The following is a 288,358-nucleotide window of genomic DNA, read 5'->3' as shown; positions in this document are numbered from 1 at the left end:
CATCGCTGGAACTCAGTTTTCTCCTTTGTTCCAACAGAGTACGGATATGTTTGGCTCTGAGCGTGCTGGAAGGCCTGTCTGTTGTCTGTCATTTTGTGATGGGTAGACTGCTTGGGATGCAAATGGGTTGGGAAAGGGAGGCCAGGCTTGGCAATCTGGAATTTTGTACAGTCTACTGATTCAATAGAAGCTGCATGGATATTTTTCAATAACACGCAGACTTGGGAAAGGCTCTTCCAATCCATCAAAATAATTAAATTTAATATTAAATATTCACTGCGCACCTATAACTGCCATGGAATGCAAGAAAGCTGAGTTTCAGGAGTCCACCAGGGCTTGTGGTCATGTTCCAGAATGTATATGCTATCAATCTATATAGCTATTTTACAATAGAAATAGGAGTTTCTTAAAATATGCCAAGTATTATACCATATAACTTTGCATTGATTAATAGCAGATTGCATGAAGTGACCAAGTCAGCCTACAGATAAATTGATATACTGTGTGCCAGAAACTTCTACTAGCACAAAAAGACAAAAACGTGGATTTATATAAATTTCAAGCTAATAGTTCAAAAAGCCTAGCTGTGTATTAATCTCATATAGGCTGCGTCTAGACTGGCATGATTTTGCGCAAAGCAGCCACTTTTGCACAAAATCTTGCTGCCTGTCTACACTGGCCGTGAGTATTTGTGCAAGAACACTGACTTTGTAATGTACAAAATCAGTGGTTCTTGCGCAAATACTCCAACGCTCCTGCTCAGTATTCTTGCACAAGAGGGCCAGTGTAGACAGCCACGTTAATTTTTTGCGCAAGACAGCCTGATGGCTAAAATGGCCATCGGAGCTTTCTTGTGCAAGAGAGCATCTACACTGGCATGGATGCTTTTGTGCAAAAGCAAATCTTTTGTGCAAAGGCACATGCCAGTATAGACGCTCTCTTGCACAAATACTTTTAACGGAAAAACTTTGCGCAAAATCATGCCAGTCTAGACTCAGCCATAGAGTATGGAGGTTATTCATATGCAGTTCAGTCCATCTGTGTCCTTCATTTAAGTGGACACCAATGGCATTGTGGGGTACTAAAAGTATGATATTTCTTAATCATGTTGATTTGAATTGAAACCCAGGAGGAATTTTTCCCCAGGGTACAAAGGCAAAGAATTTATAGGGGTTTGAATTCTTCTGGTCATTCCTATGTTAGATCAACAGCAGGGGTGAGGCCTCAGTTCTTCCTGATTTTTTTGGTTGGTTGGTTTGGGATTTTTTGTTTCTAGAAAAATGGAATATTGAGAAGATTAAACAAGCTATAGGACAACAGAAATAAACTTTTCTTCTGATTCAGTCTGATCCTGAATTTTCTCTGGATTGAAATAGATCATCCAATGAAGGGAGAGTTCAGAGTTCTTGGGATGACTTCTTCACAGATATAAACCCAATCATAAAATACAGCCAATGCATGGTAATATGGCTTAGGAATCCTTTTGTAATCCTGTCTGCTAACTGACCTTAAAGGACTAGTCTCTAGTAAATATTTTAGCAGTTATTCAAACAAGAGCATGTTGCTTGATTTCTTTCTTTTTCTTAAGCCCCAAGTTTCTTCAGGAGCTAGCAAGGTTGTTCAAGCTTGACACTGGTGTCACGAAGAGTGACTTATTTTTCCCTAAGGGATCTACAGGAACAAAAGAGAACTTGAGAGTATGACTGCATGAAGACCTTGTTCCAATGGGTGCCTGTTTTATAGGCCACATGCAAATATAAACAGAGCAGTTTAATATGTCATTGTGACACTTTCTTTCCATGTACAAGCAAAGCCTAGCTTGAACCTGAATAACCCAAGTAAGGGTAGTTGCTACAAATATGTATCTTAGACATCTTTACACAATTCATGGCAAGAATATCAGGATTTTTGCTTTAGTCCACCCACCTTCATCTTTTTTTAGAGGTTCATTGTACTGAGGTTTGCCAGTTGCCTTCAGTCTTTAGCTCTATTATTTTCTGGTATCGGGGGTGGGGGAAGGAGGGGACGCATATGTTTCCCAGTATGCATTGAAACTAATAACTTGTCCTGCTGTTATTCATATTGCCATTTAGCACTGGAATTTGACTGCTCTTCCAGCCAATACCCTATGATCATAGGTGCCAACTTTGTCCTTTCCCGGGGTGTGCTCGACCCCTCCCCCCAAGTTCCTGTTCCCATTTCACCCCTTTCTCCTAGCCTCCACCCCAACACCACCTTATCTCACCCAGTTCTGCCACTTCACCTGCCATCCTCCTCCTCCGGCACACCACAGATCAGATGTTTAGCAGTGTGTAGGAGGTGCTGGTAGGGCAGTGGGAGGAACTCATCAGGAGGTGACTGGTGAGTTCTAAGCACTCATTATTTTTCCCTATGGGTGCTCCAGGATTGGAGCACCTGTGGAGTCTGCACCTGTGAGTATACTAACCTAGCAAAGAGCATGGTATTTTCTAGAACAGGAAATCTCAAACCTCATTGCACTGCAACCCCTACAGACAATAAAAAGTACTACTTGGCCCCAGGACAAGGGACTGAAGCCTGAGCCTGCCTGAGTCCCACTGCCTGGGTGATGAGGGCTTCAGCCCCAACCAGAGGGCCAGTCATGTGAGCCGCACTGCCCTGGCACAGTAGAACCTGGGCTTAGTCTAAGCCAGCTCTTTAAAATAGGGTCATGATGTTGTGCTTAAAAGAAGCACCCGGGATCTTTTTCAGGGGGATAAGGCAACACGCCACATTTGGCAACAGATCAACATCCATAGATCAATCAATACTTATCATATGCATATGATACATTACACTCGTGAACTCTCTCACACACACAAGTACACTCCGTCTTGTTGTTACCAAAAGTTGCTCCCCCTAACTGCACTGGCCAGGTGAGTTAGATGTGGAGGGGTGAAGCTAGGCATCTGCCAATCCGGATGAATGCTCCCATGTTGACAAGACAAAAACCCGGGATCCCTCTGCAAGATGCTCCATATTTATCCCTCAGATGCAGCCAATTAGTCATCACCTCGCCTTTCTTAATGCTGCTTCAAAGAGAGTTCTTCCAAGGGCAGGCACTTGCTGCTTGACTCACATGGCCTCTGTATATCCAGTCTTCTTAATGAGCTCACTTTGCAGGTATTGTCTTGGCTCTGGCTCCCAGACCTTCTCCACCTTTGCAACTGCTGCTGGAGGTGCTCAACTTTCATTCTCCATTCACACCTCATTCATTTCAACAGGACAGTCAAGGAAAGGGGAGAGCTCAAAAGACATTTTTTCTTACAAGATCTATATATATATATATATATAAAGGAAAGTTTCTCTTAATACAAAGTTATAGGAGAAATGTTATAGAGATTCTATAAGAACCTTAACAAAGATATATCTAAAAGGACAAGATCTTAATACAAAGTTATATGAGAATAATAATATTACAGGGATTTAACCACAACGACCATCATCTGTGGGTGATCTGGTGCTAGAGCCCCCGTGGGGAAAAATAGTGAGTGCTGAGCACCCACCAGCAGCTCCCCCACACCACCTCCAGCACCTCCCTCCAGACCAACACCTGCCCCTCCCTCCCACTGCCTCCTGTCCATCGTAATCAGATGTTTTGTAGCACACAGGCAGGCAACTGGGAAGGCGCAGGAGGAGCCAGGACATAGCGTGCTTGGGTGATGGAGCAGAACTAGGCAGAAAAAGGTGGGGCAGGAGTGGAGTGGGAAGAGGCAGGTTGTGGGAGGGCCTAGAGTGGGAGCAGGGTCTGGGGCTGAGCACTTTGGAAAGTCAGCACTTACAACTGCGATCCTCTTTGGGGTCCTGAACCATTGCTCCAGAAAAGACACCCCACATTCATGGACTTTTATGCTTAGCTGCAGTTAGTGCCTTTGAAATTGTAACTGCCCCCAGGGGGGATTTGACCCTGGGACCTCTGGCACTTAGTGTAGGAGCCTCTACTGCTTGAGTGAAAAGCCAGCTGGAGCTCAGCTTAGGCTGTAGAGCTCCTTTGTTCGTATCTCTCACTGTAAGTGGTCTAAGTGCCACTACATGGGACAGTGAACCACGCTAGCGGTACGTCTAGACTACAGGGTTTTGTTGACAAAGCTTCTGTCGACAAAGAGCATCTAGACTACATCCAGTTCTGTCGACAAAGCAAGCCGCTTTGTCGACATGAGAGTGTAGACGCAAAGGACAGTGTAGATGCAATAACGCATTCTGTCGACAGAACTCTGTCAACAAAAAGGCGTTATTCCTCGTAGAATGAGGTTTACCACCGTCAACAAAACTGCTGAGTTCTGTCAACGTTATGTTGACAGAACTTGGCAGTAGTTTAGATGCAGGTATAGTTTTGTTGAAAAAAGTCCACTTTTGTCGACAAAACCCTGTAGTCTACACACATCCTAGGTGTGTGGGTTACAAAATCTCCTGCTACATATGCCATTGCCCAACATTGTAGAGTGACACCAGCATAGAAGGTAGCCAATTCTTCGCTGACTTTTGCAGAGCTGGAAAGATTGCAAACCAAAAAGGTTTCCTCACTGTAAAAATTTCCTGAATGCCCTGTCACAGCACCCGATCTGTCACATGGTTACCTGTGGAGCAGACATCAATGCCATTCCATTGGTTGACTGTCTGTGGCTAGAAGGACAAAATACTTAGCAGCTCCAATTAGGAAGCAATTCACATCACCTCTGAGTCATTTTGCCTCTGGCAATCTGAGACATTAAATCTCCTAGGGTATGTCTACACTACCCCGCTAGTTCGAATTAGGAGGGTAATGTAGGCCTACCGCACTTGCAAATGAAGCCCGGGATTTGAATTTCCCAGGCTTCATTTGCATAAACTGGGCGCCGCCATTTTTAAATCCCTGCTCGTTCAAACCCCGTGCCGCGCGGCTACACCCGGCACGGGGTTCGAACGAGCAGGGATTTAAAAATGGCGGCGCCCAGTTTATGCAAATGAAGCCCGGGAAATTCAAATCCCGGGCTTCATTTGCAAGTGTGGTATGCCTACATTACCCTCCTAGTTCGAACTAGCGGGGTAGTGTAGACATACCCCTATTTACTCCCAAACCAAGGTCAAAAAAGCTAACAAATAGTGGCATGATATCCAAAGCAACTGGTGGAAAGTGAAGAGGTTTACTCGCAGTCGCATCGGGATTTCTTTGCTAGTACAATTGAGTAACTACTGAGTTTTTGAATTATACCTAACTTGATGGTTTGGGGAAGATGTACCATTGCCCTAAATCACTATTTAGACCAGTGAGACTGAGGCTGGTGAGCCACAAGCTATATATGCCCCATAGCTCTTTGAAACACATGATTTTAAAAACTGTGGGATTCAATGATTAACCAATCGGGATGCCTTTACTGTGCTATTTACCAGCTGTAGCTGATAAAATAATACTTTGGCAGTCATTTTGCTGTAAGCAGGGTCTGAACCACTGCTTCCAATGCATCCAGCCGAAGGGAAAAGGAGTCCTGGGTGTGGTTATGATCACTCTGTTGTTTAGCCGTACAAGGTATTCAAGTGTTCATATGTAAATACAGCTCATGCTGGAATGGGAAAGAAATTAGCCAGCTGAAAGGGAAAAGGAGTCCTGGGTATGGTTATGTAAATCCAGTTCAGTCAGTGCTATAGGCCTGATGCATGGTCAACTGTTAGAATAGAATTTTGTGTATTGTAACTAATTTGGCTGTTGTGGGATCACAAACCATGTTAACCCTAAATGTAGGAACTGTAAAATATGACACCAGTGCTTGCAGGAGAGATACTGTCATTGTAAAGAATCTCCGCTGGACAAGCCTTCCCCTTCCAGACTCAAGTGGTTTGGATTGGGGACAGAGCAGATCTCAGCTCAGCAGGCCCCTCAGGCATGAACTGTAAGACTGGTTCAACCTTTTTTTTCTTCCCTCACCCCTGTTCTAATGATAGAACTAAAAACAGACTCCATAAGGGTTCTCTTTATTTTATGCTGGCCTGCACTGTGGGTCAAGAGCTGAAATCACTGAGAAGCTGAAACCACAGAGCGCTGAAATCACTAGGTTTGGCCCAGATCCAATCCCAATGGCCGCAGGTGGCCAGCAGGGCAGCTGGCAGGAGCAGCAGCAGAGTGGCTGTCAGAAGCAAGTGGCTGGCAGGTGGCCAGAGGGAGCGGCAGCAGACGTCCATCAGGGCGGCAGGCAGGAGCATGTGGCTGGCAGGAGCATCAGCAAGTGGCCAATGGAGTGGGTGAGATGCCTCCTATCCCCACCCCCCAAGGGTGGGAAGTGAGCTCTGAAAATCACCTCTGAGCTCTGGTCTGCCCTGACCATGGGCAGCAACTGTGATTGAGGTACGGAGAAAAGTTGGGCATGTGAATAGGACATTTACATTGTTGGACTTGTGAGCCTGAGAGGCAAAGGACATTGCTCAATCCACTTGAGCTGGGACATTTACTCATGGTTTGGTTATTAACTCTCTAGTGTTTTCCCAAATTAATTACTTCTCTTCCCTTTTATTAAGTTTCTTTTCGACACTCAGACTTTGTGCTTGCGAGTGGGGAAGCATTGCAACTCAGAGGTGCCCAAGGGTGTGTATGAATTTCCCAAGCTACTGGGTGGGGGCTCGAACCAGTTCTGTGTGGGATGGATGAAAAGGAACCCCTAGACATTGAACCCGGCCCTTGCTGCTGACAGCGCTACCTTGCAGAAGGGTTACATATAAATAGTCTTATGTTATAAACTAAATATTTTCTCTGACATATTGTTTAAATATGCACATTTACTACGATTGTAAATTAAATAATGAATTCACACTAATGTGGTGCTTTTGGGTAATGTTGATCACTAATTTGGCTCCTGAACCACTGAGGTCTGAACATCACAGCTTCAGACTGAGAATGCCCACATGATAGGCTGATCCCTGCTCCTGATGATGTCCATTTGGCAAAACTCTAATGGATTTCAATGGGAGCATAAGTCTGGGTACAGATTCTGTGTAGGAATAAAAGTTCTATCTTAAAATCTTTAAGTCCTGTCAGCTGTGGCTGATCTCTCTCTTTTTCCTGGCTGGCTCAGGGAGATCACACAAGGGTCATCAATTCTGGGGAATACAAATGAGTTTCAAATATTTTTGCTCACTTTCCTTTCCACATAAACTGACAGTAACCAAAGAACTATCATCATCTCACTTTTTACCAGCCCATCTTACGATTTGTCAAAAAAATTGGCACACAACATTGCTGCAATTTCTGAAGAGCAAAAACAATAAATCTATTAAATTTCCTGATTTTTCCAAAAACACTGGGAACTTGAAAACATGAAGTTTCAATGAACAACTAATTTTTCTATAACTATTTCAGCCACACCTAAAAATATTGGGGCCCACTCTCACACTCCCATGAAAAGCACTGTAGAAGGAATGTGACGAAGGACAATTTCTTTGAGATTTCTTTCACAAACCTTTTCCCAAGCATTTCCATTGGAAGGAGACAAGTCTTTCCCCCAGTAAAATTAGCCAAGTATTTGGTGGCTGGTAGGCCCCATGAAATCTCCTAAACACTGTGATTCTTCTCATGGAGATCCTGGGCTTCATGTTTGCTTGTAGGGCTCCCTGGCCTTCCTTTCTCTTCCTCGTAGGACAGATCCAATGGACTCATCAAAAGATTCAAAAAAGAGCAAGACGAGATGTAAGGGGTCTCTGTTTTTTATGTATGAATTGCTCAATGCATTCTTGTAAGGCAAATAAGTAAAGAATTTTAACTTGCCTGGACTTCTGCAATAGTACAAAATGATGCTGCTGCTGCTCCTTAGCATGTGGTTTATGTTTTAAAGCAGCGCAATTTTTAATTGTAGACTGTTCAAAATGGCTACCATTCACTGGGGGAAACTTGGTTCAGACATTACTGGAAAGATTCTGTGGTGTAACAGCCATCCAGCACTGGCTGTTAATATTTTGTTTACCTGGTCTTAATGGATGGTAATGCCTCTTCTATACCGTATTCAGAGATACATTTACAACACTAATGGGTCCACATACCATAACAATAGACTAATGCTCCAAGAAGTTTGCCTTTTTTTAATAAGAAAAATCACTTGTGAATTGAGATTAAGTTGAAAGGTAAATTGCTGGATGCCACTGTCTTTGATCCAGTGATGAACTGTAAACTGACTTTAGCAAAAATAATAACAATAATAAATCAAACTGTCACTTAATGAAAGTGTGATGGCATGAGAGAGAGAGAAAGGAAATTAGGTATGGCAAGAAATCTACCTTGTTTGAATATACACACACAAGCTGTGACACTTACACAAAGACTCTGTTCCTTGAAGATCCCATACATCTTTGCTGGTCAGCTGAGCAACAAAAGAGTTTTAAAATCTTTCCCAAAAAGATGAAATCCTTACACACACACAGAGCACACAAATTGTTTGACTAATATCTCATTTATTTAGATAAGTCCTCCATAATTCTCTAGATAGCTTTACAATACATTAGCATTCATAATAACCATGATCAATGCCCAAACAGATGGTCTTCCCCTACTAAAAATTATCTAGCAGCAATCAGTCATAATCACAAAACCTCTCAACTGCTCCCCTAACCCTCCATCTTCTTCTGTTTCAACTGCTCCTACCACTGAACATTGCAATATGCAAGCAGTCAGGAGCGAAGGGAGAAACAATTCCAGAGCAGAGACATTGTAGCTGGCTCCTCCCTCGTCAGACCCCAAATCTAGACACCTCTCCATGCTTCACATGTCCATGTTGCATAAAACCTACCGATTCTTGTCCCTGAGACTCAGTACAATTACTTGCATTTATTTCTAGCTTCTATCATTTTTATTAGTGTTACGGTGCTGAAGAATAGTAAGTACACTCTAGAAAAGTTGCACAAGGCCATAACAAAGCAAACTAGAGGAGCGGGGACATGATTTTAAAGGAGACTACTTGGAGGTGCTGGCTGATTAATGTGCAAATATCAGCGGTAGCCATGGTGTCATTCTTAGGAGAGAAAGAGTTGCATAGCCAATCAGGAAGCTTTGGGACTCCAAATGATTGTAGCTCAGAGCTTTGCATGACTTTGATCACTGATTTTGAGATACTACATTGGGGCTCAGAATTCGGGGTGCAGTGCATCTGAAGTTCCCGTTGAAGTGAACACAGCTGTGAGTATTCAGTACCTCTGATAACCACACCGTACATAAACAGAGAGGTGAGCACAAAAAACTGAAGGGCCTATGGGTGTACTCTTTGTGATGGTCCAGCTCAGAAAGTAGTTGTGCTGGCCAATCTTGAATCCAGAAACCAGAAAAGGAGTGGTGCAGATCTAAACATCTCCTGTGACTAACAGAAGGAACCAGCAGAGGTCAATTGGTAAGGGTGATGTTCTGCTTGGTGAGTTGTTACATGGTGATTGTACTCCTTTGGTTTTTAACAGAAGGTTCACATAACATGATGAAATATTCAATGTCACAAATAGACTACCTTGGAAAACAAGTTTAGATGCAAACATTTTAAGACCTCTTGGTAATGGTATAAAGGGGATATGATTGGGAGAGAGAGTGTGAAGTGTTTTAACATTTTTGTTTTTGAATGCATTTCTTTTTATTAATTATTAATTATTATTATTATCTGCAAATCCTATTTATCATTGCAAATTGTCTAACTTTCCTACCAATGAACTGGCTGCTGCACTCTGTGTATAGTATGTACATATATAGTTCTTTGGCCATATTCTTTTTATTTTCATTAAATGGTACAGAACTCCCTAGAGACTTTCAGCAATGGACTCAGATTTGGAGGCAGTAATATGGATGTTATCCTTGAGATTAATGTCTTCTTTCTCTAGCATCTGTAAACTCAAGGCACCCAGGAGCTGGCATAAATAGAGCCATTGTCTGCAAGTTTGAGAGAAATGTAATATACAGTTTCCATCACTGTTCAGTATGACTTTTCCCTTCCCCTTTGGAGACACATTACTTTCTGAAAGATCAGCCAGCACATCCTTGAAAGCTACTATTTGAAATCTTCTTTATAGATAGACTTCCTGTATAACAAGTGGCAAGTAGTTGGCATCTGCATGTCAGAATTCTTGCACACTGCTATTCTTGTTGTTTGTGTTCTATTAACACCTGAACCAATATTAGTGGCTCATTATGTAGATCAATGTTTCTCAAACTGTGCTCTGCGGACCCCCAGGGCTCTGCGAGACATCTCCAGGGGCTCCGCGACATTGATAAACTGGAAACATTGATAGGTACAACACATACAATCAGTGGACTGCTGGGGCTCTGCATAAATTTTTACGCATGTAAAGGATTCTGGAGCCCAAAAACTTTGAAAACCGCTGGTGTAGATGATTTGCATATACATAGAAGGAGACAGTCATTGTCCCAGTTTATAATCTAATTAGACAAGAGACTTGAAAAGTGGGGGACAGGAAGCCTTATCAACCCATTTTACATATGAGGAACTGAGATGCAAACAGATTAAGTGACTTGACTAAGGTCACCCTATTAATATGTGGCAGAAACAGGAACTGAACTCATAACTCCTCAGTCCCAGATCTGCATATTAACAGTAAGATCATCTTACTTACCTCTTAGATTTAAGCTGCCCTTTTATTTCTTGTGTACCTAGCTGTAGCTGCGTGTGTGCACTCTTGACTATTAGGTTAAGTTAGGTCCATTAGATGACAATCATTATTGAGCCACAGAATTGGACTGAGATGGCAAGGATCTCCAGGAGAAAAAAATGAAGGACAGCCTCTGCTGGACCATTTGGGCTGGACAGAGAGGGAGAGTTATGGAACCAGAGATAATTTCACATTTTGAGCCAACTGTAGAAAAATGAAGCATATTGAAATAGAGTTATGAAGGGTCTTTCAAACTGCAAGCCACATTAACAACTATTGTTGGATCTTATAACGCAGCAGTAGCCTTCTGCATCACCGTTACTGTTAGATCTCAATTTTACTGTCGTATCCTTCCACCAGTGTGCACAATGACTATTATTGAGCACGAAAGACATTCTGAACAATCTACAAATAACAATGAACTTCTGAAGTAGCAAGATCGGACATTTTATGGGGCATTATCATGGTGCTGGGGGAACAAAACTCTCTCCCAAATAAAACTAGTTCCCAGGTCTTCACTCAGGCTGTGTCTACACTGGCGCGATCTTACGCCAAAGCGGCTGCTTTTGCGCCAAAACTTGCTGCCTGTCTACACTGGCCGTGTGTTCTTGCGCAAGTAAGCTGACGTTCTACTGCATAAAATCAGGGCTTCTTGTGTAAGAACTATGATGCTCCCGCTCAGGAATAAGCCCTCTTGCACAACTGTTCTTGTGCAAGAGGCCAGTGTAGACAGGCAACATGAATTTCTTGAGCAAGAAAGCCCTATGGTTAAAATGGCCATCAGAGCTTTCTTGAGCAAGAGAGCGTCTACACTGGCATGGATGCTCTTGCGCAAAAGCACATCTCTTGCGCAAAAGCACATGCCAGTTTAGACGCTCTCTTCTGGAAGAGTTTTTGCACAAGAACTCATCCGCAAAAGAGTTCTTGCGCAAGAAGCTGCCAGTGTAGACGTAGCCTGAGTGTTTGAAGTTTTTAAAAGCCCACCCTGCTGCATCTTCTCTGTTGATTTTCCTTAGCTTGTTAATCTGTATTAAAGAAAGTGGATCTAACAAGAATCTTTTGCTGAGCAAAAAACATTTCCTATTTTCAACTGAAGTACAGCATCACTGCACAACATATGTCACATGGAATTCCGCCAGCTCATCCGAATGTAGGGCATGACTCACGCCCTGCCATGGGACTGAAATAACATAGGGTATCAATTGTCTAGAAGCAAAAGTCAACAAAATCATTAGCTTTGTCACAGTCTCATCCTTTGCTGCACTAAAAGATGACTGTGTCATAACTTAATTTTAACAAGCCTTTCTTGACCCTTAAAACATGCTATAATTCTGCCAAAAGGCTACTTACTTGAAAGAAAGGATGTTGAAAAAAATAGATTTAAAACTTGTCTAGCACATGGGAAAAGAAAATCCTGAGTGGAACATGCTTACAATGAGAGAAAGGAAATAAATGGTGGTGATAGGCAATTTCTTTCTCATAGGGCCTGATCCACTCATTGACCTCAGTAAGTGCCAAATCAGGCCTACATTAAGATAATTAAAGATGCATGTGCCAAATTGTACTTTTAATTAAGTCCATCATTTTAAGCATATGATCAAAATTCACCTGTGGAATACATTCTACATGCAGTCAGTGGGGCGCATGAATATATATCAGGGCTGAGTTTGGTCACTTCTGCATTGACATAAGTACATACTCACGATAGCTTCGCTGTATGTATGTGTTACACACAGAATAATGCACAGTGAAGTCATTTGAACAATGTACCAACATCTGATTTTTCCCCCCATGTAGATATTTCCCCATGTAGATTATTAGTATAACTATAACTTCATTATACAGGAGCACTACCCAAATAGTAGTTTCAGAATGGTCGTGTTCTTTCCCTACAGCCAGCTCACAAATTAGATCCTTGAGGAAGGAGCTAGTAACCCTAATGAGTTCACTGAGTAAAACCTGTGCAAGCCATCAGCCTAGTTAATTTATTATATTATTATTAATATTACAGTAGCCCCAAGAGGCTCTAGCAAAGATTGAGGCCCCACTGTGCTAGCTCCCATATAACACATACTCACAGACAGACACTGTGTACCATTGTACCTTGGTGTGACAAGGCGCTTGCCCTCCACTGGCTCTTTAAGGGCAAAAACCCAACCCTGAGTGAGGGCTGAGAGCGAAGCCCCAGCTGAGGCAGTTCTGGCTAAAGAGGGCCCGGCTGTGGGCTATATAAAGAAGGGGTCCTGAAGGGAGAAGAGAACTTACTGCTGCTCTGCCTAGAGAGCTGGAGGGACCTGGTTGCCAGGGAAGCAGAGCAGTGCTGGGAAAGGCAGGCAGGGCTGGGGAAGCTCTGGCCAAGCAAGCTCCCAGGTTGCAGGGCCTGAAGCAAGGCCTGAGGCTACTAGGGCTGCAGAGAGGCAGCTGCAAATGTAGCAGGTCCACACCCCTTTGCCCGTGATGAGTGGCCATTCCAGACTGCAGTTTGCCCCTGAAGCAGGGGCTAGATGAAGGCTGGCAGTGGGTCACTGAGGCAAGGTGGGTACAGGCCAATGGGTTCTTCCCTGGGAGGAGAACTTGGTGCCCTAGGGGAAGGGAAGACCCTGGAGTGCAAAGCTGGATAAACGCCTACCCCCGGAAGGGGGCTCAGAGGCACTGGAGTGGGCCCTGCTGGAGGGCAATGTCCTGAAGAGGATGCCATGGCCAAGAATGACATGGATCTGGACTAGAGAGGGAAGCAAGAAGGGGGGGGACACCAGCTAGAGGGAGGCGTCTAGTGAGTTGGTGAGCTAATTCCCAGGGCCACCGACTGAAGGTGCCATGACAGTGAGTCTGTCCCATGACACATGGAAACAGACAACTAAAAACATTATTACACTACCATGGAAACCTCATCTTTTTACAGTTGGGGAGTGAAGGCCCCGATACAGTAAGGCTATGTCTACACTCGCGGCTTCTTGTGTGAGAAATATGCAAATGAGGCTAAGCATGGACTATCGCCGAGTCTCATTTGCATACCTAATAAGCCACCATTTTTGCAGAATAGGCTCTTGCGCCAGAAGGAGCTGAAAATAATCGGTGTAATGGCACTGCGTAAGAGGGGTTTTCTTGAACAAGAAGGGGCAGTGTAGACAGCTCCTTCTGGCTCAAGAGCCTCTTCTGCAAAAATGGTGGCTCATTAGGTATGCAAATGAAGCGTGGCGATATTCCACGGTTAGCCTCATTTGCATACTTCTCACACAAGAAGCCGTGAGTGTAGACATAGCCTAAGTGTCCTGGCCAAAGATCATCTGTGACATCCTATGGCAGGCCCAGGAATTTAACCCTCAACTCCCAAGTTATTGTCCATCGGCTTAACCAAAAGACCCATTCTGAGGAGAAACAATTATTAATGATGTGTTGCAAACATTGTTCTTGTGCCCATAGTATGTCACATGCAGCATGCTGGCTAGAGAAACTAGCCTTGATGCTCTGTTTTCTGATATTGGGCAGTCTTTTGCCAATAGTGCATGGTGGAGATAAAACCCTACCAATCTGACGGTTACAATACAATTGTGCTGCCATCATGGTTACACAGGGTGCATGGCAAGAGCGAATCAGAATCTATTGTTGAATATGGTCACAGCTGCCAAAGGTCATTGCCACTGTCATGGGATGAAAGTCAGTCTCTAGTCATGGCAGTTGCTAATGTTCCAGAACTTACTATGGTCAGTAAACACACAGACATTTTTTGCAAGTTTTTTTCTTTTAAATAAGTAGATTACTCTTGGGAATCAATTAATTAAATTGAACATCCAGACTTGGAATCCAAAAATGCCACAATGAGATGTTTTGAGGATGGGGAATTCACAGAAAAAAAAGAAATCTTGTCTTGCTCCCATTTATAAAAAAAATAATAATTCAATTTTATTTTGTGAATATCTAGGATGGAAGTTTTGTGGACATGATTATTTTCCTGGGGAAAACAGAGATAAGAGCATATCTGTCAAACATGAATAACTAATTCTGATGGCAAGTAAAGTCTCTGAATTGATTAAGGCATGGGCATGAGATAGGAGTTATCAATAAATTGCAGGGAATTCTGTTTTGGTCAAGAGATAGAAACAATTAGCTTTAAATTGCCATTGGCAGCTAGAACAAACTGATGCTTTAAAAAAACAAAAATAACCTCTTCCATTGAGATGTCTTAGTAACATTCCTCAGCTATCTTGCTTTTGAAAAAAAGTCGTCTTTGTTCAGTGTGGGCTTGCAGTTAGTGTCAGGCACTTTCACATGACAGCACTTTTAATGTTGTTTGTCTATGGTCTGCTGCTTCTAGAGCTGATATGCACCAATATTTAGTTTCAGAATTTATGTGCAACAGCCTAGAGCGAGTTCTCAGATTCAGACAGCCATTCTCTCTGCAATCTTTCCATCAAAAACCTGCTTTTCAAAGAAACAAAGAGGCACACTTTTAAGTGGGGTTCTTCGCAGTACACACTGCCCTTTGCTAAAACTGCTTGTACAGAAATAAACAAGTAAGATGTTTAGGAAAATAAATAAATCAAAATGTAGTGTTATACTTTAACTGATCATTAGATTAAAAAGGAATAGGGAAAGGAAAGATAAATGTCTATATTCTTTGTATTAATGTAACTTACACCATAATATTTTTCAAGCGACTAAGACAAAGTTCATAGCTTGAAAACCCTAAGCCCCCTCGGAAAAGCCTCCAGTTTTGCTATTTCTGATGAATTTACAGCAAATGTAATGTATATGGGGATGGGAAATTTCTGTGAACTATGGATTAAATTCTTCTCTTAGAAGTATATGAATGCATCTGAAGACAGAACTGAGTCCTAAAGCTACTGTGAGATGTGTCCAGCATTTGATTTCTAAGGGCTTATACTAAAAATAGTAATACAATAATTTTGCGTTTCAAGAGCACCTTACATTCAAGGCTCTCAAAGCACCTGTCTCTTTTTAAACCAAGTAAGAACTGACCTGATCCTTCATGAAAAACTTGAACCCAAACTTTTGAAAGATGTAGCTCACAATTTTATATATATATATATCACCTGTTTTTCTGCACTGCTTGGTTTAGACCAAGAAATGGTTCTACCATGATAGTGCAGAAAATTGAGAGAGGATTTTCTTGTGAGATTTCTAGCCCTTTCTCCATACCAAACTGCTTCCAAACCTTCCAGTCCTTTGAAGCTGTTTCATCACTTTTCACCCATTAGCTCCTCATCCATCACATCCTGCCTCTCTCCACTGAAAGTATCTGATTGCTTTAGCTTGAGGTGAACAGAGACAGTTTGACATCATCAGCAAATGCCCACCCAGGTGGAGAGCTCTAATCTGATCCAGCTTTGACATATTCAATTAAATTTGTAAAGAAGATTTGACAATCCTCACAAAAAGAGACTTGGTCTTTCCCTCTGAAATAATTTCTTGCAGTCTACGTGGGAGGACAAAGGAGAGAAGTTTATTTTATGTGTAAAAATATTGAGGAATATCTTTGCCAGTGATGTAGGGATACAAATCTGCAGCTAGAAGGGGAAGCCCAAACCAAGACAGATATTTCAACTGTAAACATCTGTGGATTATGAGTCCTAGCTGAAAAAGAGATGGGCTGTAGTACTTGCAGTTGGGATGAAAGGAAGAAACTGTTCTTTACTTTGAAAAGCCTTGTATTAAATCATGCTCCCCAAAACAAGAACTGAGGTGAGGCTCTTCTGTTTTAAATAGATGCATTTGCAGTAGGGGGTAGGAAAAGCAAAACAGCAGTGGCTGGAATCATCCATTCTGAGGGCTTGTTTTGAATAGGAAAAGTGGTGAGTTGACATACCGTCTTTTAGCTCCTCATTACCTTTCTTCTCTAATATAGGCAGACTGATACCTTTCACTTCTATGTCACTGATTGAGAGCCATCCTGGAGGGAGCATGAGGTGGCCATTGACTAGCTAAATTAAGATAATATGTGATAATCTAGTGATAGAAATGTAGCCGTGTTAGTCTGGTGTAGCTGAAACAAAATACAGGTCTAGGTAGCACTTTAAAGACTAACAAGATGGTTTATTAGATGATGAGCTTTCGTGGGCCAGACCCACTTCCTCAGATCCATTATTTGATCTGAGGAAGTGGGTCTGGCCCACGAAAGCTCATCATCTAATAAACCATCTTGTTAGTCTTTAAAGTGCTACATAGACCTGTATGTGATAATCTGTCTCTCTGCTAAGGAACCAGTCAGGGGTATCTAACAGGTATTAGCTCTCCCAGGTCCTTTTACTCATCTCAATAAACTCTCAGGCTTCGTCTACACTCTCAGGCTTCTTGTGCAAGAACTGTCTTGCACAAAAGTTCTTGTGCAAAAAGTCTTGCGCATGAGCGCATCCGCACTGCCATGTGCTTTTGCACAAGAGTGTCCATGGCAGTGTGGACACTCTCCTGCACAAAAAAAGTTCTGATGGCCATTTTAGCCATAGGGGTTTCTTGCACAAGAAACCCCTGTTGCCCGTCCACACTGACTTCTTGCACAAGAGGGCTTATTCCTCGTGGGGAGAGGAATAACTCTTGCTCAAGAAGCCCTCTCTTCTGATGCTTTGCTGTAAATTTACTTGCGCAAGAACACACGTGCAGTGTAGACACTCCGCAAGTTTTTGCGTGACAACAGTTGTTCTTGCGCAAAAACTCTGCAGTGTAGACATAGCCTCATAGTAAAAGACACACAAAGAGGCTGAGGATGAGGAAATCTCTGCATGGATTTCCCTGTGAAGTTTCTCCCTCATTGTTCCATCAGGGAGTGCTGCCTCCGCATTGGAACGGGCCATTGGATTTGTTGGTTTTCCAGGGATCTGTAGGAAGCCATGTCCACTGTGCACCCATGATTCTGCTTTAGCTCTGGCCCCCATGGCCCCAAATCTATGGCTGTCGGGTTTGGTTGGGGACATGGTACCAGGATGCTCCTGGCTGCTCCTAGGACTTCTAGAGCAGAGTTCTATAGAAAAGAGAGAGGTGGCTGCAGGCAGCACAGAAGGACCTAGAAACTATCTGGATCTGGCCAGCTGAGAATTTCTCCAGCCCAGAGGGCAGGCTGGGGTGGAGATTTAGCGCTGCATGTAGACTATCACCCTCTGAGGCATCACTGAGATGAGGTCCAGGGCCTGTCAGATGAAAATTCCAGAATTTCTGAATTCTTAAAGAATCCAATTCTCCTATATCAAGCCCCAGATGCAGGCACAATTCAAGGACTCCCAAAAGTTAATAACGATGGGCCAGAATTCATTTATGTGAGGAAAATTTCAGCAGTTGCGGATTCACTCAAGCCTAGCTTCCTGGACTTCACACACAGGGGCTTCTGTGGAATAGTGATAGAGATGTAGCCGTGTTAGTCTGGTGTAGATTTTGAAGGGGCTTCTGTGATATTGGAGGGAAATTTGACACTTTCCCTTTGACAGATCTGGGCCAAAAAGTAGTTTGGTGCCTTTAATTCCCTTCCACAGATAAAAATGATGGGAGGGGGCACTATATTGGCTTTGTCGCACAAAACAATACTTCATAACAAAGCCTACCAAGCTTCCTGTCACCCCTCCCACCAAAAAAATTAAAGGCATTCTGAGATCACAAATCCCAATTCACTAAAACAACAATAATGAATTTAAAATAGCCCTAGCATGCAAATGAAAAGCCACAGCCTGCATTTATACTCATGAAAATCAGACAGAAATGGGAGGTATATTAAATGGCAATCTCAAACCACTTGATTTTTTCTGAATTGCCCTTGAAATAATTATTAGCCAGTTATTTTCAGGTCAAGATACCTTTTCCAAAGGGAAGTGGAAGTGGAGTGTGCCCATGGTTATGAAGCAGGAATGAGGAAGGACTGAGGATTCATGAGCGCTATTTAGAAACACTCTGAAAGAGCCTACAGCTGCACAGGGCATCTGTAACTTCAACATGCATGTCAAGTACTCGTGCAGCTGACAATCTAAACTGACATGGGCTCTGAAAGCATTGCAGAGAAAATTTTCAGAGACAGATAGTTTTCTTCATAGTATTTCTAAGATACCAAGCAAACACATACCCCCTTCAGCATCATGCATGCATATCTATAGTTCTCTTCGATAGACTGTTATACACAGAACACCTCTCTTTACAACATGTTTGTTTCCTTTTCTCCACCTTATCATATGTCAGACCTCACCCCAAATGCCAATCCAGGGATGTGAGATTTGGTTTTCTAATTGCTTGTAGCCAGCAAGCCTGCTCTGCTGTACAAATGATTTGCAGGATTATTTTTTTTAAACGACAGGCACAAGTAAATCCTGAAAATGATGCCTGCTTAAGGTGGTATGGAGGGGGGGGGCTGTTTTTACTAATTTAAGGTTTACAGGAAGCTAAAGGTGCCTCCTGCTAGGAATAGAATGTTAGTCTCATGTAATTGGAAGAAGAAAACCAGTATTTCTAGTACTGGAGCTGAAAGAATAAGAGAAAAAATATTAATTCCACAATTCATTTTTCCCTTTGCTCTGAGTGCATGAATTGCTGTCCGTGTACATTCCAAAATCTGTGATTTCTCCCTCTGGGTGCACAAAGTGCGATCTCTAGCTTCTGTTGCTTTTTGCAGATGTGTGTTTTGGAAGCTGTGTACCTTTTGGAATAGGTAATTCTGCTAATCTAGTAAGGGATTGATCATAGGCCCTGATCCTCCAATGGAAACCATGTAGATGTACCCACATTGGAGTCCCACAGGGGCTTTGCACAGGTTCCTTTATGGCAGGGGTGAGGAACCTTTTTCCGGTCAGGGGCTGCTAACCTGCAGAGATATCGGTCAGAGACCGCACAAAAGAGAGAAGCAAAAAAACACAGCGCACACTCATGCACACGCACACAACTTTATTGTTGGGGTATGATGGGTTTTTTTTTATTTTTTTAATTTTTATTTAGAATTTTAATGTGATGGTTGGATTTGCTCTTTGCAGGGAAAGGGATTGGGTGGGGCTTCCCTGCCCTCCCACTCCTGCAAGGGATTCCCCCTCCCTCGGGTCCGGCATGCCTCCTTCACTGTTAAGGAGGCATTGCTGGCAGTGTATGGTTCCAATCTGCCAGATGCTGTTTCTTGCTGCAGCCCGCCTATTCAGGGAAGAGGGGAGACGCTGGCCTACTGTGGCCTCCCCTTCCTCCTGAAAGGTACCTCATGCATGGAAGAGGCTTGGGGGCTTCCCTTCCCTTCCACTCTGGGAATGGATTCCGTTCCTCCCTCTCTCCTCTCCTCTGGCCCCGCACGCCTACTTACCAGAAAAAGGAGTTTTTCTGGCAGCCTCTGCAGCTACCAGAGGCTGGAAAGTAGCTGCTGCCGCCTCCTGAAACACCTCAGGGCTCCACCATGCGGAACTTCTCCCTCCTGCCCGATCTCCTGTGCACACCTCTCCCATGTGCAGGAGAAGAAATGGAAGTATCCAGCTGCACTGCAGCGGAGGCTGGGGGAAGTTTTTAAAGTGGCCCCCGGGACCCTCCTGAGGTGTTTTGCAACCACTGGACCCTCTCCCCAGAAAGAGCCAGATAAAATGGTTTGGAGGGCCAGATGCGGCCCGTGGGCAGGAGGTTTCCCACCTTGATCAATGGGGTTCTCACTGCAAGAGCTGCAATTGTTAAATCCTGGTGCGATTCCTTTGGGATTATTTTGTAAATCCCCATAAGTAGGAAGGAGTCAGTGGTGGCTAATTGTCATATGTTAAGTACCCAAGAAATAGTCAGATTTCATCAGAACCTGCACCACGCAGCACCTTCACTGAAGCCCACAACCCAGCCAGGCAAGGTGCCCACAATACCATGGGTGTTTTAAATGTGGCTGAGATAGGAAGCAAGGTGGACTGAAGATGGACAGGTCTAGCTTTTGGAACCCATATTTCTTGCAGCTCTGTGTGTGGGATTGTGGGGGATTTGCAGACCAATTAAATTTAACAGGAGGCCTTTGTGGCTAACCCGGTCTGGGTATAGTGACTGTTCTCAGGCACAGCTAGCAGAGCAAAGAGGAGTGTGGCAATCTTCTAGCTCATTCTGGGGAAACACTCAGCCCACCGGGCTTTCTCCCTCCTCCTCTTTCTGTTTGCACGAGGGCAAGCGTGAAGGGAAAGTGTGTTGCCTACCCACTCCAAGTGGAGCAGGAATTAGGGAGGGGGAACAGACAAGGTGAGGTGGGATGGAAGAATAAGGCCACAGGGGCAGGGCTCCTAAAACCTGGAAAAAGCATTGATCTAGGGTACGTCTAGACTACCTGGTTTTGTCGACGGAAGTTTTGTCGACAGATACTGTCGACAAAACTTCCGTCGACAAAGAGCGTCCAGACACATTGAGTTCTGTCGACAAAGCAAGCTGCTTTGTCGACAGAACTCTGTAGTCTGGACGCAACGTTACAGGCAATAACACCTTCTGTCGACAGAGTTCTGTCGACAGAAGGTGTTACGCCTCGTAAAATGAGGTATACCAGCGTCGACAAAACTGCTGAGTTCTGTCGACGTTATGTCGACAGAACTCAGCGGTAGTGTAGACGCTGGTATAGTTTTGTCGACAAAAGTCCACTTTTTTCGACAAAACTAGGTAGTCCAGACACACCCCTAGACTCTGAGGAGGAGTGTTCTGTGCTGGACTAAAGAGAGAAGAGTTAGGGGAAGAACCTGGAAAGGAGGCTGTGTTGGGAGAGGCAGAAATTTTGAAGGCTTTTTTCTGTCCATTAGGCTGAGTCTTAGTGTGCTCAGTGTGCATCCTCTAAACATTCAGGTAATTGCACCCTCTCTTTCTATTACTGCTTCCTTTCTTCAAACCACATTTACCATTGCACACTTGAAATATTTCCTTTTTTAAACGATCCATCTTCCTGCTCTCTACTGCATCTCTTCTGTGTCACCTCAATAGCCTTTAGAATACCGCTGCCACTCATTTCTGCTTTAAGGGTCTTATAGCAAAAACATGCTATGTGACATTCCTGCTCTGCCAAGAGACACACAACAAATCTTACAGTATTTAGATAGAGAATTGGGTCTAGTTTCCTTGCTTTCATAAGCTGTATGAAAAGAGTGGGTCTTCCAAGATGTTTCAAAATAACGGTACCCTTATTCTTGAGTCTTCAGTGGAAGGTATAAATAAAAGAATTAATTTTATCTAACTTTACCTTCAAAGTGCTTTGTGCCATCAGTAAGCAGCATTTTTCAAGCATGCAATCTGAACAGATGGGGTCTAGGATTCTGTTGAATGAGAAGTGAAGTCATCTCATCCAGGTTTTCTGGGTAGTTCAGCTTCAAAAACAAACAGCTTAATTTGAGAACAAAATATGCACTGTACCAGCATTGTCTCTTACAGATCAGTGATGGAGTAGAAAATGCAGCTGTGGGGTCAGCATTTAGGCTTTTATTCTTCTTATAGCACATTGATAATGGAGGGCATTCTAAAGTTCGTGTTAAAAGCTGACATAATGAGGAAAGAAGTTATGCGGTCACTTAGGGTACATCTGCACTGCACCCATAGCTCGAAATAAGCTACGCAAACTGTGTAGCTTATTTTGAGTTAATTTCAAAATAGCTTATTTTGAAATTTGGTGCTGTCTACAGTGCCAAATTTTGAAATAGAGCTCTATTCTGAAATGTCCCTTACTCCTCGTAGAATATGGTTTACAGGGACATCGAAATAGCAAACCCATTATATTTTGAAGTGACAGGCTTGCTCAAAAGACGCAAAATAGCTATTTTGGGATACTTCTGGTATCCCGAAATAGCACCGCAGTGTAGACATAGCCTTATTTATTTGGTTCTTAAAAGTGAGAGGTGTCTGCACCGTGGCTTGCCATTTTCCTTGGGCAAGTGGTAGGGGAAATGAAAGCTTGCTATGTTCTTAAATAGTTCTTCATCTTATGTGAAATTTATTGCAGGCTCCCATTATTAACATCTACATTTCAGTTGGCAAGTATGTGTGTCCTGAGAGGTCTGTCTTATCATCTTTTCCTTGCCCCCAGCCACTCCCAACTCTAATTACATCTCAGAAACATGTTGCATATTATGATTATAATACAACTTAGAATCTCCAGGGTGCTTATTTGCTATGGAACTATTTCACACTATAAAACATCTCATTGTTGTCTAAGGAATATCGGGCCAGTTTCTCCGCTGGTGTAAATTTGCATAGCTCCACTGAAGCCAATACTTTCAGTGACTTCACTGAGCTTTGGATCAGGCTATATGTTTACAAAAACTCAGCTTTATAATACACAATAACTTCCATAACTTCCTGAGTAATAAACATATTTCTCTTATCAGTAAATTCACTGTTGTTTTTACAGCTAGTAGCAAAATGGAACGGTCTTTGAAGAATATTTGTTAATTAAACAACATCCCCTCTGTAGAAGCAGAATAAAGTAATTTATCTGTGTCCACCGAGAGTCCACTATGAACTATGGCTTTTACTGTGTGGAGTGAATAAAGACATTAAAAACAAATGCTTTCATGTCCCACAAGCTTAGTTCTTGTGTACTTCTCGTGACTGAAAAGAAACCTTTGAATGAAGTATAAAATATTTGTCAGAGCATGTAGAATGACTATATTTGCTATCTTGCTGGTTCATTTTGTTAGCTTTTGATGTAATCCTATGTAACTTTGCCAGCCTTTTTTGATGTGAACTAACATGTGACTTCATGTGATCCAGCGAACATAGAATTAACAATACATGGATTGTTCTGATGGAATTTATCAACTCCAAAGAAGCTGTCTAAATCTGAAAGTTCCTAGCTGACAATTTCATGACAATTATTGAACTGTTTAGCTTGTTGTTTTCCAGTTGGCATATCTAGAAATGACAGTGGAGAATTAAGTGACAGAATTACTAGCTCTTAAAAATAACTGACTTGTGTGTAAAATCCTTTTCAGTTACACTCTGTTCTGCAAGCAGTGTGCCTAGAATTCCTTCAGAATACTACAAAACTCTGAGTATTCCCTTACTTTTATGTGGGCCTTTATAAACTTCAGTCTTAAATGATGCGTTGGATAGTGTGTAACCATTATAGGACAATGGTATTAGAGTACAGCTATCCATAACATTGGGAGACGCTTCCTGTTTTTATATGAGTGCCCAAAAATGCACCAAGCACTTCATACGCACATGCATAAAGTAAAGACACAGTCACTGTTTTGGTGTTTTCACCATCCAAATTTAAACTTGGTGTAAGCAGTGAAGGTGATAGTTAAGGTCATGGAAAATGACAGGGGTGCTCAGGGAGGTTGTGATGCTGCGGACATGAGCAGTGAATTGATATTTTTTTTTTCTGCTTTGGTGGCCAAAAAATTAATTTTTTTTCCCATGTTAATTTTGTTTCCAATTGGCATTGTCTTTTTGTTTGTTTGGTGTTTTAATCAATCTAACTACATGTCCAAAGGAAACGTCAGTTAAAAATGAAAAGTCCAAATGAAATGTTTGAACTTCCTGAGGGAAAAAAAATATTTTATTTTCAATCAAAACTAGTCCCCAATATCCACCCACATTTCTCAAGCTAAAGTGGCATTTTCCAGAAAATAAACTGTCCAAATAATGTTGCCTAGATCGGTGTGTGAGCTAGATAGTGAAAGGGTGAGTGACTTCCTTCTGAGTAGTCCCATTGACTCTCTCACTCAGCACCAGCCCGTGTTTCTGACCTCATCTCCATGCACCTTCAAACCCAATCCCTTTTCACTCTGCCAGTGATGTTGGCACTGGTGCGCCTTTTGCTTCCTTCCTCATTCCTGTCTCCATGATCCTTCCATGCTGCCCTCCCCACCACCACCACAAACAATGCATGGAACACCCTCCTTAAGCCTAATCACATTTCTCTCTTCATTCCAACCCCTTCTTCAAAATGTACTATTTTGTTACCTACAAGAATTCTTGGTCAGTTGAACATTTTTCAGAAAGAACTCTCCTCACAAGCTCTGAGCAGATTTATGGGGGCCAGAAGGGGCCAATTAACCTTAGAAGCTTCGCTTTGGAGGGAAGCCAAGAATTGATAAGGCCTGATTGTACACAAAGCCTGGCTTGGAGAGGAGCTGGTTTATGATCACACAACAAAGTGAAAGCAGGAAGAGGATGCTGGGAGGAGGTCTGCAGCCATCCTCTAGTCTAGAGAGAAAGAAAGTTGGCCAAGGGCAAGGAGACAACCCAGGAAGTTAATTAGCTCTGGACTGAGGAGTCTTACAAGAAGCCCAGAAGCGAGAAGTAGAATCACAGAATCATAGAACTGGAAGAGACCTCAGAAGGTCATTAAGTCCAGCCCCCGTGCTCTAGGCAGAACCAATTCCAACTAAATCAAGTAGCCATAGTAGCAGAGGAATCTCTATGGGCAAACCCAGAAGTGGGCAAGGAGATAGGTGGGACAAGAAGTAAATCCAGGAAATAGCAAAATGGTCTGAGCTGAGCAGACCTAGGGTGTTAATTAGCGAAGCTCTGGGCTGGCAGTTTGTCCATGGGACTTTATTACTCTAGTAGGGGTGGGATTATAGTGATCTGGCTGGAGGACGGAGTCACCCCTGAGTCATGGGTGTAGGGTGCATAGTGCAAGCAACCAATAGCCAGGGGAGCTAGATGGGATGAGAGCTAATGCCCAGATCAAGCCACAAGGAGGTGCACCTGTGTGTTGCGTGGAACTCTTTACATTCTTCAGAATTGGAAGACAGAGGCAAGTTTTTCAGAATCAGCTTAACTGACCGCTCTGATTGAGAACGATATCAATCTTTATTGATGTTCTGCAAACAAGGATTTCAACTCTTTCATGACTCTAGCTAACCCATGTCTTTGTTTTTCCTCCTCCTCATAGCTATTCAGATTGTTTCTTTAAATCTGAAGCAGGAAGAAGCCAAGAAAGAGGAGGATTAGAGAAAGATTTTGTTGATGTTCTTGCTTGGGATTTATTTGTTTGATGAGGCAGAATCTCTGAAGTGAATGATGCTAACAGATTCCATACATAAAAAGTCATTGGACACCCTACTATGATTTGGCTTAAACACTGTGCATGACAAATTCCAGGCCTATCACCTAAGTTCTGCCTTTGTCATTCAGTCTTCTCCTTGGTGCCATTGTTTGGTCTGAGCCTGGTGCAGTGTTGCCAGATCTTACAATTTTATCGTGAGACTTACATGTGTTGCTCTTTTAAAGCTACAAATGCTAGAATCCCAGGGTTACATGACAGTCTCAGCTTTAATGAAAAAAAATGTATATTGCCATGGTCTCTCATGATGTGGAGAGATGCTTGAGAATATGACCAGAGTGTTCTCTAGCAACTAAAAAAAAAAATCAGGAGACAAATAAAAAATTTGCAGGGAGGGGGAATTACTCATGATTTTTGAATGCTTGTCATTGGTGATACTGAATTTTGTGACTGCTTTCTATAGCTATGACAGGCTAAACAAAACCTAAATCTACTGGATTCGGTTTTGCAATATAGAGCCTTCTCTGTTCTTACACATACACAAGAGAGGGTATCACACTGAAATAGCCTTTGACAGTAAAAGTCTAGGCAAGGCTTAAAATAGTATTTCCCCCCAAATACCTAAAGTTAACAGAGTTGCAATGAAAACAGGAGAAATACTTGAAGTTTCTCAGTAATATTTATTATCACGAACTTTTATTAAATTTGTTTGCATCTTGAGCCATCATGTAGTCTGGGGTGCTGCATTTTTCTGTCTAGAAGAAGCTCTAGGAAAGATGTGATGTCTTGGCATATGTGAGGGGGCTCCAGTCTGCACTACTGTGGAAGGTTTTCCAGTGCTGATCTCCATAGATCTCTGTGTCTTTCCAGGTGTGTCTAGTGCAGTGAAGCACATGACAACAGTGAATGTGGCGATATTATAAGAAAGGCAGGACTGATCTATATCTGGAATAAACAACTAATTGAAAAGAAAAGGGGTGGGAGATCAGGTTTCTCTTGATATCCGCATTGTCATGGCTAGATGAATAGAAGGAGCATGCACTCTCATTTGTCTGTGTCCCAAACAAAGCATGTCCTTTAACTTTACACACAGAACAGTAATGTGCTAGCAGGGTAATAGCACAGACAGTAATAATACTAATACAATCATTCCATTGTTCAGGTAGAAAAAAATCTGGTTGCCCAGCACAATGATATATTTGTTACCATGAAAGCAGCTGAAATTACATGCGTAATGTTGCACGTATTTGGAGACTGTAAGACAAAATAAAAAGATAATCTAATGGTTTTATTTTTATAGCATGCAAGTTTTTTCTATCAATGAAGAAGTATATGTTGTCCTTAAATAGCATTACCGTATATTTATTCCGGAGAGAGAGAGTGCACATTTAGAAATTAGCATTCTAATAAATATAAAACTCATAATGATATGGGTTACATGGCTTTGGTTTGAATCCGGGCACCAGGCAACAGCTTCCTTGGGCCCCGGACGAGACATGGGGTGGGGTGGAGTGGGTCTGTGCCCCCAGAAGGGGCGGGGCCTCTGGCAGAAAGGGTAGGGCCAAGGCAGCTAGCTCTCCACACTTCCCAGAGCACAGCACTGGGCCCTCACCACCAGCTCTCAAAGCTGTGCAGAAACAGCACTCCGGCAGTGATTTAAAGGACCTGGGGCTCCAGGCGCCACCACAGTAGCAGCGGTGGTAGCTGGGAGCCCCAGACCCCTTTAAATTGCCAGTCCAGAACAACTGCCCCCTTTGCCCACCCCCTGTTGGTAGGCTTTCCTGGAGCTATTTTCCATCTACCATTAAGCAGGGTGTGGGTGGGGAAAGAAAATCTATGGGCAAAACTCAGCTTCTTGCAGGGCACTAAGCAAGGTACAGGAGAAATGAATAATCCAGCCACTAGTGTAGCAGTGACAGCCATTCTGTACTGCAAGGTGTTCTTAGTCCACGTCATTGCTTCCAAGTCTTCCCAAAACACTGACCCATTCAGAGCCAGCACAGACCCTCCTCCCACAGCTTGTAAGGACCATATATCTTCCATGTGCTAGGTCAGGAAAGTCTGAATAATTGGTCCACTTTTATGTCCACACCTGTGTAGCCCCACCATGGGACTTAAGTGATGCAGAAGAGCTTCCCCCTCCCCAATCTACAGGTGGAGTTCACCTTACACATAAGGCTCAGACTAGAGGCATTTCATCTAATGGTACGGAAGGCCTTCATTGTGTTCTTATAGAAGTTCTTATTCTTCTCTGCTCCCTGTAGTGTGAGCACCTTCCAGTACTGCATTGAGCAATGTGATTAATGAACTATGTTCAAACAGTTAAAGAAAACCCTTTTCCTGAGAGTCAGGGACCATGTCTTTGGATGTGCCTCTCAAATACCAAGCTTTCATACTGATATTGCCTGCTTGTGAAGCCTTGAGACAATCTGGAATTTCATGGTAAATCGAACAAGTCAGTGGTCTGTCCAACACTCATGGGATCACCAATGAGAATAATACCTCACCCAGTTGGGCCCTGATCCAGTAGAGGTTTCTAGGCCCTTCTGCAATATTGATATTATAGAAGGAGAATAATGGTAAAAATTAAATAATTCTTAGACTGTTGGTTCATATTTTATCAGAGCAAATATAAGGTAGGTGCCCAAGTGTGGTAACAGTTTAAAGGAGGCTTTAAACCCAATCACCAGTCCCATCTCTGTCTGACTGGCTTCAAAGGGTGTCTTCCCTGACCTTTCTCTAGTCTCCTCCCCTCAAAAGGACACCTGCTAAGGTGGGATAGTGGAGCCTCAGGTGTGTCGGATGTGGAGAATACAATCAAAATATACTGAAGGGTAAAAACAAGTTTGAAAGGAGAGCTCTTTCTGAAACCAAAGGCATCTAGCACACATCAGTTCATCAGTCCACCACACATAGACTTCTTGGTCATCATGGAGGAAAGACTAAATGACTAGTTAGAATGCCTTCCTCATCACTGCTGTGTGGCATGGTAGGTGTACAGCAAGAAAACACCCAGAATCCTCCACATTGATATCTTCTGCCTGCCAGGGTGGCAGTGTATGCAGCAGCATCTTGCAGGGTGCCTCCATTAAAGGAAGATGGAGGAGGGGAAGAAATGGCAGAGGACAGGGGAGGGCCCTGCACCAAAGAGGAGTCTGTCTCAGAGTGGGTGGCTGTGATCGATGGTTCCCCCAAGATTTTCAAGTCCTGGAAGTCAAAGGCCTTCCCCTGCTGTGAGGGACTACAAACTCACCTCTTGATATAAGGTCTAATTCGCAGTCCATGTTTTGAACAGGGCCATAATATCCTGAAGAAAATTCTACAAGCAAAACCTCACAGAACATTCCTTCCCCACCTGGCTCTCCTCCTCACACAGAGTTTTTTGTGTGGTTGGTTTATCTTCCCGTGGAAGAAGCTGATCTGCCCCCGGGAAGTTTGTGACAGATATATATGTGCTGTTCCTGTCATATTATCTTAATTGCTGGTCCCAGTTCTTAACACAGTGGGACTGTGAAACAGTACATGTGTTGACTTCACTGTACTGCAGCTTAATGCAATTAACAGTTTAAAATGTTTCCTTTCCCCATGGAATAATGAAGATTTGGATAGCTTGCGTGATTATGTTTTTGCAAGGCTTTTGGGGGGTTTGGTTTCATTCTTTCACATTTTCTGATCCCATAGTAGTGATCATAATAATAATTATACTGTTGAATAGCCCACAGTAAGTTATAAAAATCAAGGTGTAGTCTGCAGTACACAGATTCTTACAGACGACAAAGACAGAAGGCTAGAGGAAAGGGATAGTGTGCTGCCAAGCTCAGTGATCACAGCGAAGACAGACATACCCCTTAATTACATGTTTCTTGTTTAGTTAAGTTAAACATATTAATTTGCCCGCTCCCACCATAACTACGCTAACCATCAGATAAATCTAATTGCTATTTGTCTGTTCAACTCATGCAGCTCATTTAGTGGTCTGAAAATAGTATTGACTGAAATGTCTGTTGTCCTTCTGTAGCAGGAAATATCCAATGGTGACATCCTGGCACCCATGAAATCAATGAGGTTTTACCATTGACTTCAGTAGGCCCAGGATTTCACTCCATGTTTTCGGCAAATATCTGACCCATTAAAAATCCATCTGTTTTGCAGTAATTCAATAGAGATGAAAGTTGTCTGTATTTTTCCCTGAAAATGTTGCTATTGATAGTCTTTGATATTTATTGTTATAGATGTATTTCTAAAGGCTTGACACAATACTGATAAATGCTGCAGTGGATTCTGCTCTCACTTATGTACAAGGATAAAATAAAAAGTAACTCCATTGTCATCAATGGAGTTATATTGGTATTAAATCAATGTGAATGAAAGGAGAAGAATCAACTTGCCTTGAATACTAAGGATAGCCACTAATGGGTTTTCATTCTAGGGACAATCTGTGTAGCTGGGCTTGAGTCATAAGCATTCCTTAAAATAAAAACTCAGTGTATGTGAAGGAGCAGATTAGAAACTTTCTTTGTATAGCAAAAATAGGTGGGGTTTTTGTTTTTGTTTTTTGTTGTGTGTGTGTGTTTTACAAAAGAGAACCACATTATCATTAACCCTAGTGTAGATTCCTGTTTCCACTAAAAAAATACAGAATTGAATTTACACTGTCAGCCTATTGTTCTTCCTGTCTCTGCCCCAAGAAAATTCAGTACAAAGATTATACATAATCTGGGCTATTCCTAAACAGGTCCAAGGCCAGAACACACAGACAGTAGACTGGCTTTGTTTCAACTATCTATGGGTATGTCTACACTACAAAGTTAATTCGAACTAACAGACGTTAGTTCGAATTAACTTTGCTAGGTGCTACAAAGGCAAACCGCTAGTTAGAACTTAATTCGAACTAGCGGAGCGCTTAATTCGAACTAGGTAAACCACATTGTACGAGGACTAAGCCTAGTTCGAACTTACTAGTTTGAATTAAGGAGTGTGTAGCCCCTTAATTTGAACTAGTGGGAGGCTAGCCCTCCCCAGCTTTCCCTGGTGGCCACTCTGGCCAACACCAACGAAACTCTATTGCCCCCCTCCCGGCCCCGGACCCCTTAAAGGGGCACGGGCTGGCTACGGTGCCCGTGCCAGGTGCAAGCCTGCCAGCAACCAGCTAGCAGACCCTGCACCTGGCATGGCTCGAGCCAGCCACCCGATGCCCCCCAGCCCTCCCCCTCTTCCCGGGACCAGGCTGGCGGCTCCCGGGAGTTTGCCTGGGACCGCAAGAGGCGGGCACCCGCCTGGTCTAGTGCCGATATCGTGGACCTCGTCCATGACCTCCGCACTAGGCACAGGAAAGTGGCTTTCTAGGGCAGGAGAGCTGCCAGCCTGGCCACCCAGGAGCAGGTGTGCATGAAAATCAAGGTGGTCCACTGAGACCCCCGACCCTGAGCCCTGACCTTACAATGGCCGTCCTGGGTCAGACCAAAGGTCCATCTAGCCCAGTAGCCTGTCTGCCGACAGCGGCCAACCCTAGGGACCCTGGAGGGGATGGACCGATGACAGTGACCAAGCCATTTGTCTCATGCCATCCATCTCCAGCCTTCCACAAACTTTGGGCGGGGACACCATTTCTACCCCCTGGCTAATACCACTCCACGGACCCAACCTCCATCACTTTATCTCACTTCTCTTTAAACTCTGTTCTAGTTCTAGCCTTCACAGCCTCCTGCAGCAAGGAGTTCCACAGGTTGACTCTTTGCTTTGTGAAGAACAACTTTCTGTTACTAGTTTGAAGCCTGCTACCCATTCCTTTCCTTTGGTGTCCTCTAGTCCTTCTATTATGGGAACTAATGAAGAACTTTTTTGGATGCACCCTCTCCACCCCACTCATGCTTTTATAGACCTCTACCCTATCCCCCCTCAGTCTCCTCTTTTCTAAACTGAAAAGTCCCAGTCTCTTTAGCCTCTCTTCATATGGGACCTGTTCCAAACCTCCGATCATTTTAGTTGCCCTCCCCTCTCCCACCCTCTCTCTTCCCCTCTCCCACCTCCTTTTCCCAGTCTCCCCAAGTTTTGTTCAATAAAGAGAGATTCTATTTTTGACCACACGTTTTCTTTGTTTTGTACATCAGGAAGGGGGGCTAGGGAAGGGTAAGTGGAAGGAGGTGAGGGAGGAATGGGGTACGAGCCCCTGATGGGGAGGACTGGGCTGGCTCTGCGGGCTTCTGGGGGTGGAAGCTCTCCTGCAGCCCCCCCAATTGCCCCCTCTTCCCAGCTGGCAGCCTGCGGCAAGTGCAGCTGGTCTGATGGCTGAGTGTTGTGATGTGCCCAGTGTGGGCACTCAGGGCACTCCAAGCCAGGACTGCTTTGCAAGCGGGGCACCCCGAGAACTGTCTGTCCGGGGTGAGGGTCGGGTCCCTTTAAGCACAGCTCTCGGCTAGCCTGAGACAGCAGTTCCACGCTCTAAGTCCTCATCTGATGCCCTGCCGGCACTGCTTCCGGCCATCCTTAAGCCCGGTTCAGGGTCCACTTAATGTGGACATGCTAGTTCGAATTAGCAAAACGCTAATTCGAATTAGTTTTTAGTTCTCGATGTATTAGTTCGAATTAGCTTAGTTCGAATTAACTAATTCGAACTAAGTTAGTTCGAATTAGCACTGTAGTGTAGACATACCCACAGATACTAACAAATATAATGTATACTGATATTTGTAAAATATTGTAGACACACATAAAGCAACATTTTAAGAGTGAGTGAGCATGGTTTAATTCTAAAAAAAGTGTCATCACAACATCATGTTTTGGGCCAGATGCTGATATTCATACTCACGCTGAGTATCTTACTCCATAAGTAGCCCACTGACTTCACTGGAACTATTGTGGCGTAAACTGCTATTCCACAGAAATGCAAACTTTGCCTGTCCTAATCGCATGTGCTCTTCTTACAAAAGTTGCAAGCTTCACAAGATCTAGAAGCCAATCTGAGTTCTTCCAGGCTGGTGTATCATATCTAAGTATAAGGATTCTGGAAAACCTAGTGAATAGCTCTGCTGATGATGCCCACATTCATATGTCGTCTTGCTCAATCTCCATAACAGCCTTATAACTCTAACGTAAAAAAGAGTGGAAGCTTACATTTTCATTAAGTCTATACATGCGTAGTTCAAAATAAGATATGCAATTTGAGCTATGCGTATTGTGTATCTTATTTAGATCTTATTTCAAAATAGCTTATTTCATAATTTGGCACTGTTTACACAGCTCTTATTTCGAAATAAATTGCTATTCCAAAACATCCCTTCCTCCTCGTGTAATGAGGGATGTCGGAATAGCGCTACAGTGTAGACATAGCCTAAGTGACTTACAGCTCTTAATACACTCACAACTTGAGAGAGTCCATGCAAAGCCCCTACTGCATAGACTTTCTGAGTATAGACCATGGAACAGATCTTGTTGCCATATATTATGGGGCCTGATCCAAAGTGCACTGAGGTCAGTGGAAAGACTCCTGGTGATATTAGTGGGCTTTTGACCAGCTCTAGAAGCTTTTGAACAAAATCTCACATCAGGTTTCTGAATCACACCCTCCAAAGTTAGGAAATTAATATCCTCCAAATGGCACATTCCACCTGCTTGAAAAGGGCCTTCTAGAAATTTCTTATGGGAAACCTATAACTGCACAGCAGCCCTCCTGCAAACGTGCTTGTACAATGAAGCCAAATTGAGCCTCTAGTGAGCACTCTTTGGCCAATGGGGAGGGATGTAACTAGCAGGTACTCTCCAGCTAACTCACATAAAACAGCTACCGCCAATGGCAGCTGCCAGGCACTCAGCACAACCACAGCCAGGTACTTTGAAGTGTGTTCTTATGGGAAAGCCTTAATTTTGCTTGAACTGTAATAGGCAGCCATAGGTTTGTCTGCTAGAGTTTAGAGCTGACCACACAAAAAAAGTATCATTAGTACAGCATATGCAGAGGAGAGAATTTAATCTGAGAAACTGTGCCATTAGATGGGGTTAAGCAAAATGCCACCTCTTTACTTTTTGATGTACGTCACTAGTTCTAACTGTAGTACATCAATACATTCAGCTTTTTAACTGCTCACTAGACCACATCAAAATGTACAGTTCACAAGTGCAAATTAAACCATACACACTCTGAGTGGCTAACTGGTAGTTTAGTAGCACACCTGGAGAATGTGGACCTATGTGATTTTGCCACATGACACAAAAAATCCTTTGATGGATCGTGAGCCAGTGTCTCCATTACAGCAGATGTATTTGATGCTGATGTAAATGGTCTGTGGTATAATACACTGGTAACTGTGACCAGATGTCTTATTTTGGCCAGTACTGTCCCTATTTTAAGCCCTGTCCTGGTTGTCCCAACTTTTTTTTTTTTTTTTTTTTTGGTGCAAAACTCGGCATTTCTCCCATTTGCTTTTGCCATCTGATCATCCAATGCAGTTCTGCCAAGAAAGTGGGGGTGTGAACATTAGCAGGATATAGAGGAATGTGGGGGAAGGGAAATGAGTGACAATGCCAGCCCTGTGTGAGATGAAAGGCCCAGGAGGGTAGGTAGGGCCTAGCCAGTACCATTCAGGCATCTGGCAGGGGAGGAGCTTATGTCAGCCCCATTTGGGGGGGAAGGAGCCTCAGTTCTCCCTCTGGCAGGAGGCCACTCGCATTTGGGAAAATATGGTCACCCTACACAGTGAAGAATCTACCTTTCTGTTCATAAGGTTGTCCCCCCCACCTCCAACTATTCTATTCTTGTAAGGACTGCTGGATTGGCAGCTCATTTTTCCCCTACTCAGTAGTACAGCTACTCAGCTATGAATAATCATGAGTAATCATCTGATTACAATCTACATTTAAGCAGTAGAGGAGGAATTAATTGGGCAATATCCTAGCACCATCGTCATGGTTGATGATCCTCTGCACAACAGTACGTTTGTCCGAGGTTTGAGTTGAAAGGGATCTCTGGAGAGATGCCACACATGTCCTCAAGATAAAATGATACAGTCATCCATTTAATAATCAATATGAAATACAGAAAGGCAGAAGATAGAAATTAAGTGGAATTCTTCTTGCTAAGTGATTGGCATTGAAGACTGCTGCTTCTTTAGAAGGGAGAAGATATTTGAGACAGTGAGGGGGTTAAAGGTGATAAAAGGATGATCCCTCCTGTAGGCAGAATGTACAGGCAGTCCCCGGGTTACGTACAAGATAGGGACAGTAGGTTTGTGCTTAAGTTGAATTTGTATGTAAGTCGGAACTGGTACATATTGTAGGGGAAACTCTAGCCAAACATTTCTCCAGAGCTCAGTTTTATTCTCCCACACCTCACTTCCCTCAGTCCTTTATTCTCAAGCTGAGGTGTCTGCTGAGAAAAGCTGCTCCGCATCTCCCCGGTCTGCTGGCGGGGGCGCTAGCTTCGCGTCTCCCTGGTCTGCTGGGGGGAAGCAGCTAGTGCGGGGTTGCCTCACCCCATTTGTAAGTAGGGATCCGATGTAAGTCGGATCCATGTAACCCGGGGACTGCCTGTATGTGCTAATTAATAAATTTAAATTTTATTTTCTTTTTAGAAATTCAGGAGTCAAAATACTTATGTCAGCGGCAGCACTCAACACAGAATCTCATATTTGTGTTTGTGGATCTGTGTTTGCTTGAAAGATGAGGAAAACCCTACTCATCCTACTCACAACAGCAGCACTTCTGTGCTGCATTCGTATCCCACCATAGGAAAAAAAAGAGAGAGAGAGTCATGTTTGAGTTTCTGTGGCTGGGAGAGGGCTTTACTGCTGCGGGGGAGGGGAAACATGAAACGTGCCTCCTCCTCCAGTCACGCATTCCCAGAACTGGTGGTCTCTAGCCTCCTGCCTGTGGTTTTTAATTTGTGATTGCCTGTGCACAGAGTTTTTTCCTCTGCGTGACATTTTGTTTGGTGATTTGTGTGAAGTGACGAAATTCTGCATTTTTTTTCTCTTTAGTCAGTCAGACCCAAGACAAATACGCATGGTGTAACATCCTGCTTCAACAGCACGTAGATTATAATTATAGGGCAAGAGAAGAATTGCTGCATTAAGTATAGAGGTGGCTTTTGGAAATATATTGATCTCTTGAGTTACTGTCTCTTTAAATTTTTCTCATTTTTCGGAATATGCTTTGAGGTTAGGAGCTGTTCATCTAGTAGGTCCCATAGTGAGAGCACAGTTACAATTAGCTGGAAGGAAGCAGTTGAGGAGAGAAGCTTTGTGGTCTAAACAGGCCTCTGAAATAAGATATGAGAAATAAAACTGTTTCTAAATCTGGAAACTAGAGTCTATAACAGTTGGAAAAAAGAGAGACAAACTGATCACCCAGAAGAGGAAAAATTCAGCCAGTGTCCCCCTAGCCTAAAATTCATCTAGTGTCCCTTGATATATGCACATATATAACATATAGAGAGAGTGTGTATCTCCATCTGGGCTATGTCTAGACTACATCCCTTTTTCGTAAAAGGGATGTAAATTAGACGTATCGCAATTGCTAATGAAGCGGGGATTTAAATCTCCCCCGCTTCATTAACATAAAAATGGCTGCCGCTTTTTTCCCGCACGGAGCTTTGTTGGAAAAAAGAGCCAGTCTAGATGCTGATCTTGCGGAAAATAAAGCCTTTTCCAAAAGATCCCTTATCCCTTATTTCATTGAGGGATAAGGGATCTTTCAGAAAAGGCTTTATTTTCACCAAGATCAGCATCTAGACCGGCGCTTTTTTCCGACAAAGCTCCGTGCGGGAAAAAAGCGTCAGCCATTTTTATGCTAATGAAGTGGGGGAGATTTAAATCTAATTTACATCTCTTTTACAAAAAAGGGATGTAGTCTAGACATAGCCCTGGAGTAAAGCTGGCATAAAGCCACTATAGAATACTAGAACTGGAAGGGACCTCAAGAGGTTATCAAGTCCAGTCCCCTGCCCCCGCAGCAGGACCAAGCACCATCTAGATCATCCCTAACAAATGTTTATCTAACCTCCACTTAAATATCTCCAATGATAAAGATTCTACAAGCTCCTTAGGCAATTTATTCCAGGGCTTAACCACCCTGACAGGAAGTTTTTCTTAATGTCCAACCTAACTCCCTGCCCCATGCTGCAATTTAAGCCCATTGCTTCTTGTCCTGTCATCAGAGGTTAAGGAGAATATTTTTTCCATCCTCCCTGTAACACTCTTTTAGGTACAAGTTGAACTTTTCTAGTTTGACACCCTTGGGACCTGACCAAACCTTTGCTGAACCACAGAATTTGCCGGACCATGGGATGTCAATATTGTCAAGCTACATTACCGACACTACCTCTGTTTGTTTACGGGGCTTTTAAAAAGACATTTAGGGGTCAATTGGAGCTAAATAGCAGCACAGAACACTGACAGCCAAGACTGGTGGCTGTAAACAAACTTTAGGAAACACTTGGCCTCACCCGTAATAAGTGGACATCCAATTAACTAAAATCATGCCAGACCACAGATGTTGCCAGACCAGAGAGTGCCAGACTAGAAAGAGTCAACCTGTTCTTGAAGGTGTTATCATACCCCCTCTCTGTCTTCTCTTCTCCAAACTAAACAAACTCAATTTTTTCAGTCTTCCCTCATAGGTCATGTTTTCTAGACCTTTAATCATTTTAGTTGCTCTTCTCTGGACCTTCTCCAATTTCTGCATATCTTTCCTGAAATATGGACTGGACACAATGCTCCAATTGAGGCCTAATTTAGTGAAGAGTCGAGCGGAAGAATTAATGATGATGTCTTGCTTATACAACATTCCTCTTAATGCATCCCAGAATGACGTTTGCTTTTTTTGCAATAGCGTCACACTGTTGACTCATATTTAGTTTGTGGTCCACTATTACCCCTCAATACCTTTCTGCTGCATTCCTTCCTAAACAGTTGCTTCCCATTTTATATGTGTGAAACTGATTGTTCCTTGCTAAGTAGAGTACTTTGCATTTGTCCTTATTTAATTTCATCCTATTTACCTTGGACCATTTCTCCAGTTTGTCCAGATCATTTTGAATTATGACTCTATGAGAAGGGCGATTCTGAAATAAACCCCTTACTTCAAATTACCATTTAACTGGGGTTTATTTCGGAGTCACCCTTCTCTGCCGCGTGTAGACGCGGGCAGTTCTTCCAGGCTAGTCAATTTCCAAAATGGCGACTGCCCAAGAACATGCTAGTGAAGTGCAGGATATTTAAATCCCGTGCTTCATTTGCAATTTTGGTCGCCCTCATTAGCCTCCCTAGTTCAAACTAGGGGGCTAGTGTAGATGTACCCTAATAGAATGCTGGTCCTGGGGCAGTTCCTTGCCCACAACTGATACTCACTTAAGTATTTCCATTGATACCAATCAGAGTGTCCCACCTGTAGCCAATGGTATGATTCAAGTAAGGATATGTTGCATGATCAGGTAGATATTGTGAGCCAAAGAACTTTTTTGGTGAGCTACGAAGACATTTTCTAGCATGTTAAAGCTATTCCAGAGCCATTCGCCAAAACAAAATGAAATACCACAACAGTGGGCACAAATTTATCTTAAATGGCATGTAGAGACCTAGGAATCTAGTATTGCCTTTCTTTTTTAAGCCCATTTTTAATAGGTGCCACCATCAAAGCACTGCTGAATTACTTAACAAAGCACCTGAAGGAATAACAAGGGGTCTGTTAATTTTAAAGGACTTTCATGTTATGATGGCAAAGTGACTCCAGACATACCTGCCATGAGGCAGAAAGATATCTAGGGGCCATACTGGATCTTAAGCTAAATATGAGTCAGCAGTGACACTATTGCAAAAAAAAGCAAACATCATTCTGGGATACATTAACAGGAGTGTTGTGAGAAAGACATGAGAAGTCATTCTTCTGATTTACTCTGAACTGATTAGGTTTCAGTTGGAGTATTGTGTCCAGTTCTGGGCACGTTTCAGAAAAAAATGTGGAGAAATTAGAGAGGGTCCAGAGAAGAGCAACAAAAATGGTCAGAGGTCTAGAAAACATGGCCCGTGAAGGAAGACTAAAAGAATTGAGTTTGTTTAGTTTGGAAAAGAGAAGACTAAGAGGGGACATGATGGCAGCTTTCAAGTACCTAAAAGGGTGTTACAAGAAGGAAGGGGGAAAATTATTATCCTTGCCCTCTGATGATAGGAGAAGAAGTAACAGGCTTAAATTGCAGCAAGAGAGGTTTGGGTTGGACATTAGGAAAAACTTCTTAATTGTCAGAGCAGTTAAGCACTGGACTAAAATTGCGTAGGGAGATTGTGAAATGTCCATGATTTCAGATTTTTAAGAGCAGGTTAGACAAACACCTTTGAGGGATGATCTAGATCAGCATTTCTTAAACTTTTTAAGACCGAGGAACACCAAACAATATTTTTTTTTATGAGGAACACAAAGGATTTAAAAAAAAAGGTTCAGAGGGAAAAAGGGTCGGGGGAAGTTATTGAGGGGGGAAAAAAAGGGGTTGCTTGTCCCTTTAAGGGTGGCCATTTTAAATTCTGTTCTCTGCGGCACACCTCTGACTGCCTCAGTTTAAGAAACACTGAGCTAGATGGTGCCATGAGGCCAGAGGACTTTACTTGATGACCTCTCGAGGTCTCTTCCAGTTCTAGTATTTATAAATTCTATGAAGCTTCTATATGGTATATCATTATAACTGTACAGAAAAAAATAGATACAATTTCTAACCGTCATAGTTATGCACACAATCCGTATGCAGCCATTAGAGAAAGTGAGTGTTAAAAAACACTTTCACTTTTTTTGGAGAAAAAAGTTGATACTTTTTTCTATGAACACTTTGTAAGTGACAACTAATTGGGGAAGGAGGGGAGGAGACTTTCTTGCCCTTAATTTTGTTTTGTACTATAAAAGCATGAAGAATGTTTTAAATAGCATTAACAATGAGAAGTAGACTAACAGATTTATCGGAGCATAAGCTTTCTTGGGCAAAGACCCACTTTGTCCGATGCAGATTCAGACTAACACAGCTACCCCTCTGTTAAATAGTATTGTTTCTGTAATTTTTTAAACTTGTTTAGAACTTGTTTAGAATGAACTTGTCCATTGGAAAAAAGGGCCAAGGTAAAGTCAGAGAAACAAAGAAAAATCAAAGCCCTGACCATTCAAAATAAAGGAAGGAGGCATTTCAAAACACGGGACAATGAAATTGTTAGTTTTGTCTTCAACTTCCTGGGAGTAGGAGAGGAATCCCCAACATTTCAACCAGCTACGCTATTCATGTGCTGAGAGGAATCAGTCTGACTTCTGTTGGGGGGCTGGCATAGAGCAGGAGTGGAGTGAGGGGAACCTTTTTTGGGTCGGAGGACAGAAAGATCAGTCAGGGGACACACACAAGTGAGAAGCCCCCTCCCCAAAAAAAAACCCTCTCACTGACATGGCTCCCAACTGAGTAGGAGAAAGACACTCTCTGCATTCCCCTCACACGCTAGAACCTAGGGGGACAGGCTAGTAGATTTTGTGCGCTCCTGCCCTGCAGGGGGCGGTGGGGAGTGGAACACCAATGCAGGCTCCCTAATGCTGGAGGGGGGAACCCTGAGCCCCCGGGGAGCCAGATCCAGGCAAACTAGGGCTGCATCTGGCCCCCAGGCCTTAGGTTCCCCACGCCTGGCATAGAGGATTGTCCAGTGGCAGTTAATGTTGGTCTTAGTCAAATCCTGCATGCCATATTCAACTGATATCAATGGAATTACTCCCATGAATAAGATGAGAAAACTTCAGCATATTTGGCAAAAGCCAGAATCTGGACTGTTTTGTTAAGCTCCATTGTGACACAAACCAATCCAAAAATATGAACTAAAATAGATTAGGGAAATATCCATTTCTTTATGTAATGGTCATTCATTCTCTCGCCCATAAAAAATTACCCGATGTCAAATGTTCTAGCAAATAGATGTCATGGCAGTGCATCTGTGTGATTGAAGGACAGTATTATTGTTACCCAATATATTACTATCTTCCATAGATCACAAAGCCTTGAACTTCTGCTTGCTGTACTTCATTTGCTAAAACCACTGTGCTAACCTTTACTATAAGGACATATGATGTTAAAGAACTTTATATGCAGTGTTAATATTCAATCCAGACTGGTTTAGCTTTCTGGTTTTGAAAAGCTTAAAAGGTGCTAATCACCTTTCTATCTTCCAAATAACGTTTCGTGCCAGCACACAGCATTAACAGACCCCTTATGTTTGATTGTGCACAGTTTGAAAGCTTTATGCCTCAGTATCAAAGAACATTTAAGGCAGTAAGCTATTAAGGCAGCTAGCATTTAAATTAAAAAGAAATGCTTTGGGTTAAGTGTGGCTAATGGATGCTGTTCTCAAAAGAAGGGCTGGAATTTCCTGGTTTATGAAGCTGCAGCACCAATCCACAACTGAAGTGCAGTGCAAACATTAAAAGTGTTAATAAATTTGACTCTCAACAAATTTCTACAGTGTGTAATTAGCTTACTAAATGTTCTTGGGTCAGACCAGCACTCAAAACTCAATATACATCAACACCTTTCGGGTCCTTAAAACTTCATCTACATACCTTGTGAAAATAGTCTTCTTTGTAAGATTACTGGTACTGCTTTTAGAGTAGTCATGGTCAAATACATTACTTTGGTATTGCAAACTAGAGAAACAATGAGATTGTATGCAAGCATAGAGACAATGAGATTGTATGTACTCCTCTAATCACGCTGTAGCAACACTAAGATTATGAGCCTTTCTCTTTTCTGCCATTACAATAGGAGGAGCAACTATACAATTCTACTTCTATAGCTGCCTTTAATAATCAAATTTGAGAGAAAAGGGTCTCCTCAGTCTAATGATGAGTGTGTGAGAGTTTAGCAATTACATTTTCTCACTACTTTGCTCTCAGAAAGTGTCAGAGTGCCTATAGGGAAAGGGACTATGAAAATAACAATTACATTTTCTCTCAAGTCTAACGAGTACAGAAACTTACACGGGAAAATTATCTAGTCCTCAATCACTTCAGCATTCCTATTATGAAAATAAGAGCCAGAAGGAGATATAATAAATATAGACTGGGTTGCTGATTGGGAAAATATGGCACAGTTCAGAGGCCCAGGCCTCAGGGCGTGCTTTGAGTTTTTGATGGCACTTTGATGCCTTTCCAGAGGCAAATTTAATGCAATATCAAATACATTTTCAAGCAAAATTTCCAGTGAATACTCTGTAGTCAGCTGTGAGTAAAAATAAATGCAGTAATGATCCTCTCCCATACCTTAGCAGTGATGAAATAGGTGGAAGAATTTGATTGCTTTTACTATTGTTATCATTCCTCAGTTCACAGAATCTGGGGTTGGAAAATAAATCACTGCTCAAATCGACACTAAGATTTTTGATATGGCAGTAAGGACTTTTTATTATTTACGTACTAGTTTGTTTATTGCTAAAATACGACAAAAATGCAATGCACCATGTCTATTTCTCTAATATGCCACTGAAAACATTTCAACCCACAGTAGATTTGCTCAGTGCAAACCTAGGAGCATGTCCTCATATGCTTGAGAAAGTCAGCTCTGAACAGAGACAGCTATAATGTTAGTTTTTTAAGAAAATGTAAATTATTCACTACTAAACCCTGTTGGAACTAGTTATATCTCTTCTCACACAGAAACAGAAGCTTCTGAAGTTTTCACCAAGCTATTTCCATCCTGCTAAGAGTCCGTCTCCCTTAGAGAATTGTAGGGGAATTTCCAACATGCTTCACTGGACGTATTTGTATTTTCTCCTTGACTTATCAGGGATGTCCTAGTTGGGAACTTTGGAGTTTCAAAGAGAGTCTGAATTCACAACGTCCATTCTCTGCTCATTTCCCCCCTACACATAGATTGTCAAGCAAATAGCTGCTTTACCTTTTCAAAAATATTTAGAGAAGAATTCTCCACCCTGCGGAAGGAAGCTCCCTAGTGGAGAGGGAGGATTTGAGAGCTCTCTGCAAAGAGTTGCACACAATAAACCATTTGCAGTACACAAAAAGACGTTGTATTTGTCCTGTAAAACCCAGCAACTATGCTACATATTCTTGAGCACCATCTACTGGCACTTTATTGTTTAACTCCCCACCTATATACAGATAGTTAAGTATCTCTCAGAGGCTGCAAGGAGTCAACTGAAGATCCTGCACCATCTTGCCCTGGCATAAATCAGAGCTGCTGAAGATCAGATTTAATTTAGGCCATCTGCATAAGGTCCCACAGTGGTCTTATACCAGTAGAGGACAAAGCATAGAGGAATTACATTCTGTCGTGCCCTGCCTGTCTATGCTCTTATGCTGGGGGTGGTGGTGGCTATTTCAGGAGGTTGGATGGAAAATTAGATCACTTATGAAGTGTCCAAATTAAGTCCACTTTGCACCACTTCAGCAATGCAAAATAGACTTAATAGATGAAGTATCAAACACATAGTTTATACTGGATATTTGCTCCAATTATATTTATCAGGGACCAGCTATTAGGGTAGCTGTACTGATCAACCCTCTAGTGTACACAGGTAAAGCTGCTATTTGCCGTAGTGTAGCTTACACTTACTGGAAACAACAATTAAATCATAATTTATAGCAGTTTACTCTGGGTACACGCAGGGCTTAGCAGATAAAGCTATGCCAATGACTTGACAAAACAGGATAAATCTTCAGTATAGACAGAGCCTTCATTTGTGCGCATGGAAGTCATCTGCCTCAGAAATGGATATTGTTTTGATCCCTTCCCTGCTCCCACAGTGTAATAGATTGTGTGACAAAAAGACCAGACATGCATATGATAAAGGTATAGTTAGGGCAGCGATGGCTGTTTTCAGAAAAGTATAGGCTGAGGTCATATCCTGTCTCATTCTGTCCCATCCAGCTGAGTTAGTGCAGTTCCACTGGTGAACAAGGGGACAGGATCTGGGTATTCTAAACAAATGTGCATTCCCTGCATGGAAATTCTGTGTGTCCAAGGGTACCTTTACACGACATGGCTCAGTCGACAGAGCCATGTAAAATAGTTTACTCGGCATAGTCAATGAAGCGGGGATTTAAATAATCCCCGCTTCATTAAAATAAAAATGGCCACCGTGCTGTGCCGACAATCAGCTGATCCGGCACAGCGCAGCAGTCTAGACGCGGTGCAGTCGACAAAGGCTTCCTTTGTCGACCGCTCTTGTATGCCTCATGAAATGAGGTTTACCGGAGCGGTCAACAAAGGCTTCCCTTGTCAACCGTGCCACGTCTAGACTGCTGCACTGTGCCGGATCAGCTGATCATCGGCACAGTGCGGCGGCCACTTTTATTTTAATGAAGCGGGGATTATTTAAATCCCCGCTTCATTGACCATGCCGAGTAAACTATTTTACATGGCTCCGTCGACGGAGCCATGTAGTCTAGACGTATTCCTAGTGCAGGGATTAAATGTTGAGACAGACAATGACCAGATAGCAGAAACGGGGAGCCATATGAGAATCTAGGTAGACAGCTAGGTGGGGAAGGAGAGGAACTAGTGGATCAGCAAAGCAGTTCTGCTGGTCAGTCTCTCTCAAACGAGGGAAACACATGAGTTGCGTGTTGGTTGAGAGGGGGAGGATTCCTTCCTTGTTAGCTTCCACAGGAATTCCCCAGCACTTGGCCTTTCCACTCACAGTCTTCTAGGCTTTGGCCCTATGGATGTAGGTAGGGGTGAAAAAGTCACTTTAGTTTTGGATGTGCAATCGATGCCCAAGATAACCATACATATTTGCATGCACTAAGGAGTACGAACTTTATGCACTTAAGTATAAATTATTGCCCTCCTCCCTTTCATTTCATTTTATTTTATTATTAGTGGTTCAAGCTCTGTGCTCATTTGAATATAGTTACTCTTCAAGTTAAATAATTTTTCCAAAGTTATCATTTGATTCTCATCTTTAGGGTGGTGAAGTTTTTTCTTTTGCATTTTTTAAATGCTGTTTTCAGTTTGCATGCCTTCAAATCACTCCTAAATAATACTTACTATTGCCTGACTGATCATAAAAAAATATTCTTTCCTATCACATACAAATGATGACATTTTTTAATCAGAAATTAATTACATGCTAAGGAGTGAAATGTTTTTCTGTTCTTACCAATTTTCTAAAGGTTTCTTTTCTTTTCATTTTGAGCAAAAGCTAAATATGTACATAATGTATGAATAAAATCAGTAGCTCCCAGAACAGATAGAAAATTAGTAGGCTTAATAAACTGCATTACAGGTTGCTATAGGTGCTGTACGTTAAAAGAAAAACATGCATTTTGTCAGTTTCCCTTTGAACATCAGCTATGTTTCTGTGATTTGTAATAAGCCTGTTGCTTACAATGTTCAGGGAGGTAGCCATGTTAGTCTGGATCTGCAAAAGCAACAAGCAGTCCTGTGGCACCTTAGGGTATGTCTACACTACCACCCTAGTTCGAACTAGGGTGGTTAATGTAGACAACCGAAGTTGTAAATGAAGCCCGGGATTTGAATTTCCCGGGCTTCATTTGCATCTTGCCGGGCGCTGCCATTTTTAAATCCCCGCTAGTTCGGACTCCATGCCCGCGGCTACACGCAGCACGGAGTAGGCAGTTCGGATTAGGCTTCCTATTCCGAACTACACCTCATTCCACAAGGAGTAACGGGAGAATGAAGCTCGGGAAATTCAAATCCCGGGCTTCATTTGCAACTTCGGTTGCCTACATTAACTACCCTAGTTCAAACTACGGTGGTAGTGTAGACATACCCTTATAGACTAACAGATGTATTGGAGCATAAGCTTTCGTGGGCAAAGACCCACTTCGTCAGATGTTGGTATTGATAAAACATTATTTTCCTGTTCTAATTAAAAAATTAGAATAATTAGTGTGCCAGAGGTATAACTCTAAGCCTCTTTCTTTTGTGATGTCCAACTTTGTTTAACCATGGCTGAACTTTATATTTCTGTGTGTGTTGCATGGTGGTTGTGTGTATATATATATAAATATTCTAAGGATATTGCCTTCTGTTCCCTACAGGAAACCTTCTCATACAAACTATCAAGAGTCTTAGCACCTCTACAAGCAAAGACCAGATATTTCTCTTGATTTAATGAATACTTAGGTGATAAAATACCAATAACAATCACAATTGACTTAGTTGGCACTTTCCTGTTTATAAATGGTTCCAGGCATGAGGAAGGTTGGCCCACAGTTTTCAGTGGCATGTTGCAAATATTTTCTGACTATGCATTTTGACGTGAATAGATTTAAGCGGAACTGAAAAGTGCATTTGTGAATGCCTTGCCTTTGCTCCAGTGCAAAAAGCTGACACAATGCCCTCTGTTCCAGGTAAGCTCACATATGCCAGATGCCAAAGTCTATGTGGCAATGGTGCCTGCATGCACCCCGACTGCTGCAGGAAAGATCTCCAGGGGAGATATTGAGGATGGATCAGAGTTAAGGCACTAGGTCAAGAGAGAGAGTCTGCATTTGGTTTTACCCAGAGTCAGTAGCCCCATTATTCTGTGCACTTGACGTGGGTGGGATCAGGGTCTGCATAGGCAGTGATAGTTTTCCTTTATTCACTTTCAGTAAATGTATTTACTTTCATCCATTCCATCCTTCCATCTGTCCTTTGCCATAGATTCTGCATTAAACAAATGAACTACTTTATCTACCCGGTTCAAAGGCCAGGTGAAACAAAGGTGCCCTACACGTTGGCAAATTCAGTTTATCTCAGGCCTGAGGCAGGAGGAAGGCAATCCAGAGCTGAAGAGCCCTTATGAGAACACCATATTGACCCCCTCCTGTTAGCGGGATGAGCTGATACTAGGCTCTTCTCAACCCAGCTGACGGAAGTAGTGGCAGTGTCTCAAAGGAAGAGAAATATATTCTTAGGTAGGCTGGCTTCATGCTGTTATAGGTAGAGCTTTATAGATTAAAAGCAACACCTTTAAAATCTACCTGGAAGCTAATAGATGTTAGCTAGGTGTTAGGCATAGTATACAATGTTCCCTTTGTGGCAATTATCCAAGATAGGCAGGGATGGTGTGGCTAGCCTTTCTTTGCCAGAAGCTGGGAATGGATGACATGGGATGGATCATTTCATGGTTACCTGTTCTCTTCATTCCTTCTGAAGCACCTGGCATTGGCCACTGTTGCAAGACAGGATACCGGGCTAGATGGACCTTTGGTCTGACCCGGTGTGCTTATTCTTATGTTCTTAACAGGTTCATCTGCGTATAATGTACAGTGTGGGGAACATAGGCTAATTTAATATATTATGCGCTTCCCACAATTCTTTTCACCCATGTATCTCACGACATTTGCAAAGCCATAGTCATTGTTGGTATAGTAAATAGGAAACTTGTCAAAGACAAAAATATATTAATGTTCTGGCCCTCCTCCCCCCAGAAGCTGAGGAGGTAGCTTCACTGAGCAGTCTCTGGAATGGTAGCATACAAATCAAAGATAACGAAGATACAGATCAACAAATTAAGCAAGTGGGAGAAATAGGTAGGGTAAGTTCTTTCGTGTGTGGAAAGTTTTGTAACTTGTAAAACCATACTATAAATACTGCTGGCTAAAGTGCTTATCTTTGAAGTACACATGCTCCGTAAAGTGAAAATATACTGTGTGAATTTGATTCCTGGAAGGAAAGTCTTATTTCTCCTGTTTTTATTGTACTGCTTTGTCTTTAGAGAATAGATTTGGTTAGGTTTGCTTCTTTGGTCTGAATTGCTGTCAGTGACACTGTTGGAAACTGGTGCAGAACCTGATGCATGGATGATCTTCCTGAATCTTTGAACTCTCCCTCAGTTCTGCCTTGCAGTATGCCCTGGAGATTTATAAACCAGACTATTTCAGAGCAAGGATGGAGGATGAGTTCCAAAGCTCTGGTGCTCTCTGTTGTGGACCAGGATATAGGCAGTCTGGCCTAATATTCAGAGCAAGAGTTAAGTCTAGTGGGCAGAGCAGGCATCCAAGTTGGGGCCTAAGGTCATCACTAGAGTCAGCTGTTAATTACTAGAGCCAGGGGTCAAGCCAGAGTCAGGAATCAAAGCTGAGGATCAGAGCTGAGGTCAGACAACAAATGCTGGAGCCAGAACTGGTAACTGATGATTGGAGGTGAGGTGTTAAGGCCAGAACTGACGGTGAGGCAAGGATCAAGAAAGGAGCAGGAGTACAGTGGGAACAGGAGGAAAGGTAGGAATGAGATAGGACAAATCAGGAATTAGGAACAGGTTTGGGTGCAGATGGAAGGCACAAGCTGTGCAGCCACAATAGGAAATCACCTTCTTCCTTGGACAAACTTCTGGTGCCTCCTCCTGGCTTAACCAGCATGCCATGGTTGGACCAATGGTGGACCTGGGCAATTCACCAATCCCAGTTCCTGTAGTTGGTCCTTTGACTGAGACTATTGTCCTACTAGCTTCTTAGCCCTCCAGGTTTCAGCAGACATTGTATTGAAGGGTAGATATGGCAGCTGTCTTGAGGACTCCCAGACCAAGATTCAAGACCTGGGACCACTAATATGGAAAATGCCTTGTCAGATAATATCATTTTGTCATATGACTAGAGCGTTGGCTTGGGCACCTCTGCTGACCACAGCTCTGACAGTCTGTCATAGTGGGAGGAGGGTGGCCTTTCAGACCAGTGAGTCCCCGGGCCTTTAAGTTTTCATAAGTCAAAATCTTAGATTCTTTCTAGTACTAGATAGGAGTATTACCAGAGGAGAGGGGGGCTGCACAGAAGCCCAGGTTGTGTATGTGTTGGGGAGGGTGAATTTCACCTCCCTATTCTCCACCTACATAGAACCCAAAGCCAATGGGCTTTTTCGCTGAAAACAAATTCCCCTAACACCACCACCAGTGAAAATGCCTTTGACTTTGTCTGCTATCTTGAGGAAATGCTTTGATGGCATGATAGAGAACAGTTCTAAAACTCCCAATGAAATAATACCAATCAAAAGTAAGTACCAAATAAAGCCATATCCATTATACTGCCTAATAATATTCTTACATCTCTTCTTGTAGCACAAGAGAATGCCAAGAAAAGGAGCCAGGGCAGAACTGAGGGGAGGCAACAGAAAATAAGGGAAAGACGACACACAGAACATAATCTATCAGACAGAAGCAACACCAGGCAGAGCCTGACTATAGACATCATATAGCAGTGACGTCATTCTATAACTACGTCCAGAGCTGTCCCACCTTCAGCAATATAGTGCCACATACACATCACCATTCTATAGTTAGCTGTCAGTCAAACAACTCTAACAATAAAAGCCAAATGTCACCAATTGGAAAGTTTTCCCTTTTATATATAACTCTTTCAATAGTTGCCATGTAATTTAATCCATTGAACTGTTTTCTGCCCGGGGAGAAGCAAGTGGTTTTCAGTGTTTATTGTATCAGAGATTTTGCTACTAATGAGGCTTGTAGGAACTACAATCAGAAAGTAAGAGCTTTTGAGTGGCTGACCTTCGTAGGTAGAACTGTGAACTTCTACCTGTCTTCAAGAGGTTTCCCTGCTCTTCAGGAATGAACGGCATTGAATAACATTGAATCCCTATGAAAAAAGCCCTGTCAAAAAGTGGCATTTTACAACTCCAGAGTTGCACTACATAAAGTATCAGAATCCATACATTTTAGTGCACTTAAATATAACCAAAAAGTAAAATCTGAGTATTCACAGAAGTTGAGCCAAGAAAAGTTATCACCCCGTCTCCCTTGTCTCTCTAATATCCTGGGCCCAACATGGGTACAGCGCCTCTGCTCACAATGACATTCATCCTCTTTTTTCTTGCCCTGTTTGTGATTGTTCCTATTATCAGTTTCATATAGCCCAATCTGTGCTGTATACTGTACCAGTATCTACTATAATATTTTACACTTCAGTTTCCCCTATTTCTTAATATGTGGCATAAAACTCGGTGAAATGAAAAGTAAATCACAAGACTGCTTTTTGCCACCAAAGCTGTGGAATGTTTCAGTCAAAAATCAAAGGCTGACACAATCTGCTGAGAGGCATGTCACATGCCAGGAAATGCTGAGCCCTCTCATGTTTATACAAAAAGGCTTTTTTTTCATTCTTTTGTATTCTTTCCCAGTTTGTGCTGTGAAAGTTAATTATATTGAAAAAATATTTGTAATTTATTTGAGTAGCTGGCAATGAAATGTGCTTGGATTACTCAGTAGTTCAAATGAAGATTAAAATCCATGTTGTTTTGGTCATGAATGAGAAGAGAAAACATGCAGATGAATGTAATCTATTCATTGGCTTAAAGACCCAAAGGAACCCCTGAGAGCATCAAAAATCCATGTGATGTCCAAGTGTGTTGTATTTTGCATTCAGATCTGTGAATTAGCTGAAAGCAGTATAAAATCTGTGCAATCAGATATGGACAAACAGTACCCTTTTGATATGCATCAGAGCAGGACCATATGTATTGCTTATTCCTGCAAGCATATGACACATATTGTGTTCATAAAATGTGCTCTAACACGCTTAAGATGGTAGCGTAGGCCTTACAAAAGTGCAGGGCTAAAACTTCTGACTCTTTTGGTAAATCTGGGTAGTCAGCTGAAATTTGGGAAAACTGGATGTGATTTGTGGTAGATGACAAATATCAAAAGTTCAAGCTATTACTATCACTCCAAATTGATAGATTATATTTGCAAGGTTTTGGCCTGTCCTTAAAAATCAAGCTTTCCGTTTTTGTTGTGTGTAAATTACTATTTTATATCAAATTAAAAAGAGAAGCTAGGGAGAGGATATGAACTCATAGCTGTAGTTGCTCTCACACCCTCACAGAGCAGGGTTTTTTATTCCATCACAGCTGTGCTCAATGCAGGATTGGGGTAAAGAGAGGAGGGTAAAAAATTGGCTTTAGATGATCAGTATGTTCCCTTCATCCTGAGATTAGTCAGTGTCCATTCTATTCTATTTTATTCTATCTAGGCTCTTACACTTCACTCATCCCTGTAGTAGTTGAAATAATGATACCACCTATCTCATATTTGTGTGCCTTCCACTAAAGTATTGAACATTGAGACTAACATCTGTACATGTTTGTACACAGGGGGAAGTATGCACAGTGGAATGTCTTGTTGTGCCTTGCACTTGGGGCAGAAGATGGTGAGCTTAATGATGGTCCCTAGATCCCTGAGCATTCAGACCACAGGCTTGGGCTAGTCCACAAGAATTCTCTGTCTCTAGGGAGCAGATAACAGGTTTGATGTGCCTGTGGTCACCTATGTTGCTGAGGGGCTATGCTGTAGCATACCGTTGGAGTTTCCTAAATGCTGAAGGTTTCTTGTCCCAGTACACTGCATTGCTGTAGCCCAGCCAAGAGATGACAAAAGCATGAAAAACTGAAGTCAAGTAGTTATTCATGGAGAGGGAATGTAGTCTTTGGGAGATGGCAGAAAGAGAGGCTGTTAGGTAAGAGATTAACAGTAGTAAGGAACCTAGGAGCACTCCTAAATTACTAGCTGAGCTGAGCTGACCAGTGGTGGATGTGACTCTTCAAGCAAAGAAGACTGCTACACAGCTGCAAACTCTTCATCATCTCTGTCTAGCTTCAGACAGCTCTTCTACATCCATGAGTTGGACAGCTCAGTCCAAGCACTGAGCCATCTTGCTGATGATGTTATAATCATACATGGTCATATAAACAAAGCTATATGTCATCTTCATATTGCTAGCCCTTTACAGATTCCAGGACCCGAAAGGACCATTATGAGCTCTGTTCTGGCCATTTGTTTAACATAGACCATAGAACTTCCACAAAATTATTTCTAGAGCATATTTTTTAGAAAAACATCCAATCCTGGGTCATCTGACCAGTTCACCCCATGGCTTCATGCAGATGTTGTATAGGACCACAGAGAAGTGAATAGTTAAACTGGTTAATAGTAGCAACCATAATGTATTTAAACATTACATCCTGGTATGGGGGAGGGAGAAACCCACCACAGCAGGGCTGATGAAAAAAGTGGCAAAAGGGTTAGCTGCCCCAGATCACAACAATTTAAGATAGACTATGGCTCCTGTTAGGGATTGTCCAGATGGTGCTTGGTCCTGACAGGAGTGGGTCCGGACTTGATGATCTTTTGAGATCCCTTCTAGTCCTATGATTCGATGATAAGAGGGAAGATCCTCTCATGGATTAATAACTGGTTAAAAGACAAGAGACAAAGGATAGGAATAGATGGTCAGTTTTCACAATGGAAAGAGGTAAATAGTGGGGCACTGTGCTGGGACCATACCATTCAACATATTCCTAAGCGATGATACAAAATTACTCAAGATCGGATAAGTCCAAAGCAGACTTTGAGGACTTACAGAGGGATCTCACAAAACTGGCTGACTAGGCAACAAAATAACAGATGAAATTCAATGTTGATAAGTACATAGAAATGCATACTGGAAGACATCATCTGAATTATACAGAGAAAATGATGGGAACTAAATTAACTGTTACCCTCAAGAAAGAGATCTTGAAGTCATCATAGATAGTTTGTCTGACTGTCACTGCTTAATGTGCAGCAGCAGTCCAAAAAAAAAATGAACAGAATGCTAGGAACCATAAGGCCAGGGATAGGTAAAGACTGAAAATATAATGCTGCTATATAAATCCATGGTACACCCACATCTTGAATATCGCATGCAGTTTTGGTCACCTTAAAAAAGACACATTAGAATTAGAAAAGGTACAGAGAAGGCAATAACAATGGGTATGGGTTTGGAATAGGTTCCTTGCAAGGAGAGATTTTAAAAGACTTAGGACTGTTCAGCTTAGAAAAGAGATGATTATAAGGGAATACGATAGAGGTCTATAAAATCATGAAGAGAAAGAAAGCACATAGGAAAGTGCTATTTACCTTAAGCCAAGCCACCGCAGTGTCCACAATGTGGGACACCGAAGGGGACACACATTCTCACCAGTTTCCCTTACTCCTTGCAGAACAAGGAGTACCAAGCACTGGGGGTGGGAGGAAGGGGTAACTGTCCTCAACATTTGATTTAGGGGTCTATATTAGATTCACTAAACTGAATGCTAGAAGATTGACCTCCAGAGGGGTTGATCTTTGTAGTGTAGACATGCCCTGAGAGTGCAACGGCAGGTGGGTTGGGAACTGGAGAAGCAGAGGGCCAGCACAGGAAGGAGGAGGGGGGGATTTCCCCTTGGATACACAGAGTTGAGAAGCTGCCACCCTTAAATCCTTCCCCCTATGCAGAAGACTACAGGTAGGAGGAAATCCCATGTATTCAGCCTCTTGGACCTTTCTGGCCTCATCCTGCAGGTGTTCCCCTGTGAGGATATTCTGTGGTGATGTATCATCTAAATAAAATATTTTAATTAATTCAAACAGGGCCCTGGCTTCCTCAAATATGCAGGCCAGGAGGTTTTCACAAAATGGGTGCCTAAACTCCTTACTTGAGTGCCAAAATATTTGTCCAGATTGTCAGAAGCATGGGGCAGCAGTAGGTCTGTGGGTAGTGGGGACTTTTGAAAATCACACCACCATTTAATCTGTTCTAAGCACCCACTTTTAAAAGTCTGAGCCATGAGCTTTGGTGCCTGGTTAAATTCAGGTTCAGGCCAACTGATGCAGCTCTGATCCCTGCTTGGGGGATGTGGGTTTGTTTATTCTGCAGAAGAGAAGAGTGGGGGGGGGGGGAGTTGATAGCAGCCTTCAACTTTCTGAAGGGAGGTTCCAAAGAGGATGGAGAAGGAGCAATGGTCTCAAGTTACAGTGGGAGAGGTCTAGGTTGGATATTAGGAAAAAACTATTTCACTAGGAGGGTGGTGAAGTACTGGAATGGGTTACCGAGGGAGGTGGTGGAATCTCCATCCGTAGAGGTTTTTAAGTCTAGGCTTGACAAAGCCTTGGCTGGGTTGATTTAGTTGGGATCGGTCCTGCCTTGGGCAGGGGGCTGGACTTGATGACCTCCTGAGGTCTCTTCCAGCTCTATGATTCTATGATTCCTCCTCTCCCCACTTCAGGCCAGGTGCCGCTAGCTAAGGAGGAAAACCCCCTGTGCGTGAGATGTATTTTATTTATTGCTTCAACCCCGCAGTATTCAGCGACTGATGTTCTCCTGCCACACGGTGGTGCTTGCCAGTTTCAGGTCCCTCCCCGCGAGTGCTACAACCCGTACGTGCTTAAACGAAGCCACATAAAATCCCCAGTACGTAAGGTGACATTTCTTGCTGTGCTTAATAATTTAGGAGTGTGGGAGCGAGGTGGGGGGGGGGGGGGGGGATGATGGATGCAATTGTAGCTGCTGATTCTCTAAGACCATTAACTCCGCTGGAGTTTCACTGTACGGGAAGGGGACGCTAAAGAAGGAATTTATGAGCAGTGAGCATTTACTTAGCCTTCCACTCCGTTTTAAACCGTTCAAAGGTTGCAGGGCTCAGTGAGGATCTTTTATTTTGGGAGCCCGGCCAGATCCCGTTCCTTCATGTTGCATAAACACTTAGTAATGGCTTTCCTTTTAGTTAGGGTAATGCAACGGTTTATTCTCAGAAGCCCGATGAGTTGCCGGAGCGGCTCCGCTGCGGAGAGCAAAGATGCTTGGCTGCAGCCGAGTTACTCAATCGTCCCCCGCGATCTCAACGCCCCTGATGTGTTTTGCCTCGTGGGCTGGGACTGTTGCCGCAGCCAGCCGGTGCAGCAGCCCTGGGACTGCGGGCGCCCTGCGTTGCGGGGTGTCCCTTCTCGCTAATGTCTCGGCCTTTTCCTTCACGGATCCGGCGGCTGCGTGTGGAAAAAAAACCCCACCCCAATTCTTTGATGCCGTCCGGGCCAGCCGATCCGCGTTTGGATGGAGCCTCCCTGAGCGAGAAGCTGGGGCCCAGCTGCGCTTTTCACTGCTGGGGCGGGGTGGCTGTGCGCCTGGGCGCTCCACCTGGGAGGCTGAGGGGGAGATGGGGGTCGTCACGCCTGGCCACCAGAGACCGCCTGCGGAGGGACCCTGCTCCTGTGCGCGCCTCGGAGCTGGAGGGAGACTGGCTGGGCGGGGTGCGGAGGTTGCACGGGGCGCATCCCTGTCTGCTGCTGTCTGCAGCGCAAGGGGGCCTGGCGTCCCCACCGCGGAGCTAGGGGCAGGCGCTGGGTGCGCGGGGCGCTCCCCGACCCCTGTTCTGTGCGCGGCAGAAAACTACGCGGCGGGAACCCTGCAGAGCGCCACTGGGGTGCGGGCCTCTCTCGTGGGACGCGGCGACAGGGGAGGCGAGAGGAAGGGAGGCAGCAGGAATCGCCCCATGGGCGCTCAGCGAGGGGGTGTAGCTGCGAAAGGAGCAGCGGACGCCAGGCGGCTCCTGCAGCCGGCCTGGGCAGACAGAGGCTCCCGCGGAGTGTCACGGTCTCCCCCGTCCAGCACTTAAATGCGTGAGGCTAAGAGAGCCCCTGCATGCCACCGTGACCGCGCGTTTTTCTTCCCTCTGCTTCGCCGCGCCGCTGCTCAAGCCGAGATCTGGTGCGGGCTGCTGCCTTCTGGGCAGGACCAGTGTCGCCTCCTCTTCACCCTTTTCCCTGCGGTGGCTGCTTGTCCGCTTTCAAGCCGACCCGTCACCCCCGTTCCCCCGCCCCCAGCCCCGTCCCAACACGTCCACGAGCGGACAGATCCGCTTTGGGGGCAGTTGCTAGAAACTTCATCGGAGCCCGGGCTCCTCGCAGGCGCGCCGCTGCGAGTCACGCGTGGACCGGCGCGGGAGCAGCGAGCCCAAGCCGCTGCGCCCGCCCGCAGGCGGGACTGCCTCCGTGTGCACGCGTGGGACGCGGGCCTGTGCAGTCTCGGGAGGGTGCGCCCTGCCTGGAGCCTCCCGGCTCCCTCCGCTGCCGCGGGTCCCGGTGCGGCGGGGAGTCCGGAGAAGCGCCGCTCCAGCCCGGGCGGTGCATCCCTAGCGGCCGGCGGGGCTGCCAGCAGAGCCCAGTTCTCCGCGGTGCAGCGCGGAGCCTTCACTGTCCGGCCCGGAGCGGGGCCCGCGCCGCCGCCGCCGCAGCCTCAGCATCCCTCCGCCCGCCGCCGCCGGCCCCGCCCTGCCGGGGGACCTGCATCCCGCTCCGCCAATCAGCGGCCGGGCTGCCTCGGCCACGTGACCCCGGCGGGCTGAGGGACCTGCTGCTTCCCCCGCGCCAGAGGGATGCGGGCGGCAGAGCGCCAGAGCAGGCGGCGGCCGCTGGGCTGCGGAGCGCGCTGACTCCCTCCCGCCCGCCTGCCAGCCCGCCCGGAGCCCTATGGCCGCTGCCGCCGCCCTGCTGCTGCTGCTGCTGCCCGGCCGCCGCCTGGGGCTGAGCCCGGCCGCGGGACCTGGCCGGCGGGCGCCGCTGCTGTGAAACTCTCGGGAGCGACATGCCGGGACCGGGCTGCCCCTTGCGGAGCTGCTGCTGCTGCTGGCCGGGGCCCCCGGGACGCTAGCCTGCCCCTCCTGCCCCGAGACCGCGCCTGCCGCCGAGTTCCGAAGTCATGGTGTTTGCGGACACCTCCCCCCCTCGGCAGTGCAGCGGCGGCGGCAGCTGGACCCTTGGCGATTGCTGTTGCTGGCTGCTGCTGCCGGTGATGTTACTCCTCATCGCCCGGCCGGTGAAACTTGCCGCTTTCCCTACCTCCTTAAGTGACTGCCAAACGCCGACCGGCTGGAACTGCTCTGGTAAGCTGCGAGCCAGACCCCCTGCACCTGCCTCCCGCTAGCCTCATCCAGGGCAGGGCTCGTCCCCAAAACCCGCCGCTCCTGGCGCGGACTGCAAATGACAGGGCGAGCCCCGCCTGGCCAGGGTGCATTTGCACAGGAGTGACTGGACAGCGGGGCAGAAAGTGCCTGGAGGGTTCAGTATCTCCCCTACACTCTGCTTGAGGTTGGCTGTTCAGCAACGCAGCCCCTAGTTTGTTCTAGGCTGGACACAGTGTCGTTATGTGATCCCGCAAAACGGATCAGTGCCATGGTGTGGGGGGCGGAAGGTTGTTTGCTGGTTGTTTCTTTAAACGTTGGAGAAGTGAGAACAGTGTTTGGGAGAGACAATGCAATACATCACGTTGTGGCTGTCAGAGAAATGCTGATTCTTTGCAGAAAGTGCAAGAGTCAGTGCTAGCAACTCTTGGTAATAAGGCTAATCCTGTTAGGCAAAGACCCCGTTTGTCGCTGCTTCCAGACATTTCGATTTTATTGTAGGCATGGGGTTTGGTTTGCTTTTCTCTCTTCATTTATATTGGATTCAATTTGTAAACCTTCTAGTTTCTGAAGACAAGTTAGCACAGGAACCATTTACAGCTGTCACACAGGCTACTCACAGGACCAAAGGGCAGGGTAGCTAGCCGCAAGTGATCAAGAAGTAACGCCTCTTTCCTCAATTTCTTCTGTGGGCTGCTATCAAACAGGCATTTCCTCTTTATCTGGTCAGTTTCAGCCCTCCTGGAAAGTGCCGGCCAGACAGAATGCGGGTGAAATGTACTAATTGAATAAGGAAGAGGCTAGGGACCCGATCGGAGTTCTTGCCCTTTTAGATCAACTGGGAGCTGGATTTGTGTCTGATCAGCATAGCCCTTAATACAGTATCAGTGCATTGCATGGAGTTTATTTACCATTTATGCAGTATTTTCAATACAACCACTGTTTGTCAGTGCCTGTGGATGTGTTTCTAGCTGAGCACCCCTCTTTCTGAGGCACTTTTTTATATGCAGAAAGAGGGAGAGAGGTCTCCAAACCCATTAGCAGGCTTCTGGTGAAGCAAAATCACTCAGTCTCTTTCAGTGACAAAGTGATGTAAATTTAAGTGTGTGAGTGTGTAAGAGAGAGAGAGAGAGTTGGAGGTTGGGAGACAAGAAATGCTTGTCTATCCACTGATTGAAAAAAACCCACCCTGGTCTCTCAAAATATGTTGATCCCAATTATTAATCATCCTTCAAGTCACAGACTTTACAGGGAGTATAATATTTGGGTCAGCAGGCGATGCCATTAATATTCCAGGTATTTCTGCAATTAGACCTTTTGGTAGGATTCTGATAAAAGAGCAGCCCTCAAGGTAATAATATATGTGTCTTATATAATAGGATGACATAAAGCAATTTTCACTCTTTTCATGTGTAATATCCAGTGATGTGATTAGAAGCACTAGGACCTTTAAAAATCAATGGCATTAAATCTAAATGGATTTGGGGTATAGTATAGCTGTTTTGTTTAATGCCTCACTACATGCTGTTGGAGCGGGAAGGCAACTAGTAAAATCTGAAATTCACGCTGGCATTCATGAACTAAATCTTCAGCCAGATTTGTTTGTCTGCAAAACTGAAGGGAAAGAGTGAGGTTCACTCAGCAGCTTGTGAAGAGCCTGGCACCTCTCCTGTTAACTTAGAGGTGATCAATCTTCATTGGAATCCGACAGACCATCACAGAAAACACACAGCCTGTTTATCTTTATTATTGGGGCTTTGTTACAGTATAGTCTGGAGAAATTCCAATTTGGACTTTAGACCCAAAGATCTACTATTGCATGGGAAAATGTTGAACCAACCAAAGAAAAAAAATGCACCAGTTACTGGATCATTTCTGAGGAACTGGAGTTTGCTTAACAAAATAAAGAGGGTGGAAGTGTGGGGAATAAGAACATGAAGTGTGGATAATTGAAAACAGGGAAGGACAGAACATCCACATTGTATTCTTTCATCAACAAGATTATGGTGCTGTGTAAATTTGAAAAGCAGTCACCCTGTATTGTATATCCTTCCACACTGAAGCTGACAGTATTTTTCTGTTTACATTTGAGGTTATGATGACAGAGAAAATGATCTCTTTCTCTGTGACACCAATACCTGTAAATTTGATGGGGAGTGTTTAAGAATTGGAGACAGCGTGACTTGCGTCTGTCAGTTCAAGGTAAGAAGATTGCTGTTTCATTCTTTAATTCTCTAATGAGAATACAAATCAGAGGTCTCCCTTTACAACCTATCACTTGGCAATTTATTTCTCTACATGCAGTGAAGTTAGAGGGAAAACCTGGCAGCAAGTGTAAAGAGCTGGCAGGAGAGCCAACTGATGTCAAAAAGACATAAGTTTCTCTGGGAAAATGCAGATGCTGCAGTTATAAATGTCCCTTTGGGGTCTTCATCTTCAGGTTGTGTATGTGTGATTTTGTTGATGTGCCCATTTAACAAGTATTTAAAGTTCTTTCCAAATTTACAAAGATACTGATCATGCTTTACACACTCCAGTGTTCTGTTCTAGTTACAGAAATGGCTTTGAAACATGCTTATATGTTTTTTGCAGTAAAGTTGCATAGTGGCAATGCTTTTGATTGTATGCCAGATTAAAAAAAATAGCCCTCCCCACTGTTCCAAAATCACAAACTTCCGTTAGGTGGTAGATAGTTTTTGTGGGCTATTGTTGATTCCCTCGTCCTCTCCCTTCCCCCCACACACAAACACCTTCTTTCTCTCTTTCCTCTCCATTCAGCTAAGTCTAAAGGTCATACTGTTTAATCAGAAAGTATTTCTTCTAGTGTGTTTTGCCTAACTCTGAAAAGAGATGTGCTTTGCGTAATTATCCAGATAAAAATTGTACAAGTTATTGAGTTTTGAGAATGTACCAGGATATGCTAAATATATATACACACACACACACCTTAATGTGCTTTGGTGGCTTTTTGCATTTTAATGCAACTTTATTAAGATGTAAAACTTTTATAACCATTAAAATAGTTACAGTACAACAGACTGAATGGTTCAGTATTGTACTCATCTGTAATGACTGATTTTAATTCATTACTGAGCATTTTGATAGACTACTTACTCTGAAGCATGCCAAGTATTATTTTTATTACCAGAGGCAAAAATATCATATCTGAGGAGGAAAAAATTAAAAAGTCGCAATATCAAAAATGAAATAATATCTCACCAACAATTGCTTTACTAAAGTTATGGTATTTAACATTAAATGATTGCATTTTCTCATTGACAGAAATAATACGTATATATCCTGTACCTTTTATTAAATTTCCAGTTTACATATGGTCACACATTTCATATTTAAAATAAATGTTAATGTAGAGAGTTGTGTGGTGCAACATCAGCATTTGTAACATGTTTAGTTATTTAGACATTTTCTTTCCTCAGGAAACCCTATAATGCAATCAACATTTGTGACTTGTGCTGTTGCCTGGTGCTAATACCTGTGCTGTGCCACTGACATTTAAGTTATACAGTGTCCATCGAGAACACTATGCTATTGTGTTTCGTCACAATTTAGCATTGGCACTTGGTTTAAAAGCAATGTACCACTTGGGAGAAGCAAACCAAGACTTCGCTAATGGAAGGGAATACAGTGGAGGCTATGTTTTCCCAAGGAATCATGCCAGTCTTTGGTGACTTAGAATAAAGAAACCTTAGTAAAATTCAGTAGGATGCATTCTCTTGGATTTAGTAGATCAGTAATATCTATACTGATGCTTGAAAAACATATGAAAGAGGACAGTTGAAATATATTGGAGAAATGAGATACAGATTTGCCAGGTTTTATCATCTGGTAATGTTTATAATCTTACATGGCATGAGAGTAAAGTGACCAAGTGATTGTGGGCCTCATTGAAAGTTTTCTGAAGTCAGTGGGAAACTCTCTGTTAGCTTCAGTAGATTTTGGATCAGATCCCTTATGAATTGAGAGCTCTGACTTTTTGTTTTGGCCATTCATGGAGTCACATCTTTGAATGTGAGCTTGTAATGCAAGCTATCTATGCGTGCTGCTATTCAGACAATGCCAACACTTGTGTAGCTGATGCTCTCGGTTTGGTAGAGTCAAAGTAATTCTTGTGCTTCTGAAAATCCCGTGTGTTACTAGAGTTAAAGTAGGGAGTAACTTGGCTCATCATGCAGCTCAGGGCAGTTTGGTAGGCATGAAAAATATGCCACTGTAGGAGAGAATGAATTCTAATGCAGTATCAGGGACTGACTGAGTACTGCATTAAGTGTCTTTTGGGGTGTATGGAATACAGACACAAAACCATAGGGCTCAAGTGAGGGAGTTTGCTCAGTCAGAATTCAGACGCACTTTCCATGCACACTTGTTTACAGTGACAATAGACAAATCAACAAAAGAGTGCTCATCAGTTTAATCATGTTTTATGTTTTCTCTGGTACTTGCTAGGGGCTTTTACTGCAGTTGGAAAGCAAAGATGTGGGTTGTTATTATGCTACTGAAAATTTCTGGTTGGCCACTCTTGTATCTGTTTTTTATAACACTGGTTCAAACAGTGTCCAATAAATTGATTTAACATAATAAACATTTGTTGCTTGAAAGGCAAATTAAAACCAGACTGTTTTGGATTACTTGGGTGTGGTTCTGTCCCCAAGCAGAAGATAAATGGCCAGGGTTTTCCCCCTAATTGAGTCATTTTTGCTTTTTTAACACTACAGAAATATAGATCACCCATTGATTTCACCTGGTGGGGGACTTGTATTCATGTGAGTATCCTCCCCACATCTGTTTCAATAGGAGCAGAAATTCATTTATTCTTGTGTTAGAGCACACCCTATGTGTTCATTGGGTATTAATGTATCAGACCATTAATCATTCCCTCTCATAGGACCACATTGTTAGCTATAGGAAATAAGATGAAGCATTCAGAATTAACAAATATTTTATGATGTCATAATTTGAACTAGACTGCCTTAGCCCCTATTCTTTTCCCTCTGTGATAACACAAAAATGTCTTAATAGGTAGTTAGGTATTTCAGTTGGTGCTGGGTTTGTTTCTCGACAGTTAGATCCTGATCTTGAAAACATTTACACACACAAATAACTTTTCTTATGAGAGTAGCTGAATTTTCTTCAGTGGGGCTCCTCACATATGCTTGTGTGTTTTCAGGATCGGGACCTTAGTTACAGAGTTGTGAGTTGTGTATTATTGAAATGCATTTTCATATTACTTTGCTTGCTAAAAATGTGTGAAGAGTGGTGACAGTATTAATCAAATCATGCTTTTGAGAGTAAGAAGTAATCAGTTTTGTAGTGCTAACATGAGCAGGATTTACACAAGTATGTCAGCTTCTCTGGAAAATAAACTTGTGCTAAAGAAACTTCATAAACTCTGTGAAGCCAAAATGTTCCTGTGCCTATGATCATAAGTATACAAATTTCCAAATGCTATGAAAGGTAGTCAGTAACCAGTGCATGGCTAAATTAGGGCATGCTTATTGTTCTTCCTTGCTTGGGTTAAGCAAATATATGTTAAAAGTACAGAAGTGAGTGGGAGCATTCCACAATATGGAAGTTTGCCATTTTCGCTAATGGGAGTTTTGACATGATCTGGCCCTTGCTGAAACTCCTCCGAAGGTCTAAGACTTGGTGTACTTAGTCCTGAGCCAATGCCCAGAATGTACTGATGGATTGAAGGAATGGTGATAGTCAAAATCCAGTATCCCAGCAACCTCTAGGATCAGAAAGAAACACTTCATGTACCAATAGAAAGCTGTGAATGCCAGTTTTCCATTGTTATAAAGTATCAGAATCCAGCTCTGGTAGATTATGATATTCTGACAATCATGTTGGGTTTTTTTCCCCCACTTTATTTGCGATTATTTTTATCCTGCTCTTCAATGTCACTGGAGCTCAGGACCCTAGTTAGCACCCTCTGAAAGCTTCACGTGCCCACGTTATCTGTTGCTGAGCAGCAGCTTTATTTTTTTTATCTTTGTCGGTGTATCAAAATGTATAGATAATGGGATAAAGAATGGATAATAGAGGCATAGAAGCATCCGCCATAGAACACAATAGTCTCTCAAATACCTTGTGAAGTTCTACTAAATGCACAGAATTTGGGGTGAAATCCTGTCCCCAACATTTTAGTCAATCAGAGTTTTGCCATTGACTTCAGTGCTCCAGGATTTCAACCTTGACACCTTTTCACTTGTTACACCAAACCTTGCTCATTTTATGCACATGAATAGCCACATCTCAGGTAATGAGGTTACTCACATAGGTAAGGAAAATAGGACTTGTTTTGAAGCTAGTTGGCATAAACATTATGGCTGTGTCTACACTGGGCCACTTATTCTGGAAAATCACCCGCTTTTCCGGAATAAGCTGCGAGCTGACTACACTGGCCCCTTGAATTTCCGGAAAAGCACTGACGATCTACTGTAAGAAATCAGCTGCTTTTCCGGAAAAACTATGCTGCTCCCACTCGGGCAAAAGTCCTTTTTCCAGAAAACTGTTCCGGAAAAGGGCCAGTGTAGACAGCACAGTAGTCTTTTCCGCAAATAGCCCCGATCGCGAAAATGGCGATCGGGGCTTTTTTCTGGAAAAGCACGTCTACATTGGCCACGGACGCTTTTCCGGAAAAAGGGCTTTTCCGGAAAAGCATCCTGCCAATGTAGACGCTCTTTTTCCAGAAATACTTATAATGGAAAACTGTTCCGTTTTAAGCATTTCCGGAAAATCATGCCAGTGTAGACGTAGCCTATGGGTAAACCCTGCTCTGACTGAAACTAATGGGAAATTTGCAACTGCTTTCCATGAAGCAGGATCAAAGTTTGTGTTTGTATTTATAGTGGTGAATGTTAGATTATTCTGGACCAACTACTGAACATCCTGTTCACATAACCATAAATAGTCCCTGTGGTGTCACTGGAACTGTATGTGTAAAATAATTAAGACTTAGTCCTTCATGCTTTAAAAAAAATTCATTTGTTTATGTTAATTGTCTTGGTAAACTATTCCAAATCACCCTTCAGCTCTGTCTAAATCACTCTTTAGCTTCTGCATGAATTCTGACACTTCTGTATTTGACACAGGTCAGATTTAGAATGCATTCCTCAAAATGGCAAACCAGAACATTGTAATCAATAGTTTTAAATCTGTGAATTGATGAGCTGAAACCTAAAAGAAGAAAGCATTGGCTGGTATGTTTAGGAAATATAGCAGGACTGGGAGTTTTAAGAAAATATAATACAGAGGGAAATGTCACTTCTCTTGAATCAGCCCAAATGTCTCTCTGACCAAGTATGAATAATTTCCTGGCTAGATCCCTGTGTGGAGGCCTACAATTAATTCAACTCACACAACTGTATGCGTTAATCATTTCTGTAGCCATTTGTATCTAGGCAGATTTCAAATTCATATTGACATCAGTTTCATACTGGATATCAAGTGTATTAGCACAACATAAAACACTTCATGGCATAAGATAGCTAAATTGATAGTGTGACTTTTTAATTTTTATGTGGTTTTTAAACAGAGGTGATCATTTGTAAATAATAATCTTGATCATTACTTTTGTTATAATTAAACAATGAGGCATATCAGGAGTATAGTAATCATGAGATAATCATATCCCCGGCATAATTATCAGGTACAGGGCACATCCAAGTATCTTTAATACCTCAGAGTGTGATTATCTTATGATAACTACACCCTGTAGGTTGCCTAATTTCCATTATAAAATGGAATTATTTTTATTAAAATGAAAAAGCAGGGGTAAAAAAAACGTGTTCTTTTGGTAATGGAGAAAAATAAAACTGATAGTTGACAATACTGAGCAGAATTTTCAGATGAGCTGATAACATGTATATTATTCAGTCTCTCTGATCTTTAGCATTTTTTATGACATGCTTTGCAGTTCTGGTCCTGATGCCTTCAACATGCAAAGGAGAACTCTGAACTCAAGGAAATGCTGTAACGAAAGCTTTTTGAAAATTTTCAAATGTCAACATTTTTAATGAAAAATAGGACGTGTCTTTGGTGATTATTTTCATTAAAAAATCCATGATGATTGTTTCCCAATCAATTTTAATTATGAGACAACTCGTGCCTATTATCTTCCAATGGAGCGGGAGTGCATGCATTGCCATACCGCAGCAGGCCAGTAGTACATCTTGTCTAGCATTTTGTCTTTGAATAGCCAGCACCAATTACTTTAAAGATATATGAAAGTCCATAGTGGACAGTTATAAAATAACTAGACCATATGGGAAGTTTCTTCCTCACACCTGTCAATTAGAAGTCAAGTTGTGCTCTGAAGCATGACTGTTTATATCCCTTCAGGTTTTCTCCTGTAGTCCTACTAATAATGATAGATTTATAAAGAGTAAGCAAGGATCAGGCAGTTTCTAATCTCCTGTTGTTTTCATGGTGTTTTATTTTTTTGAGGGGGGTGGGGAATGGATTGGCATGGCACCATTTGGTGGTTGTTACTAATTACATTCTTTCCTTTTCTGCATTCATTAGTGTAACAGCGACTATGTGCCAGTGTGTGGCTCCAATGGCGATACCTATCAAAACGAATGCTACTTGAGACAGGCTGCCTGCAAGCAGCAGAGTGAAATACTTGTGATGTCTGAAGGATCATGTGCAACGGGTATGTATAATGCTCTGTTTGTAGAGAACTTTGCTGGAAACCAGATAAAATAGCTTGCATATCATGATAAGGATTCCAGGCATATTAACTCCAGATGAATAATTTACCATACAGACCTAAGCAGCTACTGCATCCATCCATCCATTCTTTTTTTTTTTTTTTTTTTTTTAAGATTCTGTATGTTGCTTTAAGGAACAGGGCATAGAATACTATTTCTGTTTTAATATCAGTGGAGTAGCCAGCATGGAATATTTGTGTGGCTCTACCTTCTAGTTGGCAGGCAATTACGGGGGAGAGAGGGAGTTGAGAGGACAGGAGGGATGGGAAGCCAGCCTCTTCCCACCCCCTGCAGCTCACCTGGCTGGGGGTGATGGATGGACCGTCTGATCATGGGCTCTCTGGGGCCCTGGGCATGCACTTAGCTCTAGGAGGAGATACTGCTCTCCGGCACACGTGGCTCCTCGCTCCCTTCCAGGTCCCATTGCCCCGCACCAGGCCTAGCTCCCCCGTGCTGAGTACCTACCTTTTCTGAAGATATCCTCTACCGCTTCCAGCCACCTACTCACTCACTCTCCTCTCAGTGGCAGATTAGCCACTGGGCCAACCTGGGACCCTGGAAAAATGGGTGCACCTGCTCTGCCCTTCTGGCACTCCCGTGACGGGGATGGAAGGCTTGCTCCACTGCACATGCCCCACAAGTGCTTCAGGGAGGTGAGGGGCTGAAATGTGGGGACTTGCCCCCTCCACCTGCCCAGCCCTGGCAGGAGTGCCAAGCAGGCAGGCAGAGCAGAGCAAGTCTCTGTATCCTGTCCCTGCTCCCTGGATGGGAAGCCCCTGACCCCTTTCCCTACCAGAAGCACAGGCAGGTGGAGCAAGGCAAGTAGTGGGGCCAGAGCAGAGCTGGGGCTAGTGAGCGGGCCTGGATGTGAAGTGTATGGGTATGCCCCTGTTGCATTCTGCCATGTACAGTGCATTTCATAGAGTTGTATAATGTGTCTACAAGTAACTGGAAATAGAGATTAATCCGGCAGATCAGAGACCTAAATGCTTTGTTTGTGTCCATGGCACTCTGTAATCTGGAGGAGCTAGCATATCAGTGTTACTGCATATGGTAACTCTTCTGTATTTTGTCATAAATGTAGGACTAGATCCGCAGATGGTATAAACCAGCAGAGCTTCTGTGCAGGGCCGGATTAAGGCATGGTGCCCCTTACTGCTGCCATCAGGTGCCGCGCACCCGGTTCCTGGATCACGGGCTGCAGCAGCTCCCAGCGGCCACCCTGTAGCGGCCGCCCGAAGCGGGGGCTACGTTAATCCCAGCAGAACTAGCCAGCAGCGTCCTTTCCCCCGTGGCCGCGGGGCCTTGCACGGCCAACCTTGGCCCGCCCCGGGCGGTCCCGGACTGCGCGCCAGCAGCAGTAGCCATACTGGGCCGGGCCAGGCATGTGTGTCCTGCCTCCACCAGCTCCGCTCGCCCTCTCCCACGTGCCGGCACGGGGGCGGGGCCGCGCATGCGCCCTTCCCCAACCCAGGACGCAATTAAACTGTCTGCCCGGGGCGCCGGAATGGCTCGGTCTGGCCCTGCTTCTGTGACTGCCATGGAACTATACTGATCTATACTGGATAAGGTTCTGGCCCTTAACTTTAAGTTAAGTTAGTGAAATTGTGGAATGGTCTCTGTACTACTTGGAGGAATTTGTTGAAGAACATGCGGTGAATGAGTATTATTTCTTTAGGCCCCTTTCCTTAATCTGGGAGCTGTGAAATACTCATAGCCCTCCTATATGAATTATACAGAAAGATGAATGAGCATAATCTGACAGGAAAACTGACTTGCTCTTTCCCGGAGTTCCCAATGTTTTCCTTTTGTGTTCTGTACTCATTAGAGGTGGGCAATGAAATGAACTTGAAAAGAAGCAAGCTTTTGTCCTCGAGGGAACTCTTTAAATATAAAGCAGAACTTTTCAGATTGGGATAGAAGAGTCAGTAAAAAGTGCATTAGAAAAAATATTATGCACAGCAGCAATCTGTATGTCTTGCACTTAAGAGAAATGTTTCTTTCTGTAAATTATGGTTTATCTGAAACTGTTACCTAAGGCTGTGTCCAGACTCAGGGGTTTTTTCAAAAAAAGTAGCCTTTTTTCGAAAAAACTTCACCTGCGTCCAGACTCAAGCCGCGTTCTTTCGAAATTAAATCGAAAGAACACGGCTTTTCTTTCGATGGCGGTAAACCTAATTCTACGAGGAAGAATGCCTTCTTTCGAAAGTTCCTCTTTCGAAAGAAGGCGTTCTTGAATGTAAATAGGGCTTCCTCGAAAGAGAGCATCCAGACTCGCTGGTTGCTTTCTTTCGAAAAAGCAAGCCGCTTTTTCGAAAGTTCCGCGTGTAGTCTAGACGCGCTCTTTCGAAAGAGGCTTGCAGTCTAGACATAGCCTAAGAGTTTTCAAAGGGAAAAAGATATTCTGTGATGTTCTTTGTCTAGAAATTGGTGTTATCTTGAGTTCTGTCAGGAAGAGTCAATTTTGGCAGAAGAGTTTCTTTTAGGACAGATATTGGGGGGGTTTTTTTCATTAAAAAGTTTAATAGTCTAATTCCGCTTTCTTGCTGCATCATTTCTTAAGATTTCCCATTATTTCTTGTACTTATTTTGGCGAAACCTTCTCCAGTGTTAAAGATACTCAGGGAGGAAAGAAAACTAGGAATCCTGATGTCTTGAATATTTGATTGCTTTTTCTCTCCTCCCGAAGGCAGAGTTTATGAACCTGATCTATTGCCCACTGATGTCAATGAGAATCTTTCTATTCACTTTGTGGGGCTTTAGATCAGATTTTATCTGAGAGTGCGCTTTGCTTTTGGTGGGGCTGCTGGAGAATTAATGGATCTCTCTGTAGATGGCAGTCGAGAGAGCAGAATGTTGACAACAAGAATACCCCTGTTCCATCATGCTGAGAGGAGAGTGCTAAATCAACTGATCTGCAGGTTTGGAATCTGCTGGATTCCCCTCAGAGGATGGCATGAGAGGGAGTAATACAATCCCATCTTACATGGGAGGGTATATCACTGAAAACACCTGGTGAATAAAGAAAGGATGGTGAGAAAAAAAATCCTCAAGAATGGCTAGATGGAGTCTGGATATGAGTGTGTGGAAGGAGAAGGAGAAAATATGAAGCTTCTTTCCTCCAAACAGCTGGGAATTGTACAGCGTACCTAAAGGAAAGAAAGGCTTGTGTTTGTTTCTTCCCAGCTGCGGGACATGAGAGGTGGTGGGCAGTCCCTGCTTTCCAGGCATCACTATGGCTGTGTCCAGACTCAGGGTTTTTTTCGGGAAAAGTAGCCTTTTTCCGAAAAAACTTCCCCTGCGTCCAGACTCAAGCCGCGTTCTTTCGAAATTAAATCGAAAGAACGCGGCTTTTCTTTCGATGGCGGTAAACCTCATTTCACGAGGAAGAACGCCTTCTTTCGAAAGTTCCTCTTTTGAAAGAAGGCATTCTTCAATGTAAATAGGGCTTCTTCGAAAGAGAGCATCCAGACTCACTGGATGCTTTCTTTCGAAAAAGCAAGCCGCTTTTTCGAAAGTTCAACGTGCAGTCTAGACGCTCTCTTTCGAAAGAGGCTTGCAGTCTAGACATAGCCTATTTGTGTTAGACTACAGAGACCTTCCTCTCACCAAGCAGCTGGCCTGGAGATGGTGTGTGGTGGGGAGTAGTTTGGAGAACCAGATTAGGAATATGGGTGTTTCACAGAGGAGAGCACTATCAGATTTTATTCCATTTTCTAAGCATTCCTTGCCCCCGCTGTTCATGATCATATGGTGAAAAAAGCCCACCGTTTCAAGATTTAGCCAGCTAGAAAACCAGCACAACTGAGTAATGTGGCTCATCTGTTTATTTAGCTAGCTGCAAGGTTTAATTGGTAACCCACTGCTGTGGCCAAAAAAAAAAGTCTTGCTAATCTGAAGATTTTTTTTTTTATCTGAGTAATGACTGAATGTACAAACCAACTTAGATTAACAAGATCTGACCATAAATAAATTGGGCTTCAACTCTTGATATACAAACAGAATCACAATCTTGTCTTTGCAAGCTCTCCATTTGCTCTCTCTTTCTAACTGCCTTTGACACTGAGCAGTGTTTGCTAGTTGAGCTTGCCAGTAAAAAGAAACTCTTGACAATGCAACTTTCTTTTTTGCTTTCATCAGTGCCTTTATTATATTAAACTGCTGAAAATGGAGACAGAATTTAGATTTTCTTTCAGCCAGAAGCCTCTCCATTTGTGTGCATTTTTGCACATTGATTTGTTAAGAATGCTTCTTAATGAAGTTCTTTGCTTGACAATTTCATGTGGCTGCTCTTCCTAAAACTGGAAACATGAACAGTATAGCTAAATTTCTTCAGGCTACGATGAAGGATTTAAAGACAAAGCACTTCATATAGCAAGCAAGTAACCATTATGAGATTCTATAATTCTGACCTTTCCTTTAAAAAAATTAAACTAATTATTTCCACTTACAATGTTAATCTGAAAATGTGGGGGAGCGAGAAAAGGAAGATTAGCCATTTTATAAAAAAGGGTTTGCTTGCTAGGTATTCACTATAAATATTTCCTTTCTTTATTGCATAGGCATTCTATTTATGGTAGGAATATTGAGTCAGTGTTTGTCATCAAACATTTTGGATATTCTTACATATATGAAGCTCTTAAATATTAATGACTATATGTGACATTCATTTCTATACGTTCCAAAACCTAATGAAAAATATTTTTCTTAAATATGATATGTGTAAGGGGGGAAATGGAAGTGCACATAAAGTAACTTTGAAAAACTATTAATCACAAAGCTCTTGAAGATAGTTTATCATTCTCAGCAAATGAAACAGACGCTTAGGAGAACATTACAGCACTCCTGTGCTTTGGCTTTTTCTGTCTTTTATGAAGGCTTTTTAAAAGAAAATTCAGGCATCAGAAAGCTGGCTTGAGAGAATCATGTAAAGATTAGATCTCTGTAATTTACTCAGAGACAACATTAAACATAAAATACACCATGATACATTTAACCGAGCAGTGTTGCCTTATATATTCATAGTTTAGATTGCCGCATCTAACTATAAATTTCATTGTGTTCTCTCTTCAGATGCAGGCTCAGGATCTGGGGATGGAGGTAAGAAACTTCTTATAATATTATTCTGCCACAAGGTCTTTCTCCTTTCCATAGTGTAAGTGATGTGCTTTTGCAGTTTTGCTGTAACACTATGTATTGCCTTTCATTTAGGTTTTTCTGAAGTGACATTTTGCATTTTAGTCAAGCTGAATTCTGATGAAGACATGCCGTTTTCTAGGGAAATTCAGCAACCATATTACTTCTGAGAGGATTTTGTATTATTTATGAGTTGTACTGGCACTCTATCTCCATCTGCTGTTTCTAGCACACTCATTTGTTCTAAGTTTAAAATAATATTTCTCCTGTTTTTAAAACACAAACCAAACCCCTTGTGTTGTCAGTCTTCCCACTGAAGGATTCAAACCAAATAATGTGCCGTACCAGAGAGCATTCTTGTAGTAGTTTATTAAGAGAAAATGTCATTTGTAGGAAAATGAAGATGTGGCTTTAATAGAAAACAAAACAAAACAAAACAATGAACTCTAGTTACTTAAGACAGACAGTGTCTTTAATTCAGATTTTTTTTTAAATAAATTGTGTATGGTGATTTGTTAGTTAAACATTTTGAGTTAGATCACAGGTCTTGAACACAGTCATTGTAAGCAAGAGGCAGCGCATAGCTGCAAAGGAGGCTCTGGGACGCATTTTGCCCAAGGGGATTTTTTGCGTCACAATCAAAGGTGTGACTGCAACACATGTTGACATATCCACACTAGCTTTGATCTCTCAGGTTCAACGGTAGTGGGGCTAGTGCAACCAATGAAGTAGTAAGACTCTGCAAGCCTGACCTAGATTCTGGGTAGATACTCCAATGACTGGACCAGACTGTCATAGCTTTGCTGCTATTATTCTTTGAGCTAGCTAGATCAAAGCTAGTCCAGGTGTGCCTTTGGATGCTGTACTCCTACCTTGGATTACAGTGTAAACATGCCTACAGAGAAAAGGACAATGCCTCCCAAGCTCCCTGGCTGTGGTAGGGCAGGGAGGTAAGTTTTCTGAGTACAGGATCATGACTTGACCGGATTGTGACTACTCAGACCTCAGCCTCATTGGCTGGTCCATAGAAAAGTGGGGCCATGGATTTGTCTCTAAGGGAGCATAAGGTACAAAATCCTTGTATTCCCACCCAACTGCCAGCCACTTCAGGATCTAGAGCAAATATCTGAATAGGCTTTGTGTAAGCATGCAAGGAGAGAAAACAATTGCTCCCCTTCATTTCATTTCCCTGCATAGTCACCCTGGGGCTAGCCAGAAATTCTCCCTAAAACAGTCCCCTGTAGTGTTGGAAATCTTACCCTGTACTTGTGCTAGTACAGGGGCTGTAACAGAGTGGCTTGCCCCTTACGTCTGGTGGCCTGGGTTCAACCAACTTTGTTTCCTAAAAGAACTCCCTGTGCTGTATTAACAGCCTTGATGGGGCCTAGTGGTCAGCTGATTCCCTACAGAGGGTAGCAAGAAGCTGTTAAAAGCCCAGGAAGCTGTGGCAGAGAATAAGGAAAAGCTCTTGTAGGAAATATCCTGGAACCAGGGGAGTTGCTTCAGTGAGGAGTTGAGGTTGCCTGTAAGGCAGGAGTATCACACTGGCACCAGGGTATTAACTTGAGTTCCAGCCTGGTAAAACGTGGGAGTGACGGTTGTACTGGGACCCTGCTCCAAGAAGGAGGACTGGGGACTTCTTATCTAAGAAAAGAGAGATACTAAGTGTGGGGTGGGGGCCTGAAGGGCCAGACTGTGTCAAGACTAGGGTTGCTGATTAATCGCAGTTAACTCAAAAAAATTGATGTCAATTAAAAACATGATTAATCACAGTTTTAATCTTACCATTAAATAATAGAATACCAATTGAAATTGACTAAAGGGTTTGGGGTGTTTTTTGACATGTTGGTTTAAATTACAACACAGAATACAAGGTGTACAGTGCTCATTTTATATTATTATTTTATTACAAATATTTGCCCTCTAAAATGATAAAATAAATAGTATCTTTCAATATACCTCAAGTCTATAGTGCAATCCCTTTATGTGAAAGTAAAACTCACAAATATAGATTTTTTTGTTATGTAGCTGCACTCAAAAACAAAACAATGTCTACAAGTCCACTCAGTCCTTTTTCTTGTTCAGCCAATTGCTAAGACAAACAAGCTTGTTTACATTTAGGTTATGTGTACACTACCAATAAGTTATTTTGAAATAATAACTCCTGAAATAACTATTTTGAAACAAGCCTATTCATCTTCACAAGCAGGAGTTATTATTTTGAAATAACTCCCCAGTGTAGACATGCTCTTACAGTACTACTACCTACTTCTTGCTTACAGTGTAACCTGAAAGTCTGAACAGGCATTTTCATGTCACTCTTGTAGCGGGCATTGCAAGGAATTTACATACCACATATGCTAAACGTTCATATGCCTCTTCATGCTTCAGACACTGTTCCAGAGACCGTGTGTCCATGCTGATGATGCTCATTTAAAAAAAAGAATGCATTAATTATACTTGCAACTAAACTCCCTGTGGGAGAATTGTATATCTCCTGCTCTGTTTTAACCACATTTTGCCATATATTTCATGTTATAACAATCTCACATGATGACCCAGAACATGTTCATTTTAAGAACACTTTTAATGAAGATTTGACAAAACACAAAAAGGTGCCAATGTGAGAATCTAATGATAGCTACAGCACTCAACCCATCTTACTCAGATTATGAAAATGAACATTCATCAGTCCACATTGCTTTGGATCATTATTAAATAGAATCTTAGAATACTAGAACTGGAAGGGACCTTGAGCGGTCATGGAGCCAGTCCCCTGCCCTCACGGTAGGACCAAGCACCATCTAGATCATCCCTGATAGATGTTTATCTATCCTGCTCTCAAATATCTCCAGTGATGAAGACTCTACAAACTCCCTAGACAACTTATTTCACTGTTTAACCATCCTGGCAGTGGATGCATGTCCTCTGGAATGTTGGTTGAAGCACAAAGGGACATATGAAACTTTAGCATATCTGGCACATAAATACTTTGCAACACTGGCTTCAGCAATGCCATGTAAACACTTGTTCTCACCCTTTCAGGTGACATTGTAAACAAGAAACAGGTAGTATTAGCTCCTGCAAATGTAAACCAACTTGATTGTCTGAGCAATTGGCAGAACAAGAAGTAGGACTGAGTGGGAGTATAGGCTCTGAAGTTTTACATTGTTATATTTTTTGAATGCAGTTATTTTTGTTCGTAATTCTACATTTGTTAAGCTCAACTTTCATGATAAAGAGATTGCACTATAATACCTGTATTAGGTGAATTGAAAAATATTATTTCTTTGGTTTTTTACAGCACATATATTTGCCATCAAAAATAAATTTGAAGCAAACACTATACACTTTGCATTGTGTGTTGTAATCAAAATCAATATATTTAAAAATGAAGAAAACATCCAAAATATGTAAATAAATGCTATTCTGGAATTGTTTAACAATGTGATTAGTCACATGATTAATTGAACTGCTTCACAGCCCTAGTTGGGATTAAATCCAATGAACTCTAGAGGGAAATGTTTTGTACCTTTGGATGTGTGACGTGCAGCTTTTAAGGGGCTCCAAAGAGTGACCTCTGCTCTTGAAGGAGCTGCCCCATTACAGGAATCTAAATTTTACAGGAAATGGATCACGACTTAATAATGAGATGGTCTCATGGACCAACCAGGCTTCATTCATGACTGTAGAGATGTTACTTGATGGGATTTAGCTGCCTCTTATGTAATTTATCAAATGGCTTATGAGGAGGTGAGCTAACATTCATCTCTTTGTGATTTACCAATCTAATTATGTTATCTATTCCATGTGAAATACGAAGTGGGACATCTCAGGCAAAAATAAGCTAGAGGCCCCCCATTGATTTCAGTAGGGCTAGGATTTCACCCTAAATAATTTTAATAATAATGCTCTGAACTTTCAGGTTTTGATTCTTTTTCACCACCAGTTTTATACTGTAACTTCGTTGACTTCAGTGAACTTACATTGATGCAAATCAGGGATAAGTAAGATAGAAACAGACCCTTACACTTCTTTTCATTCAGAGATGCTTATGTAAACAGTAGATAAGACTTATAGACTCATAGACTTTAAGGTCAGAAGGGACCATCATGATTATCTAGTCTGACGCCCTGCACACTGCAGGCCACAGAATCTCACCCACCCCCTCCTAGAATAATCCTCTCACCTATATCTCAGATATTGAAGCCTTCAAATACTTTGAAGACCCCAAGAAGCAGAGAACCCTCCAGCTGTGATCTGTACCCCATGCTAGAGAGGAAGGCGAGACACCTCCAGGGCCTCTGCCAATCTACCCTGGAGGAAAATTCCTTCCCGACCCCAAATATGGCGATCAGCTAAACCCTGAGCCCGTGGGCAAGACTCACCAGCCAGACACCCAGAAACTTCTCTATAGTAATTCCTATCATCCCTCCATTGACCTATTTACCTCTGATAATGAATGGTCAATTAGTTATCAAGATCATGTAATCTCATCAAACCATCCCCTTCATAAACCCATGCCATTGGCATGTTATTGCTCCTACAGTGTGAAATGTATTCTATAACTACAGAAAGCCAAATGAGCCATGGAGGCAAATAGTGTAGCTGAAGTCGACATATTCACCATGGCATCTTGCATGCAGTAAGGTCTTTGGGGTCTGCTCTCTTGTACAAACCACCTACACTTCTCATCTTGATAGAGTATCAGGATCAACAGGAGTACTCTTGACTATCTGGTTATTATGCATACAGTTGGTGCAATATAGCGACTGCTAGTGGATCGATGGCTGCAGCGTCAATCTACCGCATAGCGGAGACAAGGCCTTAGAGTGAATTCATTAATTTTTTCTTAACCATTGATTGACAAATCACAAGTAAATGGGCACTTTTTTTACTGTTGTCTTAAGTTCTCTTCTTCCATTATCCACCTGCTGGGGGGAAAGGGGGGAAGGAGGGATCTGAATTTTTAAGTGTAGTTTAATTTTGTTTTCAGACAGCTAACATTTTATTTAAAGGTATATTAATTATATTTATCTACTGATGTTCATGGTTTTAGAAAGTGCCTACCTATTTTGGGGTGCCTCTGTTTTTTACATAGCCAGCTTGAGGCACCTTATAAAGTGAGGTGGCTTTCAGAGAGTAGACACTCAGCATTTTCTAGAAGTCAGGCCCTTTTCAAGGGATTTCAGAGTGGGCACCCAAAAATACCCTCAAAATCTCTAAGCACTTCTGAAAAGTTTGCCTATATACTTCTCTCTTGGGATTATCTTTTTACAGCTGGCTACAAAATGTGGATGAAGTCTTCAGAAGTGCAGAGAAAAGAAGGATTTCTGATTAATACAGTATATTCAGTACAGGTTCAACGTCCCTGATCCAGCACCCTTGGGACCTGACCAGTCCCAGATTAGGGATTTTGCTGGACCAGGGGAGGAAAAGCATCCTGCCAATGTAGACGTGCTTTTCCGGAAATATTTATAACGGAAAAACTGTTCCGTTTTAAGCATTTCTGGAAAAGGTTGCCAGTGTAGACTTAGCCACAATGTATACTTAAGTTAGGTCTTTCAGGCAGATCATCTGTAAGAGATTTTTCAGATAAAGGGTCAAATAAAATTAATGCCATCTATAGAAAACAGATAGGATTTGAAGATTGTTTATAAAAAAAAAAATACAGAGGGAACAAACTTCACTGTTCTCCTGAGGCAGAGAATCAGACTCAAAGAGCAGAACAAACAAAAGCATAAATTCAAAACAATTTGAGTTTAAAAGCATCTTAACAGGATCTCAGGGCATTGGCAAGGCAGGTAGTAGAGCAGTAGATCTGAGAAGTAGACAGGATCAAGTTGGAGCATCCATTTTAAAATCTACAAAGCTCACTTCTATAACATAAGGCAGCTAATGCAGTTCTCAGAGTACAGAAGTATGTGGATTAGGTTTGGCTTCTCAAAGCAAAGTAAAGTAAAATTCTCACTACATCATTCTTTACTCAACAGTATCCTGTTGTGAATGCTGCAACATCTTCTAGATTTCATTAGAGTAGGGCTTGAAAAATCCACTCAGTGGTGATGAGCAGAAAGTTTTCCTTGGGGAAGTGTGAGAGTCTAGTCATCAATTTCTGCATAATTTGAGCTTTCTTGATTTCATTTATACTCTTTTATCTTATAATTTTAAAAATAAAATATAACCTTCCAAATGGAAACTGAGGTAGTATTGTCTTCCCAAATCTGCATGCTAACAGCACCAGTGGTTCTCCAGCTACCCAGAAACTTGCCAATCAGCAGCAAAATGCAATTAACAAAGCTAGTCAGTTTCACTACTGCTACTTTTAAGGATCTAAATGTCAGAAAATCTGTCAGAATTTAAGTTAGTGTTGGGTCTGCTGCCTGTGACTTGGGGAAGTACGTGAGCAGCTAGCGGGGATGGTTGTGAAAATACTTATGGAAAGGTTGAATTTTTACAAATAAGTTGGAAGGTGAGCAGAGTAGTGGAAATCTCTCCCTCATCCAATAACTAGGAGGCTCTAGCATGAGCTCAATAGATAAGTGCCTGTTCCTGTATAGCAAATTGGGAATGTGGAGCTTTAAACTTATGACATCTTCTACTCAAAGGCTAATACTAAAGGTGGAGCCACCAAGATGGGTTCTGGGAAAACAACTTAGCAGAAATCTCAGCAACCAAACCCTCTCTTTTCAGCAGCTGCAGTTGACAAGGACTTTGCTGCTTGTGTTCACCTATACCTTTATATCCACCTCTGGCTGATAGGTTCAGTCCAGCTCTTAGGGTGTATGGTAAATTTTCCAACCCCTGCACTAGTGTGTAATGTAGATACAAGACTTGACACAATCACTGCCTCCTCTAAGATGTTACTGCCTGGTAAACAGAAAACTGTACTCTCCCTTCACTGTCTGAATCAGTGAGCTCTCCACTGCATAGTCTTTTAATGACCTTTGTGGATTTCCCATTTGGAAGTTAGTGCTTCTTCATGCACCATTAACATTCCCTTAGTCCACTACTGATTCCCTGCTATGTTAATATGTCAACATCTGCAATATTCCAAGACTAGTGGGGACAGGAAGCGAGGCATAGAAATAGGGCATCTGCCAGTGTCTTGATAGCCAGGGGATTCTTAGGCTATTTGAAGTGTAGGGGACCAAGTCCCCTCAGCATTCATGGGTTGGAGAACCCAGTGGAATGAGGAACACGCCATATGATAAAACTCCATTTCCTGCCCTTATGAGAAAAACTCCCTAAAAGGAGAAACATAAAGATGTAGAATCAAATGCCACTTCTAAATTTTGATCATGAACCATGGAATAGAGGATGGAATTATTTTAAATACTCCAGAAGATGCAGTACCAATCAAATGCAGGGGCCTAATCAATACAAAAATCTTGCTTTGATGTGTAAAACTTCATATGCAGAATTTCGAAAAATGTAAAGAGATCCCTCTCACTCTCAACCTAGAATCATAGAATCATAGAATACTAGGACTGGAAGGGACCTCGAAAGGTCATCGAGTCCTGTCCCCTGCCCTCATGACAGGACCAAATATTGTCTAGACCAGTCCCTGATAGACCAATTCATTCTTCTGTCTTGTAAGGAAGGTTGCGAGGTGGGGCTATGCAAAATATAATGAATATTGTTGTGTAAACCCTTTCCTTGAAATATCATTTGAGTCACATACTCTATAAAAGCTTGAGTGTACATTGAATGGAATGTCTACATGTAATACTAACACATACACACAGTCTGTATGTGAAAGCAATGTGAGTGGGCTCATTTAAACCACAGAAGCAAGGGCATTCAGATTTAAGACTGAAATATCCATCCTTCTGTTACTCAGTTGCAGATAATATTGCACTCTGTCACACAGCCTGAGAATGTTTGCTGATCTTGTTTTATATAGAAATCTGTAGTGTATCAAACTAGGGATGTAATAGTATAGTCGGTTAAACGATTAACTGATAAGCAAAAGCTTATAGGTTAATGCTATAGACTATATGTATTTCCCCCTTCCCTCTGCCAGTTAATTTTTCAGGAGGGTGGACAGCAGCCTGGCTCAGTCCTGGCTTGCACCAAGTCTGGAACCTACCCTTGCTAAAGCTTTGCATTTAAAGTGTATTAGGAGCCAAGTGGTCAGTCAGCCCAGTTCAATTCCAGCTCATGCCAGGTCTGGGAGCTCAGATCCCACCTGGACAGGGGCTGCTGCCATCCTAAGTGGCTGCCTCTTTATCAGAGGCAGCAGAACATGGTGACAGGCAGCTGGTCCGCTAGGGGAGCTGGGGGTTAAATTGTCTCCTCTCATGGACCAGGTCCTGCCTGGCACCCTGCACTGCTGTCTCTGATACAGTGGCAGGGGGCTCCTTGGGAGTGGGGCCAGAGCACACTGGCTGCCGGCCCTGCCCCCAAGGACTATAGAAGAGTCGACTAACCGAGAAGAATCCATGAGGTTACTCACCTATTCAATTAACCAATATTTAACATCCCTGTATAAAACCCAAAATTTTGTGGCTTAATTTAATTTGGAATGTATCTTACGGCAGTATCAAAACATAAGAAAAAGTAGCGAGTGTAATTGCAAAAGTGACTGCTGATGTAACTGGGAATGTTTAAATCTTAAGTGCCCAATCTGAATGGTCAACTACACGCTTTCATTCTCTAGTACTTTTTTTTTTTTACTGTGATAACCTCCTTGTAATATATGATCCTAGGGTGTAACTATCAGAGACACTGAAGAAGTGACTTGGGCATTTAGGAGCATAAAGGCTTTTCTACAGGAACAATTAGACCCGGGCAAGCTGGGGTATGAATATATCCTACCCGAGCCTGCTGGGGCCTAACCCTCTGTGTGCACTCTGCTGATGTGCACTAGCAGTTTGTTAGGGTACATACACTCGTTAGTTCGAGCTAGGTAGGGAAATGAGGGCAACCGGAGTTGCAAATGAAGCTCGGGATTTAAATAAGCTTGTGGAATGAGGAGTAACAGTTAATTCGAACTAGCCGCGGGCAATTAGTTCGGACTAAGGGGGATTTAAAAATGGTGGTGCCCGGGAACATGCAAATGAAGCCTGGGATATTTAAATCCCAGGCTTCATTTGCAAATCCGGTTGCCCTCATTTGCCTGTCTAGCTCGAACTAACGAGCTAGTGTAGACATACCCTTAGAATAGTTTGAGCTAGCTCAGGGGTTCCCAAACTGGGGGGCATGAAGAAATTCCAGGGGGGGTGCAAGGCGATCCAGCTTCCCCCCATTCCCATCAAATTTTGCTGCCCTGTTCAGTTCTTTTTTTCCTTTTTTTTCTCAACAAGTTTTGCTGCTATTTGGGGAGGGGGACATGTGCGGGTTTTTCAAAAATCAAAAAGGGGGGCATGATGCCAAAAAGTTTGGGAACCGCTTAGCTAGATGATCTGTTACAGAACCTTTAGTGCACATGTTGTGCCCACTACCACTTACGCCTTCATGTCTTTGAGAGGGGGCGTTTTTTTTCATACCTCTGAGCAACGCAAGTTCTGCCAAAATTAAGTGCTAGTGTAGACATGGCCTTAAATTCCTAGATGCCTCAATCACTTTTCAAAATGGAACTGAGGTTGCTAGGTCGCTGAGGCAACATCTACACAGCAGGCTTCTTGCGCAAGAACTTTATGCGGGAAGAGAGCGTCCTCAAAAAGTTCTTGCGCAAGAGTGCGTCCACACTGCCATGTGCTTTTGCACAAGGGATGTGCTTTTGCTCAGGAGAATGTCCACATTGCCATATACGCTCTTGGGCAAGAAAGCTCTGATGCCATTCACATAATGGCCATAAGAGCTCCTGTGCTTTTTCCAACAGAAAGAGGAATAACTCTTGTGCAAAAAGCTCTGTCTTCTGACGATCTACTGTACTTTTTCTTGCGCAAAAACGTGCATGTAGTTTGAACACTCCGAGTTTTTGTTGAAAAATGGCTGGTTTTGCGCAAAAACTCTATGATGTAGGCATAGCCTGAGATAATTTAGTACATTTTAAATTTGTCTCTCTCCTAATTTCAACCCCCTAATGCCATGGTTTAAAGCCTTATCATGCCATAGTCTCTCCTTGACTTAAATGTGTAACTTCCATTATATTTTAACTTGTAAAATTGCTAATCACATAGTTTTTGGATATTGACAAATATTCTTTAAAATATCTGGTGTTTCTCTGACTGTTGGCCATTCTCAGCAGTTGAAGATTATTATTGCCCCATTTCAATTACTCATGTAAATGCCTGTGGGGGATGGGGGGAGGGAAGGACCAGACTTTGCACAAGTTTAACACATTCGTGCAGGGTAGAAGTGGAAATGAATTAAAAAATGAGGGTCTTAGAGTGAGAACATCCTGCTCCAGCACTCAGTCACTTATATTTATGTGTAGTTAGCTTAAGCAGTTGAACCATCGGGAGAGCATATAAGGAAGCGATCTCTCACATCAAAATGAATTTGACACCCTGCAGGGTGCATAGTTGTCATTTCAAATGGCTTATTTTTAGTTTCAAAATCAGAAAATCTTTTCCATCCCAAAACTGAAATAAAGTAAAAAATATAGCTTTAATGATGTGCTATATGTAAAGACCATAAATCACTCTAAATCATCAAAACATCAAACATATCTTATAGTATTCCAGCAATCAGATCAAAGAGAGAGCATCCTAGCTCATTCAACAAACATATTGGTGTGCCATTATAAACATAGTGGGAGAGAAAAACACTGAGCAGCATTTGGCTGTTACATTGTCTTAAACCTGGATTAATGTCTCTTGATCACAGTAGAGTTAATGGTAACATATAGGACCAGGAGAATCTAATCCATAATTTTGGCTACCTGCAACCTTCCTAAGGGAGTGAGACTGCTTCTCGAAAGTGTTAAAAATGTCAACTTCACATTTCACACTCATTCTTAGGACCATAAGAGGACCTGATTCAGGAAACCACTTAATCCTATGTATAATCTCCAACCTGTACTTAAGACCCATTAACTTTATGGCCATAACTACTACCCTGAATACAGATACAGAACTGGAGCCTGAAATCTGCAGAGAGCAAATGTTGCTTAGTTCCCGCTGTGCCTGATTGACAATAACACCTCCCCCCTTCCCCTTTTCTCCCCTCCCCCCAAATTATTTGCTGGTCTGCCATATGACTGGTTAGAAGTTTCCAATGAGATCTAATTTAGTGTTAGTTTAATATAGTCTGGTTTTTGCATATTTAAATTCACTTTTGTCTTAGAGGCTTTTTTTCCCCTTCTGATTCTAGTTTTGGAGTCAATGGGAATTATCATATTCAGGAAAAGTGCAGTTGTATCCCAAATATTTAACAGATATGGATCGACTGATTTTCTTTAAATATACATATGGAGAGTTTTTAATGTATGTACTATGGACCTGAGATACTACAGCAGTCACATAGCTGTGCAGATAAACTAAAAATTATATTGCCAAGTCTCACAATTTTGTCATGAGTCTTGTGATGTTGGTCTGAAAGACCTGGGCTGTGAGGTCTGTTATCACATAGAACTCTCAGGGCTTGTCACCGCTATGCCAGGGATCAGTGCTGCAGTGATCGATCCACCAGCTGTCAATTTATCATGTCTGCTTAGATGTAACAAATCGATTTCTGAGTACTCTCCCGTCTAAGCTGGTACTCCAACAGGATAAGAAGAGTAGCCAGTGCCAATGGGAAAGCAGCCCCCACTGACCTTACCACACATACGACACCAATGCCATGGTAAGTACGCTGACTTCAGCTACGCTATTTGCATAGCTGAAGTCACGTAGATTAGATCGATGGTGGGTGTTAGTATACAAAGGTCTCCCAAAAAAAGATTTTAGGCCTCGTGGTTGGAAAGTGAGCTTCAAAATGGACTCTAACAGCAAAAATGCTAGAATGCAAATAAAAAGGGCCCCAAATTATCATGTGAAAATGTCACAACTCTGATTGTTTAATGCTTGGAGTTGGTAATCCTGTTTGAATCCAGTTAGATAATGATAGTATAGATATAGGCTATATGTTATAAATTATATATAAAATAGAATGAGATTTCTCTTACGTACAAATTCCATTGTATGGGATCAGGAGACACAGTTATAGTACTATGCTGGCATACTTGTGGCTTATAAATTAACATATTTTTTCCCGATTTAAATTTTTCCCAAAGACATGCATAAGAGATTAAAAAACTTCACACAATAGAAAAAAAGTCTCTAATTCTCCATTTCATTGCATTACCATTGAAAGTTCAATTTCCTAAATGACTTTACATTGCATTTAAACCCCATTTTAAGAGGGCCATCAGCCACCATAATATAGATAGCCTTGTGTCGTATATTTGTAATGTGTTTAAGCAAATAGCAGTGAAGGAAATTGATGGGCTTAAGTTTTATTTAGGTGACTGGACTTTTGAAAAATTAGTTGTCTAGTGTACACACTTTTGAAGTCTGTTTACATCTCATTAACTGTTTGGCTAAAAGGAGGTGATGTCACTGTAATTGATGCAGAGGTGAAGATATGGTACAATAGCTGGTCTATAATCCCTTCAATGAGGCACTGTCCTGGAACATAGCAAAAGCATACAGAATTACAGTGTGTAATGTAAAATCAAATATAATAGCATAAACAGCTTTCTTACATGGGGGAGCTGGCACCAGCTGATAAAGCGGCTGGGATTGCGGCCGGGGTGGGGGAGTGGAACAACCCACTGTGAGCCGTGTGCACCGACACAGAACTCCCGGCGCCGGACGCAGCCGGGGGAGTCAGCGCCGGCTGATAAAGTGGCTGGGATTGGGGCCAGGAGAGGAGGCAGAACAACCCACTGGACAGGTAGGGCCAGCAACACATGTTATTTGCATAGTCATCATTTGCTTAATTAATACGCAAATAAATGTTACCAGTCCTCCAAAAGCTTGTGAATGGGTTTACTGGTTCCCAGTGTCAAAAGATTGGGAACCACTGATCTAGCCAGCTTTCTATCCACCTGACAGTCCATTTATCCAATCCATACTTCTTTTTGCTGGCAAGAATACTGTGGGAGACCATATCAAAAGCTTTGCTAAAGTCAAGAGATATATTACGCCCACCACCTTCCCCATATCCACAGAGCCAGTTACATCATCATTGAAGGCAATCAGGTTGGTCAGCCCTGACTTGCCTTTGGTGAATCCATATTGACTATTCCTGATCACTTTCCTCTCTTCCAAGTGCTTCAAAATAGATTCCTTTAGGATCCCCTCCATGATTTTTCCAGGGGTAGAGGTGAGGCTGACTAGTCCGTAGTTGCCTGGATTGTCCTTCTTAATTTTTAAAGATAGGACCTTCTCCGATCACTGTGGTTTTTCAAAGAGAATGGCAAATGGCTCTGCAATTGCATTAGTCAGCTCCCTTAGCACCCTCGGATGGGTCCTGGAAAAATGTTTGAGACTTTTGTTTCAGTTTTGTGTTTTCAAATATTTAAAAACCAGAGAGCATGTTCCACCATATTATTACTAAGGTTCCAGTCAAATCTGATGGCCTAAACCACAATACTTGAGGGCTCTTTTAAAATTAAGGGTACCATATGTCCAAATAACTACCTCTAAGCAGAAGCAATAATGGTATTTTCATTTATACATAGAAAAGCTTTATCAACTAGCAAAGTAAATCCATGTCTGGATTGTTTAGCGTTACTTATGACTAATGGCTGAAAGGCTGCAGGATATTTTAGAGGTTGTGTTCTGCTGCTGTTTCAAGAGGTTTTTAGCTAGATGATAAATATATGCATTTCTGATGAAATTTTCCATATAGTAGCCCAAGAGCTATTTGTTTACTTATTTGCAAATTGTGTAAAATAATCCCCTTAGTCATTTTTGAATTCATAATTTTTTATTGAAGCATTGTGGAGTTGCATTCAGTTGAGTTGGGAGTTTTATGCTGCTTTTAACAGGGGCATTTTTTAAATAGAAGCCACTGTCTTCTAATATGTGGCCAATGTTTCCAGATGGCTTTTTGATTGCCTTTGTTTCTCTTCTGCTAAGATTTCAGTTAGCTCCTCCTCTTCTCCTGAAAATCAGGACAAAAAGGGAGAGATTCCCCTTGACTTCACTGGCCATTGGATGAAGTTCATCAAAGCTAATCCTGTTCCCATTGGGTTCAGTGGAAGTAAAAATGATCTTCACATGGTTACAGCTGTAGCATCCATTTAATACCAGGAGGAGAAAAAAATCTATTTAACTAGAGTTAAGGCTGAGGAAACACATCAGTAATGTGGATTTTTTAAATAAAAATCTTAGAAGAAAGTTTTATTTATCTAGAAACAGAAATGAAGGAAATTCTGAGCTAAGGGGAAAAAACCCCCAATTTTTGCATAAGATGGAATCTCAACCAGGCCCCTTTCTCTTTTGTTCCTTTCCAGCTTTGTTAATAAGTAGGGATTGCCTTGGGGGGGGGGGGGGGGGGGGGCAGGTCTATCTTGATTTCAGTCAGATTTGTTAAAAACTCTTACATTTGGAAAATGACTGGACCACACTCAGTAGTGAGGGTGTCTAGAGCTTTGCTTTTGAGGTCTATGTTCTTCTGAAGCTTGTAGAAGGCACCGCATTCATACAGCTAGCACTTTGGGGAATGTATATGTGGGGCCAGTGTGCCCAGTTCATATCTTCTCTTCTCATATAGGTGCAATGACATCATGAGTAGAGCCTAGGAGCCTTGTGTACACTCATTGGATGTCTTGTTAGGATCCCCTTGGCTGGGGAAGCATGAGGTGCTATGTGCAGGAATTCTGAGTTGAAGGAACGCGAATAGCCCTGGGATCTTAAGTCATTAGGACGAAAGGAGTTGACAAAGCCAGGGGAAGCTGGAGTCCAGCTGTTTGTACAGTGCTCTGCTGGAGATAGTGATGGCAGCTGCCCCTCCCTATTCACTGGTACACATGGCAGCATACTGTAAACCCCCAAAGCAGCATACTGTAAACCCTCAAACACCTTAGTCTTGCATTTCACAGTATGCAAGAAAGACACTTTGTAATGAGATTTAAGAAAATATTTAGGAAAGTTCCAGGCACTGTCCTCTACTTCTTCCCCTTGAGAAAAACTGGGATCAAAATGCCATTCCTATGTAGCAAGAGACCACATCTGCTGTGTGTGTGAGTTTGTGACATTCAGGCTTGTTGCTGTAGGTAGCAATAGAATGCCTTAGGCCACAAAAGAGTTCCACTTCACAACTCCACGAACATGCTTTGATTTGGCAGAACACTGGAGGTGGGGAGTTAAAGAATACATTGCAGGACAGAAAAATAGAGCAGGTGGAGAAGGGGGAGAAATCCCACCTTCCTATTAGCTCAATCTCTTGTGCTGTGGTTGGCTTGAAAAGATTTGGTGCCTGAGGATTGCATCTGCTCAACAATTCTAAAAATACATTGGAGGAAGCCCTTGTGTAGCAGAATTTCTCTTCCTTTAAGGTAATCTGTTACACAAGGCTGCTGTAATTTTGGCTTTCAGCAATAATGACTAGTTATGCCAAAAATGGATAATAAATAAAGTCTAGACAAATGTAGTGTTGTTACCAGAGGCAGCCAGCAGATGCTTTGTGTAAACCTCAGTCTATTGCTAGTCAGATTAATTTTCAGGATGCTTTTAATTTACAACGCTTTTAAACAAATATAGTTAAAATAAAAATCCTCTATCAATTTGGACTTCTTCAAAGTGTGTAACACAGAACATTGGATTCCCCTGTGTTCTAAAGAAGGGTGGACCTTGTGCCTCTTAAGAGCCCCTGTTGTGATCTCTGAATCACCATGTAGTTTACACATACTGAAGAGCATCTCTGGAGTACTCCATAGTTAATCCTCTTCAATTATCATAGTACAGTGGATAATGTCAATTGAGGGAGAAGAGAATAGTAATAAAATGCAGATAACCTAAGAGAATGGAAAGAGAGTTCCCTCTGGATTGTCTGTTGAAAATATAGTTATAATTTGATTTTTTTTTTTAAAAGAAGACCCTCCTTTTTATAACAGGCCTGGTTGCTCTGAAATATGTGGATCCTAGTGTCTTCTATTTAGAATGCATGCTGTCTACTGAAAAGCACCACTGCTTTTACACTTGGAATAATAATAGAATCTTAAAAATCAAGCTTTTTCCTTTCAAGCAAACCAAAGTAGCCTTACTGATGAAAAGAATAGAAAGGTCAGCAAAACTTGTCCTTGATGGAAAAACAGCCTGAACTGATACCCTGTGATCCTTTGAAACCTGAATGGTAAACTAAGCTGTCCTTGATTTGTGGGAGACGTGATTGAGCTTTTCACTCATTACAGCTGCAACTGAGCAAGTCTCTAAAACTAGATAGTCTTCAATGCAGTTTAATTGAGGAACAGTCCTTGCTAATTAATTTTTCTGAGTTCATTGGTCCTGGCATTTTTTTAACTGTAATGCAGTCAGTATATTGTATTAAAAATGTATATCACAACAGAAGCAGTTTTGTAAAACAAGCTTTAATGCAGCATCTGCTTATTTGGGCCTTGGGGATGTGAAACAAAAGCAAACTGCTTACTGTTTGAGAAATCAGCACAACACCATGTATATTGCTGTGGTGTTAGAAGTCAGAGAAATGCCACAGAGTGGGTGTAGATCAAATCGTTGTGTTGGTAATTAGAAGACAATAAGGCTACATGAAATTGAACCAAGATGTATTAAAATCCGGTAGTAATTCTCCTTAATGCTGACTGGAAGATAGCCATGTCGGTAGGTATCCGGAATCCATTATTGTTTGCCACTATAAAAAGGTCCATTTAAATAGCTGCGTGTCACCTAGGACTACTTAACCTTTTGTAGAAGTGAACATTAAAGGAGGACCTAGTATATATTTTGTGTACTGAATTCTGCCTAAGTACATACATATTATTTGTATAGGAACATAGGAATTGCCTTAGTTCACAATCGTATCACTGACCATAGCCAGTAGCAGCTGCTTCTTAAAAAGAAGCAATAAACCCCACTATGGACCACTACAGAATGATCTACCTAAATGAGAAGTCTTGTCTTAAATCCTGTCAGTTGGAGTGTGGCTTATGCCTTTTCAATAGTTTTCTTAGCCTGTCTCATGTAACTGTCATGGCCTCATTATACTTATAAATGTTTAATAATTTGAGTATTACCAAACTCTTGGCATAGGCAATATCCTACATCAATGAGTTCCACATCTTGCATTATGTTTTTATTTAAAGCATCTCACCAGTCATATACATTTCCTTTAATTTATTTGAATTCCCTCTTTTTATAGCACTAAGAAAGAGGGCAAATAGGATACTTAATTTACCTTCACTGTACCATTCAGAAATTTGTATACATTTATCATGACCCTTAGTTTCAGTTTAATTTCCTTTAGAAACGAATCAGATCTCTTCATTCTCACCTCCTCTGACAGTGATTCCTTGTCTGATTACTTTCATTGCCAGAATCAAAATGGTGTCTTTCCGCTATATCCTTTCTGAGTTAGTGGACACAGTGTTCCAGGTTAGGGGTGGGAGATACTACTCCTTATTTAATGGCTTATAATATTTACAGTGTTGTTTTCTATCCTGCTTCTTATGCATCCTAAAACTTTTGGGGTTGGAGCACTGCTGGACCTAGAGGAACTTTATCAGAGACCTTTTGTATGGCCAAATATTTTTTATCAGCTGGTTCTCCTTCATGGGCGGTGAGTGAATGCTCAGCTGGGGAAGGCAACTATCAGCCCTGCCCTTTCCATCTGAGACCCTGCCCCTTCTGCAAACAGTTTCCCCTGTCCCAGTAGGTGGTACAGCCCCACCCTTCCCAGCCAGCCAATGTGCTTGGCAACCAGAGAGCCAAGCAGCCATGCCATGACCCCACCCCTCCCAAGAGGCCAGACCACAGGTAGTTTTAGGAAGGCAATACCTTACCTTGCCTTCATTACCCACCACACGTGTTCTCCTTCATCTGCTATTTTTAATATACTCAAAGAATTGTAATTAAAAAAAAAGCCCAGTGTTTATATGCCTTCACCAAAAATGAACCAATCAGCCTGGATTTACGTGTCAGGTTTTAGCTACGGGTGGAATTTTTCTGAGAAGTTTGAAACAAATTGGATAAGTTTTGGGAAGATATGATCATGAAAACTTGAGGTTGGTTTCATTTCAGGAACATCTCTCAACTTTTATTTATTTGGTTCTTCTTATCTTCCACATGGAATAACCTTACTCTTGCATGGAGTAAGCAGTTAGCAGCTTTCTCTTTGTTCTTTGCATGGCCTTGGCATGATCTTTATAAAATCCAAATTGTTTAGCTATAGACCATCAGAATGAGAGAACAGCTGGCAGGGAGCTACATAGTCTGGAGAACAGGTCTGCTGACTGGGGTAGGGGCAAAGGGGGCAACTATGATTCAAAAGGGCCTGGGACACCCGGCCGCCACTGCAGTGGCATCGGTCCCCAGAGCCTTGTGTCCTTTAAATGACTGTTGGACTGGTGCGCGGGGTGCTCTGGGTGACTCTAAGGGCTGGGGCATAGTCTGGACAGTGCTGAGAGCTGACTGCTCTGTCCCCACGCCTTCTGCTCCAGCACTGCTCCTTCCGGCCGTGTTGAGCTGTGGAGCCCCACCTTACCTTGGGGCCCGGTGAAGCTGTCAGCTCTCTGGTGGGAAATAGACAGGTCCAGTCTGTAACTAATGGGAGAACACTAACTCGTTCTGGACCCGTGTTGCTACCGGACCGCGGTGTCCTCTTCAGGAGGCTTTACCCCGCAGTGCCCACTCCGGTGTCTCTCATCCTCCTTCCAGGGAGGTGTTTATCAGTCCCTGCACTTTGGGGACCTCCCCTACCAGGGAACCCCCAGTTCCTTTATACCACCTTGCCTCAGTGACCCACTGCCAGCCTTCACCTAGCTTGGGCCACAGGGGCAAACTGCAGTCTGAAATGACCACTCATGATTGGCAAGGGGGTGTGGATCTGCTGCCTTTGTCTACCCTGGCTGCCACCCTGCAGCCCTAAAACTCTCAGGCCTTACTTCAGGCCCCACCACCTGGGAGTGAGGTCAGGCCAGAGTTCCCGAGCCCTGGCTGCCTTCCTTTCAAGCAGCCCTGCTCTGTCTTGGGAAACTGCCAAGCTTCCTTAGCAGCCAGGTCCTTCCTGCTCCCCAGCTGGAGCTAGAGTCTGTCTGCCTCCCTCCCTCTTGGAGCCCTTATTTATACAGCCCCCCACTGGGCCCTCATTGGCAGTATTTGCCTGAGCTGTGGGCTTTGCTCTCAGCCCTCTCTCTTGGCTGGGTTTTACCTTGAAAGGGCCATTGCAGGGCAGACACCCTGGGTGCATCTAGACTGGCAAGATTTTGCAGAAAAGTGGTCGCTTTTGTGCAAAAACTTGCCAGCTGTCTACACTGGCCGCTTGAATTTGCGCAAGAACACTGACTTTGTAATGTACAAAATCAGTGCTTCTTGTGCAAATACTTTCACGCTCCCGCTCAGGAAAAAGCCCTCTTGCACAAGAATACTTGCATACGAGGTCTAGTGGAGACAGGGAAGAACTGTTTTGCGCAAAAAAGCCCCGATGGCTAAAATGGCGATTGGGGCTTTCTTGCATAAAATATTGTCTAGACTGGCCACGGATGCTTTTGCGCAAAAGCACTTTTTGCGCAAAAGCATCCGTGCCAATCTAGATGTGCTTTTGCGGAAACACTTTTAACGGAAACACTTTTCTGTTAAAAGTATTTCTGCAAAATCATGCCAGTCTAGACGCAGCCCCTGTCACACTCACTCTTAACTGTACATTAGCTGGAGTTAGGCTTGAGCAGATGTACTAGAATGTAGATTTTATCGACCTCTAGTGGCTCAAGTTGTAACAGATCAGAGGGTGTGTCTAGACTAACTAGTTTTGTCGACAAAAGTGGACTTTTGTCGACAAAACTATACCAGCGTCTACACTACCGTTGAGTTCTGTCGACATAACGTCGACAGAACTCAGCAGTTTTGTCGACGCTGGTATACCTCATTTTACGAGGCATAACACCTTCTGTCGACAGAACTCTGTTGACAGAAGGTGTTATTGCCTGTAGCATTGCGTCCAGACTACGGAGTTCTGTCGACAAAGCAGCTTGCTTTGTCGACAGAACTCAATGTGTCTGGACGCTCTTTGTCGACGGAAGTTTTGTCGACAGTATCTGTCGACAAAACTTCCGTCGACAAAACGCGGTAGTCTAGACGTACCCAGAGTGTCAACTCTGTAGATCTGGAGCTCTGTGGAGAGGTTTCCTGAAGCTGGCAGACTTAGGTACTGTGGAGGTGACACTCTGGTCTGTCTCCCGCAGAAACTACGTATTTTGGCATAGGGCATCTGTGTGGAGTGCTGCTCTTCACTGATTTCTGAAGACTTAACAGAAGACTCCAATTCTTTTTATTCTGGGCTCTCACTTCTCTTCTCTGAAGTGGAAGCCAGACCTACTTCTGGGCAAGACAGCAGAAGGCACTCATGGCTGATAGCCATCATCCCTTCCCTGGAAGCCCAGGTGCATTTTCCCTCAGTATACCACACTGGGTTCACAAAGACACTAGGCCACTCCCAAAGTACTGCACTCAGTGTTGCAGCTTTGCTCCCAGGATGGCCCTTAGAAGTTTGATACTTCAGGGTAGTACTAACGATTGCTGGGCTGTTGAATATATTAATCCTTATAACTTAATGTTTAAAAATAAAGCAATGCTACACATGATCTTTTCTTTGATACACAAATGCTTGAGTTAATGACAATCATGAGATTAAACTGGCACAAACATGTTCTAATCCTAGAACACTAGAACTGGAAGGGACCTTGGGAAGTCATCAAGTCCAATCCCCTGCCCTCAAGGCAGGACCAAACACCATCTAGATCATCCCTGACAGATGTTTCTCTAACCTGTTCTTAACTGTCTTCAATGGTGGAGATTCCACAACCTCCCGAGGCAATTTATTTCAGTGTTTAACCACCCTGACAGCAGTTTTTTCCTAATGTCCACCTATATCTCCCTTGCTGTAAGCCCATTGACCTCTGATGATAGAATAAGAAGCAAGGAGAATAAGTTTTCTCCCTCCTCCTTGTAACACCTTTTAGGTACTTGAAAGCTGCTATCATGTCCCCTCTCAGTCTTCTCTTTTCCAAACTAAACAAACCCAGTTCTTTCAGCCTTCCCACATAGGTCATGTTTTCTAGACCTTTACTAATTTTTGCTGATCTTCTCTGGACCCTCTCCAATTTCTCCACATCTTTCTTGAAATGTGGTGCCCAGAACTGGATGCAATACACCAACTGAGGCCTAATCAGTGCAGAGTAGAGCAGAAGAATGTCTTCTCGTGTTTTTCTCACAACACTCCGGTTAATTGCATCCCAGAATCATGTTTGCTTTTTTTTTGGCAACAGTGTCACACTATTGGCTCATATTTCGCTTGTGGTGCGTCGTGACCCCTATACCGTTTCTGCAGTACTCCTTCCTAGACAATCACTTCCCATTCCGCATGTGTGAAACTGATTGTTCCTTCCTAAGTGGAGTCCTTTGCATTTGTCCTTATTAAACTTCATCCTATTTACCTCAGATCATTTTTCCAGTTTTTCCAGATCATTTTGAATTATGACGCTATCCTCCTATTATAACTTCTCCCACCTTGGTATCATCTGCCAACTTTATAAGTGTACTCTCTATGCCATTATCTAAATCATTGATGAAGATATTGAAAAGAACCTGTCCCAAAACTGACTCCTGCAGAACCCCACTTGTAAAGCCCTTCCAGCATTTGAATATCTCCATTGAGGCCATATCTACACTACAGCTTTTGTCAGCATAATGCATCTATCACTCAGAAGTGTCAGTTAGCCACCTTCTGGCTGACATATAAGTTCACCAACATAAGCATGGGTGTGAACAGTGCTGTGTTGGTGGAAAAGTTTCTCTCACTGACATAGCTTTAGGATGTCAGGGGCACAGCTACCATGCTGTATGGATACACAAGCCCTCTGACAGTTCCCAACATTTGCACCTGCATCCCAACATTTGCCCCTGCGTCTGCTTATGGGCACCAGCATAACCATGGTCTTAATTCTGAAGTCCTTACTCAGTCAATGGTTTCACGAAGTTCAGTCTACCCTGGAGTATCTCTGCCGATTTCACCCTTTAAGGTCCTCTGTAGTTCTGACAGCATATGCACTTTTTATTTACACTAAGACACAGTGGGGAACTCAGATCTATATATTTTCACATTGCAACAAAGATCAGTTTTTAAAAATATCCACTGCTCACCTTTAAAGGTCATGGACAAGCCACTAAAAGGGAAGAAATTCTTAGTTTTGTGTTCTGAGACAGCAGCATTTTAAGGCTCAAATGTACCTATACATGGCCTTGCTGTGCTTGGGGAAATGGGGGGAGATGCATTGCTTAAGTGTCAGTGCACAGAGCAGATTACTTCTGCAGGCGCTGCAGGGAGCTTGGTGAGCAGTAGCTCTTACCACAGGGTTAGAAAAGGGCTCTCCTGCTGGATAACTGCATGGGGTAGAGACAGAACACTCTCCTTCCGCATCCAGGCCACTAGTGCAGCAAGGAGCCCTTTGTGCTCCCTGACACAGTCAGCTAAATTGTCGATACGCTTTGCACAATTAGAGCAGGAAAGTGGGTTCTCCCTCTCCCCACAGCTAGCACACAGTTCAGAAGCAGTAATGGGCTTTTGGGCCATAGTAGTGTAAGAAGCTATCCTCCTTTGGCTTTGAATATCGTCATTAAATCCTCTGACAAGCCATAGGAACCCTGCTGAAGTAAAATGGGGTTGCCATCCTGCCCATTGGAATGAGTGTACAGGAAAGCTAGCTCAAAAATAACACTTGCTTCACTCTGTGCAGATGGGTGGGTCCGATGGCTGACTTTGTTGCGAGTAGAGAACTTCCTATATTTGTATTTTCAGCAAAGGATTTGTTCGATTTATTTGAAATGTGGCTATATCAATTGTCACCACTTAGATCCAATCTGTCTATTCAATCACTATAGCATTTTTAGGCACTTGACTATGCTAACCATGTAACAAGCCTAGAAGTCTAGGTTAGCAAGGAAAAGTTCACCCAAATGAAAGTGAGAGCCAGAGATCACAAAGAGGCACCCGATTTTTGGCGCACAGGTAAATGGTTTGAATTTCAAAAGTGCGAAGCACCAACAGATTGGAGTGATCCATAGACGCTGCAGAGGCTCAGCACCGATAAAAAGCAGACTGCTCAGTTAGATGCTTTAAAATGGATTGGGAGGCTTAAAGCAAGGTGTGGTGTGACAACTACCACCCAATGCCCAGAAGGGGTTAAAGCAGGCTGAAGGGAGTCTGCACAGAGCTCTGGCCGACTGGAGAGGAGCTTTTAAAGAGCCAACCAGGGAGTGGCTTGCTGAGGAAGCACGTTATATAAGGAGCTGCTCAGCAGAGAGTGAACAGTTAGGCCCTGACCTTGAAAGGTGCAGGACCTAGTTCCCAGAGACGCACCTTTGGGAGAGTGGTGCTGGGCAGGCTCAGGGGAACTGAGAGAGAGGCTCTGGCCTGAGACCTGCCAGGCTGCTGGTCTTGCTACAAGGGCCAGGAAGGTGCAAAGAGTCACAGGGGAAGTGGTCCAGGGAACAAGAGGTAGTAAAGGGGCATGGAGGAGGGCAGGACAAAGCTGCCACTAGAGGGCCTCTGGGTTGGGACTCAGAGTAGTGGGCGCTCCTTGGTCCCCCGTTCCCCTCTTCTCACTTGCATCAGACCTTGCCACCAAGGCATGGCCAAAGCAGCCTGTGGCTAGCTCCTGAGGTGAGGGGCTAGACTTTGGGGCGGCAGCTGACCACAATGGTGGGTGAAATTGAGAACTGGGAGGAAAGCGTGGCCCATACAAACTATGGTTTGTCTCTGAGGCGGAGGGGTAGGCTTGGAGGCCACAATCAGCCAAAGTGGCAGCAATGACACAGGACTGCCGATAACCCACCTCCCCCCCTCTCCCCTGAAGGAGGACAAGAGACCACTTTAGTGGGCACTGCCAGAGAGCTGCATCCCAAAGAGGATGCTGTGGTCCGGGAGTGACACAAGTCCATAGTCCAAACATGGACAGAGTGGAGTGATAGGTGAGACACCAGCCAGAGGGAGGTGCTCTGCTGACAACAGAGCTAATTCTCAGTGCTACCAGAAGGAGGTGCTGCGGTGGTGAGTCGACCTATTACACTGGCTAACCAGGGTTGGGGAATAATGGCCCCGATGTCATCCAAAAATGTTAAAGAAGAGACATTCAGTGCCAGCTTGCACTCTCCCACTTCGTTCTTCCTTAAAATGCAGGCTAGGAATGAACTGGGAAATAGCATTGTGCTGCTTGCTCGGTGTTCTTCCAGCTTAGTCCTTCCTGAACCTATGGCACCGTCGAGTGTCTGACTTACACTAGTTTCTTTCTTTACCTCTAAAGAACTGGATTATGATACAAAGGGTACGTCTAGACTACCGCGTTTTGTCGACGGAAGTTTTGTCGACAGATACTGTCGACAAAACTTCCGTCGACAAAGAGCGTCCAGACACATTGAGTTCTGTCGACAAAGCAAGCTGCTTTGTCGACAGAACTCCATAGTCTGGACGCAACGTTACAGGCAACAACACCTTCTGTCGACAGAGTTCTGTCGACAGAAGGTGTTATGCCTCGTAAAATGAGGTTTACCAGCGTCGACAAAACTGCTGAGTTCTGTCGACGTTATGTCGACAGAACTCAGCGGTAGTGTAGACGCTGGTATAGATTTGTCGACAAAAGTCCACTTTTGTCGACAAAACTAGGTAGTCTAGACCCACCCTTAGTCACAAGCCCTCAGCAGATGTAATGCAGAGCTGCCCTGATATAGGATGAATACAGTAGAGATTGTGCTTAATGAAATCTTCTTCCACGCTGCTCCCTTGAATGGATGGCAAACCTGGGCATGGGCAACAGTAAACAAAATGACTCATAGTCCACACACAAATCTCAATAGGCCACATTCAGCCCCCAGGATGCAAGTTGCCCACCACTGGTGTAAACAGAATATTTGAGGCTACGTCTACACTGCGGCAGTTTGTCGGAAGAGGAAATGCAAATGGAGTGCTCATTTGCGAATCTCGCACTCTCATTTGCATATTCTTTTCCGATCCTTTTTGCGGAAGAGGTTTTTGTGATAAAAAACACCTTGCGTAAATGGGGCCATTTGTCTGAAAAACCCCATTTTGCGCAAGATCCCGTAAACCTCCTTTTTTGAGAAATAAAGGATCTTTTTTCCAACAAATGGCCCGATCTACACAGGGCTTTTTATCACAAAAACCTCTTCCACAAAAAGGATCGGAAGAGAATATGCAAATGAGAGCTCGAGATTTGCAAATGAGCACTCTATTTGCATTTCCTTTTCCGACAAACTGCCACAATGTAGACGTAGCCTAGAGTCAGATGCCAGGGTGGGAGCGGGGAGAAGTTATCAAATGATTGGCCTTATTATGCTGAAATCTCTATAGAAAGCAATTCTGTTCCAGAGATGAACTCTAAGCATGGCCTACAAAAACATGTATTATTAACATAGATAATCACAAAAGTACTCTACAATCCACAGGAAAAGACTCTGATGACTCAAAAGCTGAGGGAATCATTGGTAGTCATGCAGAGATAGGGATTCAAAAGGAATTCCAACATGTAAAGAAGAAAAAATACCTCAGGAAATAACAAATTAAATGAATTGGTTCTCAGTGTGGAATGTTTACAGAAGGAAGAAAGACTGTATGTATGCATTATTATTTAAATAACTGGAATGGATTAAAATTTCCTATGTGGAAACCATGCAAATAATGGCAAAAAAAGGCTTTGCATTGATGATCTATAAACGAAAGCTGGAGCGGGCTGGATTAATCCTTCCCCAGAACTGAGGACAAAGTGGCATAGAACTGGTTGATTCCTCTGCTTCTACTGATGGATAAATTAAAATATGACAGGTTAGAAACAACCACTTCCAAACAGGCAAATTCTGTCTATTTGGTTTTTAAGGGTATTTTGTTACAAAATACATAGTGTCAGTGTTAGGATTCTGCTATTATGTTACTCTTTGACATTTTGAATGGTAGCTTCAATTGGGTGCAATTTTCTTTTCTTTTGGGTAGTATTTTTATGCATTACTAAATAGCAACTGTGCTTTAACAGGAGTGGCTGCATGTAAAGGCTGAATGATGCATCTGCAGGTTGTTCCTGATTCTTTAATGAGTTCTGTGTAAATCCAATGGCAGTTTATTGTAGGATGGGGGCCATTGTTTATTAGCTGCTTTTGTGTACTTTAGAATGAAAGGGGCTATCAACATGTGAGTTTATTCTTTTACTTATAGGGTTGAAATAAGGACCAAATATTCTGCATGTTTTAAGTCAGGGATATTTGTTACAAAACTATTTGCCCCACAGGAAATTCTGTTACTTTCCTTCACCTGGTCTCTCTGGAGGACCAATAGCTCCAGAAATATGCAGACAAATAGATGCTATATAAACTTCAGGGGGTAGCCGAGTTAGTCTGTACAGGATAAACTTTTAAAAAAAAACAAATACTCTGGTAGCACTTTAAAGACTAACAAAACATGTAGATGGTATCATGAGCTTTCATGGCCATATCTGAAGAAGTGAGCCGTGCCCATGAAAGCTCTTGATACCATCTACATGTTTTGTTAGCCTTTAAAGGCTACCAGACTATTTGTTGTTTTTTAAAGACCCTATATAGTGCTTCTAAACCTAGGAACTAACTTAAACTAGTAATAAATTGTCAACAAATATTTCCATTAAAATGCAGAGGTGGTTCTAAAACTCACACATTTCACAGACCTTGATTATAGTTTGTATAAGTAGTCCAAGGAGTTATCCTTTCCAAATTAGAAGAAAAAGCATGTAATTTCAACTACAATATTAAAGTATTTAATATCTGTCTACCATATGGGCACCAAGTCAGAAGCTCTATTTCCAAGCAACATCCACTTTGTAAGCAAAGTTGAAGTTGGCCATGTAGCATCTGTGAGATCGTTAATATTTTGGGCATTATTATTACAGATGTCTTTAGGTACAGAAATGAGCCTTAAAAAGAGGCTGACACACATATGTTATACAAAATTCTTTCTGTTTTTAACCCTTTTTCCATCCTATTTCTATTTAACTTTTAGTTTCTTTTTTTTAAATGTACTTACTTAGTTTGAATCCTATATACGTGGCTATGAAGTGCATATCATACACCTGGGCCTTGAGACTGGTAAAGGGATATAGAGACAGTCAACATTATCACCATTGGTATAAGATGACTTTGAATATAGCTCCCCATTCTTCATGAAAAGGTGACACATCATAGAACCACCACAGCTCAGATTATGTAAGAACAGCCATACTGGGTCAGACCAAAGGTCCATCTAGCCAGGTATCCTTTCTTCCCACAGTGACCAATGCTAGGTGGCCTCAGAGGGAATGAACAGAATAGGTAATCATCAAGTGATCCTACCCCTGTTGCTCATTCCAAGCTTCTAACACGAGAGGCTAGGGATACCATCCTGGCTAATAATCTCCTCCATGAATTTATCTAGCTCTTTTTTGAACCCTGTTAAAGTCTTGGCCTTCATACCATCTTATGGCAAGGAGTTCCACATATTGACTGTGCATTGCATGAAAAAGTACTTCCTTTTATTTTTGTTTTAAATCTGCAAACTATTAACTTGATTTGGTGACCCTTAGTTCTTATGCTATAGGAACAAATAAATAACTTTACCTTATTCATTTTCTCCATTCCAATCATGTTTTTATAGAGCTCCATCATATCCCCTCTTAGTTCTAAGCCAAAAAGTCCCTGACTTTTTAATCTGTCTTCGTATGGCACCTGTTCCAACCCCTAATCATTTTTTGTTGCTCTTTTCCAAACTTTTTTCATTGCTAAGATATCTTTTTTGAGATGAGGCAACCACATCTGTACGCGGTATTCAATATGTGTACATACCACGGATTTCTACAGAAGCAATAAGATATTCCCTGTCTTATTCTCTGTTCCCCTTTAAATGATTCCTAACATTAGATGGCCCTTTGCTTGCTTTCTTAGCAGCAAGGCCATGGGCACAGGGCAACAGGCACAGGGACTGGATTCACTTTCACCTAGACATAGTCTCTCCCAGGGCTTGATCCAGCATCCAGTGATTTCAATGGAAGGACTCCTGTTTTCTTCAGTGAGCATTGGCTCTGGCCCTCACGTCAGCAAGGAAAATGGGGAGGGCTCATTAGCGTATACTGATCTGTGCCTTTCGTTCTGTGTATTGTGTGAATAAACAGTGGATTTCAGGCCCCCCAGGTTTTCAGTCAAACACTTTTCATGAGCATTAAATGCTCTGCAAAATAATTAGTATTTAAATGTACTGGGATTCCAAACAGCTGCTCTATATTCAGGAAAATGGGGAGCTGGAGGGAACTGAGAAAAGGTCAGAGGCATATTAAAGACTGCTGAGAAAGAGAGAGATTCTTGAAAGCTTGAAAAAAGCAGGATTGATTTAGGTGAAGGGGATCCAAACCTAAACTAGAATTCAGTGAATGTTGAGTTTGTGTAGTATTTTGGGGAAAAAAAAGTAGCATTTAGTTCAATGTCTCTTTTCAGCTAACTATGCTTAGCTTTTTCTGTGCTTAATGTCTGCCATTAGGGTTGTTTTGACAAAACTAATCTGCAAATTGCTCAACCTCTGGTTGATACTCCTGTTGATAAGTGAGGAGTGGGGGGAAGGGAGCAGGAAATTATTCATACGCATGGTGGTAAATATCACTTTCAGCTCATTGTTACACTTATGTGACATGACATGCTCATATGACTCAAATGTGCTATTTTTTATGACACGTAGTAAATGTGAAGTTGTGACTGGTGTTAGATAGAGCAGTGTCAGATCTCCTGCAAATGTGTCATGCAATTTTATTTTGAGAATGAAAGGTCTTGGATGAGAGCCCTGTATTTCCAGCAAATTTATTCCATTTATCTAGGGTGAGATGTCCCCATGGGTCACACACCGCCCCCTTTTTTTGTTTGATTCCTTACTAACATGACATTTGATTTCATCACAGAACATAAGCAGAGAACATAGATGACTCCTGAAGCTGTAAAATAATTTGCCGCATGAGGGAGAGTTCCTTTCCTAAATATAATGCACCAGATCCTCAGCTGATGTCAAATGAGGCCAACAGAACAACGCTGATATACGTAAACTGAGGAAATGGCCTAGTGAGAGTCAGATTTGGACCATAGCGTCTCTTGCTATGAAGTAGCCTCTCTAAAAGTCCAATCCTGCTCCCACCAAAATTCATTTCAGAACTTTCACTGATGCCCGTAAGGCAGGATTGGGCCCTGTGATAGACTGCTGGTTAAGCCAGAGCTCTGCCACTGTAGCCTGGCTGAAGAGGCTGAGGGCAAATAGCTGAGCAAGCCCAGGCCAGAAGGGCTATTAGAAACAGCTGTGGGCTTCACTAGCAGAGGGCTATAAAAGGTAGAGGAAGGGAGCCAGGAGGAGGAGCAGCAAGGAGCTAGGGTGTGTTCCCAGGCAGACAGAGGAGCTGGCTGAGTTTGCGGTAAGCTTTGTAAATAGAAGGTGGTGGGAATTAACAATCAAGGCACGGGTGACTGCACCAGAAGGGTCTCCGGCTGATTTGTGGACCAGAAGGTGTCCCAGGGCAAGGGGCCTGAGTGAAGACCCTGCAGCAGGCCCTTACACATTAGTAATGTGGTGATTAGTGGCAGAGTATGATAAATTCCTCAAGCTGAGCACAACAAATTATCTTCAGAAGTCCTGTTTTTCAGAACAGTACTGCTGAGCACTCTGAACAACAGGCTCCTTTAAGTGGTTAAAGTTGGACCACTAAAATAACTTTGAACTTGAAAATGTAGGCTCTGCTCTTCATTCTCATCAATCTAGTGGACTGATGAATACTAACAAACTACCCTCCTGAATGCCGTGTGTGTTTCTATTTTGGGTTAATCAGGTGTGACAAATCTAAATACAAGACAGTTTTGCTGTCAAACAAAAATTAGGAGACACTATAAGGCCAGTTCAATGAGAACTGGAGAGCGAGGCTTTTATAATTAACCTCTGAAGCATCCCTTGCCTTTTAACACCTTTATTTTAGATTCACAGCTTTAAAAAAAAAAAAACTACTTGGCTATGTCTACACTTGCGGCTTCTTGCGTCAGAAGTATGCAAATAAGGCTAAGCGTGGAATATTGTGGAGACCCATTTGCATACCTAATGAGCCACCATTTTTGCAGAAGAGGCTCTTGCACCAGAAGGAGTTGTCTGCACTGCCCCTTCTTACGCAAGATAACCCCTGTTGCGCAATGCCGTTATTCCTGAAAATAACTGGCATAACAGCATTGTGCAAGAAGGGTTTTCTTGTGCAAGAAGGGGCAGTGTAGATAGCTCCTTCTGGCCCAAAAACCTCATCTACACTGCCCCTTCTTGCACAAGAAAACCCTTCTTGCACAATGCTGTTATGCCAGTTATTTTCAGGAATAACGGCATTGCGCAACAGGGGTTATCTTGCGTAAGAAGGGGCAGTGTAGACAACTCCTTCTGGTGCAAGAGCCTCTTCTGCAAAAATGGTGGCTCATTAGGTATGCAAATGGGTCTCCACAATATTCCACGCTTAGCCTCATTTGCATACTTTCTGACGCAAGATCACACGAGTGTAGACATAGCCCTTGGCTGCGTCTAGGTTGGCTTGATTTTCCAGAAATGCTTTTAACGGAAAAGTTTTCCATTAAAAGCATTTTCGGAATAGTGTCTAGATTGGCACGGACGCTTTTCCGCAAAAGCACTTTTTGCAGAAAAGCATCCGTGCCTATCTAGACGCGCTTTTCCGCAAACAAGCCCCCATCGCCATTTTCGTGCTTGGGGCATTTTTGCAGAAGCAAATCTGAGCTGTCTACATTGGCCCTTTTGCACAAGAGCTTTGTGCAAAAGGGACTTTTGCCTGAGCGGGAGCAGAATAGTATTTCCGCAAGAAGCACTGATTTCTTACAGTAGGAAGTCAGTGCTTTTGCAGAAATTCAAGCGGCCAGTGTAGACAGCTGGCAAGTTTTTCCGGAAAGGCAGCTGATTTTCCGTAAAAACTGGCCAGTGTAGACACAGCCCTTGTGTTTAACCTCATATGATTTCTGGGAACTAGGTTATTGCAATGCTAGTTAATCCACTGAAAGGTGTATTGCAATGGCCGCTGCACAAAATACCACCTTTGATTAGTTGATTTCTATTTGTTGTGATAAAAAGAGAGGACAGCTTGTTAATTTAGATGACACTGAGCTGAGTACTTTTTGTGTTTACAGCACCCCTTGTTTTCAAAATCAGTAAAAATGGAGTCCTGACATAACCCATTGAAATGTGTATTCAAACTCGTTTGCTTTCAGGCCAGTGAACCTGGAAAACGTGGCCAGATGCTCTCAACAATGAAATTTCTAGTGTGTGAATCAGATTAGCTACAGTGGAAATCTGAGGTCAAGATTTTATCAGGTAGAAGAGAAATATCTATCTTCACTAGTGTATAATATGAATTGGATAGTGCTTAACATATTGGATAATTTGAGGTTGGCTTAAACACAGAATACTCTTTGTCCTGCAATGCAACAAAGAGACATTTACGGCTTGCTTCTCTACTGTTTATACTGGAAGCAGTCCATTTAGGGTGCAATCCTTCAGTTGATAGCATGCAGTCAAAAGTCAGTTGGACTCTGGACAGAAATGCTCATGCATTATCAGCCTCAGAGATGGCATCGTATTCTTGTGTCAAGTGAGGCTACCTAGATGTAAAAGGCTGCCATTCTGATGGTTAGCATTTTACATCCATACACACCTATTTTGCACTGGTGTAAACACCTACAGAAGACGTAAGGCAGCAGAGAATCGGTCCCACAATGTAATGAAACTAAACTGTAATCCTACTTAACAGGCTATAGTGGAACTGTAAGTCAATACAAATATTGAACATATCTGCTGTGTTCAAGATATTATTTTTGTATTATGCTAATTTGGCATTACTATTTTTAGCCGTAATTAAGTCTGTTATGGCATAGATATTCATGCTATGAACAGGAATTGGGATGTAGAGTACACCACAAGGATCTCGACTTTAATGGAGTTATGCCACATGAAAACAATGGGGTAAAAGATCAGAATCTGGCTGAGAAAAACAGGCTGGCAGTCTGCTTTGGAAACCACAGAAACGGACACTCTTAAATTGGTTTTGAGTTTTTTTTATTTTTACTGGGATGGAACTAGAGATCTGCCGTTGGGGTTAGTGCACCAAACTGTGATTAAAGACCCACTGCTCCCATTCACGTGATAGGAAGCCCTTAGTTCTCTGCTGTTGTCAGGGGCATCTGCGTTGGAATACAGTATTTATTGCTACGGTGGATGAGAAAACAGTTCTCTCACTGTGTTAGAAAACAGTGTTTTGTAGACACCATTCTGCCATATAGCTGAATTATAGACACAGAAGATAGTGATTTCCCTCACACCATGACATACATTGGACCTACCACCATTATTATTCCCCATGTAAGGAAGAATTATATAACAAGGTGTTTGTGTGTGGGAGGTAGTACAGCACTGTTTGCTGTAACCTGTGTGTTTCTGCAGCCATTTAGGAGCGATGATTATCAGAGTGACCACAGGTAGGTTTTTTGTTTATCCTGGTGGTGCACATCTGCACTGCCTTGGTACACACAAAATTTATTCTGCACATGGATGGAAAAGTTTAGAGGGATCATTGTAGTCCAGAGGCCTTAATCTCCCCAGGAAGAACCAGAATTGCATTAATGTTATCCCAGACCTTGTGGGAATAATAAATGACTAAAATATTGTGACACTGTTTAATTAGGGCTAGTATGAAAAGGATCAATGGAACTCTTATCAGATTGTGTCAAGGGGGAAAAACACACTGATTAATAGGGCTGGAATCCTAGCAAGGTAATAGGCTTTTTACACTGAAGGGATAATTTCTGTGTTATTATTACCAAGCATTTATAATATTGTAGGCACAAAAGCCCTAGTCCTTGTGCTAGATGTTGTACAGAGATAAAGAGTCTTTGCTGAGGGCAGCATAGGTGTTTAGATAGGAAGCATCCTTATTGGGAAACCTTCAAAGCCTTACATAACTCTGCCTCTGCTCCACCAGCTTCCCTAGTGTTGCCTGCACCCCTTTCAGTTTCCTGACACCGTCTCTTCTGTGCTTTCTTCTTCATGAGTCTGTGTATGGCTAGGTCTAGACTGCAGGCTTCTTTTGAAAGAAACTTTCCAGAATAGATCTTCCAAAAAAACTTCTTCCAAAAGAGAGCATCCACACTGCCAAAGCACAGTGGCGCACTGAATGGACGCTATCTCTCATTTAAGCTGTGATTACTATGGGCGGAATGGCCACCAGGGCACCTGTGCTTTTATCTCTTTCTTCTTCTTGTGAAAGAACTTCCTCTTCCCGATCCACACACACCTTTTCCCGAAAGAGCTCTTTTGGAAAAAGGCTTCTTCCTTGTAAAAATAGGTTTACCAGTGTCAGAAAAAACCCTCGGTTCTTTCAATTTACTTTCGAAAGAACGCAATTGCAGTGTGGACATTACTCAGGTTTTGTCGGAAAAACGGCTGTTTTTTTCTGGCAAAATTCTGTAGTGTAGACATATTCTATGGTACAAACATCCCTCAGTTCATCCTAAAGACCTGTAACAACTCCACATTTGCTTGTCTTAAAGATCCCTGTATGGTTTTCAGTAGATCAAGATATGTATTGAAATTATCTATCTATTGTTTCCCTTACCGGTACATCTTTCTACATGTCTGCCCTTATCCTGTGAGCTCCTTGGAGCTGGGACGAAACGTCCTGAACATTTGGAATGTGCCTTGCACTATCCAAAATAAGTACTCCATAATAATGATAGAAGTTTCCAATGGGAGATGTATGAGACATTGTGATTTGGAAAATCTGCTTCTGCACTCAGATTTCAGAGCAGACGCTGACTAGTTCCTGCAAACTCATTAGTGTGTTTTTCAGATTAGAAACTGGCCTTTTATCTTAGCAGGGTGACTGCTCGTTGACTAAATGTATGAAAATGAGCTTCCTATGAGCACTTGAAGCAAATGAGTTATGGAACAAACTCTGGTTCCTTTCAAAATCAGAAGTTACTTGAGCAACCTGTAATCAGTGCTCTCCTAAAGCTCTCCTTTTAAACAGACCCATTATCATAGTAGCATCTTCCCCAAAGCCTTCAGATTTCATTACCCCCATTAGAAAAATTAGTGTGGATTAGCTGATAAGCTTTTGGCACATTCAAAATTTTTTAGTGATATTGATCAGGAAACTCCTTCAAAACCTGTGTTCTCATTAAAGGTGACTTGCACCATGAAGAAAATATATAAATAGAAAATCTATAATTAAAGTACCACATTACCTTGTTTTAAAGATTAGTGTACCTTGAAACTAAATTCACAGTATTATCATTAGAATTTTTACTGAGGAATTTTTCAGATTTCATTAGCATACCTTAAACACTCTCCTTCACTAGTGAATTTCAAGGTGACATTTTGTATGTAAGTCTGCTATTCATTTAAGTCAAGCTAGGAGAAATCTCATATATGCTTCAGGGGGCTGATTCTGAGAGAGAAGATCATCTTTGTTATACAAACAATTTCTCTATTCCAGAATGGATAATGCAGAAGAAAAAAGTATTTAAAAAAAATCAGTTTACAAAATCTGCATGTGGGGAGTGAGTGTGTGCAGTTTGGAAGTCATGGGAGTGGTGCCAGCTTATGTCAACATGTGAATTTGGAACACAGAATAGAAGATGAACAGAAGAAATACATAAATGTCGGGGTAGCAGAGGAAATCATGTCTTGTTTTTGTTGTCTTTTCACTCGAGAGAACAACTATAGTCAGATAAAGCTCTTCTAATAACGATAACATTGAGGCAAATATACTGTTTCTTGAGTGCAAGTCTGAAGAGACTTATTGTTTTATTGATATTGGGGCGAAGAATTATACCATGCTGGAGAGTTGGGAAATTGTGCCAAACTACTTAGAGGCTCCCTGGCAAAACAGAGCTTTGCAGGGCTCAAGCTAGAACACTACAGAACACTTCGTATAATATCACAAAAAACAGTAAGTGATGGGTCATCTGGTGAAGTGATTTTGTGAAGAGGGAGAATTTGAGGTCTTTCTATGTATGCATGCTTTTGGAGGTAGCTCCGGGTTAGTGGGTGGCACAGAAGAAGGTCAGAAGTTGGGATAAATGAGAGAAAGGGATTGATTTGGAGTGACAACTGGCAGATCAGAGGGGCTGATGGCGGAGGCGTTTTAGGGAACCTGGTGATGAAGTGCCTTGTAGGAGAAACTTACACTGAGATTTTCAAAAGTGATGTGCTGACTTGGCAAGCCTTCAGTTTTTGGGAGACCTGACAGCAGGTGCTTAGTAATTTTCTGAAATGTAGCATCCTTTTCAGGCATTTCTAGTTGGGTAGTGAAAAACTAAGATCCTCCAAATCACTGCTTTTGCCACAGAAACATTGATGCTGAGATTTTCTAAAAGAGAGTCAGGAAATGCATAGAGATCAAGGAAAACGTCTTGATATGGTCAGAATAGCAAGGAAAATATATCACTTTGACAACAGTATAAAATGTGGACAAGTAACACCATTATGCTAAGAGTGCTATGTCCAGTCACTTTCTTGTGAGGGTTGTTTTTTTTAAGACAGGATTTTATTTTTGGAACAAATCAGGCAGCTCAAATTACAAAAGCTGTGATAATGTCCACAGTTACCTCTTTACAGGTCATCTCCTAGAAATGCCAAAAAAGCTATGAGTTTAGCATTTAGAAGCATTTAGTAATCATCTGTGTCAGGACTTCTCATTACAACTTCATGCACAGAAACTTTTGTGGGTGGGAAACACTCACCGCTGTGTGCTTCCCAAGCTTTTCTCCACTCAAAGAATCCTGTATTGATTGGGCTTTTTAGAATGAATTGCAACACATAAGAAATCCTACTCACATGTACCACCAATAACAGGTAGATGTTAAAGCGATTATGTTATTTAATGGACCCTGTATAATTTGCTGCCTTGTTAGTCAATCAATGGCTTTATACCTTGAAAATTATACCTTGATGGGTGTTAGGTATGTTTTTTTTCTGTTTGTTTCTGCTGATTGTGTACACCTTAGAAATGGTCAGAGGTAATCTAGGTGCCATTATGTGGACTTAACTTCCTGAGGTATTGGTTAAGCTGATTGTAGGATGGCAGGCTCACAGTCATCAGAATGCGATTCAAAAGCAGAGCAGGGAGGCAGGTTTCCTTAGTACTAATGATCTGATGCACACAGTTTGTATCAAAACTGCCACTGCCAGGACACTGCTGGGGGTGAGAATTAAGTCAACCTGCAGCTTGAACCTAATGCTTCTGGCACTATCAGGCAGGCTTGCAAAATGCAACATCAGAAAATATAATTACACCCTATTCCCAGAGGTCTCATGAAAAATGTATTGAGTTAGATATTTATTCTGCTGCGAAGCCAAACTCTGACATTTGTCTTTATGATGAAATATGATATATGGGTATATGCCCATGTGTGTATCTCTCTCTTTTTATTGTATACACACAGAGAAATGCGTAGGAATGAGGGTTACACAGAATATTATTGCATTGACCAGGCAAGGGAGCGACCAGACTTCGTGCCTTGGAGGGTACTCTGTCTAGCAAATCAACTAAAGATGTGAAATCCCATTTAAAATGTTAACCAGTTAACGATATATTTAATGGATGAATCATCCTGCCGCATTTTACCGTGGGAAGAGGGATCACTAGAGCAGGTCCCTGTCCATGGCGTGGCCCAGTGACCTGGCCAGACTGGAGTACCCCCTGCCTACAGGGCTGCCTGGTGGGGTGACCAGTAAACCGGTTATCCCTTTACGTCACTACAATAACATGGTCATTTCTTAGGCGAGAGAAATACTCTTTGAAGGCCTCTTCAGCATCTAGAAATGGCAGAAATGTCCAGGCACTAATTTTACTCCCCAGGATGAGATCCCTGCCTCATTAAAGTCAATAGCAAATCTCTGTTGCCTTCATTGGGAACAGGAGCTCACCCTCAGTGTTTTCCTCTCCATCCTGACCCAAAATGAGTTTACTGATTAATACTTTTACTCTTGGCCTTCCTGGATAGGGCCAAAAGCTTCACTCTGGTTTTGCAAACAGAGAGCCAAAATACAAGCGATCCAGACTGTGGAAACTACAGGAGAGGGAGGGTTGGCTGTGTGGCTTGCTCTCTCATTTACCTATAGAGACCTCCAGGTTCCTTTGCAAATGAAGCTGGGAAGGCCAGGAAAGAAGTCATGCTCTGTGGTATTCCCCCACCCCTTCCCATCGCACAAGGATTGTTGGATAGGTTAAGTCATTTCACCTAGTGCTGGGTGAACCTACTCCACCTGAGGAAGTTTGGGGGACAGTGGCTGTCATGGTGTAGCACCACAACTCTGGGAGTAGTCAGGAAAGCCTGATGAGGCACAAGGCCTGCATGGGAAGAAACTTGGCTATGATTGAGTAGCCAAAGAGGGAAGCAGAACCGCACTTTCCTGAGAGAATGGTTAAACAGAAATTCAGTGGAGTTCTAAGCTACACATGTGGGAATAATTTGGCCCATAGTTATTGATTACAGTTCCTAATACTGTAGCACTGAGAGACTTCAGTTGGGTACACAGGCATCGTACTTAGACCTAGGACAGTGCCTAAGCCTTTATCCCCATTTTACGCACCTCATGCAGGAAGACTTGTGACAAAGGTAGGAACTGCAAAAAGATTTCCTCAGGCCCAGTCCAGCACCTTAGCTTCCTTCCTTCCTAGTACAGTATTTAAAAGACACACAATCCTTGGAAAGCAAAACAAACCAGAAAAACAATCTAGTAGTATGGGAATGAGAAATCATTTGTCCTCTTTCATCATTTTGTTGTCCAAAGATCTAATTACAGGTTGGACCGCCATGGTCCAGCACCCTTGGGACCCGAGCGGTCCTGAACCAGGGAGTTTGCCAGACCAGGGAAGGTCAAGGCTTTTCTCTGGGTTGTGGTGCTCCCAGGAGCCTAGTTCCCTGGCCTGTTGCTGGCCCCATGCTGAGGCTCCCAGGGTCAGCCTCCTAGGTTGGGCTGGGACTTTTCAGCCACCACTACCCCGCTGCTTCTGGAGATTCCTGGCCCAGTTCGGATCCCCAGCTGCTGCCAGCCCCGCTTCCTTCCAGGGTTCCTGGCTGGAGATTCCCCTTGGCCACAGTCATCCCCACTCTCGCTGGGGCTCTGGCTGGGGCCAGGGATTCCTCATGACCAATGCTGGTCCCACTGCCACCAGTATTACTGGCTGGGGCTGGGGATTCCTCCCATCTGCTTCTGGGGCTTCCTGGGCTTGGGGTCCTCCAAGGCTGGACTCCCCACCCAAGGCCGATCCTTGAACCACAAATTCTGTTGCAGTGAGGACAGATGTTTCTAGGTACAGCAGGAGGCTGTTGACTATGACTAGACACCAGTCTCCCCTTCCTCGTGTGCCTCTTCTCCTCCTCAGCTTGTTGACAGGCAAGTTCAAAGAGCTGATAGAGGAGGTATCTGAGCCTCTAGCTATCATCTTTGAAAATCATGGGATACAGGAGAGATTCCAGAAGAAAAGGGCAAATATTGTGCCCATCTATAAAAAGGGAAATAAGAACAACCCAGGACACTACAGACCAGTTAGTTTAACTTCTGTGCCAAGGAAGATAATGGAGCAAGTAATTAAGGAAATCATCTGCAAACACTTGGGGTATGTCTACACTACAGCGTTATTTTGAAATATCTTATTTCGAAATAGTTAATTTGAAATAAGTTATTTCGAAACAACACATGTACACACACAATGCATTTCGAAATAGCATGTTCACACTGAGTGGACGCTGAATCACATTTAAGGATGGCCGGAACCAGGTCCGGCAGGGTATCCGGTCAGGATTTACTTTGCGTGGCTGCTGCCTGTGGCTATCTGAGGCCTGAACAACCTCAGGCAGCAGCCACACAAAGTAAAGGGACACCCCCTTCCCCCCCCCCCCCCCCCCGAACAACTGGTTCTCAGGTTTCCCTGCTTGCTTGTCTACCTCAATGAGGGACAGCAAAACATTTTGTCTCTGCGTGCTCTGATTTCCCTCACTCGGGACACCACAGGACTCTGCAACATGGAGCCAGAGCTGCCTCTGGGCACTCTGGTGCTTCTCTTGGATACATTGCTGTGAGCCTGGCTGCACCTTCTGCAGGCTGCCATCCGGGAGGTCCATCGGGGGGCTGTCAGTATCCAGGAGGCCCTGTGGGAGATCTTCCACCCTGAGGAGCACTAACAGTCTCCCTGGTCTGCCCCACTGGGGGCTTGTGCCTCATTCCTCCCTCACATCCTTCTACTTACCCCTCCCCCACCATCCTTCCTGATGTAAAATAAAATACACATTTTTTCATAAACACAAACTGTCTTTAACAAAACTGGGGGGGGGGGAATGAAACTCTGGTGAGACGGGGGAAAGGAGGTGGGAGAGGGGAGGAGAGAGGGTGGGAGAGGGGAGAGAAGGGAAAAACGTGGGAGGAGGGAAGGGGGAAGCAAGGAAAAGAAGGGGGAGGAGAAACTCAGGGCTCAGGGTTGGGGGACTTGCTGGACCAACTTGATTTTCATGCGAACCTGTTCCTGGGTTTGCATGTGGCCTTTGGTGGCCAGGCTGGCAGCTATCCTGCCATAGACGGCCACGTTCCTCCATCTAGTGAGGAGATCATGGACGTTCATGATCTCCGCCCTGGACCAGGAAGGCACCCACCTTCTCTGGGCCCTGACAGGCTCTTCAGAGCTGGCAGACTGCTCTTGGGGAGTGGTGGAGGGCTGGCTGTCAGTGGCTTGGTGGCTCATGTTTTGGGGCCACTGGGTATGGAGCAGTGACTACTGGCTCTCGGCTGGCAGGCTTAGAGCCGGCACAAGCACAGTATCCAGAGTCTACCCCTTTAAGGGCTCCGGAGAATGGGAAGGGATAGGAGTGTTCTTGGTTGAGGCTGGAGTGGCCACCAGGGCATCCTGGGAAGGCTGGAGGCCCCCTATTTTGAAATAAGTGTCTACACAGCACTTATTTCAAAATAGCTATTTCAAATTTGGGATTATTCCTTGTAGAATGAGGTTTACCAAATTCAAAATAAGTGCTCCGCTATTTTGAATTTATTTTGAAATAGGGGTTTGGCTGTGTAGATTCTAGGAAAGTTACTTCAAAATAAGGGTTGTTATTTCAAAATAACTTTGCTGTGTAGACATACCCTTGGAAAGTGGTAAGGTGATAGGGAACAGCCAGCATGGATTTGTAAAGAACAAATCATGTCAAACCAATCGGATAGCTTTCTTTGATAGCATAACTCAGTGGTCCCCAACACAGTACCCACGGGCGCCATGGCAGCATTTATGTGCGTCTGCCTAGTGACCAGGGTCGGCCTGAGCAATTCTTGTGCCACAGGCCCTGGGCGCCCAGCACATGCGTGACCCCTGTCCCCGGGCTCCCAGCAGCCTGAAAAGGTTGGGCACCACTGGCATAATGAGTCTTGTGGATAAGGGAGAAGCGTTGGATGTGATATACCTAGACTTTAGTAAGGCATTTGATATGGTCTTGCATGATATTCTTATCAATAAACTAGGCAAATACAACTTAGATGGGACTACCAAAAGGTGGGTGCATAACTGGCTGGATAACTGTACTCAGAGAGTAGTTATTAATGGTTCTCAGTCCTGCTGACAAGATATAACAAGTGGGGTTCCGCAGGAGTCTGTTTTGGGACTGGCTGTGTTCACTATCTTCATCAACAATTTAGATATTGGCATAGAAAGTACGCTTATTAAGTTTGCAGATGATACCAAGCTGGGAGGGGTTGCGACTGCTTTGGATAATAGGGTCATAATTCAAACTGATCTGGACAAATTGGAGAAATGGTCTGAGGTAAATAGGATGAAATTTAATAAAGACAAATGCAAAGTGCTCCACTTAGGAAGGAACTATCAGTTTCACACATACAGAATGGGAAGCGACTGTCTAGAAAGGAGTACAGCAGAAAGGGATCTAGGGCTTATAGTGACCACAAGCTAAATATGAGCCAACAGTGTGATGCTGTTGCAAAAAAAGCAAACATGATTCTGGGATGCATTAACAGGAGTGTTGTGAGCAAGACACGAGAAGTCGTTCTTCCACTCTACTCTGCGCTGGTTAGGCCTCAGTTGGAGTATTGTGTCCAGTTCTGGGCACCGCATTTCAAGAAAGATATGGAGAAATTGGAGAGGGTCCAGAGAAGAGCAACGAGAATGATTAAAGGTCTAGAGAACGTGACCTATGAAGGAAGGCTGAAAGAATTGGGTTTGTTTAGTTTAGAAAAGAGAAGACTGAGGGGGGACATGATAGCAGTTTTCAGGTATCTAAAAGGGTGTCATAAGGAGGAGGGAGAAAACTTGTTCATCTTGGCCTCTGAGGATAGAACAAGAAGCAATGGGTTTAAACTGCATCAAGGGAGATTTAGATTGGACATTAGGAAAAAGTTCCTAACTGTCAGGGTGGTTAAACACTGGAATAAATTGTCCAGGGAGGTTGTGGAATCTCCATCTCTGGAGATATTTAATAGTAGGTTAGATAAATGTCTATCAGGGGAGGTCTAGGCAGTACTTGGTCCTGCCATGTGGTCAGGGGACTAGACTCGATGACCTCTCGAGGTCCCTTCTAGTCCTAGTATTCTATGATTCTATGATAAGTTCAAAATGCAGGGAGCCATTGCGTAGGACTTCTCTCCATTTTGAGTGATCCTGGGTGAGTGTCTCCCAAGTGTCGATGTCAGTGTTGCATTTCTTTAAGTTATCTTATAGCAAGTCCTTATAATACTTCCGTTGTCCTCCCACATTACAGAACCCTTCTTTCAGTTGAGAAAACAGGAGCTATATTGGGAGGCGATGGGCTAGCATCTGAGCAAAGTGACCAGTCCAGCAAAGTTGCTGATGGATGATAATTACTGTCTCAATACTGGTGGTCTTTGCCTCTTCCAGGTCACTGATGTTAGTGCACCTGACTTCCCATTTGATCTTCAAGATCTTGTGGAGGCAGCATTCGTGATACCTTTCAAGGACTTTAAAGTGATATCTGTAGATTGTCTAGGTTTCAGACTCATACGATAGTGTTGGGAGAATGATGGCTCGATAGACAAGAAGTTTGGTGTCTCTTTGAATGTGATCTTCAAAAACCCTGTGCCATAAACGAGCAAAACAGCACTGGGACAGCTCAGATGATGTTGGATTTCTACATCAATGTCTGGCTTGGATGAAAGACAACTTCCAAGGTAGAGAAAATAATCAACATTCTCCAGTGCCTCTCCATCAATTTTAATAGATTGGGCGCATGGTTCCTGATTTGGAGAAAGATGGTGGATCACTTCGGTGGTCTTGATGTTGAGGGTGAGACCAAGATTTGCATAAGCATCAGCAAACACATTCAGGATAGTTTGTAGATCTTTATCAGTGTGGGGAATAACTGCATTGTCATCAGCATACTGAAGTTCTAGGATAGATGTGGTAGAAGTCGTACCCTTAACTTTCAGCCTGCTAAGCTTAAACAGTTTTCCATCCATTCTGTAGATTATTTCAGTGCCAGCTGGGAGATTCCCAGCAATTAGGTTGAAAATGACTATAATAAAGACTGCAAACATGGTTGGGGGTGATGATACAGCCCTGTTCAATTTCTGTTTGTATTTTGAAAGGTTCATGCTGGGAGCCAGTGCTGTTCAGAACAGTTGCTTTCATGTTGTCATGAAGCAACTTTAGGACATTGAAGTATTTATCAGGACATCCAATCTTCAAAGTATAGTTCAATGGGCATGGAAATTCACTGACTCAAAGGCTTTAGCTAAATCAATACAAGCCATGTACAGTTGTCAGGTTTGCTCCGGACACATTTCTTGCAGCTGCTGTGCAATGAAGATCATATCTGCACTTCTGTGACATGGTCGGAAGCCACTCTGTGACACCGGTAAAATTTCTTCTGACGGGGCAGAAAACGGGTTGCAAGGACCCGTGCAGAACTTTGCCTGCAACAACAAAGAGAGAGATTCCACAACAGTTTCTAAAGTCCACTTTATCTCCTTTCTTAAAGAAATTACAATCAAGGCATTCCTCATTTTCCTGGATATCTCCTCCTTTATCCAGATTTCAAGGATAAGCAGACTAAGCTGCCGAACTAACTCTGGTCTACCATCTTTAAAGTTTTCAACAGGGATCCCATCAGGACCTGCTGCCTTGTTGTTCTTCATCTGATTGATGGCATTGTATACCTCATGCAAATTGAGAGGGTCTCCAGGCTCATCCCTAGAAGCTCGTTGGGGGATTTGCTCAAGAACTTCATCCACAACCATGGAGTTACGATTAAGAAGGTCTTCAAAGTGTTCTTTCCAGCAAAAATTAATGGCTTTGTTGTCCTTCAGAAGTGTGGTTCCATCCTTAGAGTGAAGGGGGTTCATGCCATGACAAGCTGGCCCATAAACAGCCTTAATGGCACTAAAAAACCCATGTATATTATGGGTGTCCATGAAATGTTCGAGTTCCTGTGCTTTTTCAGTCCTCCATTTGTTCTTGAGTTCTCTGGTTTTATGTTGGACTTCTGCCTTTGCCTTAGCATGGGCTTCTCTCTTTGTATTGCAATTTATATAATTCTGCCAAGCATGAAATGCCATTCTCTTCTCATTAATGAGCTGAGCTTTCAACATCATTCTCATCAAACCAGTCCAGATGCTGCCTGGTGTGATAGCCTATCATTTCCTCACAGGTATTGATGATTGCTGCTTTCAGCTGGCTCCAATGTTCCTCAATTTCTTCCGGAAACTCTGATGGAAGCTTTTCTTCTAAGACTGCTGGGAAGTGGTCACACTTAATGAGGTCCTTCCTAGCTTGAACCTTCAGTTTGCTCCTGATCTGCTTTTTTCTGCAGCCTCCATTTGGGGGCGATCATCACCTCAGTTGAGCCACAATGACAATTAAGATCAGTCCAGCAATCATCAGCACTTATCATTGCTGTTGTGAGAAGAACATCACTGTGATCTCAAGCACGAACTGTGAGGTAGTCAAGAAGATGCCAGTGCTTAGAACCTGGGTGTCTCCAAGATGTTTTGAACTTGTCCTTTTGACGAAAAAGGGTGTTCACTGTAACGTTCCTGCTCAGTGCGGTTGGTCAGGAGCAGGATTCCATTTGAGTGCTTTTGCCAACTCCTTCTTTCCACAGGTCTGAGTCTCATTCAACACATGCATTGAAATCCCCCAGAAGAATGATCTTATCTTCTTTAGGGGTATCTGATAAAATGGTTTCTAGCTGAGAGTAGAAATCTTCTTTTACATCCTCATTGGCATCCATTGTTGGTGTATAGGCACTCACAATATTTACCTATTGATTTTTGGTGAGCCTCAATCGGAGTGTCATAAGCAGCTCATTGATGCCTACTGGCAGCTCAGCAAGAGATCTTACGAGCTTGTTCTTTATAGCAATGCCTAGTCCATACAATCGAGGTTCTTCTAAAGATTTTCCCTTCCAGAAATAGATGTATCCTCCTTTCTCCTTCCTCACCTGTCCTTCATCAGCTCTTCTAGTTTTGGACAAGGCAGCCATATCGATGTTAAACTGATTCAATTCACGAGCAATGATAGTTGTACGTGACTCTGGATGGTCACTGAGTTGTTCATCAGGGTACATATGTCCCAGGTTCCAAAGTTGAAAAGTTCCTTACGTGTTCAACCGCTGCGGTGGTGATCCTGCTGGATGCGGCTATTCAGCCAAGAGGAAAAGAGGCAAGACTATTTTTACGGTACTTTTTCTAGCCCCCACCTCATGTGGGATGAGCAGAATGGGTCCTAAAGAGGACTTCTCAGTCCTGGGTGCAGCTGTTGAGATGCTCAAACTGCCCCAGTCCTCAAGCAAGACTGAATCATATAACCACTGCCTGCGTGCCAGTCTGTGACTAGGAACTTCCAGATCTCACTCTTCTGTTCCCGTCATCACTTGCTGATCACCACAGGACTTTTGATGTGTGTAGGTGTTGTTTTCCCAAAAACTGGAAGATGCCTGTGCAGGACTTCTTTTCAAGTGGGGGAATTGGTGCACAACAGTCACCACACTGTCCTTGACAGATAGAGGGCTTGAAACCACAACAATTGGAGATCGTCTGTCTGCTTCAGCCTTCATCTGACTTCATAGCCGCTGTAATATTACACAACAGTTTCACCTCCATTGTGCAGTTATCCTCTGTCTGCTCCGCCGTTGAGGACTTCTTGGATCACACTTTCTCTGGAACCTCATTCTTGACCGTTCTTCCATGGGCGACCCTAAGGGAGTACATGACTCCAGGCTCTCATGGGCCATTGGAACACACAAGCCTCTCCACCACGACAAGGCGGTGATCCATGGAGAGGTGAAATGTAAATACATAAGTGGTGAAATGTGATGGCTATTTAAGAACATAAAGCAACTCTACACAACTGCTTCAGGGTATTGCCAAACTTGAATATTCACAAACTAGGAGTCAGACCTCCACAAATTATGCCATGACTTTAAAAAATTACATTTGGGGTTCTTTGTATTTGCCTTTTGCTTTCTGAGGCTTTATGGTTAAAACTTCATATTTCCACGCTTTTCTTTGCCATCATGAAGGCTACAAATTTGCTTTAAACAAAATGAAACCTGAGCTCCAGAAAGCTTGCTTCCGGTATTTGAGAATTTCACAAAACCATCAAATATTACAAAAGTCATGAAAAAATGCAAAAACTGGCAATACCACATTGAGGGCAAGTGTGACGAAACCTATGCTATGCAGTTGGCCTGGCAGGGGAAAAGGAAGCTAATAGAATATAACTACCCTGTCTTAATTTGGCTTGGATTCACCACCAACGGGAGGAACAGTAACACTGGGTTCTCTTACCCTAGGGCTTTGTTATATTGTTCCTACGTAAAATCTGTGAGTCCCCTTGCTCTCTGCACATAGCCCAAGTAAGGAGTGACTCTGGTTCTTTTGTGGGCTGCTTGTACTTGTTCTCCCTCAGTGCCCAGTTCATTCCTAAACCTGCCATCTGGTGGCCGCTCAAAACAGTAATCTGTATAGAAAAGAAGAAAATGCAGGAATGATGTTCAGTGAGTGAAAGACAAAGAATAAGAAAGGCTTTTTGTCCTACTTATAAAAGCCCCATTTTCCAGAGTTCTTTAACAAGACGGGATTTTTATTAGTCTAGCACAGTGCATGTAAGTTTATTGAGCAAAGTTAGAGAGAAAAAAAACAAAAGAAGAGATCACACCACAAGTTCAGCAAAAGACAGCTTAGCAAATTGCAATTGCAACAGTGCACAAATACGTTTTGTGGGTGTCTGCACAGATAGCAAATCAGCACTTTACTAGTGGCTCTGGTATGATATGGACAACTAGACACATGTAAATATGACTAACTATGTGAATATAATTAGGTAAATATACTTAGTCACAGGCCTAAATTAGATAATTAAGTGCTTGTAAATGTTAAACGATTCTTAGAAATCTTTAGTTGACATCGTAATGCTTTATTCAGTTAAGACACGTTCTTTATTAGATTTGTATTCAAGGTAGCATCAGTTTGGAAGCCTCTAGAAGACCAAGAAGGCAAATGACTGTGTTTGGAATCCTTCTATGCTTATTCCCCTGTCGGACTGATCATGTCTATTCTTGTTTATACCAGAATCAGGTCAGATCTTGCTTTTTTCAATTTGGTCTGATCAGTCTGGTCTGGCTTCAGGCTTACTTGTGGGTCTGCCACATCAGGAAAGTCTAGCTACTTAGGAATAATCAGCCACATCCCCTCTGGAATTCTGAATAAACCTTTATAGGAACTGAAATGGCTATCTCCTGCATGGGTCAGGTATTGTTCCCAGTATCCTTTAGAGGCCCAATTCAGAGATCATTAAAATCAATGGAAGGACTGCTGCTGATTTAAGTGGCTGTGGTGTGAGACGTAGATATATAATATTGGCAAAGCTATAAAGGCTTAGCTGCTTTGGGAACACTGGTTACATTAAATATGTAGCAGAAGCTTCAGTGCTTCCAATTCTCTCTCTCTCTCTTTATCATGAATCTTGTGATATTTGGGATTTTTCTAAAAGATCTGCTCCTTGAGGTGTATGATTAGGCCCACCAACGGGGGAAAGGGGAGGCGAAGGAGGCAGTTGTCCTGGGGCCTGATGATTCAAAGAGACCCGGGGCTCCTAGCCAGCACCACTGCTGCTGCAGCAGTGGCCAGAGCCTTGGGCCCTTTAAATCATGACCAGAGTGCTGCGCCATGTGTTCCATGTGGCTCTGAAGGCCGGGGAGGGAGGTTCCCTTTCTGCTTGAGCCCCTGCCCTTTCCAGGAATGCAAAGATGACCCCTCCACCACCCACACACCTGGTCCAGGGGCCAATGGAGGCTATGGGCTACCCTGTGTGTGATTAGGGAAGGGTTCAGTTTTCATCTTAGAAGTAATTTTCTAGCTCTCCGGCTTGCTTGAGAGAAACTTAATTTGACCCAGTAAAGATACATAGCTTTTCTATGGTGTTTTTCATCAGTAGATCTCAAAGTGCTTACAAAGGAAGCCAGTATCATGATCCTAATTTCACAGAGGGGAAACTGAGGCAGAAGAGCCACCTGAAAGCTCAGAAACCAGAATGCAAATAAGACATTTGGGCTTTGTTTGATCTTTTTTTAAAAAGAGATCAAGATTTCAAAGCAAATCACAGCACTGTGCTGTACATTTTGCTTTCAAGTCCCTTTTTCTCTTATTCTCTCTCTTTCACACTTCTGAAAATCCAATCAAATTAACATGCTTTGTACTCTTTAAAAGACCGTTGTTGTTTTTTATGTTTTGTAGTGGGTTAACCCAAGGTAATTACAAAGACTGAAAACCTACACAAAGGCCTGTAAACCATGGCCATTTAGCCTGGTCTTAAATTTTTTCAAGATTAATTTAAAGGACTCAATCCAGTGCCGGCTAAAATCAATTGATAAATCTTCCCATTGGCGGATCTAGTCATAAATGCAACTATTCTAATTGCTTTGAATCATCATCTTAAAAGAATATTGTATATTTTCTGAAACTTGAAGTACTAGTTCCTTGATACAAGGCAGTTGCCCCAACTTTATACCAATAATGAAGTAGCTGTTTATCAGTATCACAAAATATGCTTTCTATTAGAGAGAGCACATAGAGAGAGCATATTTATTATAGACAATGAAGAAGAAAGAGGAATGGAACCTAAAAGAAACAGTAATAAAAGACTTGTATCATGGATAAGCCTGTATATGAGATGATGCTATTTTAGTGAAGCACTTATATAGTAAATGATTGAAGAAAAATTTTACATGGCAGAAAACTAAATAAAAGGAAACATTATCACTTCTCATGATAACTTAGGTGCATTGGAGATTATGATCAGGCTCTAGTTTAAAAGGTTTGCAGACTTTTAACAGATCACAAGGAACATCACACTTTGGGATGTAATTTTTATTCATTCAGTTCATTGAGCAGTGATATGCACATAGCTCCATTTATTACTAGCATCACAGTGCTGGCAGTAGCCTGAGGTTATGAACAACGGATTTCCAGACAATATAGAGAAGGTTGGCCTTACATAGTTCCGACCCAACCATCAAGTAATACTTCCTTAGATCTGAGTTATACATTATACTTTGAACAAAGACATGTGGGGCTTTTGTCAGTTTCCTGCTTTTCAGTTTATGAAAGACACTTCAAAAGAATGTTCTTTATTTTTTTATTTCTATAGACATACTTTAGAACTATTCAAGGTGTTTTTAAATACAGAAATACAATAGACAGGGAATGTACATATAACATATACAATACTTTTCAAATCTTTGATTTTTAAAATTTTTGATTGTCAAATTTTTGATTGCGAAAAGTATGATTGCCCCTCCTTCACCCTGGTGAACTTTATTCCATTGAAGTTGAATGGAAATCACCAAACCCACTTTTTACTGAATTATTGAAGCTATTGAATCAAGCATACTTCTAGCAGTAATTTGAGTTAAAAGTATTCAACACTTATCTGTCTTCTCAAGAAAGTATTACCCCCATGGACTGTAATATTTTGGGCATGGTACAGTGAGAAGCAATATCTCAGATAGTCAGGTCCTAGTCCACTGGGGGCTTTGGCGATAGGGTGGGATTTGGAATTGGACCCACAACTGGATTGGGAACAAGCACAGTGTCAAGATCATCAGTGTAATTTGTTCTTTTCTGTATTGTGCTGCTGCATTTAGAATCAGATGAAGTGTTTAATGTCAGCCCAACATAGAGAGCACTGCAGCAGTCAATCATCAGAGTAACAAGCCATAGACCCTTGGGGCCTAGTCTTTATTTATGAGGCATGAGCATAATCATCTTGCTGTTTAGAGAGGGAAATGGACATTTCTATCTACTATCACAGCCTGAGCATTCATGTGCTAGATTGAAGAGTGTGTGACTCCCAAGCAGTGTACTTCTTTGATAATCGCTAGCCAACCATTTCACTGCTGTAAGTGTGCTGGATCTTAGGCCATGTCTACAGTTACTGGGGATTGCAGCTGCAGCGATCAATGCAGTGGGAGTCGATTTAGCGTGTCCGGTGAAGACCCATTAAATTGAACAAAGAGCAGTCTCCAATTAATGCTCTCCTGTCAATGCAGCACGATGTGGACACCTCAGTAAGTCAACCTAAGCTACATTGACTCCAGCTCTTTTATTCATATAGCTGGAGTAGCATAACTTTGACTGACTTACCCCAATACTATAGATAAGGCCGTAGCAATGCCCCCACCCACATGACTCTTCCTATTTTACTTGGGTTACATAGAAGCCAGCTATTTTTTTGTCTGAGTTCTTATTTCTTCTAGACATTAGAATTGTTGGGTATCAGTTAACTTCAGATAAAAATGAGATATCTGTTCAAGTATGTCCTTTGTATCCTTTGCACTTGATCCCATAGCCTTCCATGATATCTTATTTTTTCATAGAAAAATTCTGTGAAATTTAATGGAATCAATACAGTTCCATAGGAATTACTGTAAAGATTTATAGAAATTAGCAAAAAAATATTTTCTGCAGGGTTTTTTTTATTAGCCTAGAGGAAGGTCCAAAAAGCCTAAAGAAATCTTAGCTTTTCACAATCAAGTCTATTGGTTGAATGTAGAAGGTGAAAAGGAGAAGGGAAAAAACGGAGTCTTGGGGGGGGTTTCCTAGGTCAAAGTCTCTATCAGGAGTAGCAGCTGTCCTGCATGACCTTTGTCTGAGAGGAACCAGCTGAGTTCAGTTCCATAAATCCTGTTGTTTTGCACAGATGGGTTTAAAAGGGCTTCCTCTGTAGAACTCAGCTGGTAGTTCCAGTAGAATCGTATTGTTGTCTATAGCTATGAGGAAGGCATCCCACCAACTTAATTATGGCTGTCCCAGATCTATAGCCAAGTCTGAAACCTGACTGAGAAGGTTCCAGGATATTGTCAAAAGCTTTCTACTATATGCGGTGACTTTCTTAATGACCTTCCCAAGAGAAGGAAAATTTGAAACCAGGCAGCAGCTAGCAAAATCAATGAGATCCAGCCACAAATTTGGAGTCAGCCATACTGTTTCTTTGCAGCCATCAGCCATGAGGGGAAAGGGATCTGACTTCTACTGTAATGCTTCCTGATAGGTACAATGCTAAATAAGAAGTGTGGAGTGAGTGCTTCCGTGGGTTCTGTTGCTGTTGTACCTAAAAGACACTTCAGGATTTTGTTGTTGGTTTTTTTTCTCAGGGAGCAAACTGACACTGTTTAATGACCATTATGGCACTGATATTGCTCTCCATTAATGTGGCTTGTAATTATGTCACACTAGTGTTGGCATTTAGCTATGGACTATATGTTTTCTTTTGTGCTAAGTATTAGATTTTTAATAATGCAGCACCCTTTATATACATATGAACTCATATTAAAAATCTGCTGTAAGGGTTATTACAGTTCTAAGTTAATATGATGAAATAGTGCTCCTAGAGCAATTATTCACCGTAACAATGATAATAGAAATGAAGAAAATGCACACTGAAAACTGATTACAAGTCTACTAAAAACAATATTGCTCATAGTGCTCTTTAATGGTACTCAATTACTTTTAGTCCTGCTTACATTGAAATCAATGGCCTTGTCCACTCTAGATTTTTATTATCATTGTCATTGATATAGATACTGTATATGTTAATAAATGTAATACCACATACACCCAAAACTGTCCTGTCTTTGCAAATGTGAATCAGTTTATTTATAACCTCAGTTGAAGTAGATCAACACCAAGGCCAAGCTTGTCTCTCTCTCCCCTTACTAAAAGACTAGGATCACTTTCATCCAATAATATTTACGCTGTTAAAATGGAAATCACATAGTGTCGTGGAGCTCATATTATTGGATTATTTGCTGTGCCACTAATGTCTGCAGCAGTACAGCAAGCTAACCTTTTTGAAATCATTCAATACCTTTATTAAATGGTAACATTTAATTTTTGAGTGCTTTTGTAAAATCCACAATAGTTGATGAAAGCAGATTAAAGCAGCATGAAATTAGTGCAGCTTACACCTTTTATGGTTTGTGAGCAATACTATTGTTGATCTCTAGATAGGATTCTGAACCTTGACAAAGTAGGCCAAAGTTTTTCATCTTTGTTTTTGAAATGCAAATCTTTTAACTTACTGTGTTCACATCAGATGAACAAAAAAACGACCATCTGTATAATGTTTGTGTATGAAATGACCCCCTATCTTTTAAACAGTAATAAAAATGAGTAATTGTTGTATAAACTGATTACAGCCATAGTTGAAACGTCTGGTAAATTCTGATTCTGTTGGGGAGTTGCCCACTGGGAGAAAACATTCTGTGGAGGCAGATTATCCCATGGCCGTTGGATGAATGTGCTTTTCCTCAAAAGCAGCTCGTGTTGGCCGCTGTTGGAAACAGACTAGATGGATCATTGGTCTGATCTAGCATGGCAATATCTTTGACTATATATTCCCCAGCCCAGAGATAAAGAAGACACCCCTCTGACTGTGCTTCTGATAAGATCCAAGTTCCTAGATCCCGTCAGATGAGTATGTTACAGGATTATTCAGTTATTTTTATGATGATGCCGATAAGGTAGTAGGTATCTTCTGAACAGGAAAGAAGAGACACTTCCCTTCTGGAGGCAGAAATGACAGGATTTGGAAATCAGGATAAAAGGGGCTCTGATCAGTTGTGCCCTTGGGGAAGCTGTTTCGTTGCTCCTGAGACAAGAATTGTGTTTGGGACTTGGTCCCTGTTTCATAAAATGACTTGTGGCATGAAGGATGGTCCCTCTGGTAGGGGACACGACATTTTCTTTTCCCCTTTTGGCTCCTATGGAAGCTGTGTAGACATTTTCGCATACTCTTCTCATTTTACATGTGAGCCTATACATTGCATACTCTAGCACTTCATCCTTTGAAATAACTGCTAAGTGGAGTTGGGGCATGTGAGAATGAAATGAGTTCCATCCAGCAAGGAGAATTTCTAAAAAGGTATGTTAGTCGATTAAAAAAATCTGTTGTTTACTATGGGGATTAAAACTGTGCTGCCAACATCACTGAAGTGTATGGATTGTTTGTTGTCATGCCAGAATTAAAATAAAATAAAACCCTTGTTTTTTCAGATAAGATTATGAGCAAAACAATCTGTAGGTCCTAGAAAGCTCAGCAGTGTTGCCAGAAACAGGAGAGAGGCATTAATTAGATTTTTTTCTTTCCTATTTTCTGTCTAGATGTGAAGTTAGTTCTCATATTGATACTGTAATTTCTTCTATTATTGCGTCCTCTTCTTTATTCTCCCAATGGTTCAGTCAAACAGTATTCAGCTAGACTATAATTCTTTCAAGGGAGGAAAAAAGCTGGTACATTAACCTGCTGACATTGTTTAGTATCCTGCTGCTAGATCTGCAGTTCTGAGAAGGGCAAGTGAATGCTAAAGAAGACTGAATCTGAGCTACATTTCAGGCACTCTTACAGTTTGTGTATAGGATAACGTCTGTGTCCTCTTCATGGTCTACCAAGGGCATCCACTTTAGGCTTCCAGTTGTCATCTCTCATGGACCAAAACCCATATTTTAGTCTTCACTGTGGTTTAAAAGCTGCAAAGTTCCACAGGTTACACTGTGATATCCTCTGCCAAAGCCAGTGACTGTTGTGTACCCCACAGTTAAGTTGCCATACAGCTCTTTCTGAGTGAGTACATTGTTTCTGAAGATAAAAGCATGAGAGAGAACATATTTTAAAAAGTTCCTGGTTGCATGCTAAAAGCTTATCAGGTCACCAGTGTTCTCTCTAACATTTTTTTCCATTCTTGGGTGAGTTGAATTTTCTTGTGGATGGTTTGAAACGTCTCATGTGCAATACCAATAATGAGAGAGTACATCCACATAAAACAAAAAATCAAAAAATCTAGATATAAATATATATTTTATACAGTCCATAAGTGTGGAAGAAAATGTATTTAGAAAGGAATAATTTACAAGGAGCAATGCTTATGATGTTTATTTAATATTAAATCAAATACAAAGAAAATTAACACTGTCCTTGGAGTACATATATTACCATACTTTCTGACAATTCAAGCTAGTAAAACAGCAAAATGTATATTATCCACGCATAGCTCAGCTTCAAGATGCTAAACAAATCTATGAGCCAACTAGAAACAGTTGTGCTCTCCTTGCAAATATTAATACAATATTTACTGACACTGGAAAGGAGAGTAAAAGGCATTGACTCAAGTGTATACAGTTTCTCTGGGGAATGTTTTAGATTCATGCTCTACAAATCCAAGGTGAAACAGAGACCAGTAAAAACACATAAAAGTTCTGGCTTGAAACTTTCACCTTGCATGTGTCACGAATTCAAAGAGTAGAAGCCCCAGAGCAGGATTTGCAGACAGATCCATGTTTCAGAGACCATGTTTCATCCTACAAAACAACTAGCAGCACACTTGGTACTTGCTGCTTCTGACTCATAAGAGTCGGAACTCTACCACAAAGCAAAGATCTGGCCTTAATGCACCACAGTTTCCCATGTGTTAATTAGTAACATAGGATTTTAAAAACATCATTAAGATCAGAATTTTAGATATCTGCAACACTCCAGAAAAAATCTGTTAAAAGAATCTTTTTTTCTCTCTTATCTTAAGCCATTAACACCTATGTAAGCACTTTGTTTGAAATGTAATCATTCAGTTGTCCTGGCACACACACATCCTCTGCAGCCACCTTCCGTGCTCCCCCTCCTCCCTAACCAGGCAGAGAGGGTCTCACTATCCCACCTGGACTGCAGCAAGTGAGTCAGGATAGCCAAAACAAACTCCCCCCTGCTTCCATCTCACTGCACATATGCCATCACCCACTCACCTCCTCTTTCCCCCACCTACTCCTGTGTAATCTTCTCCCCCTTGCCCAGCTAGGGGCTTAAATAAAATCCTGCTTCTCAGATTTGGGAATCAGGACAGGACACAGCACAAATAAACTCTCCATCCCCACCTCACCCTAATGCCAGCACCTACCCACCTCCTATTTCCCCCACCTACCCCATGCAGTCTGCCCCTCTCCCCCCACTCACAATCTTCTTTCCAGCCCAGGAGGCTTGAGGAGAGTTCTGGGTTTTTCTGCTTGTACCTCTGCCTCACCTCCCTTCTCCTCTCCAGGCTGCCCAGATGAGAGATGGGACTCCCCAAACTCCACTCCCCTCTGGCTTCCCCTAGCCATTTACTCCCTTCCTCCTCCTCAACTCCCCTACCCTACAAGCCCCTGTAATGGTTCCCCCCCACCCACCCATGCCTTATGAAATTGATTTATGGACACAAATATGAATAACTCAAAGATGGTTTGGACAAAACACCTCATGTAACCTATCAGTCTTAATGTCTCAGTCTTCTGGATCTGTATAGCTTATTTTGGTGTATGTATCATTCTTGTAACTAAAGTTAGAGATATGGAATGGTTTATGGTTTTAAATGTGCAAATGAAAGCCAACAAGGATAGACATGTGAGCAACTAGTCAACTGTCTGGTAAGCAACTGCTAGTCAACTAGTCCTCCGCCACTTGCTGCCTTTATCATAAAGAGGTGGCTAGGGGCGGAGAAGAGAAAGGGGTGCTTCAAGTGGCAGCACAGCGCGGAGCCTGGGGCCAGATCCCAGGCTCCATGCGGCACTGCTACTTTGAAATGCCGCATGGCTGAGAGTCCCCAGCTGGCCCCCGGCTGCACGTGGTATTTCAAAACGGCAGCACCGCATGGAACCCGGTGTCAGCTGGAGACTCCTCTGCTGGTCGCGGCTCCATGCAGCTCTGCCCCATTGAAAAACCAAGTGGAGCCTGAGGCCAGGCTCTCCATGGCGTTTTAAAGCAGCAGTGCCACATGGAACCCAGGGTTAGCTGGGGACTCTCCAGCTGACCTCAGGCTTCACATGACGCTGCCAGTTCGAATTGCTGTGGGGACCATGAGGCTTGAGTCCCCCACTGTCCCCTGCTCCCCACAGCACTTTTGCCTTTGAAGTATAGCAACGTCTCTGGGGCTGTTGCTACATTTCAAAGGTGGAAGCGCCCTTATCGACTAATCAAATAGTCAATGTAAATTGCATCAACTATTTGATTAGCCAAATAATCAACATTTTATATCCCTAATCAAGGGTATTTGCATCAGAGTCTGGGCGATCACCTGTAAACAGCCTCTTTTGTCCTTTAAGTCTAAACAGTGGTTGGTCTGAGAAGTCATGTGATATGCCCGCCCCCCACCCCCCCAAACTGGTAGGGGCTAACCAGGTAATTTTCCATGGAAGGGGAGAATGTAAAACAGAGAATTCCCTCCTGAAAGAGAAGCTGTTTAAGATGCAAAGTTTTTCAGTTCTTTGTCGTTGGCTGGCATGCCACTCCGAACAGAATGAACCAAAGACTGCAGGGGGAAAAGGAACTTCCCTGGTTTGGAGGCTTAGCTAGAATAAGAGCAGTGTTCGGGTGCATTTCTAATAAACTTGAGCATGTGTTAGCATTAGCTATGCATTCTTTGTTACTTTAAATTTATAGTTCACTTTGCTCTGCCTGCTTTCACTTGCAAACACTTAAATCCTACTTTTTGCACTTAATAAAATCACTTTTATTTACTATTAAGCCCAGTGTAAATAATTGTTACCTGCGGGAGCAATCAGTGTGTACATCCTCGTTTCATTGTTAAAGGGGGCTTACCAAAATAATTCATTTGGGGTTCTGATCCAATTTGGGGAGTGGTTTCCCTGGAAGCTGGTCCCAAAACTGCATTTTCCATAGACCTGAAGAGTTTTAGTGTCTCTATTGCTCATCCAGGGGGTTGGGAGAGGGGTGGGATGTGATCTCAGCTCTGGGTTTTGGCTGGGGGAGACCAGGAGACCTGCCCCAACAGGTGGTGAGAAGCCCCAGAGAGCAAGGAGGTGAATGTCACTGGCTTAGTCAGCACTCCAGGGAAGCACCCCCAAGGGGGTCTTCTCTCACACACACCCAGCCACTTATTCCCTCCTCCTTATCTCCCCTCCCTCCCTGGTCTCTAAGCTCCTCCATTTGTAGCAGGCTGCTGCTGCTGCTGCTGCTGCTGCTGCGTAGCAAATGGGCGCCTCCCTCGCCCAACAGCTGAGCTCCCTGCATGGGAACTCTGAGCCTCTGGGTAGAGCTCATTAAACAGTTGGGTGGCTGCACAGCCACACAGCTTACAGGGAATCTTGCAGGTCACATGTCAAGCTAATGGGAGCTTAGCACGTCAAATCCTTCCAACCCCTCTGCACGGATTTCTCCCTCCCTCTTGGATTAGAAACTCAATTTAAACTCAGGCTATATATCCAACAGTTCTTTCTTTGTCTGTTGGCCTTTGGAAAGCAAGCCATCCCAAGAGGTGCTACCTCTAGAGTGGCAGGGGTTACAAACTGGCTGATTTGCCTTCATCACCATGCACTTTTTTTTTAGTTCCTGGAGGAGCTGTGATAGCCATTCCCCATGGACTAGAACACAGTTAGATTCATTTAAACCATTCATTTAAAACAATGGAGCTGTCACTTCTGCACCCTAGAGAGATTACATACAATTCCAGCCCACAAAGCATAAACACAATACAATAAGGTCTTTCAAGGATATTGCAGGTAATTGCTATATCTGTCATTCTCTGAACTTAGTCTGGACTGAAGAGCTTGGAATTAAATGTTTCTTGTTGAAATGTGGAGATCCCAAATGCCTAGCCCTGAGTTTTGTGTTTAATCTCAACGTGCAACTAGTACAATGTTGAGATGACCCCACACCAAAAGCCCATATCTGATATGCGTGATACGTCTGAGTGTTCAGGCACTTGGGGAAGTGTGTGGATCCTGAGCCCAAATCTAAAAGGAGCTTTGTCTTCTTTCCTTTATAATGTCTCAACATACAAACATGCCTTATTGTTAGGCTATTCTGAATTTTATTAAATTCCTGCCCTTTTTTACTATTATATTTTAAGAGACAAAATCATTTTTTCATTTTCAATGGTTGATTTGCCTATAGATATTGAGGTGCAACTCCTACTCAGACACCTCTCCCATGTACCAGCCAAGCATAAAGGGCAGAATTGGGTCCCATATATTTACAATTTCATAAAAATATAAGACTCCAGCAACATATCATATTATGGCATCTGTATCTGAAAAAAACACAAAAGATAATGAGCACACTGTAATAGCTGTTTTTGGTCAAAACACAAAATTTCAATTTTTGGCAATTAAACCTTCAAACTATTCAAACCAGTATTTTTTTTAACCAAAACCTATTTTAAATTACATTTTTTTCAGCTATGTCCCATTCAGATTTCCAATTTGGGCAAAAAAAATGTAATCAACTTTACAGCCAGTGCTTTCTGACAAAAACTTGCTTGTGTAATTGTTTGCAAGTCAGTTAAGTTGTCTGTGCTTCAGTTTTCTGTACATTATTCTTTGAGAGTCGTGTTTTCAGCTTTGGCCTCTAGTTGTCTTTCTGCACTGCAGAGTTAATTCAAGTTAGTTGGAAAGAGAGTGGCCATGCTGCAAAACAGTCCTGCAAATTGCTTTGTTTGCTCTACCCGGGTGCTGTACTTACTCGTGCAGCACTAAGACTTCGGGAGGCAAATCCTATAGCCCTTTGCATAGTAGTAAACAACTCAGATGTGTCAATTCTTTCTCAGTGAATTGTGGAAAAACTTGTCTGTCCTTTCTGAGGACATAGGAGTGCGATGGTCAGAAGGCACTGAAGGACTAGTGGCATTCAAACGGCTCTAGCCTCTGGCCTCACTATGAAATCATTGTGTTGGCAGTTAATGTGTTGTGCTAACTCAAGCTTTAGCTTTTACCTTCATGGGTCAGCTAAGTCCAGTTTAAAGCACTGTCACACTTGAGTTTTTGTGTGCAGATGGAACTCAAGTTCTAGTAAAAACTCAGATTAACTTTGTGGTCGCTTTTTATATGTCTGAAAATACACCAGTCATTTGTACACACAGCTGAGTGCCAGATCACCTGGGTTTGGGCAAGTGAATGACCTCTTGTATGGGCAAAACTGGGTATAAAAAGACCTAATTTGTCAGGGGGGAAATGGTGCTAGACAACATATCCTTTGTACTTCCTTTTTATTTTTTACCTGGTCTTACCTTCCTGGGGGGGGGGGGGGGGGGGGGAAGGTTCAGTCAGGGGTTTGGTCCATCCTGCAATAAGAGTGTGCTCTTCTTCCTGTTTTCAACAAGAAGTAACATTCATGAACCATTTCTGATTAATATTAACATCATGTTTCAGACTCTTGGTTCAGATTGCAGAAGAGACCTTTGAATGTATCTTGACTGCATTGTCTGCATACATAAGCACCTCTGCATATTTCAAAATGATAAGCAAACCAGACAAGAGGAGGGCACCCACCCAGGGCTCTGGAGACTGAAAAGATACCTCTGAAGAGATTCCATGAAACAGACATGGTACTAGGCAATACCACATGAAATGAAATAAACCCTGAATGAATCATTTTAATCAAATAAAGATTGGAGTAGTAAGAGCCAAATATAGCTTTCTTTTTTTTTTAACTGGGAGAAATGAGTTCCCAAATCATAATCTTTTGACAGATATTCACACATGTATGCTCATTTGCAATTAGCATAGGAGAAAAGGGCAAGTGTAAAATTTCACCTGTAAGCAATTAAACAAGTGACAAGTCAAAGGGAAAGAACTATCTGCCAGTAACCTGAACACATTAGTTCACTGTCAAGGTTTGAAAGTTATTGAAAACCTCTTGTGTAATAGACTTTCAAAGTCACATTTCTCTCTATAGTGGCAAGATTTGCCTTAGACTCTGAAAGGGTGACAGGTTGAAAGCAACTGGTTTATATTAAGGGTCTTTAAAATAACAGTAAAGTTATGCAGTATTGTTATAGCCATGTTGATCCCAGGATATTAGAAAGACAAGGTGGGTGAAGTAATATATTTTTATTGGACCAACTTCTGAAGTTACTATGAAACTTGTTCTAAGTGGTATAGAAATGAATGATTCATATTCACCTTCATTTATCCAGTAACTAATCGAAGCTGGACTCAAGGGCCAAAGTATCAGCAGGTATATATTGGTATGATTCCACTGTCATCAGCTGATGTCTTTCCTGATGGCAGTGGAGCTGAAAAGCTGACCCAAAATGTCTAGGATTGTCATACTTTGCATTATATTACTTCATAGCTTCTTAATGCTAGATCAAAAGAGCCATCAGGATCTTCCTGACCTCCTAAAGATCACAGACATAACCCAGAACTTTTAAAACATTGATCATAATATCTCATGTATTTAAGTATATTAACATTGAACTTAGGCAGATGATGCAGTGAAATGTTAAAATGTATATATTGCAGGTGATAACTGCTTTTTGCACACTAAATAATAAGGGTTAGATCCAAAGTCTGAAGTTAATATAAAGATTCCTATGGACTGGGGGAGGCTCTGGAGCAGCTTCTATGTCTTTAATGCTTGCCTAAACACGAGTTGTATCTTTGGTTGCAAAGACTATTCACTACAGGTTGAACCTCTCTAATCCACCACTCTCTTGTCTAGCAACATCTGTGGTCCACCATGATTTTAGTTATCCAGATGTCTACTTTTCATTGGTGTGGCCAAGTTTCCCGCAGTCCCATAAAGTTTGTTTACAGCCACCAGTCCTGGCTCTCAGTGTTTTGTGCTGTTATTTAGCACTAATTGACCCCTAAATGTCTTCTAAGAGGCTAATAAACAGTGGAAGTGCTGGTAATGCTGCTAGAAAATATTGGCCTCCCATGGTTCAGCAAATATGCCAGTTCGGCACCAGTAAGGTCCCAAGGGTACCAGATTAGAGAGGTTCAACCTGTAGTAATTTCTGATAAATAACCCTCTTATAGGTTAATTTAAGGACTCTGAAGTTTCTAATAAGGCATTATAATTGTCTCTTGTGTTTCCTTTTCTTCTAAAGGTAATTTGAGTCCCATTTGACCCCATATTATGCTAGGTTATTAACAATGACTTACTTTTTTAACAACAAACAAATTAAACACAAATCACAACTCACCATGTTTGAGAGCAGATCAAAAGAGTTGGATTACTCTGCAGCATGAAGATTGGACAAGATAAATCCAAGCAAAGAAATGCTTGGCAATTAAAATTTAAAAAAAATAGAATGGCTTTTAAAGAATGGAATCTAGCTCCAAATAAAGATAAAGGATTGGAACCTAAGTATAAATTGGTAAGTTGCATTGAAGTCAATAGGATTAGGCTGATTTACAGCAACTGAGCAGCTATAGAAAAAATTCCAAGTCTGAAGAGATAGATTGGTGCAAAGAGCAAATGGGATATGCTGCTGTAAGGACTGTGTTAGACTCTAGACATGCACAAAGGGCTTTCCTTAATAGCTATGTTTGATTTCCAAGAGGTTGCTCATTGATGAGTTATAGGTTCATCTTCACCATTCCAATCTTTGTTTCATTGAGCTGTAAATAATCTACCTACTCTCATGCCAGTGTCACTAATCAATGTATTCATACATTATCTTCCTAAAAATATACTTGAGACCAAACCTACTATCTTGTAGAAAATCACATGATCCAAAATCAATAACACTTATCAACTCAGGAAAATATATAGCAAGATTATGTGAATGTCATACTACATATTATGCATTAAAGTGCAGTAGCAATTTTATTTCACTCACCCGATGAAAAAAAAATCTTAAGTGATGTAAGTGATTCGGGACTCTTTCCTCTAATCTAGCATTGAACTAATGCTCCAGGATGGTGTTAAAGGTCATTAGATAGGCAGAGGTATTGACCTTGAGAGAGAATATCATTAACTTATGGTCATTAAAGAACCCATGGTACTTTTTTTTTTTTTTTTTAAACAACAGTAGGATTGTTAACCTTGGAGTCTTGGCCAAATTCCAACTTGTGTAATTGCATTCTGTCTCAGTAAAATTCCCATGTCTTATTTCCACTGGAGGAGGTATCCTTTATGTCCTACCCTGAAGTGTTGAGCGCTGTTGCTTTTTGCTACATTTCAACCCAGAAAGGCAGCATTTCAGGCTTTTTAGGAGGTGTTGTTTGATTCTTCTGGATTAAAGATGCTCTATACTAGAAATATAAGTGTTTATCTGTGCAGAAATTGGAAGGATTTGAAACGAATACTTTACATCAGCTACAATCTTGATCTGATTTTTGAGAGGTGTAGAGCCCCTACAACCAGACCTTTTCAGAGAATGACAGAGGCCCAGGCCACTTTGAGTTTAGATGCTCTAGCCCAGGCACAGCCCCAGACCCCCAACATATCTAACTTCTCAAACAGGGCCATACTAAAACCAAAAGAATATATAAAAATGAACACTTGACACATTTCTTTATTAACAATTAAGTCATTATACCAATAGCATGTATATTAAAAACGTAACTTTAATTCTGAGTTTCCACTGCAAGCAAAACTCTTCATTTTAGGGATGCTTTTCTGGCTTTGTTGTGTGCAAACTAATTTACAACTGAAGAAAAATCTAATTTACATGCAACCTCACAGTTAATGTTAAGCATTGTGAGCCCATTCAAATGCTTTTGTCCCATTGTAGAATGATGATAACATATTGTTTTAACACATTGAATGACCATTCACCTGAAGCCACTGATGCAGGGAGACTGACAGAAATACATAATGCAATTGTGATATTAGGAAATAGAGTCAACAGGCTAAGATTGAATATTTCTTGAAGCAGTTCTTTTTGCTTGCAGTACTATTTAATATTGGTGGAATGTATACTTTTCAAGAAAGATGATCTCATCACAGAGATCTCTTGAAATTTCATTGTTATACCTTTGTTGAAACTGTTCAGCCACTGAATATATATCTTTGTCACTTAGTTCTCTGAACTCCCAAAGGAATCCAAAAAGGATACAAATTTGTTGCAGTAACCTAAATCGAAGTGTAAGACCAGACTTGACGGAGTCAATAATAACAAAAAAAAATTGACTCAACAGTGCTTTTCTGCATCAGATTGAGATGCTAGGCTGTGATTGGTGGATTACTTGAACCGCTTTCAAATATTTGCTTCATTTTTATAAAGGGGTTCTTTTAAAACACGGTAACACCCAATAAATTAATTCGTTAAAGGCTATTGGTTATACACAATTGTAATTATATACACTTCACTATGAATATTATAAAAAAAACAGTTTGGGGGTGTTATTTACTACAGCTCTTAAGCTACATCTACACTGCAAGCTTTTTGCACAAGAACAACTGTTCTTGCGCAAAAACGTGTGGAGCCTCTGCACTGCACGCGTGTTCATGTGCAAGTAAATTTACAGTAAAGCATCAGAAAAGAGGGCTTCTTGCACAAGAGTTATTCCTCTCCCCATGAGGAATAAGCCCTCTTGGGCAAGAGCTCTTGTGCAAGAAGGCAGTGTGGACGGGCAACAGGGGTTTCTTGCACAAGAAATCCCTATGGCTAAAATGGTCATCAGAGCTTTCTTGCGCAAGAGAGCATCCACACTGCCATGGATACTCATAGACTCATAGACTTTAAGGTCAGAAGGGACCATTATGATCATCTAGTCTGACCCCCTGCACAGTGCAGGCCACAAAATCTCATCCACCCCTCCTAGAATAATCCTCTCACCTATATCTCAGATATTGAAGCCTTCAAATACTTTGAAGACCCCAAGATGCAGAGAATCCTCTAGCTGTGATCTGTACCCCATGCTACAGAGGAAGGCAAAAAACCTCCAGGGCCTCTGCCAATCTACCCTGGAGGAAAATTCCTTCCCGACCCCAAATATGGCGATCAGCTAAACCCTGAGCATGTGGGCAAGACTCATCAGCCAGACACCCAGAAAGTTCATCTCTTGTGCAAAAGCACATAGCAGTGTGGACACGCTCTTGCACAAGACATTTTGCGTAAGTACTCTCGCACAAAACAGTTCTTGCGCAAGAAGCCTGCAGTGTAGACATAGCCTTATAGTCTTATTTCAAAGTCTTAACATTTTGTCTGCTAGCGTGTTCCCATTATTAAATTCCTCTATTAACTGGTGCGTTACTATGAACATGAACAGAGGGTGATTGCCAGATTAGATGTAAAGTTCAGTAAACAACTAGAAGTAAAAGTTTATTGTCACAAAAAAGCCTTTAAAGGTGAATCCAAATCTGGATGAAAAGGTAGCTTACAGCTGAGCATGATATTGTTATTGTGTATGAAGACACATAAGAAAAAACAAGAATACAAAATACAAAAATCTCCCATGCAGAGGTTAAACTCACAATTAGAGCAAGCAAAATCACTTTACAGCCGTTGTCACCAACCAGTAGATTGCGATCTACCGGTAGAACTCAGGGGCTCTAAGAGTAGCTCTTGAGCCCTCTCTGAACTGCGCGCCTGTGCAGTACATTTACATTAGATTTCCTCATTTGAGCAGCAGTTACTCACCGAGCAACAACACAGGTGAGTAGCTGCGAGGAATGGTGGGAGCTGGGAGGTCGGGAGGGCTGAAACACCCCAGCCAGCTGACTGTGGCTTTCAGCTGAAAGAGGCTGCCCCGCGCTCCAGCTGATTGGCGGCTTCTCTTCTGCGCCTGCCCACGTGGAGCTTGGTGCACCCTGGCTGAGCGTCATGGCCAGCTGGCCGGGCAGCCACTTCTCTTCCCTCCAGCCCGGCTGCCCTGCGCTCAGCCCAGGGAGGCTGTGTCTAGCTCCAGTTGTGCTGGAGCAAGCTTCCCAGGCTGAGCGCAGGATCACAGATGCCCATCTGATGGACTGTATACGACTAACAATCTCAGACTACAACCCAGACTTCAAGACACTGGCAGATACTGTTCAGTCACAGGTGTCACACTGAGACTTTGTTATTGGAAGAAAAATATATAATTATCGATACTTGATTTTAGATTTACAAAATAGCAGAGAACAAAATGTATAACTGTAAATGCTTCATTTGACATTTAAATAGCATGAATTAAAAACAGACCATTTATTTCATAACTATAAATATGTGATTTTAATTTTATATATTGCATAATTTAAAAATAAACTGTTTAACAGAGTGTATAAGGGTTTGGGATAGCAAGTGATGGACAGGAGAATAGAAGGGGCGGGGCTTCAAAGAAGGGGCGGGGCTTCAAGGAAGGGGCGGGGTGGTAGATCTTCACCTGTTCTGAGACTTAAAAAGTGATCTTGGGTGTAAAAAGGTTGGAGACCACTGCTTTACAGTAACACTTAATTACTACTTTCAAAACCTCTAAACTATGCAAAGACTATAAACAGTGTTTCATAATGTAGAATCACTACTCACAGAAGCTACTTCAGTCACACAGGTGAAAACTTGAATGGGATCAAAAAATTGGTGAGGGCCCCAGGTCACAGAATGATTTAAATCATTTTTTGCAGGTATAGAGAGCTTCTTTTGTTGTCTCTGTTGTAACTGCAAAGTGTATAATAAATGGAAATGACTTGGTAGAAAAATGTCAAAATGTGAGACTCCTTTGTCTTCTGAGGCTTGGGCCAAATGACCCTTTTGCCTCCCCAGATAGGGCCTGCCTATAACACACAGTTATATCACTTAGACTTAATGCCCAGGACCTCTGGAAATTAAGGTATGTGTATATTGAATGGAGTCCTATTCTAAAAGAAATTGGATAAAGAATGCACATCTACAGAAGCAAAGGGACTAACCTAATCTAAGTATGGATCTATCGCAGATCTTTGAGGGAGATTGATACTGTGGGTCACACACAGAATTAGTTATGAAGTGCTGAGAATGCCATTACCAATGTTGTAGGTTCAGCACTGCATAACTAATTCTGTGCATGACTCGCTGTACCAGTCTCCCTCAAAGGCTTACTATTGATCCACAATTAGATTATGTGAACCCGCAATATAAAGTATGAAATTAAAATGTGTCATCCTTGCAGACTGCTGATTCATCTGAAACAAAACTTCATAGTCAATCAAGGAAAGACCTTCTTTTGTTAATGTTTCAATCAATTAGGGGAAGTTTGAGTAGATTGTAGTCTAAATGCAATGGTGATTGTTTTCCAAGTAAACCCTATATTTTTTGTAAGGACGGCTCAAGCCATACATCAAAGAATGTGCACTTCAAAGTCGTTTATCTGAGTAGATAAGACTATGTGAAACAGGAATTAGGAAAGGAATAAAGCTGGAATTAGTGCTAAATCCATAGTAATATTGTGCTGTGAGATACCTCGACCTATAGTTCTTTTCAAGTCATGCTGTGTACACTGCAAGCCTACATGTGCTTGTAATAAAATAGCAAGGAAAGTTTCAAGTAGCTGAAGGAAAAGTTCAGGTATTTATTGTTCTTAAAAGTGGTATTATCTATAGCGAGAGTCAAAAATTGGCTGTTTCCTCAGATAAATAAAAGATTATTCACAGGTAAAATTTCCATAGAGTCTATACTTTGATCAAGGCTGAATTCAGTGGAAAAACTCACATGAACTTTTAAAAAATCTCAGACATTTATGATGTCCCACCATATAGTTTACTTGCTATTTGCCTTGATTCCATGTACCTTCTTCATGTAAACCAACTCAATTTTGTATCTAATGTGTAAGTTCCAACTTCAAAAGACTGAGATGGCACTTAGTACATCTTTTATCTGCTAAAGGGGTACATTAACTTTCTAGAAATATTGTAATAATAGAAGATCGCAGATCTCCAAATAAGCAAATCTTCTTAAGAGATATTGGGTCTACAAGTATTGTGAACATGGCTAGGGCATTCATAGTTGATATCTTCAGAATATATTCGTGGCTATTATATAGTCTTCTATTTATTCTTTTATTTTTGAAGATCCTTTAGGAACCCTTTTTATCTTGGCTAGGATTTTGCCTCCTGGTTGAATACTGGTGTCCATTATTTATATTATTTTATTTATTAAGAAAACAATTAAACGTCCTACTGGTGGTCATAGCATGGAATCAACATGTCCTAAAAAAAATATTGAGGAAGATCACTGGATCGCTCCAAGATGTGCTTGATCCAGGGCATGGGAGAAATGTTGTCTTTTTGCTGATCCTGGGACAATGGGGATACCTTGGTTCTAAGTGTAACTTAGATCAACCTACAGGCAACGCCAAGTTGCACTGTCAAGAATAATCCCTCTGGGAGTGTTCCAGTACCAGGGTTTGCTGGAGCACTGTGCATCCCAATCATTCTCCCTCCTTACTTTGTCTTTATACTTTGTCCCCTGGCTGCCCCTAGAGAGATGCGAAGAAGAGTGTGTGATTAGGAGTTTGGAACGAGTGCCATATGAAGAGATTAAAAAGTTTAGGACTTTTCATTTTAGAAAAGAGGAGACAAAGTGGGAGGGAGTATTATAGATGTCTATAAAATCATGAGAAGAATGGAGAAAGTTAATAAGGAAATGTTATTTATTTCTTCTTATAACATAGGAACTAGGGGGTTACCAAATGAAATTAATAGGTTACAGGTTTAAAACAAACAAAAGGAAGTTTTTCTTCACACAGTGAACAGGTTCTACAACCTGTGGAACTCCTTGCCAGAGGATGTTTTGAAGACCAGGACTTTTAATGGGGTTCAAAAAAGAACTAGATAAATGCTTGGAGGTTAGTTCCACCAATACTTATTAGCCAGGATAGGTAGGAATGGAATCCCTAGCTTCTGTTTGTCAGAGGCTAAAAGTAGATGACGGGAGAGGGATCATGTGATGATTACTTGTTCTGTTCACTCACTCTGGGGCTTCTTGCATTGTCCACTGTGGGAATACAGGATAATGGTCTAGGTGGACCTTTGGTCTGACCCACTATGGCCATTCTTATGTCCTCTTTGTTCATATAGGCCGTGTCCAGACTCAGGGGTTTTTTCGGGAAAAGTAGCCTTTTCCCGAAAAAACTTCCCCTGCATCCAGACTCAAGCCGCGTTCTTTCGAAATTATTTTGAAAGAACGCGGCTTTTCTTTCGATGGCGGTAAACCTCAATTTACGAGGAAGAACGCCTTCTTTCGAAAGTTCCTCTTTCGAAAGAAGGCGTTCTTCAATGTAAAGAGGCCGTCTTCGAAAGAGAGCATCCAGACTCGCTGGGTGCTCTCTTTCGAAAAAGCGGATTTCTCTTTCGAAAGATCCGCCTGCAGTCTAGACGTGATCTTTCGAAAGAGGCTCTTTCGAAAGATGCTTTCGAAAGAAGCCTGCAGTCTAGACATAGCCATAGTGTAAAATCTTACTTGTCTTCTAGAATAGAGAATAAAATCTCTGCAGAGTGGCCATCCCAGCAATTTATCAGGAGAACTGAATTATCTGGGGGGGCCACATTTTTTGTGTACATCCTGCATGCTCACAAGAAGGAAGCAGGCAAAGAGAGGTAACTCTCAGCAGAGATGGCAAAAAACCCATTAACATCTCAAAACAAAAGCAACAAACTACAGCCTGACTACACATTTTATTTTAGATCATGCTGAAATATATATGTGTTGCAGGTCAGATTTTATTCTAACTGAAACCCCATTAACTAATGAGATGACTTTCTTACTCTGCTGTGGAAAAATATAGACTCCGCTCTTCTCATTTCTATAAATTGTTAAAATTTAGCACATCAGAATTCTTTCTTTTCTTATGTTCATAATTCTCTTGAACCACAGAAGACTGAATCATAAAGTTATTTTTAAAAATATTGCAATTAACTTTTGCTCTTAGACCTCTTTGTAGCCACTTGTATTCAAGAGAGAGGACTGAGTATTCAAAACTGCTTATTCTAGCAGCACTGCAACAATAGCCTGGACGTATTTGCTATAAATAATCTCTTTAAATTGCTGGCATTGCACTGGATTACTGTAAAAATGAGATTTTGTAGAATACCTTCCATTGATGTTAACTTAGTAATATAGTAGTTAGAAAAGATGAAGTTGCCTGTTGTGGGTTTTGCGGGTTGGGGAAGGGGTTGTTTGTTTGTTTTGTTTTTGTGATTTAAAACAGATTAAGAAAAACATTGAAGGAGTTGAGTATCTGGTCAAATTTCTAGAATAGCTAACAGAGCTTTTACTAGAGCTGATAATGTAATCCCTGATATTATTTGTCCTTTCGAAAATCTGTTACCCGTGCATTATAACTAAATAGCTGGCATTCATGACAGCCATAGGCTTTTCCTAGGTAGTGTCCAATCACAGCTATACAGCTAAAGATACTCTAGACAACATGCCACTCTTGTAGGCAGACTATTGTCTCCTTAGAGCAGAGGTGGAGAACCTTTTTTCTATAGGGGCCATTCATCCAGGCTATGTCTAGACTGCAGGCTTCTTTCGAAAGAGGCTCTTTCGAAAGCATCTTTCGAAAGAGCCTCTTTCGAAAGATCGCGTCTAGACTGCAGGCGGATCTTTCGAAAGAGCAATCCGCTTTTTCGAAAGAGAGCACCCAGCGAGTCTGGATGCTCTCTTTCGAGGAAGCCCTATTTACATTGAAGAACGCCTTCTTTCTAAAGAGGAACTTTCGAAAGAAGGCGTTCTTCCTCGTGAAACGAGGTTTACCGCCATCGAAAGAAAAGCCGCGTTCTTTCAAAATTATTTCGAAAGAACGCGGCTTGAGTCTGGATGCAGGGGAAGCTTTTTCGGGAAAAGGCTACTTTTCCCGAAAAAAACCCTGAGTCTGGACACAGCCCCATAGAAAAAATCAATACTAGGCCACACACAGCCCTGCAGGGCTTTCCCCACAGAGAGACAAGCCAGCTTTCTAGGGTGGCTGTGGATAAGGAGGTTGGGGTGCAGGATTGGGCTCTGTGTTGGGGCCAAGGTGTTTGGAGTGAGGGTTCAAGGTGTGGGCTCCTGCCAGGTGGTGCTTATCTCAGATGGCTCCCTGTCAGTGTCATAGTAGGGCTAAAACAAGCTCCCTGCCTTCTCTGGCTTTTCATTGCTCTTGGAAGAAGACAGCATTTCCGGTACCTGGGCAGAGGAGCTAGGGCGCTCTGCACAATATGCACTGTCCATGTCTGCAGCTGCTGATCTCTCAGCTCCCGTTGGCCATGGTTTCCAGCCAATGGAAGATGCAGAGCTGGAGCTGGGGAACGGGATGGTACACGGAGATTCCCTGGTCATCCTTGCACCTAGGGGCTGCAGGGACATGATGGCTGCTTCCAGGAGCTATATAAAACCAACTAGACTTTTAACACCCTGGGAACCCAGACTCCCCTTCCCCCACCCCACCACACACACAGCAGGATAAGCTGGCATTCATCACTCCAGCTCTGTAATGAAGTGCCAAGGCTTGGGGCTGTGGTCCAGATGAAATTAAGCAGCAGATCAGATCCTGCTTGCAGGGCCATAGGTTCCCTGCTTTAGAGGAATCCTTTTTTGCCTATTCAGTGAAAAAACTAAATTATATCATCATCAGAAGCTCTTGCTCCCAAAAACCTCTCAGGAGACCATGAAGATCCTGTCCAAAGGGCATGGGTGTTTCAGTATTTAATCTATTTGACTAGCACGCAAGAGACTTGGGTTCCATTCCTTGCTCTTTCTCAGACGTCCTCTATGTCCTCCCTATGTCTCAGCTCCCATCTGTAAAATGGGGATAATAGTAGGTGTGTGTGTGTGTGTGTGTAAATACATTAACAAACCGGACTTCACCACTATAGTAATAAAAGTTAATTTAAGTACTGGAAAAGTAGCCACCCAAAAGACAAAGGCATTAATAAGTCACTGCAATTTGAGACCATTCTGTCATCTGTCACCACTGAGAACAACCTTTCTCCATCCTCTTTGGAACCCCCATTAAGGCTGCTATCAAATCCCCCCTTAGTCTTCTCTTCTGTAGCCTAAATAAGCCCAAATCCTCTCCTTGTAAGTCATGTGCCCCAGCCCCCTGATCATTTTTGTTGCCCTCTGCTGGACTTTCTGCAATACGTCCACATCCTTTCTGTAATGAGGGGCTCAGAATTAGATGCAATACTCCAGATGTGGCTTCAACAGTGACGAATAAAGGGGAATAATCATTTCCATAGATCAGCTGGCAATCCTACTAATGCACCTCAATATGCCGTTGGCTTTTGAGGCTATAAGGGCACACTGCTGACTCATATCCAGCTTCTCATCCACTGTAATCTCCAGGGCCTTTTCTGCAGAATTGCTGCTTAGCCAGTCAGTCCCTGTCCTGTAAGGGTGCGTCTAGATAGCATCGCTATTTCGGGATACTTCCAGTATCCCAAAATAGCGTTTTCTGCATCTTGACAGTGTGCCCATTATTTTGAAATAGCTTTTGAAATAATGGGTGCATTATTCTGATGTTCCTGTAAACCTTGTTCTGTAGACAGTGCCAAATTTCAAAATAATCTGTTTTTAAATACACTCGAAATAAGCTACGCAATTTGCATAGCTCAAATTGTGTAGCTTATTTCAAGCTAAGAGTGCAGTATAGATGCACCCTCGCAGTGCTTGGGGTTCTTCCATCCCAAGTGCAGGACTCTGCACTTGTCCTGTTGAACCTCATCAGATTTCTTTTGGCCCAATCCTCCAATTTGTCTATGTCACTCTGGATCCTATCCCTACCCTCCAGTGTATCTACCTCCCCTCTAGCCGAGAGCCGTCCGTGAAGGGTACAATACATCCCCTCATCCAGGTCAGTAATAAAGATGTTGAACAGAACCGACCCTTGGGGCACACCACTTGATACCGATTGCCAACCTGACATTGAACGATTGATCACTATCCATCGAGCCCAACAATCTACCCAGCTTTCTATCCAGCTCACATCCATGAAGGAACCTGAAAGAAATGTCTAGTTGCCTTCAATTTTGTGAGTCAGGTCAGTCAGCAGAAGTGTCCCAAATGGTAAACAGGCTAAAAGACCTAGAATACTTAGAGACCCTATCCAAAGCCCTAGCTCTGCGAAGAACTCCTGGCATTTTGCACAGACCAGCACAATAAATTAGACACCACCACAATGAAGAGTACCAGACAGCACATCTACATGTGTAGGTTTTGAACTAATCACCCAAACAGACATTCCTTAGAGATGATCAGCTTCTGACTCACTACCTGGAAAACTGACCCTTGAAGCTCACGGTAGATAAAGTTTACGGAGGATGACCTGTCCCATTGTCCCCAGTGATAACTCAGTCACCAGTGCTTCCTTCAAATGAGACAAGCTGCTAGCTGCACTAAGAATGCCATTGCTTAAGATGCTGATAGCTAGTACCAAGTACTGCACAGTTTCCAATCACTTTACAACAAGGCCATTAATAAAATTGTGCTATCCAAGCTCCAGCAACATCTGTTCTCTGTCGTCAGAGGCAATCCAGTTTCAGACAAGGCCACAGCCTTATTGATGCTGATAGTTGGTGTTCTGGCTTTCATGAGGACATTCATTTCTATGTTGCTATTACCAATGTCCTATTTGGCTTTTGATAGTTGTTGTCATTTAGGGCTGATGGCATGCCTACAAAAGCACGGGGTGGCGGAGAACAGCACTCATCTGGAGCTACTCATTTTTATTAGATGCCGCTCACATAGCCCTGATGGGCATTCAGAGCACAAGAAATCCCACATGTCTTAAGGCTCTTTCCACCGATTTAACACTTACGACACTTATTTGGAGAGAGAACCATGTTAAGCTCTTACATCTTGATCGTGTCATCTAGCATAGATTCATGTACCACCACCCACTGGCAGCTGACACTAACCTGTATATCTCTTCCTCTGTCTGAGTCTTTCTGGCAAATGCTAACCCTGGTGGTCAATGGAGAGACTCAATATTTTAAAATGTCAGCCTGACATTTGACAGTCTGAATATTTCTAAACAATGGCTTAATTACTTATAATTTAAGCGAATGAGCTGAGAAACTCACTAACAAAACCCCAGAGTGCATATGTGTGTGTAGAGGAGTATTAGCAATAGCATGAAAAAAGAAACTCTTTTTTCACTCTTTCAGCTTGCACAATTCAGGCACAGTGTAGAATATGTAAATTATAAGTACAACTAAGAGGATTTGAAGAAATAAACCTAAAAGAAATATCTAGTGCTGAATATCTGAGCTGTAGATGGTGTTTAGTGGTTGACTAAATTAAAGAGAAAGCCACACTGGCCTGATCCCTATCAAGATTTCAGATGTTGATACTCTATAGCTTAAAGAATACTGTTGGACTTACAGAATAACTGCAACCAGTGAGATTCATGTGTCTATCAGAGAAAGGGAAACTATTAAGAAGGATTGGTCTTTTACTCAAAGTACACTGATGATGAAATACTGCATAGACAGTAGAGAATATCTACTGATTATGACATAAGCTTTCATTCATAAAACCCACTTCATCAGATGAATTGGAGTGGAAGTTACAGAAGCAGAGGTATATATGAGAAAGATGTCTGATTTGTGTCCATTTATCCTTTGGCGTTGAGACTATTTGGTTTGGCCAATATATAAATATGGGCACAAATTAGACATCAGGAATGGTAACACATAGAAACCTGGAGGGGAACTCTTTAACCTCCCTGGACATTCAGTAATGGATTTGAAAGTAGTCATCCCTTCACAAAAGGATTTCAAAACCTGATTACAAAGGGAGACAGGTGAACTGGAATTAATTTGCAAATTCGATACTATTAGTTTAGGATTGAATAAGGATCTCAATTTCCCCCTATGGATATTCACATCTCCATATCAAATGCTCTGAATAAACTACTTCCACACTGACTTGATTAGCCTTATTGACACAAGCAACTTCTTTCTCATATATACTGCTGATTCTGTAACTTCTACTCCAGTTCATTTGATGAAGTGGGTTTTACCCATGAAAGTTTATGCCTTAATAAATCAGTCTCTAAGGCCATGTCTACACTAGGAAACTATTTCAAAATAACTAACTTATTTTGACTTAACACCTGATTTTACAAAATTGATATAGTATGTCCCCACTGCAGGGAAGCCTCGAAATTAATCCAAAGTACTCTCCGTTAATGTGTATGCACTACCTCGACTTAGTTCGAATTACTCTAGGGAGTAGTTATTTTGAAATAGCAGCACTGGAACATCCACATTAACTCTATTTCAAAATAACTATTTTGAAATTAGCATTATTCCCTGAGAAAAGCAGGAGTACAGATTTCAAAATAGGCAGCCTGTTATTTTGAAATAACGGTCTTGGTAGTGTGGACACTCCGCTTATCAGTTCGACCTAAGGAGAGTTATTTCAAAATAATGCCCTAGTGTAGACCAGGGTTAAGGTGCCACAAGATTCTTCATACTTGCAGATTCAAACTAACACGGCTACCTCTCTGAGACTTTTTACCAAAATTATAGTCATTGCCATGTTCACACTGTCTGTTGCAAGAAAGAAAGAACACATTTAATATCATCAAAGGTGTTTCAAGAATAAAACACTGAATTGTCATCAAGTCCTTGGATTCTCCGGCCAAAATAGTAGAGATAATATGTGAGTGCTACAGGAAACTGAATGTCTTCTTAAAGGATTCCTATCATTTTCATATGTATTTTGTATATCCTTGACGTAATCAAAAGTTCAGCCTCGTTTGGCAATTTAGATCTTATTGGTAGTCATAAGAAATAACTGCCTGAGAAAGGAAAGTATTTATGACCTGGCAAGGATCGTTGCAGTTTATTGTAATGTCTTTCAGACTTCTTAATGTCCCCTGCTGATTATTTTATTTTTCAATTGTGAACCAAATATTGGAGACACATTTTATAAAGCAGGCCCACATTTTCTTTTATTGCATTTTGGCTAAGCAACGGGTAGAAATAATTCAGAAAAGTATTTGCACATGTGCTTAAGATCATCACTTCAGGAAAACACTTACGTGCATGCTTGACTTTTAAAATAAAAAATGCTTATGTGTTTTCCTAAACAAAAATACTTTCCTGAATAGGGGCCTTAGTTTGATTGGGGACCCATCCAGTTCTCCTTCTGTAAGCAATGTCATCTTAGTTCATGGCCTTCAGGGAAAACAGTAAAAGAACTATTGCAAATGAGTATCAAGAGAAAAAGCCATTGAAGGGACACCTTGTTTTAATTATAAAATAAAATAAATGTACATGGTAATTTACAAAACACAGGGTGAGACATTGATCCCTGACTCAAATACATATATGCAAACACTAACACACAGCCATTCTGCAAAAATGAAATGCTCTGATACTGAGAAATGTCTATTTATCTGTTCATGCTTTGAACAGTTAATATTTGAATGAAGTGAAAGAAAATTTCCAGTTCAAGTTCAAAATGATTAAAACCAATGACAGATGTGTTCTGGAAAGGTAAAGGCCAGGATCAATTATCACTCCAGATGCATGGGTGGCAGGTTTGTATAATTTTTGGTGGTGCCCCGTTAGCCATATCCCCTGACCCCCGTTAGCCAGGCCTCTGGAGGTAACACACTTGGGACAAGACGGACACATGACCAGAAGTAAAAGGTGTCATGTCACCCCTTTTGAAGGACTTTTCCCACCATCCCAACAGGGATTAGTTTGGCCCCCACCAAATCCCCCTCATGCAACTATCCTGCAATTGCATTAACTCAATGTGTATGACATTAACTCAGGGGCAGAGAGTCTGGGGGAAGTGTTCCCTCTAAGGCTATGTGTGCACTCGTGTCTTCTTGCACAAATACAGCCATTCTTGCACAAGAACCCGCAGAGCATCCACACTGCCCTTCCTTGTGCAAGGAAATTTACAGTACGGCGTGGGAAGAGAGGGTGTCTTGCTCAAAAGCTACGCTCTTTTCTAACAGGTGTAAGCTCTTGCGCAAGAGGGCAGCGTGGACACTCAGCAGGGATTTCTTGCACAAGAAACCCCGATGGCTAAAATGGCCATCGGAGCTTTCTTGCTCAAGAGAGCATCCACACTGCCATGGATGCTCCTGCGCAAAAGCACAGCTCGCACATGGCAGTGTGGATGTGTTCTTGCACAAGAAGCCACCAATGTAGACATAGCCTAAGAGTTTCCTCGCATGAGCAGAATGAATTTTGTGTTATGCACCAGTACTGAGTTCATGTGGCTTTTTTGGATGTGCCACCGTGACACCCAAATTGTTAAGAAATATCTTATAAACCTCTACCTTTTCTCTCTGCTGCCATGGCTCCTCCCCTTGCTCCATCACCTCCCCTGGTGCCTTCTGCCCCCCAACTCCTCACCCTCCCCTGCTGTCCTGACTCCTGCCCTTCTCACTGCCCTCGGCCCTCCTGCAACCTGGCCCCCTCCACCAGCCCTTCTCTCCCCCCCACCGTGCCCACTCCTCCAGTAGCCCTACTCTGATCATGTGAGCTACCCCTCCTTATCCCCTCTCCTAACACCTCCCTCTACACACCTGCCCTGCCTCTATCCTCTGGTGCTGGTCCCTCCCCTGTAGGTGTCTGCCCTTCTGCTTCACCCCCAGAATCCCCTGGCACCTGCACGTTCCCTTACCCCTGCACCATCCTGGTGCTTCCCCCTTCCCTCACTACCCTGCCCCCTTTGCCCTCTTTTTCCCCCATATCCACCCCCTCCCCACTCTGTGCCCCCATTCCCCTTATGCCACTGTGCCCTCACACATGACTTGCTCCATCCCTGCCTTCCTCATGCCCACCCCTCCTTTCAAACCTTCTCCCAGCACCTCCCCTTCCCCCCTCTAGCTTCCAATGCCCTTACCCCCTCCTTTCCCAGCATCACCCTGTCCCCCGCCCACTGACACCTCCCCTCCTGCCCTTTTCCTCATTGTCTCCACTTCGGCCCTCATTGTTTCTCCTGCATTCTGTCCCTTGGGGTGTGTCTAGACTACATGCCTCCTTCGACGGAGGCATGTAGATTAGCCAGATCGGAAGAGGGAAATGAAGCCGCGATTAAAATAATCGCGGCTTCATTTAAATTTAAATGGCTGCCCCGATCTGCCGATCAGCTGTTTGTCGGCAGATCGGGGCAGTCTGGACGCGACGCGCCGACAAAGAAGCCTTTCTTCATCGGCACAGGTAAGCCTCGTGAAACCAGGTTTACCTGTGCCGATGAAGAAAGGCTTCTTTGTCGGCGCGTCGCGTCCAGACTGCCGACAAACAGCTGATCGGCAGATCGGGGCAGCCATTTAAATTTAAATGAAGCCGCGATTATTTTAATCGCGGCTTCATTTCCCTCTTCCGATCTGGCTAATCTACATGCCTCCGTCGAAGGAGGCATGTAGTCTAGACACACCCTTGGTGCCTTCCCCTTTCTTCTCCTCCCCTCAGCACAAGCCCCCTCCTCTACCACCCACCTTCTGCCTTCCAGTTTGCAGCGACCCCGGCCCATGCTCCAGACTCCATCTTTCAGGGTGGGAAGCCCAGACCCAAATTCTGGGCCTCTCCCTGTTTCTCTGGCCAGCTCCAAACTGACACTGTCTTCAGCCCCTCCTCTGGCCTTTGTCTCTTTTCTGGACAAGGAGGCCACCTGACCTCTTTCTTCTCTAACACCTTCAGTTGGCACCTTGCAGGAGAGGGGCCCAGGACATCAGTTGCCAGGAGACAGTGTGAGCCATTCTCTCTACAACAATCAGACACCCTTATCCCTGCACCTAGATACTTAAGAAGTGCATAGGGAAACTGAGGCACACACACAGTATTCATAAACCAGGTACCAAAAAATATCAAGTTCCTCTATGGCATTTCTAAACAGAGCTTGGTAACAGTGTTAAAAGCCAACCACTACATTGGAAATAAAAAGAAACATTATTACACTACTGACAACCAAGCAGTTTGACACACTTTGTTCATAACTAACACACCAAGACTTGTTCAAAGCTTTCTCTAGACATCTATTTATAGCCAATCAGCCCCTCTCCAATTCCACCCCCCCCCCCGAGAAAAGTCAAGGGAAATTTAACAGATGTAATCCTTGATCCTAAAACCACACAACTGAGAGGAAAGTAGAATTCCCATCCAAAAATCACCATGTACAGCAGCAACTGGTCATAGAGATGGGTGCTCAGACTCAAGTGGAAGCCACGCATACAGGACTGACCTTATTCCTACATTATTAAACAAACTTATTTTAATCGTGTTACTGCAGCATCAGTCCATACGCATACATTGGGGTCCTCCTGGGACACACACTGCAGCCCTAACGCTGCCATATATCCCCCTACTTCCCCCCATGTCTACCCCCTACTCCCCCCCCCAAGCCTGTAGTAGGAATATAAAACCTAGTGGGGTGACAGCCCTGTGGCTATTACAACCCACCCTCTTGTACCAACACCCCCCCCCCCATCTCAATGCGGATTGCAACAGGGACGGGAGGGGTGATAATTCCTTGGGGAAGGAAGAACACTGAGCAGGGGCATCTCAGGAATAATCTCCCCTGAGGAGCCAGTGGGGATCAGATGGGGGGGAAAAGGAGGCAGCAATGGGGGCGGGGGGACTAACCTCTCTGGGGGAGAAAGGACCGGGAACTGATCGTCTTCTGGAGATGAGAGGCGGCAGATAACCCTGAGCGGCTGGGAAATCACTAGGGTCATGGCAGGGCCAGAAATCAGTCTGCTCCAGTACCACCATCACCATCACCGTGCTCCCCTGCAGCAGGTATGCAGGTATGCGGCTTGGGGCGGACCTGCCTACAAGCGGCTCACATACAGGGCGGCTTGACCCCCGCCCTCAGGAGGCAAAGGAGCCTCCCCGCAGCACAGAGGCCAGCTGGCCCCACTCGTCACAGCCTCCTGAGTGGTGGAGGCTGGGACACACTCCAGGCAGAGCCGGGGGAGAGACACCTCACTCCATACCAGTGGAGCAGGGCCCCTGGCTCTGAATATTGGTGGAGTATGGGCACCACGAGCCCATATAACTCGCCTCCTATGTCCATATGGAACTTCGCTTGGTAGGTATCCTTTTGAACAGGACAGTCAAAGAATGACATTAAGTTAAGGAAGCAAATGTGCAAACCATGGAACTGAGTATTTCTGACTAACATGGAAAAGTGGGAAAGAAATGTGAGTTGTACTGAGGTTTTTATTTATTTCATTCTAAATATATGTAACTTTATGCATTCAAGATATTTGTGGACAGATAAATTCAGAAATTGTCACTGTTACTTTTAAGTTCTAATACTTTGAAGAGTTGAATAAAATTTAAGTTCTGAGGAACAGTGGATTTTCAGGTTGACATTTAGCTAGATGTTTTCACTGAGAAGGTTATTTTGGACCTGAGGTTTTTTGGAATTCTTTCTCTAATGGTTAAGTATGATGGGGTAATATTTAAGCTTTTTGCATTTATCTGAATGTTGGGAAAAAAACACTCTGAATGTTCTTGTTTGAAAGTATCTTTATTTTGACTCTTGGGGGTTATTTGGCTATTTTCTGATGCTGTGTGTCCACATGTACACACTGATCATTTTCCACATTGCTGGAACTCCTGATGTCTGTGCCTTCAGTATTTGTAGTATAACTCCTGTTTTCTTTGGCTTTTTGTTTGAATAGTTCAAATCAGAGCTGCAAAGGACAGGATGACAGGAATTTTCCTTACCAGTAAGCAAACACCACATACAATACAAAGATGCATCTGTGCTTCAGAGTAGAAACTTTATATATTCTGAGAAACTTGTGTGTGCTAATAAAACCTTAGGAAATATAAGGAATATTGGTTAATAAAGTGATGTGATGTCAAATCTTTGACAAAGGGGGCATTTCAGTCAATAAGACAAGGCTAAGTACAAAATTATGCAATCATCTGCTCATCGACTTTGTATCCCTTTTGTTTGCTTCTGAAAAAATCTTTTAAAAAATCTGGAGCTTGCCATCGTTGTGTTTGTTTTGTTTTCACCTAAAGGCACCATTTGGTATAACGGCCACATTGAATAAAATGTCTTTTAGGAGCAATACCTATTGCTACTTTTGGTCTCTCTGCTACAGAAGAGCCGGAGATTCTATGAGGTGCATCAGGGAATTCTTATTGCTATTCATTTTACATGGAAAGCATTTTAATACTACAGCAATATATCACCCTTAGATTCATATATGATAATTACCATGTACTGCCATGTTCTGTGAGACCTTTGCTTGCATCTAATGTACCCTTTGAAAGTTCCTATTTAGATGCTTTCTGATGGAAGTAAAGTTGATTTTGATTTGTCATAAGACACATTAGAGGCAGATATGGAACAAAGTAGGAACATAAGCAGGACAGTAGTATAGTGGCTGGTAACAATTGCAGATAATCATGTGGCCTGTTTATTACATACTTAACTTGGCTACTAGTTTTCATCCAGATACAGTCAGCATATTGAAAGGTGTTTGTTTAATCCTGATTGCAAGAAATCACATACTGTATTTCAGAAAGAACAACCTTGTCACATTCTCCTTGTATAAAAGTCATATAAAAGTCTGTATAACAGAAGGAACTAAATTATCCTTGGTGAATTGGACAATTGTAAATTTTACCTTCCAAAAAATCTGTTACTCTGCAATGGGTACAGTAGATGGGAACTAAAATAGGTTTTATTCTTACAAACAGCCACTTTCTGCAGAGATGCTGAATTAGCAAGTTGTGTAATTGTACAAAGTTAGTTAGAGTGCAAGACCGTGTGATGGCTCTGCTGTCAGTGAGACCCCTGTAGATCAGACAGCACTTCAGAGACTACTGTTTGATCCAAGTTATCATTGCCTGGGTTGGGATTTGCAACTTAAATCAGTTAGTAATAGGTGTTTGCGAGGAACCACTAAACCGTTAAACAGCCGTGCACAAGGGAACCTGTTCCAAAGACCATCATGCTTTGGCTGCAAGGAAGCTCTGAGCCACTTGTCAAGTGTGCTGCCACTTCGGCTACTGGCTGTGAGACTAAGTGCATTAAAACAATTAACATAAAGCCAGAAGATGAGTTAGAAGGTGAGGTGAAGACAGTTCAGCTGTTCGGAGAGGGTTAACAAATATCCACTTTTTGTTAGCACTAGAGATGGCTGTACTTGTCTCTGCTACATGCCATAGTCCGGTACATTAACAGAGCACTGTAGTTCATTGCAAGCTTAGCAGCTAGAACAGGACCATGAAATTGGCAAAGTCTTGCTGGTTTTAAAATGCAGATTAATAAGGAACTGTCAAAGTAATGATAATTCTAATCCTGTAACAGTCCTGTCTAGAGCTAATGAGACACAGGGGCCATAGTACTTGCTCTTTTCAACTTTCTACATTAGCTCTCTATTTAACTACTGGTGGTGCTAAGGAAATGGGGAGAGAAACATCTGAACTTGTTAATAAAGTGACTACCTTACATGTATTGCATTAATTATATACTGAAAGGAGCATCTGGCGGAGATGTGTGCAGCCTTCAGGTTTAACTAGTTTTCTCTGATGCCCTCCATTGCTGCATTGCTCCTCTACACTTCTGGCATTTTCCTAGCGTTTCTACATATAAATACTTGATTTAGCATATGTCATCATTAAAGATGCCCTTACACTAGTTTCTGAAGGTAATGGAAGTGCTATACTACAAAGGGAGGTTTAGATTGGACATTAGGAAAAAATTCCTAACTGTCAGGGTGGTCAAATATTGGAATAAATTGCCAAGGGAGGTGGTGGAATCTCCCTCTCTGGAGATATTTAAGAACAGGTTGGATAGACATCTGTCAGGGATGGTGTAGACGGAGCTTGGTCCTGCCTTGAGGGTGGGGGGGCTGGACTCGATGACCTCTCGAGGTCCCTTCCAGTCCTATTATTCTATGATTCTATGAAAGCAAGACACCGTGCAATCTTCTTATATCTGTCATTATCTTGGAATTGGGCAGCCAGCCTAGAGTGAGACAACTGGAAGTTTGTGTTCTGTCCAGACTCGAGACAGCCCAGTAGATGGGCAGTGGTTCTTGAACATGGCCTGCAGGAACCTTTGAACAAAAGTGAAGCATCTAGAAGAGAAGAAACAACATTGTTTAAATTCGTCTAGTTATTGTTTATGTTCTCTTACTACTGTGATAGAAGAGGCAACCGTATCAGTTTACAGTGGAGGACTCAGATTTAAGGGAACGAGGACTCTCCTCTCATGTCCTTTTTGTGTAAAATAGACTTAGGAATAGTCAGTGTTCTAAATCATTTTAGGGTCTTCCGAGAAAGACTGTCTGCCCAAAAAGTCTTGGGTTGGGAATATTTAGCCTGATCCTAAGCGCTAAGCAGGCACAACTCACTTCTCAGGACCAGACCCATTAAGTCCTACTTCTTGTGATTGATTACTATATATTTACAGAGAGAGACTTTACTGAAAGCTTCCCTACCCCTGCCCCTATTTGTAGAGTCTATTTTGATACCTCACCTATGTGACAGAAGATGCTCCAAAAATCCCTCCCTCCATTTATACTTATCAGAAAGTAGCCTTAATTATTTTAGCTCTAATGCACACATATGGACCATTGTATTAAATAAAGTACTATGCAAACTCCCACTAAAAGCACTCATTGCAGGCATATATGCAAACATTCCAGGGTTGTGAAATTAGGCATGCACTGTGGGGTAGACCTAAGGGCTTGTATGACTGTCATAAAATGAACAGTCTTGTTTGTGGGGATTTACATAAGCCAAACCACACGTGCTAGGCAAAATAAAAGCTGTGCTCCAGTCACTTGCTCTGTATATAAATTAATAATGGAGAACTGGCATGCAAAAACGTAAGAAAAAGGAATGCAAATAATATATTACAAAGAAGATATTTCTATTTTTACTGTTTTCACATATTAATTCAGGGAAGGAAATTATTTGGACAGGTAGAGAGTAATGTTTACTCCTCTGGGATATTCCTGCTTTATCTGGGACTTAAATGGAGCATAAAGGTTCTTGAAAGACTGAAAAGCCTTAAATATTATAAAAGGAAGCTCTCTGAACGATGATCCAATGAAGCCTTCCCCTAAAATATTTGCTTTTGTTACCCAAAACCAGTGATATGGATCAGTTCTCCCAATTTGCTTCTTAATGAATGCAGTTGTATGCCTAGCACCTGATTCTGAAAATCTTTCTATGTAACATAATTCATGAATTTTTTTACAGTACACAGGGAAGATTATGCAGTCTAGTTTTGGGTCTGCTTTAGGATAAGGTATACTCAATTTCAGTTGCTCAACTCCCTTAATCTTTGCATGTAAATAGTCTCTTTTAAACCTTCCGTTTGCACACTTCAGCTGTGTCCACCGCTCAAAAAGGATAAGCGCTCTTTAGAGGAAAAAGTCTGTTTTTAAAACTCTGCAAACAGAATTCAATACAGAATGAAACCAGCCACAAGCAGTAAATTATGGCCACCCTAGAGCACGCATAACTTGCAGAGGGCTGATTTATGTGTGTTTATACAACTGTGTATTCTTCTATTCATTGTATGTTTAGAGAGGTGACAAGTTATGTGCCCTATGCATACTTCACAACATGAAAATAATATTGCAGAGTCTCAGATAATTACCATTGGGGAGACTGTATATGAAAAAAGACAACCAAACAATGAGAGGATGGTTTATGAAAGCTCAGTACAAAATAACTTTAATGAAAGCAATAGTAAGTGAAATGTGAATGATACATGATCAACTTTGAAAATAAAGCAGCTCCATAAAGAAACATACCTACTTGCATCATTTTCTAATGTACATTTTTCAGATTTCTTCCAAGTGACCATGATTAACATACAGGATAAGATCTTCAGCTAGTGTAAATCAACATCACTCTATTGAAACCAATACAGGGATCTGACTTACATCAACTGAGGATCTGTCCCTAACCAACAAAGGTAGCTCCTCTTCCCCTCAAGTCAGTTGCTTACAACAGGCAAAATCATATTTCTCGTGGATCATAAAAAACCAAAGAGACATGGACATAGCAAGACAAGAATTAAGTTACTCTGACTATCTAGACAAAAGCTTTAATGCAATCTGTGGCTGAAATAAAACTTCTGCCATCTAGAGGTGGGATAGGAGGAATCACACCTTTTATTATATTTTGAATAATTTTATTTTGTTCATTAGGATTTGATGCAAAGACTTTAGGGATCACCAAGCCTGAGAGAGTAGGAGGGGTAGATAATATATCTAGTACACCAGGCTCTACAATCCTGATTCAAGCTCAGTAGTACATAGGAAAATAGTTCCATTGAAGACATTGGAATTATTTGCTTTAGGTCAGGTCTACATTATGGGAGAAATTTGAACCAATTAGATATGCAACTCCAGCTACATGAATAGTATAGCTGGTGTCGACATGTTATGCCTTCAGGAGAGGAGAAAGCAATTGCTTTTGCTTTGCGCGCCTTAAGCAAGGCTGAAACTAACTATGCGCAAATGGAACGTGAAGCATTGGGAATCGTTTTCGGAATTCGGAAATTTCACCAGTACCTGTTAGGATGGAAGTTTACACTTCTCACTGATCATCGACCTCTGACGGCAATTTTTGGTCCACACTCAGGTATTCCACCAATGTTGCTAGTCGTATGCAACGATGGACATTGTGGCTTTCAGGACACACATATAAGATCAGATATCAGAAAGCCACTCTACATGGCAATGCAGATGGTCTCTCTAGGCTGCCTTTGCCAGTCAAACATCAAGATAGTGGCCAGAAGGAAATCTTTTACTTTGAACAGGTGGAGAACATGTCCATTGCTGCTGCACAAGTTCAGAGAGCAACTTATATTGACCCAGTACTGTCCCAAGTAATGGAACTAGTGGTGCGTGGAACATCTCTACGGAACTCTCAGGTGAACGGAGTTAACTCTACATGTCCAGGAGAACGGAGTTATCAACCCATTCAGGGTGCTCGTTGTGGGGAATGCGTGTCATTATTCCAAAAATACTGAGACAACAGATGTTAGAGCAGTTGCATTCAGGTCACTCTGGAATGGTGTGCATGAAAGAAATTGCACGAAGCTATTTTTGGTGGCCTGGCTTGGACAGTGACATTGAAGAGAAGGCAAGAGCTTGTATTTCTTGCCAGGGTGTGAAGAATGCACCTCAATTAGCACCTCTGCACCCATGGGACTGGCCTGAAAAACCATGGCAACGTATTCATGTTGATTTTGCTGGCCCATTTGCAGGTAGCATGTTATTGGTAGTGGTAGATGCTCATTCCAAATGGCCAGAAGTCTGTATAATGCCTTCCACTACTGCTGAGAGTACTATCCAAAAATTACGGGGAATCTTCTGTCATTTGAGTATTCCTGAACAACTTGTGAATGACAACGGTCCACAGTTTATCTCTCAGAAGTTTGGAAATTTTATGAAAGCAAACGGGATCCATCGCATCACTTCAGCACCCTGTCACCCAGCCACAAATGGATTGGCTGAAAGGTTTGTCCAGACAATGAAACAAGCTTTGAAATCGGTTAGAGGACATTCACTCATACAAAAGAGTCTGGACACCTTCTTACTATCCTACAGAAACACTCCTCATGCTACAACCAAAGTGTCCCTGGCTTTTCTAATGATGGGACGTCAGCTGCGCACGTGCTTTGATTTGCTGAAACATTCAGAACCACGACAAATTGTGCAACATCAGCAGCAAGGTCAAGTCATGAGGCGTGCATCCAGAGCAAAAGATCAAACCTTTAGTCCTGGACTGCCTGTTTTGGCTCGGAACTATGCTCCTGGAGCTAAATGGGTCCCTGCCACTATTATTGCTCAAACAGGACCTGTTTCCTATACTGTCCGGACTGTGAAGGATCTCATCTGGCAGCAGCATGTAGATCAGTTATTGACAGGTTATTCCTGCCCCCAACGCCATCTCCAGTTGAGTTGCCCGTCCTTCCCACTGCTGGTGAGCTACCATGTCAAGAATCACCTGCTCCTGACTCTCTTCCTCCGTCACCACCAGCGGCGAACAATAACCCCCTCCCTGAGCAGGCTGATCCAACAGCCTCACCTGTTCACACTTCAAGTTCCCAGCCCTGTGTCAGGCCTGCACCCATAACATCTTCGGGTCCGAGAACGCCAGATGTCCGCTGTAATCCACCTAGAGAAAGGAGGCCTCCTCAATGGCTGGACCTTTAGGGTGTGTCTAAACTACATGGCTCCATCGATGGATCCACGTAGATTAGGCTGATCAGCAAAGGGAAATGAAGCCGCGATTTAAATAATTGCGGCTTCATTTAAATTTAAATGGCTGCCACGCTGAGCCGACAAACAGCTGATCAGCTGTTTGTCGGCTCAGCGCGCTAGTCTGGACGCTCCCGCGCCGACCTGAAAGCCCTTTATCGACCTCCCCGTTATGCCTCGTAGGATGAGGTTTACCGGGGAGGTTGATAAAGGGCTTTCATGTCGACAGGGGAGTGTTCAGACTAGTGCACTGAGCCGACAAACAGCTGATCAGCTGTTTGTCAGCTCAGCGCGGCAGATATTTAAATTTAAATGAAGCTGCGATTATTTAAATCGCAGCTTCATTTCCCTCTGCTGATCAGCCTAATCTACATGGCTCCATCAACAGAGCCATGTAGTTTAGATGCACCCTTAGTTGAGATTAAATCACAGATGGGGCAAAATAATACCCAGGGTTAGCTGGGAACTTGAGGCGGTCTACCCTCATTTCATAGTTAGTTTTTGTTTTCTTAAAGGAACGTTCTTATCAAGGGGGGAGGAATATGTTGTATATTGGGGTGTAGATATAGATCTTGTTGTTATAGTAACTGAGTAGGTCACTGGGGTCAGCCCAGCTAGTCTGGGATTATTCTAGTTAGTTCTGTGCTATGCAATAAAATGGACACTTGCAACTACTCCAGCTGTCTGTATTTCCACTGATTTCTTCCTATACTGTGAAACTCCCCACGACATAACAAATCACTTCCCATTGTGTATGTGTGAAATGGATTGTTCCTTCCTAAGTGGAGTACTTTGCATTTGTCTTTATTAAACTTCATCCTGTTTACCTCAGATCATTTCTCTAGTTTGTCCAGATCATTTTGAATTTTGACCTTTTCCTCCAAAGCATGTGCAACCTCTCCCAGCTTGGTATCATCTGCAAACTTAATAAGCATACTCTCTATGCTAATATCTAAATCACAGATGAAGATATTGAACAGAACCGGTTCCAGAACAGACCCCTGCAGAACCCCCCTTTTTTACCTCTCTAGCATGATTGTGAACTGTTAATAACTACTGTCTGAGAACAGTTGTCCTCTTGATTCTGACTTGTAGTTGTAACTGTTCAACAACATGCTAAGGGCTTGATCTAATTCCATCCAATGCAATGGAAAGAATTCCACTGACCTGGCTAGGACGTGGATCAAACCCAGCACCCCGCTTAAGTACATTTATTACCAGGCAACTTTCATTAGAATGAAAGCAGGCTATTTTTTCTGTCATTCCCTGTGACTTTTTGGAAGGACAAATTACATCTTGAATACAGATGGCAATTTTAATATTTATTCAACTGACCATTTTCTAAATACAGCTTCTCCCCCGCCCTACACACACTTTACCATAACAGAGTTAAAAGGTTGAGTCATCTTAAAAGGCCAATTTAATGCTAAATAAAGAATAATATTCCCATAGTCACACAATGCACTCTGCATCTTAAATTGCCTGCTACATCATTAAGGCCTTTATAAGTTGCATTTTGGGTGGGGCTTGCTGGAATTCCACTTTTCAATATTAACAGCTAATTGCAACAGTGACCAAGCATTCACGTGGTGCAGCCATGCTTATCGGATGTGACAGATGGAGGTGTCTGGACCTCCTATTCATCATTTACTATTTCCTTTCTAGGAGGCTATGTGTTTACTGTTCAAATAAACTAACTCTGCCCTGACCCTACTAACAGTGCACAAAGAAAGGAGAACAAACAAGCCCTAATGTACCCGTACAGCTGTGGAGTGTGTGAAATATCTGAGAAACCCATGGGCTAGGAGGCTTTTTGGAACAAAGAGGCAGTTTGGCATCACTATAAAAGGTTTGTTCATTCTTCAAAGGGAACCCAGGGACAGATTCTGTGCAGTGCCGCAGGAAGGTGCAGCACATGAAATCAGAGCTCAAGGGGAAGTGGAACAAGAATCGCTTTAAACTGCCCTCTGTACCACCCAGAATCTAGATTGCTGCAGCTGGTGTGGCTCTCAACATCAGTGTGAGCAGTCAGGACCTGTTCCAATGTATGATATGCTTCCTGTGGCTTCCTATGGAGTGGGCCACATTTTACCCCTCTACTGCACCTGCCTATACTACACCCTCTATGCTGGGGCTTGTGAGGAGGATACTGCAGGGTTCACTGGAATGGCCTTCTATGACTCTCCTGCCACAGAAGATCTCCTTCAGTCCCATGTGGTGCCTGAGTAGCCCCTGTCTGCCTCTAGACTAGAGATCAGGGCAGAATAAGCCCAAATGTTCACTTTGGCTTAGTTTTGTCTTTTGAAAGAACACAGAAGGACAAGTCTTAATAATCAATGAGGCTAAACCTGGACCAGTAACATTTGGATTTCTCCTATTATAGACACATCTCATTATCAGCCCTTACCCTTTGGAAATCAAGTTGCTTTTTCCTGTGAATGTGACTTTTTGCAGCCTGGGTCCTAGAAAAGAGACATTTAATATAGTTTTCTTTCATTAGTGTAGCTCTCTCAAGCAGTATCTTGCTGCAATGCAACTAGAAATTGGTAGATCAGGGCAAGGTTTTGTTTCAGGTGCACCCAGATAATGAGGAAATTTCTTCATCTATGGGAGGGAAAGAAAACTCTGGGGGAGGATGTGGTTCACTAGTCTCTTGTATCATAAAAAGAGGTTTAGATGGCGCTGTCATCTTGTCCAAAAAGTTCCAGTAGCAAGCGAGTCCTCTGAACTTAGAGGAGACTTAGGGTACGTCTAGACTACCGCGTTTTGTTGACGGAAGTTTTGTCGACAGATACTGTCGACAAAACTTCCGTCGACAATGAGCGTCCAGACACATTGAGTTCTGTTGACAAAGCAAGCCGCTTTGTCGACAGAACTCCGTAGTCTGGACGCAACGTTACAGGCAATAACACCTTCTGTCGACAGAAGGTGTTTTGCCTCATAAAATGAGGTATACCAGCGTCGACAAAACCGCGGAGTTCTGTCGACGTTATGTCGACAGAACTCAGCGGTAGTGTAGACGCTGGTATTGTTTTGTCGACAAAAGTCCACTTTTGTTGACAAAACTAGGTAATCTAGACACACCCTTAGTATGGTAGCCAATTGATATACCATTTTTTTGTGGAAATATTGATCCTCTGGATGAACAGACTACCACAACATATCCTATTCACAATTGTGCTAAAAATATTTTAAAATAGTAAACCATATTCTGAAGTTCTTGCCAACTTTCTACTGAGGAAAATTTTCCTGGATTTCAACTGGAGTTTCCATGCATAGAAACTGGTTATACTGAGTAAAGTTTTTAGGTTATGGCCAGCAGACAGGAAGGAGTTGGGTCAACATAAAGTGAAGCTATGTAAGGTTTCTCCCCTACATGGGTCAAGCACATTCTCTTTTTGATGTGTATTTCTACTATAAATTAGGCTCCTGAGAAATTGCTTACCCTCCTTTGCTTTTCTGCACAGAGGACAAAAGCTTGTGCCTAGGAGTCCCCTAACTATGTAGGGTTTCTTTGCCTTTGTTCTAAAAACAACAAACAAAAACTCATACTGAGATATTGACCCAAGATTCACTCATGATTTATGGTATAGGTCTTCCTTGATGAAATGTTGTATCCTGAGGGGCAAGTGTATTCTTTTCATTGTTCATTAAAAACAAATTTAGTTTGCGCCCTTTGTGTAATAATTTGATAGTTTCCTAGATTGCCTGCTGGTTAACATTGCAATCATTTTTAAAGAATTACAGTTGTACATGTAGCATAAGATATAAAATGTAGCTATTAAAAGAGTAGGGGAATCATGATTAATGATCAAGGGGAGAGAAACCAAAACATGAGTGTTTGTGGAAATCTAACATTTTCCTTCTCATTGATTAGACTGTTCAGTTCCATGAGCTATTGCAATAAACCCTCACACAGTGAAAACATATAATCATTCCTCTCTAGCATGATGTTACTGAGAGATACCCTTTTCTAACTTGTTTCTGTCATTTTGAAACAAGGTTTACAATAGAGTCAGCTGATTGGAAAGAGCTCTGTGCTTAATCAACCCTCATCGTTTTTCTGCTGGGGTTTATATTGTCCACTTGAGTGCAGTGACACAGTGGTTGAGAAAATAGAGAATTAATCTTCCATCACATTCCCTTCTGTAGAGAAACTTTCTAATTAAACAGTAGAAAATTACTTCAAAACTGAATGGGGAGAGGGCCTCTTCATTCACTATCTTCCAGGGCACTGTCGTGGGCAAAGTTAATTGCAAAAAATAATTTATTCATAAAAGGCTTTCAATTGTATCTCATGTCTTCAGTGGTTTCAGCATTGAAGAGCATATATTTCCCCTAATAAGTTCTTGTGATAAGAAAACAAAATATGTCCTACATGCACTGCTTTGCTTCTGATTCGTATATTCTATCCTAAGGTTCTTTCTCTTCAAATCTATCTGTCTCCAGTGTTCAGAAAATCCCTTCATAATTGCATTTCTTAAAAGATCTTTCTTTCTAACTACGCTAGTTGTGCATATTGAGATTTTTTTCCCATTTACTATTCTGGTCTATTAGCAGCTAAGAGCATAGATAAGACTATGCGGAATGAAAGTCCCTTGTTTCCAATATTTTGTTTAGAAATGGCAATGTTAAACATATTACTCTATTTAGAAAATAAAAACCCAAGTGCAAGGCATTATGGGAATTGATATGGAAATTATTACGGATGCATGAAAAGCAAGGACCCAGATTAATGTATTAATCAGTGCTTGATATAATCATTACTTTGGGTTTTGCAACTGAAAAAGGGAGCTTGCAGATAGAAATTCAATTGAATATTGAAAGTTAACATATTACAATGTGTAGAATAAAGAATGCTTTCTACAACTTTTGTTAAAATCTTAGGGTATGTCTACACTACCCTGCTAGTTCGAACTAGCGGGGTAATGTAGGCATACCGCACTTGCAAATAAAGCCTGGGATTTGAATTTCCCGGGCTTCATTTGCATAAGCGGGGAGCCGCCATTTTTAAAACCCCGCTGGTTCGAACCCCGTGCAGCGCAGCTACATGGGGCTCAAACTGGGTAGTTGGGACTAGGCTTCCTATTCCTAGGTGTACCGGTAGTTCAGAATAGGAAGCCTAGTCCGAACTACCTAGTTCGAGCCCCGTGTAGCCGCGCTGCACGGGGTTCGAACCAGCGGGGTTTTAAAAATGGCGGCTCCCCGCTTATGCAAATGAAGCTCGGGAAATTCAAATCCCGGGCTTCATTTGCAAGTGCGGTATGCCTACATTACCCTCCTAGTTCGAACTAGGAGGGTAGTGTAGACATACCCTATGTGTTACGCTGTTTGGGCTTAAATATGGTCAATATGTTGGTTTCATGCTTCTCATATTAAGTTTGGCTTTTCTTTTGGCTGATCCTCCCTTTTTCTGTTTGTGCAACATGACATAAGAGTGCCAAGTTGGTAATGTCAACACTTTGCAGCTCTTTTTAAGGCTTTTATCTACAAAAGTTGCCTACTGCTTAAATGTAGAGAGAACTCAGAGGAAAACAGTCTCTAGAATTTGGAGGGAGGGAGAAAATCATCATCACTGTGTTGACTTTGCTTATCTTATGCTTAGTTGTACTTCCCTTGTTAGCTGGTTGTGTAGTGGTACAAAAATGCTGTTGGTTGCTATTAGTTTCAAATGGTAATGCATATGGTGTTGTGTTGGAGGAATAAACAACAAGAAGTTATACAAAGAAACTCCACATCAGGTTGTGAGGTGGTATTCTTTGTTTCTGGATATAGGAAGCATTGTTGCATGGGGATTCACTGGGTAGGTCAGTGCTCCCCAAAGTTTTTCTGTTGTGGCCCTGCCTTACCAATAATGGAATCTGTCAGTACCCCTCCTTGAGCCATAGTTGGAAGCGAGAGCCATGGTTGGAGGCTGGAAGTGGAACTAAGGTTGCCAGATGGTCCCCCACAAAATACCGGACACGCGGTATTTTGGTCAAACAAAAAAAAAAACCCCAACATGGGCTAAAAATTTTTGTCAAGCAAAAAAAAAAAAAAAGGAGCACAGGACAATAAGTACTGCCTCTCTCAGCCACTTCCCCCGCCCCTTCTGATGGGCCCAGAGCGGCGATCGTGGCCCCGCCTCCCAGCAGGGACTCCCAGGCTCCCAGCCTGGGAGTCCCTGCTGGGAGACGGGGCCACGATCGCCGCTCTGGGCCCATCAGAAGTGAGGAATATGGGGGGATTGGAGTGAGGGCCAGTCCCTCCACCCCAGCAAGAGCAGGTCTGGGGGCAGAGCAGGGCTGGGCGCCACTCCCTTCTCTCGGGACTGGCCCAGACCCCACCACACCACCTGAATGTTCATCCACACGTCCCTAAGGAAATCTCCTGGAGATGATATGATCGTTTCATACATCCATAACAGTGCACATGACAAATCCCACCTGTAATTAAGCCTGACTATACATTTATGCTCAAGAAGCCATGGACTTCAATAGTAAGGTAGTTGCAGAGGACGTTGGCTAGAGTATAAAAATAGTGCAGGTCAGTAATGGGAAGTATCACGAATAGGTGTGGTTACAAAGCACTGAAGATCCTATTCCTGTACAACTGATTTTAGTGGGAGCAGGACTGGGTCTAAACATTGAGTCAAACCACAGCTGCTTTTAGTCATTTTTATTCAATCAAAAAATACTTATTGCAAACTACAATGGTTTGTTTCAATGGGGGAAGAAGGCTATCTGAAATTCTACGCAGGTGTTCACCTACTTGGCTAAGCTGCTTAGATTTCTTATTTCAAATTAGGGGAGAGGTTTATTTTTTTTCCTGAGAGAATTGTGGTCATAATTCATAAGGATGGGGAATAACAATCTTTTGCGCATTCATAGCCAGGGCCTGCCATTCATTCTCTTTTGTTAATGCTGGTTTCATAAGGAGCCTGGTAGTCGACACTGAAATAAAGAAAGGACACGTTATCAGTAGATACGCGAGACAATCATGTTTTCTTGTCTTGATTCATTTTGTATAATGAACTTTAAAAAAAACAATTCAGTTTTGGAATAGAAAAAAATGAGCCTCTGTTATACGTTATCTAAGTTAATGGATTCCTTTTATGAAAGGGGAAAAAAAGCAGTGTCACTAAATGTTAACTAATGTATCGAGAGTTTGGAGAGCATAATGCTAAATGTCCATGGTATGTTCGCCATCCCTTTTGGCAATATCTTATGATCAATTTTGCTACTCTGCCCTGACCTAATTATTGCTGTTGCTAATGAAAGGAAATAAAGAAAAACATGTTTTGGTTAATAAGGCATCCAGAAAATTTTATTAGCATGATCAATCCTTAATGATTATAGTTTCTCATAATATTAGATCACCTAAAAAGATATTTGTTGGAGGGGAGGGGAAGAAATAAGTTGACTTCATCAGGCAATTAACCTTTGCATACTTCCACAGTTGATTTCATAGATGTGAACCTATCACAACTGTTATTCAAGCATATAAGAGTCCTTTTCATAGAATGTCATTACAGTTATTACAGTTATCAAAGCCAGTTTATTTCATCATTACAATAAGGGAATATTTGAGGCATTTGCTTCATTGTTAACTGGCTGCTGGTCAGTTATGTGATGCTTTCCATGTACACGCTAGCATCCTCGAATCAATCAGTAATAAGTGTCTGAAAAACTCATTTAGATTCTTAAGTGGATTTGCTAAAGCTTCCAACTGGCATTTTCCACCATAGCTCCCCAGTCATGATATGCCTTCAATTTGCAAACTATTATCCATGTAGCAACTGTTTATTATCTATAGTTATGTGTCCTTACTTCTCAATATCATGGCCTATCCAAGGCATGTTTATTTTGATAAAATTATATCCAGTTCATTTTTTAAAAAATGCAGGAGTGACCCCAGAATTACTCTTATTTTTGGGGGGGAGGAGTGAGGAAATTCACCCTAACTGAGCTGAATCACAATATCCTCTTTTAATTTAGCTACACTTCTAATTAAGTCCACAACAGACTTGAAAGAGATTTAAAGGATCTCAGAAAACTGGGGGACTGCACAACAAAATGGCAGATGAAATTCAATGTTGATGAATTCAAAGTGATGTGTATTGGAAAACAGAATCCCAGCTATACATATAAAATGATGGGATCTAAATTAGCTGTTACAATGCAAGAGAGAGATTTTCGAATCATTGTGGATAGTTCTCTGAAAACATCCACTCAATGCACATCAGCAGTCAAAAAGCCAACAGAATGTTGGGAATCATTAAGAAAGGGATATATATAACAAGGCAGAAAATATCTTGTTGCCTCTTTATAAATCCATAGTATGCCCACATCATTAATACTGTGTGCAGATGTGCTCATCTCATCTCAAAAACTATACATTGGAATTGGAAAAGTTTTAGAAAAGGGTAACAAAAATGATTAGGTGTATGGAACTGCTAACAGCTGAGGAGAGATTAATAAGACTTGGAGTTTTCACTTGTAAAAGAGACAGCTAAGGGAGGATATGATGGAGGTCTATAAAATCATGATTGACATGAAGAAAGTAAATAAGGAAAAGTTATTACTTCTTTCCATAACAAAAGGAGGTCACCAACGGTGTGTCTAGACTACAGGAGTTTTTTTGAAAAAACATCCCCTGCTTCTAGACTGCTGCCGTGTTCTTTCAAAAGTAAATGGTCTGACCCAGGACGGCCATTGTAAGCTCAGGGCTCATGGTCAGGGGTCTCACTGGACCCCCTTGATTCTCTTGCACACCTGCTCCTGGGTGGCCAGGCTGGCAGCTCTCCTGCCCTAGACGGCCACGTTCCTGTGCCTAGTGTGGAGATCATGGACAAGGTCCACGATGTCTGCACTAGCCCAGGCAGGAGCCCGCCTCTTGCGGTCTCAGGCAAGCTCCCGGGAGCCGCAGCCTGGTCCTGGGAAGAGGGGGAGGGCTGGGGGGCATCAGGTGGGTGGCTCGATCCGTGCCAGGTGCAGGGTCTGCTGGCTGGGTGCTGGCAGGCTTGCACCTGGCATGGGCACCGTAGCCAGCCCGTGCCCCTTTAAGGTGTCCGGGGCCGGGAGGGGGACAGAAGAGTTTCCCTGGTGTTGGCCAGAGTGGCCACCAGGGAAAGTTGGGGAGGGCTAGTCTCCCACTAGTTCGAATTAAGGGTCTACACAGCCCTTAATTCGAACTAGTAAATTCGAACTAGGCTTAATCCTCGTGGAATGAGGATTACCTAGTTCGAACTAAGCGCTCCGTTAGTTCGAATTAAATTCGAACTAACGGAGCGCTAGTGTAGCGCCTATCAAAGTTAGTTCGAACTAACGTCTGTTAGTTCGAACTAACTTTGTAGTGTAGACATACCCTGAGCTATTAGTGATTATTTCTAAGAACTTGTGAGGGATGGGAGGTTTCCCAGAGGCCTGAAAAAGGCAAATTTTAGTATCTATAAAAAAGGAGCTAAGGACAACCCAGAGCATTATAGATCAATTAGCTTAAATTTGGTATTCAGAAAGATAGCGGAGTAAATAATCAATCTGTAATCACCGGGCTACGCTACCTGTTAACACTGCCCATTACACGGCTATCATCAGTGCCAATCTTAATTGGAAATTAAAGTAGTAAGTAACATAAACATAGATTTGTCAAGAACAAACCAATCTAATGTTCTTCTTGTGGATAGGGGTAAGCCATAGACATGGTATAGCTCAGATTTAGTAGGGCTTTTGATACTGTCTCACTTGATCTTCTCCTAAGCAAACTAGAGATACACAGTTTAGACAAACATACTGTAAGGTGGGTGCACAACTGGTTGGGAAAGAGTAATCAGAAAGTAGTTATCAATGCTTCAAAGTCAAACTGGAAGGGTATATTGAGTGGGTTACTGCAGGAATCTGACCTGGGTCTGATTTTATTCAATATCATCATAAGCTAGTTGGAAATGTGATGAATGGGAGGGGTACCACCCTTTTCTAGACAACCCAGCCATTCAGTGAACTTAATTGTTTGTAAGGGTTCAACCCAGAGACAGTGTGTTTTAGAGAGTCTCTAGGAAGTGCTGGCTGCAATCCAGTTGAGCTAATGAAAACAGAGTGTGGTTTTTTGAACTGAAAAGCAGGACCTCCCTGCTGCAGTCTTTGTGTGACCAGTGCTAAGCTGAATGTATGAGTTGAGCAAGGAGGAAGGCATGGAATTTCCAGTGCTATCAATGCCCTGGGAAGACTAAACCTTGAAACAACAGATATGAGTAGAACAGGGAATGCTTAGCTAGATGCAATAAAGTTATTTTCTTTATTTTTGGATTTGTTGAACTCCTCTGTGCTAAGCCCATGTTTTAATCCCCTCCCCCTCTCCAACCCAGACACTGCAACTTTTTAACTGAGTCCCAGAGAAGCAATTGTCTGGGTTTTTAATCTTGCCTTTTCCGGTTGCTCTGTAAAACTTAGCAAGCTAGTAATGATTTTCCAAGTATGTCTCCTTTGTTTCATTAATAAAAACACTTTTTTAAGACTATGATCTGATTCCTGTGATCTAGAAGGCAGGAGGTTCTGTGTGCATGTGCCTAAAACTGCCAGGTCATCTAATAGGAATTAGTGTTTGTTTTCAAGCTCTCTCCTGAAGGAGGGCAAAAGAGCTTGAAGATACCCCACTGGAAAAAATTCCCAAGTATATCTTCCTGGATCCTCCAAAGTATTTTTGAATTTGAGTGGTGGCTGTGTACCATCCAAGGTCAAGGAATCTGTGACCTTGCGAAGTTTTTTAAGTAGAAGCCTTTTTATTTTAAAAAGGTATTTTAAAGGTATTTTAAAGTCTCTTGTGGGCCCCCACCTTCTGCAGAGTGGAGAACAGCCTTGACACATAAAGACAGCGAATACACTTACAAAGTTAGCAGATGATACCAAGCTGCGAAGGCTTGCAAGAATTTTGGAGTATAGGATTACTATTCAAAATGATCTTGACAAACTGGAGAAATAGTATGAAATTAATAGGATGAACTTCAGTAAGGAAAAATGCAAGCTACTACACTTAGGAAGGAATAATCAATCACACAAATACAAAAATGAAAAATGACAATCTAGGAAGGAGTACTGCAGAACAAGATCTGGGGGCTATAGTGGCTATAGTAGTCAACAATGTGATACTGTTGCAAAAAAAAAAGCACATTGCTTTCTGTCTATATTAATGAGAGAGTTGTAAGTAAGACATGAGAAGTAATTTTTCGAAGGCCTCAACAGAGTATTGCATCTAGTTCTGGAGAAAGATTGGACACTCTCAAGAAGGTCCAGAAGAGGAAAAAAAGTGTTTAAAAATCTAGAAAACATGATCTAAGTGAAAAGATAGAAAAAACTGGGTTTGTTTCCTCTGGATGAGAGAAGAATGGGAGCAGGGGCATGATATTCTTCAGGGACGTTAAACGTTGTTATAAAGAGGAGGGTGATAGATTGTTTCCCTTTTGTACTGAGGTCAGGAAAAAAAGGAGTGGGCTTAAACTGTAGAAAGGGGAGGGTTAGGATATTAACCTCTGGAACAAATTACCTGGGGGGGCATCGAATTCTCATCATTCATAGTTTTTAAGAACAGGTTAAAAAACACATGTTCAGAATTATCTAGAAGGTAATACTTAATCCTGGCCTAGTGGAAAGCACTAAATCTATCAAAGTCCCTCCCTGTGTACCACAAACAAATCTATAAAATTATACACCGAGGACCAATGTCAGCCTTGATGTAAGTGGCTTGAACTTCATTCTTACCACCAGTGCTAGCTTTGGCATGGAATAGTAACTCTGCTCATCTTGATGGTAGCAATTTCAGGTTTTTTCAATGAGTTCTTATGTAAGTCTGTAGCGTTAGTGATTCCCAATAGAAAACTGAAATTCCAAAGTTTTCCAGAGAGCCAAAACAGCCTGGCACCAGTCGTGCAAGCTTTCCCACTACAGTTCTGCTGCCTTTCTAGGAAAGAGGCTATTTCAGTGTCTATAGATGCTAAATTCTCTACCTTTCTGCCAAGACCCCCTGTGATGTAGTATATAAACTCTCCCTAGGAACTGAATGGGTTAAAGAGCAACTCTGGGATCTGACATCCCCACCCAGCAGCACCTGCAGAGTATACTCCAAATGAAGGTGCAGCTTACAAGGTAGTAAGGCCATCTTTAAAAAAGGGAAGAAGGATAATCCAGGGAACTACAGACCAATCCCTTACCTTAGTCCCTGGAAAAATCATGAAGGGGGATCCGCAAAGAATCCATTTTAAAGCACTTGGAAAAGGGGAAAGTGATTAGGAATAGTCAACATGGATTCACGAAGGGCAAGTCATGCCTGACCAATCTGATTATCTTCTCTGATTAGGTAACTGGCTCTGTGGACATGGGGAAGTCAGTAGATATGATATACTTTAGCAAAGCTTTTGGTACTGTCTTCCACAATATTCTTGCCAGCAAGTTAAGGAAGTATGGATTGGATTAATGGACTGTAAGACAGGAAGCTGGCAAGATTGTCGGGCCCAGCCGGTAGTGATCAACGGCTCGATATCGGGCTGACAGTTGGTTTCTAGCAGAGTGCCCCAAGGATCGGTTCTAGGGCTGGTTTTGTTCAACATCTTTATTAATGACCTGGATGAGGGGATGAAATGCATCCTTAGCAAGTTTGAGGATGACACTAAGCTGGGGAGGAAGGTAGTTACGCTGGAGGGGAGGAATAGGGTCCAGAGAGACCTAGACAGATTAGAGGATTGGGCCAAAAGAAATTTGATGAGGTTCAACAAGGACAAGTGCAGAGTCTTGCACTTGGGACGGAAGAATCCCAAGCATAGTTACAGGCTGGGGTCCAACTGGCTAAGTAGCAGTTCAACAGAAAAGGACCTGGAGATTACAGTGGATGAGAAACTAGAAACAAGTCAAAAGTGTGTTCTTGTAGCCAAGAAGGCTAATGGCATATTGGGGTGCATTAGGAGGAGCATTGCCAGCAGATCCAGAGAAGTGATTATTCCCCTTTATTCAGCACTGGGGAGGCCACATCTGGAGTATTGTGTCCAGTTCTGGGCCCCCCACTATAGAAAGGATGTGGACACATTGCAGAGGGTCCAGCAGCGCACAACCAAAATTATTAGTGGGCTGGAGCACATGACCTACAAGGAGAGACTGAGGGATTTGGGCTTATGTATTCTGCAGAAGAGAAGAGTGAGGGGGGATTTGATAGCAGCCTTCCACTTCCTGAAGGGAGGTTCCAAAAAGGATGGAAAGAGGCTGTTCGCAGTAGTGACGTATGGCTGAACAAGGAGCAATGGTCTCAAATTACAGCGAGGGATATTAGAACAAAATATTTCACTAGGAGGGTGGTGAAACACTGGAATGGGTTACCTAGGGAGGTGATGGAATCTCCATCCCTAGAGGTTTTTAAGTCCCGGCTTGACAAAGCCCTGGCTGGGATGATTTAGTTGGGGTTGGTCCTGCTTTGGGCAGGGGGCTGGACACGATGACCTCTTGAGGTCTCTTCCAGCCCTAGAATTCTATGATTCTATGATTCTAAGACAGCTAGGAAGAACGTTGACAGGACAGGGAAAAGTACTTCCCATGAGAATTCCTGGAGAAAGGCACTAGAGTACCTCCTCCAGGAGATGAAGAGCCTTCCTGCAATGCCCAGGTCATGGTTCATTTCTTCTCTTTTCTTTTACTACATTGAGGCAAACTGTAAGAGTTAGGCAAGAGGAAGGGTGGCAGGAAGTAGAGATGTTAGCGTGTAGTCATTTACACAATTAACCGATAAACTCAGGCTTATCAGTTAATCCTAACAGTTACACACGAATACACCCTTGCTGCCTCTATATGAGAGGCAGCAAGGAGGTGGGAGCCAGTGCCCATATGGAGCTGGCTTTTAAGCCATCCCCGCGTGCGTGCAGGCTCCTGCAGAGCTACCTCTACCCCCCGTCCCCACACTGCTGCCCACACAGGGATAGCTGACTTAAAAGCCAGCTCCCCACGAGCTGTCACACAGAGAGGCAGGAGCAGGACCTGTCACACAGAGAGGCAGGAGCAGGTGCATGTGGGTAGCCAGCTTTAACTCTAATCCTTTTACTCTCCTGCCTGTCCCCCGTGTGTAAATGTGTTACCGCTAAATTTTTCAATGGTTCCATGTTTACACTAATACACGATTATTAACATCTCTAGCAGGAAGTGGCTCAGGGAGTCAGTCTTGAGGAACTTCTGAGTGCTGGACATAAATGCCTCTTATATGGGGCTATGGGTCACAGCAAAGTTGAATAGATAAGCCTACTCTCCTATACCAACCTCCTCTTTAAGAAGGTCTTGAGAACCCTCATTTGTAGATTCTCCATGAAGGCAGAAAGGAAGGGAGCTTCCATGGCTTGAATTGGACACCCACTAAGATCAGCAGATGGACCCTATATGTGCCTTGGAACCCTGTTACACCAAAGAGAGACTTGACTGATTTGAAGACCTGTCCAGAGGTTTGGGTCAACCTCCATCACAGGCAGGCTGCCACTAAGCATCATGGTGGCCCAGGGAAAGATGAGAGCTGTGGCAAACAGAAGTATAAAGTACTAACCACTAGATCATGCCACCAGTGAACACTGTCCATCACACTACCACCATTGTGCCGATCTTAATAATGATTTGTATATGGTGGACACCTACATTATGTGTGCATACACGGTAAATATGTAACGCGGGTGGTGATGAGCACAATAAACAGTTAATAGGGCCATTCATAGTGCATGGACTTGTAATTCAAATGGATGTCTGTGGATATTTGGGAAGAAATACAGAACCAACAGTTACTGACTGATTTGGGTTATCAGATGATTCACAATGGAAGACATTCTCAAGAAGCTGGATACTATACTAAACATAGGTATTTTTCGATAGATATGGGATCTGTTTTGTGCTTATTGTAAATATATACTAATGCATGACTGGAAAGCTTTAACTGACACCCACTAGCTAGGGAACCAAACTTATTTGCAGAGACCAGTATAAAAGGTGGTACAAGCAAGGTACTCCAGTGAGAAAGACTGCCTAGCCTCACACCCCTGCAGCTAGGACTCTGGGCAGGATGATGTTGGCTTCCTTCACAGGAATCCATCTTTCATATCAATATCTGGTTAATATTGTAGGTGTCAGGTACATTTGAATCACCTCACCTCCACTCTTCTGCTCTTGTTGGGTGAAGTCTTACTCTCCCCACTATTCCCACATTTTCTTGACTATTGAGAAGTGAAGTCAGAGTCTGTCCCCTCCTCCCCTCATTTCCTGGGTATTCTAGTACTCCATCCATCCTCAGTCTATTAAAAAAAATCTTTCATATAACTAGTGTTGTTTACACCAGGGTTTAGCAATACCTTTCAGGGGTGTGGATTTTTCATGGCCCTGAGAGGCATAGCTATGCCAATGTAAGCCCTCAGTCATGACTGCAGAAAGCCCTTTCTACTACACCTTTTAACTCTGGACTTTAAAGGAGCTTTAAAGTGCTGGGTGTAAGTTATACTCACACTCACTCTGAGGCCCTTTAATATTGTAGGGGTGGTATAAACAGGGCTTGGTGTACATTAGAATCAAGTCCAATGCTTGCAACCTAGTCTCAAGATTTAAAAGCAGTTATTTCCTAAGTGAATCACAGTGTAATCAAGGCTAGTAGCAGCATCTTAAAATTGCTTAGTATTCATATTTGGGCTTCTTGGATGGTTTAAATGGAGTGGTATATTATCTTCCCTATAGTCAGCCTAAAAGATAGATTTGATGGCTGCGAGCAAAGATGTGAAATTGCTATAGGCTTCCTCTCTTATAGCCTGCCACCTGTGTGATTTATATGATAAGTGATCTCAGATGACCCTCCAAGGCACTGAACCATTAGAGAATTATGTTGCACGGCGATAAGAAATCTTCAGAGATACCTAAATCTTCCTTTACCACTGTAGTTTCTCTGTTCTGGAATAACAGAACATTTTTATGTATGATGTTGTTATCTTGCTATGCATACTTATATTCAAAAGGATACACAGATTTTAAATCAGTAGCACACTGATAAAGATCTTAAAACTGAAGTATTGGCCAAGTGCATGTTAAACAGCTCTTTTAGTTATTTTCCTTTTGTGTTCCATTTCTTGAAGGTTGACTGTCCAAAGGGGGTGAAATTCAAGTTTTCTGTTAGTCATCTGACCACGCAGCCAGCTGACCAGCATGCCAATTACTATCTAGAAGCCATTCCAATCAGTGAGGGCCTTTCCTGTTTTAGCCTTCATGCATGCATATATTCTGTCCTTTCTTTAGTTATGATGCATACTAAGCTCAGGGTTGGTTTAGCAGTGTGAATTGTCTTCTAGGAACAAGGGAAAATGCTAGGTCTTTTCTTTTGGGTCATAGGTTGATACATAATTTTAGCCTAAGGTCAGTAAAGGTATATCCAGTTAACTACTACTATTTCTTCAGGATAAATTAGGTCCTGTTTATTTTGATTCCTACTGTTGCACTGATGTCTAATACAGCATTTGTTTAAAAACAGTCTGCCATAAATGTGAGCTTCATACTTTAAATTTGATACAAGGAGAATCTCTTACAATGAGTGCATGTGCTTTGTCAGGTATGAAACATCAAAAACCAGACTTATACTGTGGTCATTATGTATATAGCCTCTGCATTGGAGTGTAAGGGAAGGAAAGTGTGTAGGTGCCTACCTCTGCTCGGACTGCTGGTCATATCAAAATGGACAAGGAAAAACTATTCTAATTTGCAGATCACCAGCTTCAGCAGGATCACGTTATTGTTTACATCTGCTGCGTTTCTTCATTGACAATTCTCCTGTAAGGAAGAGATTTCTCTTTCAAATAAAATGAATGCACAAGACAGATAAATAGTCCCCCCATGCTACTTGGTTTTTTGCTCAAAGATATTTTATGAGAGGCAGCTCTTGGCAAATTTAAATGATCCTCTTCCTTAAGCTGGCAAATGCTGTCAATTCTAGTCCTCTTACACTCACATAAATCTGTAAAGTTGGCATCCCAGATACACAAGGCAACAATAAAATTGTACGGGGGGATAGCGCCAGGGTGCTATAATCACTGCTGGTTCGTGTCAACATTCAGAAAGCCTATAATAGGGTTTTATTCTATGAGCTATTTCTTTTGAAACACCATTACCTACATTTGCTAGGAGAGACTGGTCTTGGCTGATTATATTTTAATTTTTGGAAAATGCGCTTTAAATAGAGTCGGGGAGAGGAATGTGTAACAGAAACTGGCAATTAATGCTAGAATACATTTTATAGGCTCTCGTTTGACTGCTTTTTGTTTATGAATTAAAGCCATTCCCTATGGGCTATAACTGTACAAAAAGAGACCATTCGGTGTGTGTTTGTATAGATTCACATCCTGACTGCCGACCTGTGTGTTCATATAGGTCCATAAACCATCTCCACAGTGCGTAATATCAAGCAGTGGCAGAAGAGAAGCAATTCTGTGGCTGCAAAGTCAAAGGAGGAGGCATCAATTCCTTCTGATGTACTCCCCAGTGCTATATGCAAGATGCGGGTGAGGGGGAGTTCCTACTTGCATATAGCACTGGGGAATACATCACAAGGAATTGATGCCTCCTCCTTTGACTTTACATTAGAGACTCCATCTCTCCCTGTCTGCATGACAGCTGAGGAAACACAAACTGGTGCCTGAAAACCCCATCAGGACAAAGGTATCTTTTCTCTCCCATGCGATTAGATAGGGAACGAACCCAAACTCCATTACACAACTATTCCCTTCCTCAACAACATGTTTAGATTTTTTTTATTTACCTTTTGGGTACACTTGGGTCACATTTTCAAGATTTTTATCTCTTATATTCACATGGCTCAAAGAGCACCAGATAACAGGCAACGGATGATAAAAATCACAAGAGATGAGACAATTGTAAAAATTTAACTTGAGTGACATCAAACAGGACAATTCTTGCCCCACGCCTCAATGTTCTTCTTGCATTCCCAAGTAATTACAGTCCCCAGGGGCGTGGTAGTGTACTGCATAAACAGGAAGGTATTTGGATCATCTCCTGCTACTTTCTGCAGGAATTTGGGCTGAGACTTTGCCACAGTTGTAGACTCCCTCTCTGCCCTTTAACATGCCTGTCTGACCTGCCAAGGACTTAATACGGTAAAGTTCTCCTGTGTTGTTCAGCATTACAACTTGGCACACACTGGCTGTGTCTAGACTGGCAAGTTTTTCCGGAAAATCAGCAGCTTTTCCGGAAAAATTTGCCAACTGTCTACACTGGCCGCTTGAATTTCCGGAAAAGCACTGACAATCTCATGTAAAATCATCAGTGCTTTTCCGGAAAAACTATGCTGCTCCTGTTCGGACAAAAGTCTTTTCCGAAAGACTTTTGTGCAAAAGGGCCAGTGTAGACAGCATAGTACTGTTTTCCGCAAAAAAGCCACGATCGTGAAAAAGGCGATCGGGGCTTTTTTGCGGAAAACCACGTCTAGATTGGCCACGGACGCTTTTCCGCAAAAAGTGCTTTTGCAGAAAAGCATCCTGCCAATCTAGACGCGCTTTTCCGAAAATGCTTTTAACGGAAAACGTTTCCGTTAAAAGCATTTTCGGAAATTCATGCCAGTGTAGACGTAGCCACCGTGTATTTGAAAACCTTTGGTAATATTCTGCTCATTGAGACATCTCCGTTGACATCAATAGGAATCTTTCATTTGGCATCAACAGGCTCTGGATCAAGTTCTGAATTTGCCACAGCAAATTGTTTTGTAATGTAATTATTAATTTACTTGGTGCAAGTATGTGGGGGAGAGAGAGATAATCAATTTCTTACTAGAGAGAGTTAGGAGGATAAAGGAACAAGACGTGTCAGGCGTATTACCAATAAGGAGACCGATTTTTTATTTTGTTCATAATGTTGTTTTGAACCTTTGCTAGGCTTCTAAGAGGAAGGCCACTCCTGAGCCTACTAGGTGTTTCACACCCATTCCTCGTTCTCGCTTTGCAGCTTTTGACTGAGCCAGGGCTTTCCAGGGAAAGACATATTGATTCGAATGAAGGAATTGTCAGCATCTGGGCTTTTATTTGTCTACTCTGTGAGATTCTATTCTATTACTTTGTAGAGAGTGTTTGTCCTATTTTACCCTAACTGGGCAAATTCCACTAGCTTCTCTCCACACATTCCTCAGAGCGCTCTCACTTTGTCCCCTGCCCTTCTGACCTACTCAAGTCTGTCATGATCATGCTCAAGTTCATTGTGGGGTCACCAAGGGCATATGTGCAGCTACAGCCCAAATGCATTGTATCTGATACAGGTGCTTTAGGACAACATGAGAGAGATCTGCCATTGGCATAATAAAACCGCCTCCCGGAGCAATGGAAGGTATGCTGGTGGGAGACGTTCTCCTGCCAATATAGTGTTATACACACAGGCTGTGTCTACATTGGCGTGATCTTGTGCAAAAGCGTCCGCTTTTGTGCCAAAACTTGCTGCCTGTCTACACTGGCTGCGAGTTCTTGCGCAGGAACACTGACGTTCTAATGTATGAAATTAGTGCTTCTTGTGCAAGAACTCTGATGCTCCCACTCAGGAATAAGCCCTTTTGTGCAACTGTTCTTGCGCAAGAGGCCAGTGTAGACAGGCAACATGAATTTCTTGCGCAAGAAAGCCCTATGGTTAAAATGGCCAACAGAGCTTTCTTGTGCAAGAGAGAGTCTACACTGGCAAGGATGCTCTTGTGCAAAAGCACATCTGTTGTGCAAAAGCACATGCCAGTGTAGACGCTCTCTTCTGGAAGAGTTTTTGCACAAGAACTCTTCCGCAAAAGAGTTCTTGCGCAAAATCATGCCAGTGTAGACGTAGCCGCAAGCACTTATATTAGTATAACATACATCACTCAAGGGGCATCGTTTAAGATTCTAAAACAAGCTTTCATTGTTATTCTTTGAACCGTAGAAAAGAAGGCTACAATATAATACATCATTTTACTTCTAATTTGCCTACATTTCTATAGTATAGATCACATATTGGTTGCTGCTGAGATAAATTCTTGAGCAATGTCTCTACACTTTATGGGATTTTTAGCCCTGCACCAATTCTCATGTCTTTGTGGGTCTCTTGTGTGCAATTAAACCCTTTTATTTTATTTTTTTTAGTAATTGGGCAACAGAATGAATAAATCCTGAGCCAAAAAAAGGTTTTAGCAAAAGCAACTTAATTATGGAAAGATCCTTTTCACAGATACTTCACCTTTTGTAGATCACGTTTGGCTTTGCCATAACATGCGGCTTGCAATGTGTTCTTTGAGCTTAATATGAGGATTTAGCTTCAATTCCCTTCTTTTGGTTGGCAGAATAAGTCAAAATCTTTTCTAAAAAACATTAAAATTTTTGTGTTTGCCACTTCTGCACATGTATAGGGGATCAATCAATGTAATCTGTTGCTCTATAATGCAGTAGATTTTGTGTGATTCTCATATTATAAAGAGACGTGGGGAATGAATGTTGAAGTAAGTGTCAGGGAATCCTCAATTTTAAGTCCCGTAGCACTTATTGAAGACCTTTAGCAATTTTCAGAGCTGCTGTATCCAGAATGAATAATGGTTATGTTCCTTCGTGGTGACCCCTCCCCTCACTTTCTAGATTGCATTGTTAGCCACAAGTATTCTCCTGCCAATAAATGCTTCTTTATGTTACAACAAGGGCTTCTAACAAGAAAATAAGAGGAGTTGGGAAACATAAATACAACTTGAAAACAACAGCTTGGAAGCCTTTATATGCACAGTAAACAGTTTTATCATTCAAGTCTATATGAGCATTACAGGTGGAATTTAGCACAGAGACTAGACAAAGACATAGTCTAGGTCTGAAGGATTTGCCTTAAAACTGTGGACCTGCTTCAAAAAAGAACAGTGACATTCAGTGGAGGTAGTTCTTTAAAGTCTGATAAGCAAGTATTAATTAGGTGGTGATTTAAACACATTACCAAGATGTTAGTTTGTTCCTCAGACTTGTAGTTCAAAATTATTCAGCTTAGTTCAGTCCTCTGTAAAAAGTAGTCCTCCATTTTATCACAGAAAGTTGAAAAGCAAAGTTATCTAAAATTTGGGGAGCTTTTAAAAACATCTTTCAGGTTCTATACATGAGTCAGTCTGACAGAAGAACAGACATCACTATGGCTGCTGTATTTTCAATCCTATATATTGGTGAGGTTTATTGCTAGACATTTGCTTCAGATGAGGAAAGGTAAAGACCCGAGTATTACTGCTGACATAGCAGATTCTGCCAACCCACTGGAGTACAGTTGTTACTGAGGCTGGTGGCTGATTGGCTAGAGTCCAGGAACAGCAGGGCTAAGGAGCTTGACCCAGTTTTGAAAAAGACAGTCACCTTGGGATGGTAGTTAGCATGGACACATGGCTTAGCTAGAAGCCTGAGCATCTTGAAAGATTTGTTCCAATCCTGAAAGAGACTTTATTTAGCTTGGGAGTTTAGCTAAGGGAGAGATCTGTTCCAGCCTTGAAAGATTATGGTAGTCCCCTATCAGCAAGTTGTATGGGAATCTTTGTAACTTCAATTACTGCAGTTCCTAATGGAACTAAATTTAAAGGAAGTCTATTTTCAGTGCTCCAAGTTTTTTTCTGCTGCTTCCCCCTTCACAGCACTTGAATCTTCTGCTGGTGTGGAACAGTTCAGTCAGAAAACTACATGACATCAATGCTATTCATCATGAGGAAAGATAGTAGAATCAGTCCCAAAATATTTTCCAAGGTACGTCATGCAACAAGAACACAGTCCATAATAACACCTGAAAAGCATCATACATCTCCCCCTCCCCCTTTTCCACGTCTCCCATTGATTGCCTTAGGATTCAGTAACTTGATGTGGGTCTAGAAAAGCAGCCAATTACTATGACCTCCTCCTCCCCAGTGCCAATTCTGCTCCACTGGCTAGTGCACCAGTGGGTGAAACCATGGTTCCACACACTCTCAGTCCATCTCCCCACAGCAGACAATCAGCACCCACTTACCTATATGCATCAAGTGGCAGGGGAGGGAGGAAGGGTTATCTTTCATGAGTGCAAAGCAGAGGTGAAAGTAAATGGGTGCACCCTGCTGTGCAGCTCCTACAAGAACTAGCTGAGCTGCGGCAAAAGCCAGTAGGAATTATTTAAAGAGCTGGCAGGAACCCGGGTTGCAATAGGACACTACCTGTAAGAAATGTTAAGTTACTTTCACCACTGGTGCAAAGGCTGAAGGACAATCATGTCCACTGTCTTTTTCTTACTTTTCTATTTGTTTCTGTTTTCCTGCCTAATCTTACCTACTGGATGGCAAAACTTAACATTACTTGATAGTTCCAATTCCACTGAAAGGAATTAGCCTTCCATGATTCAAAATTCCATAGCATAGCAGCAAATTGTTAACAAAAATTATGCCTGTATTACCTAAACACCATGTGATTTCTGTAATCACAAAAGGATAATGAGGTTCCCAATCCAAGACAGACAAGGCAATTTCTCCTGGCCTATCGTGTATTAAATTAGCTGCATTATTTTGGACTTAAACTTAAATTAAGGTTGTGAGAGGCATAGTAATCTATATCAGATTTCATAACGCAAGTCAGAACGTAACCATAATAACACTCAGTACCCATATGCAAAGCATTTGGAAATACTGTGACAGTATTTCATAATGCCTATTTGTTGTGTTAATACAATATATTTTTTAAAATATTCTTGGGACAGCATTCTAATAATGTTCATTACTTTCAATAAGCCTCTGCAACCTGGAACCACCCTTTGGAGGTTATCTTACTGCTTTCAAAGTTATATCTATGGCATTTATCTTAACAGCTACAACACTGTGTGATGGAGGTAGGGGAGATGCTACTACTTAATAGCTTTCTCTTTCATGTTACCCACCTTGCCTCTTCTCCTCTGACATTGACTGCCCTGTGCACCAACCATAAAAGGAAAATGTTTGTTCCCTTTGTCTTTAACCAATATGTGGTGCCTTGAATCTTAAGTCAAGGTTTTCTGCTTCCCTCTTCAGTGTTAATAATTCCACTATAGTTGCTGCTGTGAAGGGATGGATGGATTCAAGCTTCCTAGAGGTATATTTAAACTCATATTGGATTACCTACCAACCTAGCTGTTGGAAGAACACATAACAAGAGTTACCTAGCAGTTCAAGCATCGCTGTTTAGTATCTGTTTAGTTAAATATCAGACCTGCCACATCATTGGACTCCTGATGGCATAAAATACAGTAGCAGGTTGGATATTGAAAGTCAGAGTGCGATTTTCCATATGCGCAGGTTCCTGAGGTAGTCACAAACTGAAATAATTGAAAGTTTTATATAAAATTGAGCTGTGGAAAGAAGGTAGAAGTTTCTACTAATGGGTTGGAGTTTTCCATTATTTTGCAAGCCAGACAGGCACAGAGTCAGACAAATATGCTGAAGATGTGGATGCCTACAAAATGGTTTCCTTAGCAACAAAAACAATGTGAAATCTTTCCAAATTTGGTTTCTCCCTGGTGTGATGTTCAGGCAATCCAGATCCTGTTGATAACTCAGCTATCTTATCAGAGTGCAGCGAGGCCCTCTGATTAGAGGGCCAGATGCTTAAAATAGGGGTTGTTGTGGTTATTACAGGCCATTGACTCTCTGAATTATGTTTGGGGGATCTCTAGCTAAGACTCCCTATTGCTCAGGAAATCAAGGTAGAGTCTGAAGTGACTTTCACATAGTGTTAGAACCTTGTGATCATGTTTCTTATATGATAGTAACTGGCATTCTGGAAGTTGCTAATCATGCTAACGCAAAAAGGAACTCACAGCTTAGCTGTTCTGCATTGCATTAATAATAAGAGACTGGCTTTGGCTGTTAAATCTCCCCTGAGACAAGTGCCCTGCCACACTGATATCCCATGGTCCCTTGCAATTGTTCAAGTATATGAAACCTGTAAAGTTGCTAATAAGATAAGAACTGTATGTGTTATGGCAAAGCGAAAAGCCCTTTTATTTTTAGCAGGAGCAATTCACTTTTAAGAGACAAGACAGTCTTTTTTCCAGTGCTGTGGTAAACTTTTTTTTGTAATGTCTAATTCATTTTCCTCTGTAAAGACTTCTTTAGTTGAGGTAGGAAGGCAAGTGCGAACTAGCTAGTGCAGCAAAGAAAAAAAGCAGTCACTTAGAAAATGAACACCTCCCAGTCACAAAGCTAAATAGCAAAAGGAAATACAGAGAAAATAACTCTTTCTAAGATGTCTGATTTTTTTAAGGCACTTATTTGCACAGCAGGAAAGAATGAGTGAGAGAAAAATCATGTTAAATATGAATAATAAGCCCACACAAAATTTTTTAGCCAAAACTGGAAAAATGCAGGTTCAGTAACATCAAAATATTTTGCATATTCAACTAATTTTTATCAAATTCTTTGTCAAAATGCCCCTGCAAAAAGATCCCCAAAGTCAAATGTTTAATTTTGAAATTTTCAAAAGAAAATGTTCAATTTTTTTTCATTTTGAAATATCCTTACTTTTTAAAAAAATATAAAAACATTCTTAAAGCTTCAATGAAGAATTTTGCTAATGGTCAAACAAAAAAAAATTTTTTTAATTGTTTCCAGTCGGGCTCAAAATGAATTGCCAGCCAACTGAAAAGTCTACTGTTAGCCTAATTCTAGTAAGAACAGTCCTCTCTGAAGACACCAAAAGCAGAAAAATGAGAAAAAGGCTAAGTCACTGCCATTTAAACAGGGATGTGTATGGTTGGGTGCTTAGTGTCTCAGTCATGGCATCAGTACATTGACTCGAGAACACCAAATACATGGCTTCTTTGATAAAAGGACTACCTGTTCATTTCTGGCAGAAATTAATGGCTATGCTATACTTATATGCAGATGTTCCTCTCTAAAATAGCTCTTATTTTCAAAATATCAAACCTTTCAGTGACACAACTTGTTTAAAAAATTATTTGTCTAGCTATTAAATCGCTTATGACAGTCTGAAAAGTCCCTGGCTATATGTGGAGGAAAAATAAGAACAGACCTTTTATTGTTTTTAACAACAGTGAAATACAATGAAAATGGGGTTTAGAGCAACAGAATAGAAAAACAAATGATATTTTCCTGAAAGTGTAAATTCTTTCCTTCAAAAACTGGGACAAATGGGCACATTTACAAATGATAGTTGGATCTTATGTAGTGCCTTCCACCTGGGTTTTACAAATTTTTATTCATCACTACTCACCACATACCTGAAAAGTATAGCTATCCCCATTTTGCAGCAGGTGAAACTGTGAGGCAGAGAAATTGTCACTGCTCAGAGAGAGTTGGGAGCTGAGCCCCGATCTCCTAAGTGCCAGCCTACTGCACTCTCCACAAGACCATTGCCAAGACTGGTTGTCAAAAACTGCCTTTCCAAGAAATAGATTCCCATTAAATATCAAAGTTAGTTAAATCAGCTAACTTTCCCACCATTTGTAAAGAAAACATCAAAACACTACGCCGGACCCTTGGTCCAACTGTGACAACTTATTGGAGCAGAGATATTTGGTTGATTTTCTGTTGTTGTTTGTTATTTTAAGGTTCTCTTGCTTGCTTAAAACTGAAGTTTTGTGTATGTAAAGTATATAAACTGATTGACAATTTTACAAGCAAGAAAAGAACCCAAAATAATGCTATCCTTCTTTTTATTATCCCAAAGGTCACCTTAGGTGAAGATTTCCTTTTTAATATAATTTAGATTCAGGTAGATATCTGACGGGCAATTCCTTTAGAGTTGCTCAGATCTAAAAAATATGAATGTTTGGTTTGGCTTGTTTAAGCCTACAGGAAAAACGTATGAGAGACTCTCTCTCAGGTATTTTGAGTTTACTATCGTTATAGTATCAGAGGGCTTCACAACCTTTACTGAATTTATTTTCACAGCACCAGGGCATGGTAAAAAATATACTCTTACTCCCTTTTAGAAGACAGGGCACTGAAGCAAAGACAAGTATTTGGCCTCAATTTTTATAAGTAGCAACTGATTTTCTGTGCCTCTATGTTCAGTTTCTCAACTTGAAACACTTTAAATAGCTTGATTTTTTTCCAAGTCCTTTCTAAGAATCAGATTTTTAATGTGTCTGAAAGTAGGCACCCAGAAATCACTAGCCCTTTTGAAAATTTAGGCTTGAATGGTGTGGCCCCAAAGGAAGTTTGTGGCAGAGTAGAAAGTTTCCAAAATGCTAGGCTGGCACCTAGGTCTAGTACTCTAATCACTCTTTCAGTCTTTGAGAGTTAGAAAACCTACCTCGTAAGGACTGTGTTGCAAGAAGTTGGGACCTTTTATTGTTTTGTGCTGCACCTCATTAGGAAGAAGTATAAAACAATTTGTGCCATCCCATGCAAACTGAAAACATGTAATTCTAGCACTATAGATTGCTTCCAGCAGCTTTCAACTATTGTTGAATGTGATGAGTAGAGATGGGCAAAAAATGGTTTTCCTGTCCCATGAAAACTTCTGAGATTCTGATCATCCTGAAATGGGACAAAAAAGACAAAATTGTTCAAAATTTCATAAATCAAATATCAGAGGGAGGAAAAGAACTGGTGCTGGTCAATCAAATCAGGTCATTTCAGTCATTTCTAAACATTTTGTTTCGACTGAGCATTTCTTTTAAATTGTACTATAATTAACTTAAATTTTGAAATAAAAAGTCATTTTGAACCAGAACACTGGTATCTTTACAAACAGGATATTTTGACAATTTAGAATCTTTACTTTTCAAATGTTTTTTTCAGTCGAGACATTTGTTGAAACCAACATTCCCATGAAAAATTTTGGTTTTGATAAATTAGTATTGTTGACGGCAGCAGGCGGACAGAAAGGTGGAAGCTTTGCTGGAATATTCCTGACCAGCTCCAGTGATTACTCCCATATCTCCTTAAATGCTTAAGGCTATCTAGGTGCTTCTGTGATTCTCTGGATTGGAGCTACATCTCTATTCTGAAATAATTCTGCACTACACTTGTAAATTTGAATGAAAAAAATAGTAAAAGAAAGACATTAAATATAAGTAGCAAAGAATTTCTATGCAAAATAATAACAATCAAAGTTGCTACTTTAAATCTGGTGTGAGCTAATTATTCCATAACCATGAGAAATGTATCTTTATGTATTGTGTCTTACTAGAAAGACATAATACATAAAGATATATCCACCTACCTACTATTCTCAGTACTTTATAGTTTTATAAAAACATATATAACATTCTGTTGGATCATTTCAAAACAATGCTCTCTAAAACTATTCATTAGTCAACTTGTACCCTTCTTAACTTAGCCATTCATATTCTCCTCTCAGTTTCTACATGTAATTTATGGGACATTACAAGCTGAATCCAAATCCTCCTGTAACATTTTTTATTTGAATTTCAATGGAACTTAGATGTTTATATCACCTAGGCATTTTGAGAAATTTTATCTTCTATCCCTGTGCTGAAGGGGACCCAGGATCAAATTCTGCCAGCAAAATGAAAGAATGAGTGGGTTTATTTCTCTGCACCTGGTGACAGTCTCCTCCCCCCCCCCCCCCCCCCAAATCTGATCAGTGCTAAATCAGTGGGGCAGAGAGGACTTTTCCTCAGGGTTCATAACACATCTGAAGAAGCAAATCTTTTGCCTTTGGAATAGCATCATAAGGCAGATATTTCCCAAGCATTTCTTGGGGAAGCATACTCCTGGGTTCCTCACCAGATCTTTACCTACACGGACTGCAAAGCACACAAGTGGATATCCACCAATTTGCAGGGTTCTAGATACAAAATTGGTATCCGCATCCACATCTGCAAAAATGAACTGAAGAAATCCACATCTGTGGATGCAGGTACCCACAGATATAAAGTGGATAGACACAGATTTATAGTACTCTACACACAAGTTGTCCACCGTGCTGTATTACCAGTCAATGCCAAATGTTGTTACAGGAATTAAGCAGTGGTGCTTAATATGAGTTGTTTGCTCATTGTTGCTGCCTCCTTCCTTATTATGATTTTGAGAAAAAAAATATTGTTTAAATGAGAAAGCGCAGAAATTGATTCCCGCAGTTCCTCTGATCTTCTCTTAGCAAGCACATGTACATCTGGTGTATGGTGTTTATCCTAGGTAAGAGGAAAATGTTTGTGGTAGTCTGTTGTTTGAAATACTGTCTGTCAGCCAAGCCCACCACCTTGACCTCTATGTTCAATTACCAAAGATTAATATATAAATTTAGCTTTTCTGTAGACGAGACTCACTTTGCTATTGTTTTGTGTTTACTAATGGGCCTTTTTCTGCTTTGTATCAAACAGTCAATGAAGGCTCAGGAGAAACCAATCAAAAAGAGACGTCCACTTGTGACATTTGCCAGTTTGGGGCAGAGTGTGATGAAGATGCAGAGGATGTTTGGTACAGTAATTTACACATTTCTTCTTTAATGAATGTCCTGTTATTTAAAAGTGCCATAGCTTGGAGACCCTCTGTGTAGGATAATATTTAAAAAGTAAAGTACACCCATTCTCTTGTCATCCACTCAAAGTTCATTAATTATACACGTCGATAGTGGCATTGAAACACACACTCTGTTGGATGGAGGGCACTTATTTGGAAAGGGCAAACGTGATACAGATGGAAGACTGTAAACTGAGAGTGTAAAACAGACAGAAAGGAACAGATCAAGAAAAGAATAAAGAGGGAGTAATACCAGAGCAGGTTATTAGACAGGGTGTTAGTCAGCTGATCCCATCCAAACACAGTGTTCTATCATGCACTACTACTCAGGCATGAAATTATGAAAATTGTTCCTCTTCAGTAATGAAGGCTATGGATGTAGGGAGCTAGGCGAAAGCATGTGATCAATTTGTGCTCATTTTGATGTGGTCTTGCCAAGGTCTATAATTTTATGCTTAAAAGGGGGAGCGGGGGAACTGGCTCTGAATCCAGTTACCAAGAGAAATTGTGCCAGTGAAAAATAGAAGCAAGATTCTTCATGATGATATGTCTCTAATAATGGAATGAAACTGAGTTAAAAATTGGCTTAATTTTGACTTTGTCTAAAAGTATTACACAGATCTTCTGTTTTCCAGTAAGATCTTCATCCAGTTATTCAGAAATGCTTTGGTAATGCCTATGTCAAAATAAAGCCTTATTAAAATTAATATATCAGAATTCACAGTCCATTGGATCATATTTTGAGAAGCTTCATATTTTGATAGGCTTTCAAGTTAGAGTAGACGAGAAGGGAACAATAGATGTATAACCAACTACAGGATAATGTTATTAACCATGATATTTGCTATGTAATGCTACTACTTTTTTTGTTTGTTTTTGAGGGAATATAATAAATAAAATAGCCAATTCTAATGAACCCCCATCATAAACCCAGTTATAAAGGGGTCACTCTCCTGGGCGCATCTGCAATTTTCGGACCGGCTGTTCTCCGGGAGTGGAGATGTCCCCAAAGGATTTCAGGTCCATTGCCTGGGACTGGGTGTCTTCTTACCCCCTTGCTGCAGCCACAGAGCTGTGGAGTGGACTCAGGCCCTCCCACTCCTCTGGGTTTCAACCCAGGTACCCTGTAAATAGCAGTTTCCTGCTAGGAGTCTCTACTCTCTGCTGCTACCTTGCTGCTTGGGCCACTTTACCAAGACGTTGCTCCATCCAGTTCTCTTTCTCTCTCAGGACTTTGAGGCAGGCTGTCCCGGGTTCTGCAAAGCTCTTTAGCTAGTTGTGATTAGTTTTCAGCCTCTGGACCTGGGTCTTCAGCAGGTCTGAAGTTCAGCTCACACTCGGAGCTGTCCAAGGTGCTGCTGTCCTCCCAGTCAGAGCCTACATCTGGCTGGGTTGAGCTCCAGCAAGAAACCGCCAAGGCCTGTCCTCGCAGCTTCTTCTATACCAGCCTGCTGGGCCTTGATTGGCAACAGCAGAGGCAGCCACTCTATCCTACTTGGAGGACCTCTCTTCTACTTTTCTCCATAGGGAGGGGTGTGACAAGGCCTGCAGCAGGGAGTGTCACACCAATACAACTGAAAACTTTTCCATTGTCTAATTCCCTTCCATTGAACCATTAATATGAAGAGCAGCATAACAAATGTAGAAACTGATATGCATTGCCTTTATTGACAGGCAGGACACTTAGGGTACGTCTAGACTACATGCCTCTGTCGCCAGAGGCATGTAGATTAGGCTACCCGACATAGTAAAATGAAGCGGCGATTTAAATAATCGCCGCTTCATTTAAATTTACATGGCTGCCGCGCTGAGCCGACAAACAGCTGAACAGCTGTTTGTTGGCTCAGCGCAATAGTCTGGATGCACGGGTGGTGACATCAAAGGTATTTGTCGACCACCCAGGTAAGTTACTAGTAAACTTGTTCAGATGCATAAACCAGATTTCAAAGCAGAAGTAAAAAGATCATACTAAGTTTGTTAAAGAGTCATTTTGAAGTTATTCATTCTCATGCTATAGCAGAGCTCCATTTTCCCTTTCCTGCCCCTTGATTTGTTTTGGATGAACATCTTGCTAAGAAATATGTTTTCTGGGTGTAAGCCTATTTTGTTATATTTTTGAAATGGAAGCTGGCTATGTATTGAAAGCCTTGATCTCTTTCAAATACACTGGAACTGAATTTCAGAATTTGACAGGCACCAAAGTCAATCATGTTCCCTTCATATACACAAACGCACCTCTAGTGTATAAAAAACAGATGCTTCAGATTGGATGAATGACACACATTGGCTAATTATTTGATTTTTTTTTTGTTTATCTAGTTTCAGATACAAACTTTTAAAAATTATCTTACTTCACTGATTCGCTTTGTAGAGTCCAAATTAGGACAACAGTTATTAGTAGCATTGGGAACTGTTGTGATGAAATAATTAGCCTAGAACTTTAAATTTGTCCTATCAATCAGAGACTGTTCCAAAGCCCTGGGGTTGTCAGACTGGTGATAAAAACTGGTGATCATAGAGAGATGTGGCTAGGAAGCTGGCCGCTTGCCTAACACTTCTAGGATGCAGAGTAGATCAGAGAAGAGAGCACAGGTGTGATAGCAGATGTGGCTGGGGTGCTAATGATATAAAGGGACAATTAACATTATTCTACATTGCTACAGTCTGCTTTTTTAAGATTCTTGTTTCTGTTTTAACTCTTTTTTGTCATGTATTGCCAAATACCACTGCTCTGAGCAGGGCTATGTGTTGTCACTGTAATTGTTTGATTTAGTGACATTTGATATATTAAGGGCCAGACTACTGGGATTCTGCTAGGAGGCATATTGCCCTGTAACAGATTATTTAAACTGGTAGAATATGTGTCCATTTTCTAGAAAATGTGGAGAAAAGAAGCTTTTGTAATAACCAAATAGTTCCCTGAAGCAGGGGAGAGTGCACATACATTATTAGCCCATTTTAAATTCTACAACTGTAAGTGTGCGTGAGATCTGGCATTCCATTAGTGAACATCTTTCCTGTGCTAAGAACAAAGACTATTCAGCTTGAAGTCTTTAACGTCTTGCTTCTTTTAATCTGTGAAATCTTGTCACTAAGAGGATCGTGTATTACTGGCACTGTTCCCACTTTTAATGCACTTTGCACCAGTGGGCTTCATGAATATTTAAAGTGGGGGCCAATAGCTGTGCTCTTTAGCACTAGATTGCAGTCTGTTGGTAAATCAGACATGTGGTGTTGCTTACTTTGGGTTTTTATTTCTGAGCTTGCTAAGGAGTAATTGACTTTGCAAGACAGGGCTACTCAGTGTAATGCCAAGAGGGATACAAAAGGAAATGGAGAATGCAACACAAGGTTCTGAACAGAGGAAAGTATTTTGATATTGTCCAAAAAGCATTTGATGACATTATTAAACTCTCAGCCAGTGTATAAATATTACATATCAAATGGAGTGCCCTTTGATCTGGTAAAGTGGCTTAGTGTCAGTGTGCAACCATGTCAGAGTCTTAATCCCTTGCTTTATAGACCATTGAGAGAGTAGGTATTCTTTCTACACTGTGAAAGTCATGGTGTGGAAAGATACCACGCAAGGTCTGAGATGTGTCCGTTTAAGTGGAGTGATGTGACTAATAGAAGTAAGGCTTATACATCTTCAGGATTTCCATAGCAAAAGAGATTGGGAAAGTGGAGTATTTTATTAAATCAGGATTAAAATCTGAAAAGCTCTGATTTGTAAAGTGAATCAAAGTCAAAATGATGTATCAGGGTTAAGTAATACTCTTTTCTTTTGCATTTCAGTATCAAAGAGCAGTAGTATGGATACTGCAAAATGCATAGATTGTGCAGAATAAGATACAGTTTATAAAGTATAAGAAAGACTTGCGCACATGTACAAAGTATACAACAGAGAATAAACTTCTTTCCCCCAAAACTTACACACTCCTGCTGAAAGTATTAAGAAAAGAACTCTTTATCTCGTATTTCATTTTAATCCCTAACATACATTGTGTACTTTTTACTATAGGAAAATGAACAAACCAGCTAGCAAAAGACACACATCATCTGTTTAAACTGCATTCTCAAGCAAATAAACTACATTATGGATCATGAAACAAATATAGCTCACTAGGGAGCCAGATATGTCTCTTTTGGAGCTCCAGCGCAGACCCCCTAGATAACCCCCCGCTCTCCCATAGCTGGAAGCTCATGCAGCTTCTTGAGGGAGGAGGAGGAGAGAAAGGCCCAAGGATACACACTGGAACCAGCTTGAATGTGTGCTGCTGTTAATCTTCCACCTGGCTGGGGAACAGCCTCGCAGGGACGTGCTTCCTGGAGGCTTTATCCTTTTCTCCCATTGGCCAGAATCTGGCGAATGGGAGCAGCAGGAGGTGGTGTTACACGGTGCGATAGCAAGTAAGGGCCTCCCCCATACCCAGACCCTGCAACATGGTGCAATAGCAAGTAAGGGCCTCCCCCATACCCAGACCCTACATCTCCATCCCCCTCACTCACAGCCCCGCTGAGACCGTACACCCCAACCTGCTCTTGCCTCCTTCCCTCGGCCAGCCCACTTCTGCCCCTCTCCTGGCCCAGACACCCTAATCACAGCCTGCTCCTGTATCTTACTTCCCACCCAGATCTAGCACCTTTCACCCCCTCCTACACTCCACCTCCCGCCCAGATCCTGCAGCCCCGTCCCGCACACTTAACCCCTCATTTTTTGCCCCAACCCAGAGTATAGCCACCCCCCACAAAATCCACTAACCCTGGAACCCTAGAAGAGTAAATCTGTCCAGAGGCCTTGAACCTCAGTTCTCCCTGCCCCTCCCTGCACCATGAGGCTGGAGCACCAGGGGAGTGAGGTGTTTCAGTTCGGGGGGGTTGGAGGGGTTTTTTGGTTTTGTTTTTTGCTTCTCACTTGTGTGGTCCCCAACTGATTTTTCTGTGGGTCAGTGGCCCCGACCAAAAAAAGTTCCCCACCCCTGCCATAAATAAAGACAATGTTGAAACCTTTTGTGTTGTGTGGTGTCAAACCATCTGGCTGCAACATCATAACACTCCTGCACCCCCCCCCCCCCACATACCCTGCCCTGAGCTCCTCATACTTCTACATCTCCAAACTCTTTCACGCCCACATCCTCAGACTCCTGCCATAACACTCCTGCCCCCCATACTCCAACTATGTGCCCTGAGCCCCCATTTACCCCATCCCAGACTCCTGAATCCCCACATCCCCAGCCTCCTGCCATGACTCATAGACTCATAGACTTTAAGGTCAGAAGGGACCATTATGATCATCTAGTCTGACCCCCTGCACAGTGCAGGCCACAAAAACTCACCCACTCCTCCTAGAATAATCCTCTCACCTATATCTCAGATATTGAAGCCTTCAAATACTTTGAAGACCCCAAGATGCAAAGAATCCTCCAGCTGTGATCTGTACCCCATGCTACAGAGGAAGGTGAAAAACCTCCAGGGCCTCTGCGAATCTACCCGGGAGGAAAATTCCTTCCCGACCCCAAATATGGTGATCAGCTAAACCCTGAGCATGTGGGCAAGACTCATCAGCCAGACACCCAGAAAGTTCTCTATAGTAACTCCTATCATCCCTCCATTGACCTATTCCCACTGATAATGAATGGACAGTTAGTTACCAAGATCATGTTATCTCAAACCATCCCCTTCATAAACCCATCTAGTTTAATCTTGAAACCAGATAGATCTTTGAGATTGACAGAAGAGAGCCTGAATGTGTGCATGAAGCTGGGTTTGACCAGTTATGATACAGACTTCAAAGAAATGTGTGAAAACATGCAGCAGCAGAATTCCCATTAAATAAAGTCTGTTAGTACATTTCACTTATGCTATTATTAATCATTATGTCAATTATCAATAATATTAAGTTCAGTCATGTAAACAGGCATTCTAATATGGCTCCTTCTTGACCACTTGTTCTGAATTTTGATGTAGTTTGGCTGTTCGGTTTGAAAAGGTTGCCGACCCATTATAGATGATAGATATTTGTACAAATCATGCAGCTGTCAGTAGCAACTGCCCCAAAAATCAATACTGTTCAATAAATCAATATTTATCTTTATTATAGTAAAGAAAAAACACAAAGGAAACTAATATTTGATTTTGCCAGATTCCCAATCCACACAGCAGTTAGGTCAGTCAGCACTGTGTCCCTTCCCTCTTCAATCAGTTGCTCTCAACCAGAAAATCTAAAAATAAGATGTACTGCTGATTTTCGTATAAGGTTCTAAAAGGTAGTTTGAAAGCCCACATACATTACAGGGGTATTGGCTGCTTCATGTTCAGCAGTGTGTGTCATAACTGTGTGTGACCTACTTGTACTGGATTCAGAAGAAACCAGCTACTTTTGCATCTGCAGTATCCTATGCATTGTATACTACTGTGATGTTATAGGGCTTCATGCTGCTTTTTTTTTTTTGCTCCTGAGAGAGGAATTAGACATTCATTCACTGTCAGAAATACCTGGAATGGTGTTAAGGAAGAGAGAATAAGTGCAATGAAGAAACTTCACTTCTGCAAAAGTTTGTGGTGATCTGTGGCTTAGCCACAAAAGGCATGTCCACTCTACAGTCAGAGGTAGTATTGCAACTCCTGGAAAAATACTCTGTTCGCTTTAATCTAGCTAAAAATAGCACTTTGAATGCAGTAGCATGGTCTTCAGCATGCACTGTACAATTCTGCCCAGAATCCTGGGTGTATAACTTTTTGACCCCTGGGTGCATCTTCTTGCAAAATTGGTTTGTTTTTCATTTTATATCATTTTAGTTCAAAACAAAGATTTGATTCTCAGTTCTGATACAATTCTCAAAACCACCTAGATGACTTTGAATCCTAAGTCTCATTGCTCCTAAGTACCTGAGGCCAGGGCTCCACTACACAAGAAAATCAATCTAAGATACGTAGTTCCATCTGCAAAAATAGCATAGCTGGAGTCAACATACCTTAAGTCTAATTTCTGCAGCATACCCACTGCAAGAGGTCAGTGGAGAAACTCTCATGTCAACTTCACTTACTCCTCACAACCCCATGGAATACTAGAATCGATATGGGATGCCATCAGTTGTTGATTTAGCAGGTCCTTACTAGACCCACTAAATCAAACCCTGGAAGATTAATCTCTGGAGCATCGATCTTGGGATAAATGTATGCCTGGCCTAAGTCTCTTTTGAAAATGGGACATAATGGATAGGAAAGGCAAAATTCACAAAAGTCTAAAAGTTTGTTAGAATGATCCTTTAGGGAAATATATTTTTCCTTTTAGAAGAATATGTTTGTTTGCACAGACTTCTGCCCTTACAGAGTCAAAAGATTTATTTTCCTAATAACATTATTTTAAAACATATAATAATGAATCTGGTTTTAACAGAAGCCAAGAATCTCTGAAATTACTTATACTTCATGTTGTTTTATTGTTAATATACTTTAGAATATCACAGTAAATAATTTAGTCTACGCCCAAAGAAACTGACAGTATTTTTTCTATCAGGAAGGTCTCTTATGTAGACAATATTTCACAATTTTCAATGTTCCTGAATAAATTGTAAACTTATTTTGTTTTGTGTGTCATTCACTGCAGTCTATTATGGGACCCTGTATTTGATTCATAAAGCTCTTTTCCAAAAGGTAGATTCTGTAACATTTGGTACAGTGACAAAAAATGACATGAAATTATAGTAAGAGTTCAATATGTGTTCTGGTATGTAATCCAAAACAATAATGTTAGATAGTAAAGCTAAACAATTTGTTGTGCTTACTTGATTGTTCAGATGCTGGTGCCACCTTTGCTCTCAACCTTATGGGGTGAAATCTGATCCCACTGAAGTCAATAGGGAGTTTTTCCATTGTCTTCATTGAAGGCAGAATTCTATCATACTGCTGTATATGTGGAGTAACTTCATCATAGTTAGGGTGGAGTTACACTAGTGTTAATGGGAGCAGAATTTGTCAAAGTGTAAATCCAGAGCAACTTAAATGACTGCATAAACTATGAGGAGTCCTGTAGCACCTTAAAAATTAACAAATGAATTGGGGCATAAGCATTCAAGAGTAAAAAACCATTTCATCAGATGCATGGAGTGGAAATCACAGAGGTAGGGATATATGTATGTATTAGCATATCAGAAGAAGGGAGTTTCTTATTAAGCATAGAACCAGTGTTAACCCGGCCAATTCAGTCAGGGCAGATGTGGCTTGCTTCCAGCAGATGATGGGGAGATTTGAATAGCAAAAGAAGGAAAAATGCCTTTGTAGTGAGAGAACCATTGTAAGACTGATTGTAGTGGAATTACTTTGTGATGGTGAAATTGAGACTAGATTTTGGCTTGCCATCATCTTGGATTATTTCCAGGTAAATATCAATTTCTGACTAGCTAAAACTCAATTGGCCCATGAACATTCAGAGTTTTTTATTTGGTTTTCTTGTCACAATGGCCATTTTGAATCAGTCCAGAAAGTAAAGTCTCCTATAACTTTCAAGTGGGAACTCAAACTCAACTGCTGCAGCCGAGATCACTGTCTTCTATTTGACATATGTGAGCTAAACAAGAGACAGTAAAAGAACAAAAAATGTGTGTTTGTGGAAGGAGGCAAGGAGAATTCCGTGCTCAAGTTAAGTTCATGTGGTGGGAGGAGGAAAAGAATATGAAGTTCAATAGATTCCAAGGAGGAAAAAAAATATGGGTGGCAGAGGTGAATCTAGGGGGCAAGTGGGGAACCAGAACAGGCAACAGGGAAGGAGAATGTGAGGAGACCAGAGGTTGGGAGAGGTGGCAAGAGGGGAGGGATAAAATGACAGCTCCTCCCCCACCCCCCAAGGGCTAGGAGAAAGAAATATGGAGTCCTTTCCCCATTGCCAGCGAGGAGACCAGATTGTTTTTGTGTCTGCACTTTGTGTGTATTGCAGGTTGATGTCTCAAAGTGTGCTGCCTGAGACATTAATGATACAAGAGGCAGCTGGATAGGGTCTGAGGGAGCATTTCTGCTGGCATTTAGAGCTTGGTATTGAACCGCATCAAAATGGCAGCTGAACCACACTCATTATAATGGTGTTCACATGTGGTCAAGCTTTCTGCAAGGAAATGGGCATGCTTCTCTGTGCCCTGATTCAGTGTTCACACCCAAATGCATAGACAGTCTACGCGACAAGAAGAATGCGTGTCCGTTCTCCTGTTAAATTGGGCACAGTGTATATTTTCTTACTCCTCTATTAACGATCGGTATCAAACATTAACTGACATTTTTTCATCCTATGTAGCAAAATATCTACTAAAGGGCTCACTGCTACCCTTTATTAACATTTTTAAAACATTGTTTTGGCAGTCAGCTTAGCACTCTCAGTGTACCACAGGGCATTGAAGAGACCAGGCCGACATCTGCTTCTTCATACAACATAAACAAAAGGATCCATTCTGGCTTTAAAAGGGCAGTGCTCTGTGCTGATGGTACAACGCAAAGGCCACCCCTTTGTTATGTAACTCTGTGTTGAGGAGAAACTTGCCTCACAAGATTATGAAAGTGCAGACAAAGGATAATATGATGACACACATCAAATATTAATGAGCATTGACACACAATCTTCTGTGTACTTTGGGGTGTAACAGCACGAAAGAACAAGTGTAGGGACCTTGGACAGTAATGCATTTTTGCACCTACTTTTCCGTGTCTTATTTTTTATTTTTCAAAAAAGCTCTTCCCACCCCATGTGCACTAGGTTTAGCCAGAGTCATGCCCTCAGAGTAAACTGACTGGTGCCTTGATGACGGCCTATTTAGTTGCAATAAAAAGCCGATTGGCCTAATGTGCAATCAAGAAAGAAGTGACAGTTATTGCTTCAGTTTTATGATGTTGTGAACTGAGCAGGATTTGGAGCCTCATAGTACCTTCAGGGGGCAGGAGATCACAAGCAATGAATCACATTTATACCTTTTCCAATTTCCTACTAGCATTTTAGCAATAAATAGATTGTGCTGTTATTGAGTTTTATGTAAGCATGTTTCAGAAAACAGGAATGCAACTTTGTCGTTCAGAATTACATGTGTTGGCTAACTAGAGAAGCAGAGAATAAATGTCTGTAAAAATCAGGGAAGGCATTGTCCCGTTTTCTGTCAAACATCCCAATAGCATGCACCCCCCCCCCCCCCATCCTTCTTTATGTTAAACTATTGACTTAAAATTACACCCTTGGTGGAAGGTTGAACTTTTGTTTACACCTCCATGAGGAAGCAGGAAGATTTCATTCACAAAATCAGCCTTTAAAAAAAAACACCAACAAAAAAGATGCATTAAATATAAGCATGACAAGAAAAAATATGGACAATGAAATATCATAGAATCATAGAATAATAGGACTGGAAGGGACCTCAAGAGGTCATCCAGTCCAGCCCCCCGCCCTCAAGGCAGGACCAAGCTCCACCTACACCATCCCTGACAGATGTCTATCTAACCTGTTCTTAAATATCTCCAGAGAGGGAGATTCCACCACCTCCCTTGGCAATTTATTCCAATATTTGACCACCCTGACAGTTAGGAATTTTTTCCTAATGTCCAATCTAAACCTCCCCTGCTGCACTTTAAGCCCATTACTCCTTGTCCTGTCCTCAGAAACCAAGAGGAACACATTTTCTCCTTCCTCCTTGTGACACCCTTTTAGATATTTGAAAACCGCTATCATGTCCCCCCTTAATCTTCTTTTTTCCAAACTAAACAAGCCCAGTTCATGAAGCCTGGCTTCATAGGTCATGTTCTCTAGACCTTTAATCATTCTTGTCGCTCTTCTCTGTACCCTTTCCAATTTCTCCACATCTTTCTTCAAATGTGGCGCCCAGAACTGGACACAGTACTCCAGCTGAGGCCTAACTAGTGCAGAGTAGAGCGGCAGAATGACTTCACGAGTTTTGCTTACAACACACCTGTTGATACAACCTAGAATCATATTTGCTTTTTTTGCAACAGCATCACACTGTTGACTCATAAATATGGTTGGCCTCTACTGTTTCCAAACCACTGTAAGTGTGGACTAACATGTCCCCTTTTCTACTGGACAGAAGTACCATAAAGGTCATTTTGCCCACCTGTAAAATGTTAGACAATCCCTGTTTCCTTCCCAGGTGAAGTCTTATGCCTAGAGCAAGAGCAGTCCTAAGAATGTCTAACCATAGCTAAAAGCTCATTTCTAGAATTCCTGCACCTGGTCAGATCATAACTGCCACAGACTTAACCAATGCCTGTTTACTTGACCCATTGGGTGTGTCTAGACTTCACCTCTCTGTCAACAGACAGATGTGAATTAGGCACATCGAAATTAATAATGAAACAGGGATTTAAATATCCCATGCCTCATTAGCATAAACATGGCCACCGCTTTTTTCAAAATGGAGTTTTTTCGAAAAAAACCAGCAGTCTAGATGCAGATCTGTCGAAAATAAAGCCTTTTTCGACAGATCCTGTAAACCTCATTTTTTGAGGAATGCAGGATCTGTCACAAAAAGGCTTTATTTTTGACAGATCCTCATCTAGTCTGCCATTTTTTTCTAAAGAACTCTATTTAGAAAAAAGCGGTGGCCATGTTTATGCTAATGAGGCATGGGATATTTAAATCTCTGCTTCATTAGCAATTTTGATGTGCTTGATTTGCATCCCTCTGTCGACAGAGGGATGCAGTCTAGACATAGCCAATGTGTCCTCTTTTATCGCTTCCTGACGGTCACTAGTGAGAACTGAGTACATCCTCACCAGAATCAAAACTGTAAGTGTTCTTCAAGCAGCATTTCAGTGGCTAACCTGTCACCAGCACATCATTGCCTGCAGACAATGCCTCACATGCACAGAAACAATGAATCCCTTTTACCTACTCTGCCCAGCTATGTTTGTACTTCAGTTTGATCACTCTGTGGTCCTGAAAAGTGATTTTCTTATCCTCTCTTAAGCTTGGCATGATGAACTTGTTCATGACACAGTAAGTCTCATTCATTCATGACTCTTTCTTTTTTCCTATCCTCTTATTACTGCTTTTCTGGATTCCTCGGGGCATGTCTACACTACAGAGTTTTGTCGGAAAAACAGCCATTTTTTCCGACAAAACCTGAGTTATGTCCACACTGCAATCATGTTCTTTCAAAAGTAAATTGAAAGAACAGAGGGGTTTTTCTGGTGTTGGCAATCCTCATTCTACGAGGAAGAAGCTTTTTTCTGAAAGAGCTTTTCAGAGATAGGCGTGTGTGGATGGGGAGGAGGGTTTTCTTTCGAAAGAAGAGGCCTCCAGGAAATAACACAGGTGATCTGGTGGACACTCTGTCCATATCAATCACAACTCTATAGTTCCTATCTCCTGCCAGCTCTTAAAGCTGCAAGCACCCTAGACAAGCCTTGTGCCAGGAAGCCAGCCTGAGAACAGGACTCTGACCACGCAGCTTTCCCTGCCACAGGCCTTGCCACCCATGGCAGAGCCTCAAGCCCTCTGGGAACTCCCCTGGCCCTCGCAGGGAGCAGCCCCAGGGGTCTCAAGACCCACTCAGGGGGACCAAGAGTTGCTCATCCTCCTGGTCTGGAGCGGAGATCCTGTCCCTCCTCGAGCTGTGGGGCAAGGAGGAGACATTGCAGGATCTCCACTCCAAGCGCCACAATGCTGACATCTTTGAGTGCATGGCCGAGTCCCTGGAAGTGCGCGGACACCCACCCTGGACCTTGGAACAGATCAGGAGTAAGGTAAACATGCACTGCCAGGAATACGTCAGGGCCAGAGAACACAGATCGCACTCAGGGGCAGGACCCCACACCTGCTCCTATTACCAGGAGCTCCACCAGATCCCGGGAGGTAGGGAAGTGTCTTCCCCAACCATCATCATGGACTCCAGCCTCAAGACCCCCATCATCACCCAGCCACAGGTCACAGCAAAGGAGAAGAACCACAGCCAGCGGGAGGAGGAGGAGACCATCACCCTGTCCCTGGAGCCGGTGCCTGTCAGCCAGGACATCTCCCGGCCCTCGTCTGATGCTGGGGATGGATCCTGAGGTGATATTAAAACACTTTACAGAAGAGGTCAGTGTCATTATCCACATGTTACGGAGGTGAAGAGACTTGCTCAAGATTACACAATGAGTCAGTGGTAGAAATATTAAACCCAGATTTCCTGATTCTCAGGCTGAGAACCTACTGACCTCACCAAGCTCCAGCTTTTAGCAACAGCCTTCCTAGAGCTTGTGATCTCTTCCAGACAGCAGACCTATGCCAGCCTCTGTCGGCGGTGAAATGTAGTCACTGCAAATACAGAAATACAGCAGGGGACATGCGAGGCCTTGAGGAATGTAAAGATAATCCTACACACACACAATCATAAACAACTAGCCTGGATTTTAGACTGATCCTGAGTCAGGGCAGGAATATTCCATTTTTCATTGCCTACCTGGAAAGGGGAGTCAGCCTCTTTTCCACACAGCCTTCTTCACTTCCTAGAATCCCACTGGTGGTTCTCAGAGGTGAGAATTGCTCAAGGAACAAGGGCTGGAAACAAGGGCTGGAAGTTGGAAGCAAGTGGCCTGGGAAGGGGCATCTCATTCCCCATTGGGGCATCTCATTCCCCATTGCACCTCACTCCACTCTGCACTCCAGAGAAATTACCAGGCAAAAGTATGAAACAAGATGGGCAAGGTAATATTTAATTTTCCGAGCTTACACCGAGTTCTTCTTCAGGTCTTGGTGTAAGCTCAAAAGCTTGTCTCTCTCACCAATATGCAGTGTCCAATAAAAATGTTATCTTAGCACTTTGACTCTCCGGTATCCTGGCAGCAACACAATTACAACAACCCTGCACGGGAAAAATTATAGAACTGAGGCCTGTTCTGCAGCAATCCCAAATCCCACTTCAAGGGCTGTGCCCAGCACAGCCAGAAAGCTAAGGCAGAGTGGCACTCACAACCTCTTGCAAATCCTTTTGGAACTATGAGGAACACAGGAGGAGGTCATACCTCACAGATTAATGTATGGGATGTTCTCACACACATAGAGCAACTGGGGATGAACTCTATGAAAAGATCCTTGGATATTTCTTTCCACTCAACCGCTTCTCACAAGTTTAATGGGAGGGTACAAACTCCCCCCGACAGCTCTAATGCTCTACTCCTTAATTGATTGGCAAAGTGATTACATGAAAGAATAAAACAAACTTTACCTTTGACTCCCACCTTTTCAGTGCTGCTGCATTCTGTGAACAAACCTACCCTTTGAAAGCAGGCAGCCATTTGCAGGCCTACGAGACAAGACACTTCATAATGATTAGGTACCTTTTTCTTGACTCTTTCGTATGTTGCAAATTAATATGAAACACGGTGACATATTGCAATGGTTCATGTTACTTAATTAGTTTCAAAATACAAGTGAGCAATCCTAGTCATCCAAGGCTTGCTGCAATAAAGGATCCATGCAATGAAGGACAGTCTTAAATGTTTATGCAGGAAGAATGTTGCTAGAGCTTTGGTTTAATACAGACTGTAGAGGTGCAAAGGACCCATGAAGTGTAGGCAAAATGTATACATTCCTTTTTTATTCTCTGTGCTTCAGACACTACATACCTGCTCATTCTGGAATTGTGAATATGCATGTAATTTGATTGTTACTGAATAGTACAGGTTGAAACTCTCTTACCCAGGATTCTCTTGGCTGGCAACATCCATGGTCCAGCAGCACCATAAATGTTCCAGGACCAAAAAGTTCCGGTGGACAGCTAGCTCATGGGAGCTCTGGAGGTTGGCAAGGCAACGGGAGACCGACATGTAGCAGTGGGTCTTCCCGGTAGGGAAGAGGGAGCCCCATGTGCAGTAGTGGGACTTCCTAGTAGTGGTGCAGGAGCCTGGTGTGGGAAGGCAATGGGGTTGCCAGGTGCTGCATCTAGAACCAGGTGCACAGAAGCAGCATGGCTGCTGGGTGCTGCAGCAGGAGCCCAGTGCATGTGAAGGCGGCAGGACTACCAGGCGCTGCAGCGAGAGCTGACAGGGCAGCATGGGCCAGCTAGGTGGGGGAGCCGGCTGGGAGACCAGCACTGAGGCTAGAACTGGAGGGGGCTGGTGTCAAGGAGACCAGAAATGACCTCTTCTGGTCCTCCAAAATCCCTTATCCCAGATCAGACAGGTCCCAAGGTGCTGGATCAGGGAGGTTCGACCTGTATTCAGATTTTTTTTTTGGCCACTCCTTTTCAAAAACTTGTCATGAGCGGTGTGGTGATCTGGTTTCTCTGTGTGTACTGTACGTCCCCAGTTCAGCACAAGCTGTTTTACACACCTTTGTCATTTCACTTTAAGGTGGAACAATATTTTTAAAAATAAAATGAGACATTTACTGTGCCCTTAAGGCGTTAACATGCAATGCTGTATACCGCTGAGAGCACTAGAGACATGTGCAAGCTAGGTGAAGGTTGAATTATAATTGGTACTTTGAATTGTAAGAAGGAAGCAAAGGCAAACATTTAATGCTGGAGCTTGGGGGTTTTATTTTGTTTGAAAAGGACATTAAGAAACAAATGAAATTAAAATTAGGGATCACTTTTCAGGTCTTGCACAGTGGATTACCTATGTAGTTCTTATTCGCTGTTCACAATAGAGCCTGATCTGGTCAAAGTGTAAGTATTAACAATGTAAAATCTTGTTTAATCACTTAACCAGTTAAACATTATATTAGCTGGATCTTGGCTGCTGGCTCCCGGTCTTGCGGGGCTGCCTGTTGACCAGTTACCCATTCACATCCCTAATAAGTTGTGGGGCTACATCCTTAGCTAGTAAAACAGTGTAGCTCCATTAATGAAGCTAGCTTGTAATTTAATTGTACAAGTCAAACCTTCCTTGTCTGGCCCCCTTGGGACCTGAGTGGTCCCAAATCATGGAGTTTGCTGGACAAGGGGAGGTCAAGGCTCCCTACCCAGCTGTAGGCTCTGCTCCCAGCTGGGGCTGCGCTCCCTGCCACCTGCCGCTGCCTCCAGCCCCCCATCATGCCAGCCCTGACTGGGGCCGCGTCCACCACCGGAAGAGACCAGCCCCGCTGATTGCAGTCCTGACTCCGCAGCCAGCCTCAGCCAGGACTGTGCTCCTGACAGTCCTGACTAGGGCTGTCCCCCCACCCGCAACCGCATGAGCCCTGACCGAGGCTGTGTTTCCGGCTGTGCCAGCCTCAGCAGGACTGCACTCCTGGCTGCTGGCCTTGCTGCCTCCAATCCGGGCTGCGGCTGCACTTCTTACTGTCAGGCCAGCCCCGCTGGGGCTGCGCTCCCCACTGCCAGCCCAGCCTACACTGTGCTTCTGAACCTGGCTATCCAGAGCTCTCTGGTCCAGCAATATCCATGGTCCTGCCAGACTACAGATGTTGCCAGACCAGAGTCCCTGATTTTAGAGGTTCAACCTGTAGTTACTCACCCAATTATAGGTTGTGTGTATACACAGTTCAGGCCAGAGACAGTTTCTAAATAACCTATGCATGGCTGCCATAATAAATGCATTTTTGAAAACCCAAACATTTTTCTTTAATGTTGCAAGTGACTTACTGCTCTTAAAAAGCAGAAGCACAGCAGCTTTAAAATTATTATTCCAGCTCCTGGCTCTATACTCCAGTCCCACTCCTCTGTTCCATTGCATTTGGTATGCAAGAGAGGGCAGCAATAATTATATTCACCGTTTTAGTGCATTTTAGCTTGACATATGTCCAGTAAACAGCGTTTTGGTCTAGCCCAGTCAAAAAAATCACTTGATTATTCACTGCTTCTTCCTGTTATGATGCTTCAGGGTCCTTCAAATCATTTTCATTATGTGCTATATAATAATAACAATCTGAATGCAGTGTCCTGAAAATTCCTTGCATGGTATGTGTGTTTCCTAATTGTTTGAATAACAGCATGCTCTTGAAATGCCACGCAGAAATGTAGCTGCACCCTTAGGGAATCAAGCCTTTTTTCCTTTTAGTGTTAGTGAAGGCAAACATTTGAACAGTGAAAATAGGTAAACATCAGGGGAAGCCACTGCAAAAATCAGATGTTCTAAACTGCTTAACACAGACATGGCCCTCTAAAAGACACAATGAAAATAAATAAATAAAAATAAAAAGACATTGGAAATGAGTCATTTTGTTGTTTTTACTTAAGATAGTGCAGAAAAGGAGAAATCTCTGTAGACCCTGGAAAAAAATTCCATATGCCACTGGCATTAAAAATACATAGTTTATGTTGTTTTCCAATCCATATAAGGTTGTTCATTAGCCTGGAGAATAAAGCAAAGTTTGCTCCTTTGGATATGGAGCATCTTTTAAGTCTCTCAGTTCTGCAACTTAAAAAACTACAGTGAGATTTCAATCTATTTCTTAGCATAGGCACATTTTGGAAAATTGCTTAAAATACAGGTTGAACCTCCTAGTCCAGCACTCTCTGATCTGGTAAAATCCGTGGTCCAACACAATTTTAGTTAGCCGGCTGTCCACTTATCATAGGTGTGGACAAGTTTCCCATGATCCCATAAGGTTTCTTTACATCCACCAGTCTTGACTCTCAGGCTACGTCTACACTGCAGACGTCTTGCACAAGAACTGTTTTGTGCAAGTGTTCTTGTGCAAAAGGTCTTCCACAAGAGCATGTCCACACTGCCATATGCTTTTGTGCCAGAGTTGTGGATGGCAGTGTGGATGCTTTCTTGCACAAGAAAACTCTGATGGCCATATTCGCCATAGGGGTTTCTTGCGCAAGAAACCCTTGTTGCCCGTCCACACTGCCTTCTTGCACAAGAGCTCTTGGGGAGAGGAATAACAATTGCACAAGAAGCCCTCTTTTCCGATGCTTTACTGTAAAGTTACTTGCACAAGAACGCACATGCAGTGTAGACACTCCGGAAGTTTTTGCACAAGAACAACTGTTCTTGCACAAAAAGCCTGCAGTGTAGACATAGCCTCCGTTTTCTGTGCTGTTCTGTAGCTCTGATTTACCCCTAAATGTCTTCTAAGAGCCCAGTAAGTAGTGGAAGTGTTGGTAATGCTGCTAGACAATATTGATCTCTTGTGGTTCAGCAGATTGTAGAGAGGTTCAGTCTGTAGTGCAAAAAAAAAAAGTAAAGTCACCTGAGTATGTAAGCTGTCAGACGATATTGTCTAGTGCCTAGAACAACATTTGAGTTAGACTCTTGGATTGTATTCCTGATTATGCAATTGTTTAATGCCTGACCCTGTGTTGACTTCTATTGGCTTTGGATCAGACCACAAATGTCTGTGACCCACAGTTTACGTCTCTCTAAAATGGGTATGATAATTAATAATACAGACCTCTCAGGGACATAGTGAGGCTTAGTTAACTCACTGTTTATTAAATGTGCTGAAATCTTTAGATAAAAGCTGTATAAATATTGAGCCAGCTCAGTAATGAAGAACAGCAATGCTTAGGGTAGTAGTGTGCCAGGTATACTTTGACTCAGAGGCAAGTACAGTAAACTTCCGATAATCCGGCACCTTTAGGACCCAGGGGGTGCCGGATTATCAGATATGCCGGACTATCAGAAGGGGGGGCTATGAGGGATCTGGAGTAGGGTGGGAGGGGATGCCACCCCAGACCCCTCATAGCCCCCCCTTACGATAGTCTGACTCTGCCCCAGGCTTCCCTGATTCAGCTGCTGCTGGTCAGTTTCAGCAGCAGCTGAATCGGGGATGCCTGCAATAGAGCAGCTGGGGTGCTGCCGCAGCGCCAAGGGGCGGCGCTACGGCACCAACCCAGCAGCACTCCAGCTGCTCTTGGGGATGCCTGGGGCAGAGCATCTGGAGTGCTGCCGGGTTGGTCCCGCAGCGCCAAAGGACAGCGCTGCGGGACCAACCTGGCAGGACCCCAGCTGCTCTGCCCCAGGGGTCCCCGATTCAGCCGCTGCTGAAACAGATCAGCGGCTGATTCCAGGAAGCCCGGGGCAGAGCTGCTTTGCCTGGGGCTTCCTGGAATCAGCCGCTGATCTGTTTCAGCAGCGGCTGAATCAGGGACCCCTGGGGCAGAGCAGCTGGGGTCCTGCCGGGTTGGTCCCGCAGCGCTGAGGGGCAGCGCTACGGGACCAACCCCGCAACACCCCAGCTGCTCTGCTCCCGGCGTCCCCGATTCAGCTGCTGGTCAGTTTCAGCAACAGTTGAATGGGGGAAGCCTGTCCAGCACTTCCGGGTTCCTGATGGTGCCGGACCATCAGGAGTCCCGGAGCATTGGATGCCGGACTAATGGAGTTTTACTGTACTGTGTGTGCTTCAGCAGCTGGACCTCGAAGATCCTAATCCTGGTGGGTCCGGAGAGCCACTCAGACACAGGGCTAAGTCAAGCATTTTACCAGGCAGGAAAAGGAAGAGTTGCAAGTGTCATAGATGTAGTGGCTCAAACAGGTCTGGTTCAAAGTGAACAATAGCAGTTCTTGTTTGGGTGCCCGAGGGCCATCCAACTGAGAGTGGGGGCTTTTCAGACCTATTGCCTGAGTGCCCTCTCCAGTTCTGTCTCTGTTCAAGCAAATAGAAGCTTGTGTGTTTCCAGGCCAGGCACATTTAGTATGTCCCACCGAGGCTTCTTTTCACTGACCCCCTTCCCAGCTGCTGCGGTTCCCCTCAAGTCCCACACAAGCTTGCAGCAGAATGTAACATTTGACAGACTCAGCCTGTTCTGCACATGGCTCCTGGGGAATCTTTACTGAAGCTCCTTGCTTGAGAGTTGCCAACTTTCTAAACACAAAACTGAACACCCTCGCCCCACCCCTTCCACAAGACCATGCCCCAACCCCAAGCCCTCTGCTCACTATATTTTCCCTCCCTCAGTGGATAGCTCTCCCACACCCTCGCTTGCTTTCACTGGGCTGGGGCAGGGAGTTAGGGTGCATGACGGGATGAGGGCTCTAACTGTGGGTTTGGCCATAAATGAGGGGTTCAGAGTGCAGGAGGGGGCTCCGGGCTGCAGCAGGGAGCTGGGATGCAGGACGGAGGTGAAGTCTCTGGTGGGGTGCAGACTATGGGGTAGGGTTCAGGATTAAGCATTTGAGGTACAGGAGGAGGCTCTGGGCTGGGAGGTGGAGGCAGAGAGATTTGGAGTGTGGGAGGTGGCTGTCGGTGAAGACAGGGGATTGAGCTGTAGGATGAAGGCTCCGGGGTGGGAATAGGGTGCGGGATTTGGGGTACAGGAGTGGGTTCCAGATTAGGGAGGGCCTGGGGGAGGGGTTTGGTCTTACCTTGGGTTGGTCACAGAAATCAGTGCTTCAGAGCTACAGCAGGCTAGTCCCTACCTGTCTTAGCACTACACTGCACCCCGGAAGCCGGCAGCAGATTCAATGCCAAGGTAGGAGAGGCCAGGACTCAGAAGTCTCCGCACACTGCTCTTGCCCGCAGGCACTGCCCCCCATCTCCCATTGACTGGTTCCCAGCCAATGGAATTGCAGTGCCAATGCTCAGAACAGGGACAGGGTGTGGGGGCCTCTCCTCCCTACCCCTGCCTAGGAGCCAGACCTGCTATCAACTCCCTGGGCACTGTGCCTGTTTAAGCCCCACAGCACCACCAACCAGACTTTTAATGCCCTGGCCAGTGCTGCCCAAAGCTACCAGGGTCCCTTTTCGACTGGGCTTCCAGTCTAAAACCAGACACCTGGTCACTCTATCTCCATGTGACTCTTGTACCCAGATTCTCTGCAGCCCCTGGCTTGCTATGTAGCTGCTGCTTTCTCAACAGGGTCTAGCCACTTCCTGGTTTAGACTTTTCCTCTTACTGCTCAGCAGGAAGGAGATGTGTAGTAGAAAGGGCACTTACGGGAGTTGTAGTTCCCTGCTAGCAACTCCATCACGGGTGTTAGATCAGTGCTGCTTTGGGGACAAATCCTGAAGGTGGTGTACATGTAAACTCCAATAAGCAATACAAATTAGCCGCAGACAAAGCCAGCCCATCTTAGATAGATTATAAGTGGGTAGAGCATCTGTACCTATTCCATTGTCAGGAGGTGTTGAGCTGCTTGTGTAAATGAACATCTTTACCTGTATCCTAAAACAGACACATGCCAATGCAAAATGAGCAATTGACATGCTCTGTCTAATATTAACTAGGGCTAATTTAAGCATGCATCATCCTGACTTACTGCAGAATACACAATCACTTTTGAACTAGGAAACAGGTGTTAGTTATAATAGCACGTGTATTTCAATGTTCCTGCCAGTACAGTTAATGAAGACGACCCACGTACCAAAAAGAAAAGCCTTATAGGAATCAAAATGAAATAAAAGGCATTTTGATTTAATCACTGGTATCTATATGCCAGAATACACTGTCATGGTTAGTTTTAGATGTAAATTATAGGCCACGTTCAGATGCTCTCTTTTGTATGGAAATACCAGCATTCAAATCAGAAAACTGAGTGTCTGGCCAATGTGTTTCAGTTAAAGTGTTGTAAAATGAATTTTGCCCACTGGTGGAAAAATTGCGGTTTTGCCATTTTATGAAAAATAAAGCATTTTTGTACGGGGGGGCACTGTTTGTGCAAAATGGAATAAACGTTTTGCCTGTGATGTCTCAGGGGGCAAAAGTGTTATCTGCATGAAATGTTTTTTGCCTAGAGAAAATATATGAACATTTTACATCTATTGCAAGATGGAACATCACTATTTTCATTGTAAAATACTGTGTTCACAGATAGAGATGGCAATATTTTACCCTTGCTTTAATTAGCACATGCAATCAAATGCCATAGCTTTTGCTTGCAAAATAACAACACATTTATATTTGTATATTTCTCATTGCTGCATCCTTGCCTGTTCAGTTATATGCTTTGATTCTTTATTGACAACAGCTTCTTTCTGTGGCAGATTTATTGCATAATCAGCTAGGCACAGCACATTAGTCATCTTCATTAAGTACCATTTTCAGGTATCTTCTGAAATAGAATTTTCTGATACTTTGGTTCCAACAGCAAATGATCTCTGTATTTTAAATATAAATCATTAATACTCAGAGGTAGCATCACAAGCTCCAAGATTTCTGAACTATAGAAGGGCTATTTAACGTATATCATGAAGTGTTGTCATGGTGTGCTCACGCTGAATAAAATACTCCAGAACCTACTCTATTTGAACAGTATTTTTCACCTTATCCTGCATCCTGCTCATCAAAGCTGCATAAAGAGCCTTCTTTTTGCTACACAGAGAAATTGCCCAGCAAATTTTCATTATTCATTAATAATATGTTGTTGAAAGCAAAGTCCAAACGTTTGCCTTCAGATTTCAGTTCCTTACAAAGGTGCAAGGCACATTTCACCTTCCATGTGTCACTGTGATGATTATGTTCTACTCCCCTACAGTAAAGGGAGAAATAAAAATAGACAAATCTCCTGTTCCTTTTTGAACAAATTGCTCTTTCTTTATCCATATCCTTTCTTAAAGTACACGTCACGCACAGTGCCTTTCAGTGACGGTCGTCTGCGGCCGTTGATCCTTTCCACTGTGACCTTTTCCCTATCCAGGCAAAGACCTTTGCAGTGCCCAGTGAATAGTATGGTTTAATGAGGAGAGCTGTAGCTACAAACGTTTGAAAGGGGAAGTCAGGGGCCATCAGATCTGTCAATGTACTAGTCTTTCATTTTTTCATGGGGTGTGAAATTTCATAGGTAGAAAATGAGTTTGGAGGTAGCATCTTAAATTCATCCATATCCAATGGATCTATCCACTGTGCCATTTGATATAATGATTAGTGTTTGCGCCACAGAGATTCAGGAATGGAGCTGAAAGTTTGCAGCTCAGCAGCAAGCTGTATAAGTACAACTGCATCAAGCCTAGCATCATACCTACCTCATACTCATACTAGTTTCCCACATGCAATCCAGTGGGTTTCTCCATTACATTGGCCAGCATCACTTGCAATCAGGGAGTTCCTCCTAAATTAGCTCTTGTCTGATTGTATGCCCTTATAATATGGTGATAGCAACATCAAAACTCTGGACTGCTTCAGAGGCCTAGTCCAAAATCTCACGGACTGGTCAGAAAACCCTTTAGTCCTGTTAGTTTTTTGCTTTAGCAATCACCCAGTTTATGCCACCCAACTAAAATAAACAAATGAAATGAAATGCTGGGTATCAAGCGATGGCTAGACATAGGAAGGGAAATAAAATAAGCCTATCAAAGAAAACATGGCACTGACCCAGAAGATTAGACAGGGATGAAGTAAGCCTTGTTTAAAAATAGTTTACAGTGTCTCTATTTAGCAATCTTCTGATGTAGAAGACCAACTCTTAAAAAGTGGTGTGAATTCATAGATCGAGTTGAGGATTTCTTACTTCTTCACAAAGGCCACAGAATATCAGCTGCCATCTTGGAATTGTAACTTTCTCATGGCTGCTTTTAAAGCTGTTTTTCTTATTGCAGCAGGCGTATTCAAACATTGCGCGTTTACTTGATGTGTGCTCCTGGCGAGAGTTTCATCCAGTGAGCCCTGGGAGATCTCATTGACCTTCTCATGGCTTCCTGAGCCCAAGGAAAGCAGAGTCAGCCTTTAAATTACCACTCTTTCTTCAAGGCTATCCTTAGTAATACAGAAATGAAATAGATTTATGGACATGGCTATAATTGGAAGTCATAGCCATGATGATAAAATGGTCAATGATCAAATTACTTAAAATTAGAGACATCCTGAAGTGCCTTGAGGGTTGGGAAACTGCTGTATTGGCATGGTCTGTGGTCAGACACACAGCCATTCAATCACTTCCTGGCACAGCAGGAAGCATCCCTCTCCGCCTCAAACAGAGGAAGCAGAGGGAAACCTTGAGAATCCCGCTAAAAGGTCTTGTGACCGATACAGCCACCATTGAAATGGGTTGGACCAATTTGATTTTTCACTTGGGAAAGAGAGCCAAAAAGTTAGTTTGGAGCTTGAAAAATCAAAATGTTATAGATCTAGTGGGAGGGAAGAGACACATTTGGATAGGATGTGAAATAGGATGACATGATACGGCTAAATAAAGTAGTAAAGTGCCACAGCCCAGGACATGTTGTGTGTCCCTCACACAGTGGTTCAAGTCCTGGAGTTCTAGATATTTCTCAAGCAAAATTCACATTGACTACATTGGGAATTTCATCTGGCCAAGCACTTAAGGATTGTCGAAATATTCTTTAATCGTGCAAGGTCCAATTTAGCATGTCTGTTGCGTCAGGAAGTTAAAGTATCTTCATCTACAGTCCCATACAGGGCCCATACTTTAATCTGTACCTGAATATGTGAAGTGACGGGGTGGTCATTTTTAGTATTACTGAGCCACATTAGCTATATGCCATGATGCAATAGAGTGGATGTGTACACATAGATTAGGTAAGATATCTGTATTGGAACAAATGTCATTTTCCTCCATATTTCAGAATTCTCTTGAATCGTTCTTGGATTTTTGGGCTTGGTCCCAGTGAAATAGTTAGGAATGTACATATTTCTCTGCTTAAAAATATGTAGCTGAATCTTGCTATTTACGTGGTAAGATGAACGCTATACCAGTCGATTAATGGCAGTTAGGTGTCTAGGAACTTTTGAAAATCTGCACCAGCCACCTATTTATATCTTTAGGTCTCTAAATGCCTTCGGAAATTGGCCTCTAAATTACTATGCTCATTTCTAGTCATTTGGGCATTTTTGAGTCATTTGGGCATTTTTGAAAATTTTATATCTAGTAGGATAGTTCTTCCTACTATTTCTATAGTAAATCCCTTTTTTCATCATTTTCTCATTAAACTTGATGTAAAATTTGGAGAATTTATGCTCTTTCTGGATTTTTACTACCAAAGGGAACTTAAGATTTATTGTGTACCATATGACATGAAAATAGAGGAGATATGTGGAAAAAAATCCAGATTTCTCCAGCAGTAAATAATTCCTAGAATGACTTAGACTTTAGTAAAATAAGCAAGACCTTCCTAATATTTATTTATTTATTTATGTGTGAGGGGAAATAAATATTTTAGTGGAGTAAAATGTTTCTATTATATTGATAAGAAAATTCTTATGAAATTGACCCTTTTTGTTTCATTTTATTTGTACATTAGTGCTGTTGGGATTAGCTATGCTGTAAGAGAGAATTTCCACTTATTGGCACTGGTTTAACTCCTGATTTACACTAGTGTCTGAGGGAAATCAAGATCTGTATTTATATAACTTAAGGTAATATTTTCTCAAGAAATTTTATGTACAATATTTAATCAAGAAAAGTCAACTATGAATAGTGAGTTTTAGATTAATTGTGTTTTTCACTTAACAGTCAATTTTATACTTAAGGTTACAACTATTTTCCCCCTGCTTTCTCCTTTGGGGCTGAAGAACACCACACATTGTGTACACTTTAGGAAAATGTCAGGAAAATCTATTTTGACCTTATTTGAGTAATGAGAAAATTTGACCTTATTTGAGACCTATTTTGACCTTATTTGAGACGAAAATTTCTATTTAGACAGATGTTTCAGGCCACTAACCAAGGAAAATATCAGGGAGCAACTTAGTCACTGCTCTGTGACCTCAGTTTAGCTTGTGCAACAGATTATATGTAATATGTTCTCCTTGGAAACTCCACGTTCACTGGGTGCATTCAACGAATTGCTGACATACTGACTCTCCTGCCCCTCTCTGGCCACATCTACACTACAGGTTGGACCTCCCTCATCCAGTATCCCAGATCAAGGAGATTTGCTGGACATGGGGAGGCCCCTCCCAACATGGCTCATGATGAACTTCTGCCCCCTGCTAGGGCTCCAGACCGGCACCACCGCCACCTGCCTGGCCGTGGCTTCCCAGGCTGGAGTTCCCTACCTGCTGCTGCCAGACCCTGAGCTCTGTGGGCAAGGCTGGAGCACCACAGCTGCTGCTGGACCCAAGCTCCACAGCCGGGGCTGGAGCTCTGCAGCCCCTGCCAGACCCCAAGCTACGCGGCTGGGGCTGGAGCTCCTCAGCTGCCGCCGGACCCAAGCTCCACGGCCGGGGCAGGTGCTCCCTGCCTGCAGCTCCCTGGCTGCTGCCAATCCCTGCTACCTCTGCCAGACCAGAGAGTCCTGGTTACGGGAGATACACCCAGTACCACGTATGCCAGCAAAACGCTTGTAGCTCAGAGATGTAAGTGGTTGCGTCCACAGTGCTAGGTTGGCGGGAGACGCTCTATCACCAACAGAGCTACTGCCGCTCATTGACATGGTTAATCATGTCAACAGGAGAGCTCTCTCCCGCCAATGCAGAGTGACTAGTAGAGAGATCTTACCACAGCACAACTGCATCTGTACAGCTGCGCTTCTGTAAGGTGTCGAGTATACACAGAGCCTCTTTCTGTGTCCAAGCTTCCTCTACCAAAGCTGTTATATGGACACCCACATATACACGCTTATTAGTCTGACCAATTCGTCTTATTGGTCCACATCTCTGTTGTGATCCTGAAGCAGATTGATTTGGAATGATGGTTAAAAGCCAATGAATGAGGGTGCCAGTAAATTGGGACTGCATTGTCATGGCCTTAACTTTGCAAGATGAGGATTGTGAGGTCGGCATTATGGGATTTAGGCACAACTGGTAGGCAGGAAATAAAGAATCAGCAGCATCGCTCTGCATCAGAAGCAACAGGAAGAGTTTAGAGGGCAGTACAGCAGCTCCAAAGTTTGACCACTGACATAGGATAATCTGCAAGCAGGATCTCACTATTAGGAATCATTAAAAAAAGGGATAGAGAATAAGACAGAGAACATCTTATTGCCTCTCTATAAAACCATGGTCCGCCCACATCTTGAATAGTGTGCACAGATGTGATTGCCTCATCTCAAAAAGGATATCTTGGCATTGGAAAAGGTTCAAAAAAGGGCAATAAAAATGATTAGGGGTTTGGAATGGGTCCTGTATGAAGAGAAATTAAAAAAGACTGAGACTTTTCAGTTTAGAAAAGAGGAGACTAGGAGGGGAATATGATAGAAGTCTGTAAAATCATGACTGGTGTGGAAAAAGTGAATAAGGAAAAGTTATATACTTGCTCCCATAACGTAAGAACTAAGGGTCACCAAAGGAAATTAATAAGCAGCAGGTTTAAAACAAACAAAAGGAAGTTTTTCTTCACACAGAGCAGTCAGCCTATGGAACTTCTTGCCAGAGGAGGCTGTGAAGACCAGGACTTTAACAAGGTTCAAGAAAGAACTAGATACATTCATCGAGGTTAGGTCCATCAATGGCTATTAGCCAGAATGGGCAGAAATGGTGTCCCTAGCCTCTGTTTGTCAGAGGCTGGAAATGGGTGACAGGAGAGGGATCACATGATGATTTCCTGTTCTGTTTCCTCCCTCTGGGTCATCTGGCATTGGCCACTGTTGGAAGACAGAATACTGGGCTAGATGGACCTTTGGCCGTTCTTGTGTTCTTAAACATTACTGAAGCTGATCTGTGCATCATAGGCAGTCACATCGGTAGGCCTGGGCTGCTGCTGTAACGCATCATGACAGCAGGGATGACCATGAGACAGGAGATGCCAAGGAAACAAAGCAGCAGTCCCGTGCTTGTGACACTGCTGCTCTGTGTTCTGAACAGGGGTGGTGCTTGCTTTGGGGCAGAATACAGGAGAGAAGTGGGCCTCCTCCTGAGGTGACTCAGCTCTGATCCCTTCTGATCCCCTCCAAATTAATATCTCAGGGGTTCCACATCCATATGTTCATCCGGTTGCAGGGTTGACATGTCAGATGAGCCCTTCCTTTCAAATCCAGCAGTTGCCCTCTGTGGACAAACTACACCCCAGTCTCTGTCTCTCACAGTTACTTCCTTAGGTGTCTCTTCTTACTGTTCAGGTCTGGTTCATTGGTGGCAGACAGCACTGCCTGGGTTGGAAAGTGACCAATGCTAGCTCTGTGCTGGCCCTCACATGACTAGCTACAGACCCTGGATTAAGGCATCTTTATTTGGAGAACAATCTATTTCATTTCCCAATGTGCAGCCACCTCTGTTATTAATGTGCGTGACTGTCGCCATTTTGACCTCAGTCCTACAGCTCTTTAATGCACAGAACACCCACTGAAGTCATATCAGAAGAGGATGCTGATTGTTCTCAAGCAGCTGTCTCCCTTCTAACATGGTTTCCTAATAACAAATATGAGAGGCTTGTTAGAATCTCAAGTAACGGAAAACGAAGGCAATTCGGAGGCTATATAAACAAAGGGATTAAGGAAGGCACTACGCAGTTGAAGTGCGACCTTAATAAAGACACACAGGCAGTCGGCCTCTGTCACCACAAAGCAAGAGAGTCATTCTAACAAGGTTGTTTCTCAAGGTGCCCTAGCAATTAGTGTGTGCCGTAGAGCCTTAAATATGAGGAATCAGCAGACAGTGTGTGTTTTGATTGGCTCAGAGGAAGGATATTGCCATTCAGAAAAGTGATTTCCTTATGACCCTCCTGAACCACATGGCTGGTTCGGATACTCAGGGAGCTACTGGGTGACAAATCATGTGATAAAACCAAACCAAGCCTCAAAAATGTGTTACAAGAGCAGTTCTGACATGTTGTCTAAGATTGGATGGTCTAGACGGTGCTTGGTTCTGCCATGCATGCAGGAGACTGGACTTGATGACCTCTTGAAGTTCCTTCTAGTTCTATGATTCTATGACCGTAGCTAGTGAAAAAAGATTTTGGATATATGTTTCAGAAGTAACTAACTGAGGTCTGCATCAGTATAACTGCTTTGCTCAGGGGTATGAAAAATCCTACTCTTGAGTGAAGTAGCTATACCAACAAATGCCCCCGTACATAGCACTATGTCAACGGGAGAGCTTCTCAGAGAAGGGGATTAACTGAGCTGATGGGAGAGCTCTTTCTTGTCAGCTAGAGCATCTTAACGAAAGCGCTACAACGCCACTGCTGAATTGGTGCCGCGTTTTATGTTTAGACCTGCGCTTAGCCTCTTAAGTGCCATTTTCAGAAGAGACATAGGCACTATAAGAACCTTAGTTAAGTGATAGTCAATGGGTACGTCTAGACTACCGCGTTTTGTCGACGGAAGTTTTGTCGACAGACACTGTCGACAAAACTTCCGTCGACAAAGAGCGTCCAGACACATTGAGTTCTGTCGACAAAGCAAGCTGCTTTGTCGACAGAACTCCGTAGTCTGGACGCAACGTTACAGGCAATAACACCTTCTGTCGACAGAGTTCTGTCGACAGAAGGTGTTATGCCTCGTAAAATGAGGTATACCAGCGTCGACAAAACTGCTGAGTTCTGTCGACGTTATGTCGACAGAACTCAGCGGTAGTGTAGACGCTGGTATAGTTTTGTCGACAAAAGTCCACTTTTGTCGACAAAACTAGGTAGTCTAGACACACCCAATGAGACTTTTGACTCCTCTGTCACTCCACCTCTGACATTAGAAAGACAAGGTGGGTGGGGTGGTATTCTTTATCTGACTTTCCCTAATGAAAGGCAAGTTTTGGAGAGCTTTTATGTGGGCCTAGGTACTTGGTGTCACAGTTAATTAGAAGGTAGAACAGATTGTTTAGCATACGTAGTTAACACACATTGCAAAAGGCCATTCAAAGTGATTCCTTCTAAGCTGTGCCAGGTGATTAATCAGCCCTGCCCAGTCAATCAGCTAGGAGCCCTGAGCAGCTGACTGGGCGGGGATGATTAATCACCTGTGAAGGGAACACTGCCGGCCAGTAAACCCATCTGCAACCATAGGGCAGATATTGGGAGATGGGGAAGCTAGGGGGTTAAGAACCATAAATACAATGTCTTTATTAAGACCTTGGTTTTCAGCATCTAGCAGAGTTATGAATGTAAATTCCCAGACTCCTATGTGGAATGTATTATGCAAGCTTCCTTTGAGGGTGAGGACCGAGAGGTCAGATATGGAGTGATCCTTTTGTGGAAAGTGTTCACCCATAGGTGATAGGTTTTTGTTGTTGTTATTGTTGTCGTTGTCGTCTGTCGTTTTTCTATGAAAGTTCATTGCAGAGCACAGTGATTGTCTGGTTCTACCCTCACAGTTGTTCTTGGAGTGCAATGGATGAGGTACGCCACATGTTGTGATAAAAGTGTGTAGGAACCGTGGATCTTGAAAAGCATGGTGGGGTGGAGCAGCATAGTTGTGGAAATAGATATGTCTGCAGGTTTTCCATCTATTATTATGGCAGGGTCTGATACTTTTACTTGATGGCTCATGGTCTATGCAACCTGGAAGAGTTAAAAAACATCCATTTGTGGTCATTCTAACACAGAATTGCCTATCAGTCGTGCAACATACCGATTCGGGAGATACCAGCATGATGCTTTTATAAACAAAAAAATAATATGTCTAGGTTTGAGTATGATTTCGCTTCTGGTTGGTTATTTACTTATTTTCTGGCTTCAGGGTGAGGGAAGCTGTAGCATTATCTTATCTTTAATTATGTGAAAGGTACCTACAGTCTGGCATAAATATGATACATGTTTATATATAATCATAAATTGAAATAAATACATACACATGCAGTGTTATATATTATGGGTCAGCTCCTCAGTTGATCATAGTGCCGCAGATTTTATCGGTCCCATGACAACTCTTGCCAGCTGAGGATCTGCTTGTATGTAAGGGTATGTCTACACTACAAAGTTAATTCGAACTAGGTAAACCTCATTCTACGAGGACTAACGCCTAGTTCGAATTAAGCAGTTCGAATTAAGGGCTGTGTAGCCCCTTAATTCGAACTAGTGGGAGGCTAGCCCTCCCCAGCCTTCCCTGGTAGCCACTCTGGGCACCACCAGGGAAACTCGTCTGCCCCCCTCCCGGCCCCGGAGCCCTTAAAGGGGCACGGGCTGGCTACGGTGCCCGTGCCAGGTGCAAGCCTGCCAGCACCCAGCCAGCAGACCCTGCACCTGGCACGGCACGAACCAGCTACCCGCTGCCACCCAGCCCTCCGTCTCTTCCTGGGACCAGGCTGGCGGCCTCATCCACGACGTCCGCACTAGGCACAGGAAAGTGACCGTCTAGGGCAGGAGAGCTGCCAGCCTGGCCACCCAGGAACAGGTTTGCATGAAAATCAAGGTGGTCCACTGAGACCCCCGACCCTGAGCCCTGAGCTTAGAATGTCCGTACTGGGTCAGACCAAAGGTCCATCTATCCCAGTAGCCTGTCTGCCGACAGTGGCCAACACTAGGGACCCTGGAGGGGATGGACCGAAACAACGACCAAGCCATTTGTCTCGTGCCATCCATCTCCAGCCTTCCACAAACAGAGGCCAGGGACACCATTTCTACACCCTGGCTAATAGCACTCCCTGGACCCAACCTCCATGACTTTATCTAACTTCTCTTTAAACTCTGTTATAGTTCTAGCCTTCACAGCCTCCTGCAGCAAGGAGTTCCACAGGTTGACTATTTGCTTTGTGAAGAAGAACTTTCTGTTATTAGTTTGAAGCCTGCTACCCATTCCTTTCATTTGGTGTCCTCTAGTCCTTCTTTATGGGAACTAATGAAGAACTTTTCTTTATGCACCCTCTCCACACCACTCATGCTTTTATAGACCTCTATCATATCCCCCCTCAGTCTCCTCTTTTCTAAGCTGAGAAGTCCCAATCTCTTTAGCCTCTCTTCATATGGGACCTGTTCCAAACCCCTGATCATTTTAGTTGCCCTCCCCTCTGCCACCCTCTCTCTTCCCCTCTCCCACCTCCTTTTCCCAGTCTCCCCGAGTTTTGTTCAATAAAGAGAGTTTCTATTTTTGAACACATGTGTCCTTTATTTTGTACATCAGGAAGGGGGGCTAGGGAGGGGTAAGTGGAAGGAGGTGAGGGAGGAATGGGGTACGAGCCCCTGATGGGGAGGACTGGGGTGGCTCTGTGGGCTTCTCGGGGTGGAAGCTCTCCTGCAGCCTCCTGATTGGCACCCCTCTGCCCCCGGATGGCAGCCTGCAGCAAGTGCAACCGGGCTGATGGCCGAGTGCTGTGATGTGCCGAGTGTGAGCACTCAGGGCACTCCAAGCCAGGACTGCTTTGCAAGCGGGGAACCCCTGAGAACTGTCTGTCCGGGGTGGGGGTCGGGTCCCTTTAAGCACAGCCCTCGGCTAGCCTGAGACAGCAGCTCCACGCTCTAAGTCCTAACCTGATGCCCTGCCGGCACTGCTTCTGGCCATCCTTAACTTCGGTTCAGCAAAATGCTAATTCGAACTAGTCTTTAGGTCTAGATGCACTAATTCAAATTAGCTTAGTTCGAATTAACTAATTTGAATTAAGTTAGTTCGAATTAGTGCTGTAGTGTAGACATACCCTAAGATATTTTACAGGAGCACATGCTTTAATATGGTTTTATGTTTCCCTTTTGCTTTCTTTCTCTTTCCCTTTTTTCTTGGCATTTCATTCCAACCCACAACCACAAACAGAATTTTCCCCAGAATTTTCCAGTTTCATTCCATTGATCTTTATTGTGAGCCTTCAAGCCTTTTTTATAATGATGATTATTATTGTGCTCTACCGAGGCTGTCACGAGAAAGCTTTTTTACATTAACCTTTTTCAAAATCTTTTTCAGGTGTGTATGTAACATTGACTGTTCTCAGACCAACTTCAATCCTCTTTGTGCTTCCGATGGGAAATCTTATGATAATGCATGTCAAATCAAAGAAGCATCATGCCAGAAACAGGAGAAAATTGAAGTCATGTCTTTGGGTCGATGTCAAGGTAATGCTCAGAGCAAAATTCATTTCAAATCATGTTTTCTGGTTTTGTGCAGAAATAAAAGCAGGGTTGGCTTGTTAGTAGACACTCACTTTCTTTTCAAGAGACTGTTCTCATTTGCAGTATGGGATGTGGTCCGGTAGAGTGGGGATTTTGTTGATTACAGGTTTTGAAATAATGGCCAATATATGAGCTGTTGCTGAGCTCTGGTTGGTACAGCTCTAGTGGTGAGGTACAAAGGGGGCTTTAAGCAATTTTCCCCCCCATTCTGGGTTCCTTCAGCCCTAAGCCAGTCCCCAACACAATTGTGTGTAATGTTAAGGCTCTTTTGCATGGCTGATATCTATAGTCAAAAGGGGCTAAGCATTGTTGTGGCAAAAGGAACAATCCGCTCACACCCTCTTCCCCTGGCCGCATGCTCTTTGCTAGAGGTTAGAAGGGAGACATACACCTGCGATGACAGTTCCAAACCCCATAGGGATTCCTTTGCGCATGAGGAATCTTGCTTGAGAGTTCTCTTGTTGCACTGGAACAGCATAAAAAAGCCTTCGTGGATCAGAGGATCTGGCCCAAAATCTGTGGTGAGCATCATTGTTGTGTAATCTGGAACTTCGTGATGCCAGAGTCACACAGCCCAGGCTAATGAATATGGCCAGCCTCCTCTTCACAGCAGAAAGGCATGTGTACTTTCAGGAAATAACTCGGAGGTAGTTGTTCGCCTGGCTGCATGCAAGATTTAAGATTAGGATTCAGAAGCATGTGGCACTATTTCATGTGAGTGCCTGTGTAACTGCTTAGTTGATTTTCAAAAAGCCTATATTGTGCTCAAAATAAAAAGGGGGAAAATTTTAATAGTTTTAAAATAAATTTTTAATAGTTTTTATTATTTGAAATAGATTTTTAACGATAAAATAGCCCTAGTCTCTGAGGATCTTTATTCGTTTCTCCCTGCCCTCCTCAGCCAGCTTCTGATCTATAAATCCTAAGCACACCTATTTGAAAAGCTCTATTAAACCTTCATATTAAACATATTCTGTTTATATTCCTATAAAATATTTCTTTTAAATGAACCCTGCTTTCCTGTTGACCATTTTCGGATCAAATTAGCAACATGTCCTGGTTATTTCAAACAATGAGGAAGTCACATCTCACGGTAACTGGATCTTTCTAGATCCCTGGTAGACAAATCTAGAATGGCAGGTTTGTGCCTCAGCATGAGCTGAATCAGTCCAAAGACTGGAGTCTTGCAATTGACACCTACCAGGCAGATTTTTGCTCCAATACACAGCTCCCTGCAGGGATCTGCTTGCTTACACACTCTGACTTGCACGGTTGGCCTCTGTTTTACAACTGCACCGGCAAACATCAAAGCAACATGTTGTATTTCTTTTCACACAGATAACACAACTACTACCACAAAGTCTGAAGATGGACATTATGCAAGAACGGATTATGCCGGTAAGATTTCCATTATACTCTCCGTAACATGAGAAACACAGTTGGCAAAATTTGTAGGAAAAACACTTTTCCTCTGTGTTTGCAAAAATGTAGGTGTCATAATCATTAATTTTTCTTGTTTCCTTGCTATGGAAAAATATTTTGTGTTTTTAAGTTGAAAACTGCCTTTCTTTTTATCAAATGTCCTATCAACACTAATGTATAAATGTGCTCGTGGGGGAAAAGTGCCTGTACTGACAGTGATTAGTTAACATTGCAAATGCTTGGCCAAGCAGAATGTATTGGTGGAAATCAGTACAACTTTCAACCAATATTTTTCAAATTGTTATGAGAATACCTGGATATAGTTTTGTATAGCTCCTCCCTAGAATAGAACAGCTGCCACATCATCAGACACTGCTATGACTTTATGTCTATGTTTGAATGCAAAGTTAAGAAGGTATTTACAGTAGATGTTTTTTTTTAAATGATAAATGGCTTTAATTTATTTAGAAGCTCCAGTAAAATGTATTGGCTACAATAGCATGATATACCATTTTAAATTAAAAACATGTAAACGTTATGTAGGGTTTATCGAATTTTGTTTTGGGTGAACATCTTTCTTTTTCAAATCTTCTTAAGAGGAGGATTAATTTATGAGTAGCTTTTGTGCAAATATTCACAGCTTGACTTTAGAACTGTGAATAGAAGCATTTGGAGTGTTCCTGTTAAAAATGTGGCAAGCAATGTGTAATTGCTTAAGCTTGTGTTGCTTTTGTATTGTGAAAAGAGATCTTTACAAGAGAGTACTGTTGAGCTACAAAGCTTTGAACTCCAGGTTTACCCCACCGATAAGCTGTGCAGTGAAGATGGAACACAGTTTATCATTTGGCACACCATAATTCCTCCTAGTAATATTTTTCAAACCTTTTATTAAGGCATAGTTGCAATAAAACATTAACAAGCTACATCATGCATTACTTATTCAGGATCATATTAATAGCCAGAATCTTACTGGATGGGAAGCCCTCCTCTGCAAATGTTTAAAAGGGTTAACATTTCCAACCTTTTTTTCCCCTTGTTTTGGTGCGTCTCTTTTGTATGTATTTAGTATGAAAGTTTTACCATCATAAGGAAAGTCTATTATGTTTCTATACCATAATTTCATAGCAAGACGGTTGACATTTTTCCAGTTGTTTGCAATATAAAGTCTAGCAGGTAACAATAAAAAAACATTCATTAGTTGTTTGATAAAAATGTAGACCCTTTACTGCTTCATTAAGTAAGCAGGTCAGGGGAATCTCTAGGAAGCTGGCATTTTGTCAAAAAATGAATCTTTTTAATAATTTTCTCCCACAACCATCTAATTCCTGGACACAACCACCACCAAATGTATATGTATATACACTTTTCCCTGCCATTTCTCTAACACAGCACCTCCCCAGTAGCAAATAATATGACGTCTCTTAACTGGAGTCAAATGCCATCTATGCAGTATTTCATGGAAAAAAATTCTTTGAGTAATACAAACTGAGGATGTGTATTGCCTAGTCCATTCAGAGACAGACTCGTTAGATCAATTTCCTCTTCTCATCTGCAGTGTTTTCTTATCGACATCTTTTTTAGTCAAAACTGTATGTATCTTAGAAATTAAATCTTTTGTTCCAGCTTACTCATGGAACTCCTCAAAAGTAGTTAAAGGTCTAGGTGGAGCAGTCTCATATCCAGATTTCACAATAAAATGTGACTTGTAAATGTTGTAAAGATGGGATCTTTATATAATTTACATTCTTAAAAATCTCTTGGTATTTTTTCAGATCTGGACCTAGGAACAGCTGTCTGAATTGTGTAATGTCAGCTCTTACCCATAACAGATAGTCCCTTTGATATTTCTTATTATTCATTAAAGTAGCCAGGGGAGAGGGCCTCAGCGACAGGAATTTAGAAAATTGATCCAAAGCTAATTGTATATTAGAAAGTGCTCACTATTCATTAATTAATCACATTGGTAATCTAGGATGAGGATATATACTGGGTGGTTATCGTACTCGGACACAAATTTAGAAAACATTTATTCCATTCCCATTTAAAAGAGATGTATTGAGATTAAAAAGTACAGAGCCATATTATGGCACAAAAAGCTAAAGGCAAATTGGTTAATAACTGCAGAAACTAAACAGCATGAAGGGAAAACATAATAGGTTCACTTTGGTCAAGAGGGAGCCAACATGCACCATGCATACTATGTCTCCATTAGCAGGGAGTCTTTCAAAAACAGTCTGAGAGAGAGAGGTGTGGGATAAAAAGAAAAGTCTGCAGAGTCATCCCCAAAAGTTTTGATTGAGTCAAGCTTTTCCCTCCAAATTGGCAATCAGTTTTCTTAAACTACAAGGAGGGGCTATGGTTGTATCTTATGACAGGGAGGAGGGTGAGAAGAGGAGACAGCAGAGCTGGGTTAAAATGGTTTAGTTTAAACTAGAAATAAGGACAAGCAATAGCATTGTGTTAAATGGGGCCATTTTTCGGAAAAAAAAACCCTTTTGTGCAAGATCCTTTATTCCTCAAAAAATGAGATTTACAGGATCTTGCACAAAAGGGTTTTTTTTCCAAAAAATGGCCCCATCTACACTGCGGGTTTTTTTCACAAAAACCTCTTCGCAAAAAGGATCAGAGGGGAATATGCAAATGAGAGTGCAAGATTTGCTAATGAGCACTTCATTTGCATTTCCTTTTCCACAAAAAACAAACAGTGTAGACGTAGCCTTGGAATCGGAAGCAGAAGGGAGGAAGTAGCTAAATCTTGGTGAGAAAAGTCATGATAACTTCCTACGGGGGAGCACAGGAGAGGGGTAGTAGCCATGAGAAGAGAATAAATAGCAGCAACTAGTTGCTGGAGATTAGAGGACAGATGAGAGGCGATGAAGACGGTGACACTGGACTATTTTGCAGGAAGCAAGGGCAGAGTTGAGGCAAACAAAAAAAGAGTAAAGGTGTATTGGAGAAGGTCCCTGAGCAGTGTTTCTTAAACTTTTTAAGACAGAGGAACACCAAACAATAATTTTTTTTTGGGAGGAACACCAAGGAATTTTGTTGAGCAAAAAAAAAAGAGGCCAGGGAAAAGTTATTGAGCAAAAAAAAAAAAAAAAAAAAAAATAGGGTCGGGGGAAAATTATTGGGGGAGGAGGGGGAATTGCCTGTCCCAGTAAGGGTGGCCATTTTGAACTATGTTGTTCTCCATGGCACACCTCTGACTGCCTCATGGCACACCGGTGTGCCACGGAACACAGTTTAAAAAACACTGTCCCTGAGCATCAAGAACTGCAGAGAATTCTGTGAGGATACTAGAGTCCATGTTACAGGAAATGGAAGTCGCTGGGCTCTGTTGGGTGGAAAGAAGGAGAGAAGATCAATTTTAAAAGTGTCATTTTTCTCTTGAGCAAATCTTCTGTAATATCCCAAAGAAGAAAAGGTCACAGAGCTGTAGCTCCTATTTTGTTACATTTCCCCAGAAGACGTGCACTAAACCTGTGCCCCTAAATGTGTAGTAGTGGAGGGGCTGTCCTGAGTCATACCTCTTATGCAGGAATGTGTATCTAACTAAACAAGGCATTATATAATTCACAAGTAATCCCTGGCAATGTCTTTTCTCATTTGAGGCCAGATCATGGACATTTGGGATTCTGAAGATGACATGCTTGTAAGGGTAGGTCCTCCTCAACTATAATGTGGTGTAGTTCTATTGACGTCAATGGACCTACACCAACGTACATCAGCTGAAGACCTGGCCTCTTTTATGCACTTAAATCTACTCTTGTGTCATTGCTTATCTCCATATGTGGTAACTGAGGTTCGCTAAGTATGTGGTTCGAAATCTGGTAAGCTCATGCTGAGCAACCCATGTGACTCCAGTTTCACACAGGCTCTGTCTACACTGCACCTCTTTTCCGGAAAAGGGATGCTAATGAGACACTTCGGAATTGCAAATCTGCGGGGGATTTAAATATCCCCCGCGACATTTGCATTTACATGGCTGCCGCTTTTTTCCGGCTCAGGGTTTTTGCCGGAGAAAAGCGCCAGTCTAGACGCGTTTTTCCGGAAAATAAGCCCTTATTCCTACTTGAAAGTACAGAGCCATTCCTTGAAAGTAAGAATAAGGGATCCTCCAGAAAAGGGTTTATTTTCCGGAAAATCGCATCTAGACTGGCGCTTTTCTCCGGCAAAAACCCCGAGCCGGAAAAAAGCAGCAGCCATGTAAATGCGAATGCCGCGGGGGATATTTAAATCCCCCGTGGATTTGCAATTCCGAAGTGTCTCATTAGCATCCCTTTTCCGGAAAGGGATGCCAGTGTAGACACAGCCCATATGTTTCCCCTTTACTCTAATGTGTGTTGTTGTTTGACTATGTTTAATGATTATTTTAGGGATATTCTGGTATATGGGTGTTACTGTATTTCAGCAGAAGGGACAGGCCATATTCCTTATTTTGCTCATCACTAGGGCTGTGTCTAGACTGCATCCCTTTTCCATAAAAGGGATGCAAATTAGACACATCGCAATTGCAAATGAAGCGGGAATTTAAATCCCCCACGCTTTATTTGCATAAACATGGCTGCCGCTTTTTTCCGGCTCGGGGCTTTGCCGGAAAAAAGCGCCAGTCTAGACGGGGATCTTTCGGAAAATAAAGCCTTTTCCGAAAGATTCCTTATTTTAAGAGGAATAAGGGATATTTCGGAAAAGGCTTTATTTTCCGAAAGATCCCCATCTAGACTGGCGCTTTTTTCCGGCAAAGCCCCGAGCTGGAAAAAAGCAGCAGCCATGTTTATGCAAATGAAGCGGGGGGGATTTAAATCCCCGCTTCATTTGCAATTGCGATGTGTCTAATTTGCATCCCTTTTACAGAAAAGGGATGCAGTCTAGACACAGCCTATGTGAAGAAGTAGCACTTCCTTGATCACAGTATCTTTGAAATTATACCTTCGGGTTAATGAATCCAGGGGTTTCCAAAGAAGCCCATTTACTGTGCCTGGTATCCTTGGATACCTCTGAAACTTTGTCTACATGACAGATGCTTGGCTGATATAGCTACATCGGCATCGCTATACCAGCAAAGCCCCCTCCCCTGCTCCCACTGTAGACATAGCTTATGCCCCAAAAAGAGTTTTCTACCAGTATTTTCTATTATGCTAACAGAAGCCGTCTTCTGTCAATATAGTTGTATCTGCACTGGGGATTTATTCACACCCATAAATGACACAGCTATGCTGACGAAACTTTGTATTGTAAGCCTTCCCTGAGAGAGACTTTCATGCTCACTTATAAAAACTCTGAATCGTGTGGATTGACTTGACAAGGATCAAAGGGAATAAGGGAATAATTGGTATTGTCTGTTATAGTGATCTTAACGCTGCTAAATGCTATTTGTAAAGGATCTGGCAATTAAAGGGAAGCAGATAGTTCCCTTTGCATGCACATGCACACATGCTGTTTCCAGAGTGGGGTGGTCTTAAAGGATCACCCAAACACTCTTGAAGGTGTTTTTCATACTACCCTGTTAATATTGTATATTTATTCATTGCACTTGCTCCCTAATATTCTTTCAAACCACAGCGATTTTTGTTAATACATTTTTGTACTTCTCTGGTTACAAAACTGAAAGTTCACTTTACCTTGAAATGTTAATCTTCCCATGGATTTGCTGTATTTCTTTTTTTCTTGTTTGTTTTCTTTCAAGGAGCCCATTCTACACAGATAGGCTTTGTTCTGAGAAATGGACACGGCTGAATAATTTCAGATAAACATAAACTGATGTCAGGGTGTAGCATTTTCACCAAAACTGACATTTGCATTAGGGGAGAGAGTATCTATGAGCTTGCACTCAGACTTGAAATTCATTAGCCGCTCAGCTCTTCCAAAAACTCCCAGGTTTCACTGGGCTGTCACTGCCAGCTTTACATTCTGTGTGTGCATGTGTTTGTGCCCATGCATACATCCTTCTCATTTTTAATAAGACTCCTGGTCTACACTAGGGAATAAGTTTGAATTAAGATATGCAGCTTCAGCTACATGAATTGCATACCTTAAGTCAGCAATCTCTGGTTAGTAGACGAGGATCTACTGGTAGATCTTGGAACTTTTGACAGGTGGTCCTGGCAGGTTTGGCCAGGAGGCTATCACTGTCCTCTGCCTCTTTCAGCATTGCTGTGCTGCTCCTGCCCTCTGCCTTGGAGGTGCCCTTCACTCTCGGGAGTCTCCTGGTTGCTGTGCAAGGCACAGGAAGAAGAGGAGGGGGGGATGCTGATGTCAGGGTGTTCCTCCTCCCACCTGTATCCCATCTCCACAGAGCAGGGGGCAAGTATGGAGAGAGTTTGCTGGCTGCTATTGGGAGTGGTGCAGGGCCAGGGTAAGGGTAACCACCCAGAATCCACCAGTGGTAAGTGGGTGCCCAGCTGGAGCCTGCATTCCGAACCCTAGCCCCTGTCCTGAACCCCTCCTATATCCCAAACCACTGCTCTAGCCCCGAATCCCCCTGTACCCAAACTCCCTCTCCTGCACCTGAACTCCCTGCCCCAGGCTCAGCTCAGAACCCCTCCCACACTCCAAATCCTTTAGCGCAAGACCAGCGTCTGCATCTCCCTCCCCCACACCCGAGCCGTCTGCCCCCAGCCTGATAAAAGTGGGTGAGGATGGGGGAGGGAGAATGGAGTGTGCAGGGCAGGGTCTCAGGGGAAGGTGCGGGAACGAAGCAGGGCAAGGGTATTTGGGTTTGAGGTAGATCCTGGATTGCACTTAAATTCAAAAAGTGATCTCATGCTTAAAAAGGTTGGAGACCACTGCCTTAAGTCTCAGTATCTTAGCCCCCTCACTCCTTGTAGAAGCAGGACTACCAGCATCGATGGGAGTGCCCTCTCAGTTTAATTAATGTGTCTTCGCTAGACCTGCTAATTTGAACTCCAGAAGATCGACTGCAGCTGCTTCGATCTTATCTGTAGTGTACGTGGCCTCAGGGATTTGTTTACTTGCATCGAGAGATTGGTGGGGTTTTCCCCCTAAACCAACTGGCAATACATTTATTCCTACAACTCAGAAGGAGTTGTGTGTGTGTATGCACATGTATGCACACATACATATATATAATTCCTGGTGAATAGTAAATTACAGCTTCTAAATCGTGGGTACAGCAGTCAGTTTCCTTGAAATTTCGTCTTGTAGGTAGGGAAAGTCTGCTCTTTGTGTACATTGATTTTTCTGCATATCCAAGTACCCTTTTAAGTTCAGGCTCTCAGGCACTTTTTATAACATCTAATTGTTGTTTCTTTTCCCGACACTATTTATAACAACCTCTCAGGAGCTGGGCATTAGCAATTATGCCTGTACTCAGTGTTCCCTCTAAGATTTTCCATCCATGAGCGGAGTGAGTTTTGTCTTATGCCGCCAACAATGAGGTCGTGTGTGCTTGTTTGGATGTGTGCCTCTGTGACATCCACCAGTGGTGCTACTCCCCAAGAGACTCTCCTAAGTAGTGCCCCCCCCACCTCTTGGGGAGAAGGTGAGATGTGCCTCCCCACCCCCGCTACCTGGGCAGCCTGTGTGCAGGGTCGAGACTGCCCCAGGCTGCTACTCACAGGGCTGCTGTGAGTCCCCATCTAGGGCAGAGGGGAAGCTAGTGCCAGTGCCCAGGGTTTGCAGGGAATAAGGTACTGGGGGTGGGCCAGTGACATGTGGGAAGGGGGGGCAGAGGATTGGGGGACAGGGGGCTCTGAGGGGCAAAAGAGAGGCTCAGGAGGGAGGAATAGAGGTGCAGGAGGCCCCAGCACCACGAGCAGCCGTACTGCAGCCCGGCTCCGGCTTTGGGCAGCCGCCATGAGGCCAGCCCAGAGAGTAGTCAGGAAGCCTGGGGAAGGGCTGGAGTTGACCCCAGCCACCAGAGCAGCCCCTCCAACATGCAGCCCCAGCTGCCAGAGCAGCACCAGTCCCTCTGAGCCATCCCCAACCCCCTGATCTATTCCCAGCCCCAGTTCCCCCTCCGCCTCCATCACATGGCAGGGCCCAGATCTGGTCGCCACATGGCAGGTCGCAGCTCCAGCTGCCAGAGCAGGCCTGGCCCCTCCACCATGCATCCTTAGCTGCTTCCTCCCACCTAAAAAGCTCCCCATCATGCCGCCTCAGCCAGCCCCAGCCTGGGGCAGCTACAGTGTTGCTGTGCAGCTCTGCAAAGTAGGTGGGTGGGCAGAGAATTTTTTCTGTGCAGCTGCGCAGGCATCCACCTTAGCAAGTACTAAGCCTGTACTGGTTTTCTCTCTCTCTCTCTCTCTGTCTCTCTGGGATCCCTCGAATCAAGTAAGATTTCCCCTTGGACGCCTATAATTGATGAGTATGTAGATGAGAAATTAGGCCAATTTTGGCAGGGAGCATTCTCTGGCAGTGGCTGTATGTGAAGTATTTATCTCCAGAGGTGCCAACACCAGCGGTGCCAATATGGGCCCAGGCACACTTCTTATGTCTGGCTCTGTGATCTCCCTTATGGAGACATCACTTGATGGAGATCCTCCAAGTTGCCTGCTCTTTCACCTGCCTCTCTCAGGTGTCAGTGTCAATACTGCACTTTACCAAAGTATTCTTAAGAACATTCCTGGAGCGCTTCCTCTGCCCACCACGAGATCTCATCTCGGTCCTCAGCTGAGTGTAGAAAATCTGTTTAAGCAAGCATGAGTCAGGCATCCTGACCACATGACCAGACCATCGTAGCTGCCTGTGGGTGATTATTGCCTCAATGCTGCAAGAATCAGCCTCTGCGAGGACACTAATGTTGGTCCGTCTGTCCTGCCACGTGATGCCCAATATTCTTCTCAGGTCCCTTTGGAGGAATTGCTCCAGATCTTTAATATGTCATCTATAGGGAGTCCAAGATTCAGCTCCATACAGAAACATTGGGATGACTAGAGAATTGTAGACGTCAATCTTGGTCTGTGTCTTGATGTCATGGTCATCGAAGACTCACCTCCGTAAATGTCCATAAGCTGCGCTGGCACTGGAGATTCAATGGTGGATTTCATCGTTGATGTCAGCATTGCTCGACACATAGCTTCTGAGATAAGGGAAGCTGCTGGAATTCTCCAACACTTGGTTGTCCGCCATGATGGTTGGTTTGGATAACGGTATGGCAGGTGTTTGCTGAAAGAGAACCCTGGTCTTTCATGCATTGAGAGTCAGTCCCAAACTGCGGTAGGTCATGGTGAAAACATTGACAATTGCTTGGAGCTCATCTTCTGAGGTGGCACTGACTTGGGCATCATCAGTGTAGAGACGTTCTACCACTGGACAAACTTTTCTACCATTGGACAAACACCTTTTTTTTTCAACCCACCTGTGATCACAGTGAAGGCTATCCCAATGTGGCTAGAACATTTTCAGTGTTATGGTTCACTAGAATCATTAATGATGACATGGATCATTTTAGTACACATGTGAAAAGGATTCCTTAATTAGTATTTACTCAGGCAAAAATCCCCAGATAAACATTGATCAGGTTTTGAGTATTTGGTTTTTCAGGAGCTTGATACAAAATCCACTGAATTCAGTTCGCGTCTTTTCACCCACTTAGGTGGGCTTTGGGTTGGACCCCAAGAGCATAGAAAAAATGTCATTGAACTTTTACATAAAACAGACACTATTATTTTATTCTTAATTTCAGGGATAACATACTAGTAATTCTCCTACAAGATTAGAACTGTTTTAAAGTACAGCAATTTTTTATTCTAAACTACTTGATTGTGTCCCTTTTTAAATTAAATTTTATATATACTTCCCTGTTAACCATTTCCAAAACTATTGTTTGCTTGGGGAAACTTGGAGACAGAAGAATAGCAAGATGGTGGAGACTTGGAGACCTAACCTTCTCTTCTCCCCAGCCCCTGCGGGAAGCTGGAAACCTAGCCAGGCTATTCTTCTGTCATGATTAAGGATCTGACAGGGCATGTGTAAGTGGTATTATGACCCCCTTTCACTCACATTGGACCTGGCTGCCCCTCTATCAGAATAGGGATGTGGCCAGACCGGATTTAAGCAGCATGGTAACACTATGTTCCTGTTTGGCCCTTCCTCGTTGTTCAGTCCTTCCTGTGCTCCTGGGCACAGAGCAGCCCTAGCCCCTGAGAAGAAGCAGAGCGGAGGGCCCTGGTGGGAGCGCTCAATGCAGGATTTTCAGGCTTGCTACAGAAATGGAGACTCAGAGAGGGGAGAGATCTAGGGCTCCCAGAACTGCCTGGTCCCCACTGGGGATGGAGCTCTTCAGCAGAAAGACTGTAGAGCCAGGTGCAGGAGGAGATCTGGGAGTTGGGCATGGGGTGCCAGAAGGGAAGTGGATGGGGAGCAGGGTTAATTGGGGAGAGCACACCGCTGGGTGCGGAGGCAGTGTGTGAGAGAACAGGACTGGGTAAGCGGACAGCGGCAGAGGAGAGGGTTGGGCTGGGTGCCAAGGGAGGGATCTTTGGAACTGGGATCAGGGGGAAGCCAGATAGACCCCTGGCCCCCTCAGAAAAATTCTGGTTGTGCCCTTGTTTAGAGATACCATGTCTAATCCATCCCAGTGACTGTGAAGTTGTCTGACCCTTCAGATAGGTAGCTAGTTACAAATAACCTGAGCCTAAAGAATGTTAAGACAAAGTATATCTGGAAAAGACCACAACTAAGCTCAGTGCAAGTGGAAAAACATAACTTTGATTGGAGGAGAAGCTTCAAATCTGGTGGTTGGGTTTTTTTTTGGTTGGTTGGTTGGTTGGTTGGTTGGTTGGTTGGTTGGTTGGTTGGTTTTTGGTTTGGGTTTTTTTGGGGGAGTGGGTTTTGGCCCTCACCAAATTCATATTGACATGGGGCCTTCCAGAAGAGGAAAATGAGACAAAGCGCGGGGGAGAGGGGAGTGGCAGATCTTTTAGACATTTGAACAGTATCATGAAAAACAAATACTTTTTAATGAAGGATTTTGACAACAATGCACAACCATCTGTGAAATATTGTTACCCACCAGGAAAATGGAGTAGGAGCTCCCAATAACAGCTGGAAAGCAAATTTGTAGACAGATATAATCTTTATCACACAGAGAGACAGAAGAACAAGCAAATGAATAAGACAGCAAAGCAAGGAGAAGAGCATTTTTTAGATTGAAAAGCAGCTAAAGTGGCAATCGCCTGAGCATGTTGCAGGAAGAATCAATGGAAAATGTATTTCCCTTATGGTGGAATAGAGACTAATAGATAGCAGGTGCAGAAAGGGTCACAAGGAAATATGATGGAAAGACGAGTTCATAAACTTGATCATAAATTTGATCTAGGAGGAAAGGATTTTTAGAGACACAGTGGTGAGTCATTTGTCTTGAAGAAGACCAAATAAAACTGATGATGGTAGCCCAATTCAGAGTCTTTCCAGTCACGATTATTTATATTGTTGTTTATTTGTATTACAGGAGCTCCTAGAAACCACAATTGAGATCAGGGCACCATCATTCGAACCACTGCTCATATGCATAGTGAGAGTCTGCACCCTAAAGAATATACAGTCTAAATCGAGAAGACAGGCAAAGGAAGTATTAACTCTGTTTTACAGGTTGGCATCAGAAGCACAGAGAGACACTTGCCTGACACACAAAGTCTGTGGCAGAGTTGGAAACTAAATCCGTGTCTGCTGAGTCTCACTCCAGCACCTTAACCATTAGTCCAATCTTCCTCTCTTTTTCATATGTATGAGAACATAAGACTGGCTAAAGGTCATTCACTTGTCCATCTAGCTCAGTATCCTATCTCTGACGGTGGCCAATGCCAGAAACTTCAAAGGGAATGAACAGACGAGGGCAATTTATGGAGTGATTCAATCTCATCCAGTGCCAGCCTTTGGCAGTCAGAGGTTTAGGGACACCAAGAGCAGGGGTTTGCTTCCCTGACCATCTTGGTTAATAGGCATTAATGGCATCCATACATTTATATAATTCTTTTTTGAATCCTGTTATACTTTTGACCTTCACAACATCCAGTGGCAATGAGTTCCACAGGTTGATTGTGTGTTGGATGAGGAAGTATGCTTCCTTATGTTTGTTTTAAACCTGCTACCTGGGTGACTCCGTGTACTTGTGTTATGTGAAGGGCATATAACACTTTCTCCACACTTTCCATGATTTCATACACCCGTATTGTATCCCCCCCCCATCATCTCTTTAAGATGAAGAGTCCCAGTCTTTTTAATCACTCCTCACATGGAAGCTGTTTCATATCTCTGATGACCTTTGTAGGCCTTTTCTGTACTTTTTCCAGTTGTGATGTCTTTTTTAAGATAAGACAACCACAACTACATGCAGAATTCCAGGTGTGGTTATACCAGGGACTTATATAGTCACATTATGACTTTTTTGTTTTGTTAATAAGATCCCCCTTTTTTAGGCAATGATTTGATTTTTGTGTCCTGGAAGGTAACAGGAGGTCTGTGTTTGTGTCTGCCTAGCCTGAGAGATCACCTATCAGAGATACAGTTTGTTTTCTGTGCTTTTTGTTTCTTTTTTCAAGCTCTCTTGTGGCAAAAGAGCTTGGGGTACCCCTGGGGAAGGAATTCAAGTGCTCTGTCCTGTTTTTTTCAGGGTTTAAATCACTTGTGGGCAACCTATTTTCCAGAGACAGTGCATCTGTGACACTGAGGAGTGAGTGGGTTTGCTTGTTTAAGTCCTGAGAAGCAGTAACAGCTAATTTTGGTGCCATCATTTTGTATAGTTGGGATTATGTTTTCCAGTATGCATTGTTGAACATTACTTTGCATTTATCAACACTGAATCAACATCTGCCATTTTGTTGCACAGCCACCCAGTTTTGGGAGATCTCTTTGTAACTCTTCAAAGTAAGCTTTGGACTGGGTATCTTGAGTAATTTTGTATTGTTCACATTCTTTGCCACCTCCCTCTTTTAGCCCTTTTTCCAGATCATTTATGAATACGTTGAACAGCCCAGGTTCTAGTACAAATCCTTAGGGACCTCACTATTTTTCTCTCCCCACTCTGAAAACTGACTGTTTATTCTGTCCTTAGTTTCCTCACCAGATACTGTTGCATGAGAGGATCATGCACCCTGTTATCCCATAACTCATTATTTTATTTAAAAATCTGTAATGTGGGACCTTAACAAGGTTTTCTGAAAGTCCAAGCATACTTTATGCACAGAATCACTCTTGTCTCCATGTTTTTTGATTCCCTCAAAGAATTCTAATAAATTGGTGAGGCATAATTTTCCTTTACAAAAACCATGTTCATTCTTCACCATCCTATCTCGTTCATCTATGTGTTTGATACGTCTGCCCTTTCTACTAATTGGTAGAATTCTTTAGTGTCTTACCAGCCTGTAATTGCCAGGATCACCTCTGGAATCTTTTTTAAAAATCAGTGTTTTATTAGCCAATCATCTGATACAGAGGCTGATTTAATCAACAGGCTGCATACCACAGTTATTAGGTCTTCAGTTTCATAGTTGTGTTCCCTCAGAACTCTTGGGTGATTGCCACCTTGTCCTGGTGACTTATTACTGTTTAATTTATCAATTCGTTCCAACAGCTCCTCTACAGCAACTCAGTCTGGGACACTTCCTCAGAATTTGTCACCTACAAAGTACAGCGCGTGTGGGAATTTTCCATGCATCCTGTGCAGTGAAGGCAGATGATTTATTTCACTTATCTGCAATGGCTTTGTCATCCCTGAGTGCTTCTTTAGCACCACAATCGTCCAGTGGCCTCACTGATGGTTTGGCAGGCTTCCTGCTTCTGATGTACTTGTACTTTTTTGGCCTGTCTAATTATACTTTTATACTTGACTTGCCAGAGTTTATGTTCCTTTCTATTTTTCTCAGTAGGATCTGACTTCCAATTTTTAAAAGACATCTTTTGGTGTCTAGCCACATTCTTTACACTGTTTAGCAATAGTGGTATTTTCTAGTAGCTTAGATATCTTAATTAATATTTACAAAAATTCTTTTAAAGGTCTGTCATCATTTTTCAGATCTCCATAATCAAAGAGAGAGTTTTTAAAAAGCAGGCTGCTGTTTTAATGCTACTTCCCAGTAAGAGGTCCCTCAATGGAAGGATGAATTGTAAGATGTTAGTTACACCTAATGAGACCAAGCTTCCATTATATTCAGTGGAAGCTGGTTCAGTTTCTAAAACAGCTGCATAGATAGAAAGCTGCTGTTTCATGTGATACTACTTCAGAGAAAACATCTCCCCACAAGGGGTTTTAACCATCAATATAAAATTCCCCCCCTGGAAAAATCCTATCAAAGCTAACAAAAAATAGAGCCCATCTACATAATATTGGGTTTGGTTTATTTGTTTTAGGTACAACAAGATTCCTTGTTTTTACAGTAACATGGCTACCCCTCTGAGACTTTTTGGTTGGTTGGGGATTTTTTTTATCATCCTATAGAATGTAATGGAGATGGCTATTTCTGCCACAGCATTCAACAGAATAGTTCCAAAAACCAACAGGAAGATTATCATGTTTGGTTAGGCTATTGTCACCCCCACCTCCAGAATCATGACTATGGTTCCAAAATCATGAGATTCTTTAGAATAAATTATAGGTGTCTATTTGCCTTCTCATTTTTGAACTGTATAGTACACTCAGGTCATGTTTTCAGGCTTTTTCCCCATAACTATGAGAGCTACATACTTTTAAAAAACATTAAAGATGAGATTCTTATGCAATTGTGTGAATCTGAGACCCCGTAGTGTCATAAAATTCCAAAAGTTGGCTACATTGATTAAATTATATAGCTTTTTAATGTGATTTCTACAGTATATTATATAACTCTCAATAACATTATTGGTTCTATACGTAGTAAGTTCTATACACATTTTTTTCATAAGGGGAGGGCAAAGATGGGGGAAGCTAAATGGTTACAGTGATATGCAAGCCCCACACACAAAGTCCCATGCCAGGAGATAGGCAGTGGCATGCTTCTTATGGCCATGTTCCTTCTTTCAGTAATATTATTTCCTGAAGGCCTATAAGATTGAAGATACACTTATGGAGATTTTAATACAAAACCATAGAGAGAAAGCAGTATTGACAGCTCATTTAATCCATCAACCCTGAAAGGATAGCTCATTTTTTATAACTGTTCTCCGGTAACTCTGACTTGCCTTATGAAAAGCTGATGTGCGGTTAAATGTGGTTGGTTGGTTTTTAATGGGAGATACAGTGTTCTTTCTTTAGCTAGTGTTGCCCATTGTTACACTCATAGATCCTCAAGTTATGAGCATTCAAACTGAAATTGACTTATGACCATTAAATGAATTTCTAGTCATCTCTTTTTTACAGAGTCTGTAGCTCAAGGAAAGTAGTAATTTCCACTAGAATGTGCTTATTAATGAATTTGGACAATAAGTTACATAGAGCTGGTTTATGCCTCATTTCCATAATGAATGAATTCAGTAATGTAGTGAATAAACATTAAAATGAAAGCTGTTTGGTTTGTCCACAAGCATGTAGCCTGAAAACAAAGTACATCTCGGCAAATAATTTGATCTGTATGAAATAAACAAACAGCAAATGTAAGCAGCAGCTTGTAGCGCTAATATTGGCATGAGCAGCATAATAAATAAAAGGTTGGACCAGGCTATTATAGTGTCACCAGCTTGCCTGAAATATTTAAGTCCTGAAAATGAATTAAGGTGTCAAACTTCTTTGAGATTTCTGAGGGGAAATTTTGCAATACAAGTAGTTTTCCCCCTGGGGTTTGCATTAGAGCTGTGCAAGATTCATAAGGCTTGCTACAGCTCTGGTTCACAGTTTTTCCACTTCCTTCCTACCACTGTACTTTAGTTGTTGTTTTTTTCCCTATTATATCATGGAGTCAGTCATCTGTAACATTTTATTATATTAGTGGTTATGGATAAACACTGAAACTGTATTTTCAATACATATCAGAGTTGTATATGGAACAGCTAGCTAGCCTGAGCTCACGTAAGTATTCCCTGCAAATGTCTCCATTTATGCCTGAGTTCATAAATACATCATGCATCATTTATATATGTTTCTGCTTATTCAAAATGCAGAAATCCCTGTACTTAAGCAAATCAGAGTCAGTTGATGCTAATCCCTTTTCCCCCTCTATACATCTTGGCTGCATCTAGACTGGCAAGTTTTTCCGCAAAAGCAGCTGCTTTTGCAGAAAAACTTGCCAGTTGTCTATAGTGGCCGCTTGAATTTCCGCAAGAACACTGACCATCTTATGTAAGATGGTCAGTGTTCTTGCAGAAATACTATGCTGCTCCTGTTCGGGCAAAAGCCCTCTTGGGCAAATGCTTTTGCGCAAGAGGGCCAGTGTAGACAACGCAGTATATTTTGCGCAAAAAAGCCCCGATTGTGAAAATGGCGATCGGGGCTTTCTTGCACAAAACTGCATCTAGATTGGCACGGACGCTTTTCTGCAAAAAGTGCTTTTGCAGAAAAGCATCCATGCCAATCTAGATGCTCTTTTCCGCAAATGCTTTTAACGGAAAAACTTTAAAGAAAGAAAGAAAGAAAGAAAGAAAGAAAGAAAGAAAGAAAGAAAGAAAGAAAGAAAGAAAGAAAGAAAGAAAGAAAGAAAGAAAGAAAGAAAGAAAGAAAGAAAGAAAGAAAGAAAGAAAGAAAGAAAGAAAGAAAGAAAGAAAGAAAGAAAGAAAGAAAGGAAGGAAGGAAGGAAGGAAGGAAGGAAGGACAAAAAAAATCTACTTTCAGGAAGTAGGCATAAATATTTTTGAGTTTACAATATTTATTCCTTAATACTAATAAACAACTGGCATGGGAGCAGGCATTACAAATAATTTTTGAGGTGCTTCATATTCATCTTCAATGAGTCGCCTTAATTTTATTTTCATCTACTCATGGCATTGTTTTAAACCCTAGAGGTACATCTACACTGCATGTTTATTTTGAAATAAGCTATTCCGGAAGAGTTATTCCTAAATAGCTTATTTCAAAATAGCATGTCAATACTGCAGGGAAGCCTCAAAATTAGTCTGAAGCAAGCTTTCCTAATGTAGTTGTGCTATCTCGCTTTAGAGCCCCAGGTGGCACTGGGGAGAAATGCATCTACACTGCACCGTTATTTTGAGATAAATAGTATTATTTCAAAATAACAATGTGAGTGTCTAGACAGCCATTCTGTTATTTCGAAATAATTTTGAAATAACGGATGGCATATTCTGAAATCTGTAAACCTCATTCTACAAGGAATAATGCCTGTTCCAAAATAGCTATTTCGAAATAAGGCGAGTGTAGACACTCCACTGCTACTATTTCTAAATAGCTCCTCACCAGGGCCATTCTAAGTTATTTCTCCCCAGTGTCTCCTAGGGCTCAAAATCGAGATAGCGCGTCTACCTTAGGGAAGCCTGCCTCACACTAATTTTGAGGCTTCCCTGCAGTGTAGATACTCTATTTCAAAATAAGCTATTTTGGAATAATTATTCCAGAATAGCTTATCTTGAAATAGGCGTGCAGTGTAGACATACCCTTACAATGGCCTTGGTGAGGGGCTATTTCGAAACAGCAGAGGTGGAAAGTCTACACACGCCTTATTTCCAAATAGCTATTTCGGAATAGGAGTTATTCCTCATAGATTGAGGTTTACAGATTTCAGAATAAGACATCTGTTATTTTGAAATTATTTCGAATTAACAGAATGGCTGTGAAGATGCTTGCATTGTTATTTTGAAATAATGTTAGTTATCTCAAAATAACGGTGCAGTGTACACACACCCTGGGATGTAACAGCGTTTCATTCACAGATATAGAAAAAAATATTCACACTTTTTTCCATTCACTGAAAGAAACACTGGCGGGTACAGGTGTACATCTTTGACAGCATCATCTTTCTCTCTGTGCCCAAAGAAAATTATCCAAGACTTAGGCCCTGTTAACTTTGTTAAACCTGGTCCTGAAAAAATATGCTATGCTTGGAGCCCAGAGCTGGGATTTCACTATTCTAGGTTCCATATGGCCCTTTTTGTAGATTTTAGAAGTCCTAGTGAGTTAGTGGCATTTTTCTTCTTAGTGCTCTGCCAAAGATGGAGGCATAATATAGATGCACAGCAGCTCCCAACAGCACAAAACACAAATCTGAATTAAGTTAATTGATGCTTCAGGCAGTTGCAGTAACTTTACTGCATATCAGTGCCATTCTAGGAAGACCACCTACTAAAAGAAAGCCAGTAGGGGCTCTACTCTTCCGCCAAAGATGTAAAGATCTCTGAATGGACAAGGAAGTGGGAGGGGGGAGAAGAGGTTTATTTGTTTAATTTTCAAAGGGTCTCAACTATTTGGTTTAGTGAAGGAGATGCTGTTTTTTGCTTACTGTAACCCTTTTCCCCATTGGCAGAAATTCAGAGAAATACTATGGGTTGCATCCTCAGCTGGTGTAAATCAGCACAACTTTACAGGCTTCACTTTCCACCTGCTCAAGAATTGGACTCATATTTTATTTTTGCCCTTCACATATCCGAGTTTATAAAAAAAAAAAACATTTTCACGGGCCGTGTCAGTAATGCAGCTTGTTCCCTGCCCCTCCCACCTCCAATTGTAAAAAGAATAAGAGAATTCCAATGGCAAAGGCATGTAAAATTGTCAATAGATATTCATAAATATAGTAATGAAAAATAACTTCACTAGAATGTTACTAGCAGTTCTGCATTATTTAAAAAAAAAATCTTCCAAATGAGTTAATTTCATAGCTCCCATCCCCATCCTCCTTTTTATATGAAAAGATACACCCCAGATACATACAAGTGTTCCCCTGTGCAAATCAGAATCGGTCCATTAGATATTTGTAACAAACAGGTTCATAACAAAGAACCTACTAAGGAATTATTCAAAAGCTGTTCTCCTGTTTTATAAAATGACTCTTAAGACCTGTAGTCTAGCATGTCCTCATGAGTATCACAGTTAGCGTTAAATTATCATGTTCTAAAATAGGTGTAAGCTAAATGTATAGTTACATAATCAGCGGCAGTACATTTTCTAATTATATCAACACTGGATTGGAATGCACTTTCTGCACAATGCTATTATGACAAGCATTATCCATTTTTGACAGAATTACATAATAGCAAAATATATTTCAGGCTGATTAAAAAAAAAAACCCGACGACTTCTACTCCCCATGGCTTTTTAATCTCCCTCTTTTACATTATCTGACGTTTAAAGCTATGTGTATTGTACATCAAGAACACCCCTTCCCAAGGGTATTTCATTTGCGATTTTATTTAATAATGGGAACATACTTTTATCTAGCTAAAATGGATAAGGATTAAATAAAAAGCATTCTAAAATCAAGTGACATAAATCTCATTGGCCTCTGAGTTCTGAAAATGAAGTAGCCAGAGAAGGACATATTATTAATCTATACTATTTACACTGATAAACTATTAGCATTTTGTCAGGCAGAATGCACCCTAAGCACTTCTCCTTTTCAGATTGCTTCAGCATGAACTGTAACTATTTTAAACACATCTAGAACTGCACCTTTGCTCCCCCTTCTGTATTTCAGTGATTTAAAGGGGTATGGCCAGGCAAATGGATGTCAAGTGTGTGATTTAAAATATTATTTATAAAAGTGAATAAGGCTTTTAAGAACTGGTGGGTGAAATACTGGTCCCATTGTAATCAGTGGAAGTGTTGTGATTGATTTCAGTGCAGCCAGGATTTTTCCAGAATGTTTTTATGACAGTTTTTATTTTTGCTAAATTCCCCATTTCCAGAAATAATTCTTTCTCCCTCACTGTCAGCTTCCCCCACTTAGTACATTTACAATATCACTGTGTGAAGAAGCAGCAAGTAAGTCACAATGGCGATCCTTTTATTTTACACAAATACATTTCACTTCTCTGACAGCAAAATAAATAAATAGTGTATAAATAATGAGCATGTTTCACTAATAATACATTTTATTTCTATAGCCCTTTCCATGCAGTGCTTTTTTTGTGATGGTAAGGTACTGCCCAGTACGCAGTACCAGCACCTCTAGACGCAGTACCAGCACCTCCAGTCAGAGCTCAAGAACGTTTCCCCTGGAGTACCGGCACCTTTTTTTTTTCTTTCTTTTTGTTCTTTTTTTTAACAAAAAAAGCACTGTTTCCATCCATGGTTCAAAATGGACTTTGCTAATAGTAATGAAGTTCAGCCCATCCAATGTAGGGAAATATTATCAGCCCTATTTTTTGGTGGAACAGGAAAGTGAGGAAGAAGCTAATTTCTGGGTTTCATATGGCAGACATCACTGAAACATGCACAGAGAGGGAGGCCCAGATAATCAGATCTTGCTGTTGGGTAGAGACCATAACAAAACTTTTAAAAAAAATGAGGCCTGCTTGCTCAGAAGTACATTTGAGAGAGATTTACTTTGGGGAAAGCAAAGTCTGAAATGGATCAATAGTGGGAAAATTCAATTAAAGGCTATTAAATTCCTGGGAAAACATATTGCCATCATCCAAAGAAAGTGAAGACTGCATAGCAGTGGTGCTGCTTCTCTGGTAGGCAGTCCGGGGATTAGGAGGCATGTAGCTTCTGGTGATGGCAGAGCCAACTAAAGTTATAAAACACTGGATGGTCACCTTCCCATGTCTCTGTGTGAGTACGCCAGACTTGCTTGGTACAGCCTCATGTAGTATGTTTCTTTCTTTAGCCTTGAGTAATATTAAAATGCTTACATTTTTATTGTGAAACTGGCCCCTGTGAAGCCAAACTCTCCTAATAACGTTATAGAGGTGACAGTTAAGGACTGCCGTTCTGCATCACATGCACTTTTAATCACTGAGGATAATAAAAGGGGGGAGGTATTTTTCACATGTATTATGTAAAATCTTACTGCATATTTTGCTTTTGTGGCATTTTACCTAGTTTTATTATTACCTCGTAATACGTAAAGTTGGAAGCCATAAATATGAGTATCCCTTAATTGGATACTGTGGTATGGCTTTTCGGCATCAGTTACGGGAAATGAAATATACTGTTCTCATCATTGTGAGCTGCAGTTGGAGTTTCCAAACAGCGTCCATTGCAATAAACAGTTCCCCCCTGAACAACCACAACAGAAAAATGCAATAAGAAAAACAGGGAGATATTAAAGGTAAGATTGTAAATTCCATAAGCCCTACTCTCATCACCCTGTTGATAATGCAGCATGTAGGAGAAAACAGATGCATAAAAATAGAGACTAGCATAGGATTCATCCCTTTAAAAGTGCAGCTACTTCCCTGTGCACAGGCATGGGGATCACAGCTCTTCCCCTTCTCCTCCCATATAACAAAAGTAGTGAAAAACATGGCTGCAAGTGACAGCTGTTAGCTGATATTAGACACTTGTCTGGGCAGTCGCAAGAAAGTCAGGGACAAGTACTGCGGAGTGAGATAATCGAAGATGAGAAGGGAATGTGCAGGGCTGGTGACCCAAGAAAAACAACACAGAATGGCACCAGCCTATAGGAGCAGGAATGGGAAACAGTGAATTCCTTCCATTAAAAACAACATTGCTGCATGACATTGGCAAACCAACCCACTTTCTCTGTGCTGTCCCACCTGGGGCCATTTCTTCATAAGCACTTATACTCTGGGGGCTGTTCTCAGCACTAGTTCACCTTCCTGGTGGTAAATCTTCCTCGGGCTTTCATTCCTGCTTAGCACCCAGCACAGTGTTGCTGGGTCTTCTTAGATGCTACATCACACCCTGTCTCCATCAGGTGTCTGTGAAACCAGGCCACGCTTTAACTGCTGTTACATTTCCCCTTACGGCAGCCTGAACTTCCTTCACCACTTCTCTACTGGGGAGGCATAAAGTACATGCAGAATATCATGCTCTGAAGCCATTTTTCACTCCTGGCAGCTTGTATGAATGCAGGTGTTGTATGGGGCCAGCATTTCACAGAATTGCTTTTTTTTTTTTTCTCATTGGTGCTGCCTTCTTTACTTTTGGTCACAGCCACATTCTTGGGGCTGTACAGCTGGACATCACTAGCACCCTCTGCTACCTGTGCCCCACATTGAATGTAAGTTATGCAACTTTTCCTAGAATGGGGGGGTCGCTGCCATTTTTCAGTCCCTTTTGGTATGGCTTGAGCTGATTAAGTTCATGATGTGCAGGCATGTTTGCTTATGTGTTGGACACATTCTCTTTCATTGCCTCTGCCCACTTTCTTTCTATTACCCCAGAGCCATCATATTCTCTCTTGAAGTCCCTTTAACTGCTGTCTGAGGAAACACAGTTTATAAATACAGATGTTACTGGGGAAAACGTATTTGAAAGTATGTCACTCACTAGCTCAGCTGCACATGAGCAACACAAAAAAAGATTGCTTCATATAATCAGAACTAAAAATAAGGTTAGGTTCAGTACTGATTCTGTAAAGCTATCAGGCTGTCAGAAGGATTGAAGTAAAAGCCTCATAACCAAAATGGCAACTGTAGCCTATTTTTACATTTCGATTTTAGCTAACCTTTTTATTTCTTTGTTACCGGTCAAAACTGTTTGACATTGTTGCCATTTATATTTGTTTCCAGTTATAAAGTTTTGTGTGATGTGTTCAACCAACTACTAAATGCATGAAGAAGCAGGCTGGCAGTCCTAAAATAAAGGCTAAGACCTTTTAAAATGCTGCTTTATACCACCCGTGAGCCTCCACTATAAAACAGTCTCTTCAGAACTGGGTTGACAGTTGAGAATTAGAGGGACAGCGTAGTATAATTGGTTTAAGGTGCACTGCTCTACCATTCCCTAGTTGTAGTCGCTTCTCAGAATGAAACTCCTGTTTTGTTTCATTGATCTGCTGCTCAGTCATCCCTGAAGCAGCCGCTCAGATAGTCTAAGGAGATAGCTCCAAGGCTGATTATGAATGTACAGGAATCCGCTTATCAAATATATATGGGCGTATAGACAGATACAGATAGATGTTACGTTCATCCCTCCCAGGGAAAAAAGCTTTTGTTAACTTACAGTTAAAGGTGCTCATATGCATTTCTTCTCAGTATAGTTATTACAAATCAGAGCAATCAGCTCTGGACCAACATTGATGTTTGTGCTGGACTCAACACGGAGTCACGGAAGAAATCATTTGTGGACTGCAGGGTTGCAGGAGTGTAACCAAGAGCACAGTTTGCCCTTCAGAACCTTTCTTGCTGCTGATGTTGTCTCAGCAGAAACAAACTTGGTTTGACTTTCAGCCCTCAGGTTCAGTTTGTAGAGTGGACCATTAGGAAGAATGATAGTTGGAAAGTGAGCACAGCTGGCACGGCGAGCTCTGAAAGGCAGTAGGCATAAGACACAGCAATGCTCTTCTTACTAGTAGTCCCTTTTGTAGGTGCTGGACCCAGAGGTGAGGGGGTTCTTCTGCATTCAGTCATCCAGAGTGGTTTCCATTATATGCAGGGTTTACAGTTTGTTTCTGGGGCCCTCAGCACCCCCACAGTACCAACTGTCCCAGCCCCTGATCACTTTTCAGAACTGATCTGAACTTTAAGTGTTGTTCATAGCTCATGAGTTTTTGTTGTCATTTTCTTTGATTCAGTGCTGTACATTCATCCCATGGGTATGTTGGAACTTCCTAAGCCACTTTTCTTTCCCGTGTTTTTCAGCTCTATGGTGCTTGAAGGCAGTACACAAATCACATACAGCTCCACCTTTCTTAACATGAAAGATATTCACAGCCATGCAACCAGACTCCTCTTGGCCGTTAAGGTCGCTTGCATCTTTTTCTGTTCCCATTCCTTCACCCCAGCAAAGAAAGGGATATTTTGTTTTGGGGCAAAGCCGTTTTTCGCCTCACAACCAGGATTCTTTTATTCTTTGGGGGTGACAAACATGTAATCCTCTTACTTCCCTTGAGAGAAAGAAAACCGAGACACATCATTAATCATGCAAACTGTCTCCTGTACTAGTGCCAGCAAAATAATCTTTCTTACTCCACACATCAATATTCTTGACACCTGTCTTAAAACTCAGGTCATGCATATCCATTTGCCTGTAGAAAAGTGTCAATGTGCAAACACCTCATTGCTATTTTTAGGGTCATATCAAAAGTATTCATCAGCTTTGTCACTTCTTCCAATTTGTCACATTTGATGCTTTCTACCAACATTCTTAATGGTCACAGTGTTCCCTCCAAATTTTTCCATCCACAGTGGAATAAATTTTGTTATGTGCACCAAGGTATATGAGGATGTGCACCACCAATTGAAAACACACTACTGGCTATGGACAGCTACGGGTGCTCTGCCAATTAGCTGAGTGGCACCTAAAACTCTCTTAGGTGGCCGTCCAAGCACCACGGGAACACTGCTGGTCACCTCTTTTTTTTAAAAAAAAAAGTCTCTGTAGGAGTATGTTTGAGACTTCATCAGACACAGAAGAGAATAATGTTTGTAATGCTGGTCAGAGAGCAACAACTTTTGGGCTCACTTTTGCTGCATAACCCTCCCTACTGTTAATTGATAGGGAGTGTTTGCCATCTTCTTCAGAACAGGAAGTTTAGGGATGGGTTTTCTTTATTACTTTGATATCCACTTATGGAATAACAGAGCCAGAATCACAGCAGATTTAAATAGGTATAATTGCAGTCAAATCAATGGTGCAGTGTTGATTTAAACCAGTTGCTGATATGGCCCACAGATTTCTGATTAATTAAGAGTATGTCATTTTCAATTATACCAGCATTCCTAGATCTTAAAATAACCATGATCCTCTGTCTCATCATCTTGACAATGTATAATAGCATGAATGTGGATGAAAACAAATCCCAAGCTATGTCTTTATTAACAATTCGTAACAACAGAAAGGATTTTGAGTCCCATGTCATCCAATAAAAAACAAAATACAGTAAACTTCCGATAATCCGGCACCTTTAGGACCCAGGGGGTGCCGGATTATCAGATATGCCGGACTATCAGAAGGGGGGGGGCTATGAGGGGTCTGGAGTGGGGTGGGAGGGGATGCCACCCTAGACCCCTCATAGCCCCCCCTTACGATAGTCTGGCTCTGCCCCAGGCGTCCCTGATTCAGCCGCTGCAGGTCAGTTTCAGCAGCAGCTGAATCGGGGATGCCTGCAATAGAGCAGCTGGGGTGCTGCCGGGTTGGTCCTGCAGCCCCGAGGGGCAGCGCTACGAGACCAACCCGGCAGCACCCCAGCTGCTCTGCTCCCGGCGTCCCCGATTCAGCTGCTGGTCAGTTTCAGCAGCAGCTGAATGGGGGAAGCCTGTCCGGCTGCCCCAGCACTTCCGGGTTCCTGATGGTGCCGGACCATCAGGAGTCCCGGAGGATTGGATGCCGGACTAATGGAGTTTTACTGTATATGACACCTATTCCACTATCACTGGAGGAGATCTGAATTAACTTCCCAACATGTGGCTTGATGTCCAGCTCTAAGCATGATGGGGAAAGGGGCATCTCTCTTCTGATGTACATGTAGAAACTTTACAAGTTGCTTGCATGGTGAAATTGAGATGCTTTTCCTAATGCTACTGGATTTTCAACATTAACATGCCCAAGTTTAAACTTTACCTGCATACCATTTGCCTCAACTTCATCCTTCTTTGAATAATAAGCAAAATAGATAAAAATCTACTCCATTTTCATAGGGTTGTCTGGAGTTTCAGGTAGACAGGGATTTGCAATTCCAGAGCCCCAAACAGCTCTTTGACAAAATACATGCTCTTATTTTCAAGTGGAAGATCTGTGACAAAAAATCAATACTACCCTCATAGTTATTGTAATGAACCTGACCCATAGCCTTTCTTAGGGTGGCCACAAGCTTTCATCATGTGTCTAAGGTTTATTTATAAATATTGATTTATATTACAGATTACCTCTAACCATTTCCTATAAAATACTCAGGTCTTGCAAGTTTTGCTTTCCGTGCTCTGTTTGGTGTCAAAAGTATAGCAATACATCAAAAAGATGTGCCTAAAGCCACCACCAGTAGCTACAGTGCCCAAGTTATAATAATGAGTTGTTTTGTTTTAATTTTAAGGATGATCTTGCTTGGAAAGCATTACTTTAGTTTAAACATTATTTTGGAAGTCACAACAGATTCTGTTTACCCAAAAAAAAAAGTGAAACCTTCATATGCAAATGTATGGCATTTCAAAATGTCATATAGCTGCATCTACATATAAATAAGCTGCTTTCTGAATTCTGCAGTGGCAAGGCTGTTCTGATACAGAAATTGGATAATGGTACACAAATTAAAACCAGTGGGATATCACTGGGCCAAGCTTTCGGAATGTTATTTCCTGAACTAATAAACTAACTTAGCTATCCTTTTGCACTGGTAGCCACGGAGGTCAGAATGGAAACAGGGTACAGACCTGGTACTTGTTTGTTTGTTAAGAAGTGTAGTGAAAGCAAATATGCCAGAAAAGAGGTACATGGTCATGCTGCTCCTTACTTCACTGGTGGTTTCATTGATTTCATGTGATGCAGCAGGAATAAGATTATCTTCCGCACTGTCTCAAGAATAATCCATGACTCTGTAGCTATGAAAGACATCGAGGGCACGTCTACACTAGGTAATTATTTCAAAATAACTTAATTACTTAAATTCCCAAAATAATAATTTTGAAATAGCATATCCACACTGATTGGCGCCTGCATCAGATTTAAAGCCCCCAGAAACAGTCTGGGAAGGGTACCAGGAGGGTGGACACTTCCTGTGGCTGCTGGCTGAGGCTAGCTGAGACACGAGCTTAAAGGGGCTCCTCTCTACAGCCACATCTCACATGCTACTCCTACCCCCTCATGAGACACCAAACTCACACCGTGTGCTCTGGTTGCCCTTGTGGCCACCACAGCACTTCCTACATAGAACCAGAGTTGCTGCAAAGCAGTGCCAGGCTCAGGGGCCTTGTTCCGCACCTCATGGCACAGTTCATCCACAATGCCCATGTGCTGCTTCAGTACAACGACGACCAGCCTAAACCACAGGACCCTTTCCCCCAGGCCCTGGCACTACCCCAGGTAGTCAAGGCCATCAACGCTGTGCTGCTGCGGAGGGTCGTCTCTCTGGGCAACATCAACCCCATCGTGTATGGCTTTGCCCCCATGGACTTCCCCAACTGCCGGGGGGCCATCGATGACACACACAGCCCCACCCCCAACCACCAGGCCTCAGACTACATCAACAGGAAGGGGTATTTCTTGATGGTGCTGCAGGCCCTGGTGGGGTATGGTTCCTGGACATTCACATCGGCTGGCCGGGGAAGGTACATGATGCCCGCATCTTCCAGAACTCAAGTCTGTTCTAGAAGATGCACGCCGGCACTTTTTTCCCCAAGTGCACCACCAGGGTCAGGGATGTGGACACGCCAAGCTGCATCCTGGGCAACACAGCCTACCCCTGGCTCATGAAGCCCTACATGGGTAGCCTGCACCCCACCAAGAAGAACTTCAGTGCCAGGCTCAGCAAGTGCCATATGGTGGCGGAATGTGCCTTTGGCTGCCTGAAGAGGAGGCTCAGGAACTGGCTCCAGGGTGAGGAGCAACTCCTGGCTGGCAAGCATGGTGTCCTAGCTGGCCTACTCATGCTCCTGCTCATCATCATCACTGTCGTCGTCCTCCACAACCCCACCCACGTGGAGACTGACACCGGGTGTGTCCTGGCCAGACTCGATGATGATGGGGTGGGGGGAGGGGTGACCTATATATGCCATGGATGGAATACATGCTGGAGCTTGGGTAAACAGCTTTCTCTTCCCTGAATATAAATAAAGGCCAAAACCTAAGTCCTGCGTAACCAGGCAAGTATCAGAGGGTAGCCGTGTTAGTCTGAGTCTGCATAAACGACGAGAAGTCCTGTGGCACCTTATAGACTAACAGATTTATTGGAGCAGAAGCTTTCGTGGGCAAAGACCCACTTCATCAGATTCATGTGACCAGGCAGGCACCTGGGGTCAATTGAAACTTGCTAGAAGCCACAGCCTAATTAAACACCTGCAGCAAATTAAGGCCTTTGGTGCCACTTTAAAGGGGCTTCCCCCAGACTAGGAAGGGGGAAGGAAAAGAGGGAAGGACAAGAAGAAAGAAGAGTGGTGTAGAAGAGCTGTGTGGGTGTGAGCTTAGGACTGATGAGCAGGTACCAAAGAAAAGGTCCTGGGAAGGATTGTTTTGGAGAAATGGCCCAGGGAAAAGCTGCCAGATTGGGAGTGGCAGAAGCCCTGCTTGTTGCCGCTGCCTTAGGGTCCCTGGGCCGTAACCCAGCGTAGTGAGTGAGCCTGGGTTCCCCCTCCCCACAATCTCCCCACAACTTCTCAACCTCCCTCGAGAAGGGAGAACAGAACTCCAGAGGGGATTTTATCCCAAACTTGTGAACTACCCTGTGATGCGAATGGCTCAGTAGGCTGTGGCTCCTGCCTTTAGAAAAAAAAAAAGGTCAGTGAGACTCTGAGGCTAACACTATCCGCTAGTAGTGTGAGACCCATGGGGAATAGCTGGAGCTTTAAATGTTATGGAAGAAAGAATACTAAACTGCCCTTTCCCAGTCACAAAAAATAAAAAGAGCTATTAAATCAGCACTTTCTCCCAAACATCCTTATCGTTATGGCTGACTCCAAGTGCCAATGTACTGTATTTGTCCCACAATCTGCTTATTGACCACCCCTGCACTATGTGATTGATCACCACACACAACACGGAAGGCCTTCCAGTCATTCTGAAAGAAATGGATGCTTCTTAACAAATGAGCCTGTAAATAATGAATTGTGATGGTTGCAGCAGGTATAAGAACAATCCCATTTAAATTGTTTAACTATTAAAAATGTACTGAAGATCAGATAGCTGAAACATGGAAGGAAAACATGGAATTAAACATTGTTAAAATACAGAAGTTATCAAAGCCCAAGCCAAAAAAAGATCTCAGCTGGAAAAAACAAAACAAAACAAAAAATGCCTTGGTCACACCTTAAATATAAAAAAAATTAATAGTTCAGAAATATAAGCAACTTAAATGAGTCATTTGTTCATAACCTGAAATTTACACACAGCCCCCTCCCCCCAAGCTCTTTGAAAGTCCAAAATCATTTTAAAAACAAAAAAGTTCAAAACTTCTGCTAGTAAAAGGTAAGCCAAGAAAGTTTAAAACATTTAGTGTCATAATAAACATAGCAAGGGACCTCAAATTTTCAAAAAAGTACTATATATAAAATGAGCTTTTTAAAAATTCCACTAAAAAATCCATTCAAATATTTTATGCAAGGTTACAAAACTGACAGCTACTCTTTATCTGGCAGTGGGCATCGACTGAAAGCCTTAACTTTTGTTAGTGAACGCTTCAAGTGTCCTGATGCTTTCACAAAGTTTAACTTTTTTTTCCTTAAGTGATTAATATTAAACATAAAATAAGGGAAAATAAAAAGAGAAACCCAAACTAATTCAAAATAACTCCCTAGTGTGGACCAGGGCTAAGGAACCACACAAAATGGAAATAAGATAATCATCCTATTGGAAGGGGTTTGGATCCCAGAAAGTCAGTATTGAAGCTAGAGGATGGCAGGTAGTTTGGTTTCAATATAATTTGTTCCAGCTAATACATCTCTGCCATCTCCAGCAATCCCTTTGTCTCCTTCATTCACTGCCATGCAGTAAAATCATAGGTGAATTAAGGCCTATAGAGTAGTTTTGGTTAGAGCCTATAAAGTAGTTTTGGTCTTCACTCCCTCACTCCTCCCATCCTTTTTGTGTGTGTGTGTGTGTGTGTGGTTTTGGTCTTCACTTCCCGTATCCTTTCTGTGTGTGTTGTGTTGTTGGATTGGGTTTGTTTCTCTGTTCAGTTTTTGTTTCTTTGGTTTTGGGAATAAGCTGTCTTGTTTCGGTTACCCTGATGTAAGTTTGGTGTTTTCAGTTCAGGGCCTAGTGTGCACATTTCAAGAGTCATCACTGTTGATACTAACTACCCACCTAACCTACAGGCCGAGAAAGGAGTGGGCATGGAAGCTGAATTATCCTTTAATCTAGAGGGGACCACTTCGTTCTAGAGTGGAGAAATGTATTCAGCCATTATCCACATTGTCCCTGTTCTGTGGATTAATATAACACTTCTCATGTCTCCATCCCAATAGAGGGCTTTGGCCCTCCGGATTTTTAAACTCATATCAAGATTTGTAAAATAGTGAATTAAAATATTAATAAAAATATTGTCCCCTTCATTAAAGGTCCAGTCATGTGCTGCGTCATGCACCTGGCCAGAGGATTAAGGGAATATATGGTACCCCCTTATTTCTCTGAGGGGCTGTTTATCTCACCAGTGTGTGCCTGGGAGCAGTGGTGCTGTGGTTGTATTTAAAAAGTGGGGGAACAAACCTAAACTCCATGTTCCCCAAGTGGGAAGTGGGTAAACTCCATTTAACAGCATAGGAGGTGCAGCAGCTGTCATGGGTCTTGTAGTGCCTCTCAGAGGTGCACAGGGAGCAGATAATACCTTGTCTCCACTTCCAGACAGCAGACAGCGCAACTGAGCCAGTGTGGAGGAGGGTTTAATCCACATCAGGTGTAGGACTAAGACACACAGTTCACTCCAGGAACAATAAGAAAGGCGGGACTAAATTGGGACTCTGAGTCACTATTCAGTCCCCAGGCTGCTCCTATGGCAGTACAACTACATGCTGCTCCTTCCCCAGGGGTAGCCCTGGGTCATGAAGCCAGAGCTTTATATAACTGTTCCTTCCTAGAACATCTGTGGGGATTGAACCTGGGACTAAGCATGAGCCACTAAATGACCAGATTGCTAATGCAATGCCAGTGGCAAACTCTTAAACCTCAAGATGTGCTCTAGTCTAGAGACTGACAAAGAGCCACATAGGCTAGTATGGGAGAAAGGTTTTTAAGACACATTTGTCTAATTAGTGCCTGTTATTTTCCCTTGTAGGCCTGCTAATCTCACTGACTGTGTCCCTGAATGGTGCAAGCACATGGCAAATGGTTATTATTTGTATTACATTAGCCCCTAGAGGTGCCAGGTGGGTTGGTACCCCATTAGGCTAGGTGCTGTATAGACATACAGGAAAATAATTCCTGCCTCCTTATAAGCTAAGTATAAAGAGAATACAATGAATGAATGAATGAATGAATGAATGGGGATGGAATACAATCAATGAATGAATGGGGAGGGTTAAAAATAATATCCACTCTGCTTGTTTTGAATGGACTGACATGGTTGCTTATGGGAAATGGATTAACATGTTAACTGGAATTTTGTCAAACAACCTCAACCTCGTCTGCTGTTTCACCAGTACTGTTTATAAATGTACATATATTTTGATGGTTTTAAAAATAGAAATGTTTCTAGAATATATTTTTCCAAATATGCTGACATGCTCTGATTATTTTGCTTGCTATGAACATCTGGAGATTATTAGTGTGTCTTTATTGAAAACTTTCTACTATTAATTATGGCAGCAGACAGAGTAATTATGAAATAAAAAAGGCAAAGATCCTACTATTTTTTCCAGGGTATTAAAAACCATCATCTCAACTACAAGTTATTTTTAAAATGGAAAGTGGATGCTATCCTCAATCCGGGGAAGACATTTGCATGACAACCTTTAAAATGAATAAGTGACTGAGTTGAGCAAGTGTCTTTTGTGACCGAGAAAAGGTGTGAGTGCATTTTAATTCAGATGAATCCATTTTTTTCCCGCTTGGTGAAATTAATATCTGAGTGGCATTTATTGCACTGTCTTCAGGGAGCTACATATGGGAGGACATGATAGGCTAAAATGCATACCTTGAGTGACTCCACTAAAGCCATTGAGTTGCTCTATGGAGACCAGGCGTGGGCAATAAGTGGACCCCAGGCCAGATGCAGTTTCCCAGGGTTAGCCCCTGGTGGGCCACCAGACACTTTGTTTACCTGTGCATATGAGAGTATAGCTACTCACAGCTCCCATTGACTGCAGATTGCCATTTCCAGCCAGCAGGGGCTGCGGGGAACAGTGTCCTAATGGGTAGCTCTCCATGAAAAGCATACATGCACAGTAGAACCTGAGAGTTACTAACAGCGTGGCTGTGTCTAGACTGCATCCCTTTTCCGTAAAAGGGATGCAAATTAGACACATCGCAATTGCAAACGAAGCGGGGATTTAAATCCCCCCCGCTTCATTTGCATAAACATGGCTGCCGCTTTTTTCTGGCTCGGAGCTTTGCCAGAAAAAAGTGCCAGTCTAGACGGGGATCTTTCGGAAAATAAAGCCCTTTCCGAAAGATCCCTTATTCCTTTAATAGGGCTTTATTTTCCGAAAGATCCCCGTCTAGACTGGCGCTTTACGGAAAAGGGATGCAGTCTAGACACAGCCCTTGGGAATGGAGATAGCCCTTAACTCTGAAATGTTTGTAACTCTGAACACAACATTATGATTCTTTTAAAAGTTTACAAGTGACCATTGACTTAATACAGCTTTGAAGTTGCACTGTGCAGAAGAAAAAATGCTGTTTTCCCCATATTTTTAGCAGTTTACATTTAACACATACAGTATTTGCCTTTTTATGTCTCTCTGCTGCTGTTGTACTTCCAGTTCCAAATGAGGTGTGTGGCTAACTGGTCAGTTTGTAACCCTGGCGTTCACAACTCTGAGGTTCTATTGTAGTGAAGTTATTTAAGGACCCAGCTCTGCCAGGTGCAGGGTGCTCTCAACTGCTCTTCATGTAAATTCTTCCCTGGAGAGAAAGAAATAGAAGAAAACCCACTAACACAATCATGAATGATCAGAGTCAGGAGATTTGAGCCTCAGTGGTATTATTGCCTGACTCCTTCTGTTCCCTTTGAATTCTCTGGGTTTTGGGGACATGGCGAGGAGGGGGCTGTGCTGGGAAGTACTATAGCCCTACTCCCCCTATCAGAGGCAAAGCCACAGGCAGGAATGCTAACTCTGAAAGAATGGGAGGGATAGGGTTTCCCTGTGGATGTGTCAGAAGTGTTGTCCCTGACCCTTCACTAGTCCATGTAGCCTTTTCACATAACTATGACCAGCCCGTGAGTTTATCCACAGGGTGGCATGCTCTGGGCCTTTGTTCTTACAGTCTAACTTAAGCACTCTACTAATTGCCATTGCCTTCCTTTAAACTCCTTTCAGCACTTTGACATATTCCTAACAGAGCTGAATGCCATAATTTTGGCACCATCTCACAACAGACGCTCTGAGACGAAACTTCATCCCACTGCTCTGTACCATTGTTCCTTGTGTGCGCTGCCCAACACCATGCTAGTTTTTCTTTCTTCCTACAGAATAAATATCCAAGTGGATGTGGATGCTCTGCTCTGCCTTCCTGCCCTTGGCGCACACAAACATATCTACGCATTTCATAATTTGACCACACTCATGCACACTCTTGGATGCTTGTGGAACTTAAATTCCACGCTACTTAACTATGTCTCTCCTTCAGAGAAGAAGAGTTTAGAATTCTTCCACATAGGCTTTGATGCATGGCATTGGGAAAGTTGGCAGATGTATGAAAAGGGAAACATTTCCAAAAGGGGTAGAAAAGTTTAACCACTAGAACTGACCCCGTTAGGAAAGCAAAACAAAGTCCCTTTTCTCGTATTTAAATCCCCAGAAAATGTGATTTATGAGGAGTTGCGACTTCAGTACCGATACGAGTGCTCTGTCGCAAATTTGACTCACCTCCACAGCATTTAAAGTGTAGTGTTATTATTATATAAGTGCTTCTTCTTCGCATTGTGTCTAATGATGTAGGCATCAAAATAGCTTTAACTATCTTTTGTTACCATCCCATATTATATTTGCTCAACTATGCGATCTACGAAAAATTACAGGCTGGCTCCTCTCATATCCATTTTGAACAATGCTGCAAGATCATTTTCCTAACCAACTTTGTTGCATCCTTCCATTAGCTGCCTCTTCATTATGTGATCCAAGATGAGCTGCTTGATTTCACTTCCCTAACCCTAAACAGCCTCTCTCCACCTACCTATCTTACCTGAATCAGTACTGAAAGGTTGGCTTCTGCTTCTGACAACCCAGGATGCCAGTCCCCATTGCCCATTTGTTAAATTTTCAAACAAGAACCTTCGTGCTTTCTCCCATGATCACCCCTCATGCTTGTAAAGTATCTCTCCTAACCATCTGCAATGCCACTTCATTGTTCTCCCTCAGATCCATCCTTAAAACTTTCCTTTGTCTTGTCTACCAAAAATTTAAGCTACTGACATGTGTAACCCTGTCAGCCAATCCACTTGCCTCATTGTTTTTTGTGTTCTCCTGTCATTCTGCCGGTATCACCCAGTTGTCTCATGTTTTATATTTAAATTGTAAGCTCTTTGATACTGGAACCATCTTGTTCTGTATTTGAACATTGCCTAACACTAGATTAAGAAGACTGGGTCTTTTCAGCTTAGAAAAGAGGAGACTAAGGGGAGATATGATAAAGGTCTATTAAAATTATGACAGGTATGGAGAAAGTCAATAAGGAAAAGTTATTTACTTGTTCCCATAATATATGAACTAGGGGTCACCAAATGAAATGAATAGGTAGCAGGTTTAAAAAAACAAAAGGAAGTTTTTCTTCATGCAGCACATAGTCAACTTGTGGAACTCCTTGTCAGAGGATGTTGTGAAGACTAGGACTTTAACAGTCCTAGTTAAAAAACTAGATAAAAAGAATTAGATAAATTCATGGAGGTTAATACTTATTAGCTAGGATGGGTAGGAAATGGTATCCCTAGCTTCTGTTTGTCGGGCTGGAAATGGATGACAAGAGAGGGATCACTTGATTCCCTGTTCTGTTCCCTGTCTCTGGGGCATCTGGCATTGGCCACTGTCGGCAGTCAAGGTACCTTTGGTCTGACCCAGTATGGCCATTGGGTCAGATACCTTTGGTCTGACCCAGTATGGACATTCTTATGTTCTTCCTATGAAAGCCATTACTGGGGAATTTCCTGTCACTGACAAAACGTAATCTTTTCACCTAAGAGAACATTTTCTTACATGGCCATTACCTATTATTGGCGTGCCAACACTCTGCACTGCACTCCAGGAAACAGGGATGATGACTTGGGAATGTAACCTAAGGCCCTGTTCTTACATGTTCATAATCACATAATAAATCTCATTGACTGAGATGAAGCTATTCATATAGTGTAGGATTAGACCATTCTCAAACATATACAATTCCCATCGCACCAGATTGTTCTCTGTTTCATCCAGACTAGCTCATTTGACATGAATGAAGTTGTTTCAAATTTTCTCTGGTGTGACTGAGATTGAAATCCTGCCCATTGAGTTCAAAGGAAGTTGGGGAACTGTGAGGTCTGAAGGATCAGGAGTTAGATTGCATTTTCTTTGTCCTGTATAAAGTATGCACCTGTACTTTGACATATTCTTTCTTCTTTTGGATCTCAGTTTGTGTTAAGAGTTTTACATGAGGTTCATAACAATATTTATTAACTTCAGAATATGTGTGCATAGATGTATATAGATGTATAGACAGACTGATATTAACAAAGTAATAAGAATAATAGATACAGTTGCAATAATTTTAAAGTGATTAAATCAACATGTCCTTAAACACACATATTAAAGAATGTAGCCCAGATATGTGTAAATGGATTTAATTCTTTAATATTTTCCTTCAATGGAAGCAAGGTCTCTAAGACCAGACATCTATTAGTATAGCATAAATTAATTTCCACTGTAATGATCCTGAATAAACTTTTTAGTGACTAGTTGTATGCTTATACAGTGATTTCTTCTGAGCATGCCCTAATTTTAGCCTGTTAATAGATTGCAGAGATGGGCCTAGTTAATGGCATTTTTTTCCTTTTTAATTTATTTGATTTTTTTTCAGAGCTCAATCATTCACATTGCCGATTAATACTATTTCTGAGATAAAGGGCAATTATAAAACATTTTTGTCATTTGGGAGACTTACAAGAAGTCTAAAGTGTAGAAGCACTTGTCTCCTTTTTTCCACCTTGGGGAAGTTAAAATTATTACCAAACAAAATTCTTCCCACACAAAAGGGAATTGAGGGTGGGGGGAGGGAGAATGAAGCATTAAATCCTTAAATATAAAAAAGTCCTGTTATAGTTATTGTCACTTCTTTGTGTCACTGCCCCAGAAGGGCTTCAGGGAAGGATTACGCCGTTAATATCCTATTGTCTGCTAGCACTTGTAGACCTGACCTACTACACGGCCTGGGGTAGAAAGAAAGCACGGTCCACGTCTTTTCAATCACTTTGGCTTGATGTCCATCATGGAGCCCATGGAGGGAGCAGCCCTAGCTCAGCTCCAGTTGCAATAAAGCGTTCCTGGCTTTCCCCACACCCTGTACAAAGCTCAGAGAAACTCTAGCCCCAGTGAACACAATGAAAATGGCATATATAATTAGCCTACCTGTGAAATAAATCGTAGTAAATCAAGAGCATTGTTATTAATGGGTGTGGCACAGGGGTTGTGCAGTATGATTTCCTTGTTAAGCACCGACTTAGTGAATTGATTTATTTTACAATTATTCCTGAAAAAAATCAAGTTCTTATCCATGTATTCCCATTAATGTCCGGGATAACTAAGGAAAATGATATAATCTTCCATTTCAGATGCTACAATAAATAATCTTTTAGCTAAGTGCTACCTAGATTCCAAATGCTAAGACTTTTTCTTTTTCAAAAGTCTTGAATAACTTCTAGGCAAAAGTTTCTCAGACACAGTATTAAAGTGAAGTTTTGTTTTCTTTCAATGTATCTTTAATTGTGTGATCACTGATGATATGCAAGTGACAAGTTATTGTGCCCAGGTGTGTTGTCTAAGGGTGTGTCTAGACTACAGAGTTTTGTTGACAAAAGTGGACTTTTGTCGACAAAACTATACCTGCATCTACACTACCGCTGAGTTCTGTTGAGATAACGTTGACAGAACTCAGCAGTTTTGTCGACACTGGTAAACCTCATTTTACGAGGCATAATGCCTTTTGTCGACAGAGTTCTGTCGACAGAAGGTGTTCTTGCATCTAGGGTTGTGTTTAGACTACAGGGTTTTGTCGACAAAGCAGCTTGCTTTGTCGACAGAACTGAATGTAGTCTAGACGCTCTTTGTCGACAGAAGCTTTGTCAACAGTATCTGTCGACAAAACTTCTGTCGACAAAAGCCTGTAGTCTAGACGTACCCTGAGAGCTTCCGAACTCAGGAAGGATTTTTTTTCTCTCAGCACAGCATTGCACTGACAGGTGTAATACAGGATTGAAGAGTTCACTCTCCTATGAAACATCAGTTCTTCTGCCTACATTTTTATTTTAAGTGGCTCCGGATTGCCCCCAATATCTGAGTATCTCACAGACTTTCATATATGTATCCTCACTACATCCCTATTATCTCCATTTACCATTGGGACATTGAGGCACAGGGAAACTAAAACCCAGAATCATGGGTATTTAGGCACCTAATGCTCACATATTTAAATGAGAATTAGGCACTTAAATACCTTTGGGGATCTGTGGAAAGGCTACATCAGTAGCCTATAAAGGACCTGAACTCATGAGATTTGTGACACTTTCTAGTGGTGAGAAAGACACATCTGCTATATCCTCTGGGAAATTCTCAGTGAAATGGTTGAGCAGATTTAGCTAACTGGAAATGCAATATGTGGGCCAAATGTGGAAATGTGTTATGTCTTTAGGCAGCTATAATATTTTTTCTATTTTTTGAGGTGATGAGCCACTTCTTTTTACATTATATCCATCACAGATGAAATAGAAAAATAGGCGTGAGGAAATCTTAGAGTAACAGGACATTTTGGGTACATCTAGGCTACGTCTAGACCACAAGCCTCTTTCGAAAGAGGCTTTTTCGAAAGATACTTTCAAAAAAGCTTCTTTCGAAAAAGAGCATCTAGAATACTACCTCTTCTTTCGAAAAAGTGAGCCACTTTTTCAAAAGAGAGCAACCAAGCAGTCTGGATGCTCTCTTTCTAAAAAGCCCTGTTTGCATTCAAAAACACCTTTTTTCGAAAGAGCACTTTTGAAAAAAGGCGTTCTTCCTCGTGAAATGAGGAGTACCGCCGTCAAAAGAAAAGCCGCGTTCTTTCGATTTAATTTCGAAAGAACACGGCTTTAGTCTAGACACAGGTGAAGTTTTTTTGAAAAAAAGGGTACTTTTTTCGAAAAAACCCTGCAGTCTAGACACAGCCCTAGACTACAAGCCTCTTTCAAAAGAGGCTTTTTCAGAATAATCTTTTGAAAAAGCTTCTTTCAAAAGAGATCATCTAGACAGCAACCATTTTTTTCAAAAAAGAGAGCTGTTTTTTCGAATGCGAGCACCCAGGCAGTCTGGATGCCCTCTTTCGAAAAATCACTGTTTGCATTCAAGAACACCTTTTTTTGAAAGAGCACTTTCGAAAAAAGGTATTATTCCTTGTAAAATGAGGTTTATCGCAGTAAAAAAAAAACGCCGTGTTCTTTCAATTTAATTTTGAAAGAACACAGTGGCAGTCTAGACGCAGGTGAAGTTTTTTCGAAAAAAAGGCCATTTAAAAAAAACAAAAAACCGTGTAGTCTAGATATACCCTGTGTGACTTCAAATAAGACTGAAGTTGTGAGAGCATGGGATGGGGTGTCTCTTACCACAGAGTCTCCCTGACATTCCCCAAGAGCCTGTTGATTTGGCTAATAAAACACATGATACTTGTCTTTGGTTTCCAAAGCTACTTCTTAGGCTCTACTTGAAAATATTTTCATAAGCATCCAAAGTTGAGAAGAGTATTTGCTTCTTTAGAGAGTCAATTAGATTTATTATCTATAAAAATGTCTGATTAGGAGAGAGAAAAAATGCTGAAAAAATATTTTAAAAATCCATGAAAAATTAATAGCCATGGACAGACCACTAAGACATTTATCACTGGGTTAATTAAAGTATTTTTTTCCTAGGCAATATAACAGTTTATAATATTTTACCAAAATCTATGACATGGGTTCTGCGATTTCCCAGCAGTATTGTGGGGAAGAAACTGTATGATTTGAATGCAAAAGCTTTATATATATGTTTGTAACACAAATGCACTCACACACATACACACCCTTTAGAAGTCTAAATTATTCTCTGTCTCCTACAGGGCCTTCCACAAATGTTTTCCACAAAATCTATTATCCATACAGTTATTACAACTTTCTTATTGCGTATTCATCTTGAATGGCTAATAAGAAGAGCTGGCTAAAGTCAGAATTTTCATTTTGTCTTAATTCCAAATGGGGGGAAGGACAAGTGTGTTCTAAATAACACATCAAATTTATTTTTTAAATCATTCTTAAAATATTATGTTGGGGGGAAAGTCAAAATTTCAGCTCATATCTAAATTATGATTCAAAATTTATTTTGGTTTATAGAACTTTTATGCATTTTTTATTTTTTATTATTTTGCATTATTTCATTAGATTTCTATAGTACAGGTAGTCCCCGGGTTACGTACAAGATAGGGACTGTAGGTTTGTTCTTAAGTTGAATCTGTATGTAAGTCGAAACTGGCGTCCAGATTCAGCCGCTGCTGAAACTGATCAGTTTCAACAGTGGCTGAATCTGGACGCCAGTTCTGACTTACATACAGATTCAACTTAAGGACCCCAGGCATCCCCAAGTCAGCTGCTGCTGAAACTGATCAGCGGCTGATTCCAGGAAGCCCAGGGTAGAGGCATCCTGTAGTCAGCCACTGGTCATTTTCAGCAGCTGCTGACTTGGGGACACCTGGGGCAGAGCAGCTGGGGTGCTGCTGGGTTGGTCCAGTGGCGCCCAGAGCGGCGCTATGGGACCAACCGGCAGCACCCCAGCTGCTGTACCACAGGCATCCGGAGCAAAGCCGCGGAGCACAGGGGCAGCGGGACAGCCCAGACGCGCCGTGGCTATCCTGCTGCCCTCGGGCTCCGTGGCTTTGCTCTGCTTTGCTCCCCGTCCCCCTGGTATAAAGACCAGGGGGACGGGGAGCAAAGCGGTGGAACACGCAGACAGCAGGACAGCCCAGACGCGCCGTGGCTATCCTGCTGCCCTCGGGCTCCGCGGCTTTACTCTGCTCTGCTCCCCCTCCCCCTGGTCTGCAGACCAGGGGGAGGGGGAGCAGAGCAGAGCAAAGCGGCGGAACACACGGCCAGCTGACAGCCCAGACGGCGCGTGTTCCGCCGCTTTGCTCTGCTCTGCTCTGCTCCCCGTCCCCCTGGTCTGCAGACCAGGGGGACGGGGAGCAGAGCAGAGCAAAGCCGCGGAGCACGCAGCCAGCTGACAGCCCAGACACGTCTGGGCTGTCCGCTGCCCGCATGTTCCGCCGCTTTGCTTCCTCTCCCTGGTCTGCTGGAGACCAGGGAGAGGAAGGGCCCCGTTCGTAACTGCGGATCCGACGTAAGTCGGATCCGCGTAACTCGGGGACTGCCTGTACCAGTAGTGCATAATATGACATCAAGTCAAAAGATCTCTTTATTTTTATGTTTATATTATTTTATTCTCAAAATCACTGAGTAGTTGTTACTGAGTACAGATTGAAACAGGTATACCTTATTTTGTATCGTCTTTTCTCCTGTTTGTGTTGTAATGAAAACAGATTGATGCTTTTCACAGTTTCAGTAAGAAAACTGAAGCACTACATGACAAATTAGCCAAGCAGCTGTTTTCAGCATCCTAAGAAAATAATTCCAGACTAACACAAGGATATTGAAAACAGCTGCTCCTCTTATTAGTACACTGAATACTTACCTTTCTTTTCATGTAGAAAGTGTCATTTGTCAATCTGCTTCATTCCAACACAAACAGGAGAAAAGAAGATACCATCTTTCAGTCTGTACATCAGAGCAGCTATCTTTAGTGATGTTACAGGTAAAACAATAGAATATTTAACTATTATGCCATTATGATGCTATGTCATTTTATGATCTGTCAGTAGTAATGCATAATCCAGCATGACTTGACATGGTATGACACATTGCATTATGCTCTGCTATTACAAACATGTCACAAAAATTGTCAAAATAATACAAAGCTGTTAAAAAAAACTCATGTAACATAAATACTGAAATAGAAAATTTATTCTGAAACAGAATTTTGAATTTTTTCCACAGTGAATTTGTTTGAAATAAAACATTTTGTTTCATGGAAATTTCATTAAAATCAATACAAATTCAATAAAAAGTTGGTTTTGTCGAAATGACATTTTCTGGTGAAAAACTGTTCTGAAGAAAAATTTCCAGCCTGCTTTACTAATAAGCTAGATCTGTGAGTGTGGGGGAAAGTGACATTTCTTTTCAAATTAAAAAACTGAGCTAAATTCCAGAAGCGTCAAGAATGTCACATGCTTAGAGAAAGAAACTATCGATTCTACAAGCTGAATTTTTCATCTTTGGTATTTCTATTTTATTTCCATCTAAATTTGGTCGTAGCACATATCAGCAGAAGTATAGATTCCATTATTTTGATGATCATAAAGCTTTCCTTTCCACATAGTTGTCTTCTAATAAGGATATATAGAAGGTTTGATAGCTGAAGATGAGTTATCATACTTAATGTTACTGCAATTTAATTAACTTTGAGCGCATCTGTAGTATTGCTCTCTGCCAGCAAAAAAGAAGTATGGGTTTAAATGTAAGCTTTGCTCTCTGTAGATATGAGATTGGTGCTGAAGATGAGTTCTTCAGTTTAGTGATATAATCTGATTAGTTTAGACATAATATATGCCTGTAGTATCTGCTTTTTGAATAATCACAAATTATGCTGGGGAAAACCCCATTATTTCTTCTTTTGTGATGCCTGGGGACCTGTTTTGTTCAGTTATTACCCCCAGGCATCATAAAATCTTTATTTCATCAGTGGGCTAAATGTTAAAGAAAATGGCTTTGCTTTATGGGTCTTATTTCAGTAATTATCATTGAATGATGAGCCATGAATGAACCACACATGACAAATGTTAGTCTCATTACTTAATGCACCTCTGAAAGGTGCTCTGGTAGAGCCATGCTATGGTAATGAGTATTGGAACCTAGACTGTCTAGAAATGATTTTGAAAATAAAAGAACATGGCAATGTTTTGAGGGTTTTTTTTAATTGCACTGATTTTCGCAGCTCGTCAATTTGTAATGAAACAGCTTTTAGTGAACACTTTATTTTTGGATTTGGGTCTCCTTGAGTCTGTAAAAATGAATCTTATTATCTGTACAGTGAAAAAGATGGCACTACATAGAGAAGGTCTGGGGTTTACATGCACAAGAAACCACACTAATACCAATCCTGGAACTTTCCCTTGCAACAAACCCTGTTGCCAGCTTTGTCCACAAATTCACTCTGCAGATAACATTATTGGACCTAACCAATTGAGTTATAAGATCAAGAACACATATTCCTGCTCATCCAGAAATATAATTTATGCTATCATGTGCCGAAAGTGTCCATCTGCTATGTACATTGGACAAACGTCTCAGACACTTCACCAAAGAATCAATGCCCACAAAACAGACATTAGACAGGATCACAAAGAAAAAAACAGTTTCTTGCCATTTCAACCAGAAAGGCCATTGTCTCAATGACTTGATTACCTGCATCCTGTTTCAAAGACATTTTAACACCAGACTTGAAAGAGAATCCTCTGAACTGTCATTCATGCTTAAATTTGACACTTTACGGCTAGGTCTTAACAAAGACATTAATTATCTTACCCATTACAAAGATAACTTCCCCAATTATCATCTCTAATATCATTAGCTTACAGACATTTACCTCCCCCTTTCATCCCCCTTCTGTTCTGAAATTTGATTTGTCCTTTTCATATGTGTTCATTTTTTTGATTGTATCCTTTGGTATATATGGTCATGCCAATTTTCTTCCACTCTTTGATCTGAGGAAGTGGGTCTGGCCCACGAATGCTCATCACCTAATGAACCATCTTGTTAGTCTTTAAAGTTCTGCATAGTCCTGTTTTTTGTTTAAGAAATATTCTGGTTGAGAAACACAATGCTCCCATGCCTCACAATTGTTAGAGAATTTGTTAAATTGTATGAACTCTGCTTTCATCCTGTCTGCAATGCTCTTCTGACTTTTGAATAACTTAAACTGCAGATCAAACAAGAAATGAGGTTTTCTACCACTCTGTTGCTTTATGCTTGATAAGATAAAGAAAGGAATTCTTAAGAGCTCAATAGCTAGCTGCTTTAGAGAAGACTCTAATCAACAAAAGAGTCTGTGGATGATTCATTTCTAAATTTCATGGTTTCCTCCTATCTGGATTAAAAGATAAAGCATTATATGGAGCATTCATAAATCCTGGGCTGTTCCATTTCTGATCCAGTCATACACTTCCCATCACAGTATTACACATATGGATTTATGGTTATTGGGCCGAGCTTATATTTTTCATGTGCCGTGGGGCTAGATGCACTTCTTTAGAGAGGAGCGAAAATGTACTGGTTTCCAAACAAGACATGACAACACAAGGAGGAAAAATTCCTTCCTTCTTCTACATGGAAAGTGTTTGCTGTCCCCTGTGCCCTGAAACAATGGAGAACCCTCCATAGATTCAGGGGGTATGCCTTTATCCACTTCCAACACAGCCAGAAATCTTCCCCAAAGCTAATGCAGACTAAATTCCTTTCCTGCTTCAAAAGGTATCCTACTGGTGGAGGAAGTCCTAGCATGGTAGTGCTGCCAATAAATCAGAGAGAAGCAGGGATCCTTGCATTAGTAAGCTTTCACAGGGCCACCCAGGGTATGTCTACACTACCCCGCTAGTTCGAACTAGCGGGGTAATGTAGGCATACTGCACTTGCAAATGAAGCCCGGGATCTGAATTTCCCGGGCTTCATTTGCATAAGCGGGGCGCCGCCATTTTTAAAACCCCGCTCGTTCGAACCCCGCGCAGCGCGGCTACACGGGGCTCGAACTAGGTAGTTCGGACTAGGCTGCCTATTCCGAACTACCGGTACACCTCATTTCACGAGGAGTAACGGTAGTTCGGAATAGGAACCTAGTCCCAACTACCTAGTTCGAGCCCCGTGTAGCCGCGCTGCACGGGGTTCGAAGCAGCGGGGATTTAAAAATGGCGGCTCCCCGCTTATGCAAATGAAGCCCGGGAAATTCAAATCCCGGGCTTCATTTGCAAGTGCAGTATGCCTACATTACCCCGCTAGTTCGAACTAGGAGGGTAGTGTAGACATACCCCCAGAGACAATTCTAGACCATCCACAAACTTCCCAATAGCCACAAAGCTTGGAGTTTAAAAAAAAAACTGCTCTCTGGTCTTTTTTTGCAAGGACACAAACCCCACTCCTGGCAGTGGGTGCTTCAGTCTCAATTTTAGACAGGAAATACTTGTGTCCAGCACCACAACAGCTGACACCTTTTTCTATTAACGGGTATTTTTCAGAGGAGTAGCCATATTAGTTCATGTCTGCAAAATAAGGACCTGTGGCCCCTGAAAGACTATCAGATTTGTTTGGGCATAAGATTTTGTGAGTAAAAAAACCACTTTGTAAGATTAATGGAGTCAGTTGCAGCTGACGACGTGTTATTTACCCACAAAACCTTATGCCCAGACTCCTCGTTTTTGCAGGTATTATTTTATTACTGTAGCCAGGCTCAAGAGGGAATCTTGGAGCGTTTTTTTCTCCCATGAGGCCCATTGTGTGTGTGTTCTCCTCAAAAGGAAAATCTGGGCCATGCAAGGGAACTATGCATTGCAATCCCTAATATCCCACATTGGCTCACCACCAGCAACCCTTCCAAGGGTAAAATAGCTCTATCACAATGGTACCCCATGAAGGGCTCAGTTTAGGGCCTAAATAGAGAGAGACTTGTATTAAAATATGTATGTATGTTGTGGTGAACAGTGATGACAATAATGTAGCAGCTTCTCCCCATAATATCCTCAGGAACTGCCTGTAATCTACATGACCAGGCAGGCTAGTGATGCTTATTTCAGTGCTAATTACAGCTCCATCATTCTCATCAAGATGGTCTGGAGTATGATGGCACCATAACAAGTAAACTGTACTGCTGGGCAGAGAGGAACCTTTGAAAGATGTTGACACAGCAGGTACTCTGCACTGTTTGTACCAGAATCCCAGGCTTTGTGGGCAGGCCATGTTTCTAGCTCTTCCTTCATGGTGGCAGTTTCCTTGCTCAGTCAAGAGAAAGGAGGCTATTTCTGCATCCTCTGCCTGGTGCACATTTTGTTGCCCTATTTTTTTACCCCCTTGCTGTGGCTTTTCCTACAGAAGGGGAGAATTTAGACCCAGAGTTGCTGAACCACTTTTGATAGTGGGAGTGCTATGAGCCATTGAACCAAACTATAAATCCTGGCTACGTCTACACTGGCCCCTTTTCCGGAAGGGGCATGTAAATTTCACCAGTCGTCGTAGGGAAATCCGCGGGGGATTTAAATATCCCCCGCGGCATTTAAATAAAAATGTCCACCGCTTTTTTCCGGCTTTTAAAAAAGCCGGAAAAGAGCGTCTACACTGGCCCCGATCCTCCGGAAAAAGCGCCCTTTTCCGGAGGGTCTTATTCCTACTTAGGAATAAGACCTACTTCAAAGTAGGAATAAGACCCTCCGGAAAAGGGCGCTTTTTCCGGAGGATCGGGGCCAGTGTAGACGCTCTTTTCCGGCTTTTTAAAAAGCCGGAAAAAAGCGGCGGACATTTTTATTTAAATGCCGCGGGGGATATTTAAATCCCCCGCGGATTTCCCTACGACGACTGGTGAAATTTACATGCCCCTTCCAGAAAAGGGGCCAGTGTAGATGAGCCCCCTGTGTATAATGTACCGGTAAACCATTTCAAGTCAGGGGATGCTTCAGCACTCCCACACCCCTAGTTTCAGCACCTCTTTTTAGTCCTGTATTCTAATATATCTTTACAAAATCCTAACTATGAAAAAGGGGGGTTGCATGTTCTAGTAATATCTTTAGTTTTTCCACTCATTGAGGTTTTCTGGGTGTGTAGTTTGCCATTATCTCTTTTAAGATAAGAATACTCAACTTTATTAGTGCAAGTTGTGAAGATAGCAGAATTCTCTTTGGACAGTAGTGATGAGAAAAAATGCATTATGAAAAATTGAATCATGGATCTGCTATACATGTTTTTCCCAAAGGCAAGATAATACTTAAGCATACCTAATACAAGCACAGCTGTGCTACAGAGCTGAACATAAATTATCATTGTTTTATTAAATCCAAGGAAAATGCAAATCCTTTGTTATTGCTTAAATTTATTTCTGTCAATGTCAGGTATCTATCATAAGATCTATCCTTCCATTATTCGCTTGGTTTTCTGGATAGCATTATTATTTTTTTTTGTTCAAATATATTTTAAAATATCCCTGGCACACTATGATATTATTGTTGTAACACTGTAAATTTGCAGAAAAAATCAGCTGTAACTATTTCACTAGGATCAGAAGGTACAATTAAGAGCACACTCTGGCTACGTCTACACTGGCCCCTTTTCCGAAAGGGGCATGCTAATTTCACAGGTCGTAATTGGGAAATCTGCGGGGGATTTAAATATCCCCCGCGGCATTTAAATAAAAATGTCCGCCGCTTTTTTCCGGCTTTTAAGAAAAGCTGGAAAAGAGCATCTACACTGGCCCCGATCCTCCGGAAAAAATGCCCTTTTCCGGAGGATCTTATTCCCACTTTGAAGTGGGAATTAGGCTGTGTGTTTTCCATGCCCCTTTAGTGTGACGTCTCCCTTTCTCTCCTAACCTTTTGGGGAACATCTACATTGCAATAAAAAATCCATGGTAGCAAGGGTCAGGGCCTACGTCAACCGGCTTGGGCTCAGGCTGCAGGGCTAACAAGAGCAGTGTAGAGGTTCAGGCTCTGGCTGCACCCTGGACTCTGAAAACTGGTGAGGGGACATAGATACACTGTAGTGCAAGCCCAGGTCAGCTGAGCTAAGCTCTGAGACTTGCTGCTGGAAGGGGTAGATGCGTTGCAATTAGACATATCCCTTGGTGCTAGACCAGAAGAGATCTTGGGCTCCCTCATGTGTAAGTCCTGCCTTTGTGTCTGGCCTTGCATCAGGGGACATGGACGGAGAATAGTCTCCCACTTCACACCCACGCTAGGAACAGATAATCTGACATTCTACATATTTTTTTCAAAAGTACGGCTATATGTCTATGAAGTATGCTCCAAAATCCCTAATCCAGATAGGACAGCTTTGAATGTATTTATCAAGTGTAATTAACAACTTGATGTTCTACCAAATGAGAGTGAGTATATTGCAGATGGTGCTTAGGCATTTAACCACATTATGTAAATGTTAAACATAGATCCGTTTCAATCTAAATTAATATTTGGAGCTTTCAATTTACTGACAACATTGGGGTAAATATTTTCTTTGATTCACATGTTCAGTGCCCATCTAATGCTTGTGGAGATATACATGTGCCTATTGCAAAAGACTATATAATAATGTTGTACTTCTCATCCAAGGATCTCAAAGCACACTATGACTATTAAAGAATATATCCTTACAAGCCCCATTAGTGAAGAGAAGCTAGATCATTTAAAGAGAAGCTAGATAATTTCATGGAGGTTAGGTCCATAAAAGGCTATTAGCCAGGGGATAGAAATGGTGTCCCTGGCCTCTGTTTGTCAGAGGCTGGAGAGGGATGGCAGGAGACAAATCGCTTGATCATTGTCTTCGGTCCACCCTCTCTGGGGCACCTGGTGCAGGCCACTGTTGGCAGACAGGATACTGGGCTAGATGGACCTTGGTCTGACCCAGTACGGCCGTTCTTAGATTCTAAGAAGGGAGCCCATTTTACATATGTGGAATTTGAAGCACAGAGTTTTTAAGCAACCTGTCCAGTGTCACTCAGGAAGTCTGTTACTGAACTGGAAATAGAAACCAATATTCTTGAGTCTTAGTCTTGTGAGTGTATTCTACTGAACGTAGGGCTAGATGGGACCACAAGAGTTAGTTATCTAGTCCAGTGTGTCTCAACCTTTTTTTATATAAAGTATCCTTTTAAAAAAAATAAGTACTCCCAGTACCTACAGTTTTCAGACACACACAAAAATTTTCTACCATTGCAACACATTTGTTTAAACAACTTAATCGTAGCCAATTTTTGGGTGTAAAAAATACAAAAATAATAAAGTGCTGTAAAACTTAAAACAAAAATTTAATTATCTCCAAATTTCAGCTGTGTTGATGTACCTCTCCCCCTCCCCCCAAGTAACCCTGAGGGTACTTGTAGCACCGGTTGAGAAACACTGATCTAGCACTACTCCCTCCCCAAATACAAGATTTGTTATGTCTAAACCATCCACGCCAGATGGGTATCCAGCCTCCTTTTGAAATGTTCTATTGTCCTACTTTTCTTACTGTTAGGGAGTTTTTCCTGGGATTTAATCCAAATCTTTTATGCTGTAGTTTGAACCCATTGTCTCGAGACCTGCCCTTTATGGCAAGAAAGAACAGCTATCTGCCATCTCTTTTATGGCAGCCTTTCCAGCCTTATGCTGTATGTTGAAGTTCCAAGGAGAGCTATTGAAAGGATAACAGATATTAGACATTTTTCATGGAATATTTTGTGATAATTTTTTTAAAAAATAGTGACACTGGGATTTCTGGCCATACAGTGCAAAAACCTAAAAGGAATTAGATAAGCAAAAGAATTGCAATTGCAATAGCTTATAAAGCTCTGCATCCATGCTAGGTGATTTCTGTCATATTCCTGTTTAAGCAGAGATTTTTGGGTTGCAAAATCACATTAGTATTTCTTTCTTTTACAACTAAAGAGGAATTTTTCACCTCTTGCTGTTTTGAATTATTCCTTTATTGTACCTTGAGCTCTTAATGCCATGTTTTGTCTCACCTCACCTCACAACGTACTTCCAGGTTGATGTTCTTTTCACCTGTGTTCACAGAGAATGCAAATAAATTGGAAGAAAGTGCCAGAGGGATCTATATTCCTTGTCCAGAACACTACAATGGCTTCTGCATGCACGGGAAGTGTGAACACTCAACTAATATGTTGGAACCATCTTGCAGGTAACACTTTTTCTCCAGAGCAGGTGGTGATAAGCTGAAGATGTAGAGTTGCTAATATGTGTAATCTAGCTACAGCGTGGAAAATAATTATTAGGGCTATCAAGCGATTCTAAAAATGAAGTGCAATTAATCATGTAATTTAAAAAATAATCGTGATTAATTGTGCAATTAATCTCACTGTTAATAATAGAACACCATTTATTTGAATATTAGGGATGTTTTCAAATATATTGATTTCCGTTACAGCATAGAATACGATGCTCACTTTATATGTATTTTATTACAATTATTTGCATTGTAAAAAAACAAAAGAAATGGCATTTTTTCAGTTTCCCCATTGTGAGTACTGTAGTGCAATCTCTTTATTATTAAAGTCGAACTTACAAAAATAGAATTATGTACCAAAAATTCCATTAACAATAAAACAATGTAAAACTTCAGAATCTACAAGTCCATTCAGTCCTACTTCTTGTTCAGCCAGACAGATAAGTTTGTTTACATTTGCAGGAGATACTGCTCCCCACTGCTTGTTTACATGTCACCTGAAAGTGAATACAGATGTTTGCATGGCACTGTCATAACCAGCATTACATATTTACATTCCAGATGTGCTGCAGTTTTAATAGGCCCCTTTATATTTCAACTACCATTCCTGAGGATGTGTCCATGCTGATGGCAGGTTCTGCTTTATAATGATGCATATTCATTTTTATCTTCTGAGTCAGATGCCATCAGCAGAAGATTGATTTTAATTCTGGTGGTTTGGGCTCTGTAATTTCCACTTCGGAGTGTTGCTTTTTTAAGACTTCTGAAAGCATGCTCCACCCCTTGATTCTCTCAGATTTTTGGAAGGCACTTCAAATTCTTAAACCCAGGGTCATGTGCTGTAGCTATCTTTAGAAATCTCACATGGGCACTTTTTTTTGCGTTTTGTCAAGTCGGTAATGAAAGTGATCTTAAAATGAACAACATGCTGGGTCATAATCTGAGACTGCTATAACGTGAAATACATGGCAGACTGTGGATAAAAGAGAGACAGACGTATACAATTCTATCTCAATGAATTCAGTCACAAATTTAATTAATGCATTACTTTTAATGAGCATCATCAGCACGGAAGGGTATCCTCTGGGATGATGGCAGAAGCATGAAGGGGCATGCAAATGTTTAGCATAACAGGCATATAAATACCTTGCAATTCCAGCTACAAAAGTGATATGTACCCTCCTGTTCTCACTTTCAGGAAAACTTATAAATGAGAAACAGGCAGCAGCATCTCCCATAAAAGTAAACAAACTTGTCAGTCTTAGTAGCTGGCTGAACAAGAAGTAGGACTGAATGGGACTTGTGGTTTCTAAAGTTTTACATTGTTTTGGCGTTGAGCTGCAGTTATGTAAAAAAAGGAATCTATGTTTGTAAGTTTCACTTTCCCAGTAAAGACATTGCAATACAGTACTTGTCTGAGCTGCATTGAAAAATACTATTACTTTTGTTTATTTTTACAGTGCAAATATTTGCAATAAAAATAATCATATAAATGAGCATGGTACATTTTGGATTCTGTGTTGTAACTGAAGTCAATATATTTGCAACATGTAAAAAAAACCCAAAATACGTAATAAATTTCAATTCAGATTCTATTGTTTAACAGTGTGATTTAAAACTGCAATTAATCATGATTAGTTTTTAATCACAATTGATTTTTGAGTCAGTCGCATGAATTAATTTGTCAGCCCTAATCATTATTAGCCAAAACCTCTTGTTTGATGGAGCACGTTCAACTTAAATTATGCAGGGCAATTGCACTGACTTATGCCACAATGTCAATGTATTATAAAAACATGAAATAGCCTTAAGCCTGTTTTAATATTTTTTAAAAATGCACCAGTTTTTCCTTAACTTGTAGCATTGAATCTGGTAATCCCTGATATTTCCACAATGGGCAACCCTTTAAAAATGAAGAACTGGGTGAAAAACAACTTCCCCTAACAGCTGTGTGTTCAAGGTTACTTAAGAAGAGGTTTGGGGTGGAGGAGGAAACATTGCCCAGACTTCCCTTCAGCAAAGACAGTTGCATTGAGGTGATTAGAATTGCACATTAGCAGTTCCTACGTCTGCCAAGTCAATGTGGTCGGGGCACAGAGATGAAATGCACATTTGCTGCTGTAGTTTTCAGGCATACAAGGCTGAGAGCTTGGTCATCAGGCAGTTCTTTAGAGGCTCTCCATGGAGGATATCTCCTCCTGCAGATCTGCCCTAGATCCTGTGGTCCTTTTTGCTCTTGGCTGCCCCTTTTTCTCCATTCTTCCACCCAACCGTACAGTGTCCTCTCCTTCAGCTGGTTTCCAGGCTTGGAGGTGGTTGGCACAGAGAAGTGGTTACATGCCGCCTCTTGCCCTAACCTGGAGTACAAAGCTCAATGAGGACCACCATCATCTCTAGGGCTGTGTCCAGACTCAGGGGTTTTTTCGAAAAAAGTAGCCTTTTTTCAAAAAAACTTCACCTGCGTCTAGACTGCAGCCGCGTTCTTTCAAAATTAAATCGAAAGAATGCAGCTTTTCTTTCGACGGTGGTAAACCTAATTCCACGAGGAAGAACGCCTTCTTTCGAAAGTGCTCTTTCGAAAGAAGGCGTTCTTGAAAGCAAACAGGCTTTTTAGAAAGAGAGCATCCAGACTCACTGGGTGCTTTCTTTCGAAAAAGCGGCTTGCTTTTTCGAAAGTTCCGCGTGCAGTCTAGACGCTCTCTTTCGAAAGAGGCTTGCAGTCTAGACATAGCCTAAGAGAAGGTCCAGGCAAACTCTCCAAGCTTCTGATGGATGCTATTGCCATTGACCTGAACGGTTTTCTTGTGATGCTGCCCTGCTCCCATGGCCAGCAGCACAGGCGCAAGTCCAGGGGAACAACTAAATTCCCCTTTGTGGGAATTCAGCCAGGGAAGAAGCAGGATGGGGAAACACCCAGAAGAGAGGCAGCCGTTGTGTGGCAGGGTGGGCGGAATAAACAGGGATTTTAGTGGCTGTTGGGCAAATAAGTAAACAATATGTTTGTTTGTGGGGCCACCCAATCACAGTGCAGATGGCACCCTTATTATTGTACATCACTTCTCCTTCAGGGGGTCATCTGCCTCAGAGTCCAGCGCTAGTTGGAGATTGGAGAATACATTTTAGCAAGTTCCAGCAAGGGAAAAATACCCAGCGTGGGTTATTTTTAGAATTTGCATCCCAAAGCGCAGGGAGTTCTAGCTTCGCTGGGATATGAGGCTCTCCAGGAAGGGTCTCAGCACCGTCTCCTTCCATTGAGGGCACTTGGAAGTGGAGTTGAGGGCACTTGGGCCCTCTCAGGAGCCCTTCGGCATGAGTCAGGATTTGACCCTACAGCCCCTTGTAACAAGCTTCTCTCTCAGACTTTGTCGCACATTAGCAAATAAAACATTTTACCAACCCCTGCGACCACTTTGCATTGCTGTGGCACAAAGGAAATGTAGACTCAGCAGGCCTGGCCCCCAGAGCTCTTTCCTGCACAGGAACGTCCTACAACAGAGCTACCGCAGCTACTCCTTCACCTCTCTCGTTGCCAGAGGAGTGCATTGCTGTACGCGCGCATGGTTGGGGTTCCCCTGAACCCTACTGACTCCTGCTTGGCCAATGGCTCCTTGGCCACATCTGCAGTTGGTGCAGCTGGCAGCTGCATTCAGGAAGCTCTGCCCTGTGCCTGGGGACCATCCTGGTGCAGAGCAGTGCAGGGTTGGGGGAGCGCAAAAGCCAGTCCATGTGAAACCAGATACATTCAGCTTTCACAGGAGGTCCAGACAGTTCATAGTGAGGGTGAGTAGCACTGGAATGAGCTACCAAGGGAAATGGCAGACTCTCCATCTCCTGAGGTCTTCACATCCAGACTGGTGGCCTTTGGGAAGCTATCCTTTAGCCAAATGTAATGTAATGTAATGGCCTGTGATTAGCTCCCCTCATGGACCTGTCTGTCCATGAACTCTGTGAATCTATTGGCAATTCCCACTGCAGAGATGGGGTCGAGGAGCTAAGGAGACAGCTGAGCCTTGGGGCTAGGGTTGTAATAGCAGCTGTAAAGCAACTGGACTTAGGGGTGCAGGGGGTCACTGTGTTCCCCTCCCCCAGCACCTGAGCAACAGGCCTGGGGCATGGTCCAAACAATCAGGCTCTATGAGATTTGCAGGATTTTGCCCTGTATAGATAGTGTGGGGAAAGAAATAGCCAAAGAGTAAAAGAAACTGCCCTAGAGGCAAACAAGTGTCAGCAAAACCAGATCTTTTTCCAGACAAATGTGTTGCATAGATTGATGGAAAATGTTAATTAAACCAATGCCTGATTTACCTGTGAATCAAGGAAAAGCAACTATCCCTGCACAGTCCTCAGCTGTTCAGCACACTCATTTATTTCTCCTACCCTTTGTCTCATAGACTAGAAGATCTTTAGGACAGAGACCATCCCTTACGGTGTGCTCATTTATAATGCTTAGCACAATAAGGTCTAGATGCTACCTTCATCCAAATAGTCACCTCATGTATAACATCCAAGTCAAGGTTCCCTGGAAGCTGAGTGTTTGGGCGGCCACCCAGGAGAAATTCAAAGGTTGCCCATCTGATGAACAGGGTGTCCACAGTGCTAGCATCTGGCAGCCTGTGTTTTTAGTGGTGGTGCACATCCACAGATGCCTTGGTGCATCTAACAAAATGTATTCCATATGTGGATGGAAAAATTAGAGGGAACATTGATCCATATGTATCTCATTTCCCTCGACATTTGGGCTGTGTCTAGACTGGCCAATTTTTCTGGAAAATCAGCCGCTTTTCCGGAAAAACTTGCCAGCTGTCTACACTGGCCGCTTAAATTTCCGCAAAAGCACTGACTTCCTCCTGTAAGAAATCAGTGCTTCTTGCGGAAATACTATTCTGCCCCCGTTCAGGCAAAAGTCCCTTTTGCACAAAGCTTTTGTGCAAAAGGGCCAGTGTAGACCGCTCAGATTTGTTTTCCGCAAAAAAGGCCCGATTGCGAAAATGGCGATGGGGCTTTTTTGCGGAAAAGCGAGTCTAGATTGGCACGGACGCTTTTTCGCAAAAAGTGCTTTTGCGGAAAAGCGTCCGTGCCAATCTAGATACTCTGTTCCGAAAATGCTTTTAACAGAAAACTTTTCCATTAAAAGCATTTCCGGAAAATCATGCCAATCTAGATGCAGCCTTGGAGTTTGTGAGATAAAGCAGTCCCTGTGTGGTCTGGAAGTATGATCTGTATCCCATTTTATTTTAAAAGCCCACACAGTGTTTGCCAAGCAGTACGTTCATATACAGAATCTCCCTCTCAAGTTCTAATCAGGGGCATTGGTTGTCCCTCTGCTAAAAGGGAAGCAGGAAGTTTAAGTAACAGGCTAAACATCTTTCATTACAGGTGTGATGCAGGCTACACTGGACAACACTGTGAAAAAAAGGACTACAGCGTTTTATATGTGGTTCCGGGGCCAGTACGGTTTCAGTATGTCTTAATAGCAGCTGTGATTGGAACCATCCAGATTGCTATTATCTGTGTAGTAGTCCTCTGCATTACCAGGTCAGTACCTCTGTGTTTCTGGGATAGAAGAAAAGGGATTGTTTATACCCACTTGATTCTCCAATTACACAGACTAGTACATTTGCACTCGGATAACAAATCCCACTTATTTCACCAAAGTAGGGGATAGAATTGTTTGGCGCCTGTGCTGATTTATCAGTCACAAGTGTATTTTCAGTACCAATTTAATCAGATTTAGGCCACACCATCCAGCAAATGAAGTTTCACATTCTATAGTCAGATGTTTGGCCAAAATATTGTTTGTATAAATAACAGGAATATAAATGAGGCCACTGGATCAGCAGTTACTAAATACAATTCTTTCTAGCTGTGTCTGTGTTTTTAAAGAACCCATTGTTGTAGCACCATTCCAGTAAAGCACTTTTTGGCATGTGCATAACTTTAAGCCAACGGTAATAATAAGCCACCGTGTGCTTTGGATGGGGACCTAGATAAATATCCAGGTGTAATGTTCCATTTTTGTAAATGAAGAAGTGCTTATTAGCATGGAGCCTGTGGCCTTGAGGTACTTCAGAATTAAAGTGTGAAGTGTGTTGCTTTCCCTCATATCCACAGGTGCTACTGCACTTTCGCACTGACCCAGTTTCATTGCTTCTGGAAGAGCTCTGGCTGCCATATTTCTCCAGGCTTTTGTCAAAATCACAAGGTGAAACTCATTCAGCCCTCCTTTACCTCCACCGATAAATCAGACAGAAAAGGAATTTATTTCTAAACAAAAGATAGGAAAATAACACAGGGGTATTAAAGCTCTATAGAAAATAAAAGCTCTAATATGTCTCAGGGTCCATGTTGCACTGTCTGGTTAGACAACAAGTGCAGCATTTGCTCCTGGAATAGACAAAACAAAGATTATAAATCTTCCGTGGCCGAAATGCATAAAGCAAAATCATCAGCAGAAGCTCTGAGCTGCTTTCTGGCCAAGCTGAGTCCATCACGTCTACTTCCTTTAACAGTAGATGCCAGAAGAGGCAATGAATTATATTAAAGTGTTTTGGGGGACCACGGAGATCATTCATAACCAAAATACAGTGTACATAAAAAAGGAGATGGAAAAATAACTAAGAAATGGGAAAATGCACCATGTCATTTTCTTTTAGTGACTCTAGTTTTTTCACCTTCAGGCAGTCGTAACAGAGTAGAGGCAGAGGAGAAAAGATGAATCCTTCCTACTAAACAGATTTACATTAGAATCTACAGTCCTGCATTACAGATAATGTATCTATGGATATTTTTAAAACATATTAGCTCTTCCCTCCATGTTCTAATCTGGTTAATTTATAAGTTTTTGGCTTTTTTCTATAAAGCATATGATTATGGAGGCCAAACCCAAACTTCACATAACAATTTGGGCTTCATTTCAACTACAGACATGTAAGTGCCCTAAGACAAGTACATGCCGCTTGCAACTTCCACAGCTGATTTGCATAAGTATGGCATAGCACACATGGGTATATTGAGCTGAACTCCAGGACATCTCAATTCACAAACTCTTCAAAGTAAGAAAAACAATTAAAATACGCCTGAAAATCCTTATATGGGAGACGTAAAACTAGAACTAATCAGCTTATCTTATGGCCACAGCGGCCAAATTTGCACAGGGGCCGAATTTGGCCCTATGTGTCTAACACTTGCACCAGTGAGCCATTAACCACTATTATTATTAATCATGTATTTGTCATTATTCCAATCATGCATAGGCCTGTGGAGGGTTCCAAAACTGAGCATTTCTGAGAGGCACTCACAGCCTTTGGCCCCTACTGAATCTAGGAATCATGTTAGTGCTCAGCATGGGTCAGGACTGAGACACGGTCTTCTCACTGAACATCTTCCAACTTGAGAGACAAGACAAAGAACAGTGTAGGCGAAGGAGGGCTTGGAAATGGGAGGTTATGCTCAGCAGCGTCCTGCCTCTCAGCCCTTTTCCTTTGTGCTTTCCAGTACTTAGTTATGGCAGTTTATTTGTGCAAGTAAATAACTTGATTAAATATGAATGGATTGTGTGCTTTGCCTGCTAGGATTACATGGTGACTGGCTTAAGCCATCCTGTGAGCCTCAGCTGGCTAGAAGGCAGGAGGCCTGTGTTCTAGCTCCTCGTTCACATTGTTTTAACGGGCATGTTCACAAATAAACATGGGTCTCATGCTGAATGCATCACAAAGCTCAGGTGGCTGATGGAGTAAAGGACCGAGTGGTTCAGCTTATCACTGTGTTTATAGAACTAGACTCATTTCTAAAGACACCCGAGGACACTTCATTGAAGTCAGCCATGCGTAGCATACACTTAGCTCCCATGTGGTGCCATGCGTTACTAATTTTAGCAATAATAGTAGTAGTTGTATGATAGGTTCCTTGGTACCGGTCACCTTTCTTAAAATAACTTGGTTCCCATTACCTGGTAGCCATCTAGAGTTCCCTTTGCATTATAGACGCACAATGTGTATACGTTTCCTTATACGAGATTTGTTTCATAAGAGTAAGCCGAAGTTTCAACTCAGTCCAGTTGACTTTGGCCCTCATGACCAGCTAGTAATTATGTGAATTCACTGTGCAGTGACCCTTCTGGACCCTCTGCTTCCAGATAGACCATCGCTTCCACCACGTGTGGGTGTGTCTAGACTACCGGGGGGTTTTTTAAAAAAAAAGTAGCCTTGAAAAAAGGGCAAACATTCTACGCTGTCACTATGTGTGTGACAGAGAGACATGTTCAAGTCTCATGGGGTATGTCTACACTACCCCACTAGTTAGAACTAGGGGGGTAATGTATGCATACCGAACGTGCAAATGAAGCCCGGGATTTGAATTTCCCAGGCTTCATTAGCATAAAGCCGGCGCCGCCATTTTTAAAAGCCGGCTAGTGCGAACCCCGTGCCGCGCGGCTACACGCGGCACGGGCTAGATAGTTCGAACTACGTAGCCATTCCGAACTATCTGTACTCCTCGTGTAGCCGCGCGGCACGGGGTTCGCACTAGCCGGCTTTTAAAAATGGCGGCGCCGGCTTTATGCTAATGAAGCCCGGGAAATTCAAATCCTGGGCTTCATTAGCAAGTTCGGTATGCATACATTACCCCGCTAGTTCGAACTAGCGGGGTAGTGTAGACATACCCCCGTAGAGTTAGTGGGATTTCATGGGTTGTAATAGAGATCATAATTTGGCCCAAGCCTGCATAAAGCAGTAAAGCAAGGGTGTACAGTACAGCTGGTCTTTTCCATCTCAGTAGGGGCTCTTGGTATTTGAGGAGCTTCTCTCTGAAGCCATTCAGTGAGTGGCTTATAATGTAAAAGAAAATGCAGGTACTGTAGGAGAAATGCTAGTTGCATTTAGGGTGTACAAAGAGAATGAACCCAGGTTCTGCAGAGAAACCATTTTGCTCTCCTCTCACCCTGTTTAAGGATTTAGGAGTGTCTCGATTTCCAGTTTTCTCTTTTCAGTTCACTATTTTTCTATAAATACTCAACATAAAAAGAGACGATACGCTTTAAGAGGATATTTTAACAAGATGCTGGCCACCTGCCTCCTATAGTTAAACTTGCCTGACAGTTTCCATTATAAATCCCTACTCTGTTGCTAATAATTATTGGAAATCTTCTCTCTTGGGGCTGAAATTTCCTATGCTTGATCTCGAGTGAGGCTGGGAATGCTTTATAATCTTTAGTGACAAATTCTTTAAAAGAGCCTTCAGCAAAAACAGCTCGCTGTTAAAAGCTGAAATGTGTCATGAAAATAGCCCTTACTGCGTGTATAGCCTTATTTGGGAGTAAAATGGCTTTTGCTGTGTTGGGCAGGCATCCACAGCTAAGCTAGATGCGCTCTAATGGTCTGCGAACCCACAATTTCCATGGAAACCGAGAGCAGTGGTGGGTTCTTAGCACCTTTAAAACCATTCAGGCCAGAGAATATTTACTCCTCTAAACTCTCCAGGTCCACTTTGTAAATGTTTTGGGATTTAGGTGTCTAGAGAATGAGTGTGGGATCTTTCCTAATCTAGCTCCTACTACTGCTTCCTAAAAAAAATTAGTCTATTCGAGAAATAATATGTGACAGACATGGGTGGTTGGTGCAGCTGAGGCTGTGGGAGGCGGGTACCGAGCCCTACCTACTGCCTCACTCCATCTGCTGAAGCCCCACCCCCCACAGAGAGGGGAGGAGGCAGGGCAGCACACTGAGTGCATGCACCCCCACCCCTCACAGGGAGGGGAAGAGATGGGATGGGGCAAGCACGTGCATGCCTCCCTGCCACTCCAGTCCCCAGAGCACCAGGAGAGGGAAGAAAGCTCACAATGCAGCCCCGGCCCCAGAGCACCAGGGAGGGAGGAGTCCACGGGGCTCCACCCTCCCCAATGAGGAGCACCGGGAAGGCAGGCACTGGGGGTAGCAACACTCTGCCCCAGAAGGCCTACAGCAGGCGTTCTGGGGATTGATGTGTGGGTGGGGCTGTGCCTGGAAGCTTGGGAAGGCAAAGCCCTCCCCCGCCTAGACTATCGGCCACCTATGGTGACAGGTCAGATGTATTGTGCAGTGCAGGCCTGTTACAAGAGGGCATAGTTAAAATTGCACATGCAACCTTAGTTTTCTCTTAATATTGTTTTTTTGTATCAAGGATGATAGTTTTCACAGGGAAGCAGAATATCTTTAACATGGTCTAATTGTTCTGGTTGCCACATTGTTTGGGAGGAAATCTAGTGCCTGGGAGGAAGATCCGTTTCCTCTTTGGCTTCCCATCGTCACATTATTTCCGAAGCCCTTTTGTTAAGCAAATGCCATGCTATGATTTGTGTTTCCCTCCTCCCTCCTCCCTTTCTTTCAGAAAATGTCCCAGGAGCAACAGAATCCACAGACAGAAGCAAAACACCGGACACTACAGTTCAGACAACACAACAAGAGCATCGACCAGGTTAATTTAAAGAGTGCATGTTTCCACAATGGCAAAACTAACTGCAGAGAGCTTGGACTACAAAATACAGTATTATAGACAAAAGATTAAAACAAGATCTACACATGTTGCCTTGCATTTGTGGTAATCTACACCAATGAAAACATGTACTACAGCTATATTTGATTATGTATGGATATATTTGAAATAGTATACATTGTCTTGATGTTTTTCTGTAATGTAAATAAACTATTTATATCACACAATATAGTTTTTTTCTTTTTCATGTATTTGTTATATATAATAAATACTCAGTGATGAGAAAAAATTGGCCTTCTTAAATTTGCTGTGTACAGTCTCGGGATATTATAAGTGGACACTAACAAATATCTTTTCCTATTCCAGTTCTAGTGACACAATATTAGCCTCTGCTGAACTCAGAGGGCAGAGTTTTGAGTTACTCCAGTATGTAGGGAAATGATGATTATGAGAAAGATGAAGAATAGCTTACTCTATTCTGATTAGGCATCAAATATTTCAGATCTTAAAGGTAGCTTTATTTCCCTTTGCCCCCATCTTTACTGCCCCAAGGCACAGGAGTCTTTGCCCTCAAAATTAAATCATAACTGATGGGGAAATGGAAATTCTTTATGACTATTATAGGAAGGTGGGGAGGCTAGGGTTTCTATGTGCAAAGGATACGGTAACTGTCAAGGTGAACTTAAAGCATACATATTAGCATGGCATGAAGCAATCTTCAACTCTTGGTCAGTGAAAAATTGCTTCTTTTTGATGACTGAAAATTATTAGCTAAAAAAAGTTAATAACATAATCATAGCAGAAAGTCAGCGCTGTTTGTTCCTCGAGAACATGTTGATATAGTGTATTTTTCTTCAAGGAGAAGGTGAAAACCACTAACAAAATATCTCATGAATAACTTTATAGATGATCCCACTCCATTACGTGTAATGGAACTCAGAGTGTGATTATACCTCAGGAAAATAGGGAAATACATTCAGTTGCACAGCCACATGATGGACAAGAAATTAAGCTATTCCCATGGCAGCCTGCGAACCTTTGAGACTTACGCTGTAAAATTACCCACTTTGTAAAACAAAGCAGAACCATATTGGGTTCTGACAAACTGTGAAGACAAAGAAGGTTATGTTTAAAGGTCAGCATCTGCTAATCTTACTCATGGTCAGTAATGGTTTTCTCCACAATACGCTCCCATTTATAAATGGAGTAAGGTACAGTTCACCATGAATAAGGGTACAAGAATCAAACCCTAGAGAAAATGCAAAACAAGGATCCTCATATACGCCTGCCCAAATGAATTTAGCCTTGGCCTAGAAGAAAACACTCTGACAAGGATTTCACCATAACAAAGAGCTTATTGAGTCACATTCATCCTTGTTAACTCCACTGACTTACATGAAGGGCCCTGTTTTGGACTTTATTAGAGGCACTAAGACTATTAATGTGCAGGCCTCCAATACTACATCATTTACTTTAGTGGCATGCCTTGCACTAACAGCAGACCTGATGGTCACTGGTTTCAGGACGGACCATTAGACTGGATTATTTCTATGGCCACTTAGGCATAGTCACGAGTTTGTATTACTTTTTTCACTTTTCCTAAACCTTTATAATTAAAAGTCTCAACAGGGTTGGCATGTTAATCTGTAACATTAAGAAAGCGTGAAGTCCTGTGGCACCGTAAAGACTAACCAAAATATATATATATAATATATATAGTATTACAAGCTTTCATGGGTAAACCCCACGTCTATGGTGCTTTATAATTAAATTCAGCATGTGACTTTAAGGGCTTTGTGTTGTGTCTAGTTTTTTAAAAGTTAATAAAACAGGTTGACCATGAGTATCTACATTGCCTGGTCTCTGCTGGTGGGAGGGTGTATTCGGTTCGGTTATTGTCACAATCAGAGGGGCAGATTCTGAAGTAAGGTTTTTTTCAGAGTAAATGGCTGGTAGTTTGCTCCGTTGTGGTGCTGCTGTCCTCTGCAATGTCCCGTCTGATCTTTTGCATCCATGTGTGGAATATAGTTTTACGTGCACCGAGGCATGTGCGAATGTGCACATGCAAAACCCAGCTGTGGCCGCTCTGATAATCAGATGGGCAGCATTTGAATTTCTCCTGAGTGGCCACACAAGCGCACAGCTTACAGGGAACACGGGTCCTCCGAGGAACCATCCGCTTCAAAAAATTGTGGGGTTTGAGTTTTGGTAGGGCTCGACTTTTTTTTTTTTTCCTGCATTGCTTTCAAATAAAGCTTATTATCTGAATACTCAGATCAGAGAACTGGGAATTTCTTGAGCAGCTTTCACTTAATGAGATTAGAGAAGGGAGTGCTGGCATCTGGTGCCTTTTGTATCATGCACGTGAGTGCTGCTCCGTCCTGAGCTGGGACTAATGGAAATGAGCTCTTTTGATATTTTGCAGCTTGCCCACTGTCTCTGCCATCTAACGCTGCACAAGTTAAGAATGCAAATATGTGCAGCACGCATTGCTTACATTTTGAAATCCTACATTTGGCATTTTTCACAGGGTGATTTCACACAGCTGTGATGCATCAATAAAAGAGGCTGGCTAGTGGGACATATTTGTTATGCAGAAAGCATGGCAGGACATAGGCAATACAGAAACCTGTTTGTCAGGAAGAGAGGCTCCATGCTCATTGTCGAGCAGCAGGGTGATTTTGTAGTGAAGGCACCAGTAGGGGGTTCGACTCCCAGGCCTGCCACTGGCCTCCCTTGGGCCAGTGATTCAATTTCACTGCATTTCAGTTTTCCATCTGTAAAACAGGTCTAATAGTATTTCTTTGTCATGCCAGTTCTCTTGTCTCTTTCATTATAAACTATTGGGGGGCTGGGACCATCTCTTGCCATGTGGCTGTACAGAGATAAGCACACTTGAGCCTAGTGATGCTTCAACATGCCTCTGCAACACAAACAATAAGGATAATGCCACATGCATGGGATAAGAGGGAAGGGCCTTTCGTGGATTGATAACTGGCTAAAAGACAGGACCCAAAAGCTAGGAATAAATGGTCAGTTTTCCAAGTGGAGAGAGGTAACTAGTGGTGTCCCCCAAAGGTCTGTCCTGGCACCCATTCTATTCAACTTGTTTAGAAATGAGCTAGAGAAAGGGGTAAATAGTGAGGTGGCAAAATTTGCAGATGATACCAAACTGCTCAAGATAGTTAAGACCAAAGCAGACTCTGAAGAGCTGCAAAAAGATCTCGCCAAACTAAGTGATTGGGCAACAAAATGGCAAATGAAATTGAATGGTGATAAATGTAAAGTAATGCACATTAGAAAAAATAATCCCGACTATAGATACACAATATGATGGGGACTAATTTGGCTACTACGCCTCAAGAGAGAGATCTTGGGGTCATTGTGGATAATTCGCTAACAACATCCACTCAGTGTACAGTGACAGTCAAAAAAGCAAATAGACTGTTAGGAGTCATTAAGTAAAGGATTGTTAAAAAAGGGAGAGACAATAAGACTGAAAATAGCTCATTGACTCTATAAAACCATGGTACGAGCACATCTTGAATACTGCATATAGGTGTGGTTGCCTCATCTCAAAAAAGACATGTTGGTATTGGGAAAGTTTCAGAAAAGGGCAACAAAAATGATTAGGGATAGGTCCCATATGAAGAGAGCTTAAAAAGACTTGGACTATTCATCTTAGAAAAGCGGAGACTAAAGGGGGATATGATAGTGGTCTATACAATTATGACTGGTATGGAAAAAGTGAATAAGGACAAGTTATTTACTTATTCCCACAGTATAAGAACTAGGGGGGGTCACCAAATGAAGGTTATTTACTTATTCCCACAGTATAAGAACTAGGGGGTCACCAAATAGGCAGCAACTTTAAAACAAACAAAAGGAAGTTTTCTTCACTCGGCGCACATTCAATCTGTGGAACTCCTTGCCAGAGGATGAGGTGAATAACTTATTTTGAAATAGCACGTCTACACTGCAGGAAAACCTCAACATTAGGCCAAGGCAGGCATCCCTAATGTAGACGTGCTATCTTGATTTGGAGCCCTAGGAGGAATAACTTAGAATGGTCCTGGTGAGGGACTATTTCGAAATAGCAACAGTGAAGTGTCTACACATATACTTTATTTCAAAATAGCTATTTTGGAATAGGTGTTATTTCATGTGGAATGATGTTTAAAGAAGTCAAAATAAGTGGTCTGTTATTTTGAAATTTTTTTGAAATAATGGAATTGCTGTGTAGACGAGCACATTGTTATTTTAAAATAACATTAGTTAGGGGGCGGGATAGCTCAGTGGTTTGAAAATTGGCCTTCTAAACCCAGGGTTGTGAGTTCACTCATTGTGGACGCCATTTGGGGCAAAAGTTTATCAAGGATGGTACTTGGTCCTGCTGTGAAGGCAGGGGGCTGAACTTGATGACCTTCAAGGTCCATTCCAGTTCTAGGAGATAGGCAATCTCCATTAATTTATTTTATACAATGTCTCAGGTGTCTACACTGCACCATTATTTTGAGAGAAGACTGTTGGCTGCAAGGAACACTCCACCCTTCTTCGAATACCGTTTTTGGCAACCAAATACTGCTCTTACAAGAGCAATTGGGATGGGGTCTGAGTAAATGGGCTATGGAATCAGGGTATCAAAGATAGTGTTACAGGCTTGCAATATGATGGTAAAGTGCATTATCAAAATAGGGGCTCTGCTGGCCGGGGTTGAAGAAAGACAAATTCAGTCTTGGCTTGCCTGGAGATCTATGGCTTAAAGCTGTCTAGCAATGCCGACTAGTCAGATGTATTGTCTGGGTTGGAAAAGATGGGTAGCAAGTGGGAAAATGCCTTTGTTTGAAGTTCCAGTTAAGAAGGAAATAGATGGGTAAGCACCAATATTCAGCCCATCATTCACTTCAGCTGCCTGAAATGGTACAAGCTAGGGCATGTGCTTGTGCATTATAACACAAGAAAAGGAAGTTGGGTTTATAAATAAGCTGTGGCTAAGCTTTAAATCTTGTAAACCGTTCATGACACTCCCCTCCCACCCCGACACACACACAGGCCAGACATTTTTACTGTGGACCTTTTCCAGGAAGATATTTATGTCTCTAACTAAGAGATGCATGAATGCACACTTGCACCCAGTTATAATCATATACCATTTACATAAAATTATTGCGCCAGTCTAATTAAAATCATCTGAATCTGAGCGAGAGGCAAGAGCAGCTACTTTTAGCCAGTATTTTTGCTTCGCGTCTCTACCACGCTATAGCTGATCATTCCTTTATGGAAAATAAACACATATTGTAGAGAGTTTTGTGGTACGTTCTCCTTGTGTCTATGGGAAGGAATCCTGTTATCTGAATCACACAAGGCTAGATTGGCAGTTTTACCACGTTGAAGTGCCTTGCCACCACGACCTGGAAACATAATACGGGGTACCAGCTGGAGTTCAACCCCTGGACTGTGGGGGGAGGAGCGGGCAAGAGGTGCGTGGCATATACTGCTGCCTCCTGTTTTCCAGAAGGAGAGCTGAAAATTTCATCTTCAAAGCATTCGCCAAAGCATCTTTGAAAGCAAAATGATTAAAGGCGATCTTGTCTCTCTTGTCCTACATCAGACACGACTACATCCACATTTTTTCAGCCCCCAATTATACATGCAGCTTTATATTAAGCATTATAATCATAGCATTAAAAGTGACATTCACTAACACACATCAAAGTGAATGCCATGGATTGGCCTTGCATTCAGTGGCGGGCGTGGTTCCTCACCACCACTCCATGCACACATCCAGGAGATGGGTCTCAAGTGAAGGGCCCAGTCACTACATAGGCATGGGCTGTAGAACCGTGGGGGAGGAGTGCTTTGGCACCCCAAGGTTTTGCACCCAGATTCTCCACACCTGGGGGGGGCAGCCCTCCTCCTGGCTCCTCCAGCCTTGGGTCCTGGCCTCCACCATGGGGTCCCGCCAGCCACATGGTTCCGCCGGCTCTTGGGGTAGCGCCACCTGCTGGCCTCACAGGCTCTGCCGGCCTGCATGGTCCTGCTAGCCCCGTGGTCTCTCTCAGCCCTCGGGATCCTATTGGTCCTGCCGCAGCCCACTGGCCCCACCAACCTTGGGGTCCCACCCTCAGCCCAGGGCGCTGCAGTTGCCCCCAACTCTGACCCCCACCTGGGGCAGTGAGGGTTTGCCAACTTGTCCAGATTGGATGCCATTTCCCACAACACAATCCTGTCTGGGGGAATTAGCTTCCCAATCTCAACAGGTCTGAAGGGAGTGGGATGCGGCTCAGCACCTCCCACCCCAAAAATAGTCACTTGAGTTATTTTACCACCGAGTCACTGTGTGTGGTAAAATAACTCAAGATGGTAAGAACCAGATGTTCAGCAGCATTGAACCTTGCAGCAGGTGTCCGTCAGCCAGATGTGCATTCTGCACCTTTTGAAAAGCAGGCACCAAAAGCTAATTTTGCTATTTAGCTGATCAACATGGAGGAGGTGCCCCAAAATGCTAGAGCCTGTTAAATCCTTCTTTGTGTAACACACACATTGCTATCCGACATCATGATGATTAGAAGGGTCTATTGACTGTTAGCTCATGACCTACAGACTCTTTTCACTAACAAGCCTTAAAACCAGCCAAGGGTAAGGATGCTCAAGAACAGGCGGTCCCTTTCAATTCGATAAGCTTGGGGGGCTGTGCATCTTAAAGCAGCAAACCTGACATTTTGAAATAAAATGTTTGTTGCAGTAGGTGTGTTGCATTTATTGTGGAATCAGTTTAATTAACAGTTTTCTCACAGCTGGAAGGCTGTTGAAAACAAAAAGCCATTTGACAACAATTTTTTCAAATGGATTTTTTACTATGCTGAATGTGCGCCACAAAGCAGTAAAATATGCTGCAGTCTCACACAGAAGAAGCCACAACTGCATAATAAAAAGCATGTGAGGAATCTGTTTTATAATGCTAAATAGATGGCTTGAACCACAGTGGGTAAATAAAATGGAAGTACTGCATAGCTCAGCTTAGGGAACCGATGCACATTTTGCTGCTCAAGCCCTGTAAGGCCTTGGCATTAGCCTGTACTGCTTGTTCTCTGCCTCCTCCCAACCTGGCTCAGTTCTGACCTTTTCTGGGTGGTAGGTTAAGTACTTATGTAAATGACAAGCCAGAAACACCAAGGCAGAGTGGGGGGAGGGCAAGGGCTGCATTTCATTAAAACAAATGATGAGACCCAACCAGTACAGAAACCAGGATTGCTGAGGCTACCCGAGGCCTCATTTTTCTCAAGTCAAACCACTTTAACCTGTCACCACCCAAACATGAACTACACACAATTAAAAGGTGAACCAGTGTTAGCAAAATGTAGCGACACCTCATCAAATTGCTGCACGAGGAGCTTTGAAAAAGGTTTGCTTTACATTGGGTCAGTCGTAAATGAAGTGTAATTATTCAGTATAAATTCCTGCTTCGAAATGCAAATGGACAGGATGGAACATTACCTTCCGCTGTGGAACCATTGAGTTTTATGACAAGACACTTTCAATGGAATAGGGAAGTGTGGAAAGGTGAGCAACAGCAGTTTAATGTGACCTGAATGCAAGGCGCTAGCTAGTGCTCGCTGCAAGTTTTACATTTTCAAATAAAAAGGCCATTTGTTTAATGGTTAATAAAAAGGGTTAGCAGTCACAGAGCACTGATTCAGGGGCTGACAGATGCAAAAATGTGCTAGCTGGTACCTCCACATGACATCACAGAAGATTAAACCCATTTTTGTTGCTTACATCCCTGTGTTTGCAAGTTCATTCTTAACCGAGTTAGAGCAAGGAGATTCAGTGTCACTATACCATGTGGGCTGGGGGGATTCGAGCAGCTAGGAAAAACTGAATGAACTGCTTTGGCAAGCAGGTTGCTCTAATAGGCCTGTAAATGCAGCTGGGGGAATGGGATAGGAAGCTCTAGATGAGCCCACTGCAGTCATCTGCGTCCTGGCGAAAATAGGGGCACTTTTATTGCTTTCTGTTCCTGCTCAGCCACGTTTGCAGAACAATGCCAGTGCATTGCTGACACTGATGAGCTAATGAGATGTGCCCTAACCGTATCCTGCATCATTTTTATACACTTATCACACCCTAATTGCACTGCAAGACAGGGTGGGTTTGCAGTTTCCCTCTGTGAAGTACAGAATGCTGTGCTATTGGGGACAGTATTCAGAAAGGGGTCGTGTCAATCCACCGGTGGTCTGCAAGCAGATGTAAAACTGATCATTCCTCACTGCCCTACTGCTCCCACATGGCTACAAGCAATCAGGGCTCGGTTGCACAGGGAGGAAGGGAGCTGATTCTAGCTACCTTTTAAAAACTGTTCTGTTAACTACTTTAAACACATCAGACCTTGAGCTGGACTCACGGATGTCAACGGGTGTTTCTGACACTGCCATCAACAAGAGCAGGCTTAGGAGCCTAGCTAATTTACATGACTGCGTGACATACGGTCCTTCGGCCTTCTCCATCCCCACCTTCTCCAGCAGACCCTTGGGGCCATTCATTCGCTGAATCTTGCTTTCAATTACATTGTAAGTGCTTGGCCGCAGGGACCATATCATCCCATGTGTTTACATGGGGCCTCGAGACCGACTGGGGCTTCTGGGTATGCACAAGGCAAAAACTAAACAATAGAAATTCTGCAGCCTGGATGGTTAATTGTAAATGAGCGTGGGAGATGCTAGTGGCAGACATGTTAATTGGCCGGAATTATAATGCGCTAGTTGCCTAGCTTAGTACGTGGCCTCAGATGCCTTTCTTCACATACAGCTTGTCAGCATACTGGACTTTTCCAGCATGCTCATGGAAAACGGGCAGTGTTAGCCTCTTAGCAGCACTGTACACTAGCTGCGAAGGAAAAGCTGGTTTTTACACTGCGCTTTGTAGTGGATTACAAGTCTAACAGCTTTCTAAGAAATAAATGCAGCTTACAGACTTGCTAGTCACACCCAGCAAGAGCCAGCGTTTGCTGTAGTGGCTGTCATGGTGCACCAACCCTGTTCTATACTTAATACTGTTACTAACGACATTTAGCTGGTCTGCAAGAGTGCCGGCGACTCCTGCTCTCTAAACTGTGTTGGCTGCCAATCTGCAAGCACAGGCCCCTTAGGCTCGTACTAACCGTGAGGACTTAAAAGAACAGCTTTGCTGAAGAACCACCTGCTACATTGTGAAATGGAGGGGCATAGCAATGAATGGCTGATCCTTCCACATCCAGGGATCAGGGGAGTCCTTTCACCTGTATCTATAGAGTTTAAGAGCCTCACGATTGAAAACTCTGTACCTCCCACCCTCCCCAACCCCTTCACCCCCACCTGAGGGGATGTGTCCGAGGAAACTCTCTTAGCTACACCGCCTATCGGGGCAGTGAGTTACAGGGCTCCAGGAATAGTTATATGGGCTCCGGAATATTCCTAGCCCGGAGCCTTGCTCCAGCAAAGTTTGAGGCCAGGTCTCTCCCCCAGCCCCACCTGCTTCCCCCTAATGCTACCCCAAGACAGCACCCAAACTCCCTACTAAAGCCTGACCCCTAACCCACTGCCCTAGCTCAAAGCCTGCACCCAGCACCCAAACTCCCTCTTAGGCAGGTGGGGGAGGGATGCAAGTTCTGGGCACCATGAAAATATCTACAAATCTGCCACCTATAATTTCCTAGCCGCCTCAAGCACTTTTTCCCATTGATGTGCAGGTGATTGCTTGCACAAGAAAGATTTAGGCCATATTGACAAAGTAGGTGGGATTGTTCCATCGCGCTGACACCTCCTAGGCAGGCACAAAGACGTCTTATGTTTCACTTGGTGTTCGGCGTTGGGTGACAGCCTGTTCTTTTGCTGTTTCATTGGTTTGGGCCTTGCTTCCGTTTCTCATTTGGATTTACCAGACGCATGGGCAGACACATTGGGCTTGTTGTAGATTTAGCCATTGAGTTTATTAAACATTGCAGAAGGTGTCCTGAGGTCTGTGGGCATGTGGTGCCATCAACTAGAAATTGTTATTCTGATGGTTATTATTAGTAATAGTCATTTTTATAGCACTACATCTAGCATGCAGCTGCCTTTCCATTTTTTAAACTCTGCAATGCCAACGCAAAGCTATTATTCGGAGTCTGCTCCTGCCTTCTGTAATATGTAAGCGGAACATTTGCTGAGAGATATTTTAAAAAAAATTAAAAGATGAATGAAGGAGAGGGTCATAGTTCAGTAATAATGAATTGAGTAGTGCATAAAAAGACAACAGATTTGAGAAGGTAACATTTTAGTTTAAGTGTTCCATCATTATTAATTCATTTGGTGTTCATTAAGATAATACCAATCATTTGAAATTCATTTGGTGTTTATGTGGATGTCATCTCTACCTCTATAGGAATTCCAATGTAATTCAACATTAATGTGCTATTAAAAATTGACACCAGATACTACCTTCATTACTCCACCAGCATAAAATAGTCTGCTTGCTTTTCTCTTTCTTTTAAATCAACTGCCAATGTTTATTTTGCTTTTATCTTTATTAGGGCTTTGAAATGTAATGTTTCTGATTAAAAATTCTCCTTATGCTACATTAGTGTTGGTGTCTTTGACAGCATCAAAAATATGCAAATAAAGGGGGTTTA

The 288,358-nt window shown here is 42.4% G+C and overlaps 1 protein-coding gene across 2 annotated transcripts; it reads left to right on the top strand.

The window, feature by feature from the left end:
* The first annotated feature begins 55,951 nt into the window (after positions 1-55,951).
* On the top strand, positions 55,952-277,950 carry TMEFF2 (transmembrane protein with EGF like and two follistatin like domains 2). Of its 2 annotated transcripts, XM_075934210.1 has the most exons (10): positions 55,953-56,192; positions 58,303-58,412; positions 64,755-64,884; positions 70,016-70,042; positions 183,949-184,045; positions 216,606-216,754; positions 218,150-218,209; positions 267,075-267,198; positions 272,620-272,778; positions 277,606-277,950. In XM_075934210.1, the coding sequence occupies exons 1-10, from the start codon at positions 56,009-56,011 to the stop codon at positions 277,700-277,702; spliced, it is 1,137 nt and encodes a 378-aa protein (XP_075790325.1). In that variant the 5' UTR covers positions 55,953-56,008; the 3' UTR covers positions 277,703-277,950. The 2 variants fall into 2 exon arrangements, with proteins under 2 accessions (XP_075790328.1, XP_075790325.1); XM_075934213.1 differs by lacking the exons at positions 267,075-267,198; positions 272,620-272,778; positions 277,606-277,950 and adding an exon at positions 221,845-221,927 and having other exon boundaries at positions 55,952-56,192.
* The last annotated feature ends 10,408 nt before the right edge of the window (positions 277,951-288,358 follow it).

This window comes from Pelodiscus sinensis, chromosome 7, assembly GCF_049634645.1.
Source record: "Pelodiscus sinensis isolate JC-2024 chromosome 7, ASM4963464v1, whole genome shotgun sequence".
Taxonomy (NCBI): domain Eukaryota; kingdom Metazoa; phylum Chordata; order Testudines; family Trionychidae; genus Pelodiscus; species Pelodiscus sinensis.
Note: the sequence above shows the minus strand (reverse complement) of the source record. Positions and strands in the feature narration are given on the sequence as shown.

What these genes read in the sequence shown, in the direction of transcription:
- TMEFF2 (XM_075934210.1), top strand. Translation starts at nt 56,009, where the DNA reads ATGGTGTTTGCGGACACCTCCCCCCCTCGGCAGTGCAGCGGCGGCGGC. An exon ending in TGCAAGAACGGATTATGCCG is followed by an intron (nt 218,210 to 267,074) that starts GTAAGATTTCCA and finishes CTGTGTTCACAG; the next exon opens with AGAATGCAAATAAATTGGAA. An exon ending in GTAGTCCTCTGCATTACCAG is followed by an intron (nt 272,779 to 277,605) that starts GTCAGTACCTCT and finishes CCTTTCTTTCAG; the next exon opens with AAAATGTCCCAGGAGCAACA.